Source organism: Scyliorhinus torazame, chromosome 6 (genome assembly GCF_047496885.1).
Source record: "Scyliorhinus torazame isolate Kashiwa2021f chromosome 6, sScyTor2.1, whole genome shotgun sequence".
Taxonomy (NCBI): domain Eukaryota; kingdom Metazoa; phylum Chordata; class Chondrichthyes; order Carcharhiniformes; family Scyliorhinidae; genus Scyliorhinus; species Scyliorhinus torazame.
This window is the reverse complement of record NC_092712.1, coordinates 32,104,600-32,392,957: the sequence shown is the minus strand read 5'-3', so window position 1 is coordinate 32,392,957 and position 288,358 is coordinate 32,104,600. Positions and strand designations below refer to the sequence as shown.

At 52.2% G+C, this 288,358-nt stretch overlaps 1 protein-coding gene across 1 annotated transcript; it reads right to left on the bottom strand.

Annotated features, from left to right (window-relative positions):
* Positions 1–80,859: 80,859 nt before the first annotated feature.
* LOC140424738 (vasoactive intestinal polypeptide receptor-like) lies at positions 80,860–167,640 on the bottom strand. The gene is made up of 13 exons (XM_072508086.1): positions 167,382–167,640; positions 164,820–164,922; positions 140,396–140,503; positions 138,063–138,163; positions 128,278–128,375; positions 126,120–126,252; positions 109,315–109,468; positions 107,911–107,971; positions 105,163–105,229; positions 101,375–101,466; positions 99,156–99,285; positions 96,565–96,606; positions 80,860–83,440 (listed from the first exon to the last, which is right to left on the bottom strand). The coding sequence occupies exons 1-13, from the start codon at positions 167,445–167,447 to the stop codon at positions 83,213–83,215; spliced, it is 1,383 nt and encodes a 460-aa protein (XP_072364187.1). The 5' UTR covers positions 167,448–167,640; the 3' UTR covers positions 80,860–83,212.
* Positions 167,641–288,358: the final 120,718 nt, after the last annotated feature.

Here is a 288,358-nt window from a genome sequence, read left to right as displayed (position 1 = left end):
CCTTGCAGTCTGCCACTCACCATCACGTATCTACCCCCACTGTCCGCCACTATGGCCTTTGCCTCAAACAGTACCCGTTTCCCCACTAAAATAGCCACCCCCCTATTCTTCGCATCCAAACCCGAATGAAACACCTGCCCCACCCATCCTTTACGTAGTCTGATCTGATCTGTCAATTTCAGGTGCGTCTCCTGCAACATAACCACATCTGCCTTTATTTTTTTTTAGGTGTGCGAGTACCCGTGCCCTTTTAATCGGCCCATTCAGCCCTCTCACGTTCCACGTGATCAACCGGGTTGGGGGGCTCTTTACCCCCCCCCCCCTTGTCGACTAGCCACCCCCTTTTTTACCCCAGCTCCTCACCCGGTTCCCACGTACCCGTGTATCCCACCGACGGTGCCCTCCCGCCTCGACCACCCCGCCCCATAACAGCTCCCCCTTCCCCTTAGCAGCAGCAACCCAGTTAATCCCCCCCCCCTCCGCTAGATCCCCCTCTAGCGTAATTACACCCCCCATGTTGCTCCCAGAAGTCAGCGAACTCTGGCTGACCTCGGCTTCCCCGTTTGCCCTCGGCCCCTCACTGTGCGAGGCCCCCTCCTTCCTGCGTCCCTGTTCCCGCCATAATTACCATAGCGCGGGAACAAAGCCCGCGTTTCCCACTCAGCCCCGCTTTCCTACCCACCGGCGCCTACAGTTCCTCATACTCCCCCCCCCGCCCCCCCCAAACGAGGGGAAGAGAGAAAATTTACAGGATTAAAGAGTTAACAATTGAAAAATCATCCCCCCCCCCTTCCTCGTCCCACATAGTCACCCCACCACTTTGTCCCAGAAGCTCTTTCTCTCGCCAGACTATTCCAGCTTCTCGTCCACTATGAATGTCCACGCCTCTTCTGTCGTCTCAAAGTAGTGGTGCTTCCCTTGGTATGTGGCCCACAGTCTCGCCAGTTGCAGCGTTCCAAATTTCACCTTCTTTTTGTGAAGCACCGCCTTAGCCCGATTGAAACTTGCCCTCCTTCTCGCCACCTCCGCACTCCAATCCTGGTATACGCGGATCACCGCGTTCTCCCACCTGCAGCTCCGAGTTTTCTTCGCCCATCTGAGGACCATCTCTCTGTCGTTGTAGCGGAGAAACCTCACCACTATGGCTCGAGGTATTTCTCCTGCCCTTGGTCTTCGTGCCATAACTCGATAAGCTCCCTCCACCTCCAAAGGGCCCGTCGGTGCCTCCGATCCCATTAGCGAGTGAAGCATCGTGCTCACATATGCCCCGACGTCCGCCCCCTCTGCGCCCTCGGGAAGACCCAAGACTCTTAGATTCTTCCTCCTCGAATTATTCTCCAGGGCTTCCAACCTCTCCACACACCTTTTGTGCTGTGCCTCGTGCGTCTCTGTCTTCACCACCAGGTCCTGAATTTCATCTTCATTTTCAGCAGCCTTTGCCTTCACGACCCGAAGCTCCAGCTCCTGGGTCCTCTGCGCCTCCTTTAGCCCTTCAATCGCCTGTAGCATCGGGGCCAACACCTCCTTCTTCAGCTCTTCCACACAGCGCCGCAGGAACTCTTGTTGCTCCGGGCCCCATATCGAACGGCCACCTTCCGACGCCATCTTGCTTCGAGCTTCCCTTCCTTACCGCTGCTCCGAAGGATCCACTGCAATCCTGCCGCTATCCTCTCCTTTTTCCATCAATATCCGGGGGGATTCCCTTCTATTTCACCGCACAGTGATTTTGGCCGTTTAAAATTGCCGTTGGGGCTCTTATCAAGAGCCCAAAAGTCCGTTCCAACGGGAGCTGCCGAAACGTGCGACTTAGCTGGTCATCGCCGCACCCGGAAGTCTCCAGCACCTTTTTAACAGTTACCTCTCATTCAGCTAACTATTTTCTCTGTATAGCTGCATCGTTTACACCACATACCAATCGATCCCTTAACATGTCATTCAACGCTGACTCAAAATCACAATGCTCTGTGATGTGTCTCAGTCTTGCTACAAAGGCTGCAATGGTCTCCCCCGGGCTTCTCCTGTGGAGTTAATTTTGTACCTTTGTAATATTACTGAGCGTTTATGGTGGAAATGCCCCTTTGCTAGTTCAACGGGTTTTGCAAATGTCTTTGTATCGGGAGCATCCTGCGACCTTAAACTTTGGATCAAGTAATGCGCCTGGGTCCCACATGCAGTTAGCAATATAACTTTATTCTTATCCTCGCCCTCTATTTCATTAGCACAGAAAAAGTCTTCTGCCGCAGCAGCAAAAGCTTCTGTTTTTCCAAAGAGATTACCTTTTGACCTTTTGCAGGCTGGGCTCAATTGGACTTGTTCTGCATTCCTTGCAGCCGAACCTTCCTTCAAAATTCTTTCTTCGTTGCAATCTGAGCCATTGTTGTTTTCCTCGTCGCCAGCGTAGTACGTGCAATACTTTGCTAATACAGTTAGCTAACTAATAACAATGGGTTTATCATCAATACCAACTATATACAGAGCACTCGAATTGATGTTTTCATTCTCCGCACTGGGAGCACAAAATTAACTGGCTGCAAAAGTCACCCTTCTACACCGAGATCCCCATGCTCGTTCCCCATTGGACAATCGGGTCACATGATCCGCCTGATGCACAACCCCTAACAGGGCTAGGTACTAGAGTTTCCTGAAAAGATTCCTGGAATGAATTATGCGGAAAGATTGGGCTGTTTGGACCGACGCTGAAGGTTAGAAGAATGAGAGGTGATCTTATTGAAACAGATTCTGAGGAGAATTGACAGTGCGGAAGGATGTTTTCCCTTTTGGGTGAGACAGGAGCTAAGGGGACACAGTTTTGAAAAAGGGGTCTCTGATTTAAGACAGAGATGAGGCGATTTATTTTCTCTCAGGGTCATTAGTGTTTGGAATTCTCCCTCCCAGGGAGCAGTGGAGGCTGGGTCATTGAGTGTACGCAAGGCTTGAGTTAGACAGAATTTTGATGGACAAGTACGTGAGGTTTGTGGGAGGGTCGGACAGGTCAGTGGATTGAAGGCCACGATCAGATCAGCCATGAACTGATTGAATGGGGGAGCAGGCTCGAGGGGCCGAGGGGCCTACCCGAGCTCCTGATTCTTGTGTTCAATACAGCACAGAAGGAGGCCCTTCTGGCCCGTCAGGCCCACACCAAGTCTTTGTACAGCCCATTCCGCCGCTTGGAATTTATTTCACTCAAGTGTCTATCCAATCCCACAGTTGTGGGGCTGGGTGAGGTTACAGACTCGGGAAGGGGCAAGTCCACGGAGGGAACGGAAAACAAGACTAGGAAGAGAGGAAAGGCAATTGGGAAGATAAGCACCACAATCTGCAAGCAAGATAATGCTGATTAAATTGGCATTAACAGAATCAACGAGGAGTTCACTGTAATAAATGGGGTTGTTAAAGAGATCATGGGGATTTGAGTGGAATTACTGAGGATATCACAGGGATTTGGTGGCATTGTGAAGAAGATTGTGAGGATTATTACAGAGATCTTTGCATTATCGAGAAGATTGGTTGGTAATGAGTAAGGTACTTGAATGATTGAAGTAAATGGGATTAGTCCCATTATAGAGGGCTCATGGATCACTCAGAGTCACCACTACAATGCCATGATTGCTGAAACTATGATCCCAAAACACCACCGTAATTTCTGATCCTGACACAGGACTACGGTAATGCTTTAGATAAGACACGTAACGCTCGCAGGACAGCCAAAGAGGTCGTGCTTCAACGGCAAAATCCTTCCCACACGCACCAATGGTAAGTGGTGAGAGCGGGAGAGATTCCTGGTCAGTCGTGTGATGGAGAGAACGTTGGAGCCTCAACCCTCACTGTCCATAGCTCCAGACTGCAAACATGCGGGCCAAAGTGTCCGTTGCCATAACACCTCGGGCTCCCTCAGTGAACTGTGACACCCCCCCCCCCCCCCCAGCAACATCGCAGGCAAGATGTTGAAGGGATGTAACAGTGATAGAAAAGGTGACGACATACCAGCAACCAACCTTTTCTGTCACTTCCCCTGAAAGGTGGTGAAATAGGGCCTGGTTATACACACCGGTGATTACTGAGGCTGGGCTGTTTTATGATGCAAATTACTTTGCATTCAGCAGTCTGATAACAAATTACTTTCTTTTTAAAAAAAAATAATTTTTATTAAAGTTTTCACAAAATATCAACAGCAAAATGTAAAAGGAACCCAATAGAATTAAATACCAAACAAAACAAAACAACCCCGTGCCCCCCTCCCCCCATACATAAATAATAAATTAACACCCCGAAACACATAGCAAACATCGTCAATATACACCCCCCCCCTCAGATCCCCCAGTATAGACAAACAAAAATAAAATAGAACCCCGCCCCCCCGGGCTGCTGCTGCTGCTGACCATTGTCTACCGTTCTGCCAGGAAGTCCAAGAACGGTTGCCACCGCCTGAAAAACCGTTGCACCGATCCCCTTAAGGCAAATTTCACCCTCTCCAATTTAATGAACCCCGCCATATCGTTGATCCAGGATTCCACGCTTGGGGCCTCACATCCTTCCACTGAAGAAGAATCCTTCGCCGGGCTACCAGGCACGGAAAGGCCAGAATACCGGCCTCTTTCGCCTCCTGCACTCCCGGCTCCTCTGCAACCCCAAATATTGCGAGCCCCCAGCCCGGTTTGACCCTGGATCCTACCACCCTCGACACCATCCTCGCGATGCCCTTCCAAAATTCCTCCAGCGCTGGGTGTAGGAACATGCCCAGAACATGTGGGTGTGGTTTGCTGGGCTCCCTGAGCACCTAACACACCTGTCCTCACCCCCAAAGAACCGGCTCATCCTTGTCCCGGTCATGTGTCCCCTGTGCAGCACCTTAAACTGTATGAGGCTGAGCCTCGCGCATGAAGAGGAAGATTTCACCCTCCCAAGGGCATCTGCCCACGTCCCCTCCTCGATCTCCTCCCCCAACTCCTCCTCCCACTTACCTTTCAGCTCCTCCACCGAGGCCTCCTCCTTCTCCTGCATCACCTGGTATGTTGCCGAGATCTTCCCCTCTCCAACCCACACCCCCGAGAGCACCCTGTCCTGTACCGTGCATGGCAGCAGCAGCGGGAATTCCACCACTTGCCACCTGGCAAACGCTGTAGATACCTAAATGTGTTCCCCGGGGGGGGGAGCCCGTACTTCTCCTCATGCTCACCCAGGCTCGCGAACTTTCCATCCACAAATAGGTCCCCCAACCTTCTTATCCCTGCCCTGTGCCACCCCGAAAACCCTCCACCTATTCTCCCTGCGACAAACCGGTGGTTCCCCCGTATCGTGGTCCACACCAAGGCCCCCATTTCCCCCCTGTGTCGCCTCCATTGCCCCCAAATTTTGAGGGTAGCCGCCACCACCGGGCTCGTGGTATACCTCATTGGAGGGAGTGGCAGCGGCTCCCCCTTGACCATACCAGCAGCAACCCGGTCCCCCCCCCCAAGCTAGGACCCCTCCTAGCTGCTTTGCTTCCCCCATTGCACTCCCGCAAGTCAGCTGACTCCTGCTGACCCCGGCCACTCCTGCCTCTCCTTCGACTCCTCCCATTGTGGGACTTCCCCTCCCCCTCCATTACCCACCAGCAGGCTCTCCGCCTCCCCCTTCCATCCCAAGCGCGGGAAAAAACCCGCACTTCCCGGCCCCGGCCCCGCCCCCTCCAGCCTTCAGCGCGAGAAAAAGCCCGTGCTTTCCACCTGCCCGGCCCCGCCTCCTCTGGTGCAGCTCCTTTTACAGGCCCAGTCTCCTCACCCCCGACCCGGGCCTCCCCCTCCCCCGCGGGGCCCCATCCTCCTACTGGCCATCCACCCGTACTCCATTTACTTGCCCCCCCTCCAAGAGCCCACCCAACAGACCCAACCAAAACAGTGCCCAACCCACCCTAACCACCCACGCCGAACCAAAAATAAACAAGAACAAAGAACCCCCCTCAAAATGTAACACAACAACAATAATCCTCGACCATCCCCACGCCCGACCCCCCATCCCGACCCTCAGTTTGTGTCCAGCTTCTCGGCTTGAACAAAAGGCCCACGTCTCCTCCGGGACTCAAAATAATGGTGCCGGTCCTTGTAGGTGACCCAGACTCGCGCTGGCTGCAGCATGCCAAACTTCACCCCCTTCCTGTGCAGCACCGCCTTCGCCCGGTTGTACCCAGACCTCTTCTTCGCAACCTCCGCGCTCCAGTCCTGATATATCCGAACCTCCGCGTTCTCCCACCTGCTGCTCCTCTCTATCTTGGCCCATCTGAGCACGCACTCCCGATCAGCGAACCGATGAAACCGCACCAGCACCGTCCGCGGCGGCTCGTTAGCCTTGGACCTCCTCGCCAGCACTCTATGGGCCCCTTCCAGCTCCAGGGGCCCCTGGAAGGACCCCGCTCCCATCAGCGAGTTTAACATGGTGACCACATAGGCCCCCACGTCCGGCCCCTCCAGCCCCTCCGGGAGGCCCAGAATCCACAGATTCTTCCGCTTCGACCGATTCTCCATCTCCTCGAACCGCTCCTGCCATTTCTTGTGGAGCGCCTCGTGTGCCTCCACCTTTACCGCTGGGCCCAAGGTCTCGTCCTCGTTATCTGAGATCTTTTGTCGGACCTCGCAGATCACCACCCCCTGGGCCGCCTGGGTCTCCAGCAGCTTATCGATAGAAGCCTTCATCGGCTCCAGCAGGTCCGTTTGAGCTCCCTGAAGCAGCGCTGGAAAACCTCCTGCTGCTCTTGCGCCCACTGCATCCATGCTGCCTGGTCCCCGCCCGCCGCCATCTTGCTCTTCTTCCCTTGCACTTTCTTTGGCTTCACCACCACTTTTTTAGTCGCCCCGCTCCTGGTCCAAGCCTGGTCCATCGGGGGAATGTTGCAGTCTTCTTCCCACACCGGGAAATGTCGGAAAAGTGCCGTTGGAGGCCCTGAAAAGAGCCCAAAAGTCCGTTCCAAGCGGGAGCTGCCGAACGTGCGACTTAGCTCTGCATAGCCGCACCCGGAAGTCATCAAATTACTTTCTAACTGCACAAAAGAATGATACCTTGCCAACGTGAGTAACTTGGTGGTTTTATTCACGAGAGGCTGGAGTCCTAGAAAACACACTCTGAGTGATAGTTGTACTTGTTCCTGGTCAGTGTGGGGACAAGTGTTTGTACTGAGAAACGGAGGAGTAAATAATTGAAATAAAGCAGCAACAGTTAAAGAGGGATTTGCATAAAACGAAGATTGAGCAAGCAGGAAACTGTCCCGAATGAGGAAACGGCTCTTGTTAAAGTCACAAACAGCGTCTATGTGACTGCGACAAAGGTAAATTCTCCCTCTTTGTCCTTCCCGGCCGGGCTTTGACCACATTATCCTCCTCTGATGCCTCTACATTGCTGTTCAGCTGGGTGGTCCTGCACTAATGCGGTTCCATTATCTATCTAACAGTAACCCGAGTATCATCTGAAAGGCTTGTCTTCCTGCACCCCACCATGTCCTTTGGTGTCCCACCAAGGATCTATCCGTGGCCTACTGCTCTATCGCATCGCCATCATGCCCCCTCGGTGACATCCTCCAAAAGCAGAACGTTTGTTTGACATTAACCTGACGCCATCCAGCTCGACCTCGCCACCACCTCGCTCAACTCCTCCATTGTCGCGAAGTTATCAGACCGCTTAGGGGGATGGAGCAGAGTAGAAGGTCAATGATTGGTGGCAGCGAGGAGGGATTGCAACGGTGATAGGTGTGGAGCACAGACGGAGGAAGTGTTAATGGCAGCTAATAGTGGTGTAGAGGTAAGATAGCAGAATTTTGGAGAACCAAAGGCTCAGTGAAAGCAGGAGTGAAGAACAAGTGGCAGATAATAATAATAATCTTTATTGTCACAAGTAGGCTTACATGAACACAGCAATGAAGTTACTGTGAAAAGCCCCTAGTTGTAGATGGCACATCAGGGGAGGGATGTGGTGGTTGCATTGGGACAAAACATTTTTTGGGATAACTAAAAGATTTCAAGATGGAGGATGTGATTTTGATTTTGGATGGAATCATAGATCATAGATCATAGAATTTACAGTGCAGAAGGAGGCCATTCGGCCCATCGAGTCTGCACCGGCCTTTGGAATGAGCCCCCTACTCAAGCCCACACCTCCACCCTATCCCCACACATCCACCCTATCCCTGTTACCCGACCTACTCTTTTATGGAGGATAGGGGCAATTTATCATGGCCAATCCACCTAACCTGCACATCTTTGGACTGTGGGAGGAAACCGGAGCACCCGGAGGAAACCCACGCACACACGGGGAGAAGGTGCAGACTCCGCACAGACAGTGACCCAAGCCGGGAATCGAACCTGGGACCCTGGAGCTGTGAAGCGACTGTGCTAACCACTGTGCTGCCGTGCTGCCCACATTTCCTATTTCCCCCCCCCCCCCCATATTCCTGACCCCACGCCATTTTACCCCTTGGCCTTCTTGCAGTCCGGCATTGCCTAATGTACCAAATGCACAGGCGGCTGCTGAGGTCAGGTCCCCCATTATAACTGGGGGCCGGGAGCCTGATTTCCATCCACCTACCATTCTCGCCTGTCTTTGAAAACCCATTAAAAACACGCCAGGCTTGAGGATTTGTCAATGAAATGGAATGGCTGCTGAAGAGCCTGGAACATTCTGATAACTACGTGCAAATTGTTTTCACACCTTCAAAGGTCAGGATTAGGTGCTGCATTGTAATGGGGATGTGTCCTAATGAGGTGATTCACCATGAGGGTTAGTCCGATAAATGTATTGAGCAGCGCTGTGTATTTGTTCACATTCTTTATTTTCCAATACAGTTAAATAATATAAAAAGATGTCCTCTGCTGTCATTTGCTTTTTGTCATCTGACTTAATGGGGCTGCCAGATCAGGCTGGTTTGAAAAAAAAAATGTCAGATTGTTCGGGGGTTTAATGCTTCTCCAAAGATTTCCAAATAATTCCCTTTACTGTGGCCTAGTTTCGGAGGAATGCACATAGGGTTTACTGGACGATTGGGTGTGGAAGGTTCACGGGGACAGAGAGGAGCCATGGGGGGCGGCACGGACAATCTGAGCTGTTATTGGGGGTGGGCGAAGGTGAGGGTGAGGCTGAGGTGGACAGATTTTTAATCAGGAAGGGAATCGAGGATTATGGGTTAAGGCAGGGAAAGTGGAGTTGAGGATTATCATATCAGCTCCGTCTTGATCCCATTGAATGGCGGAGCAGATTTGATGGGCCGAATGGCGTATTTCTGCTCCTACATCTTATGGTTTTATAGGGGCCTTTGAACAATATTGGGAACTGAGGTGTTGTGTTGGTGAATTGAGGCAGGCAGTATAACTGGCCGGCCTCTGACCCCGCACTCCTCGGGTGCTCCATTGCAGCTCTCAAAATGGACTCCGCGCCGACCGCCCACATGGAAAAACGACAATGACGTGTGAAGTCACACGTGAGCATGGCGTGCAGTTTCCGGGCTGTGAAAGTGCACAGGGTGGGTTCCCTCAGAGGAGGCAACGCATTCTCTTGAATGCAGCACCTCGAGGAGAGTGTGAGAGGAGGACACCAGGATAGACAGTCAGCTGCACCGACAGGAGAGCGTGAGAGGAGGACACCAGGATAGACAGTCAGCTGCACCGACAGGAGACTGAGAGAGGGGGACACCGGGACAGATAGTCAGCAGCACCTACAGGAGAGTGTGAGAGGAGGACACCAGGACAGACAGTCAGCACCAAGAGGGTAGTGTGAGAGGAGGACACTGGGACAGACAGCAACACCTAGAGGAGAGTGTGAGAGGAGGCCACCGGGACAGACAGTCAGCACCTAGAGGAGAGTGTGAGAGGAGAACACCGGGACAGACAGGCAGCACCTAGAGGAGAGTGTGAGAGGAGGACACTGGGACAGTCAGTCAGCACTTAGAGGGTAGTGTGAGAGGAGGACACTGGGGCAGACAGTCAGCACCTAGAGGGGAGTGTGAGAGGAGGACACCGAATCAGACAGTCATCACCTAGAGGAGAGTGTGAGAGGAGGACACTGGGACAGACAGTCAGCACCTAGAGGGGAGTGTGAGAGGAGGACACTGGGACAGACAGTCAGCACCTAGAGGAGAGCGTGAGAGGAGGCCACCGGGACAGACAGTCAGCAGCACCGAGAGGAGAGTGTGAGAGGAGGACACTGGGACAAACAGTCAGCAGCACCGAGAGGAGAGTGTGAGAGGAGGACACCAGGACAGACAGTCAGCAGCACCTACAGGAGAGTGGGAGAGGGGCACTAGGACAGACAGTCAGCAGCACCTACAGGAGAGTGTGAGAGGAGGACACCAGGACAGAGAGTCAGCAGCACCTAGAGGGGAGTGTGAGAGGAGGACACCAGGACAGGCAGTCAGCAGCACCTACAGGAGAGTGGGAGAGGGGCACTAGGACAGACAGTCAGCAGCACCTACAGGAGAGTGTGAGAGGAGGACACCAGGACAGAGAGTCAGCAGCACCTAGAGGGGAGTGTGAGAGGAGGACACTAGGACAGGCAGTCAGCAGCACCTACAGGAGAGTGTGGGAGGGGACACTGGGACAGACAGTCAGCAGCACCTAGAGGAGAGTGTGTGAGGAGGACATTGGGAAAGACAGTCAGCACCTAGAGGAGAGTGTGAGAGGAGAACACTGTGACAGACAGTCAGCACCTAGAGGAGAGTGTGAGAGGAGGACACTGGGACAGAAAGTCAGCACCTAGAGGAGAGTGCGAGAGAACCACACCAGAACAATCAGTAGTACCTCGAGGGAAAGAGGAGAAGACCACACTAGGACAGAGAGTCAGCACATCGAGGAGAGTGTGAGCGGAGGACACCAGGACAGACAGTCAGCAGCTAGAGAAGAGTGTGAGAGGAGGACACTGGGACAGACAGTCAGCACCTCGAGGAGAGCGTTGGAGGAGGACACCGGGACAGACAATCAGCAGCACCTAGAGGAGAGTGTGAGAGGAGGACAACGGATGACAGTCAGCAGTACCTAGAGGAGAGTGAGAGAGGAGGACACTGGGACAGACAGTCAGCACCTAGAGGGTAGTGTGAGAGGAGGACACTGGGACAGACAGGCAGCAGCACCAAAAGGAGAATGTGAGAGGATGACACCGGGACAGACAGTCAGCACCTAGAGGGTAGTGTGAGAGGAGGACACTGGGACAGACAATCAGCACCTCGAGGAGAGCGTTAGAGGAGGACACCGGGACAGACAATCAGCAGCACCTAGAGGAGAGTGTGAGAGGAGGACAACGGATGACAGTCAGCAGTACCTAGAGGAGAGTGAGAGAGGAGGACACTGGGACAGACAGGCAGCAGCACCAAAAGGAGAATGTGAGAGGATGACACCGGGACAGACAGTCATCACCTAGAGGAGAGTGTGAGAGGAGGACACCGGGACAGACAGTCAGCACCTAGAGGGTAGTGTGAGAGGAGGACACTGGGACAGACAATCAGCACCTAGAGGAGAGTGTGAGAGGAGGCCACCGGGACAGAGAGTCAGCACCTAGAGGAGAGTGTGAGAGGAGGCCACCGGGACAGACAGTCAGCACCTAGAGGAGAGTATGAGAGGAGGACACTGGGACAGACAGTCAGCACCAAGAGGGGAGTGTGAGAAGAGGACACTGGGACAGACAGTCAGCACCTAGAGGATAGTGAGAGAGGAGGTCACAGGGACAGACAGTCAGCACCTAGAGGACAGTGAGAGAGGAGGTCACAGGGACAGACAGGCAGCACCGAGAGGAGAGTGTGAGAGGAGGCCACTGGGACAGACAGTCAGCACCTAGAGGATAGTGAGAGAGGAGGTCACAGGGACAGACAGTCAGCACCTAGAGGACAGTGAGAGAGGAGGTCACAGGGACAGACAGTCTGCACCTAGAGGAGAGTGTGAGAGGAGGACACTGGGACAGACAGTCAGCACCTAGACGAGAGTGTGAGAGGAGCACACCGGGACAAAGTCAGCACCTAGAGGAGAGTGAGAGAGGAGAACACCGGGACAGACAGTCAGCACCTAGAGGACAGTGAGAGAGGAGGTCACAGGGACAGACAGGCAGCACCTAGAGGAGAGTGTGAGAGGAGGACACTGGGACAGAAAGTCAGCACCTAGAGGAGAGTGCGAGAGAACCACACCAGAACAATCAGTAGTACCTCGAGGGAAAGACGAGAAGACCACACTAGGACAGAGAGTCAGCACCTCGAGGAGAGTGTGAGCGGAGGACACTGGGACAGACAGTCAGCACCTAGAGGGGAGTGTGAGAGGAGGACACTGGGACAGACAGTCAGCACCTAGAGGAGAGCGTGAGAGGAGGCCACCGGGACAGACAGTCAGCAGCACCGAGAGGAGAGTGTGAGAGGAGGACACTGGGACAAACAGTCAGCAGCACCGAGAGGAGAGTGTGAGAGGAGGACACCAGGACAGACAGTCAGCAGCACCTAGAGGGGAGTGTGAGAGGAGGACACCAGGACAGGCAGTCAGCAGCACCTACAGGAGAGTGTGGGAGGGGACACTGGGACAGACAGTCAGCAGCACCTAGAGGAGAGTGTGTGAGGAGGACATTGGGAAAGACAGTCAGCACCTAGAGGAGAGTGTGAGAGGAGAACACTGTGACAGACAGTCAGCACCTAGAGGAGAGTGTGAGAGGAGGACACTGGGACAGAAAGTCAGCACCTAGAGGAGAGTGCGAGAGAACCACACCAGAACAATCAGTAGTACCTCGAGGGAAAGAGGAGAAGACCACACTAGGACAGAGAGTCAGCACCTCGAGGAGAGTGTGAGCGGAGGACACCAGGACAGACAGTCAGCACCTAGAGAAGAGTGTGAGAGGAGGCCACTGGGACAGACAGGCAGCAGCACCAAAAGGAGAATGTGAGAGGATGACACCGGGACAGACAGTCATCACCTAGAGGAGAGTGTGAGAGGAGGACACCGGGACAGACAGTCAGCACCTAGAGGGTAGTGTGAGAGGAGGACACTGGGACAGACAATCAGCACCTAGAGGAGAGTGTGAGAGGAGGCCACCGGGACAGAGAGTCAGCACCTAGAGGAGAGTGTGAGAGGAGGCCACCGGGACAGACAGTCAGCACCTAGAGGAGAGTATGAGAGGAGGACACTGGGACAGACAGTCAGCACCAAGAGGGGAGTGTGAGAAGAGGACACTGGGACAGACAGTCAGCACCTAGAGGATAGTGAGAGAGGAGGTCACAGGGACAGACAGTCAGCACCTAGAGGACAGTGAGAGAGGAGGTCACAGGGACAGACAGGCAGCACCGAGAGGAGAGTGTGAGAGGAGGCCACTGGGACAGACAGTCAGCACCTAGAGGATAGTGAGAGAGGAGGTCACAGGGACAGACAGTCAGCACCTAGAGGACAGTGAGAGAGGAGGTCACAGGGACAGACAGTCTGCACCTAGAGGAGAGTGTGAGAGGAGGACACTGGGACAGACAGTCAGCACCTAGACGAGAGTGTGAGAGGAGCACACCGGGACAAAGTCAGCACCTAGAGGAGAGTGAGAGAGGAGAACACCGGGACAGACAGTCAGCACCTAGAGGACAGTGAGAGAGGAGGTCACAGGGACAGACAGGCAGCACCTAGAGGAGAGTGTGAGAGGAGGACACTGGGACAGAAAGTCAGCACCTAGAGGAGAGTGCGAGAGAACCACACCAGAACAATCAGTAGTACCTCGAGGGAAAGACGAGAAGACCACACTAGGACAGAGAGTCAGCACCTCGAGGAGAGTGTGAGCGGAGGACACTGGGACAGACAGTCAGCACCTAGAGGGGAGTGTGAGAGGAGGACACTGGGACAGACAGTCAGCACCTAGAGGAGAGCGTGAGAGGAGGCCACCGGGACAGACAGTCAGCAGCACCGAGAGGAGAGTGTGAGAGGAGGACACTGGGACAAACAGTCAGCAGCACCGAGAGGAGAGTGTGAGAGGAGGACACCAGGACAGACAGTCAGCAGCACCTACAGGAGAGTGGGAGAGGGGCACTAGGACAGACAGTCAGCAGCACCTACAGGAGAGTGTGAGAGGAGGACACCAGGACAGAGAGTCAGCAGCACCTAGAGGGGAGTGTGAGAGGAGGACACCAGGACAGGCAGTCAGCAGCACCTACAGGAGAGTGTGGGAGGGGACACTGGGACAGACAGTCAGCAGCACCTAGAGGAGAGTGTGTGAGGAGGACATTGGGAAAGACAGTCAGCACCTAGAGGAGAGTGTGAGAAGAGAACACTGTGACAGACAGTCAGCACCTAGAGGAGAGTGTGAGAGGAGGACACTGGGACAGAAAGTCAGCACCTAGAGGAGAGTGCGAGAGAACCACACCAGAACAATCAGTAGTACCTCGAGGGAAAGACGAGAAGACCACACTAGGACAGAGAGTCAGCACCTCGAGGAGAGTGTGAGCGGAGGACACCAGGACAGACAGTCAGCACCTAGAGAAGAGTGTGAGAGGAGGACACTGGGACAGACAGTCAGCACCTCGAGGAGAGCGTTAGAGGAGGACACCGGGACAGACAATCAGCAGCACCTAGAGGAGAGTGTGAGAGGAGGACAACGGATGACAGTCAGCAGTACCTAGAGGAGAGTGAGAGAGGAGGTCACAGGGACAGACAGTCTGCACCTAGAGGAGAGTGTGAGAGGAGGACACTGGGACAGACAGTCAGCACCTAGACGAGAGTGTGAGAGGAGCACACCGGGACAAAGTCAGCACCTAGAGGAGAGTGAGAGAGGAGAACACCGGGACAGACAGTCAGCACCTAGAGGACAGTGAGAGAGGAGGTCACAGGGACAGACAGGCAGCACCTAGAGGAGAGTGTGAGAGGAGGACACTGGGACAGAAAGTCAGCACCTAGAGGAGAGTGCGAGAGAACCACACCAGAACAATCAGTAGTACCTCGAGGGAAAGACGAGAAGACCACACTAGGACAGAGAGTCAGCACCTCGAGGAGAGTGTGAGCGGAGGACACTGGGACAGACAGTCAGCACCTAGAGGGGAGTGTGAGAGGAGGACACTGGGACAGACAGTCAGCACCTAGAGGAGAGCGTGAGAGGAGGCCACCGGGACAGACAGTCAGCAGCACCGAGAGGAGAGTGTGAGAGGAGGACACTGGGACAAACAGTCAGCAGCACCGAGAGGAGAGTGTGAGAGGAGGACACCAGGACAGACAGTCAGCAGCACCTAGAGGGGAGTGTGAGAGGAGGACACCAGGACAGGCAGTCAGCAGCACCTACAGGAGAGTGTGGGAGGGGACACTGGGACAGACAGTCAGCAGCACCTAGAGGAGAGTGTGTGAGGAGGACATTGGGAAAGACAGTCAGCACCTAGAGGAGAGTGTGAGAGGAGAACACTGTGACAGACAGTCAGCACCTAGAGGAGAGTGTGAGAGAAGGACACTGGGACAGAAAGTCAGCACCTAGAGGAGAGTGCGAGAGAACCACACCAGAACAATCAGTAGTACCTCGAGGGAAAGAGGAGAAGACCACACTAGGACAGAGAGTCAGCACCTCGAGGAGAGTGTGAGCGGAGGACACCAGGACAGACAGTCAGCACCTAGAGAAGAGTGTGAGAGGAGGCCACTGGGACAGACAGTCAGCACCTCGAGGAGAGCGTTGGAGGAGGACACCGGGACAGACAATCAGCAGCACCTAGAGGAGAGTGTGAGAGGAGGACAACGGATGACAGTCAGCAGTACCTAGAGGAGAGTGAGAGAGGAGGACACTGGGACAGACAGTCAGCACCTAGAGGGTAGTGTGAGAGGAGGACACTGGGACAGACAGGCAGCAGCACCAAAAGGAGAATGTGAGAGGATGACACCGGGACAGACAGTCAGCACCTAGAGGGTAGTGTGAGAGGAGGACACTGGGACAGACAATCAGCACCTCGAGGAGAGCGTTAGAGGAGGACACCGGGACAGACAATCAGCAGCACCTAGAGGAGAGTGTGAGAGGAGGACAACGGATGACAGTCAGCAGTACCTAGAGGAGAGTGAGAGAGGAGGACACTGGGACAGACAGGCAGCAGCACCAAAAGGAGAATGTGAGAGGATGACACCGGGACAGACAGTCATCACCTAGAGGAGAGTGTGAGAGGAGGACACCGGGACAGACAGTCAGCACCTAGAGGGTAGTGTGAGAGGAGGACACTGGGACAGACAATCAGCACCTAGAGGAGAGTGTGAGAGGAGGCCACCGGGACAGAGAGTCAGCACCTAGAGGAGAGTGTGAGAGGAGGCCACCGGGACAGACAGTCAGCACCTAGAGGAGAGTATGAGAGGAGGACACTGGGACAGACAGTCAGCACCAAGAGGGGAGTGTGAGAAGAGGACACTGGGACAGACAGTCAGCACCTAGAGGATAGTGAGAGAGGAGGTCACAGGGACAGACAGTCAGCACCTAGAGGACAGTGAGAGAGGAGGTCACAGGGACAGACAGGCAGCACCGAGAGGAGAGTGTGAGAGGAGGCCACTGGGACAGACAGTCAGCACCTAGAGGATAGTGAGAGAGGAGGTCACAGGGACAGACAGTCAGCACCTAGAGGACAGTGAGAGAGGAGGTCACAGGGACAGACAGTCTGCACCTAGAGGAGAGTGTGAGAGGAGGACACTGGGACAGACAGTCAGCACCTAGACGAGAGTGTGAGAGGAGCACACCGGGACAAAGTCAGCACCTAGAGGAGAGTGAGAGAGGAGAACACCGGGACAGACAGTCAGCACCTAGAGGACAGTGAGAGAGGAGGTCACAGGGACAGACAGGCAGCACCTAGAGGAGAGTGTGAGAGGAGGACACTGGGACAGAAAGTCAGCACCTAGAGGAGAGTGCGAGAGAACCACACCAGAACAATCAGTAGTACCTCGAGGGAAAGACGAGAAGACCACACTAGGACAGAGAGTCAGCACCTCGAGGAGAGTGTGAGCGGAGGACACTGGGACAGACAGTCAGCACCTAGAGGGGAGTGTGAGAGGAGGACACTGGGACAGACAGTCAGCACCTAGAGGAGAGCGTGAGAGGAGGCCAGCGGGACAGACAGTCAGCAGCACCGAGAGGAGAGTGTGAGAGGAGGACACTGGGACAAACAGTCAGCAGCACCGAGAGGAGAGTGTGAGAGGAGGACACCAGGACAGACAGTCAGCAGCACCTACAGGAGAGTGGGAGAGGGGCACTAGGACAGACAGTCAGCAGCACCTACAGGAGAGTGTGAGAGGAGGACTCCAGGACAGAGAGTCAGCAGCACCTAGAGGGGAGTGTGAGAGGAGGACACCAGGACAGGCAGTCAGCAGCACCTACAGGAGAGTGGGAGAGGGGCACTAGGACAGACAGTCAGCAGCACCTACAGGAGAGTGTGAGAGGAGGACACCAGGACAGAGAGTCAGCAGCACCTAGAGGGGAGTGTGAGAGGAGGACACCAGGACAGGCAGTCAGCAGCACCTACAGGAGAGTGTGGGAGGGGACACTGGGACAGACAGTCAGCAGCACCTAGAGGAGAGTGTGTGAGGAGGACATTGGGAAAGACAGTCAGCACCTAGAGGAGAGTGTGAGAAGAGAACACTGTGACAGACAGTCAGCACCTAGAGGAGAGTGTGAGAGGAGGACACTGGGACAGAAAGTCAGCACCTAGAGGAGAGTGCGAGAGAACCACACCAGAACAATCAGTAGTACCTCGAGGGAAAGACGAGAAGACCACACTAGGACAGAGAGTCAGCACCTCGAGGAGAGTGTGAGCGGAGGACACCAGGACAGACAGTCAGCACCTAGAGAAGAGTGTGAGAGGAGGACACTGGGACAGACAGTCAGCACCTCGAGGAGAGCGTTAGAGGAGGACACCGGGACAGACAATCAGCAGCACCTAGAGGAGAGTGTGAGAGGAGGACAACGGATGACAGTCAGCAGTACCTAGAGGAGAGTGAGAGAGGAGGACACTGGGACAGACAGGCAGCAGCACCAAAAGGAGAATGTGAGAGGATGACACCGGGACAGACAGTCAGCACCTGGAGGGTAGTGTGAGAGGAGGACACTGGGACAGACAATCAGCACCTAGAGGAGAGTGTGAGAGGAGGCCACCGGGACAGAGAGTCAGCACCTAGAGGAGAGTGTGAGAGGAGGCCACCGGGACAGACAGTCAGCACCTAGAGGAGAGTATGAGAGGAGGACACTGGGACAGACAGTCAGCACCAAGAGGGGAGTGTGAGAGGAGGACACTGGGACAGACAGTCAGCACCTAGAGGACAGTGAGAGAGGAGGTCACAGGGACAGACAGTCAGCACCTAGAGGACAGTGAGAGAGGAGGTCACAGGGACAGACAGGCAGCACCGAGAGGAGAGTGTGAGAGGAGGCCACTGGGACAGACAGTCAGCACCTAGAGGAGAGAATGAGAGGAGGACACTGGGACAGACAGTCAGCACCTAGACGAGAGTGTGAGAGGAGCACACCGGGACAAAGTCAGCACCTAGAGGAGAGTGAGAGAGGAGAACACCGGGACAGACAGTCAGCACCTAGAGGACAGTGAGAGAGGAGGTCACAGGGACAGACAGGCAGCACCGAGAGGAGAGTGTGAGAGGAGGCCACTGGGACAGACAGTCAGCACCTAGAGGAGAGTGTGTGAGGAGGACATTGGGAAAGACAGTCAGCACCTAGAGGAGAGTGTGAGAGGAGAACACTGTGACAGACAGTCAGCACCTAGAGGAGAGTGTGAGAGGAGGACACTGGGACAGAAAGTCAGCACCTAGAGGAGAGTGCGAGAGAACCACACCAGAACAATCAGTAGTACCTCGAGGGAAAGGCGAGAAGACCACACTTGGACAGAGAGTCAGCACCTCGAGGAGAGTGTGAGCGGAGGACACCAGGACAGACAGTCAGCACCTAGAGAAGAGTGTGAGAGGAGGACACTGGGACAGACAGTCAGCACCTCGAGGAGAGCGTTAGAGGAGGACACCGGGACAGACAATCAGCAGCACCTAGAGGAGAGTGTGAGAGGAGGACAACTGATGACAGTCAGCAGTACCTAGAGGAGAGTGAGAGAGGAGGACACTGGGACAGACAGGCAGCAGCACCAAAAGGAGAATGTGAGAGGAGGACACTGGGACAGACAATCAGCACCTAGAGGAGAGTGTGAGAGGAGGCCACCGGGACGGAGAGTCAGCACCTAGAGGAGAGTGTGAGAGGAGGCCACCGGGACAGACAGTCAGCACCTAGAGGAAAGTATGAGAGGAGGACACTGGGACAGACAGTCAGCACTAAGAGGGGAGTGTGAGAGGAGGACACCGGGACAGACAGTCAGCACCTAGAGGACAGTGAGAAAGGAGGTCACAGGGACAGACAGTCAGCACCTAGAGGACAGTGAGAGAGGAGGTCACAGGGACAGACAGGCAGCACCGAGAGGAGAGTGTGAGAGGAGGCCACTGGGACAGACAGTCAGCACCTAGAGGAGAGAATGAGAGGAGGTCACTGGGACAGACAGTCAGCACCTAGACGATAGTGTGAGAGGAGCACACCGGGACAAAGTCAGCACCTAGAGGAGAGTGAGAGAGAGAACACCGGGACAGACAGTCAGCACCTAGAGGACAGTGAGAGAGGAGGTCACAGGGACAGACAGGCAGCACCGAGAGGAGAGTGTGAGAGGAGGCCACTGGGACAGACACTCAGCACCTAGAGGAGAGCGTGTGAGGAGGACATTGGGAAAGACAGTCAGCACCTAGAGGAGAGTGTGAGAGGAGGACACTGGGACAGAAAGTCAGCACCTAGAGGAGAGTGCGAGAGAACCACACCAGAACAATCAGTAGTACCTCGAGGGAAAGACGAGAAGACCACACTAGGACAGAGAGTCAGCACCTCGAGGAGAGTGTGAGCGGAGGACACCAGGACAGACAGTCAGCACCTAGAGAAGAGTGTGAGAGAAGGACAACTGATGACAGTCAGCAGTACCAAGAGGAGAGTGAGAGAGGAGGACACTGGGACAGACAGGCAGCAGCACCAAAATGAGAATGTGAGAGGATGACACCGGGACAGACAGTCATCACCTAGAGGGTAGTGTGAGAGGAGGACACTGGGACAGACAATCAGCACCTAGAGGAGAGTGTGAGAGGAGGCCACCGGGACAGAGAGTCAGCACCTAGAGGAGAGTGTGAGAGGAGGCCACCGGGACAGACAGTCAGCACCTAGAGGAGAGTATGAGAGGAGGACACTGGGACAGACAGTCAGCACCTAGAGGACAGTGAGAGAGGAGGTCACAGGGACAGACAGTCAGCACCTAGAGGACAGTGAGAGAGGAGGTCACAGGGAAAGACAGGCAGCACCGAGAGGAGAGTGTGAGAGGAGGCCACTGGGACAGACAGTCAGCACCTAGAGGAGAGAATGAGAGGAGGACACTGGGACAGACAGTCAGCACCGAGACGAGAGTGTGAGAGGAGCACACCGGGACAAAGTCAGCACCAAGAGGAGAGTGAGAGAGCAGAACACCGGGACAGACAGTCAGCACCTAGAAAAGCGTGAGAGAGGAGGTCACAGGGACAGACAGTCAGCACCGAGAGGAGAGTGTGAGAGGAGGACACCGGGACAAAGTCAGCACCGAGAGGAGAGTGAGAGAGGAGAACACTGGGACAGACAGGCAGCACCTAGAGGACGGTGTGAGAGGAGGACACTGGGACAGACAGTCAGCACCTAGAGGGAAATGTGAGAGGAGGACACCGGGACAGACAGTCAGCACCTAGAGGAGAGTGAGAGAGGAGGTCAAAGGGACAGACAGTCAGCACCGAGAGGAGAGTGTGAGAGGAGGACACCGGGACAGAGTCAGCACCGAGAGGAGAGTGTGAGAGGAGGACACTGGGACAGACAGGCAGCACCTAGAGGAGAGTGTGAGAGGAGGAAACTGGGACAGACAGTCAGCACCTCGATGGTAGTGTGAGAGGACACTGGGACAGACAGTCAGCACCTAGAGGGTAGTGGGAGAGAAGGACGCTGGGACAGACAGTCAGCACCTAGAGGGGAGTGTGAGAGGAGGAGACCGAGACAGACAGTCAGCACCTAGAGGAGAGTGTGAGAGGAGGACACTGGGACAGACAGTCAGCACCGAGACGAGAGTGTGAGAGGAGGACACCGGGACAGAGAGGCAGCACCTAGAGGAGAGTGTGAGAGGAGAACACTGGGACTGACAGTCAGCACCTAGAGGAGAGTGTGAGAGGAGGACACTGGGACAGACAGTCAGCACCTAGAGAGTGTGAGAGGAGGACACTGGGACAGACAGTCAGCACCGAGACGAGAGTGTGTGAGGAGGACACCGGGACAGACAGGCAGCACCTAGAGGAGAGTGTGAGAGGAGGACACTGGGACAAACAGTCAGCACCTAGAGGAGAGTGTGAGAGGAGGACGCTGGGACAGACAGGCAGCACCTAGAGGCGACTGTGAGAGGAGGACACTGGGACAGTCAGCACCTAGAGGAGAGTGTGAAAGGAAGCCACCGGGTCAGACAGTCAGCACTTAGAGGAGAGTGTGAGAGGAGGACACTGGGACAGACAGTCAGCACCTAGAGGAGAGTGTGAGAGGAGGACACTGGGACAGACAGTCAGCACCTAGAGGAGAGTGTGAGAGGAGGACACTGGGACAGACAGTCAGCACCGAGACGAGAGTGTGAGAGGAGGACACCGGGACAGACAGGCAGCACCTAGAGGAGAGTGTGAGAGGAGGACACTGGGACAGACAGTCAGCACCTAGAGGAGAGTGTGAGAGGAGGCCACCGGGACAGACAGTCAGCACCTAGAGGAGAGTGTGAGAGGAGGACACTGGGACAGACAGTCAGCACCTAGAGGAGAGTGTGAGAGGAGGACACTGGGACAGACAGTCAGCACCTAGAGGAGAGTGTGAGGGGAGGCCACCGGGACAGACAGTCAGCACCGAGAGGAGAGTGTGAGAGGAGGCCACCGAGACAGACAGTCAGCACCTAGAGGAGAGTGTGAGGGGAGGACACCGGGACAGATAGTCAGCACCTAGAGGAGAGTGTGAGAGGATGACACCGGGACAGACAGGAAGCACCTAGAGGTGAGTGTGAGATGAGGACACTGGGACAGACAGTCAGCAGCTAGAGGAGAGTGTGAGAGGAGGCCACCGGGATAGACAGTCAGCACCTAGAGGAGACTGTGAGAGGAGGACACTGGGACAGACAGTCAGCACCTAGAGGAGAGTGTGAGAGGAGGACACTGGGACAGTCAGTCAGCACCTAGAGGAGAGTGTGATGGGAGGCCACCGTGACAGACAGTCAGCACCTAGAGGAGAGTGTGAGAGGAGGACGCTGGGACAGACAGGCAGCACATAGAGGCGAGTGTGAGAGGAGGACACTGGGACAGTCAGCACCTAGAGGAGAGTGTGAGAGGAAGCCACCGGGTCAGACAGTCAGCACCTAGAGGAGAGTGTGAGAGGAGGACACTGGGACAGACAGTCAGCACCTAGAGGAGAGTGTGAGAGGAGGACACTGGGACAGACAGTCAGCACCTAGAGGAGAGTGTGAGAGGAGGACACTGGGACAGACAGTCAGCACCGAGACGAGAGTGTGAGAGGAGGACACCGGGAAAGACAGGCAGCACCTAGAGGAGAGTGTGAGAGGAGGACACTGGGACAGACAGTCAGCACCTAGAGGAGAGTGTGAGAGGAGGCCACCGGGACAGACAGTCAGTACCTAGAGGAGAGTGTGAGAGGAGGACACTGGGACAGACAGTCAGCACCTAGAGGAGAGTGTGAGAGGAGGCCACCGGGACAGACAGTCAGCACCTAGAGGAGAGTGTGAGAGGAGGCCACCGAGACAGACAGTCAGCACCTAGAGGAGAGTGTGAGGGGAGGACACCGGGACAGACAGTCAGCACCTAGAGGAGAGTGTGAGAGGATGACACCGGGACAGACAGGTAGCACCTAGAGGAGAGTGTGAGATGAGGACACTGGGACAGACAGTCAGCAGCTAGAGGAGAGTGTGAGAGGAGGCCACCGGGACAGACAGTCAGCACCTAGAGGAGAGTGTGAGAGGAGGACACTGGGACAGACAGTCAGCACCTAGAGGAGAGTGTGAGAGGAGGACACTGGGACAGTCAGCAGTACCTAGAGGAGAGTGAGAGAGGAGGACACTGGGACAGACAGGCAGCAGCACCAAAAGGAGAATGCGAGAGGATGACACCGGGACAGACAGTCATCACCTAGTGGGTAGTGTGAGAGGAGGACACTGGGACAGAAAGTCAGCACCTAGAGGAGAGTGCGAGAGAACCACACCAGAACAATCAGTAGTACCTCGAGGGAAAGACGAGAAGACCACACTAGGACAGAGAGTCAGCACCTCGAGGAGAGTGTGAGCGGAGGACACCAGGACAGACAGTCAGCACCTAGAGAAGAGTGTGAGAGGAGGACACTGGGACAGACAGTCAGCACCTCGAGGAGAGCGTTAGAGGAGGACACCGGGACAGACAATCAGCAGCACCTAGAGGAGAGTGTGAGAGGAGGACAACGGATGACAGTCAGCAGTACCTAGAGGAGAGTGAGAGAGGAGGACACTGGGACAGACAGGCAGCAGCACCAAAAGGAGAATGTGAGAGGATGACACCGGGACAGACAGTCAGCACCTGGAGGGTAGTGTGAGAGGAGGACACTGGGACAGACAATCAGCACCTAGAGGAGAGTGTGAGAGGAGGCCACCGGGACAGAGAGTCAGCACCTAGAGGAGAGTGTGAGAGGAGGCCACCGGGACAGACAGTCAGCACCTAGAGGAGAGTATGAGAGGAGGACACTGGGACAGACAGTCAGCACCAAGAGGGGAGTGTGAGAGGAGGACACTGGGACAGACAGTCAGCACCTAGAGGACAGTGAGAGAGGAGGTCACAGGGACAGACAGTCAGCACCTAGAGGACAGTGAGAGAGGAGGTCACAGGGACAGACAGGCAGCACCGAGAGGAGAGTGTGAGAGGAGGCCACTGGGACAGACAGTCAGCACCTAGAGGAGAGAATGAGAGGAGGACACTGGGACAGACAGTCAGCACCTAGACGAGAGTGTGAGAGGAGCACACCGGGACAAAGTCAGCACCTAGAGGAGAGTGAGAGAGGAGAACACCGGGACAGACAGTCAGCACCTAGAGGACAGTGAGAGAGGAGGTCACAGGGACAGACAGGCAGCACCGAGAGGAGAGTGTGAGAGGAGGCCACTGGGACAGACAGTCAGCACCTAGAGGAGAGTGTGTGAGGAGGACATTGGGAAAGACAGTCAGCACCTAGAGGAGAGTGTGAGAGGAGAACACTGTGACAGAAAGTCAGCACCTAGAGGAGAGTGCGAGAGAACCACACCAGAACAATCAGTAGTACCTCGAGGGAAAGGCGAGAAGACCACACTTGGACAGAGAGTCAGCACCTCGAGGAGAGTGTGAGCGGAGGACACCAGGACAGACAGTCAGCACCTAGAGAAGAGTGTGAGAGGAGGACACTGGGACAGACAGTCAGCACCTCGAGGAGAGCGTTAGAGGAGGACACCGGGACAGACAATCAGCAGCACCTAGAGGAGAGTGTGAGAGGAGGACAACTGATGACAGTCAGCAGTACCTAGAGGAGAGTGAGAGAGGAGGACACTGGGACAGACAGGCAGCAGCACCAAAAGGAGAATGTGAGAGGAGGACACTGGGACAGACAATCAGCACCTAGAGGAGAGTGTGAGAGGAGGCCACCGGGACGGAGAGTCAGCACCTAGAGGAGAGTGTGAGAGGAGGCCACCGGGACAGACAGTCAGCACCTAGAGGAAAGTATGAGAGGAGGACACTGGGACAGACAGTCAGCACTAAGAGGGGAGTGTGAGAGGAGGACACCGGGACAGACAGTCAGCACCTAGAGGACAGTGAGAGAGGAGGTCACAGGGACAGACAGTCAGCACCTAGAGGACAGTGAGAGAGGAGGTCACAGGGACAGACAGGCAGCACCGAGAGGAGAGTGTGAGAGGAGGCCACTGGGACAGACAGTCAGCACCTAGAGGAGAGAATGAGAGGAGGTCACTGGGACAGACAGTCAGCACCTAGACGATAGTGTGAGAGGAGCACACCGGGACAAAGTCAGCACCTAGAGGAGAGTGAGAGAGAGAACACCGGGACAGACAGTCAGCACCTAGAGGACAGTGAGAGAGGAGGTCACAGGGACAGACAGGCAGCACCGAGAGGAGAGTGTGAGAGGAGGCCACTGGGACAGACACTCTGCACCTAGAGGAGAGCGTGTGAGGAGGACATTGGGAAAGACAGTCAGCACCTAGAGGAGAGTGTGAGAGGAGGACACTGGGACAGAAAGTCAGCACCTAGAGGAGAGTGCGAGAGAACCACACCAGAACAATCAGTAGTACCTCGAGGGAAAGACGAGAAGACCACACTAGGACAGAGAGTCAGCACCTCGAGGAGAGTGTGAGCGGAGGACACCAGGACAGACAGTCAGCACCTAGAGAAGAGTGTGAGAGAAGGACAACTGATGACAGTCAGCAGTACCAAGAGGAGAGTGAGAGAGGAGGACACTGGGACAGACAGGCAGCAGCACCAAAATGAGAATGTGAGAGGATGACACCGGGACAGACAGTCATCACCTAGAGGGTAGTGTGAGAGGAGGACACTGGGACAGACAATCAGCACCTAGAGGAGAGTGTGAGAGGAGGCCACCGGGACAGAGAGTCAGCACCTAGAGGAGAGTGTGAGAGGAGGCCACCGGGACAGACAGTCAGCACCTAGAGGAGAGTATGAGAGGAGGACACTGGGACAGACAGTCAGCACCTAGAGGACAGTGAGAGAGGAGGTCACAGGGACAGACAGTCAGCACCTAGAGGACAGTGAGAGAGGAGGTCACAGGGAAAGACAGGCAGCACCGAGAGGAGAGTGTGAGAGGAGGCCACTGGGACAGACAGTCAGCACCTAGAGGAGAGAATGAGAGGAGGACACTGGGACAGACAGTCAGCACCGAGACGAGAGTGTGAGAGGAGCACACCGGGACAAAGTCAGCACCAAGAGGAGAGTGAGAGAGCAGAACACCGGGACAGACAGTCAGCACCTAGAAAAGCGTGAGAGAGGAGGTCACAGGGACAGACAGTCAGCACCGAGAGGAGAGTGTGAGAGGAGGACACCGTGACAAAGTCAGCACCGAGAGGAGAGTGAGAGAGGAGAACACTGGGACAGACAGGCAGCACCTAGAGGACGGTGTGAGAGGAGGACACTGGGACAGACAGTCAGCACCTAGAGGGAAATGTGAGAGGAGGACACCGGGACAGACAGTCAGCACCTAGAGGAGAGTGAGAGAGGAGGTCAAAGGGACAGACAGTCAGCACCGAGAGGAGAGTGTGAGAGGAGGACACCGGGACAGAGTCAGCACCGAGAGGAGAGTGTGAGAGGAGAACACCGAGACAGACAGGCAGCACCTAGAGGAGAGTGTGAGAGGAGGAAACTGGGACAGACAGTCAGCACCTCGATGGTAGTGTGAGAGGACACTGGGACAGACAGTCAGCACCTAGAGGGTAGTGGGAGAGAAGATCGCTGGGACAGACAGTCAGCACCTAGAGGGGAGTGTGAGAGGAGGAGACCGAGACAGACAGTCAGCACCTAGAGGAGAGTGTGAGAGGAGGACACTGGGACAGACAGTCAGCACCGAGACGAGAGTGTGAGAGGAGGACACCGGGACAGAGAGGCAGCACCTAGAGGAGAGTGTGAGAGGAGAACACTGGGACTGACAGTCAGCACCTAGAGGAGAGTGTGAGAGGAGGACACTGTGACAGACAGTCAGCACCTAGAGGAGAGTGTGAGAGGAGGACACTGGGACAGACAGTCAGCACCGAGACGAGAGTGTGTGAGGAGGACACCGGGACAGACAGGCAGCACCTAGAGGAGAGTGTGAGAGGAGGACACTGGGACAAACAGTCAGCACCTAGAGGAGAGTGTGAGAGGAGGACGCTGGGACAGACAGGCAGCACATAGAGGCGACTGTGAGAGGAGGACACTGGGACAGTCAGCACCTAGAGGAGAGTGTGAGAGGAAGCCACCGGGTCAGACAGTCAGCACTTAGAGGAGAGTGTGAGAGGAGGACACTGGGACAGACAGTCAGCACCTAGAGGAGAGTGTGAGAGGAGGACACTGGGACAGACAGTCAGCACCTAGAGGAGAGTGTGAGAGGAGGACACTGGGACAGACAGTCAGCACCGAGACGAGAGTGTGAGAGGAGGACACCGGGACAGACAGGCAGCACCTAGAGGAGAGTGTGAGAGGAGGACACTGGGACAGACAGTCAGCACCTAGAGGAGAGTGTGAGAGGAGGCCACCGGGACAGACAGTCAGCACCTAGAGGAGAGTGTGAGAGGAGGACACTGGGACAGACAGTCAGCACCTAGAGGAGAGTGTGAGAGGAGGACACTGGGACAGACAGTCAGCACCTAGAGGAGAATGTGAGGGGAGGCCACCGGGACAGACAGTCAGCACCGAGAGGAGAGTGTGAGAGGAGGCCACCGAGACAGACAGTCAGCACCTAGAGGAGAGTGTGAGGGGAGGACACCGGGACAGATAGTCAGCACCTAGAGGAGAGTGTGAGAGGATGACACCGGGACAGAGTCAGCACCGAGAGGAGAGTGTGAGAGGAGAACACCGAGACAGACAGGCAGCACCTAGAGGAGAGTGTGAGAGGAGGAAACTGGGACAGACAGTCAGCACCTCGATGGTAGTGTGAGAGGACACTGGGACAGACAGTCAGCACCTAGAGGGTAGTGGGAGAGAAGATCGCTGGGACAGACAGTCAGCACCTAGAGGGGAGTGTGAGAGGAGGAGACCGAGACAGACAGTCAGCACCTAGAGGAGAGTGTGAGAGGAGGACACTGGGACAGACAGTCAGCACCGAGACGAGAGTGTGAGAGGAGGACACCGGGACAGAGAGGCAGCACCTAGAGGAGAGTGTGAGAGGAGAACACTGGGACTGACAGTCAGCACCTAGAGGAGAGTGTGAGAGGAGGACACTGTGACAGACAGTCAGCACCTAGAGGAGAGTGTGAGAGGAGGACACTGGGACAGACAGTCAGCACCGAGACGAGAGTGTGTGAGGAGGACACCGGGACAGACAGGCAGCACCTAGAGGAGAGTGTGAGAGGAGGACACTGGGACAAACAGTCAGCACCTAGAGGAGAGTGTGAGAGGAGGACGCTGGGACAGACAGGCAGCACATAGAGGCGACTGTGAGAGGAGGACACTGGGACAGTCAGCACCTAGAGGAGAGTGTGAGAGGAAGCCACCGGGTCAGACAGTCAGCACTTAGAGGAGAGTGTGAGAGGAGGACACTGGGACAGACAGTCAGCACCTAGAGGAGAGTGTGAGAGGAGGACACTGGGACAGACAGTCAGCACCTAGAGGAGAGTGTGAGAGGAGGACACTGGGACAGACAGTCAGCACCGAGACGAGAGTGTGAGAGGAGGACACCGGGACAGACAGGCAGCATCTAGAGGAGAGTGTGAGAGGAGGACACTGGGACAGACAGTCAGCACCTAGAGGAGAGTGTGAGAGGAGGCCACCGGGACAGACAGTCAGCACCTAGAGGAGAGTGTGAGAGGAGGACACTGGGACAGACAGTCAGCACCTAGAGGAGAGTGTGAGAGGAGGACACTGGGACAGACAGTCAGCACCTAGAGGAGAATGTGAGGGGAGGCCACCGGGACAGACAGTCAGCACCGAGAGGAGAGTGTGAGAGGAGGCCACCGAGACAGACAGTCAGCACCTAGAGGAGAGTGTGAGGGCAGGACACCGGGACAGATAGTCAGCACCTAGAGGAGAGTGTGAGAGGATGACACCGGGACAGACAGGAAGCACCTAGAGGTGAGTGTGAGATGAGGACACTGGGACAGACAGTCAGCAGCTAGAGGAGAGTGTGAGAGGAGGCCACCGGGATAGACAGTCAGCACCTAGAGGAGACTGTGAGAGGAGGACACTGGGACAGACAGTCAGCACCTAGAGGAGAGTGTGAGAGGAGGACACTGGGACAGTCAGTCAGCACCTAGAGGAGAGTGTGATGGGAGGCCACCGTGACAGACAGTCAGCACCTAGAGGAGAGTGTGAGAGGAGGACGCTGGGACAGACAGGCAGCACATAGAGGCGAGTGTGAGAGGAGGACACTGGGACAGTCAGCACCTAGAGGAGAGTGTGAGAGGAAGCCACCGGGTCAGACAGTCAGCACCTAGAGGAGAGTGTGAGAGGAGGACACTGGGACAGACAGTCAGCACCTAGAGGAGAGTGTGAGAGGAGGACACTGGGACAGACAGTCAGCACCTAGAGGAGAGTGTGAGAGGAGGACACTGGGACAGACAGTCAGCACCGAGACGAGAGTGTGAGAGGAGGACACCGGGAAAGACAGGCAGCACCTAGAGGAGAGTGTGAGAGGAGGACACTGGGACAGACAGCCAGCACCTAGAGGAGAGTGTGAGAGGAGGCCACCGGGACAGACAGTCAGTACCTAGAGGAGAGTGTGAGAGGAGGACACTGGGACAGACAGTCAGCACCTAGAGGAGAGTGTGAGAGGAGGCCAGCGGGACAGACAGTCAGCACCTAGAGGAGAGTGTGAGAGGAGGCCACCGAGACAGACAGTCAGCACCTAGAGGAGAGTGTGAGGGGAGGACACCGGGACAGACAGTCAGCACCTAGAGGAGAGTGTGAGAGGATGACACCGGGACAGACAGGCAGCACCTAGAGGAGAGTGTGAGATGAGGACACTGGGACAGACAGTCAGCAGCTAGAGGAGAGTGTGAGAGGAGGCCACCGTGACAGACAGTCAGCACCTAGAGGAGAGTGTGAGAGGAGGACACTGGGACAGACAGTCAGCACCTAGAGGAGAGTGTGAGAGGAGGACACTGGGACAGTCAGCAGTACCTAGAGGAGAGTGAGAGAGGAGGACACTGGGACAGACAGGCAGCAGCACCAAAAGTAGAATGCGAGAGGATGACACCGGGACAGACAGTCATCACCTAGTGGGTAGTGTGAGAGGAGGACACTGGGACAGACAATCAGCACCTAAAGGAGAGTGTGAGAGGAGGCCACCGGGACAGAGAGTCAGCAGCTAGAGGAGAGTGTGAGAGGAGGACACTGGGACAGACAGTCAGCACCTAGAGGAGAGTGTGAGAGGAGGACACTGGGACAGACAGTCAGCACCAAGAGGAGAGTGTGAGAGGAGGACACTGGGACAGAAAGTCAGCACCGAGACGAGAGTGTGAGAGGAGGACACCGGGAAAGACAGGCAGCACCTAGAGGACAGTGAGAGAGGAGGTCACAGGGACAGACAGGCAGCACCGAGAGGAGCGTGTGAGAGGAGGCCACTGGGACAGACAGTCAGCACCTAGAGGAGAGAATGAGAGGTGGACACTGGGACAGACATTCAGCACCTAGACGAGAGTGTGAGAGGAGGACACCGGGACAGACAGTCAGCACCAAGAGGGGAGGGTGAGAGGAGGACACCGGGACAGACAGTCAGCACCTAGAGGAGCGTGAGAGAGGAGGTCACAGGGACAGACAGTCAGCACTGAGAGGAGAGTGTGAGAGGAGGACACCGGGACAGACAGGCAGCACCTAGAGGACGGTGTGAGAGGAGGACACTGGGACAGACAGTCAGCACCTAGAGGCAAATGTGAGAGGAGGACACCGGGACAGACAGTCAGCACCTAGAGGAGAGTGAGAGAGGAGGTCAAAGGGACAGACAGTCAGCACCGAGAGGAGAGTGTGACAGGAGGACACCGGGACAGAGTCAGCACCGAGAGGAGCGTGTGAGAGGAGAACACCGAGACAGACAGGCAGCACCTAGAGGAGAGTGTGAGAGGAGGACACTGGGACAGACAGTCAGCACCTCGAGGGTAGTGTGAGAGGACACTGGGACAAACAGTCAGCACCTAGAGGGTAGTGGGAGAGGAGGACGCTGGGACAGACAGTCAGCACCTAGAGGGGAGTGTGAGAGGAGGACACCGAGACAGACAGTCAGCACCTAGAGGAGAGTGTGAGAGGAGGACACTGGGACAGACAGTCAGCACCGAGACGAGAGTGTGAGAGGAGGACACCGGGACAGAGAGGCAGCACCTAGAGGAGAGTGTGAGAGGAGAACACTGGGACTGACAGTCAGCACCTAGAGGAGAGTGTGAGAGGAGGACACTGGGAAAGACAGTCAGCACCTAGAGGAGAGTGTGAGAGGAGGACACTGGGACAGACAGTCAGCACCGAGACGAGAGTGTGTGAGGAGGACACCGGGACAGACAGGCAGCACCTAGAGGAGAGTGTGAGAGGAGGGCACGGGGACAGACAGTCAGCACCTAGAGGAGAGTGTGAGAGGAGGACGCTGGGACAGACAGGCAGCACCTAGAGGCGACTGTGAGAGGAGGACACTGGGACAGTCAGCACCTAGAGGAGAGTGTGAGAGGAAGCCACCGGGTCAGACAGTCAGCACTTAGAGGAGAGTGTGAGAGGAGGACACTGGGACAGACAGTCAGCACCTAGAGGAGAGTGTGAGAGGAGGACACTGGGACAGACAGTCAGCACCTAGAGGAGAGTGTGAGAGGAGGACACTGGGACAGACAGTCAGCACCGAGACGAGAGTGTGAGAGGAGGACACCGGGACAGACAGGCAGCACCTAGAGGAGAGTGTGAGAGGAGGACACTGGGACAGACAGTCAGCACCTAGAGGAGAGTGTGAGAGGAGGACACCGGGACAGAGAGGCAGCACCTAGAGGAGAGTGTGAGAGGAGAACACTGGGACTGACAGTCAGCACCTAGCGGAGAGTGTGAGAGGAGGACACTGGGAAAGACAGTCAGCACCTAGAGGAGAGTGTGAGAGGAGGACACTGGGACAGACAGTCAGCACCGAGACGAGAGTGTGTGAGGAGGACACCGGGACAGACAGGCAGCACCTAGAGGAGAGTGTGAGAGGAGGGCACGGGGACAGACAGTCAGCACCTAGAGGAGAGTGTGAGAGGAGGACGCTGGGACAGACAGGCAGCACCTAGAGGCGACTGTGAGAGGAGGACACTGGGACAGTCAGCACCTAGAGGAGAGTGTGAGAGGAAGCCACCGGGTCAGACAGTCAGCACTTAGAGGAGAGTGTGAGAGGAGGACACTGGGACAGACAGTCAGCACCTAGAGGAGAGTGTGAGAGGAGGACACTGGGACAGACAGTCAGCACCTAGAGGAGAGTGTGAGAGGAGGACACTGGGACAGACAGTCAGCACCGAAACGAGAGTGTGAGAGGAGGACACCGGGACAGACAGGCAGCACCTAGAGGAGAGTGTGAGAGGAGGACACTGGGACAGACAGTCAGCACCTAGAGGAGAGTGTGAGAGGAGGACACCGGGACAGACAGTCAGCACCTAGAGGAGAGTGTGAGAGGAGGACACTGGGACAGACAGTCAGCACCTAGAGGAGAGTGTGAGAGGAGGACACTGGGACAGACAGTCAGCACCTAGAGGAGAGTGTGAGGGGAGGCCACCGGGACAGACAGTCAGCACCTAGAGGAGAGTGTGAGAGGAGGCCACCGAGACATACAGTCAGCACCTAGAGGAGAGTGTGAGGGGAGGACACCGGGACAGACAGTCAGCACCTAGAGGAGAGTGTGAGAGGAGGCCACCGAGACATACAGTCAGCACCTAGAGGAGAGTGTGAGAGGATGACACCGGGACAGACAGGCAGCACCTAGAGGAGAGTGTGAGATGAGGACACTGGGACAGACAGTCAGCAGCTAGAGGAGAGTGTGAGAGGAGGCCACCGGGACAGACAGTCAGCACCTAGAGGAGAGTGTGAGAGGAGGACACTGGGACAGACAGTCAGCACCTAGAGGAGAGTGTGAGAGGAGGACACTGGGACAGTCAGTCAGCACCTAGAGGAGAGTGTGATGGGAGGCCACCGGGACAGACAGTCATCACCTAGAGGGTAGTGTGAGAGGAGAACGCTGGGACAGACAGGCAGCACCTAGAGGGGAGTGTGAGAGGAGGACACTGGGACAGTCAGCACCTAGAGGAGAGTGTGAGAGGAAGCCACCGGGTCAGACAGTCAGCACCTAGAGGAGATTGTGAGAGGAGGACACTGGGCCAGACAGTCAGCACCTAGAGGAGAGTGTGAGAGGAGGACACTGGGACAGACAGTCAGCACCTAGAGGAGAGTGTGAGGGGAGGACACCGGGACAGACAGTCAGCACCTAGAGGAGAGTGTGAGAGGATGACACCGGGACAGACAGGCAGCACCTAGGGGAGAGTGTGAGATGAGGACACTGGGACAGACAGTCAGCAGCTAGAGGAGAGTGTGAGAGGAGGCCACCGGGACAGACAGTCAGCACCTAGAGGAGAGTGTGAGAGGAGGACACTGGGACAGACAGTCAGCACCTAGAGGAGAGTGTGAGAGGAGGACACTGGGACAGTCAGTCAGCACCTAGAGGAGAGTGTGAGGGGAGGCCACCGGGACAGACAGTGAGCACCTAGAGGAGAGTGTGAGAGGAGGCCACCGAGACAGACAGTCAGCACCTAGAGGAGAGTGTGAGGGGAGCACACCGGGACAGACAGTCAGCATCTAGAGGAGAGTGTGAGAGGAGGACACCGGGACAGACAGTCAGCACCTAGAGGAGAGTGTGAGAGGAGGACACCGGGTCAGACAGTCAGCACCTAGAGGAGAGCGTGAGAGGAGGACACCGGGACAGGCAGTCAGCACCTAGAGGAGAGTGAGAGAGGAGGACACCGGGACAGAGTCAGCACCGAGAGGAGAGTGTGAGAGGAGAACACCGGGACAGACAGGTAGCACCGAGAGGAGAGTGTGAGAGGAGGACACTGGGACAGACAGTCAGCACCTCGAGGGTAGTGTGAGAGGAGGACACTGGGACAGACAGTCAGCACCTAGAGGGTAGTGTGAGAGGAGGACACCGGGACAGACAGTCAGCACCTAGAGGGGAGTGTGAGAGGAGGACACCGAGAAAGACAGTCAGCATCTAGAGGAGAGCGTGAGAGGAGGACACCGGGACAGACAGTCAGCACCTAGAGGAGAGTGAGAGAGGAGGACACTGGGACAAAGTAAGCACCGAGAGGAGAGTGTGAGAGGAGGACACCGGGACAGACAGTCAGCACCTAGAGGAGAGCGAGAGAGGAGCTCACAGGGACAGACAATCAGCACCTAGAGGAGAATGTGAGGGGAGGCCACCGGGAGAGACAGTCAGCACCTAGAGGAGAGTGTGAGAGGAGGGCACTGAGACAGACAGTCAGCACCTAGAGGAGAGTGTGAGAGGAGGACACCGGGACAGACAGTCAGCACCTAGAGGAGAGTGTGAGAGGAGGACACCGGGACAGACAGGCAGCACCTAGAAGAGAGTGTGAGAGGAGGACACTGTGACAGACAGTCAGCACCTAGAGGAGAGTGTGAGAGGAGGCCACCGGGACAGAAAGTCAGCACCTAGAGGAGAGTGTGAGAGGAGGACACTGTGACAGACAGTCAGCACCTAGAGGAGAGTGTGAGAGGAGGACACTGGGACAGTCAGTCAGCACCTAGAGGAGAGTGTGAGGGGGGGCCACCGGGACAGACAGTCAGCACCTAGAGGAGAGTGTGAGAGGAGGCCACTGAGACAGACAGTCAGCACCTAGAGGAGAGTGTGAAGGGAGCACACCGGGACAGACAGTCAGCACCTAGAGGAGAGTGTGAGAGGAGGACCCCGGGACAGACAGTCAGCACCTAGAGGAGAGTGAGAGAGGAGGTCACAGGGACAGACAGTCAGCACCTAGAGGAGAGTGTGAGAGGAGGACACCGGGACAGACAGTCAGCACCTAAGGAGAGCGTGAGAGGAGGACACCGGGACAGACAGTCAGCACCTAGAGGAGAGTGAGAGAGGAGGACACCGGGACAAAGTAAGCACCGAGAGGAGAGTGTGAGAGGAGGACACCGGGACAGACAGTCAGCACCTAGAGGAGAGCGAGAGAGGAGCTCACAGGGACAGACAATCAGCACCTAGAGGAGAATGTGAGGGGAGGCCACCGGGAGAGACAGTCAGCACCTAGAGGAGAGTGTGAGAGGAGGACACTGGGACAGACAGTCAGCAGCTAGAGGAGAGTGTGAGAGGAGGACACTGGGACAGACAGTCAGCACCGAGACGAGAGTGTGAGAGGAGGACACCGGGACAGACAGGCAGCACCTAGAGGAGAGTGTGAGAGGAGGACACTGGGACAGACAGTCAGCACCTAGAGGAGAGTGTGAGAGGAGGACACCGGGACAGACAGTCAGCACCTAGAGGAGAGTGTGAGAGGAGGACACTGGGACAGACAGTCAGCACCTAGAGGAGAGTGTGAGAGGAGGACACTGGGAACAGTCAGCACCTAGAGGAGAGTGTGAGGGGAGGCCACCGGGACAGACAGTCAGCACCTAGAGGAGAGTGTGAGAGGAGGACACTGGGACAGTCAGTCAGCACCTAGAGGAGAGTGTGAGGGGGGGCCACCGGGACAGACAGTCAGCACCTAGAGGAGAGTGTGAGAGGAGGCCACTGAGACAGACAGTCAGCACCTAGAGGAGAGTGTGAAGGGAGCACACCGGGACAGACAGTCAGCACCTAGAGGAGAGTGTGAGAGGAGGACCCCGGGACAGACAGTCAGCACCTAGAGGAGAGTGAGAGAGGAGGTCACAGGGACAGACAGTCAGCACCGAGAGGAGAGTGTGAGAGGAGGACACCGGGACAAAGTCAGCACCGAGAGGAGAGTGTGAGAGGAGGACACCGAGACAGACAGTCAGCACCTAGAGGAGAGTGTGAGGGGAGGACACCGGGACATCAGTCAGCACCTAGAGGAGAGTGTGAGAGGAGGACACCGGGACAGACAGTCAGCACCTAAGGAGAGTGAGAGAGGAGGTCACAGGGACAGGCAGTCAGCACCTAGAGGAGAATGTGAGGGGAGGCCAGCGGGACAGACAGTCAGCACCGAGAGGAGAGTGTGAGAGGAGGCCACTGAGACAGACAGTCAGCACCGAGAGGAGAGTGTGAGAGGAGGACACCGGGACAAAGTCAGCACCGAGAGGAGAGTGTGAGAGGAGGCCACTGGGACAGACAGTCAGCACCTAGAGGAGAGAATGAGAGGAGGACACTGGGACAGACAGTCAGCACCTAGACGAGAGTGTGAGAGGACACCGGGACTGACAGTCAGCACCTAGAGGAGAGTGTGAGAGGAGGACACCGGGACAGACAGGCAGCACCTAGAAGAGAGTGTGAGAGGAGGACACTGTGACAGACAGTCAGCACCTAGAGGAGAGTGTGAGAGGAGGCCACCGGGACAGAAAGTCAGCACCTAGAGGAGAGTGTGAGAGGAGGACACTGTGACAGACAGTCAGCACCTAGAGGAGAGTGTGAGAGGAGGACACTGGGACAGTCAGTCAGCACCTAGAGGAGAGTGTGAGGGGGGGCCACCGGGACAGACAGTCAGCACCTAGAGGAGAGTGTGAGAGGAGGCCACTGAGACAGACAGTCAGCACCTAGAGGAGAGTGTGAAGGGAGCACACCGGGACAGACAGTCAGCACCTAGAGGAGAGTGTGAGAGGAGGACCCCGGGACAGACAGTCAGCACCTAGAGGAGAGTGAGAGAGGAGGTCACAGGGACAGACAGTCAGCACCTAGAGGAGAGTGTGAGAGGAGGACACCGGGACAGACAGTCAGCACCTAAGGAGAGCGTGAGAGGAGGACACCGGGACAGACAGTCAGCACCTAGAGGAGAGTGAGAGAGGAGGACACCGGGACAAAGTAAGCACCGAGAGGAGAGTGTGAGAGGAGGACACCGGGACAGACAGTCAGCACCTAGAGGAGAGCGAGAGAGGAGCTCACAGGGACAGACAATCAGCACCTAGAGGAGAATGTGAGGGGAGGCCACCGGGAGAGACAGTCAGCACCTAGAGGAGAGTGTGAGAGGAGGACACTGGGACAGACAGTCAGCAGCTAGAGGAGAGTGTGAGAGGAGGACACTGGGACAGACAGTCAGCACCGAGACGAGAGTGTGAGAGGAGGACACCGGGACAGACAGGCAGCACCTAGAGGAGAGTGTGAGAGGAGGACACGGGGACAGACAGTCAGCACCTAGAGGAGAGTGTGAGAGGAGGACACCGGGACAGACAGTCAGCACCTAGAGGAGAGTGTGAGAGGAGGACACTGGGACAGACAGTCAGCACCTAGAGGAGAGTGTGAGAGGAGGACACTGGGAACAGTCAGCACCTAGAGGAGAGTGTGAGGGGAGGCCACCGGGACAGACAGTCAGCACCTAGAGGAGAGTGTGAGAGGAGGACACTGGGACAGTCAGTCAGCACCTAGAGGAGAGTGTGAGGGGGGGCCACCGGGACAGACAGTCAGCACCTAGAGGAGAGTGTGAGAGGAGGCCACTGAGACAGACAGTCAGCACCTAGAGGAGAGTGTGAAGGGAGCACACCGGGACAGACAGTCAGCACCTAGAGGAGAGTGTGAGAGGAGGACCCCGGGACAGACAGTCAGCACCTAGAGGAGAGTGAGAGAGGAGGTCACAGGGACAGACAGTCAGCACCGAGAGGAGAGTGTGAGAGGAGGACACCGGGACAAAGTCAGCACCGAGAGGAGAGTGTGAGAGGAGGACACCGAGACAGACAGTCAGCACCTAGAGGAGAGTGTGAGGGGAGGACACCGGGACATCAGTCAGCACCTAGAGGAGAGTGTGAGAGGAGGACACCGGGACAGACAGTCAGCACCTAAGGAGAGTGAGAGAGGAGGTCACAGGGACAGGCAGTCAGCACCTAGAGGAGAATGTGAGGGGAGGCCAGCGGGACAGACAGTCAGCACCGAGAGGAGAGTGTGAGAGGAGGCCACTGAGACAGACAGTCAGCACCGAGAGGAGAGTGTGAGAGGAGGACACCGGGACAAAGTCAGCACCGAGAGGAGAGTGTGAGAGGAGGCCACTGGGACAGACAGTCAGCACCTAGAGGAGAGAATGAGAGGAGGACACTGGGACAGACAGTCAGCACCTAGACGAGAGTGTGAGAGGACACCGGGACTGACAGTCAGCACCTAGAGGGGTGGGTGAGAGGAGGACACCGGGACAGACAGTCAGCACCTAGAGGAGAGTGAGAGAGGAGGTCACAGGGACAGACAGTCAGCACCGAGAGGAGAGTGTGAGAGGAGGACACCGGGACAAAGTCAGAACCGAGAGGAGAGTGTGAGAGGAGAACACTGGGACAGACAGGCAGCACCTAGAGGACGGTGTGAGAGGAGGACACTGGGACAGACAGTCAGCACCGAGAGGAGAGTGTGAGAGGAGAACACCGGGACAGACAGGCAGCACATAGAGGACGATGTGAGAGGAGGACACTGGGACAGACAGTCAGCACCTAGAGGGAAATGTGAGAGGAGGACACCGCGACAGACAGTCAGCACCTAGAGGAGAGTGAGAGAGGAGGTCAAAGGGACAGACAGTCAGCACCTAGAGGAGAGTGTGAGAGGAGGACACCGGGACAGAGTCAGCACCGAGAGGAGAGTGTGAGAGGAGAACACCGGGACAGACAGGCAGCACCTAGAGGAGAGTGTGAGAGGAGGACACTGGGACAGACAGTCAGCACCTCGAGGGTAGTGTGAGAGGAGGACACTGGGACAGACAGTCAGCACCTAGAGGGTAGTGTGAGAGGAGGACGCTGGGACAGACAGTCAGCACCTAGAGGGGAGTGTGAAAGGAGGACACCGGGACAGACAGTCAGCACCTAGAGGAGAGTGTGAGAGGAGGACACTGGGACAGACAGTCAGCACCTAGACGAGAGTGTGAGAGGAGGACACCGGGACAGACAGGCAGCACCTTGAGGAGAGGGTGAGAGGAGGACACTGGGACAGACAGTCAGCACCTAGAGGACGATGTGAGAGGAGGACGCTGGGACAGACAGTCAGCACCTAGAGGGGAGTGTGAAAGGAGGACACCGGGACAAAGTCAGCACCGAGAGGAGAGTGTGAGAGGAGGACACCGAGACAGACAGTCAGCACCTAGAGGAGAGTGTGAGGGGAGGACACCGGGACATCAGTCAGCACCTAGAGGAGAGTGTGAGAGGAGGACACCGGGACAGACAGTCAGCACCTAAGGAGAATGAGAGAGGAGGTCACAGGGACAGACAGTCAGCACCTAGAGGAGAATGTGAGGGGAGGCCAGCGGGACAGACAGTCAGCACCTAGAGGAGAGTGTGAGAGGAGGCCACAGAGACAGACAGTCAGCACCGAGAGGAGAGTGTGAGAGGAGGACACCGGGACAAAGTCAGCACCGAGAGGAGAGTGTGAGAGGAGGCCACTGGGACAGACAGTCAGCACCTAGAGGACAGAATGAGAGGAGGACACCGGGACAAAGTCAGCACCGAGAGGAGAGTGAGAGAGGAGGTCACAGGGACAGACAGTCAGCACCTAGAGGAGAATGTGAGGGGAGGCCAGCGGGACAGTCAGTCAGCACCTAGAGGAGAGTGTGAGGGGGGCCACCGGGACAGACAGTCAGCACCTAGAGGAGAGTGTGAGAGGAGGCCACTGAGACAGACAGTCAGCACCTAGAGGAGAGTGAGAGAGGAGGTCACAGGGACAGACAGTCAGCACCGAGAGGAGAGTGTGAGAGGAGGACACCGGGACAAAGTCAGCACCGAGAGGAGAGTGTGAGAGGAGGACACCGAGACAGACAGTCAGCACCTAGAGGAGAGTGTGAGGGGAGGACACCGGGACATCAGTCAGCACCTAGAGGAGAGTGTGAGAGGAGGACACCGGGACAGACAGTCAGCACCTAAGGAGAGTGAGAGAGGAGGTCACAGGGACAGACAGTCAGCACCTAGAGGAGAATGTGAGGGGAGGCCAGCGGGACAGACAGTCAGCACCTAGAGGAGAGTGTGAGAGGAGGCCACAGAGACAGACAGTCAGCACCGAGAGGAGAGTGTGAGAGGAGGACACCGGGACAAAGTCAGCACCGAGAGGAGAGTGTGAGAGGAGGCCACTGGGACAGACAGTCAGCACCTAGAGGAGAGAATGAGAGGAGGACACTGGGACAGACAGTCAGCACCTAGACGAGAGTGTGAGAGGACACCGGGACTGACAGTCAGCACCTAGAGGGGTGGGTGAGAGGAGGACACCGGGACAGACAGTCAGCACCTAGAGGAGAGTGAGAGAGGAGGTCACAGGGACAGACAGTCAGCACCGAGAGGAGAGTGTGAGATGAGGACACCGGGACAAAGTCAGAACCGAGAGGAGAGTGTGAGAGGAGAACACTGGGACAGACAGGCAGCACCTAGAGGACGGTGTGAGAGGAGGACACTGGGACAGACAGTCAGCACCGAGAGGAGAGTGTGAGAGGAGAACACCGGGACAGACAGGCAGCACATAGAGGACGATGTGAGAGGAGGACACTGGGACAGACAGTCAGCACCTAGAGGGAAATGTGAGAGGAGGACACCGGGACAGACAGTCAGCACCTAGAGGAGAGTGAGAGAGGAGGTCAAAGGGACAGACAGTCAGCACCTAGAGGAGAGTGTGAGAGGAGGACACCGGGATAGAGTCAGCACCGAGAGGAGAGTGTGAGAGGAGAACACCGGGACAGACGGGCAGCACCTAGAGGAGAGTGTGAGAGGAGGACACTGGGACAGACAGTCAGCACCTCGAGGGTAGTGTGAGAGGAGGACACTGGGACAGACAGTCAGCACCTAGAGGGTAGTGTGAGAGGAGGACGCTGGGACAGACAGTCAGCACCTAGAGGGGAGTGTGAAAGGAGGACACCGGGACAGACAGTCAGCACCTAGAGGAGAGTGTGAGAGGAGGACACTGGGACAGACAGTCAGCACCTAGACGAGAGTGTGAGAGGAGGACACCGGGACAGACAGGCAGCACCTAGAGGAGAGGGTGAGAGGAGGACACTGGGACAGACAGTCAGCACCTAGAGGACGATGTGAGAGGAGGACGCTGGGACAGACAGTCAGCACCTAGAGGGGAGTGTGAAAGGAGGACACCGGGACAAAGTCTGCACCGAGAGGAGAGTGTGAGAGGAGGACACCGAGACAGACAGTCAGCACCTAGAGGAGAGTGTGAGGGGAGGACACCGGGACATCAGTCAGCACCTAGAGGAGAGTGTGAGAGGAGGACACCGGGACAGACAGTCAGCACCTAAGGAGAGTGAGAGAGGAGGTCACAGGGACAGACAGTCAGCACCTAGAGGAGAATGTGAGGGGAGGCCAGCGGGACAGACAGTCAGCACCTAGAGGAGAGTGTGAGAGGAGGCCACAGAGACAGACAGTCAGCACCGAGAGGAGAGTGTGAGAGGAGGACACCGGGACAAAGTCAGCACCGAGAGGAGAGTGTGAGAGGAGGCCACTGGGACAGACAGTCAGCACCTAGAGGAGAGAATGAGAGGAGGACACTGGGACAGACAGTCAGCACCTAGACGAGAGTGTGAGAGGACACCGGGACTGACAGTCAGCACCTAGAGGGGTGGGTGAGAGGAGGACACCGGGACAGACAGTCAGCACCTAGAGGAGAGTGAGAGAGGAGGTCACAGGGACAGACAGTCAGCACCGAGAGGAGAGTGTGAGAGGAGGACACCGGGACAAAGTCAGAACCGAGAGGAGAGTGTGAGAGGAGAACACTGGGACAGACAGGCAGCACCTAGAGGACGGTGTGAGAGGAGGACACTGGGACAGACAGTCAGCACCGAGAGGAGAGTGTGAGAGGAGAACACCGGGACAGACAGGCAGCACATAGAGGACGATGTGAGAGGAGGACACTGGGACAGACAGTCAGCACCTAGAGGGAAATGTGAGAGGAGGACACCGGGACAGACAGTCAGCACCTAGAGGAGAGTGAGAGAGGAGGTCAAAGGGACAGACAGTCAGCACCTAGAGGAGAGTGTGAGAGGAGGACACCGGGACAGAGTCAGCACCGAGAGGAGAGTGTGAGAGGAGAACACCGGGACAGACAGGCAGCACCTAGAGGAGAGTGTGAGAGGAGGACACTGGTACAGACAGTCAGCACCTCGAGGGTAGTGTGAGAGGAGGACACTGGGACAGACAGTCAGCACCTAGAGGGTAGTGTGAGAGGAGGACGCTGGGACAGACAGTCAGCACCTAGAGGGGAGTGTGAAAGGAGGACACCGGGACAGACAGTCAGCACCTAGAGGAGAGTGTGAGAGGAGGACACTGGGACAGACAGTCAGCACCTAGACAAGAGTGTGAGAGGAGGACACCGGGACAGACAGGCAGCACCTAGAGGAGAGGGCGAGAGGAGGACACTGGGACAGACAGGCAGCACCTAGAGGGTAGTGTGAGAGGAGGACGCTGGGACAGACAGTCAGCACCTAGAGGGGAGTGTGAAAGGAGGACACCGGGACAGACAGTCAGCACCTAGAGGAGAGTGTGAGAGGAGGACACTGTGACAGACAGTCAGCACCTAGAGGAGAGTGTGAGAGGAGGACACTGGGACAGTCAGTCAGCACCTAGAGGAGAGTGTGAGGGGGGGCCACCGGGACAGACAGTCAGCACCTAGAGGAGAGTGTGAGAGGAGGCCACTGAGACAGACAGTCAGCACCTAGAGGAGAGTGTGAGAGGAGGACACTGGGACAGTCAGTCAGCACCTAGAGGAGAGTGTGAGGGGGGGCCACCGGGACAGACAGTCAGCACCTAGAGGAGAGTGTGAGAGGAGGCCACTGAGACAGACAGTCAGCACCTAGAGGAGAGTGTGAAGGGAGCACACCGGGACAGACAGTCAGCACCTAGAGGAGAGTGTGAGAGGAGGACCCCGGGACAGACAGTCAGCACCTAGAGGAGAGTGAGAGAGGAGGTCACAGGGACAGACAGTCAGCACCGAGAGGAGAGTGTGAGAGGAGGACACCGGGACAAAGTCAGCACCGAGAGGAGAGTGTGAGAGGAGGACACCGAGACAGACAGTCAGCACCTAGAGGAGAGTGTGAGGGGAGGACACCGGGACATCAGTCAGCACCTAGAGGAGAGTGTGAGAGGAGGACACCGGGACAGACAGTCAGCACCTAAGGAGAGTGAGAGAGGAGGTCACAGGGACAGACAGTCAGCACCTAGAGGAGAATGTGAGGGGAGGCCAGCGGGACAGACAGTCAGCACCTAGAGGAGAGTGTGAGAGGAGGCCACAGAGACAGACAGTCAGCACCGAGAGGAGAGTGTGAGAGGAGGACACCGGGACAAAGTCAGCACCGAGAGGAGAGTGTGAGAGGAGGCCACTGGGACAGACAGTCAGCACCTAGAGGAGAGAATGAGAGGAGGACACTGGGACAGACAGTCAGCACCTAGACGAGAGTGTGAGAGGACACCGGGACTGACAGTCAGCACCTAGAGGGGTGGGTGAGAGGAGGACACCGGGACAGACAGTCAGCACCTAGAGGAGAGTGAGAGAGGAGGTCACAGGGACAGACAGTCAGCACCGAGAGGAGAGTGTGAGAGGAGGACACCGGGACAAAGTCAGAACCGAGAGGAGAGTGTGAGAGGAGAACACTGGGACAGACAGGCAGCACCTAGAGGACGGTGTGAGAGGAGGACACTGGGACAGACAGTCAGCACCGAGAGGAGAGTGTGAGAGGAGAACACCGGGACAGACAGGCAGCACATAGAGGACGATGTGAGAGGAGGACACTGGGACAGACAGTCAGCACCTAGAGGGAAATGTGAGAGGAGGACACCGGGACAGACAGTCAGCACCTAGAGGAGAGTGAGAGAGGAGGTCAAAGGGACAGACAGTCAGCACCTAGAGGAGAGTGTGAGAGGAGGACACCGGGACAGAGTCAGCACCGAGAGGAGAGTGTGAGAGGAGAACACCGGGACAGACAGGCAGCACCTAGAGGAGAGTGTGAGAGGAGGACACTGGGACAGACAGTCAGCACCTCGAGGGTAGTGTGAGAGGAGGACACTGGGACAGACAGTCAGCACCTAGAGGGTAGTGTGAGAGGAGGACGCTGGGACAGACAGTCAGCACCTAGAGGGGAGTGTGAAAGGAGGACACCGGGACAGACAGTCAGCACCTAGAGGAGAGTGTGAGAGGAGGACACTGGGACAGACAGTCAGCACCTAGACGAGAGTGTGAGAGGAGGACACCGGGACAGACAGGCAGCACCTAGAGGAGAGGGTGAGAGGAGGACACTGGGACAGACAGTCAGCACCTAGAGGACGATGTGAGAGGAGGACGCTGGGACAGACAGTCAGCACCTAGAGGGGAGTGTGAAAGGAGGACACCGGGACAAAGTCAGCACCGAGAGGAGAGTGTGAGAGGAGGACACCGAGACAGACAGTCAGCACCTAGAGGAGAGTGTGAGGGGAGGACACCGGGACATCAGTCAGCACCTAGAGGAGAGTGTGAGAGGAGGACACCGGGACAGACAGTCAGCACCTAAGGAGAGTGAGAGAGGAGATCACAGGGACAGACAGTCAGCACCTAGAGGAGAATGTGAGGGGAGGCGAGCGGGACAGACAGTCAGCACCTAGAGGAGAGTGTGAGAGGAGGCCACAGAGACAGACAGTCAGCACCGAGAGGAGAGTGTGAGAGGAGGACACCGGGACAAAGTCAGCACCGAGAGGAGAGTGTGAGAGGAGGCCACTGGGACAGACAGTCAGCACCTAGAGGAGAGAATGAGAGGAGGACACTGGGACAGACAGTCAGCACCTAGACGAGAGTGTGAGAGGACACCGGGACTGACAGTCAGCACCTAGAGGGGTGGGTGAGAGGAGGACACCGGGACAGACAGTCAGCACCTAGAGGAGAGTGAGAGAGGAGGTCAGAGGGACAGACAGTCAGCACCGAGAGGAGAGTGTGAGAGGAGGACACCGGGACAAAGTCAGAACCGAGAGGAGAGTGTGAGAGGAGAACACTGGGACAGACAGGCAGCACCTAGAGGACGGTGTGAGAGGAGGACACTGGGACAGACAGTCAGCACCGAGAGGAGAGTGTGAGAGGAGAACACCGGGACAGACAGGCAGCACATAGAGGACGATGTGAGAGGAGGACACTGGGACAGACAGTCAGCACCTAGAGGGAAATGTGAGAGGAGGACACCGGGACAGACAGTCAGCACCTAGAGGAGAGTGAGAGAGGAGGTCAAAGGGACAGACAGTTAGCACCTAGAGGAGAGTGTGAGAGGAGGACACCGGGACAGAGTCAGCACCGAGAGGAGAGTGTGAGAGGAGAACACCGGGACAGACAGGCAGCACCGAGAGGAGAGTGTGAGAGGAGGACACTGGGACAGACAGTCAGCACCTCGAGGGTAGTGTGAGAGGAGGACACTGGGACAGACAGTCAGCACCTAGAGGGTAGTGTGAGAGGAGGACGCTGGGACAGACAGTCAGCACCTAGAGGGGAGTGTGAAAGGAGGACACCGGGACAGACAGTCAGCACCTAGAGGAGAGTGTGAGAGGAGGACACTGGGACAGACAGTCAGCACCTAGACGAGAGTGTGAGAGGAGGACACCGGGACAGACAGGCAGCACCTAGAGGAGAGGGTGAGAGGAGGACACTGGGACAGACAGTCAGCACCTAGAGGACGATGTGAGAGGAGGACGCTGGGACAGACAGTCAGCACCTAGAGGGGAGTGTGAAAGGAGGACACCGGGACAAAGTCAGCACCGAGAGGAGAGTGTGAGAGGAGGACACTGGACAGACAGTCAGCACCGAGACGAGAGTGTGAGAGGAGGACCGGACAGACAGGCAGCACCTAGAGGAGAGTGCGAGAGGAGGACACTGGGATAGACAGGCAGCACCTAGAGGGTAGTGTGAGAGGAGGACGCTGGGACAGACAGTCAGCACCTAGAGGGGAGTGTGAAAGGAGGACACCGGGACAGACAGTCAGCACCTAGAGGAGAGTGTGAGAGGAGGACACTGGGACAGACAGTCAGCACCGAGACGAGAGTGTGAGAGGAGGACACCGGGACAGACAGGCAGCACCTAGAGGAGAGTGTGAGAGGAGGACACTGGGACAGACAGTCAGCACCTAGAGGAGAGTGTGAGAGGAGGACACTGGGACAGACAGTCAGCACCGAGACGAGAGTGTGTGAGGAGGACATCGGGACAGACAGGCAGCACCTAGAGGAGAGTGTGAGAGGAGGACACTGGGACAAACAGTCAGCACCTAGAGGAGAGTGTGAGAGGAGGACGCTTGGACAGACAGTCAGCACCTAGAGGGGAGTGTGAGAGGAGGACACCGAGACAGACAGTCAGCACCTAGAGGGTAGTGTGAGAGGAAGACACTGGGACAGACAGTCAGCACCGAGACGAGAGTGTGAGAGGAGGACACCGGGACAGACAGGCAGCACCTAGAGGCGAGTGTGAGAGGAGGACACTGGGACAGTCAGCACCTAGAGGAGAGTGTGAGAGGAAGCCACCGGGCCAGACAGTCAGCACCTAGAGGAGAGTGTGAGAGGAGGACACTGGGACAGACAGTCAGCACCTAGAGGAGAGTGTGAGAGGAGGACACTGGGACAGACAGTCAGCACCGAGACGAGAGTGTGAGAGGAGGACACCGGGACAGACAGGCAGCACCTAGAGGAGAGTGTGAGAGGAGGACACTGGGACAGACAGTCAGCACCTAGAGGAGAGTGTGAGAGGAGGACACTGGGACAGACAGTCAGCACCTAGAGGAGAGTGTGAGGGGAGGCCACCGGGACAGACAGTCAGCACCTAGAGGAGAGTGTGAGAGGAGGCCACCGAGACAGACAGTCAGCACCTAGAGGAGAGTGTGAGAGGAGGACACCTGGACAGACAGTCAGCACCTAGAGGAGAGTGTGAGAGGAGGACACCGGGACAGACAGGCAGCACCTAGAGGAGAGTGTGAGATGTGGACACTGGGACAGACAGTCAGCAGCTAGAGTAGAGTGTGAGAGGAGGCCACCGGGACAGACAGTCAGCACCTAGAGGAGAGTGTGAGAGGAGGACACTGTGACAGACAGTCAGCACCGAGAGGAGAGTGTGAGAGGAGGATACCGGGACAAAGTCAGCACCGAGAGGAGAGTGTGAGAGGAGGCCACTGGGACAGACAGTCAGCACCTAGAGGAGAGTGTGAGAGGCGGACACTGGGACAGACAGTCAGCACCTAGACGAGAGTGTGAGAGGAGGACACCGGGACTGACAGTCAGCACCTAGAGGAGAGTGTGAGAGGAGGACACTGGGACAGACAGTCAGCACCGAGAGGAGAGTGTGAGAGGAGGCCACAGAGACAGACAGTCAGCACCGAGAGGAGAGTGTGAGAGGAGGACACCGGGACAAAGTCAGCACCGAGAGGAGAGTGTGAGAGGAGGCCACTGGGACAGACAGTCAGCACCTAGAGGAGAGAATGAGAGGAGGACACTGGGACAGACAGTCAGCACCTAGACGAGAGTGTGAGAGGACACCGGGACTGACAGTCAGCACCTAGAGGGGTGGGTGAGAGGAGGACACCGGGACAGACAGTCAGCACCTAGAGGAGAGTGAGAGAGGAGGTCACAGGGACAGACAGTCAGCACCGAGAGGAGAGTGTGAGAGGAGGACACCGGGACAAAGTCAGAACCGAGAGGAGAGTGTGAGAGGAGAACACTGGGACAGACAGGCAGCACCTAGAGGACGGTGTGAGAGGAGGACACTGGGACAGACAGTCAGCACCGAGAGGAGAGTGTGAGAGGAGAACACCGGGACAGACAGGCAGCACATAGAGGACGATGTGAGAGGAGGACACTGGGACAGACAGTCAGCACCTAGAGGGAAATGTGAGAGGAGGACACCGGGACAGACAGTCAGCACCTAGAGGAGAGTGAGAGAGGAGGTCAAAGGGACAGACAGTCAGCACCTAGAGGAGAGTGTGAGAGGAGGACACCGGGACAGAGTCAGCACCGAGAGGAGAGTGTGAGAGGAGAACACCGGGACAGACAGGCAGCACCTAGAGGAGAGTGTGAGAGGAGGACACTGGGTCAGACAGTCAGCACCTCGAGGGTAGTGTGAGAGGAGGACACTGGGACAGACAGTCAGCACCTAGAGGGTAGTGTGAGAGGAGGACGCTGGGACAGACAGTCAGCACCTAGAGGGGAGTGTGAAAGGAGGACACCGGGACAGACAGTCAGCACCTAGAGGAGAGTGTGAGAGGAGGACACTGGGACAGACAGTCAGCACCTAGACGAGAGTGTGAGAGGAGGACACCGGGACAGACAGGCAGCACCTAGAGGAGAGGGTGAGAGGAGGACACTGGGACAGACAGTCAGCACCTAGAGGACGATGTGAGAGGAGGACGCTGGGACAGACAGTCAGCACCTAGAGGGGAGTGTGAAAGGAGGACACCGGGACAGACAGTCAGCACCTAGAGGAGAGTGTGAGAGGAGGACACTGGACAGACAGTCAGCACCGAGACGAGAGTGTGAGAGGAGGACCGGACAGACAGGCAGCACCTAGAGGAGAGTGCGAGAGGAGGACACTGGGATAGACAGGCAGCACCTAGAGGGTAGTGTGAGAGGAGGACGCTGGGACAGACAGTCAGCACCTAGAGGGGAGTGTGAAAGGAGGACACCGGGACAGACAGTCAGCACCTAGAGGAGAGTGTGAGAGGAGGACACTGGGACAGACAGTCAGCACCGAGACGAGAGTGTGAGAGGAGGACACCGGGACAGACAGGCAGCACCTAGAGGAGAGTGTGAGAGGAGGACACTGGGACAGACAGTCAGCAGCTAGAGGAGAGTGTGAGAGGAGGACACTGGGACAGACAGTCAGCACCGAGACGAGAGTGTGTGAGGAGGACATCGGGACAGACAGGCAGCACCTAGAGGAGAGTGTGAGAGGAGGACACTGGGACAAACAGTCAGCACCTAGAGGAGAGTGTGAGAGGAGGACGCTTGGACAGACAGTCAGCACCTAGAGGGGAGTGTGAGAGGAGGACACCGAGACAGACAGTCAGCACCTAGAGGGTAGTGTGAGAGGAAGACACTGGGACAGACAGTCAGCACCGAGACGAGAGTGTGAGAGGAGGACACCGGGACAGACAGGCAGCACCTAGAGGCGAGTGTGAGAGGAGGACACTGGGACAGTCAGCACCTAGAGGAGAGTGTGAGAGGAAGCCACCGGGCCAGACAGTCAGCACCTAGAGGAGAGTGTGAGAGGAGGACACTGGGACAGACAGTCAGCACCTAGAGGAGAGTGTGAGAGGAGGACACTGGGACAGACAGTCAGCACCGAGACGAGAGTGTGAGAGGAGGACACCGGGACAGACAGGCAGCACCTAGAGGAGAGTGTGAGAGGAGGACACTGGGACAGACAGTCAGCACCTAGAGGAGAGTGTGAGAGGAGGACACTGGGACAGACAGTCAGCACCTAGAGGAGAGTGTGAGGGGAGGCCACCGGGACAGACAGTCAGCACCTAGAGTAGAGTGTGAGAGGAGGCCACCGAGACAGACAGTCAGCACCTAGAGGAGAGTGTGAGAGGAGGACACCTGGACAGACAGTCAGCACCTAGAGGAGAGTGTGAGAGGAGGACACCGGGACAGACAGGCAGCACCTAGAGGAGAGTGTGAGATGTGGTCACTGGGACAGACAGTCAGCAGCTAGAGTAGAGTGTGAGAGGAGGCCACCGGGACAGACAGTCAGCACCTAGAGGAGAGTGTGAGAGGAGGACACTGTGACAGACAGTCAGCACCGAGAGGAGAGTGTGAGAGGAGGATACCGGGACAAAGTCAGCACCGAGAGGAGAGTGTGAGAGGAGGCCACTGGGACAGACAGTCAGCACCTAGAGGAGAGTGTGAGAGGAGGACACTGGGACAGACAGTCAGCACCTAGACGAGAGTGTGAGAGGAGGACACCGGGACTGACAGTCAGCACCTAGAGGAGAGTGTGAGAGGAGGACACTGGGACAGACAGTCAGCACCGAGAGGAGAGTGTGAGAGGAGAAAACCGGGACAGACAGGCAGCACATAGAGGACGATGTGAGAGGAGGACACTGGGACAGACAGTCAGCACCTAGAGGGAAATGTGAGAGGAGGACACCGGGACAGACAGTCAGCACCTAGAGGAGAGTGAGAGAGGAGGTCAAAGGGACAGACAGTCAGCACCGAGAGGAGAGTGTGAGAGGAGGACACCGGGACAGAGTCAGCACCGAGAGGAGAGTGTGAGAGGAGAACACCGGGACAGACAGGCAGCACCTAGAGGAGAGTGTGAGAGGAGGAAACTGGGACAGACAGTCAGCACCTCGAGGGTAGTGTGAGAGGAGGACACTGGGACAGACAGTCAGCACCTAGAGGGTAGTGTGAGAGCAGGACGCTGGGACAGACAGTCAGCACCTAGAGGGGAGTGTGAAAGGAGGACACCGGGACAGACAGTCAGCACCTAGAGGAGAGTGTGAGAGGAGGACACCGGGACAAAGTCAGCACCTAGAGGAGAGTGTGAGAGGAGGACACCGAGACAGACAGTCAGCACCGAGACGACAGTGTGAGAGGAGGACACCGGGACAGACAGGCAGCACCTAGAGGAGAGGAGGACACTGGGACAGACAGTCAGCACCTAGAGGACGATGTGAGAGGAGGACGCTGGGACAGACAGTCAGCACCTAGAGGGGAGTATGAAAGGAGGACACCGGGACAGACAGTCAGCACCAAGAGGAGAGTGTGAGAGGAGGACACTGGGACAGACAGTCAGCACCGAGACGAGAGTGTGAGAGGAGGACACCGGGACAGACAGGCAGCACCTAGAGGAGAGTGCGAGAGGAGGACACTGGGACAGACAGGCAGCACCTCGAGGGTAGTGTGAGAGGAGGACACTGGGACAGACAGTCAGCACCTAGAGGGTAGTGTGAGAGTAGGACGCTGGGACAGACAGTCAGCACCTAGAGGGGAGTGTGAAAGGAGGACACCGGGACAGGCAGTCAGCACCTAGAGGAGAGTGTGAGAGGAGGACACTGGGACAGACAGTCAGCACCGAGACGAGAGTGTGTGAGGAGGACATCGGGACAGACAGGCAGCACCTAGAGGAGAGTGTGAGAGGAGGACACTGGGACAAACAGTCAGCACCTAGAGGAGAGTGTGAGAGGAGGACGCTGGGACTGACAGTCAGCACCTAGAGGGGAGTGTGAGAGGAGGACACCGAGACAGACAGTCAGCACCTAGAGGGTAGTGTGACAGGAAGACACCGGGACAGACAGGCAGCACCTAGAGGAGAGTGTGAGATGTGGTCACTGGGACAGACAGTCAGCAGCTAGAGTAGAGTGTGAGAGGAGGCCACCGGGACAGACAGTCAGCACCTAGAGGAGAGTGTGAGAGGAGGACACTGTGACAGACAGTCAGCACCGAGAGGAGAGTGTGAGAGGAGGATACCGGGACAAAGTCAGCACCGAGAGGAGAGTGTGAGAGGAGGCCACTGGGACAGACAGTCAGCACCTAGAGGAGAGTGTGAGAGGAGGACACTGGGACAGACAGTCAGCACCTAGACGAGAGTGTGAGAGGAGGACACCGGGACTGACAGTCAGCACCTAGAGGAGAGTGTGAGAGGAGGACACTGGGACAGACAGTCAGCACCGAGAGGAGAGTGTGAGAGGAGAAAACCGGGACAGACAGGCAGCACATAGAGGACGATGTGAGAGGAGGACACTGGGACAGACAGTCAGCACCTAGAGGGAAATGTGAGAGGAGGACACCGGGACAGACAGTCAGCACCTAGAGGAGAGTGAGAGAGGAGGTCAAAGGGACAGACAGTCAGCACCGAGAGGAGAGTGTGAGAGGAGGACACCGGGACAGAGTCAGCACCGAGAGGAGAGTGTGAGAGGAGAACACCGGGACAGACAGGCAGCACCTAGAGGAGAGTGTGAGAGGAGGAAACTGGGACAGACAGTCAGCACCTCGAGGGTAGTGTGAGAGGAGGACACTGGGACAGACAGTCAGCACCTAGAGGGTAGTGTGAGAGCAGGACGCTGGGACAGACAGTCAGCACCTAGAGGGGAGTGTGAAAGGAGGACACCGGGACAGACAGTCAGCACCTAGAGGAGAGTGTGAGAGGAGGACACCGGGACAAAGTCAGCACCTAGAGGAGAGTGTGAGAGGAGGACACCGAGACAGACAGTCAGCACCGAGACGACAGTGTGAGAGGAGGACACCGGGACAGACAGGCAGCACCTAGAGGAGAGGAGGACACTGGGACAGACAGTCAGCACCTAGAGGACGATGTGAGAGGAGGACGCTGGGACAGACAGTCAGCACCTAGAGGGGAGTATGAAAGGAGGACACCGGGACAGACAGTCAGCACCAAGAGGAGAGTGTGAGAGGAGGACACTGGGACAGACAGTCAGCACCGAGACGAGAGTGTGAGAGGAGGACACCGGGACAGACAGGCAGCACCTAGAGGAGAGTGCGAGAGGAGGACACTGGGACAGACAGGCAGCACCTCGAGGGTAGTGTGAGAGGAGGACACTGGGACAGACAGTCAGCACCTAGAGGGTAGTGTGAGAGTAGGACGCTGGGACAGACAGTCAGCACCTAGAGGGGAGTGTGAAAGGAGGACACCGGGACAGGCAGTCAGCACCTAGAGGAGAGTGTGAGAGGAGGACACTGGGACAGACAGTCAGCACCGAGACGAGAGTGTGTGAGGAGGACATCGGGACAGACAGGCAGCACCTAGAGGAGAGTGTGAGAGGAGGACACTGGGACAAACAGTCAGCACCTAGAGGAGAGTGTGAGAGGAGGACGCTGGGACTGACAGTCAGCACCTAGAGGGGAGTGTGAGAGGAGGACACCGAGACAGACAGTCAGCACCTAGAGGGTAGTGTGACAGGAAGACACCGGGACAGACAGGCAGCACCTAGAGGCGAGTGTGAGAGAAGGACTCTGGGACAGTCAGCACCTAGAGGAGAGTGTGAGCGGAAGCCACCGGGTCAGACAGTCAGCACCTAGAGGAGAGTGTGAGAGGAGGACACTGGGACAGACAGTCAGCACATAGAGGAGAGTGTGAGAGGAGGAAACTGGGACAGACAGTCAGCACCTCGAGGGTAGTGTGAGAGGAGGACACTGGGACAGACAATCAGCACCTCGAGGAGAGCGTTAGAGGAGGACACCGGGACAGACAATCAGCAGCACCTAGAGGAGAGTGTGAGAGGAGGACAACGGATGACAGTCAGCAGTACCTAGAGGAGAGTGAGAGAGGAGGACACTGGGACAGACAGGCAGCAGCACCAAAAGGAGAATGTGAGAGGATGACACCGGGACAGACATTCATCACCTAGAGGAGAGTGTGAGAGGAGGACACCGGGACAGACAGTCAGCACCTAGAGGGTAGTGTGAGAGGAGGACACTGGGACAGACAATCAGCACCTAGAGGAGAGTGTGAGAGGAGGCCACCGGGACAGAGAGTCAGCACCTAGAGGAGAGTGTGAGAGGAGGCCACCGGGACAGACAGTCAGCACCTAGAGGAGAGTATGAGAGGAGGACACTGGGACAGACAGTCAGCACCAAGAGGGGAGTGTGAGAAGAGGACACTGGGACAGACAGTCAGCACCTAGAGGATAGTGAGAGAGGAGGTCACAGGGACAGACAGTCAGCACCTAGAGGACAGTGAGAGAGGAGGTCACAGGGACAGACAGTCTGCACCTACAGGAGAGTGTGAGAGGAGGACACTGGTACAGACAGTCAGCACCTAGACGAGAGTGTGAGAGGAGCACACCGGGACAAAGTCAGCACCTAGAGGAGAGTGAGAGAGGAGAACACCCGGACAGACAGTCAGCACCTAGAGGACAGTGAGAGAGGAGGTCACAGGGACAGACAGGCAGCACCTAGAGGAGAGTGTGAGAGGAGGACACTGGGACAGAAAGTCAGCACCTAGAGGAGAGTGCGAGAGAACCACACCAGAACAATCAGTGGTACCTCGAGGGAAAGACGAGAAGACCACACTAGGACAGAGAGTCAGCACCTCGAGGAGAGTGTGAGCGGAGGACACTGGGACAGACAGGCAGCACCTAGAGGGGAGTGTGAGAGGAGGACACTGGGACAGACAGTCAGCACCTAGAGGAGAGCGTGAGAGGAGGCCACCGGGACAGACAGTCAGCAGCACCGAGAGGAGAGTGTGAGAGGAGGACACTGGGACAAACAATCAGCAGCACCGAGAGGAGAGTGTGAGAGGAGGACACCAGGACAGACAGTCAGCAGCACCTACAGGAGAGTGGGAGAGGGGCACTAGGACAGACAGTCAGCAGCACCTACAGGAGAGTGTGAGAGGAGGACACCAGGACAGAGAGTCAGCAGCACCTAGAGGGTAGTGTGAGAGGAGGACACCAGGACAGGCAGTCAGCAGCACCTACAGGAGAGTGGGAGAGGGGCACTAGGACAGACAGTCAGCAGCACCTACAGGAGAGTGTGAGAGGAGGACACCAGGACAGAGAGTCAGCAGCACCTAGAGGGGAGTGTGAGAGGAGGACACCAGGACAGGCAGTCAGCAGCACCTACAGGAGAGTGTGGGAGGGGACACTGGGACAGACAGTCAGCAGCACCTAGAGGAGAGTGTGTGAGGAGGACATTGGGAAAGACAGTCAGCACCTAGAGGAGAGTGTGAGAAGAGAACACTGTGACAGACAGTCAGCACCTAGAGGAGAGTGTGAGAGGAGGACACTGGGACAGAAAGTCAGCACCTAGAGGAGAGTGCGAGAGAACCACACCAGAACAATCAGTAGTACCTCGAGGGAAAGACGAGAAGACCACACTGGGACAGAGAGTCAGCACCTCGAGGAGAGTGTGAGCGGAGGACACCAGGACAGACAGTCAGCACCTCGAGGAGAGTGTGAGCGGATGACACTGGGACAGACAGTCAGCACCTCGAGGAGAGCGTTAGAGGAGGACACCGGGACAGACAATCAGCAGCACCTAGAGGAGAGTGTGAGAGGAGGACAACGGATGACAGTCAGCAGTACCTAGAGGAGAGTGAGAGAGGAGGACACTGGGACAGACAGGCAGCAGCACCAAAAGGAGAATGTGAGAGGATGACTCCGGGACAGACAGTCAGCACCTAGAGGGTAGTGTGAGAGGAGGACACTGGGACAGACAATCAGCACCTAGAGGAGAGTGTGAGAGGAGGCCACCGGGACAGAGAGTCAGCACCTAGAGGAGAGTGTGAGAGGAGGCCACCGGGACAGACAGTCAGCACCTAGAGGAGAGTATGAGAGGAGGACACTGGGACAGACAGTCAGCACCAAGAGGGGAGTGTGAGAGGAGGACACTGGGACAGACAGTCAGCACCTAGAGGACAGTGAGAGAGGAGGTCACAGGGACAGACAGTCAGCACCTAGAGGACAGTGAGAGAGGAGGTAACAGGGACAGACAGGCAGCACCGAGAGGAGAGTGTGAGAGGAGGCCACTGGGACAGACAGTCAGCACCTAGAGGAGAGAATGAGAGGAGGACACTGGGACAGACAGTCAGCACCTAGACGAGAGTGTGAGAGGAGCACACCGGGACAAAGTCAGCACCTAGAGGAGAGTGAGAGAGGAGAACACCGGGACAGACAGTCAGCACTTAGAGGACAGTGAGAGAGGAGGTCACAGGGACAGACAGGCAGCACCGAGAGGAGCGTGTGAGAGGAGGCCACTGGGACAGACAGTCAGCACCTAGAGGAGAGTGTGTGAGGAGGACATTGGGAAAGACAGTCAGCACCTAGAGGAGAGTGTGAGAGGAGAACACTGTGACAGACAGTCAGCACCTAGAGGAGAGTGTGAGAGGAGGACACTGGGACAGAAAGTCAGCACCTAGAGGAGAGTGCGAGAGAACCACACCAGAACAATCAGTAGTACCTCGAGGGAAAGACGAGAAGACCACACTAGGACAGAGAGTCAGCACCTCGAGGAGAGTGTGAGCGGAGGACACCAGGACAGACAGTCAGCACCTAGAGAAGAGTGTGAGAGGAGGACACTGGGACAGACAGTCAGCACCTCGAGGAGAGCGTTAGAGGAGGACACCGGGACAGACAATCAGCAGCACCTAGAGGAGAGTGTGAGAGGAGGACAACTGATGACAGTCAGCAGTACCTAGAGGAGAGTGAGAGAGGAGGACACTGGGACAGACAGGCAGCAGCACCAAAAGGAGAATGTGAGAGGAGGACACTGGGACAGACAATCAGCACCTAGAGGAGAGTGTGAGAGGAGGCCACCGGGACAGACAGTCAGCACCTAGAGGAAAGTATGAGAGGAGGACACTGGGACAGACAGTCAGCACCAAGAGGGGAGTGTGAGAGGAGGACACCGGGACAGACAGTCAGCACCTAGAGGACAGTGAGAGAGGAGGTCACAGGGACAGACAGTCAGCACCTAGAGGACAGTGAGAGAGGAGGTCACAGGGACAGACAGGCAGCACCGAGAGGAGAGTGTGAGAGGAGGCCACTGGGACAGACAGTCAGCACCTAGAGGAGAGAATGAGAGGAGGACACTGGGACAGACAGTCAGCACCTAGACGAGAGTGTGAGAGGAGCACACCGGGACAAAGTCAGCACCTAGAGGAGAGTGAGAGAGGAGAACACCGGGACAGACAGTCAGCACCTAGAGGACAGTGAGAGAGGAGGTCACAGGGACAGACAGGCAGCACCGAGAGGAGAGTGTGAGAGGAGGCCACTGGGACAGACAGTCAGCACCTAGAGGAGAGCGTGTGATGAGGACATTGGGAAAGACAGTCAGCACCTAGAGGAGAGTGTGAGAGGAGGACACTGGGACAGAAAGTCAGCACCTAGAGGAGAGTGCGAGAGAACCACACCAGAACAATCAGTAGTACCTCGAGGGAAAGACGAGAAGACCACACTAGGACAGAGAGTCAGCACCTCGAGGAGAGTGTGAGCGGAGGACACCAGGACAGACAGTCAGCACCTAGAGAAGAGTGTGAGAGAAGGACAACTGATGACAGTCAGCAGTACCAAGAGGAGAGTGGGAGAGGAGGACACTGGGACAGACAGGCAGCACCACCAAAAGGAGAATGTGAGAGGATGACACCGGGACAGACAGTCATCACCTAGAGGGTAGTGTGAGAGGAGGACACTGGGACAGACAATCAGCACCTAGAGGAGAGTGTGAGAGGAGGCCACCGGGACAGAGAGTCAGCACCTAGAGGAGAGTGTGAGAGGAGGCCACCGGGACAGACAGTCAGCACCTAGAGGAGAGTATGAGAGGAGGACACTGGGACAGACAGTCAGCACCTAGAGGACAGTGAGAGAGGAGGTCACAGGGACAGACAGTCAGCACCTAGAGGACAGTGAGAGAGGAGGTCACAGGGAAAGACAGGCAGCACCGAGAGGAGAGTGTGAGAGGAGGCCACTGGGACAGACAGTCAGCACCTAGAGGAGAGAATGAGAGGAGGACACTGGGACAGACAGTCAGCACCGAGACGAGAGTGTGAGAGGAGCACACCGGGACAAAGTCAGCACCAAGAGGAGAGTGAGAGAGCAGAACACCGGGACAGACAGTCAGCACCTAGAGGAGCGTGAGAGAGGAGGTCACAGGGACAGACAGTCAGCACCGAGAGGAGAGTGTGAGAGGAGGACACCGGGACAAAGTCAGCACCGAGAGGAGAGTGAGAGAGGAGAACACTGGGACAGACAGGCAGCACCTAGAGGACGGTGTGAGAGGAGGACACTGGGACAGACAGTCAGCACCTAGAGGGAAATGTGAGAGGAGGACACCGGGACAGACAGTCAGCACCTAGAGGAGAGTGAGAGAGGAGGTCAAAGGGACAGACAGTCAGCACCGAGAGGAGAGTGTGAGAGGAGGACACCGGGACAGAGTCAGCACCGAGAGGAGAGTGTGAGAGGAGAACACCGAGACAGACAGGCAGCACCTAGAGGAGAGTGTGAGAGGAGGAAACTGGGACAGACAGTCAGCACCTCGAGGGTAGTGTGAGAGGACACTGGGACAGACAGTCAGCACCTAGAGGGTAGTGGGAGAGAAGGACGCTGGGACAGACAGTCAGCACCTAGAGGGGAGTGTGAGAGGAGGAGACCGAGACAGACAGTCAGCACCTAGAGGAGAGTGTGAGAGGAGGACACTGGGACAGACAGTCAGCACCGAGACGAGAGTGTGAGAGGAGGACACCGGGACAGAGAGGCAGCACCTAGAGGAGAGTGTGAGAGGAGAACACTGGGACTGACAGTCAGCACCTAGAGGAGAGTGTGAGAGGAGGACACTGGGACAGACAGTCAGCACCTAGAGGAGAGTGTGAGAGGAGGACACTGGGACAGACAGTCAGCACCGAGACGAGAGTGTGTGAGGAGGACACCGGGACAGACAGGCAGCACCTAGAGGAGAGTGTGAGAGGAGGACACTGGGACAAACAGTCAGCACCTAGAGGAGAGTGTGAGAGGAGGACGCTGGGACAGACAGGCAGCACCTATAGGCGACTGTGAGAGGAGGACACTGGGACAGTCAGCACCTAGAGGAGAGTGTGAGAGGAAGCCACCGGACAGACAGTCAGCACTTAGAGGAGAGTGTGAGAGGAGGACACTGGGACAGACAGTCAGCACCTAGAGGAGAGTGTGAGAGGAGGACACTGGGACAGACAGTCAGCACCTAGAGGAGAGTGTGAGAGGAGGACACTGGGACAGACAGTCAGCACCGAGACGAGAGTGTGAGAGGAGGACACCGGGACAGACAGGCAGCACCTAGAGGAGAGTGTGAGAGGAGGACACTGGGACAGACAGTCAGCACCTAGAGGAGAGTGTGAGAGGAGGCCACCGGGACGGACAGTCAGCACCTAGAGGAGAGTGTGAGAGGAGGACACTGGGACAGACAGTCAGCACCTAGAGGAGAGTGTGAGAGGAGGACACTGGGACAGACAGTCAGCACCTAGAGGAGAGTGTGAGGGGAGGCCACCGGGACAGACAGTCAGCACCGAGAGGAGAGTGTGAGAGGAGGCCACCGAGACAGACAGTCAGCACCTAGAGGAGAGTGTGAGGGGAGGACACCGGGACAGATAGTCAGCACCTAGAGGAGAGTGTGAGAGGATGACACCGGGACAGACAGGCAGCACCTAGAGGAGAGTGTGAGATGAGGACACTGGGACAGACAGTCAGCAGCTAGAGGAGAGTGTGAGAGGAGGCCACCGGGACAGACAGTCAGCACCTAGAGGAGACTGTGAGAGGAGGACACTGGGACAGACAGTCAGCACCTAGAGGAGAGTGTGAGAGGAGGACACTGGGACAGTCAGTCAGCACCTAGAGGAGAGTGTGATGGGAGGCCACCGGGACAGACAGTCAGCACCTAGAGGAGAGTGTGAGAGGAGGACGCTGGGACAGACAGGCAGCACATAGAGGCGAGTGTGAGAGGAGGACACTGGGACAGTCAGCACCTAGAGGAGAGTGTGAGAGGAAGCCACCGGGTCAGACATTCAGCACCTAGAGGAGAGTGTGAGAGGAGGACACTGGGACAGACAGTCAGCACCTAGAGGAGAGTGTGAGAGGAGGACACTGGGACAGACAGTCAGCACCTAGAGGAGAGTGTGAGAGTAGGACGCTGGGACAGACAGTCAGCACCTAGAGGGGAGTGTGAAAGGAGGACACCGGGACAGACAGTCAGCACCTAGAGGAGAGTGTGAGAGGAGGACACTGGGACAGACAGTCAGCACCGAGACGAGAGTGTGAGAGGAGGACACCGGGACAGATAGGCAGCACCTAGAGGAGAGTGTGAGAGGAGGACACTGGGACAGACAGTCAGCACCTCGAGGAGAGTGTGAGAGGAGGACACCGGGACAGACAGTCAGCACCTAGAGGAGAGTGTGAGAGGAGGACACTGGGACAGACAGTCAGCACCGAGACGAGAGTGTGAGAGGAGGACACTGGGACAGACAGTCTGCACCTAGAGGAGAGTGTGAGAGGAGGACACTGGGACAGACAGTCAGCACCGAGACGAGAGTGTGTGAGGAGGACATCGGGACAGACAGGCAGCACCTAGAGGAGAGTGTGAGAGGAGGACACTGGGACAAACAGTCAGCAACTAGAGGAGAGTGTGAGAGGAGGACGCTGGGACTGACATTCAGCACCTAGAGGGGAGTGTGAGAGGAGGACACCGAGACAGACAGTCAGCACCTAGAGGGTAGTGTGAGAGGAAGACACCGGGACAGACAGGCAGCACCTAGAGGCGAGTGTGAGAGAAGGACTCTGGGACAGTCAGCACCTAGAGGAGAGTGTGAGCGGAAGCCACCGGGTCAGACAGTCAGCACCTAGAGGAGAGTGTGAGAGGAGGACACTGGGACAGACAGTCAGCACATAGAGGAGAGTGTGAGAGGAGGACACTGGGACAGACAGTCAGCACCTAGAGGAGAGTGTGAGAGGAGGACACTGGGACAGACAGTCAGCACCTAGAGGAGAGTGTGAGGGGAGGCCACCGGGACAGACAGTCAGCACCTAGAGGAGAGTGTGAGTGGAGGCCACCGAGACAGACAGTCAGCACCTAGAGTAGAGTGTGAGGGGAGGACACCTGGACAGACAGTCAGCACCTAGAGGAGAGTGTGAGAGGAGGACACCGGGACAGACAGGCAGCACCTAGAGGAGAGTGTGAGATGTGGACACTGGGACAGACAGTCAGCAGCTAGAGGAGAGTGTGAGAGGAGGACACTGTGACAGACAGTCAGCACCTAGAGGAGTGTGAGGAGGCCACCGGGACAGACAGTCAGCACCTAGAGGAGAGTGTGAGAGGAGGACACTGTGACAGACAGTCAGCACCTAGAGGAGAGTGTGAGAGGAGGACACTGGGACAGTCAGTCAGCACCTAGAGGAGAGTGTGAGGGCGGGCCAACGGGACAGACAGTCAGCACCTAGAGGAGAGTGTGAGAGGAGGCCACTGAGACAGACAGTCAGCACCTAGAGGAGAGTGTGAGGGGAGCACACCGGGACAGACAGTCAGCACCTAGAGGAGAGTGTGAGAGGAGGACCCCGGGACAGACAGTCAGCACCTAGAGGAGAGTGAGAGAGGACGTCACAGGGACAGACAGTCAGCACCGAGAGGAGAGTGTGAGAGGAGGACACCGGGACAAAGTCAGCACCGAGAGGAGAGTGTGAGAGGAGGCCACCGAGACAGACAGTCAGCACCTAGAGGAGAGTGTGAGGGGAGGACACCGGGACATCAGTCAGCACCTAGAGGAGAGTGTGAGAGGACGACACCGGGACAGAAAGTCAGCACCTAGAGGAGAGTGAGAGAGGAGGTCACAGAGACAGACAGTCAGCACCTAGAGGAGAATGTGAGGGGAGGCCACCGGGACAGACAGTCAGCACCTAGAGGAGAGTGTGAGAGGAGGCCACCGAGACAGACAGTCAGCACCGAGAGGAGAGTGTGAGAGGAGGACACCGGGACAAAGTCAGCACCGAGAGGAGAGTGTGAGAGGAGGCCACTGGGACAGACAGTCAGCACCTCAAGGAGAGTATGAGAGGAGGACACTGGGACAGACAGTCAGCACCTAGACGAGAGTGTGAGAGGAGGACACCGGGACTGACAGTCAGCACCAAGAGGGGAGGGTGAGAGGAGGACACCGGGACAGACAGTCAGCACCTAGAGGAGAGTGAGAGAGGAGGTCACAGGGACAGACAGTCAGCACCGGGAGGAGAGTGTGAGAGGAGGACACCGGGACAAAGTCAGCACCGAGAGGAGAGTGTGAGAGGAGAACACTGGGACAGACAGGCGGCACCTAGAGGACGGTGTGAGTGGAGGACACTGGGACAGACAGTCAGCACCTAGAGGGAAATGTGAGAGGAGGACACCGGGACAGACAGTCAGCACCTAGAGGAGAGTGAGAGCGGAGGTCAACGGGACAGACAGTCAGCACCGAGAGGAGAGTGTGAGAGGAGGACACCGGGACAGAGTCAGCACCGAGAGGAGAGTGTGAGAGGAGAACACCGGGACAGACAGGCAGCACCTAGAGGAGAGTGTGAGAGGAGGACACTGGGACAGACAGTCAGCACCTCGAGGGTAGTGTGAGAGGAGGACACTGGGACAGACAGTCAGCACCTAGAGGGTAGTGTGAGAGGAGGACGCTGGAACAGACAGTCAGCACCTAGAGGGGAGTGTAAAAGGAGGACACCGAGACAGACAGTCAGCACCTAGAGGAGAGTGTGAGGGGAGGCCACCGGGACAGACAGTCAGCACCTAGAGGAGAGTGTGAGAGGAGGCCACCGAGACAGACAGTCAGCACCTAGAGGAGAGTGTGAGGGGAGGACACCGGGACAGACAGTCAGCACCTAGAGGAGAGTGTGAGAGGAGGACACCGGGACAGACAGGCAGCACCTAGAGGAGAGTGTGAGATGTGGACACTGGGACAGACAGTCAGCACCTAGAGGAGAGTGTGAGAGGAGGCCACTGAGATAGACAGTCAGCACCTAGAGGAGAGTGTGAGGGGAGCACACCGGGACAGACAGTCAGCACCTAGAGGAGAGTGTGAGAGGAGGACCTTAGTTAGGCCACACTTGGAGTATAGTGTTCAATTCTGGTCGCCACACTACCAGAAGGATGTGGAGGCTTTAGAGAGGGTACAGAAGAGATTTACCAGAATGTTGCCTGGTATGGAGGGCATAAGCTATGAGGAGCGATTGAATAAACTCGGTTTGTTCTCACTGGAACGAAGGAGGTTGAGGGGCGACCTGATAGAGGTATACAAAATTATGAGGGGCATAGACAGAGTGGATAGTCAGAGGCTTTTCGCCAGGGTAGAGGGGTCAATTACTAGGGGGCATAGGTTTAAGGTGAGAGGGGCAAGGTTTAGAGTAGATGTACGAGGCAAGTTTTTTACGCAGAGGGTAGTGGGTGCCTGGAACTCACTACCGGAGGAGGTAGTGGAAGCAGGGACGATAGGGACATTTAAGGGGCATCTTGACAAATATATGAATAGGATGGGAATAGAAGGATACGGACCCAGGAAGTGTAGAAGATTGTAGTTTAGTCGGGCAGTATGGTCGGCACGGGCTTGGAGGGCCGAAGGGCCTGTTCCTGTGCTGTACATTTCTTTGTTCTTTGTTGTTCTTTGTTCTTTGTTTGAGAGTGTGAGAGGAGGCCACCGGGACAGACAGTCAGCACGTAGAGGAGAGTGTGAGAGGAGGACACTGTGACAGACAGTCAGCACCTAGAGGAGAGTGTGAGAGGAGGACACTGGGACAGTCAGTCAGCACCTAGAGGAGAGTGTGAGGGGGGGCCACCGGGACAGACAGTCAGCACCTAGAGGAGAGTGTGAGAGGAGGCCACTGAGACAGACAGTCAGCACCTAGAGGAGAGTGTGAGGGGTGCACACCGGGACAGACAGTCAGCACCTAGAGGAGAGTGTGAGAGGAGGACCCCGGGACAGACAGTCAGCACCTAGAGGAGAGTGAGAGAGGAGGTCACAGGGACAGACAGTCAGCACCTGGAGGAGAGTCTGAGAGGAGGACACTGGGACAGACAGTCAGCACCTAGAGGAGAGTGTGAGAGGAGGCCACCGAGACAGACAGTCAGCACCTAGAGGAGAGTGTGAGGGGAGGACACCGGGACAGACAGTCAGCACCTAGAGGAGAGTGTGAGAGGAGGACACCGGGACAGACAGTCAGCACCTAGAGGAGAGTGAGAGAGGAGGCCACCGGGACAGACAGTCAGCACCTAGAGGAGAGTGTGAGGGTAGGCCACCGGGACAGACAGTCAGCACCTAGAGGAGAGTGTGAGGGGAGGACACCGGGACAGACAGTCAGCACCTAGAGGAGAGTGAGAGAGGTAATGATGACCATGAAATTGACCATCAGTTGTCAGAAAACCCCATTTGGTTCACAATCGCATAGGGAAGGCAATCTGCCGTCTTTACCCAGTCTGGCCTACCTGTGACTCCAGACCCACAGCAATGTGGTTGGCGTTTAACTGCCCTCTGAAATGGTCTTGCAAACCACTGAGTTCAAGGGCAATTATGGATGGGGAACAAATGTTGATCTTGCGAATGACACCCATAATAAATATATAAATGAAACTGCTTGGTGATAACCCTTCAGAAAATCATCTAATGCCCGATTGATTTGCTCCTGCTCACAGCAGCGGCCTTGGGCAGGGTTTGGTCATTCTGGGGTCAAACGGGGGGCATTTCGCAGTGAGGAATCACCCAGTCATCATTTAACCTGAATCGGTCAATTCGCGGCCAGAGGGGGGCCGGCTCCCAAAACTGGAGGGCCAGTAGATGGGAGAGCTTGTCTGTTGTATCGATAAGAAAGAGGGAGTCTCCATTCTGACACCTTGGGCTGGATTCTCTGACCCCCCGCCGGGTCGGAGAATCGCCGGGGGGGGGCGTGAATCCCGCCCCCGCCGGCTGCCGAATTCTCCGGCACCGGAGATGGTCGGCGGGCCCCCCCCCCCCCCGGCGATTCTCCGGCCCGCGGTGGGCCGAAGTCCCGTTTGTTCTATGCAGGTCCCGCCAGCGCAAATTGAACTAGGTCCCTTACTGGCGGGACCTGGTGGCGCGGGCGGGCTCCGGGGTCCTGGGAGGGGGCGCTGGGTGATCTGGCCCCAGGGGGTGCCCCCACGGTGGCCTGGCCCGCGGTCGGGGCCCGCCAATCCGCGGGCGGGCCTGTGCCGTGGGGGTACTCTTTTCCTACGCGACGGCCGTGTAAGCTTCCGCCATGGCCGACGTGTAGGTGAACCCCCCCCTACACATGCGCGGAGATGATGTCAGCAGCCGCTGACGCTCCCGCGCATGCGCGGACCCGCGCCGGCTGGCGGCGTCCCTTCGGCCCCGGCTGGCGCGGCGCCAACCACTCCGGGGCGGGCCCCTAAAGGAGTGGAGGATTCCGTACCTTTGGGGTGGCCCGGCGCCGGAGTGGTTCACGCCACTCCGTCCCGCCGGGACCCCCCGCCCCGCCGGGTACGGGAGAATCCCGCCCATTCTGTCTCCCAAACTTTGTAGACTTTTCAGTTGTGAGATGGTGTCAGATGCCGGGCCACCATCAAGGTGCGCAAGTCCCTCCGCAAGGTGGCCTGTGGCTGGGTGGGAGGGAACAGTCTCGAAACCTGCCTGGCGTGCTGGACCCCACCCCTGTCCTGCCATCGGGAGGCTGCCAGTGGTCGAGGCCCCTCAGCCTCGGGGTTCCCACAGGCCGATTGGAAAATTTAATGTCCTTAATTGGTTACTGGGCGCTATAGGTGGCGTGTCCTGTCGACCCCATCCTGCCTCCAGGAATAATAGCCCAGGATGCCAGCCAACCGTGTGACTTTCCATGCCTGTCCAGCTCTGTGCTAAATATTCCGCCTGGAGATGGTTTTTCAATTCCTGGAGACGACTGGACAATCCCAAGGTTCAGCTCCGCAGAAAGCAAGCGTAGAACACAGGGACGAAAGGACGGGGAGAACAGGAGAAAGTTGGAGTGAGAGAGGGGGTGAAAGTGTAGAGAGAAAGAGGCAGACAGCGGGAGGTATATATGGACATGGGGAGAAAGAAGGTGGAAGCTGAGGGCATGATCATAATGAATGGGCGAGCAGGCTAGAAGGGCCAAAAGGCCTCCTCCTGCTCCTATTTTCTATGTTTTTAGAACTGCTGAGAATGAACTCGATGTGGATGAGATAGATGCGGGGGCCAAGGAGAAACGTGTGGCGGGACCCCGAAGTTACGAGTCTGAGTCAGAGTGAGATCTCGGACAAGAGACAAGAGATCTTGGGCGGGATTCTCTGATCCTGAGGCTAAGCGTTGACGCCATCGCGTTTCACGACGGCGTCAATTTGGCCCCAGGAGCAGCGATTCTGACCCCGACGGGGGGCCAGCACGGCACTGGAGCGCCCCACGCCGCTCCAGCTGCCGATACCGGTGTCAGATGGGCGCCATGGGTCTGCACATGCGCAGTGCGACCGGCGCGATTGCATTGTGTCGCGAACCTCGCTATTCAAGGCACCGAATACGCCCGTTTTAAACTTTATATCCTCCCTCGCCTCTGCGCCCCCCTGCTGCTCGGTCTGGACTTTCAGTGCAGCCACCGAAGCCTGACCCTGAAGTTCGGCGGACCCCTGCCCCCACTCACGGTATGTAGCCTGGCAACACTTAAAGTTGCACCACCCCCCCTCTTTGCGAACCTCACTCCCGACTGTAAGCCCGTCGCCACCAGGGGTCGGCGGTACAGTGCCCAAGACATGACTTTCATCAAGTCAGAGGTTCAGCGACTACTAAAAGGGGTCATAGAGGCTAGCAACAGCCCTTGGAGAGCACAAGTACTGGTAGTCCAGTCTGGGGAAAAGCAACGAATGGTGGTGGACTATAGTCAGACCATAAACAGTTTTACGCAACTCGATGCGTACCCACTTCCCCCCATAGCAGAAATGGTGAACCATATCGCCAATATCAGGTATTCTCCACGGTCGATCTAAAATCTGCCTATCATCAGCTCCCTATATGCCCGGAGGACTGCCTCTGTACGGCCTTCGAAGCAGCCGGGCGACTTTTTCACTTCCTCAGGGTCCCTTTTGGCGTCACAAACGGATTCTCCATTTTTCAAAGGGTGATGGATCAAATGGTGGACCAGTACCGCTTACGGGCTACATACCCGTATTTGGACAACGTCACCATCTGCGGCCATGACCAGCAGGACCACGACGCAAACCTGAGGAAGTTCCTCCAGACCGCCCGGGCCCTCAATCTGACATACAACAAAGAGAAATGCGTATTCCACAAAACCCGACTAGCCAACCTCGGCTACGTCGTGGAAAACGGGGTCCTAGGCCCAGACCCGAACCGCATGCGCCCCCCTAAGGAACTTCCCCTCCCCTGTAGCCTCAAGGCACTCAAAGGGTGCTTGGGGCTTGATGCACAATCAATTACTCTCGAGACAAGGTGAGTCATAACTAAGAGGCTTTAATCAGCTAGAACTGTACCCAGCAGCTTCGATACAGAAAGTGAAGGCTGCTGGGATGGCATTGGTTCTTATACCCCGCCTCTCAGGGCGGGGCTATGTACATTAGCCAATGGTAGACTCCTAGGTCTAGCCAATGGTCATCCACCTCTCAGGTACTGCAATACCTGGTATTACCACATTCACCCCCTGTTAAAAAAGAACCCAGCGGGGTGATGGCCAGCGTTACTGTCGCCGTCTTGCATGGTAGGACCAGGTATTGAGGTACCGTGATGTCGAGGGTAACAGAAAAAGTTTTTTTTGTTTTATGGTGCAGCAATCAGACGATCGGGTGGCCTGGTCGCCCTCACATGTTTCCGCAGCAGGATGGGTCCGGGTGTCGCTAGCCAGGTTGGGAGCGAGGTCCCGGAGGAGGACTTCCTTGGGAAAACAAGGAGACGTTCGTGAGGTGTCTGGTTTGTGGTAGTACAGAGCAGCGACCGGATGGAGTGAAGGGCCACTGGGAGGACCTCTTGCCAGCGGGAGACTGGGAGATTCCCGGACCGAAGGGCCAGCAGGACGGTCTTCCAGACCGTTCCGTTCTCCCTTTCTACTTGCCCGTTTCCCCGGTGGTTGTAACTGGTCGCCCTGCTGGAGGCGATGCCTTTGCTGAGCAGGAATTGACGCAGTTTGTCGCTCATAAAGGAGGACCCCCTATCACTGTGTATGTACGCGGGGAACCCGAACTGTGTAAAGATACCCTGGAGGGCCTTGATGACGGTATTTGCGGTCATGTCGGCGCAGGGGATAGCGAATGGGAACCGGGAGTATTCGTCAATCACGTTCAGGAAGTACGTGTTGCGGTCGGTGGAGGGGAGGGGGCCCTTGAAATCCATGCTGAGGCGTTCAAAGGGATGGGAAGCCTTTATCAGATGCGCTCTCTCTGGCCGGTAGAAGTGCGGTTTGCACTCCGCGCAGATTCGGCAGTCCCTGGTAACTGTTCTGACCTCCTCGATGGAGTAGGGCAGGTTGCGGGTCTTAATGAAATTAAAGAAATGAGTGACCCCCGGGTGGCAGAGGTCCTCGTGGAGGGCTCGGAGGCGGTCCAGTTGAGCGGTGGCACAAGTGCCGCGGGACAGGGCATCAGGAGGCTCGTTCAGCTTCCCGGGACGATACAAGATCTCGTAATTGTAGGTGGAGAGTTCTATCCTCCACCGTAAGATCTTGTCGTTTTTTATCTTGCCCCGCTGCGCATTATCGAACATGAAGGCCACCGACCGTTGGTCCGTGAGGAGAGTGAATCTCCTGCCGGCCAGGTAATGCCTCCAGTGTCGCACAGTTTCTACTATGGCCTGGGCTTCCTTTTCGACCGAGGACTGGCGAATTTCGGAAGCATGGAGAGTGCGGGAGAAGAAGGCCACGGGTCTGCTCGCTTGGTTGAGGGTGGCCGCCAGAGCTACGGCAGCCGCGTCGCTCTCGACCTGGAAGGGGAGGGACTCGTCGATGGCGCGCATCGTGGCTTTTGCGATGTCCGCTTTGATGCGGCAGAAGGCCTGGTGGGCCTCTATCGACAGGGGGAAGGTTGTGGACTGGATCAGGGGTCGAGCCTTGTCGGCGTAATTAGGGACCCACTGTGCATAATAGCTAAAGAAGCCGAGGCAGCGCTTTAGGGCCTTGGGGCAGTGAGGGAGGGGGAACTCCATGAGGGGGCGCATGCGTTCAGGGTCGGGGCCTATGACTCCATTTTGCACTACGTAGCCTAGGATGGCTAGACGGTCGGTGCTAAACACGCATTTATCCTTATTGTAGGTCAGATTAAGGATATTCGCGGTCTGGAGAAATTTTCGGAGGTTGGTGTTGTGGTCCTGCTGGTCATGGCCGCAGATGGTGACGTTATCAAGATACGGGAACGTTGCGCGTAAGCCGTACCGGTCAACCATTCGGTCCATCTCACGTTGGAAGACCGAGACCCCGTTCGTGACACCGAAGGGAACCCTTAAAAAGTGGTAGAGCCGCCCATCTGCTTCGAAGGCAGTGTACTGGCGGTCACAACGGAGGGGCAGCTGGTGGTAGGCAGATTTGAGATCCACCGTGGAGAAGACCTTGTATTGCGCAATCTGTTTACCAGGTCGGCTATACGGGGGAGAGGGTACGCGTCCAGTTGCGTAAACCTGTTGATGGTCTGGCTATGGCCGATGACCATCCTATGGTCAGGCTGGTTTAGCACAGGGCTAAAGAGCTGGCTTTTAAAGCAGACCAATGCAGGCCAGCAGCACGGTTCAATTCCCGTACCAGCCTCCCCGAACAGGCACTGGAATGTGGCGACTAGGGGCTTTTCACAGTAACTTCATTTGAAGCCTACTTGTGACAATAAGCGATTTTTATTTCAGGGGCTGTTTAGCACAGGGCTAAATCGCTGGCTTTGAAAGCAGACCAAGGCAGGCCAGCAGCACGGTTCAATTCCCGTACCAGCCTCCCCGAACAGGCGCCGGAATGTGGCGACTAGGGGCTTTTCACAGTAACTTCATTTGAAGCCTACTAGTGACAACAAGCGATTTTCATTTCATTTCATTTCATTCATGTTTCTCCCCGGTCTTTACCACCACTACTTGAGCCCTCCACGGGCTGTTGCTTGCTTCGATGACCCCTTCCTTCAGCAGCCTTTGGACCTCGGACCTGATGAAGGTCCGGTCCTGGGCACTGTACCGTCTGCTCCTGGTGGCGACGGGTTTGCAATCTGAGGTGAGGTTCGCAAACAGGGAAGGCGGGTCGACCTTAAGGGTCGCGAGGCCGCAGACAGTAAGGGGGGGGTATAAGGCCGCCAAATTTAAAGGTCAGGCTTTGTAGGTGGCACTGGAAATCCAGCCCTAGAAGGGTGGCTGCGCTGAGGTGCGGCAGAACGTACAGGCGGAAATTGCGGAATACCCTGCCTTGGACAGTGAGGTTCGCGAGGCAGAACCCCTTTATCTCCACTGCGTGTGACCCGGAGGCCAGGGAGATCCGTGAGTTTACGGGATGGGTGACAAGAGAACAGCGCCTTACTGTGTCGGGGTGGACAAAGCTTTCCGTGCTCCCGGAGTCGATCAGGCACGACGTCACGTAGCCGTTGATGGCGATCGTTGTGGTGGCTTTCGCTAGCGTCCGGGGCCGACTCTGGTCCAGGGTAACGGAGGCCAGCTGCAGCAAGGGGAAGTTCTGGTCAGGCAGTGTGGAGTTGGCTGTGCTGGGGGCTTGAGGCCGGTCCCGGGTAACGGAGGCCAGCTGCAGCAAGGGGAAGTTCTGGTCAGGCAGCGTGGAGTCGGCTGTGCTGGCAGGTTGAGGCCCCATCCAAGATGGCGTCAGCCATGGGTCACACATGGAGTCCCGGGATGCCGAAGATGGCGGTGGCGAGGGACAAAATGGCGGCGCCCACCCATCCAGCGTGGTGGCCGGGGGTAAAATGGCCGCGCCCATGGGTCGCACGCGGCCAGGGGATAGGAGGGCGGCGATGGGCTTTGGACGGCCGGGACCTGAACTAAAGGCTGCCGATAGTCGCTGGAGACTGCGGCCATGACGCGGGCCTGGCAGACCCCAACATAGTGGCCCTTCTTGCCGCACCCTTTGCAGGTGGCGGTGCGGGCCGGGCAGCGCAGGGGAGGATGATTCGCCTGCCCGCAGAAAAAGCAGTGTTGGCCGGTAGCGATAGTGGGCCGTCTCATCGCGCAGGTTTGCGGGGTTAGGGGATAGGTCTGGGGGGTTGCCGTTACGGGGTGCCACGCAGCCCAGGGGGGCGCCGCGCGTCCGGGGGCAAAAGCCAGCGCGTTTTTATACGCAACGTCCATGGACCCCGCCAGGGCCCGGCGGATATCGGGAGAAGTCATACCTGCCACAAAAGCAGCCCTAATCAAAAGTTCCGTGTGCTCGTTCCCCAAAACTGGTGGGCGTCCACAGTTCCGGCCCAGCACTAGCAGTGCCAAATAGAAGTCCTCCAGTGTTTCTTCAGAGCTTTGCCTTCTAGTTGCCAGCAGGTGACGGGCGTAGACCTGGTTCACAGGTCGGGTATAGTGTCCTTCTAGCAGCTCGATAGCTGCAGCATAATTCTCCGCCTCCTCGATCAGAGGGTAGATTGCAGGGCTGACTCGGGAGCGTAGAAGGTGCATTTTCTGCCTCTCCGTGGGGGTGTCGGCGGCCGTGTCGATGAAGCTCTTAAAACACGCCAGCCAGTGCTTGAAGATAGCAGCTGAGTTGTCTGCGTGGGGGCTGAGCTGAAGGCACTCCGGCTTGATGCGGAGATCCGTCCTTTCAGAAGTAATAGCTGATTAAATTGATGCACAATCAATTATTCTCGAGACAAGGAGAGTCATAACTAATCGGCTTTAATCAGCTAGAACTGTACCCAGCAGCTTTGATACAGAAAGTGAAGGCTGCTGGGACGGCATTGGTTCTTATACCCCGCCTCTCAGGGCAGGGCTATGTACGTTAGCCAATGGTAGACTCCTAGGTCTAGCCAATGGTCATCCACCTCGCCGGTAATGCAATACCTGGTATTACCATAGGGCTCTTTTCCTATTACGCCCAGTGGGTCTCCAGATATGCGGACAAAGCCCGACCACTCATTAAAACCACGGTTTTTCCCCTGACGGTTGAGGCTCAGTCAGCCTTCAGTCTTATCAAGGCCCATATCACCAAGGCCGCCATGCACACGGTGGACGAAACCATCCCCTTCCAAGTAGAAAGCGATGCAACAGACGTCGCCCTGGCTGCTACCCTCAACCAGGTGGACAGACCAGTAGCGTTTTTCTCCCAAACCCTCACCCCCTCGGAAATCCGGCACTCTGCAGTCGAGAAGGAGGCACAAGCCTTAGTGGAGGCTGTGCGGCACTGGAGGCACTACCTAGCTGGTAGGAGGTTCGCCCTCGTAACCGACCAACGGTCGGTCGCCTTTATGTTCGATAACGCACAACGGGACAAAATAAAGAATGATAAAATTCTGAGGTGGAGGATAAAACTCTCCACCTATACGTACGATATTACATATCATCCGGGGAAGCTCAACGAGCCCCCAGATGCCCTGTCCCCTGGCTCGTGCGCCAACGCGCAGAAAGACCGCCTGTGGGCCATCCACGATGACCTCTGTCACCCGGGGGTCACCTGGCGTGCTCACTTCATCAAGTCCTGAAACCTACCTTACTCCACCGAGGAGGTCAAGGCCATGACCAAGGCTTGCCAGATCTGTGCAGAGTGCAAACCGCACTTCTACCGACCAGACAAGGCTCGCCTGGTAAAGGCCTCTGGGCCCTTTGAGCGACTAAGCGTGGACTTCAAAGGGCCCCTCCCGTCCACCAACCGCAACGTTTATTTCCTCACTGTCATCGATGAATTCTCCCACTTCCCATTCGCTGTCCCCTGCCCCGATATGACCTTGGCCTCCGTAATCAAGGCACTGCACAGCATCTTCACCCTGTTTGGTTTCCCCGCTTATATCCACAGTGACCGGGGTACATCGTTCATGAGCGATGAGCTGCGTCGATATCTGCTCAACAAGGGCGTCGCCTTGAGCAGAACGACTAGCTGTAACCCGCGGGGAAATGGGCAGGTGGAGAGGGAGAATGCGACAGTTTGGAAGGCACTCCTTCCAGCCCTACGGTCAAAAAGTCTCCCAACCGCCCGCTGGCAGGAGGTCCTACCCGATGCCCTACACTCCATTAGGTCGTTCCTCTGTCCGGCCATGAACGAGACCCCTCACAACCGTTTGTTTGTCTTCCCCAGGAAGCCCAACTCTGGGGTCTCGCTTCCACGTTGGCTGACGACTCCGGGACCAGTTCTACTCCGGAGGAGCGTGAGGAGCCATAAGACAGACCCACTAGTCGAGAGGGTCCAACTGCTACACGCAAACCCTCAATATGCCTACGTCAAGCACCTCGACGGCAGGCAAGACACTGTTTCCCTGTGAGACCTGGCACCCGCTGGCTCTCCCACCGACTCCCCCCTTCTACCGACGCTCCCCTCCCCGCACTTGCTGTCGACTCCGACAGCCACCCCCCCCCCATAGCGCCCCCTTCCCCCTAGCCGGCGCTGGCACCAATCACCCTAGTCACCCCGGATACCTCCCCAGCTCCAACACGGGCAAAGGCTCAGACAACCGTGCTCCCGGATATACCCCCACCGAGGACGACCATATCTGCCGCACCACCGCCGGAGCTGAGAAGGTCGACACGGGCAATCAAACCACCCAAAAGACCGAACATGTAATTCCACTTCACCCCCAACGGACTATGTGGTTTTTTAAAAACAGGGGGTGAATGTGATGAATGATAACTGTATAACTGTACCTTTAATGTGACGATCCCTTTAAGACCGGGTTTGGAACCCTGGGGGAACTCCGCCTCTGGCTCCACCCCCCCAGGGAACTGTATATAAGGTAATGTTCAGTGGGCAGCGTGCAGTCAGCACACTTCTCGGTAGCTGTCTGGTTCACTGCTAATTAAAGCCTTTGAATTATCAATCTTCTCTCTCGAGTCGTAATTGAGGGTATCTCATCAGCCATGATCGTAGTGAATGACGGAGCGGGTACGAGTGACAGAATTGTCTACTCCTGCTCCTAGTTGCTGTGATCTTATGTGAGAAACCAAGCCAGGGAAATATTGAAAGAGGATTATGCAGGGGGACCTGCTTAAATTCAGGAGGCAATGGGGAAAGGCCATGTTTGGAATGGGTAACCAAACTACCATTGGGTGAGAGGGTAAGGATAAATTACAGCACCAAAGCGTTTGGGGGGAAATGGGTCATTGTGAAATGCACTTGAGCAACTTTTAGAACGTTTAAAGCTGGCTCACTAACTATAGCCATAAGTTGGCCTTTGCCCCACAAAGAAACAAATTGCACAGAAATGAAGTCACATCGGACACTTGGAAAAAGCACGTTTACTTCGCAAGTTGTTTAGCAAATCGAAACAAATGTGACACACAGCTTCACATTCCACTGGCTGTAAGACAAAATGGTTCAGGCATAACAAAAGCCGACTGCAGAGAGTGCCTCTGACGAGGCAGGACCCGTTCTAACGGATCCCAGAACAACAGCTGCTTTTGCTCGTAGGCTAAGACGCCATCTTAAAATGTGAAGCCATTCAGGGCTGAAAGCCGGACGAACGTCTTCGCTCAAAGGGTAGCAGAAATCTGGAACTTTCTTCCCTGTCAAGTCTGTGGGAATCAATTGGCAAATTCAAGATTGCGATGGATAGAGTTGTTTCATTAGGTAAGCGTAACAAGGGATATGAAGTGAAGGTGGGTAAATGGAGTTTTCTTTTTCTTTCTCTCTTATTTTATAAATTTAGAGTACCCAATTATTTGTTTTTTCAAGGCCAATCCATCTAACCTGCACATCTTTGGGTTGTGGGGGTGAGACCCACGCAGACACGGGAAAAATGTGTAAACTCCACATGGACAGTGACCCAGGGCTAGGATTCGGAATGCGGCTTTTCACAGTAACTTAATTGAAGCCTACTGGTGACAATAAGCGATTATTATTATCCGCTACCAGAATGTACCATCGTACACTTACCTATATCGAAGCCCATTTGCCAATTTAGTGGCTGCTCTCCAAGTTCTTTCAACTCCGTATGTACTTGAGAAGCAAATACTTGCAAGGCTATGGGGAGGAAACAATGGGACTAACTGGATGGTTCTTGCAAAAAGCCAGCAAGCCGAATAGCTTCTGTCTGTACCGTCCGATTCTAGTTCTTAAATCAAAGCTGTGTGGCAGCTTCCTTCACGTCGGCCTTTGCAATGGGCAGATTCTGGCAACAAGGGAAGGTTTTCATCACCAATGCCTGGGCATCCCATATTACCTCAACACAGGGGCAAGAGAGAAGTGGGCGTAAGAGAGAGAGGGTACAGGGGAGATTTAGGTGGCTGCTGCTGGGATGAGAGGATTTTCATTTTGAGAAAGGATTGGATAGACTTCAGCCTGTGCTGGGCGGCACGGTAGCACAGTGGTTAGCACTGTTGCTTCACAGCGCCAGGGTCCCAGGTTCGATTCCCGGCTTGGGTCACTGTCTGCGTGGAGTCTGCCCGTTCTCCCCGTGTCTGCGTGGGTTTCCTCCGGGTGCTCCGGTTCCCTCCCACAAGTCCCGAGAGACATGGGGCGGGATTCTCTGACCCCGGGGCCGGGTCAGAGAATTGCCGGGGGCCTCTTTTACACCGCGCCGGCCCCTGTAGCCCTACGCCATGTTGCATCGGGGCCGGCGCGGAGAAGGAAGCCAGTGCGCATGCGCGGGTTCGCGCCGGCCGCAGCGATCATGCGCAGACCCGCGGCGCCCGTTTGACGCCGGTCTCGGCAGCAGGAGCTGCGTGAGTCGCTGCAGTGCCGTGCTGGCCCCCTGTAGGGCTCAGGGTCGCTGCTCCTGGGGGCCTGTTGATGCTGCCGCGTTTTACGACGGCGTCAACACTTAGCCTCAGGATCAGAGAATCCTGCCCCTGCTGTTAGGTGAATTGAACATTCTGAATTCTCTGTGTACCCGAACAGGCGCCGGAATGTGGCGACTAGGGGCTTTTCACAGTAACTTCATTGCAGTGTTAATGTAAGCCTACTTGTGACATTAATAAAGATTATTATTATTAAGATGTCTTATCGGACTCATCCCTTCCTGTCGGTGGGATCTCCCCCTGGGGCATGTAGCCTGGTGGTGGAGGGTTTGTAAAACGTTTGCTCTTCGGATGTGGGCATTGCTGGCTGGGCCAGCATTTGTTGCCAACCCTAATTGCCCTTGAACTGAGTGTCTTGCTCAGCGAGGGGCAGTTAAGAGTCAACCAAAATGATGCAAGAGTCTGGAGTCACATGTGGGCCAGACCGGGTAAGGACGGCAGATTTCCCTCCTGAAGGACATTAGCGAACCCAGATGGGTTTTTACGACAACCGGCAATGGTTTCATGGTCACCGTTAAGACTTTTAATTCCAGATTTTTCTTCTATTGAATTCAAAATTCTCCATCTGCCTTGGTGGGATTCGAACGCAGGACCCCAGAGCATTACCCTGGCTCTCTGAATTACTAGCCGAGTGACAGTACCACTGTGCCGCCGCCTCCCCAGCGTGCGGGGCACTCAAAAGCCCAGAGGCATCGGCGGAGCCTGAAGATCCTATCACTGGCCAATGCTGCCTCCGCTGTTGGAAAAGACGCTGCGGGCAAGGTGGAGGGTTAGTGGATGGAAAATCCCACCCTCTGTCTCTCTCTCTCTCTCTCTCCACAGATACTGCCAGAGCTGTTGAATTTCTCCAGTACTTTCTGTCTTTATTTTGTTTCGGTTGGGGTTATTTTCTTTGGAATAGAGGATGAGGGAGATTTAACTGAAGCGTATAAAATTACGAGAGGCCTAGATGGCATGGATTAAGGTTAAGAATATGATTGATATGCTAGCTGTGTCACCGATGAGATCGATCAGAATTCAAATTGAGTTCATATCCTTGCTCATTTCGGCTCGGAGCCATCATGTGTGCATGGGTAATCCCCGAGAGACATGAAGGTTATTAAGGTACAGCATCAGAGTGTTTGAAGGACAATGCCAGCATGGCCAACAGCACCTTCCCTTCTAATCCCTCTCCTCTTTGTATTGTTCCTGCAATTCGAAAACATAAAATTGACATTCACCAATTCACTTTGCGAAGCAACAAGACCTAAAAGCTCATGAAACAGTTTCCAAAATACTCGAGGAACTGGGAGCTTGCTGCGTTGTTGCGTTGCTCAGCAATATTTCTGCCATGCCCTTTTGAAAGGTCAGCCACCAAAGCCAGGTTGTGAATCTTCCTGCGGACAATCAGCGAAGCAATGAGAAGACTGATAATTCAGCAGGAGTTTGCTGTAGCGACGATTGTGTTCGATAATTACATCGCATGGGGACCAAAAGGAGAGGGAACCTCTAGTCCCGTTTGCCATCGTGCTCGACGGAGCAAGCCACACTGGGCTGTGGCGTCTATATTCAGCGTCAGTCGTGAGAGGAGGCAATGGTTTTGCTGTGGGTTACTGTGTAGAGTTGATAAAACATGCCCATCTGTAGTTCTGAGCTTTGAAACCCGGTTGATTTGAAGGCGTTATCATTCCGACAAGTATGCTACTTTAAGTTGAGGCTACGCTGTCGGCCGAATTCTGAAGAAGCAGTAAACCTGTTGTCGGTATGTGACTTAGAAAGTCCTGTCCTCCAACAATCTTCAATCTCAATCTGCAGTCAAGGGCAGGCTTTATACAAAGATCGCTACTTTTGGTATTTACAATTAGCAGTTAGGACATCAAGAACATTCATCGCAGATTTACATGACAATTAGATGTGCTCACAGACAGTCAAAATGACAGTAATATGTGTCCATATACAATGATGCTTATTACAACATCGTAATTCAACGAACCTACAGGCATAATGCTTTCACATTTACACACATTGATCAAAGGCAGCATGAATTTAGCGTACCAAAACATCAGCAGATTTCGCTAATTGAGATTGACTCTCAGTCCCTTTTTTTACATTCACTTTTACATTCAACTTGTTATTAAATCGAAAGCTGGTCTCATTCATGGTGACTGTCAAAGTATCCTCAATTGTTGTAAAACCCCATCTGGTTCACTCATGGTTGAGGGGAAGGAAATCTGCCGCCCTTACCCGGTCTGGCTTACATGTGACTCCAGACCCACAGCCAATGTGTTGACTCTCAACGGTAAGGCCATTAAACCGCATGACGCATGAGCAGAAGGAAGCCAATCGGTCCATTGAGTCTGCTCCGCCATTCAATCAGATCATGACTGCTCTGATGTGATAATCCTCAAATCCACTTTCCCGCCTTACTGATTAGAAATCTGTCTCTCTTAGCCTTGAACATACTTTTTTTTTTAAGGGGCAACTTAGCCAATCCACCTAACCTGGGTTGTGGGGGTGAAATCCACGCAGACAAGGGGAGAATGTGCCAACTCTACCCAGGGCCAAGATTCGAACACAGGGCCTCAGCGCCGCAGTCCCAGTGCTAACCACTGCGCCACATGCCGCCCTAGCCTTCAACATACTTAATGACCCAGCCTCTACAGCTCTCGGCGGTAAAGAATTCCACAGATTCACTCCCATCTGAGAGAAGAAATTCCTCATCTCTGTCTTAAATGGGTGACGTCCTACTCTGAGATTGTGCCCTCCGGTCCTAGACTCTCCTACAAGAGGAACCATCCTCTCAGCATCTACCCTGTCAAACCCCCTGAGAATCCTAGATGTCTCAATAAGGGCGCCTCTCTTTCTTCTAAACTCCAATGAGCACAGGCTCAACCTGTAGTCATTTCTTCAAAAGGTAAGCCTCACATCCCAGGAATGAGTCGAATGAATCTTCTCTGAACTGTTTCTGATGCAATTAAATCCGTTTTTCAAATCAGGAGACCAAAACTGTTCACAGTATTCCACCCATACAGTGCATAATGAGACCATTTGGCCCATCGAGTCTGCATCGGCCCTCCGAAAGAGCACTCCACCTCGGCCACCCCCCTGCCCTTACCCCGTAATCCTACGCGCATGCAAACGCCACACAGTAACCCAAGGCCGGAATTGAACCCAGGTCTCTGACACTGTGGGGCCGCAGTGCTAACCGCTGTGTCACCATGCTGCCCTCTAGATGGGATCTCACCTCGGCCCTGTACAACTGTCGCAAAACGTCCCCAATTTTATATTTCATTTCTCTTCCAATAAATGACAAGATTCCATTTGTCTTCTTAATAACTTTCTGTACCTGCTTACTAACATTTTTGTGATCCATGTACAAGGACACTCAGACCCCTCTGCCCCGAGCTTTGAGATCTCTCTGCACTAAATAGTAAATATTCTTCCTGCTAAAATGGACAAGTTCACATTTTCCCACATTAGATTCCATCTGGCAAATTTTTGTCCATTCACTTAGACTCTCTGTATCCCTTTTCACTCTCTCTCCATCCTCTTGACAACGCACTTTCCTATCTTGGTGTCATCAGCAAATTTAGCTGCCATATATTCGGTCCCTTCATCCAATTCATTGATTTAGGTTGTAACTAGCTGAGGACCCAACATTGACCGCCGTCACACTCTACTAGTTACAGCTTGCCAATCTGAAAAGGACCCATTTATCCTTACTTTTTGTTTCCTGTTAGCGAACCAATGCTTTATCCCGGTTACCCCTCCATGAGCTCTCACCTTGTGCAGTAATCTTTGATTCGGCACCTTATGAAATGCCCTTCGGAAATCCCAGAACATCACATGTACAGGCTCCCCTCGATCCACCTTGAATGTTACTTCATTAAATAATCTTAATAGATAAGTGAGTTTCCCTTTCACAAAACCATGTTGGCTTTGCCTAATCAAATTATGATGCTCTAATCTGCTATAACCTCCTCAATAATGGATTCTAGCATTTTTCCTATGACAGGTGTTAGGCTAACTGGTCTATAGGTTTCCCTTTCTGTCTGTCTCCTTTCTTGAATAAAGGTGTGACATTACTTATTTTCCAATCCATTGGGACTCTTCCAGGATCTAAGACATTTTGGAAGATTATAATCAAGGTAACTAAATCTGTGCCACATGGTAGCACAGTGGTTAGCACTGTTGCTTCACAGCACCAGGGTCCCAGGTTCGATTCCTGGCTGGGTCACTGTCTGTGCGGAGTCTGCACGTTCGCCCCGTGTCTGCGTGGGTTTCCTCTGGTTGCCTCCCACAGCCCAAAGACGTGCAGGTTAGGTGGATTGGCCAAGCTAAATTGCCCTTAGTGTCCAAAAAGGTTAGGAGGGGTTATTGGGTTACGGGGATAGGGTGGAAGTGAGGGCTTAAGTGGGTTAGTGCAGACTTGATGGGCCGAATGGCCTCCTTCTGCACTGCATGTTCTATGTTTTATATGCAAGCCATCCAGTCCTGGGGGCTTGTCAGCCTTTAAGTTCCATCCACCTCTTTATTTTCAAGTATCATTGCGAAGTGTTCCATCTCTTGTGTTCCTGTGCTGTACATTTCTTTGTTCTTTTAGTCAGAGGCTTTTCCCCAGGGTAGAGGGGTCAATTACTAGGGGGCATAGGTTTAAGGTGAGAGGGGCAAGGTTTAGAGTAGATGTACGAGGCAAGTTTTTTACGCAGAGGGTAGTGGGTGCCTGGAACTCGCTACCGGAGGAGGTAGTGGAAGCAGGGACGATAGGGACATTTAAAGGGCATCTTGACAAATATATGAATAGGATGGGAATAGAAGGATACGGACCCAGGAAGTGTAGAAGATTGTAGTTTAGTCGGGCAGCATGGTCGGCACGGGCTTGGAGGGCCGAAGGGCCTGTTCCTGTGCTGTACATTTCTTTGTTCTTTGTTGTTCTTCGACAGTGAAGATGGACAAAAAGTGGGATTTTCCCGTCCTGCCCAAAGTCAGTGGACGTTTTGCTGGTCTTTCAAATTTTCCGTCTGCCCGCGATGATCCCTGCCCAAAATAAACCCTTTATTGCCTTCGCTATTTTTCCAGGATCAGTTCCCCTGACTCCCTCTCTAGAGGGCCAACACTCACTTTATTTACTCGCTATCCTATTTAAATACTTGTAGAAACTCTACCCTCGGTTTTTACATCACTAGCTAACTTTCTCTCGGATTTTGTTATCATCTTCGTCATTCTTTGCCGGTTCTGAAAATCTGTCCAATCTCACCATCACTAATCTTTCAAGATTTGTACAGTGCTTCTTTCGATTCGATCCTGTCCTTCACTCCCTCATTTAGTCACGGATGATGAACCCTTCTCAAAGAGTCTTTATTTCTCACTGGGATAGATCTTTGCTGAGCGTTACAAACTATCTCCTTGAAGGTTTGCCACTGTGTCTCTACTCTCCTACTTTTTAACCAGTTCACTATAGCCAGCTCTGCTTTCACACCCAAAATAACAAAGAACAAAGAAATGTACAGCACAGGAACAGGCCCTTCGGCCTCCAAGCCCGTGCCTACCATGCTGCCCGTCTAAACTAAAATCTTCTACACTTCCTGGGTCCGTATCCCTCTATTCCCATCCTATTCATGTATTTGTCAAGATGCCCCTTAAATGTCACTATCGTCCCTGCTTCCACCACCTCTTCCGGCAGCGAGTTCCAGGCACCCACTACCCTCTGTGTAAAAAACTTGTTTCGTACATCTCCTCTAAACCTTGCCCCTCGCACCTTAAACCTATGCCCCCTAGTAATTGACCCCTCTACCCTGGGATAATAGCTACCTTAATTTCAGTTATGAGGATAGATCGGAGAGGTTGGGACTGTTCTTGGAGAGGAGGAGGCTGATAAAAAAGATTTGATAGAGACGTTCAAATCATGAGGGGGCTGGACAGAGTAGATAGGGAGGAACTGTTCCCGCTCGTGACGGTGATTTGCAAAAGAAGCAAATGTGATGTGAGAAAAAACTTTTTCACCCAGCGAGTGGTCGGGGTCTGGAATGCACGGCCTGGATGTTTGGTGGAGGCAGCTTCAATCGAGGCGTTCCAGAGGGCATTAGATGATTATTTGAGGAGAAACAATGTGCCAGGGTACAGGGACAAGGCAGGGGAATGGGCACAATGTCATGATGCTCGTTTGAAGAGCTGGTGCCGGCACGAGGGGCCGAATGGCCTTCTGCACGAAGGGCCGAATGGCGTTCTGCACCGTAACTATGCTGTTTTTTAACCTCCCATTCCCAAAGTCCCACTGATCTAACCTCTACCCGCTGTTTTCACTTTGTTTCTCAATACATGAAAGGGTGAAAATTCTCAAATGAAGATTGAAAACGAAGGAAATACTCAATTTGGAGGTATTAGCAGAATGAACACTTCAGGTCGATGGCCTTTCATCAGAACTGGACTGAAACAACCTGAAACACAAACTCTGTTCCTACGCCCCCACGCCCCCCACCCACCTCGATTGACCTTTCAACGGCCCATCAAATTGTCCCATCCTCCACTCACACTTGGAGTATAGTGTTCAATTCTGGTCGCCACACTACCAGAAGGTTGTGGAGGCTTTAGAGAGGGTGCAGAAGAGATTTGCCAGAGGGCATTAGCTATGAGGAGCCGTTGAATAAACTCGGTTTGTTTTCACTGGTATGACGGAGGTTGAGGGGCCACCTGACAGAGGTCTACAAAATTATGAGGGACATTGACAGAGTGGATAGTCAGAGGCTTTTTCCCAGGGTAGAAGGGTCAATTAGTAGGGGGCATAGGTTTAAGGTGCGAGGGGCAAGTTTAGAGGAGATGTACGAGACAAGTTTTTACACAGAGGGTAGTGGGTGCCTGGAACTCGCTGCCGGAGGAGGTGGTGGAAGCAGAGATGATAGTGACATTTAAGGGGCATCTTGACAAATACATGAATAGGATGGGAATAGAGGGATACGGACCCAGGAAGTGTAGAAGATTGTAGTTTAGTCGGGCAGCATGGTCGGCGCAGGCTTGGAGGGCCGAAAGGCCTGTTCCTGAGCTGTACTTTTCTTTGTTCTTTGTCCACGATGATTCCCATGGCGAGCGGATCCGGGTAACTTACCATGTAGACATTCGCCCCATCAATCGGATTTGTACCTAAACCAAACCCCATAGTGCTAACATAACCAGGGCAATTAGGGATGGGCATCACATATCGACCTTGCCAGCGATGCATGGATCCTCTAAAAGCATTACAAAAAAGCGATTGAAAGTTACCAACATTACAACCTTAAATTGGGTCGAAGTGTAAAAAACCCTTCCCTGTTTTTTCTACAATTGTTCGATTTGACTGAAGTCCATAACATTTTCCAGAGCCACCACACCAGGCAGTGGAAGGATTATCAAGATTACGAATGAGCCGCCCTTCAGTCTGTATCTCCCAGTGTCACACATCCTGATATCAGCGTTAACACGTGGAAAAACACATCGACTAGCATGGAAAGAAATTTCACAGGACAAAAGCAACTTGCTTCAATGACTGGCATCTTAAACCCACTCCATACATAACTTATATTTACAGGGTGCCTTTAGTGCAACGAAACGTGTCAAAACACTTCACATGGGGCATTATCAAATAAAGTACATCACCGAGCCACATGAGGAGATATTGGGCGTTCTTGGCGGCGGGAATTCCCAGACCCACTGCCGTGAATGGGAGATTTGGTTGAGCGCCAAATTCTCCGTCCTCGCGAGCAGCAGGGCCCTCTCGCATCGGAGAATCCCGGCCGTTAGGTCGGATGGTCGAAGGTTTGGCCAGAGTCCAAAATGCGGAAAGTGCAGCTCAGAGGCCGAGCAGTGAAATTCCAGCGATTAGGTCCCAGGTAACTGTGCAATTGTACAATAACCTCTCAGTTAGTCAATCATCGCTAGCTGTTTGGGATTGGTTTGCAGTAAACGCTAATCTTGACCCATCTGAAGACAAGTGCCCTACCTTTTTAAACTTGGGAATTCTTAGACAGGGGACATTAATCAATTTGCTCTCCTTGGGAACGTCTGCTTCATTTTCCCATTGGCGCACAAATCAATCTGGTATTCTGAATTGTGTTTCTTTTTTAAAAAGAAATTCTTTCTCGGGATGCGGTAGCACTTAATGTTCAACTGATCCCTCAAGGCGAGGCTCCTCATGTTCCGCAATGGAAGTCTCCGCCTGGAAGCTTGACAGTCTGGTCTTGGGGCTGCACTTGGTGAGCATCGAGATCTGGGTGGTGCAATTGGTCCCATTGCTGCCCAGGGAAGGTTGGTGGTACTTCAAGTCCCCTCCCACATACCTCTCAACATGCCACCGCCTCCATTTCCTCTTCAATTCGGACTGAACCTATACATGGGTAACAGTGACACAAATGAGCAAATTGAACAACTCAGATTGCAGTCATTTCGCTAGACAGGAATGACGATTCCCCCCCCCCCCCAACAGTTTCAAGTTGGCCATTCAAAACTCTAGATCATTCAAACCTGTTCCGTCGCTCAATCAGATCACAGCATTTGTGGAGCTCAGTTCCATTCAACCTCCTGTATCACTTGATGACCTTGCTGAACAAAACTCTATTGCTAGCGTTCCACTCAAGTCAGATCTGGCTAAGTTGATAGCACCCTTTAGAATCACAGAATCCCTACAATGCAGAAGGAGGCCATTCGGCCCATCTGGTTTGCACTGACCCTCCAACAGAGCCTAGGTTCACTCCCCTGCCCTATCCCTGTAACCCCACCTAATGTTTGGACACTAAGGTGCTTCATCTGCACATCTGTGGGAGCACCCGGAGGAAACCCATGCAAGACACGGGGAGAACGTGCAAACTCCACACAGTTGCCCAAGGTTGGAATCGAACCTGGGTCCCTGGTGCTGTGAGGCAGCAGTGCTAACCACTGTGCCGCGTGCCGCCACCCTTGACATTACATTAGGTGGCTGTGGGTTTTAAGACCTACTTCAACACAAGTCAATGTAATTCTGAGGGAATGCTGCACTGTCAGAGGTACCGTCTTTCCAATGTGACATTAAGCTTAAGGCCCCGGTTACCCTCTCAGGTGTCCGTGAAAGATCCCATGGCACTTTTTGAAGAAGTGCAGAGGAGCTCTCCCCGGTGTCCAAACCCACATTTATCCTGTGATCCACATTTTTGTTCATGCTCACACCGCTATCAGTGCGCCGCTATTGCTACCGCAGCACGGTAGCACAAGTGGCTAACAGTGTGGCTTCACAGCGGCAGGATCCCAGGTTCGATTCCCCGCTGGGTCACTGTGCGGAGTCTGCACGTTCTCCCCGTGTCAGCGTGGGTTTCCTCCGGGTGCTCTGGTTTTCTCCCACAGTCCAAAGACGTGCCGGTTAGGTGGATTGGCCATGATAAATTGCCCTTAGTGGCCAAAAACATTAGAAGGGGTTATTGGGTTACGGGGATAGGGTGGAAGTGTGGGCTTAAGTGGTTAAGTGGGTCGGTGCAGACTCGATGGGCCGAATGGCCTCCTTCTGTACTGTATGTTCTATCTGTGTGAGCTTGCTGTGCGCAAATTGGCTGCATTAAAAAATGGTGTCACAGTCCCAGACAACCAAAGGGTGCTCTTCCCCTTTGAGAGTGGTGATTTAACCTGAGGGTCACCGCACCTCAGGCGAGGGGCAAGGTTGCGAAGGCTTCATGAATGACCTCAGACGGTACGGGAATTGAACCCATGCTTTTGGCATCGCTCTGCATCATGAACCAGCTGTCAGCTGTCTGAGCTAAACTGGTGGGATTTGAACTCGGGACTCCAGAGCATTTACACTGGGTTACTCGTCCAATGACAATCCCACTAAGCCACATCTTGGCTTGGCTTGTATCCTCTGGACTTTAGAAGGATAAGAGGCGATCTAATTGAAACATATACAATTCTTAATAATAATAATAATAATAATAATAATAATAATCTGTATTGTCACAAGGCGGCTTACATTAACACTGCAATGAAGTAACTGTGAAAAGCCCCTAGTCACCACATCCCGGCGCCTGTTCGGGTACACTGAGGGAGAATTCAGAATGTCCAAATTACCTAACAGCACGCCTTTTGGGACTTGTGGGAGGAAACTGGAGCACCCGGAGGAAACCCACTCAGACACGGGGAGAACGTGCAGACTCCGCACAGACAGTGATCCAAGCCGGGAATCAAATGCGGGACCCTGGCGCTGTGAAGCAACAGTGCTAAGCACTGTTAATGGGATTGAGAGGGTAGATGTTGATATGGAGATGCTGATATGTGTTCCCTGGCTGGGGAATCTAGATGAGTCTCAGAATAAGAGGGTGAGCTATTTAGGCCTGAAATGAGGCCTAAATGTCTTCAACCAAAGGGTTGGGAATCTTTGCAATTCTCTAACCCCGTGACCTTTGGGTGCTCAATTATTGAGTATATCCAAGGTGAAGGATGACAGATTTCGATACTAAAGGAATTAAGGGAAATGGGACAGTGCCAGAAAGTGATGTTGATTTAGGGGATTATCCATGATCTTGTTGAACAGCGAAGTTTGCTCAAAACATCGAATGGCCTACTCATGCTCCAATATCCTTTGTTGCCAGTCTTTTGGAGGAGCAGGTTCCAGGTTTTTAAAAATGTTTCTTGCATGAAGAACAATCTTGCTCCAATTTAAGGTTACATCCCTCATTCTTGAACCCCTACTGCATGTCGATTCAAGGGGTACAGGTTGTTTGCAATAAATCCCCAATTGTGAATTAAATCAGGATCAGAAAGAATGAACATTTTAAATAATAAATTCAAAGGATTTAATAAGCGTTAAAAGGCATAAAGGTAACCGGTCGGAAATATAAAAAGCAAAGTTTCAATTACCAGTAATTGACACAGTAAGAAGTCTTACAACACCAGGTTAAAGTCTAACAGGTTTGTTTCGAGTCACCAGCTTTCGGAGCGCAGCTCCTTCCTCAGGTGAATGAAGAGGTGGGTTCCAGAAACATATATATAGACCAAGTCCATGATGCAATACGATACTTTGAATGCAAGTCTTTGCAGGTAATTAAGACTACAGGTCCAGACAGAGCAACTGGAGGGAGGGATAATCACAGTTTAAAGCTGGAGTCTGAGCTTCAAACACTGAGGCACATCCGGGAGGGGGAGACTTACCTGGACACTGTGTTTCAGGAGGCAGTCACACCTGTCAGAGTAAGTAGTTTAAACCCTGCCAGTGGCCAGGAACAGCAGGGTGTGACTGCAAGTCAGGCAGGTAAAGGGAACCAGCAGTCAGGAACTCAGGATCCTCAGCCCTTGACCCTGCCCAACAGGTATGAGGCACTGGCTCCCTGTGTGGATGGCGAACAGGGCTGCAGGAAGGATGAGTCAGCTGACCAAGGCACCATAGTTCAGCAGGCCATTCAAGGGGAGGGAGTAAATAGGCAAGTTGTAGTTGTAGGGGATTCTATTATCAGGGGGATAGATAGTATCCTTTGTGAGCAGGATAAAGAGTCCCGCATGGTATGTTGCCTGCCCGGTGCTAGGGTGCGGGACATCTCTGACCGGCTTGAAAGGATACTGGAGAGGGAGGGGGAGGATCCAGTTGTTGTGGTCCATGTCGGTACCAACAACATAGGCAAGTCTAGGAAAGAGGACCTGTTTAGAGATTATAAAGAGCTAGGATTCAAATTAAAAAACAGGTCCTCAAGGGTCATAATCTCCGGATTACTGCCCGAGCCACGTGCAAATTGGCATAGGGAGGCAAGAATAAGGGAAGTTAACACGTGGCTGAAAGAGTGGTGTGGGAAAGAGGGGTTCCTTTTCATGGGACACTGGCATTAGTTTTGGGACAGGGGGGACCTATACCGTTGGGATGGTCTCCACCTGAACCGAGCTGGGACCAGTGTTCTGGCGAAAAGAGTAAATAGGGTGGTCAATAGGACTTTAAACTAAAGATTGGGGGGGGGGGGAAGGGAAAGTCAGGGAACCAAGAGGTGAAGTAATCAGTGGGAAGCGTAGCTGCTTAGGAATACAAAAAAGCACGAAAAGACAGAACTCAGGAGAGGTTACGATAGTCCCCATCCCACAAAATATGACACAGTGTATGGAAAGGCTCAGTAAACCAAGGTCCACCACACAGAAAACAAAAAGAGACGGTCAATAGAGAATTAAAGGTGCTATATTTAAATGCGCGCAGTGTACGGAACAAGGTAGATGAGCTTGTGGCCCAGATTGTGACTGGCAGGTATGATGTGGTAGGCATCACTGAGACGTGGTTGCAGGGGGTTCAGGACTGGCATTTAAACATCCAGGGATTCACAACCTATCGAAAAGACAGAGAGGTGGGCAGAGGGGGCGGGGTTGCCTTGTTAATTAGGAATGAAATTAAATCAATAGCACTAAACGACATAGGGTCAGATGATGTGGAGTCTGTGTGGGTAGAGTTGAGGAACCACAAAGGCAAAAAAAACATAATGGGAGTTATGTACAGGCCTCCTAACAGTGGTCAGGACCGGGGGCACAAAATGCACCACGAAATAGAAAGTGCATGTCAGAAAGGCAAGGTCACAGTGATCATGGGGGACTTCAATATGCAGGTGGACTGGGTAAATAATGCTGCCAGTGGACCCAAGGAAAGGGAATTAATTGAATGTTTACAGGAGGGCTTTTTGGAACAGCTTGTGATGGAGCCCACGAGGGAACAGGCCATTCTAGACTTAGTGTTATGTAATGAGCCAGACTTGATTAAAGATCTTAAAGTAAGGGAACACTTAGGAGGCAGTGATCATAATATGGTAGAATTCAATCTCCAATTTGAAAGAAAGAAGGTAGAATCAGATGTAAAGGTGTTACAGTTAAATAAAGGTAATGACAGGGGCATGAGGGAGGAACTGACGAAAATCGCCTGGGAGCAGAGCCTAGTGGGAAAGACAGTAGAACAGCAATGGCAGGAGTTTCTGGGAGTAATTGAGGACACAGTACAGAGGTTCATTCCAAGAAAAGAAAGGATATCAGAGGGGGGATTAGGCAGCCATGGCTGACAAAGGAAGTTAGGGAATGCATCAAAGCAAAAGAGAAAGCCTATAATGTGGCAAAGAGTAGTGGGAAGTCAGAAGATTGGGAAGGCTACAAAAACAAACAGAGGCTAACAAAGAGAGAAATAAGGAAAGAGAGGATCAATTATGAAGGTAGGCTAGCCAGTAACATTAGGAATGATAGTAAAAGTTTCTTTAAATACATTAAAAACAAACGGGAGGCAAAAGTTGACATTGGGCCGCTCCAAAATGACGTTGGTAATCTAGTGATGGGAGACAAGGAAATAGCTGAGGAACTAAATAAGTACTTTGCGTCAGTCTTCACAGTAGAAGACATGAGTAATATCCCAACAATTCAGGAGAGTCAGGGGGCAGAGTTGAATATGGTAGCCATCACAAAGGAGAAAGTGCTAGAGAAACTAAAAGGTCTAAAAATTTATAAATCTCCGGGCCCAGATGGGCTACATCCTAGAGTTCTAAAGGAGATAGCTAAGAAATAGTGGAGGCGTTAGTTATGATCTTTCAAAAGTCACTGGAATCAGGGAAAGTCCCAGAGGATTGGAAAATCGCTGTTGTAACCCCCCTGTTCAAGAAGGGAACAAGGAAAAAGATGGAAAATTATAGGCCAATTAGCCTAACCTCGGTTGTTGGCAAGATTCTAGAATCCATTGTTAAGGATGAGATTTCTAAATTCTTGGAAGTGCAGGGTCGGATTAGGACAAGTCAGCATGGATTTAGTAAGGGGAGGTCGTGCCTGACAAACCTGTTAGAGTTCTTTGAAGAGATAACAAATAGGTTAGACCAAGGAGAGCCAATGGATGTTATCTATCTTGACTTCCAAAAGGCCTTTGATAAGGTGCCTCACGGGAGACTGCTGAGTAAAATAAGGGCCCATGGTATTCGAGGCAAGGTACTAACATGGATTGACGATTGGCTGTCAGGCAGAAGGCAGAGAGTTGGGATAAAAGATTCTTTTTCGGAATGGCAGCCGGTGACGAGTGGTGTCCCGCAGGGTTCAGTGTTGGGGCCACAGCTGTTCTCTTTATATATTAACGATCTAGATGACGGGACTGGGGGCATTCTGGCTAAGTTTGCCGATGATACAAAGATAGGTGGAGGGGCAGGTAGTATGGAGGAGGTGGGGAGGCTGCAGAAAGATTTAGACAGTTTAGGAGAGTGGTCCAAGAAATGGCTGATGAAATTCAACGTGAGCAAGTGCGAGGTCTTGCACTTTGGAAAAAAGAATAGAGGCATGAACTATTTTCTAAACGGTGACAAAATTCATAATGCTGAAGTGCAAAGGGACTTGGGAGTCCTAGTCCAGGATTCTCTAAAGGTAAACTTGCAGGTTGAGTCCGTAATTAAGAAAGCAAATGCAATGTTGTCATTCATCTCAAGAGGCTTGGAATATAAAAGCAGGGATGTACTTCTGAAGCTTTATAAAGCATTAGTTAGGCCCCATTTAGAATACTGTGAGCAATTTTGGGCCCCACACCTCAGGAAGGACATACTGGCACTGGAGCGTGTCCAGCGGAGATTCACACGGATGATCCCGGGAATGGTAGGCCTAACATACGATGAACGTCTGAGTATCCTGGGATTATATTCATTGGAGTTTAGGAGGTTGAGGGAAGATCTAATAGAAACTTACAAGATAATGAATGGCTTAGATAGGGTGGACGTAGGGAAGTTGTTTCCATTAGCAGGGGAGACTAGGACCCGGGGGCACAGCCTTAGAATAAAAGGGAGTCACTTTAGAACAGAGATAAGGAGAAATGTCTTCAGCCAGAGAGTGGTGGGTCTGTGGAATTCATTGCCACAGAGGGCGGTGGAGGCCGGGACGTTGAGTGTCTTTAAGACAGAAGTTGATAAATTCTTGATTTCTCGAGGAATTAAGGGCTATGGAGAGAGAGCGGGTAAATGGAGTTGAAATCAGCCATGATTGAATGGTGGAGTGGACTCGATGGGCCTTACTTCCGCTCCTATGTCTTATGGTCTTATAGGTGTGAATTGTCTCAAGCCAGGACAGTTGGTAGGATTTCGCAAACCCAGGCCAGATGGTGGGGGGGTGAATGTAACGCGACATGAATCCCAGGTCCCAGTTGAGGCCGCACTCATGTATGCGGAACTTGGCTATACGTTTCTGCTCGGCGATTCTGCGTTGTCACGCGTCCTGAAGGCCGCCTTGGAGAACGCTTATCCGAAGATCAGAGGCTGAATGCCTTTGACTGCTGAAGTGTTCCCCGACTGGAAGGGAACATTCCTGCCTGGTGATTGTTGCGCGATGTCCGTTCATCCGTTGTCGCAGCATCTGCATGGTCTCGCCAATGTACCACGCTTCGGGACATCCTTTCGAAACAAACCTGTTGGACTTTAACCTGGTGGTGTAAGACTTCTTACTGTGCTCACCCCAGTCCACATCACAGTAATTGACAGGAGAGAGCTTAACTTTAACAATTGAAAGGGCAGCACCGTGGCGCAGTGGTTAGCACTACTGCCTCACGGCGCCGAGGACCCGGGTTCGATCCCGGCCCTGGGTCACTGCCCGTGTGGAGTTTGCACATTCTCCTCGTGTCTGCGTGGACCTCACCCCCACAAACCCAAAAAGATGTGCGGGGCAGGTGGATTGGCCGTGCTAAATTGACCCTTAATTGGAAAAACAGAATTGGGTAGTCTAAATGTATTTTTAAAAACTTTAACAATTGAACCGAATTCTCACAACTTTCCTCAATTGATCAGGCCGCACACCTGAAGTGATAATCCCAAAACCTGGTTAATTTATTGACAGAAATAGCTTCTGAGAACCTTTATTTATACGTAAAAGATGTTGTAAGGCCACCGTACCAAGTTTTTGGCAAGAAATATTTGGTGTATAATTTCTCAATAATGATATAAAAGTTAACCCCACTGGTTCTAGCCAATTTACGCACAATGTCTGTACCTTACAACAATGCTTTCCTTTAAGTTACACCTCTTATCTTGAGTTAGCCTAAGTGCCAAACAATAATTGGCTAACTTAACGGTCTGCCAATTTATAATTGGTTCCTATCACCTTCTAGCATCTCTTGATGTCTTAGTACAGAGGTCTACTGATGAATGAGACAGCTTGAATAAGGTTTTATTCATTGCCCAGCTGAATGTGGCCTGTCGAGGTCATAAGGGTTTTGAGGGCCCCGCATCTTTCTTATCATCCCAGACTGGCTGGAAAGACACCATTTCACAATTCTCAGGATTTACGATGAGCATACTTAAAACCAAGTGTTAATTATATGTAAGTAAATCATTCCAGATTTTGTGTTACAGGTTATATTACCAGCCTTTCTGTTACATCATAGAATGCATTCGGCCCATCGAGTCTGCACGGCCCCTCGGAAAGAGCACCCTACTTAAGCCCACACTTCTACTCTATCCCCGTAACCGAGTAACCCTGAGTAACCGTTTTGGACACTAAGGGCAACTTTAGCATGGCCAATCCACCTAACCTGCGCATCTTTGGACTGTGGGAGGAAACCGGAGCACCCGGAGGAAACCCACGCAGTCACGGGGAGAACGTGCAGACTCCGCACAGACAGTGACCCAAGCCGGGAATCGAACCTGGGACCCTGGAGCTGTGAAGCAACAGTGCTAACCACTGTGCTAAAGATTATATAATATAAAGAGGACATAAGGGGGTTGCAAAGGGACATAGATAGGCAGAGTGAGTGGGCAAAGACCTGGCAAATGGAGTACAATGGGGGGAAAAGTGAAATCCGCCATTTTGACGTGTGCCATGCAGTGCTGAGGAACAAGCACGAAGATCGGATGTGGGGAGCCAGTGACTTGTGGAGTGGGAGGCAGAACTGATGCCAGGAGAGAGGTGGTCGCTTACCCTCGCAGCTCAGTGGAGGTCGTTGGTCTTCCTACATTGGACGGCGGTCCACCTGGTCACGCTGCCCGAACTGACAGCCGCTGCCACTGCCTCCCAGGTGGCATGGCTGACCCAGCTGCTGGGCCTCCGACCCGCTCGGGGAAAAGAATGTCCCAACTCCCATCCACAGCTTTGAGCAATCTGGCCAGGTTGCTATCCCCAAAGCAAGGAGCAGGTCCGCCGCGCTGCCATGCTTGTGTGCTGACTGGGAGTGAGTGGTGAGGGAGTGTTGCACAAGCAGCTCCCTCTTGTTAGCGGTGAGATGCTGAGGCCCGGGTCAGGCAAATCGGACGGCGAGGCAGTGAGTAATGGCGAGAATCTCATGGGGGCTCATTTTTGGAACTAAGTGCCCTTGAATTCGGGCCGCGATCTGCCAACCCGGCCGTCGAGAAACAACCCGCCAATCACGCCCAAAATGACACTTTGAAATATTTGCCTCACAGTGTAGGGATTCTATCAGGAAAGCTTGGGCAGGATAGCTTTATATCCGCTGGAGATCGGAAGAGTAAGAGGTGACTTGATTGAAGCACAAGACCCCGAGGGGTATAGACACGGTGGATGTGGAGAGGATATTTCTCCTTGTCAGAATATCTAGAACCAAATAATAATCGCTTATTGTCACAAGTAGGCTTCAATGAAGTTACTGTGAAAAGCCCCTAGTTGCCACATTCGTGCGCCTGTTCGGGGAGGCCGGTACGGGAATTGAACCCGCGCTGCTGGCCTTGTTCTGCATTACAAGCCAGCTATTTAGCCCACTGTGCTAAACCAGCCCCTATAACTAGGGGTCACTGTATAAAAATAAGGAGTCGCCCATTTAAGACAGAGATTAGGAGAAATGTTTTCTCACAGAGGATCATGTGTCTATAGCTCTTGGGTCTAAAGGGATCAAGGGATATGGGAGGAAGGCGGGATCAGGGTATTGATCATGATGACCAGCCATGATCATAATGAATGGCGGAGCAGGCTCGAAGGGCCGAATGGCCTCCTCCTGCTTCTATTTTCTATGTTTCTATGCGTCTTTGGAACTCTCTTCCTCAAAAGGCAGCGGAAACAGAATCTTCGAATATTTTTAAGGCAGAAGTGGATAGATTCCTGACAAGCAAGAGAGGTTATCGGGGGCTGAGGCAGGAATGTGGGGTTGAGGTTGCAATCAGATCAGCCGTGATCTTATTGAATGGAGGAGCAGGATCGAGGGGCTGAGTGGCCTCCTCCTGCTCCTAATTCATGTGTTTGTGTAAATTAACCCTTTAAGTCCTGGCATTCTTGAAAGGACAAGAGCTAAGGATTAATGTCAATGTACAAGTATTAACTGTTCTTGGAAAGAGAAGTCATGTCAAAGAATACCTAATAATCATAGTAAGATGACCACAGTGAGCCAGAAATGAGGCTCTTAAATCTATAAAGATATATTGCCAACTATCTCTTTGAAAATGCTCCAGAAAAGGGCTTAGATTAATCACCATCAGTGGAGGATCGTCCAGTGGGCATGCCAATTGGACACCCGACCAAGTGCTACTCTTGACTACTCCATTTATTACGATCCCACCAGACCCCAGTTGCTAGAATACCGGACAGAAACCGTAATACTTTATTTAATTTGTAAGTCAATACTTTGCTCCAGGAGTGTGTTCATGCACAAATACGGATATTAAAACAAACTTTATCAACATAGTATTAAACTAAATCCAACATCATAAAAGACACAGTTTACAATTATTAGTGAAACAATGCTGAACAATGAAATAAAACACGTAACTCCTGACTGGTATCTTTGTTTAAATCTCCAATCAAGCAAAACCATCTCAGGCCACACCCCACTTTTAAATACAGTCAGCAAACATGGGAATACTTGCTGCACTCTTGAACAGAGTTCCTTTTAAAAGACTGATTGGAGAGCGAGAGGGAGGCCCGGTCAGGAGATAGCCTGCAGATTCTTGTCTTGTGTCAGACTACTGTTTAACCTGGCAACCTTTTGGGAAGCTGCTGTTCAGCTCACAGTACAAATCTAAACTGAAACTCAACACCTGACTCCTTCAGCCCCTGGTTCCTCCCATTAATTACATTATCTCTATCCCACTAACTGCGTTATGACCATCTCACTAAGGCTATACACAATGTCTCTAATTACCAATTCCCCAGGGAACATTCTTTATATGAACAAAATTCCATTAGCCATATTTAGGTAAACAATATACATGATTGGAATGAGTGATGAGCTCATTTTTATGATGCTTTAATTACCCTTTCCGTAATCCCAATGTTTGCTAGTCTTTTAAACCAGGATATTTAAAACCCTTATTGCAGAAGAGACAAAAAGAGACACCAATCCCAACTTTTAACTGTTACTGCACCAGATATATGTAATACAATATATAAATCACTACATTCATCACACTCATTAGGTGTAAAGCACAATTCCAATTTTCAATGGCACTCTGGGGTAGAGGGTGGTGGAGGAGGTGGGAGGAGCAGTGGGGCTGGATAGGGGGCCAGCGATAGGTGGAGAATGACAAAGATGTCGTGGACAGAAAGACAAAGGGAATGTAAATGGCGCTGATCAAGGCTAAGTAGGGTGTGTGGTATTATCAGGTATTGCAGTACCCGAGAGGCTGAAGTTCCATTGGTTAAACCTGGGGGTTTACCATTGGCTGTATAGTATGTAGCTCCGCCCTGATAGGCGGGGTATAAGAACCCGTGCCGTCCCAGCAGCTCTCATTCTGTACCTGAGCTGCTGGGGAACAGTTCTAGTCCATTAAAGCCTTCAGTTGTACTACAACCTCGTTTTAGAAGTTATTGATCGTGCATCAGGGTGCATATTGCATAATGGACAGATTGCATATTAAATTCCAATGGTAAATGATGGCAGAAGAAGTGTGATCTAATACTGGAACAACAGAGAAATGGAAATTTGCAGATAGGAAACATGAACTGATAGCAGATTTGTAATTGAACAGCAGTCAGTCTTCAGTGACACTGAGTCCAGATCAAGTGGTACCTCAAGGATGAGATGGGCTGAGAGAGATGGGAACAATTAAACAAGATGTGCTGGGGACACTCCATCCTGAGTTTAAAACCACAGAATGATGACACTATGCAGCACACATGGGAGCCATATGTCCCCTCGTGCCTGCTCCAACTCTTTGGAAGTTTTATCTCTTGTGGGCAGCATAGTGGTTAGCACAGTTGCTTCACAGCGCCAGGGTCCCAGGTTCGATTCCTGGCTTGGGTCACTGTCTGTGCGGAGTCTGCACGTTCTCCCCGTGTCTGCGTGGGTTTCCTCCGGGTGCTCCGGTTTCCTCCCACAGTCCAAAGATGTGCGGGTTAGGTGGATTGGCCACGCTAAATTGCCCTTAATGTCCAAAAAGGTTAAGTGGGGGTTATGGGGATAGGCTGGAGACGTGGGCTTGAGTAGGGTGTTCTTTGTAAGGGCCGGTTTAGACTCGATGGGCCGAATGGCCTCCGTCTGCACTGTAAATAAATTCTATGAAATCATGGGATGCAAGCGTCGCTAGTAAGGCCTGTATTTGTTGCCGAAGAGAAAATGCTGGAAAATCTCAGCAGATCTGTAGGGAGAGAAAAGAGCTAACGTTTCAAGTCCAGATGACCCAAGGGTTCTCTTTGGTTTCAGATTCCAGCATCCGCAGTAATTTGCTTTCACCCAGTATTTGTTGCTCATTCCTACTTGCCCTTGAAAGGGAGGCCGGAATGTCCAAAGTAGTCCCACTCCCATCTTTGCCCATCGCCCTGCTAGATTTCTTCCATCAAATATTAATCCGCGTCTCCGTCAAACGTGACGAGTGAATCGGCTTCCGCCAGCCTTTCAGGCAGAATGTCCCAGATCACAAGTTGCTGTGTTAAGAAAAATTCTGCAACCTCCCATTGTTTTTTTCCCCGAGTTATCTTGGCCAAATTCACCGGCTGTTTGCTGGCGGCTCGATACTCTGGCCCTGCTGGCTGCAGCCCCCCCCCCCCCCACTCCCTCCCGTAGGTTTCCTGGCGGGGTGGGGTGGTTTCAATGGGAATTCCCATTGACAGCGACGGGAACATAGAATCCCACCGCCAGCGAACGCCGTGCCACCTCCCGCAGCCGAGAAACAGGCAGCTGGGAGGACGGAGAACCAAGCTCCTAAAGTCTGTGTCCCCTGGTTACAGACATTCCCGTCGCTATTAACAGCTCCCCCTCATTTACTACTTCCAAAAACTTCCTTGATTTTGAACAGCTCTGTCAAATCTCCCCTTTGGGGAACAACTCCAAGTCCCTCACTTTGCCCTCACCTTTGTTATTATTGTATTATTATTATATTGTTATTATATTTTGTTATTATTTTTATTCAAAGCAAAATGTATGCCTAATTCACAGGGAGGCAGACAAGTGGAGTTGGTTGTGGTATCGACCAAGGAACCGGGAGTTTCAAAACCCCACAATCTGCAGTGCCACCACTGTTGGGAGGGTGTAACTACAGTGTGACAGGTTTGCAATTATAAATGTTGACATAGAAAGTTAGAATGGAAAGTTGACACCATGTTAAAATATGACATACGTATACGTGCCTGTGTCATTGTTTCTCTTACCTCCCCATTCAGGAAACAGTATAGCACAGCTACAAGGAAACCCTGTGAAAAGAACATGTGGAAACCATTGTTATTGCAAGGGCCATGTTTCATTGTCTGAGCAAGGTACAATCCCCTATTCAACACAGTGAATCTATCACAACACAAACCGATAATGGAGGGGCATGATTTATCAACAACCGCATTCAATATTTTAGTCGACAGATTCAATTTTAACTGTATGACTGACATAACCATAAACTCCGTCATAAGACAAAAGCTCAGAGGGGCAAATATGAAAAAGTTAACTTTCTCTACATACGTATCCATAACAATAACTGTAGCTTGATCTATCCGGGCTACTTGGATTGGTCACTTTAAGAAGTGGCACCCGCTGGTGGGTTTGTTTGGTTGGTGGTCCCTGGCTATACCCAGTACCCTAAATATTACAAGAAAGTTTTAAACGATCTAACTGACCATCCCGGAGGTGGAGACAAGAGAGTTTTGTGTAACAACCACACCAAAGGGTGGTGGTTGATGGGAAATGTTCAGACTAGAGTCCAGTTACTAGTGGTGTACCACAAGGATCTGTTTTGGGGCCACTGCTGTTTGTCATTTTTATAAATGACCTGGAGGAGGGAGTAGAAGGATGGGTGAGTAAATTTGCAGATGACACTAAAGTCGGTGGAGTTGTGGACAGTGCGGAAGGATGTTACAAGTTACAGAGGGACATAGATAAGCTGCAGCGCTGGGCTGAAAGGTGGCAAATGGAGTTTAATGCAGAAAAGTGTGAGGTGATTCATTTTGGAAGGAATAACAGGAAGACAGAGTTCTGGGCTAATGGTAAGATTCTTGGCAGTGTGGATGAGCAGAGAGATCTCGGTGTCCATGTACATAGATCCCTGAAAGTTGCTACCCAGGTTGAGAGGGTTGTTAAGAAGGCGTTCGGTTTGTTAGCTTTTATTGGTAGAGGGATTGAGTTTCGGAGCCATGAGGTCATGTTGCAGCTGTACAAAACTCTGGTGCGGCCGCATTTGCGTATTGCGTGCAATTCTGGTCGCCGCATTATAGGAAGGATGTGGAAGCATTGGAAAGGGTGCAGAGGAGATTTACCAGAATGTTGCCTGGTATGGAGGGAAGATCTTATGAGGAAAGGCTGAGGGACTTGAGGCTGTTTTCGTTGGTGAGAAGAAGGTTAAGAGGTGACTTAATTGAGGCATACAAGATGATCAAAGGATTGGATAGGGTGGACAATGAGAGCCTTTTTCCTTGGATGGTGATGTCTAGCACGAGGGGACATAGCTTTAAATTGAAGGGAGATAGATATAAGACAGATGTCTGAGGTAGGTTCTTTACTCAGAGAGTAGTAAGGGCGTGGAATGCCCTGCCTGCAACAGTAGTGGACTCGCCAACACTAAGGGCATTCAAATGGTCATTGGATAGACATATGGACGATAAGGGAATAGTGTAGATGGGCCTTAGAGTGGTTTCACAGGTCGGCGCAACATCGAGGGCCGAAGGGCCTGTACTGCGCTGTAATGTTCTATGTTCTCTGTTCAAACATAAGGCACTCGACAAGAGAGGGATGAGGGAGTGGGAAAAAGGGGCGACATGGGAGAGGGACTGGAGCAGGGGGGGGATAATGGCATTAGAGCGTGGGAGTTGTTACAGAGGAGAAGCTATGAGGTGGGAGATACAGAATGAGGAATGGGATGGCATTGGAAAGGGGGGGACGATGAGAGGTAAAAAAGGACTTGAGAGGGATGGTACGGGAAGGACGGAATGGTGTGGGGGTAGAATTACTGTCACAGTAAAGATTCTAATTTGATTGCAAATGTTTTGTTGGCCAAAGCGTATAGAATATATATACTATTCTTTCCTGGGTATGGGTGTAGCTTGCAGTGCTGGCATTTAATGTTCCTCCCTTGTTGGCTTTGGGAATGAATTTTCATACAAGCGACCAACGGAATCTACTGTGGGAGCCTGATTGTGGTAGACAACGACAACAACAACAACTTGCATTTACAAAGTGCCTTCAATGTAGTAAAGCATCTCGAGTTGCAGTGTGCAGGGCAGGCGATCGAATACTTGCCCAAAAAAGAAAGGCTTTAAATAGTGTCTTAAAGGGAGGAGAAGAGGTTTTCTTTTGGCAGGGGGGGGGTATATTCCAGAGCCTGGGGCCTAGTCAGGTGAAGCCACGGCAACCAGTGATGTTGCTAAGGAACAGGGTCAAGAGGTCGGAGCTGGAGGACTGCACAGTTCCCCCCCCCCCACCCCCAAAATATGGTCTCGCAAGCCACTCAGTTCAAGGGAGATTAGGAATGGGCAAGGAATGCTGGCCTTTCCAGCGATGCTCACATCCCACAAAAGAATTTTTAAAAATTCTTGGTTGGTTGTAGGGCTGGAGGATGTTACAAAGATAGGGAGGGATGGGGTGATGGAGGGATATGAAGGAAGATAATTTTAATGTGGAGGTGCTGGGGGACCAGGATCATAGGCCAATGATCATGGAGATGATGTGTGAATGTGGGCATTAAGAAACAAACAACCGAGTTTTGCCTGAGTTAAGTTTATGAAACCATGGGTCACGAGGAATAGTAGGGAATTCTTACCTGAAAAGACCCAAGGATGAGATCAAAAACCAACTTTATTTTCACTTCAAAGTTATCAGGAAAAAATGCAAAGACGATATAATTGGCTCCAAACAGAGGAATCAGCAGAAGAGTCGACTTTGCGAGCCTCCTGTTAAAAGGGAAAAGAAAATGGCGTGAAGTTGTTGTATATTTGCACAATTGATACAAACTAAATTTGCCACGGAAAGTTAGAGCTGATCTGAAGTGACTCAAGGAGCCTGTCTTGAAATCATTGATGACCCGTGTACATTTAGTCAGTCCTGAATTAGGTGTCAGGGATTATTTCAACCATATGCCATGTGTTAGTGACTGCCGGCACTGAACGGCAACCATTTACAAGTGTGGAGGCTCATTCCTTCATCTGTTAATTGTTGGATATTTTATAATGGGAAGTTTAAAAGTATGTACATTTTAAAATTTTCCTTTTTAAAATAATCTCTTTTTCTCTCACAAATAATCCATCTTCATGTTTCTCTCTTTATTTCTCTTCCATTCTTAATTTCTCCTCCCGCACTGATTTGGCATTGAAACCCCCCACTCAAATTTATAATTCCTTCTCAGTCTTTCTTAGTAAGTTTGCAGACGGCAGAAATGTTGGGGGAATTGTGGATAGCGATGAGGACCGTCAGAGGATACAGCAGGAATCCAGATTGGTGAGAGACTTGGGCGGAGAGATGACAGATGAAGTTTAATCCGGACAAATGTGAGGTAATACATTTTGGAAGGTCTAATACAGGTGGGGAATATGCAGTGAATGACAGAATCCTTCAGAGTATTGACAGGCAGAAGGATCTGGGTGTACAGGTCCACAGGTCACTGAAAGTGGCAACGCAGGTGGAGAAGGTAGTCAAGAAGGCATACGGCATGCTTGCCTTCATTGAATGGGGCACTGAGTTAAAAAAAATGGCAAGTCATGTTGCAGCTGTATAGAACCTCAGTTCGGACTCACTTGGAATATAGTGTTCAATTCTGGTTGCAACACTACCAGAAGGATGTGGAGGCTTTGGAGAGGGTACAGAAGAGGTTTACCAGGATGTTGCCTGGTATGGAGGGCATTAGCTATGAGGAGAATGTGGATAAACTCAGGTTTGTTCCCACTGAAACGATGGAGGCTGGGGGGGCGACCTGAAAGAAGTCTACAAAATTATGATGGGTATGGACAGAGTGGATGGTCAGAGACTTTTTCCCAGGGTGGAAGAGTCAATTACTAGGGGACATAGGTTTAAGGTGTGAGGGGCAATGTTTAGAGGAGATACAAAGAACAATATAGCACAGGAACAAGCCCTTCGGCCCACCAAGCCCGCGCCAATCCAGATTCCTCATTTAGACCTACTGCTTATTGCCCAAATCATCTGTATCCCTCCATTCCCCGCCCGTTCATGTGTCTATCAAGATGCATCTTAAATGTTGCTATGGTGCCCGCCTCCATCACCTCCACTCGCAACGCGTTCCAGGCATCCACCACCCTCTGCGTGAAAAACTTTCCCCGCACATCTCCCTTAAATTTTCCCCCTCTCACCTTGAACCCATGCCCCTTGTAATTGAGTCTTCCACCCGGGGAAAAAGCTTCAGACTATCCACCCTGTCCATACCTCTCGTAATTTTGTAGACCTCAATCAGGTCTACCCTCAGCCTCTGTCTTACCAATGAAAACTATCCGAGTTCATTCAACCTCTCCTCATAGCCAAAGTCCTCCAGACTAGGCAACATCCTGGTAAACCTTATTTGTGGAAGTGTTTTACACAGAGGGTAGTGGGTGCCTGGAACTCGCTGCCGGAGGAGGTGGTGGAAGCAGGGACGATAGTGACGTTTAAGGGGCATCTTGACAAATACATGAATCGGATGGGAATAGAGGGATACAGACCCCGGAAGTGTAAAAGGTTTCAGGTTAGACGGGCAGCATGGTTGGCGCAGGCTTGGAGGGCCGAAGGGCCTGTTCCTGTGCTGTACCTTTCTTTGTTCTTTGTTCTTCTGATTTTGCAAACATTCAACCTGATTAGACATGAGGCAGATATAGTTTCTTGCTCTGTTTACTGGGTCCCAGATAGCCAGTTGCCCTCGCAGCAGCACCAGCTCCCACTTCCAACATATTGCAGCGTAAAATATAGTCAAGATTAAATGGATTGGAGCTAATGACGGGTGGATCATCTTTGTTACCCAGCTACTGAACACGATGGACCATTCAGAGGAACACCTACGTGTACTGACTGGAATTGTTCAGCCCGACATCTGGTGAATGGAGTTTCTGAACCAGAATTCGAATGATGCAGATAAAGAGAATAAAGTTTACCTAAAGAGGGAAAATGAGGTTAGAACACGAGAACATAAGAAACAGGACCACAAGTACGCCATAACCCCTCGAGCCTGCTCCATCATTCAATAGGCTCATTGCTGATCTTGTCACTGGACGAGTAATCCAGAGACCCAGGGCAGGATTTGGGGACCCAGGTTCAAATCCCACCATGGCAGATGGTGACATTTGAATTTGAATTCAATAAACAATTAAAGTCTAATGATGGCCATGAAACATTGCTGATTGTCGTTAAAAACCCCATTTGGTTCACTAATGCCCTTCAGCGAAGGAAATCTGCCGTCCTTACCCTGCCTGCCCTACATGTGGCTCCAGACCCACAGCGATGGGGTTGACTCTCATGTCTTCTGAAATGGAGGGGAGCTAGGTATGGGCAATAATTGCTGGCCCAGCCAGCGACACCCTCATCCCGTAAATGAATAATCATTGACTCCATTTTCCCGCCCGCTCCCCATATTCCTCAATTTCCTGAGCGGCCAAAAATCTGTCCACCCCAACGACAGAGATAATCCCACAATCCTCTGGGGTAGAGATTTCCAAAGATTCACAAACCTTGGAGTGAAGAAATTTCTCCTCATCTCAGTCCGGAATGATCGGCCCCCTTATCCTGAGACTGTGCCTCATGGTCACAATTCCATGTTCAGGGGTAACAACCCCTCCGTATCTACACCAGCCACTTACCTTTGTGATCTTGTAGGTTTCTGCGTGCTCATTCGTCTAAACTCCAGAGAATGGAAGCCCAGTTTACTCGGCCCCTCATCAAAGGACCAATCTGGTGGGTATCATAGAATCCCTACAATGCTGAAGGAGGCCATTCGGCCCTTCGGGTCTGCACCGATCCTCTGAAAGAGTACCCTACTTAGACCCACTCCTCCGCCCAATCCCCGTAACCCCACCTAACCTGTACATCCCTGGACTCTGAGGGTCAATTTTATCGCGGCCAATCCACCTAACCTGCACATCTTTGGACTGTGGGAGGAAGCCGGAGCACCCGGAGAAACCCACGCAGCCATGAGGGAAGAATGTGCAAACTCCACACAGACAGTCACCCGAGGTCGGAATTGAACACGGGTCCCTGGCGCTGTGAGGCAGCAGTGCTAACCACAGTGCCACCGTGATGCCCCACCTTTGCTGTACTGACTCCCTCCTTAAACATGGAGGCCAAAATGCGGTCTCATCAGAACCCTGGAGAATAGGAGTAAGATTTCCTTATTCTTCCCCTTGCAATGAAGGACAAAATGGCACATGCCTTTCAAATTATTTGTTGGAGCTGAGAAGCAATGAATACCAATGATAGCCTGACTGTTCCGTTAACCGCCGCCACCTTCCTCCCTGACTACGAAGGGACACTCTCAACCACCAGGGATGTGGGCCTTGTGGTGCTGGCTCAGAGGGCAGTTAGGCGTCAACCATATTACTGTGGGTCTGGAGTCACGTGTAGGTCTTACAACAATCAATGATACTTTCCTGATCGTCATCACCGAGACAAGCTTTCGATTGAAGATTAGATTTTATTAAATTAATTTTACCAGCTGCCACGACGGGATTTGAACCCATGGCCGTCATTCTCCGACCCCCCGCCGGGTCGGAGAATGGCCGTTGGCCGCCATGTATCCCGCCCCCGCACCCGCCAAAGTCTCCGCTCCCGGAGATTGGGCGGGGGCGGGAATCCGGCCGCGCCGGTTGGCGGGACCCCCCGCTGGATTCTCCAGCCCGGATGGGCCGAAGTCCCGCCCAGGAATTGCCTGTCCCGCCGACGTAAATCAAACCTGGTATTTACCGGCGGGACCAGGCGGCGTGGGCGGGCTCCGGGGTCCTGGGGGGGGGGGGGGCGCGGGGCGATCTGACCCCGGGGGGTGCCCCCACAGTGGCCTGGCCCGCGATCGGGGCCCACCGATCCGCAGGCGAGCCTGTGCCGTGGGGGCACTCTTTCCCTTCCACCTCTGCTACGGCCTCCACCATGGCGGAGGCGGAAGAGACTCTCCCCACTGCGCATGCGCGGGAAACTGATAGCGGCCGCTGATGCTCCCGCGCATGCGCTGGGAAACTGACAGCGGCCGCTGACGCTCCCGCGCATGCGCCGCATTTCCGCGCCAGCTGGCGGGGAAACAAATGCCATTTCCGCCAGCTGGCGGGGCGGAAATCCCTCCGGCGTCGGCCTAGCCCCTCAATGTTGGGGCTAGGCCGCCAAAGATGCGGAGCCTTCCGCACCTTTGGGCCGGCGCGATGCCCGTCTGATTGGCGCCGGCTTTGGCGCCAGTCGGCGGACATCCCGCCGTTGGGGGAGAATTTTGCCCCATGTCTTCAATTCATCAACCGGGGCCTCTGGATTACTAGTCCAGTGACATTACCACCACCTCCCTTTTGCATACGTACGGCCTCTCGAGCCTGCTCCGCCTTTAAATAAGATGGTGGCCGATCTGATTGTAACCTCAACCCCACATTCCTGCCTCACCCCCAATAACCTTTCACCCCTCCCCCTTTGTTAATCAAGGATCTATCCGTCGAGTTCGCTGCCACCCCCTGGGTCAGTCAATTCTGAGGGGGGGGGGGGGGACCCATGTAAGACGGCAGTCTGCACTTTTCTCTTTTTTCAAACGTGGACTGATCATTTTTCTGGTATTGTTGCTGAGATTCACCAATTCCACCGTTAACTGAGAGCCAGGAGAAAGTGCTTCACCTTGGGCGGGATTCTCCGACCCCCCACCCCCCGCCGGGCCGGAGAATTGCCGGGGGGCGGCGTGAATCCTGCCCCCGCCGGCTGCCGAATTCTCCGGCACCGGGGATTTGGCGGGGGCGGGAATCGCGCCGCACCGGCTGGCGGCCGCTGGCGCAGGGGGATCTGGCCCCGGGAGGTGCCCCCACGGTGGCACGGCCCGCAATCGGGGCAGTCTATTCTTCCGCACCGGCGGCTGTAGCAGTCCGCCATTGCCGGTGCGGAGACGAAGCCCTCTGCGCATGCGCTGGGATGACGCCAGCACACGCTGACGTTCCTGCGCATGCGCCAACTCGCGCCGGTCGGCGGAGGCCCTTCGGCGCCGGTTGGTGTGGCGCCAAGCCCCTTCCCCGCCGGATTCCGCACCTTTGGGGCGGCCCGACGCCAGAGTGGTTCACGCCGGAGTTGCCCGCCCCGCCAATTACGGCAGAATCCCGCCCAAGGTGGGCATGGAAAATGGCAGGAAGATTGAGGTGGCTTGTTACAGGAGCTAAATCCTGTTGCTCAAACCAGAGCCTCGTTCCCGTCGGCAAATTGGGATCCACCACATTGTTAGGGCTCCAATGTTATTCTTAATCTCCTTCGGGGCAGACTGTAGCCTCAGAAATCCTGCTGGAAGCTCAGTACAGCTTCCGTTGTGTGCCCATAAAACGTACCTTTCTGAGGCTTTGGGGAACAGGAGGGACTCTTCTTCTTGGTCCCACCAAAGGAAAGGTTTGGACCACTGCCACGTCACGCCTCCCCTCCTTACCTCCCTCCACTCCTCACCCCATGCGCCTCGCCCGCCTACACCACTCCATCCTTGTCGGCCCCAGCGATGCCTATCTCAGGAGAGCAGCTGGCCATTGGGAAGTTGAGGGGCCCAGGCCTTCCGCCAAGCCCTTTGCCATGGTATCCCGCCTTCTCAAGGCCTTGGGCACAAGAGTTGCAATTCCCGTTTGAGAACGGTGCTCCCTTACCAAAATGGATATGAGAATGGGGGCTCGAATGATCCACCAGTATGGAGAGTCAATAATCTGCCAGCACCTGGAAGGCAAAGAATGATTCAGAGGTTAGACTAAATGAGTCCAAGTGTACCGCAGAAACCGTAGGCCGCAATCCACACTTGATGTTATTGAGCCAAGTTGAATACATAGACTCTCCACCTGTGCCACACACAAAGATCTTTGACACCGGCCTCACTCTGTACATCCATGGCCCACACCCATGATTGCAGCAAGACTTCTTTACTCCTTGTATAACGAAGGCCAGCGAGCCATTGACCTTCCTAAACTGCTTGAGGTGAACTAACTCAACAATGGGCCAGTTTATTCACCTCAATGTCAAATTGACTGTATTGACAATTGTATTGACAATTGTCAATTGACAATGTCAAATCACCTTCTTCCCTCAGGTTGTATCGAATGCGCAGCACCGAAACGGGCCATTCGGTTTATACTCGGTACTTAAGCTCCACGTTAGCCTTCTCTCACCTTATCTCATCGCACTCGATAACATATTCACTTTGCTCCTCACATGTTTACTGAGCTTTCCCTGAATGAGTCTATGGTATTCACCACAATACTCCCTGTGGCAGCCATTTCCACATTCTGAGTAAAGGTATTTCTCCTGAATGCCCCAGTGGGTTTATTTGTGACTAACACAGCATTAGTGTCTGATTTTATATTCCTTCACAACTTGAAACAACTTTGCTACATCCCTTGCAACACTTCAGAATTTCTAGTCATCCCTCTGCCTTCCCTTTTCTACAGGAGGGAGCTCCAACGCCTGAAAGGTCAAGGATGATTCAGAGGTTAAACCCGATTAGACTATTTGGGCCCAATGTTTTACTGTACCGATCACACCACATAGGCGCCAGGCAATGACCATCTCCAACAAGAGAGAAACTATCCATCTCTCTTTAACATTCAATGACATTACCATCACTGAATCCCCCACTTTCAACATCCTGGGGGTACCGTTGACCAGAAACTGAACTGGACTAGTCACATAAATACTGTGACTATAAGAGCAGGTCAGAGGCGAGGGATCCTGTGACAGTAACTCACCCCCTGACCCCCGCAAAGCGCTTACATTAACACTGCAGTGAAGTTACTGTGAAAATCCCCTAGTCGCCACATTCTGGCGCCTGTTCGGGTACACGGAGGGAGAATTCAGAATGTCCAATTCACCTAACAGCACGTCTTTCGGGACTTGTGGGAGGAAACCGGAGCACCCGGAGGAAACCCACGCAGACACGGCGAGGACGTGCCGACTCCGCACGGACAGTGACCCAAGTCGGAAATCGAACCTGGGACCCTGGCCCTGGCTAACCGCTGGAACACTCAAGAAGCTCGACACCATCCGGCAGCCCACTTGATTGGCACCCCCTCCACAACCATTCACTCCGTCCAACACCGATGCACAGGGGCTGCCGTGTGTGCCATCTACAAGATGCACTGCAGGAACTCACCAAAACTCCTTCAACAGCACCCTCCAAACCCAAGGACTCTACCACCTAGAAGGACAGGGACAGCAGATGCATTGGAACACCAGCACCTGCATGTTCCCCTTCTGACTGGGAAATATATTGGCGTTCCTTCACTGTCGCTGGGTCAACATCCTGGAACTCCCTCCCTAACGGCACAGTGGGTGTACCTACCCCACATGGTCAGCAGCGGTTCAAGAAGGCAGCTCACCACCACCTTCTGAAGGGCAACTAGGGATGGGCAACTAATAATAATAATAATCTTTATTAGCGTCACAAATAGGCTTACATGAACATGGCAATGAAGTTACTGTGAAAATGCTGGCCTAGCCAATGTTGCCCACACCCATGAATGAATAAAAAAGCCTGTTCCATCTGTGCCCTCGGTGCCATTCTCCTGAATCTTTTTCCACCTTTTCCAGCACCTCTTATATCCCTCCTGTAACGTGAAGAGCAGCAGCGATCACCGCATCCGGGAGTGCCTCTGAAAAAAAATTATTCTTTCACGGGATGTGGGCCTCGCCGGCTGTGCCTGTACTTGTTGCCCGTCCCTAATTGCCCTCGAACTGAGCGGTTTGCTCGGCCATTTCAGAGGGCAATTATCAGTCAACCACACTGCCGTGGGCCTGGAGTCACATGTAGGCCAGACCGGGTAAGGACGGCAGATTTCCTTCCCTGAAGGACATTAGTGAACCCAGATGGGTTTTTAACAACAGTCGACAATAGCTCCATGGTCACTATTACTGAGACTAGAGCTTTCATTTCCAGATTTTTGTTACTTGAATTTAAATTTAACCAGGTGCCGTGGTGGGATCTGAACCCACATGCCCAGGGGATTAGCCTGCGTTACTGGTCCAGAGACAGCGTCACTACGGCACCATCTCCCCGGCTTGTATTTGTGGGGCTGGAATGGGCAGGGGTCCTCCATGGGAATCCGGCGACCTGATCCCTGTTTGCCTTGCTGCTCCCCCTTCCCCGGATCTCCTCCGCTAATTCTCCAACCTGCCCGCTGCCAGCGCGAATGAAGGAACGAATGTTCCAAGATCTTGCCACCAGCGAGTGGTAGTGGAGTGCCCGGGGAGCCCAGTTTGGTGCCCCCTGTAGCTCATTACTCACACCCTATGCTTTTCGAGAAATGGTTTTGACTGCTTTACACACGTTTCGGAAGGAAATAGAAAATCACACCAAGCTTAAAATTTTAGAAGCTGCCGTGTATCTTAGTGTAACAGACTGAACTTACCCAACGTCATCATAATGGATTCTAGTGATGGTCCAAGTGATTATAAACAGCATTGGAGTCCCTGTCAAAAAAATTAAAGATGATTTTACTTCAGACGCTATCCAGGACAAAGCCGTCTATTTAATCTTCATTTTATTCACATTCTTAAACACCCGCTGTCTCCAGCACCGACACACAGTGGGAGCCGTGTGTACCATCGACTAGATGCACTGCAGCAACTCGCCAAGGCTCCTTCAACAGCACCTTCCAAACCTGCGACCTCTACCCATCTAGAAGGACAAGAGCAGCAGATACCTGGGAACCCCAACAGCTGGAGGTTCCCCTGGAAATCGCTCACCATCCTGACTTGGAAATATATCACCGTTCCTTCGCTGTCGCTGGGGCAATATACTGGAATTCTTTCCCTAACAGCACGGTGGGTGTACCTACAGCTCAGGGACTGCAGCGGTTCAAGAAGGCAGCTCACCGCCATCTTCTTGAGAAAAATTAGGGATGGCCTAGCCAGTGGCACCCACATCCGATAAGAATATTTATTTAAAAAAAACATCACTGAATTGAATTTAAATTCCACCAGCTGCCATGGAGGGATTTGAACCCATGTCCCCAGACCACAAGCCCGGGCCTCGGGGTTGTTAGCTCAGCGATGTTATCACTGCGTCACCATCTCCCCAGGTGGATTCCGACAATCATTTGAATTCTCCAGATCCTATCGCTGGCAAGACCGCCATTTATTGCCCAACCTCATATTTACCCCAAAGATAGTGATGGACCTTCTCAGCAGTTTGATAGAACTGGGTGGCAGGGTGGCACAGTGGTTAGCACTGCTGCCTCACAGCGACAGGGACCCGGGTTCAATTCCGGCCTCGTGTGACTGTCTTTTGTGTGGAGTTTGCACTTTCTCCCCGTGTCTGCGTGGGTTTCCTCCGGGTGCTCCGGTTTCCTCCCACAAGTCCTGAAACGTGCAGGTTAGGTGGATTGGCCGTGCTAAAATTGCCCCTTAGTATCCAAAGTTGTGTACTTTAGGTGGGGCTACAGGGGCAGGGCGGGGGAATGGGCCTCAGTAAGGTGCTCTTTCAGAGGGTTTGGGGCAGACTCAATGGGCCAAATATCCTCCTTCTACACTGTACGGACCCTATGAGTGGGTTGCTGCGATACTTCAGAATCAACCACATTGACGTAGGGAATAGAGTAACGTAGAGGCCTGGGCGCTGTGACTATTATGATATATCGCCGCCTTTGCTGAAGATTTGTTAAACTGAATTCCTGTTCTTTGGGTAATTTAAGGCTTCAAGCACTCCGTGAGGATCTCTCCAAACCCGCAAACATCAAACACACGAGACAGGACTGAGCCCAGGTGACCAATGGGAGCCGGGAGAATTTGTCAGCCTGATTTATTGGTCTTACCCCAGCCGATGAATATGTACCACCAGAAGTACTTTTTCTCCGAGAAGAACGATATAACCAGCAATGTGTGCAAGTAGAGGCCTTCCACCAGGAGCCAGAAGAAGTTTGCCATGATGCTGTACTGAAAGAACACCAGTGCTGCCTTACAACCAACCTGAGGTGAATAAGAGAAATATGGAAGGATGTAACATTCGTGCCATACGAGCGCCAGGCAATGACCATCTAACTACCGCCTTTCGTCATTCAGTAACATCACCTTCACTGAATCCCCCACTATCAGTATCCTGTGGGTCGTCATTGACCTGAAATGGAACTGAACTAGCCATAAAAATACTATTTAATTCTGCGGGGAGTAATGCGCGTCCTGACTTCCCAAAGCCTGTCCACTATCGACAAGTCAGGAGTGTAATGGAATTCTCCTGGATTGCCTGGATGAGCGCAGCTCCAACAACACTCCAGAAACTCAACGCCACCCAGGACAAAGCAGCCCCGCCTGGTTGGCACCCCTATCCGACAATTTAAATATTCACTTCCTTCACCGTTGACGCATAGGTGGCAGCAGTGTTTACCACCTACAAGATGCACTGCAGCAACTCACCAAGGCTCTTTCGACAGCACCTTCCAAACCTGCGACCACCTCGAGGGACAAGGGCAGCGGACACATGGGAACGCCACCACCTCAAAGTCACCTCCAAACCACCCCGACTTGGAAATACATCACCGTTCCTTCACTGTCACTGGGGCAACATCCTGGAACTCCCTCTCTCACAGCACAGTGGGTGCACCTACTCCTCAGGGACTGCAGCGGTTAAAAAAGCATCTCGACACCATCTTCTCAAGGGGCAATTAGGGATGGGCAATAAATGCTGGCCTCGGCAATGAAGCGCACATCCCGTGAATGAATTTTTAAAAAATGCCTCTTAGTTCAGTTTGGGAAAGAAGAAGAAACTGTGATCCACTTGTACTTTTTTGTACTTGTACTTTTTGCCCGAAAGTGAACTGTCCTCCACTCTTTCCAATTCCCCCCCTCTATAACCTGTCCTCGCCGAGTTACTTCATTGAATCTTGTCTCACAGGGTACAATCCACCCCTGTCTATCTCACTCATAGAACAGCGACCATACAGTGCAGAAGACGACCATTCGGCCCATCATGTCTGCACCGACTCACTTAAGCCCTCACTTCAACCCTATCCCCTTAACCCAATAACCCCTCCTAACCTTTTTGGACACTAAGAGCAATTTAGCATGGCCAATCCACCTAACCCGCGCAGCTTTGGACTGTGGGAGGAAACCGGAGCACCCGGAGGAAACCCACGCAGGAAACCCACGGGAGGAACGTGCAGACTCCGCACAGACAGTGACCCAGCAGGGAATCGAACCTGGGACCCTGACGCTGTGAAGCCACAGTGCTAACCACTATGCTACCGTGCTGCCCTACCGTTTCCTCCCACTAGTCCCAAAAGACGCTGTCAGGTGAATTGGACATTCTGAATTCTCCCTCTCCCGAACAGGCGCCGGAATGTGGCGACTAGGGGCTTTTCACAGTAACTTCATTGCAGTCTTAATGTAAGCCTACTTGTGACAATACCGATTATTATTATTAAAAAAAGGGTGACTGTCTGTGCGGAGTCTGCACGTTCTCCCAGTGTCTGCCCATGTTTCCTCCGGGTGCTCCGGTTTCCTCCCACAGTCCAAAAATGAGCAGGTGAGGTGGATTGGCCACGTTAAATTGCTTCTTAATGTCCAATGGGTTAGGTGGGGTTACTGGGAAACGGGGTAGGGTGGAAGTGTGACTTAAGTAGGGTGCTCTTTCCAAGTGCCGGTGCAGCCTCGATGGGCCAAATGGCCTCCTTTTGCCCTGTAAATTCTATGATAAGAGGCGGAAGGTGAAGTCTGGAACTTGCTGACTCGGCGGAGCTGCTTCTGAAAAGGCCTCCCCACCTGTCTCTGCTCCAAGGAGATGGGAGTGGAATAGAGTCCGGCTCACCGCATCTGGACTCAGGTTCATGGGGGTAGCAGAGGCGGACCGATGGCGAGGCTGGAACCAATGCCTCTGTACACGGAGACAATTGCCCATTTGTTATGATGAATGTCAGGCCTTCAACCCCTCAGTCTCCCCCATTCCCCCCCACATACTCCTATGTCACCTCCACGCCACCCATATATCCTCCATAGCCACTCACCCAGTTTCACCCATGGGGCTAAAGGTAGACAAGTCTCCTGGCCCTGATGGAATGCATCGCAGAGTACTAAAAGAGGTGGCGGGGGAAATAGTAAATACGCTTGTGGTAATTTATCAGAATTCGCTGGACTCTGGGGCGGTTCCGGCAGATTGGAAAACACCAAATATGACACCACTGTTTAAAAAAGGAGGTAGACCAAAGGCAGGTAACTATAGGCCGGTTAGCTTAACTTCTATAGTCTGGAAAATGCTTGAATCTATCGTTAAGGATAGAAATTGTCCCATTGGGCAGAGGCAGCATGGGTTCATGAAAGGCAGGTCATGTTTGACTAATTTAGTGGAATTCTATGAGGACATTACGAGCGCGGTGGACAACGGGGAACCGGTGGATGTGGTGTATCTGGATTTTCAGAAGGCATTTGATAAGGTGCCGCACAAAAGGCTGCTACATAAAGGTGCATGGCGTTACCGGTAATATATTAGCATAGATAGAGGATTGGTTAACTGACAGAAAGCAGAGTTGGAATAAATGGGTGTTTTTCTGGTTGGTGATCAGTAGCTAGTGGTGTGCCTCAGGGATCAGCGTTGGGTCCGCAATTGTTCATAATTTACATATAATGATCTGGAGTTGGGAAATAAGTGTAATGTGTCAAAGTTTGCAGATGACACTAAGATGAGTGATAGAGCCATGTGTGCAGAGGACTCTGAAAGTCTGCAGAGGGATATAGATAGTTTAAGTGAGTGGGCAAGGGTCTGGCAAATGCAGTTCAATGTTGATAAGTGTGAGGTCATCCATTTTGGTAGGAATAACAGCAAATGAACTATTATTTAAATGGAAAAAAATTGCAGCATGCTGCTGTGCAGAGGGACCTGGCTGTCCTTGTGCATGAATCACAAAATGTTGGTCTGCAGGTGCAGCAAGTAATTAAGAAAGCAAATGGAATTATGTCCTTCATTGCTAGAGGGAAGGAGTTTAAAAACAGGGAGGTTATGTTGCAGCTGTATAGGGTGCTGGTGAGGCCACACCTGGAGTATTTTGTACAGTTTTAGTCTCCTTACATGAGAAAGGGTGTACTGGCACTGGAGGGGGTGCAGAGGAGATTCACTAGGTTGATTCCGGAGTTGAGTGGATTAGCTTATGAGGAGAGACTAAGTAGATTGGGACTGTACTCATTGGAATTTAGAAGGATGAGGGGGAATCTTAAAGAAACATATAAAATTATGAAGGGGATAGGCGAGAAGCAGGGAGGTTGTTTCCAATGGCGGGTGAAAGCAGAACTAGGGGGCATAGCACAGTAGCACAGTGATTAGCACAGTTGCTTCACAGCTCCAGGGCCCCAGGTTCGATTGCTGGCTTGGGTCACTGTCTGTGTGGAGTCTGCACGTTCTTCCCATGTTTGCGTGGGTGTCCTCCGGGTGCTCCGGTTTCCTCCCGCAGTCCGAAGATGTGCAGGTTAGGCGGATTGGCTATGCTAAATTGCCCTCAGTGTCCAAAAATGGTTAGGTGGGCTTACGGGGATAGGGTGGAGGTGTGGGGATAGGGTGGAGGTGTGGGCTTAGGTTGGATGCACTTTCCAAGGGCCGGTGCAGACTTGATGGGCCAAATGGCCTCCTTCTGCATTGTAAATTCTATGATTCTGTAAATTCTATGGTAGCTTCAAAATAACGGGGAAGAGATTTAGGACTGAGTTGAGGAGGAACTTCTTCACCCAAAGGGTTGTGAATCTATGGAATTCCTTGCCCAGTGAATCAGTTGAGGCTCCTTCATTAAATGTTTTTAAGGCAAAGGTAGATTTTTGAACAGCAAAGGAATTAAGGGTTATGGTGAGCGGGCGGGAAAGTGGAGCTGAGTCCACACAAAGATCAGCCATGACCTTATTGAATGGTGGAGCAGTCTCGAGGGGCCTGAGGGCCTACTCCTGCTCCTAGCTCTGATGAATCCTTTGAAATGGACTTTAAAAAGTACACCTTTAACATTCTAATACACCTACTACTGAAAAACACAACCATTCACATTGAAAGAAATCCTGACCCAATAAAAAAAATTTGAAATCTAATAAATGATCATTCAGTTGTCAAAACAACAGGATTTTTTTAAACGGAGTGAGATGTGATCCGGAATGTGCCAGCTGAAAGAACAGTCAACACAGCCCCTTCAAAGAGAGGCTTGTTTGTGGAAAGAATTTCATTGAAATTTTAACAATTTTTATACAAAGTTTACAAAATCCAAACAATTAACATAAAATAATAGTAACACCTCCCCCCCCCACCCATAACAATGTAAACTAACCCCTCCCCCCACCCACCCCCAACAGCTAACAGCGACCACTCTTTGAAGTACATTATAAAAGGCCGCCATCTACGGTAAACCCTTCCATCGACCCTCTCATGGTCAACTTGACCTTCTCGGGGTGCAAAAACTCCATCAGGTCATCCAGCCACACTGAGGTGCTTGGAGGTGTCGTTGACCTCCAGTCTAAGAGGACCCGCCTGCTTGCCACAAGTGAGGCACAGGCCAGGACGTCTGCCCCTGCTCCCATCCAGATCTCCGGCACCTCCGAAACCCCAAATGCCACGACCAGCGGGTAAGGCTCCAATCCAATGCTCAGGATTGCCGACATGGTATCAAAAAAGGACCTCCGGACGCCCACCAGCTTTGAACATGACCAGAACGTGCGCGCGCAGTGCACCGGCTCCTTCAAGCAATGATTGCATCCGTCCTCCACCCCATCGGAAATCCGACTCCATTCTAACTTTTGTGAGGTGTGCTCGAAGCACTACTTTGAGCTGAATGCGACTACGCCTTGCACAGGATGAGGCCGTGTTCACCCTCCTCAGTGCCTCGCTCCAAACCTCCTCCTCCAGAATTCACCCCAGCTCGTCTGCCCGCTTGGCCTTCACTCCCTCGATCTCCCCCGTCTCCTCCCCCACTCTCCGCTGGCATGTACCAGACGTACTGGCCATCTCTGACCCCAAGCAGGATAAAATCTGCTCGAGCAAGATAGATGGCTGCTTCACCGGGCAGGCTGGAAGGTACTTTTTGACCCAGTTACGCACCTGGGAGTACGTCGCTTTGGAGGGGACGGAGCATCGTGAAGGCGGCGCTGCCCGCGGTTTGGTGGCAAGTAAGTTTGGCAAGGCCAAGCCCCTACTTGTCTCTCCCTCTGAAGCACCGTCTTCCTGACGCTCCGGCTCTTACCCACCCAAATAAACCCAGTCACAAGCTGGTCCCTGAAAAACACCCTGGGCAGGAATACCATGAATCACTGGAATAAAAATAAAAATCTCAGCAAGATATTCATCTTCATGGATTATACTGGGCTCGCCAGGGATAGTGGGAGACCGTCCTCCAATCTTGGCAGGTCTGCCTCGACCTTCCCCACCAGATTTGCATATTCAACCTCCAGCGTTTCCCCCAGAATTGAACACTTGGAGTATAGTGTTCAATTCTGGTCGCCACACTACTAGAAGGATGTGGAGGCTTTAGAGAGGGTGCAGAAGAGACTTACCAGGATGTTGCCTGGTATGGAGGGCATGAGCTATGAGGAGCGGTTGAATAAACTCGGTTTGTTCTCACTGGAACGATGGAGATTGAGGGGCGACCTGGTAGAGGTCTACAAAACTATGAGGGGCATAGACAGAGTGGATAGTCAGAGGCTTTTCCCCAGGGTAGAGGGGTCAATTACTAGGGGGCATAGGTTTAAGGTGCGAGGGGCAAGGTTTAGAGGAGATGTACGAGGCAAGTTTTTTTACACAGAGGGTAGTGGGTGCCTGGAACTCGCTGCCGGAGGAGGTGGTGGAAGCAGGGACGATAGTGACATTTAAGGGGCATCTTAACAAATACATGAATAGGATGGGAATAGAGGGATACGGACCCAGGAAGTGTAGAAGATTGTAGTTTAGACGGGCAGCATGGTCGGCACGGGCTTGGAGGGCCGAAGGGCCTGTTCCTGTGCTGTATTTTTCTTTGTTCTTTGTTCAGTCCCTTGCTATCGGGACCCCCAGATACCAGAAATTACTTCCTGCATCCAAAACGGTAGCCCCCCTCTCTGACCCATCTCCCCAACAAGCAGGTATTCGCTCTTTCATATATTTAGCTGACAGACAGAAATGGCCCCCAAACGCTGCAAGATCTCCATAATGTTCCCCACTGATGCCTCCGGATCCCTAACGTACAGCAAATCGTCGTCAGATAGCGAGGTCCTATACTCCACCCCTCCGCTAACTATTCCTTCCCATGTTTTCGAAGTCCTCAGCGCCATGGCGAGTGGCTTCATTGCCAACGCAAATAACAAAGGGGAGAACGGCCATCCCTGCCTGGCGCCCGGCGTCGACAAAAGGCCCTTCAGGGGGCTAGCAAAGGTTCGAGGGGCTAAATGGCCTCCTTTGAAATTCTGGTTATCTACTTCCTATTGATAAGGATATTTGGCAATTGCTTTTGGGATGTTAAATGACACAGAGATAAAGAAAGCAAGAGTAAAGGCTTGGGCAGCATGGGGTAGGCAATTCTGTGTTGCTGCTGTCAATTACTCCAGGGGCAGCGTGTTGTGATGACAGGAACCGAGCCTACTTTTATCTCCGCTTTTCACCTGGGATATCAAACTCAGAAATTGGGACTGATTGAACAGGTCTCTGGAAGAATAAAGGGAATAATTTTCACGTGGTTCAAAGTGGTTAAGCTAATGCTTAACCAATTTGTGCATCCGCTCTGCCAACGAGCAGGCCCTGTGATCCGGGTCCCCAGCCAATTGTTAAATTCTCCACTTCTGGAAAATGGCCCCTTGGTCGCTTGCAGGTCAAAGTTCACGGCTGATTGGCCGGAAAGACCGAAACGAGGTTTGGGATTTTCAGCAGACAAGTGGTGAGCTGATTCTGAAAGTGGATTGGTCAAAGGCGGCCTCGGAACGAACGGACAACAAAGAAAAATGGAAAGTAAAATCGAAAAAAGGCACAGCGAGGCCTCCATGACAGCGAAGGCCGTGGCTCCGTTGGTAGTGGCCTGGCTTCAGAAGGTACTGGGTTCAAGTCCCACTCCAACCTGAGCACAAACATCAAGGCTGAGGAAGTGTTTTTAAAAAAATGATTTGAGATGTGGGTGCCGCTAACTGGTCTGGCATTTATTGACCGTCAGGGGGCCGTTAAGAGTCACATAATAATAATCTTCATTGTCATGAGTAGGCTTACATTAACACTGCAATGAAGCTACTGTGAAAAGCCCCTAGTTGCCACACTCAGGCGCCTGGTCAGGTACATGGAGGGAGAATTCAGAATGTCCAATTCAGCTAACAACACGTCTTTCGGGACTTGTGGAAACCGGAGCACCCGGAGGGAACCCACGCAGACACGGGGGGAATGTGCAGACGTCCGTGACCCAGCGGGGAATCGAGCCTGGGACCCTGGAGCTGTGAAGCAACAGTGCTAGACACAGTGCTACCGTGCTGCATGTAGGCCAGACCAGGTAAGGATGGCAGCTTTCCTTCCCTCAAGGACATTATTAAACCAGATAGTTTTTTTTTTGTTGGGCGTGATGATCGACAATGGTCATCATCAGACTTTGTAATTCCAGATTCTTTTTTTCAATTTGAATGTCACATTCTCCGTGATGGGATTCGAGCCTGGGTCCCCAGGCCATTACCCTGGATCTCATGGATTACTAGTCCAGTGACGATGCCACTACATCACTGCCTCCCCTAGTGCTGTACCCCTTTCAGATGTGATGTTAAACTCTTTTTCAAAAACGGAGCAGGGCTTTATCCCAGTGTCAAAATTCATCCTTCAAACAAAAATAACTTACACAAACAGATTATCCGGTTATTACCATCTTGCTGTTTGTGGGAGCTTGCTGTGCACAAATCTGTCCCATTGCGTTTCCTACATTACAACAGTGAATCCTTATTAAAGTATATAGAATCCCTACAGAGCACCCTAGCTAGGCCCAATCCCCCACCCTATCCCCATAACTCCACCTAGGGGTGATTTTATCATGGCCAATCCACCTAACCTGCACATTTTGGGACTTGTGGGAGGAAACCGGGGCACCCGGAGGAAACCCACGCAGACACGGGGAGAACGTACAAACTCCACACAGTCATAGAATTTGCAGTGCGGTGGGAGGCCATTCAGCCGGTCGACTCTGCTCCGTCTCTTGGAAAGAGCACCCTACTTAAGCCCACACCTCCACCCAATTCCCGTAACCCAGTAACCCCACCTAACCTGAGAGCAATTTAGCATGGCCAATCCACCTAACTGGCACATCTTTGGACTGTGGGAGGAAACCGGAGCACCCGGAGGAAACCCACGCACACATGGGGAGAACGTGCAGACTCCGCACAGACAGTGACCCAAGCCGGAATCGAAATGGGACCCTGGAGCTGTGAAGTCATAGTGCTAACCACTCTGCTACCGTGCCACTCCCAATCATTGGTATAAAGTACTTGGAGACATTCCGTGGTCATTAAAAGTTGTATGAATACGAATCAGTCTTTCTTTCTCCAAGCACGCACCTGTGAGACTCCAGGATCGTAATTGAACTAATCTAATCTTTTTTTTTAAAAAAGTGTCACAAGTAGGCTTACATTAACACTGCAATCAAGTTACTGTGAAAATCCTCTAGTCGCCACATCCCGGCACCTGTTCGGGTACACTGAGGGAGAATTCAGAATGTCCAATTCACTTAACAGCAAGTCTTTTGTGACTTGTGGGAGGAAACTGGAGCACCCGGAGGAAACCCACGCAGACGCGGGGAGAACGTGCAGACTCCGCACAGACAGTGACCCAAGCCGGGAATCGAACCTGGGACCCTGGAGCTGTGAAGCAACCGTGCTAACCACTGTGCTACCGCGCCGCCCCAAGAGGGTTCTGAACTTCAGCTGAAGATTCTACAGAAGCCTTGTCTGGAATTTTCCACCTCCAACCCAGGAGCAGATCTGAGATGGGGGGAGTGAGAGGGGGTGGTGCACCTGGCGGACCTGACTGGGGAGGAGATGTCCCTCCTGTTTGGGCAGCTTGTGCCTCATGGAGGGCCACCCAGCAGAAACGGGCACCCTCCGCTTGAACCCTGTATGTGGACTCCTGTTTAGGCCTGTTTCTTCCTTGGTGGGGGTGGGGTGGGGAAGTTAGGGGGGGGGCGGCTACATCAGAGATTCACCAACATGATACGAGAGTTAGAAATAGGTTGTGGGGACAGGTGCCAGGCCTAAGCCTGGATATTGTCCAGGTCTTGCTGCATTTGGACATGGACTGCTTCATTAACTGAGGAGTCGCGAATGGTGCTGAACATTGTGCAGTCATCTGCGAACATCCCCACTTCTGACCTTATTGTGGAAGGAAGGTCATTGATGAAGCAGCTGAAGATGTTTGGGCCTGGGACACTACCCTGAGGAACTCCTGCAGTGATGTCTTGGAGCTGAGATGATTGACCTCCAACCACCACAAACCATCTTCCTTTGTGCCTGGTATGCCTCCAACCAGCGGAGAGCTTTCCCTCTGATTCCCATTGACTCCAGTTTAGCTCGGGCTCCTTGATGCCATACACGGTCAAATGCTGCCTTGGTGTCAAGGGCAGTCACTCTCACCTCACCTCTGGCATTCAGCTCTTTTGTCCATGTTTGAACCAAGGCTGTAAAGAGGTCAGGAGCTGAGTGACCCTGGCGGAACCCAAACTGAGCATCAGTGAGCAGGCTGGGTTGGATTTGTCCTGTTTCTTGTGTACAGGACACACCTGGGTAATTTTCCACATTGCCGGGTAGATGCCAGTGTTGTAGCTGTACTGGAACAGCTTGGCTCGGGGCTTCAGATAAGTGGACGGTGATAGCGAGGGAGGGGTGGAGCACAGGGTGTACCTGTACGCTGATGATTTCTTACTTTATCTGATGGACCCAATCCCCACCATGGGTGCTACAATGAAGCTATTGAGTTGCAATGGCTCTTCGTCAGGGTACAAGCTAAACTTGGAAAAAAGTGAGTGCTTTCCAGGTAACCCCTCGGGGAGGGGAGTTAATCTGGGGGTGATACCTCCTTTTTGTACGGCTGGTTCCAGCGTTAGGTACCTGGGGCTTCAAGTAGCCTGGAATTGGGCCCGTCCCTGTGAACTGAACTAGATAGGCAGGGCCAGGACCGACCTGCAGAGGTGTGATAATCTTCCCCTAACGTTGGCGGGCAGGGTAGTCAGTCAACATTGACCATTTGGACAAGATTCTTGGTTTTCTCCCTGAATCGTTTTTTTGGGGGGGTCAAAAAAGGCGATCACGTCCTTTGTATGGGCGGGCAAGACCACCAGGATTCGAAGTGCAGTCCTCCAAAGGGATAGACAGTCAGGGGGCTTGCCGTTGCCGAGCCTGATATTACTGGGCGTTGAATGCGGAGAAGGTGTTGGGTTGGTGCAATGATCCGGGAGCTACCTGGATGCAGATGGAATGGACGTTGTGTAGAGGGGCTGGTCTGAGGGCACTAGTGACGGCCTCGCTCCCGTTCTCCCCGACAAATTATTTGGCAAATCCAGTGGTCGTCTCCATTTTGAAGATCAAAGAGACAATTTCGACAGCATTTTAAATTGGGGTCAGCGTAGAACTGGCTCCGACCTGTGCGAATCATCTGTTCGAGCCTGTGAGTTTGGATGTCATTTTCGAGGGGCTGAGGGGAAGGGAAGAGGTTGGAGAGAATGGGGTCATCTGTTTCTGGAGGGGCGGTTTGCCAGTCTGGAGGAACTGTCGGAGAGGTTTCTCGCAACCTGACTTATTCCGATATTTGCAATTTTGCGAAGCAGATTTTCCCGACATTTCGGGTGCTCCTAATGGAGAGGGCTCTCGCAGGGTCGGAGGAAAGGAGCACCTCCAGTATGTATGGACGGATTATATTGGACGATTCAGTGTCAGTGGAGGGCGTGAAAGCCAGGTGGGAGGAGGAATTAGGGCCCATTTTAGATGTCGATGTGTGGAGAGAGGACCTGCGGAGGGTCAACTCCACATCCTCGTGTGCGAGGCCTGCATTAATCCAACTCAAAAGTAGTTTACTGGTCGCACCTGACTAGGCCCAGAATAAGTCATTTCTTTGCAGGGTTGGAAGATAAGTGGGAGGGCTGTTCAGGGGGGCCGGCAAACCATGGGGCGGCATGTTGGCACAGTGGTTAGCAGTGCTGTCTCACAGTTCCAGGAACCTTGGTTCAATTCCGGCCTCAGGGTAACTGTGTGGAGTTTGCGTTTTCTCCCCGTGTCTGCGTGGGTTTCCTCCCACAGTCCAAAGATGTGCAGGTTAGGTGGATTGGCCATGCTAAATTGCCCCTTAGTGTCCAAAAAAGGTTAGGTCGGGTTACTGGGTTTACAGGGGTAGAGTGGAGGCATGGGCTTAAGTAGGGTGCTCTCTCCAAGGGCAAGTGGACACTTGATGGGCCGAATGACCCCCTTCTGCACTGTAAATTCCATGATTCAATGTGCACACGTTCTGGCTGTGTCCCAAGCTTGTGGGTTTCTGGGTCTCATTCTTTAGAACCATGTCGGCAATTCTGAAAATGGAACTGGCGCTCTGTCCTTCAGTGGCCATATTTGAGGTATCAGGCCCCACGGGGGAGGTGGCGGCATGGTGGTATTGTCACTGGACTAATAATGCAGAAACCCAGGGTATTGCTCTGGGGACCCGGGTTCGAATCCCACCCCGGCAGATGGTGAAATTTGAATTCAATAAGAATCTGGAATTAAAAGTTGAATGGTGACCCTGGGCGAAATTCTCCGGAAACGGCGCGATGTCCGCCGGCTGGCGCCCAAAACGGCGCAAATCAGACGGGCATCGCGCCGCCCCAAAGGTGCGGAATGCTCCACATCTTTGGGGGCCGAGCCCCAACATTGAGGGGCTAGGTCGGCGCCGGACGAATTTCCGCCCCGCCAGCTGGCGGAAAAGGCCTTTGGTTCTCCGCCAGCTGGTGCGGAAATGACATCTCTGGGCGGCGCATGCGCGGGAGCGTCAGCGGCCGCTGACGGCATTCCCGCGCATGCGCATTGGAGGGAGTCTCTTTTGCCTCCGCCATGGTGGAGGCCGTGGCGGAGGCGGAAGGGAAAGAATGCCCCCACGGCACAGGCCCGCCCGCGGATCTGTGGGCCCCGATCGCGGGCCAGGCCACCATGGGGCACCCCCCGGGGCCAGATCGGCCCTCGCCCCCCCCCCAGGACCCCGGAGCCCGCCCGCGCCGCCTTGTTCCGCCGGTAAGGTAGGTGGTTTAATTTACGCCGGCGGGACAGGCATTTTAGCGGCGGGACTTTGGCCCATCCGGGCCGGAGAATCGAGCGGGGGGGCCCGCCAACCGGCGCGGCGCGATACCCGTCCCCGCCGAATATCCGGTGGTGGAGACTTCGGCAACCTGCGGGGACGGGATTCACGCCAGCCCCTGGCGATTCTCCGACCCGGCGGGGGGGTCAGAGAATCTCGCCCCTGAAACGATTGTTGCAAAAACCCGTCTGGTTCACGAATGGCCTTCGGGAAGGAAGGAAACCTGCCTTCCTTTCCCTGGCCTGGCCTGTATGTGACTTCAGATCCACAGTAATGTGGCCTCTAACATTCAGTTCAAGGGCAATAATAGATGGCGAATAAATGCTGGCCCAGCCAGTGGAGACCAGATCCCATGAACCAATGAAAAATAAGACTCACTGGGGCTGCAGACTGGTGCGGGGCCGAGAAAGAGGGTAGGGGTTAAGTTTTGAGAGGTGTTATTTTGGAAGTTATGTTCTGGAGAACGTGTGTGTATTGGTGTTTCGTTGTTTTGCACTATTTTGTATTATGTAAATATTCTTTAAAAATTCTGTCTCTCTCAGTCCGGAAAGACCCGTTCTGTCAAGTACAGTCAAGAGGAAACTGAGCCAGTTTCAGACTGGGAAGAGATGGCACTGTGTATAAAAAGTAAGTGACTTTCATGTTCATAATGTTTTGGTCTGGTTTTGGCTGTGGCTGGTTTAGCACACTGGGTTAAATCGCTGGCTTTTAAAGCAGGCCAAGGCAGGCCAGCAGCACGGTTCAATTCCCGTACCAGCCTCCCCAAACAGGCGCCGGAATGTGGCGACTAGGGGCTTTTCACAGTAACTTCATTTGAAGCCTACTTGTGACAATAAGCGATTTTCATTTCATTTCATTTCCTGTCCAAAGCTGGAGGATTATTGGAAGGAGGTTTTTAGGGTAATCTCTAAGGTGGTGCACGTGAAACTGGACCCGGGCCCTCGGGAGGCCGTATTCGGGGTGTCGGACCAGCCGGGGTTGGAAACGGGTGCGGACGCCTCGTTGATCGCCCGAAGGCGGATCCTGATGGGTTGGAGAGCAGCCTCTCCACCCTGTGCCCTGGCGTGGCGGGGGGACCTGTTGGAATTCTTGACTCTTGAGAAGGTTAAGTTTTAGACTTTTTAGACTTTATAGCTAGCACTTGGTTCATGTGATCACGTGGACTGGTTACAATAACTTAAAGGGTGGGTGGGGGGGGGAGGAATTTTCCAGAGTAATCCATTGGCCTGCCTCGTTTTCTTTGCCTCTGGTAGGAGTGCGGTGATGAGGGGGGGGCGGGGAAGAATTCTTCAGTCAAGGTGCTCTGGCCTTGGTGGATTCTCTCTCCAGCTGAGCCACGGCCTTATTGGAGACGGAGCGGGCTCGAGGGTCCGAGTGGCCTATTCCTGCTCTTAATTTGTGGATGGAATTTTCCGGCCGTCGGGATTGTCTGTTCCTGTCAGCATGTATGTTCCTGCACCTTTAGCTTTCCATATTTTGTGTAAGGATTATCGAAGCAGTTCCCCAGTGTGTGGAAGGGGTTGTGTTGAGAAGCCCAGTTTTCGTGAAGCAATCCAACTCCATTCTATGAGATCATGGTTTATCACCAATACCTCGGGGATGGCCTGTTTAAGGTGGCACGGTGGTTAGCACTGCTGTCTCACAGCTCCAGGGGACCGCAGGTTCGATTCCAGCCCAGGGTGACTGTCTGTGCGGAGTTTGCACCCTCTCCCCGTGTCTGCGTGGGTTTCCTCCGAGTCCCCGCAGTCTCTGGGCTGAATCCGGTGGCGGGCCTGGACAGGGTTAAGAAAATCACAGGGACAAGATTTTCCTTCCGACACAGAAAAATAAGCATAACGTTTCAGACTTGGAATTTCTCCCCGAGCCAAGGTGTCACCTCACATCGTGTTAACACCGGATTGAGTTACCTTCATCTGAAAGGGATAACACGTTCCCTGCACGGAGCTGCCGAGGTATTCCAATCATTGCAATGAAATAGTTTAGATTTCCCTCTCCTCGCCTCCCGGCGATCACCATCCCCCCCAGCAGCCCCACACAAACGCCAAGAAAACTCACCCTAATTTTAAAACAGTGCCCCCCCGAGTTCTGGACTCACCAACAAGAGGAAACATCATTTCCAGGCCCACCTTGTCAAGACTTTAATGAGGACACGAGGCGCCTACGCTGAGTAAAATCAGCTGCAACGGTTATTTACAAGAACTGCAAGGACGCAACCCGATGGATCCCTACCGGACTCTCCTCTGGTTGGAGTCTTACTGGCCGACCTTTGATACAGTGATTGACGAGATTCCCCCCCCCCCCCCCCCAGCGGGCCCTTCAGGAGCCAATTGAACTCAATTTTACGTGGCCCGTCTACTTTTACGGTTGGCGGACGGGCTGATTGACCAGGGGGCCTTCAGATTTTCGCTGCAACCTCGATCCAGGGCGGGGTTGAGTGTGACAGACTGAGTGAGTGTGTGGGGGTGAGTGTGAGAGTATGAGTGAGTGTGAGGGAGTGAGTGTGAGAGACTGAGTGAGTGTGTGGGGGTGAGTGTGACAGACTGAGTGAGTGTGTGGGGGTGAGTGTGAGAGTATGAGTGAGTGTGAGGGAGTGAGTGTGAGAGACTGAATGAGTGTGTGGGGGTGAGTGTGAGAGACTGAGTGAGTGTGTGGGGGTGAGTGTGAGAGTCAGAGTGAGTGTGAGTGACTGAGTGAGTGTGTGGGGGTGAGTGTGAGAGTCAGAGTGAGTGTGTGGGGCTGAGTGTGAGAGTGTGAGAGTGTGATTGTGTGTGTGGGGGTGAGTGTGAGTGACTGAGTGAGTGTGTGGGGGTGAGTGTGAGAGTCTGATTGAGTGTGTGGGGGTGAGTGAGAGACTGAGTGAGTGTGTGGGGGTGAGTGTGAGAGTCTGAGTGAATGTGTGGGGCTGAGTGTGAGAGTGTGATTGTGTGTGTGGGGGTGAGTGTGAGTGACTGAGTGAGTGTGTGGGGGTGAGTGTGAGAGTCTGATTGAGTGTGTGGGGGTGAGTGTGAGAGACTGAGTGAATGTGTGGGGGTGAGTGTGAGAGTCTGAGTAAGTGTGCAGTGTGAGTGTGAGAGTCTGAGTGAGTGTGAGAATCTGAGTGAGTGTGTGGGGGTGAATGTGAGAGACTGAGTGAGTGTGTGGGGGTGAATGTGAGAGTCTGAGTGAGTGTGGTGAGTGTGAGAGTCTGAGTGAGTGTGTGGGGGTGAGTGTGAGAGTCTGAGTGAGTGTGTGGGGCTGAGTGTGAGGGACTGAGTGAGTGTGGGGGTGAGTGTGAGGGTTTGATTGAGTGTGTGGGGCTGAGTGTGAGAGTCTGAGTGTGTGGGGATGACTGTGAGAGTCTGAGTGTGTGGGGGTGAGTGTGAGAGTCTGAGTGAGTGTGGTGAGTGTGAGAGTCTGAGTGAGTGTGTGGGGGTGAGTGTGAGAGTCTGAGTGAGTGTGTGGGGCTGAGTGTGAGAGTCTGAGTGAGTGTGTGGGGCTGAGTGTGAGGGACTGAGTGAGTGTGGGGGTGAGTGTGAGGGTTTGATTGAGTGTGGGGCTGAGTGTGAGAGTCTGAGTGTGTGGGGATGACTGTGAGAGTCTGAGTGTGTGGGGGTGAGTGTGAGAGTCTGAGTGAGTGTGGTGAGTGTGAGAGTCTGAGTGAGTGTGTGGGGGTGAGTGTGAGAGTCTGAGTGAGTGTGTGGGGCTGAGTGTGAGGGACTGAGTGAGTGTGGGGGTTTGATTGAGTGTGTGGGGCCGAGTGTGAGAGTCTGAGTGTGTGGGGATGACTGTGAGAGTCTGAGTGTGTGGGGGTGAGTGTGAGAGTCTGAGTGAGTGTGGTGAGTGTGAGAGTCTGAGTGAGTGTGTGGGGGTGAGTGTGAGAGACTGAGTGAGTGTGTGGGGGTGTGAGAGACTGAGTGGGTGTGTGGGGGTGAGTGTGAGAGTCTGATTGAGTTTGTGGGGCCAAGTGTGAGAGTCTGTGTGAGTGTGGTGAGTGTGAGTCACTCAGACTCTCACACTCACCCACACACCCACCCGCACACTCACCCACTGACACGCTCACTCACACTCACCCACCTACACCTCCACGCACACACACACACTGAACCTCTCACACGTTTGTCATTTTTAATTAATTACTCTTTTTTTCTGTGACAGTTTATTCCCACAACGTTTCCGTATTTTTGATCATCAGATTCTTTCTCTCCTTAAGACCTCAGTTTTTGTTTTGAAATTCTGTGTCTCTCCGTGCCAAACATTCATCTTTCTCAAATTTGCTCATCGACAGCTCAAGTGAGAAAAATATGTAAATGTGTTCCGGTAACGAGAGGTTTGTCCGAGCCTGACCGAGAGCGTGTACCACCTCCTTCAACTCCCGCCTGTACTTACCAAGACCGGGGGACAGGATTGTGATTCACCAGCTTCAAACAAGACAAGGTCCTTGACGAAGACAGCGATGGCCCTCAGGATGAAGGACATGAATAAATGCATGTGGATGTAATTTCGAGTACAGTGCAACTTCCTGCAGGGAAAATGATCGCATTAGTGGCCCACATTGGGGGGATAATCGCAAAGTAGCTAAAGCTGCCTGTCACAACAGGGCAAGGGAAGGAGGGCGGGAAAACTGGAACTACGAAATGAAACGAAAATCGCGTATTGTCACAAGTCGGCTTCAAATGAAGTTCCGGTGAAAAGCCCCTAGTCGCCACATTCCGGCGCCTGTTCGGGGAGGCTGGCACGGGAATTGAACCCGCGCTGCTGGCCTCGTTCTGCTTTACAAGCCAGCTGTTTAGCCCACTGTGCTAAACCAGCCCCGAAGGGTGGTGGAAGACGGGATGATCGGTGCTTTTGAAATTAAATTGGATGGGCACTTCCGAGAAATAAACATTCCGGTTCCTGGGACCGAGTAGGGGAAAGCAACTGACTGAGCCCATCCACAGAAAGCCAGCATAGACTCGATGGGTCAAATGGCCACCTTCTGTGCCGAAAAATGTCTTGATGGCATTGGATGTAATTCTGTTCGGGGTAAAGTTGACTTTTTAAAAAATTGTTTTTATTGGTCTGCATTTTGTAGATGCATTGCAGGGAACATAAAACATAGAGATCTTTACAAAATGAATATATATCTATGTACAGGAAGAAACAGCGATACCCATATAAGCCCAGGAGGGGGAAGGCAGTACATGTGTAGGTATTATTGTTGGGGGTCTGGTTATGGGGTCCCCTGACTTTGGCCACTCCCTCTGTGCTGTTCCTGTGCTGAGTGTGTTGCCTCCTGGTGTTAGAACAGATCAGGGGCATTTTCGGTGTCACCTGAGCGTACAGCTGGTGAGGTCGTACCTGCGTACTTCGCTGCCATGTGTCCCCCCCCCCCCCCCACCCTGCTTCCCTGCCTTGCGTCCCTCCTTCCCCTCCCCTTCTCCTGACCCCTCCGCCACTTGACCCCCCCTCCTAAAATTGACCTTAAGCGAGAGAGCAACACTGGAACAAATGCCCCCACCATCTCTCGCTTATAGGTCAATTGGCTCCAAATTTCCCAAAGTCAAAAGTTGTGCCTTGAACAGATTGGTGAAAGCTTCACCCATCTTTCCCAAGAGCATTGATTGGCCATTGCAGTTATCGATCCAGTGTGGTTTGAGGTGTCTGGGCTGTAGGCTGCAATTCTCTGGCCGCTTGCTGACGGTGGGATTATCTGATCCCATGGCAGCGCTCCCCTGCCCGTGGGTTTCCCGGCGGCATGGGGTAGCTTCAATGGGAATTCCCATTGTGAGCAGCGGGAACAGTGACTCCCGCCGCCAGCGATCATCGCGCTGCCTCCCGCTGCTGAGTAACAAGCGGCTGGGAGGCCAGAGAACCCCGCCCGTGATGTCTGGCGGAGGCTGCAAGGCCAGCATTCCCTTTCCTTCAGCTTCTACCCCATCTCTCATCGAATCATAAAATTTACAGTGCAGAAGGATGCCATTCAGCCCATCGAGTCTATTTAACCGTGTTGAGCATCACAGTCTAGCCTGCATGTGTGACCACCTGATTACCCACAAACAAAATATGGGCAGGACCCCAACATGTGCCCTTCTCAGTGGGAACCCCTGCCAGAGATTGGAAATCAAATTCGACAGCACCTTCCAAACCCACCCAGAAGGACAAGGGCAGCAGATATCTGGGAATCCCACCACCTGGAGGCTCCCATCTAAATCACCCACCACCCTGACTTGGAAATATATCGCTGTTCCTTCACTGTCGCCGGGTCAAAATGCTGGAACTCCCTCCCTAACAGCACTGTGGGTGTACTTACACCACATGGAGTGCAGTGGTTCAAGGAGGCAGCTCACCACCACCTTCTTGAGGGCGATAAGGGACGGGCAATAAAAATCCCAGGGCCTGGCCAGCGGCGCGCATGTCCCATGAAGGAATCTTTTTAAAAGTGTGCATTTGTGTAGCAACGTTCACAACCTCCGGCTGTCCCCCAAGCGATTCAGAGTCCACGGAGGGTTGGTTACTGCCGTAGCATCGGAAAGGGAGCACCCCCACACTGAAAACGTCGACCTACCTGAAGATACAAAGGATGATCATAGCGGCCGTCAGGGCAAAGAGGGACAAACTGTGCCCGATGGTGTAAATGGTCTTCACTGCTGCGAAGAACTCTCTCTGAGGGGGGCGGGGGGGAGAAAGAAGCATTCAGATCAATCACAGTGTCCTCCATTGTGCTGACACTAACAGAGGAACGGCAAGGCGCCTGCTTCCCATTCCCCCAGTCTGAGGGTTGCTCCAAGATCAGGAACGGAGTTAGGTTTGGACACAGAAAAAGTACGTACAGAAGGAGGCCATTCGGGCCACCTGGTCTGTGCTGTTCGCAATACAATAGAGCCATTCGGCCTCGTCCCACTTTTCAACTCTTGGCCTCGTCGGGTACCTTCAATTCCAAGTACTCCTCTCGAGAGTGTTGAGGGTTTCTGCCCCCTCTCTTATTTCAGACTCCCACTCGCCCTGGCTGGAAAGTTACTCCTCAACTCTCTTCGAATCCCCCCCCCCGGATACTTTAAATCTGTAACCACCCTCTGTGGCCCCCCCCTGATTATTGACCTATCTGCTGAGGGAAATAGATTCTCCCTATCCACTCTATCTCGGCCCCCTCATCATTTTACACGCCTCAATTTAATCTCCCCTCAGCCTTCTGTGTTCCAAAGGAAACTACCCCAGCCTATCCGATCTTTCCTCCCAGGTAAACGTTCCCAGCCCTGGCCGCATCCCGTTCCACAGGGCGTCGATAGAGTTCTGTGTACCATTCTGGCCTCCTTATTTAGGGAAACATGCAAATGTGTTAGATACAGTTCAGGGGAGGTTCATTCGACTAACACCTGGGATGAGTGGGTTATCCTATGTGAGAAGGCGATAGAGATTGTAATAAATAATAATAATAACCTTTTATAGTCACAAGTATGAAGTTACTGTGAAAAGCCCCTAGTCGCCACATTCCAGCGCCTGTTCGAGTAAGCTGGTACGGGAATTGAACCCGGGCTGCTGGCCTTGTTCATAGAATTTACAGTGCTGAAGGAGGCCATTTGGCCCGTCGAGTCTGCACTGGCCCTTGGAAAGACTACCCTACACCGCCACCCTATCCCCGTAACCCAGTAACCCCACTTAACCTTTTTTGGACACTTAGGGCAATTTAGCACGGCCAATCCACCTAACCCGCACATCTTTGGACTGTGGGAGGAAACCAGAGCACCCGGAGGAAACCCACGCAGACACGGGGAGAACGTGCAGACTCCGCACAGACAGTGATCCAAGCCAGGAATCGAACCTGGGACCCTGGAGCTGTGAAGCAACTGTGCTAACCACCTTGCTGCACACAAACCAGCTGACTAGCCCACTGAGCTAAACCAGCCCTCCAGCCTATTCTTGGGGATCAAGGGAATAAGATATAATCTTATTGAAACGTACAGAATCCTGAAAAGACTCGGCAGGCTGGATGCTGAGAGGATCTATCCCTTGTGGAAGAAACTGGAACTAGGAGACATGGCTTAAAAATAAGGGGTCTCCCATTTAAGATGGAGATGAGAAGGAATCTCTTCGCTCAGAGGTGTGCTGATGTCCCTGTGAGCAATATTGTAGATGGCTGGTGGTGCGACCTCCAACCAGCAGGTGGCGGCGATACAGACCCACCGTGCGGTCTCGAGAGAGGGGTCATGTGACAAGGCACTCAGATATAAGTGCGGGCACATTGGGTGATTGGCAGATGGTTATAAGTTGTACGTGGGGGTAGTTTCAGGGCAGTACAAAGAGACTCCATGATAACCTGCTCTGTAACAGGTCATTATTTTACCATGTGTGATTCAATAAAGATCCTGGTTTGGACAAGTCACAAGTCATTTGGTAGATTCCTTGCTAGACATCAAACACCGAATTCAACAAGAGGGTTGTGGATCTTTGGAACTCTCTTCCCAGAGAGCGGTGGAGACAGGGCCAATGACTAATTTGAAGGCAGAGGGATATAGATTCCTGACCAACAAGGGAGTCAAAGGTTATTGCTGGGGGTAGACGGGAATGTGTAGTTGAGACCACAATCAGATCAGCCACAATCTTATTCGATGGCGTAGCAGGCTTGAAGGGCCGAGTGGCCTTCTCCAGCTCCTAATTTGTATGTTTGTAAATCTCCTCGATTCCCTTCCACGTGCAATCAGACTTCCTGTATTGTGGTGACCAGAGCTGTATGAAGTACTCTCGCTGTGGTCTCTCTAGTGTGGTATGTTGTGTTATGCTTCTTCATGTAGCATAAGCTGCTTCCTTGATGTATACTCTGACAAAGGAAGGTTCAGACTTGGAGATAGGTTTAACACATTTATTGACAGTTAACAATTCTCCTACTTGAGTTCGACTCTCCTGCTAATCTTGCTATAGTAACTCAGTCTAACTAACCAGTCTGCTCTAAGCCATGCGGTGGGTGTGATGCTTCCAGATCTGCCCCTGTCTGTCTGAGTGTCGCCTATGGAAAGAGGAAGAGCATGTGTGCCCTGTCCTTTAATATGGGTAGCCCCCTTGTGGTAGTGTCACCTCTGGGTGTGTCTTGCCTGCCCATTGGTCGTGTCCTATCTTACTGACATATTGGTTGAATGTCTGCATGTCATGATGTCTCTGGTGCTCCCTCTAGTGTTTATTTCGTCCGAGTCTATCTACATTAACCCCTACAGTGACGCATATCACCACATGGTACACAGTGCTCGCATAACCTCCCTCTATATCCTGTGTCTCAGCCAGTTAAGTATCCCATATGCCTTACACCTGATCTACCAATGCTGCTTCCTTCAGGGATCTGGGGACATGTCCTCTGTTCCTCTACAATTCTCATTCTCCTATCTCTCATCCTTCCCAGATGCATTGCCTCATTCATGCTTTTCCAGATTGAATTTCGCATTCTATTTTTCTATCCACCTTACCAGCCCACCGATACCTTCCAATAATTTGTCCATTGCTGAGGTTGGACTGACTGCTCAGCCTTTAATTCCTTGTTCAACAACTGCATAATATTAGCCGGGGCGGGCTGGCGTAGTGGTATTGCCCCTGGACTGGTAATCCACTGACACAGGTTAGCACTGTTGCCTCACAGCGCCCGGGTTCAAATCCGGCCTCTGGTGACTGTCTGTGTGGAGTCTGCACGCTCTCCCTGTGCCTGCATGGGTTTCCTCCGGGTGCTCCGGTTTCCTCCCACAATACAATGATGCGCAGGTTGGGTGGAGTTACGGAGATAGGGCAGGGGAAGTGGGCCTATTAGAGTGCTCTTTCAGAGGTTCGGAGCAGGGTCGATGGGCCGAATGGCCTCCTCCTGCACTGTAGGGATTCTATGGTAATACTCCGCGGTTCACTAATGTCCTTCAGGGAAGGAAATCTGCCGTCCTTACCCGGTCTGGCCTACATGTGACTCCAGACCCACAGCAATACGATTAACTCAGAACTGCCCTCTGAAATGGCCGAGAAAACCACCCAGTTCAAGGATAATTAGGGATGGGCAACAAATGATGGCCTTGTAGGTGACACCAATATTCCAGCAGTGAATTTTAAAAAGAAGCAGCCACCTTTTACCAGCTGGAAAAGATATTTGCCGCACGCTCTTTGAACATTTTCATATATTAGTCATAAAAATATTGGTGAATTCTTTACGACCAAACAGGAGGCTGGAGGCGGCAGGTCACGTGATGAAACCTCCAGGAAAATGGCAACCACAAGTTGGCAACCCAAATGCACATGCATAAGGAAGTTTCCCTAGCTCTTGAACTGGAGGTGCTATTATGTATAATATCAATTCAGCAATCACTGTTAAAATGGTTGAGAACCTTTGCACAGCAGACAGCCTGTTGGGCGGCACGGTAGCACAGTGGTTAGCACTGTTGCTTCACAGCACCAGGGACCCGGGTTCGATTCCCGGCTTGGGCCACTGTCTGTGCGGAGTCTGTACGTTCCCCCCCTGTCTGCCTGGATTTCCTCCGGGTGCTCCGGTTTCCTCCCACAAGTCCCGAAAGACATGCTTCTTAGGTGGATTGGACATTCTGAATTCCCCCTCCGTGTACCTGAACAGGCACCGGAATGTGGCGACTAGGGGATTTTCACAGTAACTTCATTGCAGTGTTAATGTAAGCCTGTTTGTGACAATGATAAAGATTATTATTATTGGAGTTGCCAGTTGAGCACAGTGGAAGAATTATTTATGTCCTCTCTGAACACTTTTTGCCACGGGAACATTCTGGATCCAAACTACTTCTTTGTTAAAGGGATCAGCAAAATTGTGTGTGCAGTTGTTCGAAGGTGTGTCTGGCTTGCTAATTCATAAACACATAAAACTTGACATATATTCAACACTGAGCGCAAATGATCTCCAGTGAGCTGGCTGGAGAAACGTCCGTCACTGCAGTAAATCGTTTAACAAGCGCAATTAAAAAAACTCAGCCGGCAGTTTCATTTCATTTTATTGTCTTGCCTGTGAAAAATCTCTTGCCTCTGGAGGTGAGGCTTTCGCTGATCGGAGTAGGCCCGGATTTTACCCGCCTCCTCTCTCTCCTTGCTGGCCCCCGGAGAATCTTATTGTTCTTTATCTTGAAGCATTGAAAATGGAATTAGATTGTTATCAGAAAAAAAGGAGGAAAGCGCAGGGCTATCGGCGGTGGTGTGTGTGTGTGAGTATGTGTGTGTGTGTGGAGGCGGGGCAGGGGGCGGGGGGGAGGCTGAATGGCCTCATTCTGCGATGTAACAATTTTGTGATTTTGCTGAAGTGACTAACAGGTTAACGGTGTCGACGTGAGAAATATCAGCGCAGACAGAGACCTTTCCGCCCACTGCACCCATTCTGGCTCTGAAGGAGATGATGACTTGGTTCCATTTCCCTTTGACGCTGTTTTGGATTTTGCTTCAGCCACTATTTATAATCAGGAATTTCATATCGTGTCAATCTTTTACACCGGTCTAATTTACTCCGAGCCTCTCCCTTCGTCCGTATACCCCTGCATGCTTCACCCGATGCCGGTGTTTATGTCGTTACACTGTGTACCTTGTGTTGCCCTATTATGTATTTTCTTTGCTTTTCTTTTCTTGTCATGTACTTAATGATCTGTTGAGCTGAAAAATACTTTTCACTGTACCTCGGTACACATGACAATAAATCCAATCCAATCATAGAGGGTAGACGTACATAAAAAGCAGGAGGGTAGCCAGGGAAAGGGTTGGCCCACTGAAGGATAGGCAAGGGAATCTATGTGTGGAGCCAGAGGAAATGGGCGAGGTACTAAATGGATACTTTGCATCAGTATTCACCAAAGAGAAGGAATTGGTAGATGTTGAGTCTGGAGAAGGGTGTGTAGATAGCCTGGGTCACATTGAGATCCAAAAAGACGAGGTGTTGGGCGTCTTGAAAAATATTAAGGTAGATAAGTCCCCAGGGCCTGATGGGATCTACCCCAGAATACTGAAGGAGGCTAGAGAGGAAATTGCCGAGGCCTTGACAGAAATCTTTGGATCATTACTGTCTTCAGGTGATGTCCTGGAGGACTGGAGAATAGCCAATGTTGTTCCTCTGTTTAAGAAGGGTAGCAAGGATAATCCAGGGAACTACAGGCCGGTGAGCCTTACGTCAGTGGTAGGGAAATTACTGGAGAGAATTCTTCGAGGCAAGATCTACTCCCATTTGGAAGCAAATGGACGTATTAGTGAGAGGCAGCATGGTTTTGTGAAGGGGAGGTCGTGTCTCACTAACTTGATAGAGTTTTTCGAAGAGGTCACAAAGATGATTGATGCAGGTAGGGCAGCGGATGTTCTCTATATGGACTTCAGTAAGGCCTTTGACAAGGTCCCTCATGGCAGACTGGTACAAAAGGGGAGGTCACATGGGATCAGGGGTGAGCTGGCAAGGTGGATACAGAACTGGCTAGGTCATAGAAGGCAGAGAGTAGCAATGGAAGGATGCTTTTCTAATTGGAGGACTGAGACTAGTGGTGTTCCGCAGGGATCAGTGCTAGGACCTTTGCTGTTTGTAGTATATATAAATGATTTGGAGGAAAATGTAACTGGTCTGATTAGTAAGTTTGCAGACGACACAAAGGTTGGTGGAATTGCGGATAACCATGAGGGCTGTCAGAGGATACAGCAGGATTTTGTTTGGAGACTTGGGCGGAGAGATGGCAGATGGAGTTTAATCCGGACAAATGTGAGGTAATGCATTTTGGAAGGTCTAATGCAGGTAGGGAATATACAGTGAATGGTAGAACCCTCAAGAGTATTGAAAGTCAGAGAGATCTAGTTGTACAGGTCCACACGGCACTGAAAGTGGCAACACAGGTGGAGAAGGTAGTCAAGAAGGCATACGGCATGCTTGCCTTCAATGCTTGGCCGGGGCATTGAGTATAAGAATTGGCAAGTCATGTTGCAGCTGTATAGAACCTTAGTTAGGCCACCCTTGGAGTATAGTGTTCAATTCTGGTCGCCACACTACCAGAAGGATGTGGAGGCTTTAGAGAGGGTGCAGAAGAGATTTACCAGAATGTTGCCTGATATGGAGGGCATTAGCTATGAGGAGCGGTTGAATAAACTCGGTGTGTTCTCACTGGAACGACGGAGGTTGAGGGGCGACCTGATAGAGGTCTACAAAATTATGAGGGGCATAGACAGAGTGGATAGTCAGAGGCTTTTCCCCAGGGTAGAGGGTTCAATTACTAGGGGGCATAGGTTTAAGGTGTGAGAGGCAAGGTTTAGAGTAGATGTACGAGGCCAGTTTTTTTTACACAGAGGGTAGTGGGTGCCTGGAACTCGCTGCCGGAGGAGGTGGTGGAAGCAGGGACAATAGTGACATTTAAGGGGCATCTTGACAAATACATGAATGCTATGGGAATAGAGGGATACGGACCAGGAATTGTAGAAGATTGTAGTTTAGTCGGGCAGGATGGTCGGCACGGGCTTGGAGGGCCGAAGGGCCTGTTCCTGTGCTGTACATTTCTTTGTTCTTTGTTCAATCCAATCTTGAATCCTAATTCTCTAGTTACTCACTGGCTGACCGACGATGGAGGAATTAAATATCTCCTTTAAGGAGCAGACGCTTTTTTTTAGGGAGGCGGCCACCTTGCCCTCCGAGCCTGCCCCACCACTCAATAAGATTTGATTGTGGTCTCAGCTCCATTTTCCTGTCTGGCCGCCATAACCCGCGACTCCTTTGCCTCACAAAAATCTGACTAACTCTGCCTGGGGTAAACTCAAAGACCCAGCCTCCGCTGCTCTCTGGCGGAGAGAATTCCACACACCAGCGACCTTTTGGGAGAGAGGATTTCTCCTCATCTCTGTCATAAAAGGGAGGCCTCGTACATTTAAAATGTTCCTCTTGTTTTCGCTTCCCCCACAAGTGGAACCATCCTGTGGCTATTCACCCTGTCAAGTCCCCTCAGGATATTGTCTGTTTCAATAATATCACCTCTCATTCTTCTGAACTCCAGTGGATATTGGCCTCCTTCACCTTCTCGGCCTACTTGTGCTGTGCCGCCTCACGAGAGGAGCCATTTCTTGTGCGCGAGGTTAGACCCTCCGGAGTAATAATTGGTCATCCTGCAGTCTGTTTAATGGAGGGACGTTCTGCTCTTGAATGATGTTCAGGCCACAACAGGCAGCCACCTGAACCTGCCGTAAAGTCCCCAGGAGGCGCGACCCGCGAGCCTATATCCCTTGTTTTAGAACCCTTCCGAAAAATCTGACCAAGCTTTGTGGAGCGGGATTCCTTTTGTAGAAACCTTCCTGGTGGGGGGTAGGGCCTAGTAAGCGGCCTTCAGCAGGGAAGTGAAATAATTAAACCTTGGAGCCAGGAGCTGTTGCTGGCTTTGCAGAATGCCAAACGCGTGGCCCGTGAGGAACAATCGCACCTCTTTAACCTGCGATTATCGCTCTCTCCATCTGGACCTGTAAAGACTTAATTACCTCGCATTCAAAGTATCGTCTTGCATCATTGGCTTTGTCTGTATATGCTGTGTTTGTGTAACCCACCTCTTCACTCACCTGAGGAAGGAGCTGCGCTCCGAAAGCTAGTGATTCCAAGTTACTGTGAGAAGCCCCTAGTCGCCACATTCCAGCGCCTGTTCGGGGAGGCTGATACGGGAATTGAACCCCCGCTGCTGGCCTTGTTCTGCACTACAAGCCAGCTGTTTAGCCCGCTGTGCTAAACCAGCCCCTATCCACCCTAATCCACCCAATCTGTGCCCCTCCTAATCTTATACACCTCTATCAGGTCCCTTCTCAACCTTCGCTGCTCCAAGGAAAACAGACCCAGTCTACCCAGTCTCTCTTCATAGCTAAAACTCTCCAGCCCAGGCAGCATCCTGGTACATCTCCTCTGCACCCTCTCCAGTGCTATCACATCCTGCCCATAATGTGGTGACCAGAACTGCAGACAGTGCTCCAGCTGTGTCCTCTCTGAGGCCTTAAGCAAGGAGCCAGCGGCAAGATCTGGCAGCTCATGATTGAGATGAGGCCCGAAAGGCACCACATTTGGGCTCTCAATTCTTCCCCCCCCATGGGAGCAGTTTCTCTCCACGTTTCTCCGTCTGCACTCCCCATGATTTTGAGCACCTGCACCAGATCCTCCTTCGTCTCCCGAGCACAACAGTCCCCCGTTCTCCAGTCTGCCAACATCACTAAAATCCCCGCCCTCTGGAACCATTCTCGTCACTCTGCTCTGCCCCCTGCCTGATGCCTTCACACACTCTTCCTGCGGTGTGGTGCCCAGAGGTGGTCGCGATAATCCAGCTGAGGCTGTTAGCACAATGGGAGGCTGTTCGGCCCATCGCGTCTGCACCAGCTCTCCGAATGAGCGTCCTGACTGTACGCCATTCCCCTGCCTTTCCCCTGTACCCCCGCACATTGTTTCCAATCATCTGATGCCCTCTCCGATTGAACCTGCCTCCACCACACTTCCAGGCCGTGCATTCCAGACCCCGACCACTTGCTTTGCGAAAAACATTTGCCTCGGTTTATAAAGCCCAGGATCCCAAATGCGTTGTTAGTCACTTTCCCAACCTGTCCTGCCACCTTCAATTATTTGTTCGTAGACCACAAGTGCCTTTGCTATTTTTACATAATAATAATCTTTATTGTCACAAGTAGGCTTACATTAACACTGCAATGAAGTTGGTGAAAATCCCCTCGTCGCCACATTCCGGCGCCTGTTCGGGTACACAGAGGGAGAATTCAGAATGTCCAAATTACCTAACAGCACGTCTTTCGGGACTTGTGGGAGGAAACCGGAGCACCCGGAGGAAACCCACGCAGACACGGGGAGAACGTGCCGACTCCGCACGGACAGTGACCCAAGCCGGGAATCGAATCCGGGACCCTGGCGCTGAGAAGCAACAGTGCTAAATGTGGCCAAAACTTCTGTTCTAGAAATGAGCCCCAGTGCTTGGCTTGCATTTTTGATGGTTAAACTCACCCGATTCATTGAATGGAGGGCCCCAACACTTTTCCTGATGACTGTTGCCAGGTGGGTCTGCACTCACTGTCAGCCATTTTAAATTACGCATGTGTCGCTCGCTGAGCTTACGGGAGCACGTATTCATAGAAGTTACGGTGCAGAAGGAGGCCATTTGGCCCATCAAGTCTGCACCAGCCCTTGGAAAGAGCACCCCACTTAAGCCAACGCCTCCACCCTATCCCCGTCACCCCACCTAACCTTTTTTCGACACTAAGGGCAATTTATCATGACCAATCCACCTAACCCGCACATCTTTGGACCCTGGAGCTGTGAATCAACTGTGCTACCCACTGTGCTCCCGTGCTGCCCCGTGTTTGAAGGATAGCAACAAGAAACTGACAAACCTCCTCGTTGGATGCCATGCTGTTATTGTATGCGCAGGCCACGAAATAGGGGAGGGTGAGATCGGCCCAGCCTTGGCTTGTACACCTCCGGCTGACGTTGGCTGCAAGGCAAACATTTTGTGTTTATTCATAATTTTGGACTGGATTGTATCTCAATGATTTGCATTCAACATAGCAAAACCTCTTAAGATGCTTCACAGGACAGTAATAAGACAAATGGTTTGACAAGGTCAAGTCCCAGATGACCATAGGCTGCTTTCCCCTTTGAGGGGGCGAGCTGACTGGTGGCGATTTAACCTGGGGGTCACCACACCTCAGGCGAGGGGCAGGGTTGAGTAGGCAGGGCCTTCATGAATAACCTCAGTCCGTACGGGAATTGAACCCGCGCTGCTGGCCTCGCTCTGCATCACGAACCAGCCGTCTAGCCCACTGAGCGAAACCTGGGTTTAACCCCCGATCTGAAAGATGGTACATCTGACAGCACCCCTCAGTACGGCGCAGGGAGCATCAGCTTTAATTCTGTGCTTAAACCTCAGGAGCGAGACTTGAACTATAGCCTTCTGGTTCTGGAGCTGATCCATGGTTGACATGGCAGCAACTCCCGTTAGGAAAACACAAACAACTCGTACAAAGGTTCAACATCAAACCAGTGATGTTGGTTAATGCTTGATTGGTAGTGAAAAGCCATTATAGCTACAACGTACATAATTAAAAACCTTCTCCCGGGTGTATGTGTTGGTAACCTTTAAATGTAAACTCTCCAAAAATTCTGATCTCATTCTGCCTCACTTGATACGGACACACTCTGCAAAGCTTGGTGTTCCCTCCGAACGAATATTTAAATAGGTGTACAATTGTTGGCAATCATGTTGCAAGTACCATTATGTGGTACCCTTGGAGTCCTGAGGGTGGATACTATCATCTACAAGGCATAAGTCAGGAGTGTGATGGAATACTCTCCACTTGCCTGGATGAGTGCAGCTCCAACAACACTCAAGAAGCTCAACACCATCCAGGGCAAAGCAGCCCCGCTTGATTGTTCCCCCTTCCACAAACAATTCAAACCCTCCACCACCGACGAACAGCGGCAGCCGTGAGTACCATCCACAAGGTGCACTGCAGCAACTCACCAAAGTTCCTTAGGCAGCACCTTCCAAATCCACGACCACTGCCATCTAGAAGGACAAGAGCAGCAGATACCTGGGAACCCCACCACCTGGAGGTTCCCCTCCAAGTCAATCACCACCCCGACTTGGAAACATATCAGCTGTTCCTTCACTGTCGCTGGGGCAACATCCTGGAATTCCCTCCCCAACAGCACAGTGGGTGTTCCTGCACCTCACTGTAGGCGGCTCAAGAAGGCAGCTCTCCACCACCTTCTCGAGGGCAACTAGGGACGGGTAATAAATACTGGACTAGCCAGAGACTCTCACAGCCTAGGAATGAAAAAGTAAGTCAACATGGTGCCTTAGTGTGGAACTGGCCTTGTGGATCAGCTGACTGTTATAGAGAATGGTTTCCATGACGCAAGGCCCAGTCCCAAAATCAGTTTAATGCCAGGGCAGCCATGTTGAAAAGTCACATGCACAGAATCCATTTTTCTCCTTGGACAGCTGCGAAAATCAAACAAAAACGGTAACAGGAGGATCCAAATTTAAGATATTCCCATCCCCCCAAAATTAAATGTTCTGCTCGGTTCTGATCAGGAATTCTCTGGTTCAAAACACTGTTGAAGCAGGGCAAAAAATCAAAACGTGTCGAGGCGCCACTGAGACACCGGGTTGTGCTTGGGGTGTCCTCCAGGGCGAGGGGCAGGAGAGGACGGGGAGGGTCCCTCTGAGAGGTCAAAGTGCACTTAGTCACCCTTTAGTTGGATAGGAGTACAGGAAATAGGGGCAGAGAGTAGACCACTCGGCCCACCGGTCCTGCCCCACCATTCAATACTATCATGAATGATCGTGGTCTTCAGCTCCATTTTCCCGCCCGCTCCCCGTATCCCTTAATTCCCCAAGAGACCAAAAATCTGTCTATTCCAATATATTCAACGATGGAGCGATCCTCGGGGAAGGAGAATTCCAGAGATTCACAACCCTTTGAGTGAAGGGATTTCTCCTCATCTCAGTCCTAAATGATCGACCCCCGATCCCGAGACTGTGCCCCAGTGTTTTAGATTCCCCGGCCAATGGAAACAATCTCCCGCCGTCCGCCCTACCCCCATCCTAATCATGTAGATTGGCGATGAGACCCTATCCCAGTCTTCGGAATCCAGCTCCAACCACCAGCTATGTGAGATTACGCGAGGGATGCAAAAGACCGCGAGAGTCACAGCTTACCTTCAGCGCTCAGGAAAATGGGTGGCAACAGCGGACAGGGCCTCACCACGGTCTCCCCAGCCCGCGTGGCAGGCCAGCAGGTGATGTTGTCCCACATTACTTGGCATCCTGCAAACGGAAACAAACATTTAAAAAATAAATCAGACACCAAAACGGTAAGCTTTGAAATAATCGATCCTGAAACATTGGGCGTCAAACCATTGAGATATTAAACTCCATTCTGCAGGGAGGCCTTAATCCTCGCGTACCCAGTTGAAAAGTTGATCGGCAGTTTGCCGACTTGAAACCTGGCGGCCCTGCAGCAATTTAATGCTGGGGGTGGCCTACTCGACCAGAGAGGGACGCCCCGTAGAGATAGGAGTTTCCACCTACACCTCGAGCTGCCAACCAATCAGCCGGCAGTCCCAGCAGCGCAGGAAGCAAGTAGTGGCCACTGCTGGGACTACAGGCAGTTGTAAAAGGAAAATATGTCTCCTGGGCTTAAAGATAAATCTGGGGATTTTGGTTCGGGAGGGATCAGGAACACGAGGGCGGGATTCTCCCAACCCTGGGCCGGGCCGGAGAATCCCCGCGACCGGGCCACGCCGCCCCGACACCGGTACGCGATTCTCCGCAGAGCGGATAATCGGCACCATAGGCGCTGGAATGGTTGGAGTGCCGCCAATCGCGGGCTGCTCTATGCGGCCCCCCTCTGTGATTCTCTGGCCCAGATGGGCCGAGCGGCCGTAAGAAAAAAAACGAGTCCCGCCGGCTGGACCTCGGCGTTGAAGGGTTGGGTGGCAGCCTGTGGGCTGGGGGGAGGAGGGGGGGGGGGGCTCCGATGTGGCCTGGCCCGCGGTTGGGGCCCACCGATCGGCGGGCCGGCCTCTGTGGCTGGGGACCTCCTTTCCTACGCGCCGGCCCCTGTAGCCCTGCGCCATGTCGCGCGGGGCTGGCGCGCTGAAGGCCACTGCGCATGCGCGCGTTGGCGTCGGTGCCACTGCGCATGCGCGGATCCCTCGGCGCACAGCTTGCGCCGGGATCGGCAGCTGGAGCGGCGCGAACCGTGTAGGGGCCAGAATTAGTCCTGGCAGCGGCCCGTTCACGCCGTCATAAAACGCGACGGCATTTATGACGGCGTGGGCATGGGAGGGGAAGGAGAGGGATGAGGGACCGGGGTAGGCGAGGAGGCGGGGAATGCTGCGCCCAACAGTCATGGGGAGAAGAAGTGCATCCCACCCTTCCTTCCTGCCTTTAGCTGGTGTTGTCAAAGCTGGTGGACTAATCCCTTCCATTCCGCCTTACTGACCACCACCAGCATGTATTACTGAATCAGAGGCAGAATGGGGTTTTAAGTGTCCATTATTTGGTTAGTTAAGGAACTGAATAGGCCTTAGGGTGGGCAGGCATCTTAATGCCTTACCTCCCATAATATGGGGGGCAAGTCAAGTTGGGGAGGGGGGGCTGCCCCCTAAAGGGGGTGGCGTGGGGTAAAATTCACCCCTACTGAAACAATTGGCCCTACATTTAAATGGGTAGCTAATCTCAGGCTCTAGGTCACAGATCAGATTGCTGTGAGTGTGATTCATTCTGGATTGTGGAATCATCCCGCAAATCTTAAAATCCCAGGGTGCCAGCGTACTGATAACGTCAGTGACCGGTTTATGTGTATCTGTTATAAGAGGGTTCCTGTGGATATTAGCTCTTGGCTCTGTCTAGGCGCTCTTGGCTGTAAGGCAGGAGGTTGTAGATTCAGGCGCTCACTCCCGAGAATCTCGACACTCCAGTGCTGTACGGGTCAGCCAAACATCAAAACCGGGACCCATTGAATCGCCATGGGATGGCAGGTGCTCCATGATGATTGACACACTGTGCGACCAATGGCAGATCTCTGGGGGAGGAGCTAGATCTGTTCCGTAGATCATTTAAAAGGCGGCATCCGCAATGGAGCCATCGGTGCCAAAAAGGTTGTGACCCCCTCCCACGTGGATGTCAAGGGAGCAGTGAGGGGGGGAGGGGGGGGGGTTACAGGTCTACTGCCGGCATTGTGATGGGTGTTGACAGGAAGGACATTTCACATCGATTTTCTTCCCATAGGTCCAGTTTAAATTTGACAGAAAGAGGAGGGGCCATAAGACCGAAGAACAGAAGTAGGCCGTTCGGCCCATCAAGTCAGGAAATGTGAAAAGCGGGACGTTTGAACAATTTTTAGGAAATTGTTGGAACGCCGGGAAATTTAGTGAATAACTGGGACCAACCCGGCAAAAGATTTGGCCAGCCTGAGTACTGAGGGAAGACTGTACTGTTGGAGGTCCTGCCTTTTGGGTGAGATGTTCAATTGAGGATCCATCTACTCTGAAGTACCATTATTCTAAAAGGCCAGAACTGTTGCTGACAATTTCCTGTCAGCAACCATCGCTAAAAGATGTTACCTGGTCATAGGTCTGTCTTTTTATTCTTTCACGGGATGTGGGCCTCGCTGGCTGGGCCCGCCTTTTTTGCCCATCCCTAATTGCCCGCGAACTGATTGGTTTGCTCGGCCATTTCAGAGGAGGCAGTTAAGAGTCAGTCACATTGCTGCGGGTCTGGAGTCACGTGTAGGCCAGACCGGGGTAAGGACGGCAGATTTCCTTCCCTGAAGGAACATTAATGCACCAGATGGGATTTTACAATAACCAATAATCGTCTCATAGTCACCATTACTGAGACTAGCTTTCGATTCCAGATCTTCTTAATCAAATTTAAATTCCACCAGTTGCCGGGGTGGGATCTGAACCTGCGACCCCAGTGCGCGAGGAGAGCAGTGTCCTCGGTTCTTACTTCAGATTCCAGCACCCGCAATATTTTGCGTATCTTACCCCAGAGCGTTACCCTGGGCCTCTGGATTACTAATCCAGTGACATTACCAAAACACCACCGTCTCTCCCGCTTTATTGCTGTATATGGGATCTTACTATGCAGAAATTGACTGCTTATGGGGGGTTGGTTTAGCACAGGGCTAAATAGCTGGCTTTTAAAGCAGACCAAGGCAGGGCAGCAGCATGGTTCAATTCCTGTACCAGCCTCCCCAAACAGGCGCCGGAATGTGGCGACTAGGGGCGCTTCACAGTAACTTCATTTGAAGCCTACTTGTGACAATAAGTGATTTTCATTTCATTCATTTTCATTATGGTTGTGAAGTGCTTGGGATGTCATTAGGACATGATAGCTGTTATTCTCAATTTCTGTACATTCTTTATATATTTCTAATATATATTCTTATACATATTATTCTATGTAATATTATATATATTCTTATTATATATATGACATATCTTGTATTCTTATATATAGAATTCTTACTTTCTAATTAGAGGATCTCTCTAATTATATCTCCAGAGAAAACAATCCTAATTGATTCAATCTCTCCTCAAACGTCCGTCCCGCCATCCCAGGGATCAGTCTGGTAAACCTTCGCTGCACTCCCTCTAGAGCAAGAACATCCTTCCTCAGACAAGGAGACCAAAACTGCACACAATACCCCAGGTGTGGCCTCACCAAGGCCCTGTATAATTGCAGCAAGACATTCCTGCTCCTGTACTCTAATCCTCTCGCAATGAAGGCCAACATAGCATTTGCCTTCTTTAACGCCTGCTGCACCTGCATGCTTACCTTCAGTGACTGATGTACGAGGACACCCAGGTCTCGTTGCACATTCCCCTCTCCTAATGTATGGCCATTCAGATAATAGTCTGCCTTCTTGTTTTTGCTACCAAAGTGGATAACTTCGCATTTCTCCAAATTACACTGCATCTGTCATTCATTTGCCCACTCACTCAACTTGTCCAAATCACACTGAAGGATCTCTGCATCCTCCTCACAGCTCACCCTCCCACCCAACTTGGTGTCATCTGCAAATCTGGAGATATTGTATTTTGCTCGCTGATCTAAATCATGAATATACATTGTAAATAGCTAGGGTCTGAGCACCGATCCCTGCAGTACTTGACTAGCCACTGCCTGCCACTTTGATAAATACCTGTTTATTCCTACTCTGTTTCTTGTCTGTGAATCAGTTATCTGTCCATCTCAATAAAGTCCATCTCAATACACTACCCCTAATTTTACACACTAATCTCTTCATTGAAACACTTCTGAAAGTGCAAATATATCACATCCATTGGCTCCCCCTCATCAACCTGACTAGTTACACCCTCAAAGAATTCCAGTAGATTTGTCAAGCATTGTTCCCCCTTCATAAATCCACGCTGATGGGTACGCACGGCTGCCACTGTTCGTCAGTGATGGAGGGGGTGAATGTTTGTGGATGGGGTCTAATCAGGTGATTGCTTTGTCCTGGATGGTGTTGAGATTCTCGAGTATTGTTGGAGCTGCACTCATCCAGGCAAGTGGAGAGTATTCCATCACACTCCTGACTTGTGCCTTGGAGATGGTGGACAGGCTTTGGGGGTCAGGAGGTGGGTTACTCACTGTAGGATTCCTAGCCTCTGACCTGCCCTGGTAGCCGCAGTATTAATATAGCTAGTCCAGTTCAGTTTCTGATCGAAAGAGAAAATCTCAGCAGGTCTGGCAGCATCTGTAGGGAGAGAAAAGAGCTAACGTTTCGAGTCCGATGACTCTTTGTCAAAGCAGAAAATGGCAACCCCCAGGATGTTGATTGTGGGGGATTCAGCAATGGCAATGCTAAACTTACCTCTGCACCCCCAGAGGAAACTGCTTTGCAATTCAGTGAGGGGGAATAATGTGGCGGGGGGCTGGATAACCGTATTAAAATGCATTGAAATAAGGCATCTCTCTGACGGCGAATGCAAGCACAAAATTACCCTCCTGGTCTTGCTGCATTTGGACATGGACTGCGTCGCTATCTGAGGAGTTGCGAATGGTGCTGAACATTGTGCAGTCATCCGCAAACATCCCCACTTCTGACCTTATGCTGGGAGGTCATTGATGAAGCAGCTGAAGATGTTTGGGCCGAGGAAACTACCCTGAGGAACTCCTGCAGTGAAGTCCTGGAGTTGAGATGATTGACCTCCAACCACCACAACCATCTTCCTGTGTGCCAGGTCTGGCTCCAACCAGTGGAGATTTTTCCCTCTGATTCTCATTGACTTCAATTTTGCCAGGGCTCCTTGATGCCCTATTTGGTCAAAGCTGCCTTGATGTCAAGGGCAGTCACTCTTGCCTCACCTCTTGGCATTCAGCTCTATTGTCCATGTTTGAACCAAGGCTGTAATGAGGTCAGGAGCTGAGTGACCCTGGCAGAACCCGAACTTAGCATCCGTGAGCAGGTGATTGCTGAGTAAGTGCCACTTAATAACACTGTAGATGACCCCTTCCAGCATTCTACTGATGATGGATAGTAGACTGATAGGGCGGTAATTGACTGGGTTGGATTTGTCCTGTTTCTTGTGTACAGGACACACCTGGGCAATTACCCACATTGCCGGGTAGATGCCAGTGTTGTGCACAGTTTTGGTCCCCTTATTTGAGGAAAGATGTCGTGGCATTGGAGGCAGTTCAGAGGAGGTTCGCTAGATTGATTCTAGAGATGAGGGGTTTGTTGTATGAGGGGAGATTGAACAGTTTGGGCCTATACTCTCTCGAGTTTAGAAGAATGAGAGGAGATCAAATCGAGGTATACAAATGCTGAAAGGTATGGATAAATAGACGTGGAGCTGATGCTCCTGCTTGTGGGGCATCCTAAAACGAGAGGTCATAATCTTAGAATAAGAGGCGGCAAATTTAAAACAGATTTGAGGAGAAACTACTTCTCCCAAAGAGTTGTGAATCTGTGGAATTCGCTGCCCCAGAGTGCAGCGGATGCAGGAGCAGTAAATCTAAGGAAGAGTTGGACAGGTTTTTAATTGGTAATGGATTGGAGGGTTATGGAGAACGGGGAGGACGGTGGAGTTGAGGCCGAGATGGGATCAGCCACGATCACATTGAGGGTGTTTAGGCTGCGGAAGCTAAATTGCCAACTCCCCCTCCTGGATCATGTGTTCTAGGGAGGAGATGCTCTGGCTGATTTCACAATCCAGCTCTTGGTCTGTAGCACTGTAGGTAGCAGATGAGGAACATATCAGCCACGATAGAATGGCGGAGCAGACCCGATGGGCCGAATGGCCTAATTGTGCTCCTATATCTTATGAACTTATCGCTGTACAGGGACAGCTTGGCTAGGGGCACAGCAGATTCTGGAGCACAGGTCTTCAGGATTATTGTCAGGAGCCATAGCGATACCCAGTACCCAGTGCCTTCAGATGCTTCTTGACGTCACGTTGACAAGGTCAGCATTTGTTTCCCATCCTTAATTGCCCTTGAACTGAGTGGCTTGCTGGGCCATTTCAGGGAGCAGTTATGAGTCAACCACATTTCTGTGGGCCTGGAGTCACATGTAGACCAGACCGGGATAAGGACGGCAGATTTCCTTCCCTATTAGATATTAGTGAACCAGATGGGTTTTTACAACAATTGGTGATGGTTTCCTGGGTTACTGAATTTAAATTCCACCAGTTGCAGGGGCAGGATTTGAACCCATGCCCCCAGTGGATTAACCTAGTCCTCTGGATTGCTAGTTCAGTGACGCTACCATGACACCACCACCTACCCCGCTTTCCGTCTCCGTTCTGGAGAGGATAAGCAGGTTGGGAACTCAGCTTAAGATTCAGTCCGGTGGTAAGGTTCCCAACGGTCTGGTTTGCCCTGAGACAATGGCTGGGGCCCGGGACGGAGTCCGTGGGCAGACCTTCGGAGTTTAGTTTTCGGGGGGGTGGTCAGGCGTTGGGGAGTTTAGGTGGGGGCAGCTGACGACAATGACATCAACCTTACCAATGTTGAGCTGGAGGAGGTTTTTTGAGTCTAGCTGCATGCCGGACAAGCATCCTGACGATACAGAGGCCTGGGTGGAGTTGGGAGAGGTAATGGTGTGGAGCATGGAAGAGGAAACATTATTGGAGATAGTCTGACCACAGCACAATGGATAGGAAAGGAACCAGGCAAGGGTTTACCGCACCGCCCTCCTCCTGCGCCAGCGCCATCCATAATGTTTCAGGAAAGATAGCCATGAATGTTTTTGGCGAAACAACATGTTCACAGGACAGAGAGGTTGGAGATGGAGTAAGGGTTTGCAAAAAGGGAAGGGTCAACAGGAGGATTTTTATTTTTTTATGAGGAGGGAAGTGATTTTCAAACGGAAGACTGGAAATTTGGAGAGAGGGAAGCACTGACCCTGCCAGGTAGCATGGCAGCCAGGAAGCTGAATTGCGTAACGCAACCATGAAGCGATCCTACAGCGTGAACAAGGCCAACCACCTCCATGAGTTTGTTTAGCAGATAAGAAGGAAAATAATAGTTTTGTGTTACACGCGTGTTTATCCCAACAAGCTCATAGCGTGATCATAATTCTGCTCGATGGTATCAACAGAGCAAACAGGCTGGTAACACAGGGCACCTCCCAATGTAAACAGCACAGAGGGTAGAAGGGTGCCAACCTGGCCAACCATGTATTTTTGTCCCTTGCCATTTTCTCCGTTGCTGCGCCTTTAGTTGTTCCGTTGGAGTTCAGTTCCATGACTCTTGGTCAGTTCCCAGCAACTTGCTCAAGAGGCCGTTGCTTAGTGATGGCCCTCAACCTCGAGGCTATCTCACAGCTTAACCCTTTCCTGCCCTCACTCGCCACCCTCCCTCATGCACAGTCGCACAAACACGCACACGCACACAATGGGCTGTGTTCTCCTTTCTGACACTATGGACGGGATTCTCCGACTGCCGACTGCAAAATCGCATTTGGCGACCGGGCGGGGAATCCCCTTTTGATTCCGAAATCAGGGGCGGCGCCTGTTTTCAGATGCTCCGCCCCTTTTAAAACAGCATCGTCGCTGAGTGCGCCGCACGCCATTGGGACGGCCTCAGGACGTCACCTGAAGGCCCTCCCCCAATGGGCCGACTTCCCGAAGGCGTGGATCACTTGTGGTCTGAGGTTTCGTCAACCACGCGTGGCGGCTGCGGACTGTGTCCAGCGCCGCCACAATTGGGGGTGGGGGGGGGGGGGGGGGGGGGTGGGGGGCGGATTCCACTGGCCAGGGGGGCTTTGGTAGGGGCTGGGGGTACTGGTGGGGGGGTGGTCCTGGGGGGTTACATGTAGACCAGACTGGGATAAGGACGGCAGATTTCCTTCCCTATTAGATATTAGTGAACCAGATGGGTTTTTACAACAATTGGTGATGGTTTCCTGGGTTATTGAATTTAAATTCCACCAGTTGCAGGGGCAGGATTTGAACCCATGCCCCCAGTGGATTAACCTAGTCCTCTGGATTGCTAGTTCAGTGACGCTACCATGACACCGCCACCTACCCCGCCTTCCGTCTCCGTTCTGGAGAGGATATGCAGGTTGGGAACTCAGCTTAAGATTCAGTCCGGTGGTAAGGTTCCCAACGGTCTGGTTTGCCCTGAGACAATGGCTGGGGCCCGGGACGGAGTCCGTGGGCAGACCTTCGGAGTTTAGTTTTCGGGGGGTGGTCAGGCGTTGGGGAGTTACATGGGGTCACTATGGACGGGATTCTGCCGCGAGAGGGGTTACATGGGGTCACTATCTGGAAGGTCGGGTCCGCGCGTGGCCGGTGCCATGTTGCACCCCCAGCCTGCACCGTATGCCGGTACCCATACCGGCCACCATGGCCGGGTGCCCTGGCCACTGAGGCCGCCAGCCACCCACCCCCTGGGCTGCATACATTGGGCACTTTAGTGAAGGGGCTCCTGGGACACACAGCTGCTCTGGTACAGCAGGTGGAGGTTGGAGCACCGGAGGGGGCGGGCGGTCGGAGGGCGGGCCGATCCCAGGGACTCGCTGCCGTCCAGACGGGTTTCGGGCTTCTGGATCGGACTGTCCCATCGGCTGTGGAGACACAGTCACAGAGCCGGGGACTACATGAGGGGTTGTTGGCGAGTATCCAGCACCTGCAGGTGCAGGTGGAGGAGTCCAACCGCGTGCAGGAGCAGGAGGTGGTGCCGGTCATGCGTGCCACCCATGCCAACACCACACGGGTGTCGTCCGTGGTGGAGGTATTGGGGGCGATGGTTTGGTTACGGATCAGTGTGTCCAAGGCCTGGGGCACTCTGTGTAGGCGCTGGCCGAGGCCCAGGACAGGGTTTCACCTCACAGGCGACCATATCCCAAAGCCACCTGGAAATCGCAACGGTGCCCCTCAGCATGGTCCAATCACAGCAGGCCGTAGCTGGGAACGTCGGCGGCATTGCCGGGGCGCTGGCCAATGTGGCAAAGACACAGAGGGAGATGGCGCAGTCACGGGCTGATGTGACACAAACCCAGAAGGTTGTGGCACAGACGCTCTGACGGTTAAAGACTTTTAAGCGGGAAAGAGTCCTCAATCTATCCAGTCTGAGTTTGGCATCATTTTCAGAGAGGTGGGTTTATGTCCTGCCGTGGGAAGCCGGGTTCCTTCATTAACATAAATCAGACTCAGAGCAATTGGGAACGTGATTTAAATGTAACTTTTGCTGTCTGGGTTTCTCCGGGACGTTGGTAGTGAAAGGGGTGAGGGGCATTGTTCCTGCAAGTGAATGGCATTTTCCAGCACTCATTGTGGGCCAAGAGGAGCAGCAGCGTTCATTCCCTGGTCCTTCATGGGATCCTTACAGCTTTCCTCCTGCTGATAACGGCCCCTCTCTCTCTCTCTCTCTCTCTCTCTCCCTCCTCTCCCTATCCTCAGCCTTACCTTCCAGAATGGGGGAGGAATAAGGGGGGATATCATAGCCCGATCCAGAGGGCAGCAAAATGTACGTACAGTTAGTCAAATGAAGGACAAAACAAACCTTTCTGTAAAATAAAACAAATTCGAGCGAGCAGGAAAAATGTAATGTATATAAGTAACAACTGTTTATATAAATATGAGAAAAGCCAATAAAAAGATTTTTTAAAATCCCCTAGTCGCCACACTCCGACGCCTGTTCGGGTACACAGAGGGAGAATTCAGAATGTCCAATTTACCTAACAGCACGTCTTTCGGGACTTGTGGGAGGAAACCGGAGCACCCGGAGGAAACCCACGCAGACACGGGGCAAATGTGCACACTCCACACAGACGGTGACCCAAGCCGGGAATCGAACCTGGGACCCTGCCGCTGTGAAGCAGCAGTGCTAACCACTGTGTTACCGTGCCTCCCTCTACCCTTCCTCCCAAATTGTGGCCTTTTCCCCCTCACCTCTTCTGATTCTGCCTCCGAGAGCCTTGGCGAGACCACACCTGGAGTCCTGTGTACAGTTTTGCTCTCCTTACTTAAAGAAGGATGTACTTGCCACAGACAGTATGCGACAAATATTAACCAAATGGATTCCTGGGATGGTGGCAATGTCCAATGAGGAGACTGGACTTGTATTCTCTCAATGATCTCATAATCCTTACAGGACTTGACGAGGCAGATGCAGGAGGGATGTTTCCCCTGGCTGGGTAGGGTGGGGGATGGTCTAGAAACAGGGGCACAGCCTCAGAATAAAGGGAGATGAGGAGGAATATCTTTATTCAGAGGGTGGGGAGTCTTTGGAATTCTCTACCCCAGCATCTTGGGCAAGCTCCGTAGATTTATGGATATTAAAGACATTCGGGGATATGGGGATGGTGTGTGAAGATGGCATCGAGGTAGACAATCAGTCATGATCTAGTTGAATGCTGAATACAGGGTTAAAGGCAGGATTCTTGGAAGTGTGGAGAAACAGAGGGATCTTGGGCTCCACGTACATAGATCCCTCAAAGTTGCCACCCAGGTTGATAGGGTTGTTAAGAAGGCGTATGGTGTGTTGGCTTTCATTAACAGGGGGATTGAGTTTAAGAGCCGCGAGGTTTTGCTGCAGCTTTATAAAACCCTAGATAGATCACACTTGGAATATTGTGTCCAGTTCAGGTCGCCGCATTATAGGAAGGATGTGGATGCTTTGGAGAGGGTGCAGAGGAGATTTACCAGGATGCTGCCTGGACTGGAGGGCGTGTTTTATGGAGAAAGGTTGAGGGAGCTAGGGCTTTTCTCACTGGAGTGAAGAAGGCAGAGAGGTGATTTGATAGAGGTGTACAAGGTGATGAGAGGCATGGATAGAGTGGATAGCCAGAGACTTTTCCCCAGGGTGGAAATGGCTGTCACGAGGGGACATAATTTTAAGGTGATTGGAGGAAGGTATAGGGGAGATGTCAGAGGTCGGTTCTTTACACAGAGAGTGGTGGGTGTGTGGAATGCACTGCCAGCGGAGGTGGTGGAGTCAGAGTCATTAGGGACAGAAACTGAAAGAGTGGTGTGGGAAAGAGGGGTTCCTTTTCATGGGACACTGGCATCAGTTTTGGGACAGGGGGGACCTATACCGTTGGGATGGTCTCCACCTGAACCGAGCTGGGACCAGTGTTCTGGCGAAAAGAGTAAATAGGGTGGTCAATAGGACTTTAAACTAGAGATTGGGGGGGAAGGGAAAGTCAGGGAACCAAGAGGTGAAGTAATCAGTGGGAAGCGTAGCTGCTTAGGAATACAAAAAAGCACAAAAAGACAGGAGAGGTTACGATAGTCCCCATCCCACAAAATATAACACAGTGTATGGAAAGGCTCAGTAAACCAAGGTCCACCACACTAAGAAAACAAAAAGGGACGGTCAATAGAGAATTAAAGGTGCTATATTTAAACGCGCGCAGTGTACGGAACAAGGTAGATGAGCTTGTGGCCCAGATTGTGACTGGCAGGTATGATGTGGTAGGCATCACAGAGACGTGGTTGCAGGGGGTTCAGGACTGGCATTTAAACATCCAGGGATTCACAACCTATCGAAAAGACAGAGAGGTGGGCAGAGGGGGCGGGGTTGCCTTGTTAATTAGGAATGAAATTAAATCAATAGCACTAAACGACATAGGGTCAGATGATGTGGATAGAGATGAGGAACCACAAAGGCAAAAAAACCATAATGGGAGTTATGTACAGGCCTCCTAACAGTGGTCAGGACCAGGGGCACAAAATGCACCATGAAATAGAAAGTGCATGTCAGAAAGGCAAGGTCACAGTGATCATGGGGGACTTCAATATGCAGGTGGACTGGGTAAATAATGTTGCCAGTGGACCCAAAGAAAGGGAATTCATTGAATGTTTGCTGGAGGGCTTCTTGGAACAGCTTGTGATGGAGCCCACGAGGGAACAGGCCATTCTGGACTTAGTGTTATGTAATGGGCCAGACTTGATAAAAGATCTTAAAGTAAGGGAACACTTAGGAGGCAATGATCATAATATGGTAGAATTCAATCTACAATTTGAAAGAAAGAAGGTAGAATCAGATGTAAAGGTGTTATAGTTAAATAAAGGTAACTACAGGGGCATGAGGGAGGAACTGACGAAAATTGACTGGGTGCAGAGCCTAGTGGGAAAGACAGTAGAACAGCAATGGCAGGAGTTTCTGGGAGTAATTGAGGACACAGTACAGAGGTTCATTCCAAAGAAAAGAAAGGTTATCAGAGGGGGGATTAGGCAGCCATGGCTGACAAAGGAAGTCAGGGAATGCATCAAAGCAAAAGAGAAAGCCTATAATGTGGCAAAGAATAGTGGGTAGTCAGAAGATTGGAAAGGCTACAAAAACAAACTGAGGATATCAAAGAGAGAAATAAGGAAAGAGAGGATCAAATATGAAGGTAGGCTAGCCAGTAACATTAGGAATGATAGTAAAAGTTTCTTTAAATACATTAAAAACAAACGGGAGGCAAAAGTTGACATTGGGCCGCTCCAAAATGATGCTGGTAATCTAGTGATGGGAGACAAGGAAATAGCTGAGGAACTAAATAAGTACTTTGCGTCAGTCTTCACAGTAGAAGACATGAGTAATATCCCAACAATTCAGGAGAGTTGAATATGGTAGCCATCACAAAGGAGAAAGTGCTAGAGAAACTAATAGGTCTAAAAATCGATAAATCTCTGGGCCCAGATGGGCTACATTCTAGAGTTCTAAAGGAGATAGCTGAAGAAATAGTGGAGGCGTTAGTTATGATCTTTCAAAAGTCACTGGAGTCAGGGAAAGTCCCAGAGGATTGGAAAATCGCTGTTGTAACCCCCCTGTTCAAGAAGGGAACAAGAAAAAAGATGGAAAATTATAGGCCAATTAGCCTAACCTCGGTTGTTGGCAAGATTCTAGAATCCATCGTTAAGGATGAGATTTCTAAATTCTAGGAAGTGCAGGGTCGGATTAGGACAAGTCAGCATGGATTTAGTAAGGGGAGGTCGTGCCTGACAAACCTGTTAGAGTTCTTTGAAGAGATAACAAATAGGTTAGACCAAGGAGACCCAATGGATGTTATCTATCTTGACTTCCAAAAGGCCTTTGATAAGGCGCCTCACGGGAGACTGCTGAGTAAAATAAGGGCCCATGATATTCGAGGCAAGGTACTAACATGGATTGACGATTGGCTGTCAGGCAGAAGGTAGAGAGTTGGGATAAAAGGTTCTTTTTCGGAATGGCAACCGGTGACGAGTGGTGTCCCACAGGGTTCAGTGTTGGGGCCACAGCTGTTCTCTTTATATATTAACGATCTAGATGACGGGACTGGGGGCATTCTGGCTAAGTTTGCTGATGATACAAAGATAGGTGGAGGGGCAGGTAGTATTGAGGAGGTGGGGAGGCTGCAGAAAGATTTAGACAGTTTAGGAGAGTGGTCCAAGAAATGGCTGATGAAATTCAACGTGGGCAAGTGCGAGGTCTTGCACTTTGGAAAAAAGAATAGAGGCATGGACTATTTTCTAAACGGTGACAAAATTCATAATGCTGAAGTGCAAAGGGACTTGGGAGTCCTAGTCCAGGATTCTCTAAAGGTAAACTTGCAGGTTGAGTCCGTAATTAAGAAAGCAAATGCAATGTTGTCATTTATCTCAAGAGGCTTGGAATAGAAAAGCAGGGATGTACTTCTGAAGCTTTATAAAGCACTAGTTAGGCCCCATTTAGAATACTGTGAGCAATTTTGGGCCCCACACCTCAGGAAGGACATACTGGCACTGGAGCGTGTCCAGCGGAGATTCACACGGATGATCCCAGGAATGGTAGGCCTAACATACGATGAACGTCTGAGGATCCTGGGATTATATTCATTGGAGTTTAGGAGGTTGAGGGGAGATCTAATAGAAACTTACAAGATAATGAATGGCTTAGATAGGGTGGACGTAGGGAAGTTGTTTCCATTAGCAGGGGAGACTAGGACCCGGGGCACAGCCTGAGAATAAAAGGGAGTCACTTTAGAACAGAGATAAGGAGAAATGTCTTCAGCCAGAGAGTGGTGGGTCTGTCACAGAGGGCGGTGGAGGCCGGGACGTTGAGTGTCTTTAAGACAGAAGTTGATAAATTCTTGATTTCTCGAGGAATTAACGGCTATGGAGAGAGAGCGGGTAAATGGAGTTGAAATCAGCCATGATTGAATGGTGGAGTGGACTCGATGGGCCGAATGGCCTTACTTCCGCTCCTATGTCTTATGGTCTTATGGACATTTAAGTGACTCTTGGACAGGCACATGGACAGCAGTAAATTGAAGGGGTGTAGGTTAGGTTGATCTTAGATTAGGATAAATGGTCGGCACAACATTGTGGGCCGAAGGGCCTGTACTGTACTGTTCTATGTTCTAATGATGGAACAGACTGTGGAGGGTTGAATGGCCTACTCCTCTTCCTCACTCCCTTTCCCTCAACCACCCTGATCTCAGGCCTTCTCCCATCCCAATCTCCCTCCCCCCACTCCTTGAAGCCATGATTTCTGCCCTAGCCAATTCCAAATTGCCTTTCTCTCCCTCATGTCCCAGCCTCTGGCCTTCCGCTCAAGTCCTGATCCCTAACGTTTCCATCCGGACTATTCCCTGTCACTTTTCCTGGTTGCCGGTCGTGAGGCAGAAGCAAACCATTAGACTGAGGCCCAGCTGTAAAATTCAGATGGATCGCTACATCTCCAGTCTCCACACGATCCCCAGCCATTTTCGACCACTCCCCGCCTACCCACTGCATTGCTCTTTGTTAACGATCAGAGACATCGATTTTAGATTTGAGCAGAACAGGGGACATGCTTAAACAGAGGGTCCAAGGTCCGAGTTCTAACTCGAGCTCAGAGATGATTCCTCTTAAATTTGAAAAAGAGAAGGAATGTGGCGATCCATCTCGGAGCGATCAGCAGTACGGTGCTCGAGCCACATTCTGTTTACCGCCCCTGGGATGTGGAGATCTGGAGTGTGTCATCTGGATCAATACTGCTCACTAATAAAAAACAGATGCGTGTCACTTTCCAATCTGTGGGAGGCAGCGAGCTCCCACGCAGTCTGACAACAGTTACTGGGGATCTTTCGATGGTCAGTGTAACTCATTTGCTAATAAGGAAATATCTACAGGGCTATTGCGAAAGAGCGGGGGAGTGCGACTACGAGGAGAGCTCATTCAGAGTCCTTCATGCGGTTTGATTTGACGATACAGTTGTTTGGTTAGACAGACGAGTGTGTGTGTGAGTGTATAAGAATGTGAATATTTACATATCAAGTCTATTAAAGTCTGGAGCAGTGAATCATGCGTCACCCGCTTGTTTTTGAAGGTGGGGCGTGTCATAAAGCACCCGTTTGCACGCATATTGTAGTCCAGATATATGGGTAACGATGGTAGAGGCTCCAACGTTGTCTCCATCACGTGGCTGACCAGGAGTCGCTCCCGTTCTCAGCGGCTGCCATTGGTGTGTGTGTGTGGGGAAGATTTGCAGGTCGATACCCAACCTCTTTGGCTACATTATGAATGCGCCCTCCTCGGTCATCAAGTCCTGGATGAAACTGGGACCTGGACCTTCCGACGCAGAGGCAAGGAGGCTACCCACTGCGCCCCAAGACCTCCTATTGCTTGTCGTTACTTAACACTCGATTCATTCATTGACGGGATGTGGCCGCCGCCCGCCGGGCCAACATTTGTTGCCCATCCCTAATTGCCCGACGAACTTACACTTGAACCTCCCAATGGGGAGGAGGAGGCCACTCGGCCCCTCGGGTCTGCTCCGCCACACGATACGACTGTGGCTGATCTGATTGTAACCTCAACCCCACATCCCAGCCTCATCACCCCCCACCCCCCCCCTTGCTGATCTATCCACCTCTGCCTTAAACATATTCAAAGATTCTGCTTCCACTGCCCTTTGAGGAAGAGAGTTCCAGAGAGTCTCAACCCTCTGAGAGAAAAGATTTCTCCGCAGCTCCATTTTAAATGGATGACCCCTTATTTTTAAACAGTGACCCCTAGTTCTAAATTCTCCGACAAGAGGAAACATCCTCTCTACACCCACCCTGCCAACACCCCTCAGGATCTTAAAGGTTTCGATCAAGTCGCCTCTCACTCTTCTGAACTCCAGTGGACACAAACCTAACCTCGCCAATCTTTCCTCACAAGACAACCCTCCCATTCCTGGTATTAGTCCAGTCAGCCTTCTTTGAACTGTTTCTAATGCATTTACATCTTTCCTTAAATAAGGAGACCGATACTGTACACACTGCTCCAGATGTGGTCGCTCTCACCAATGCCGTGTACAACTGAAGCAAAACCTTCCTACTTTGTAATCCATTCCCCTCACAATAAACAATGGCATTCTGTTAGCTTTCCTAATGACTTGCTGTACCTGTGTACCATTCATGTACTAGGACACCCGGAGCCCTCTACATCTCAGAGCTCTGCAATCTCTCACCATTTAGACAATAATAGGCAATTTCACTCATTATAGTCCATTTGCCAGACTTTTGCCCACTCACTTAAACTATCTGTGTCCTTTGAACTGAATGGCTTGCTCGGCCGTTTCAGAGGGCAGTTAAGAATCAACCACATTGCTGTGGGTCTGGAGTCACCTGTAGGCCAGACCGGGTAAGGACGGCAGATTACCTTTCCCAAGGGCATCAGGGAACAAGGTCGGCTTTTGTGACAATCTGGTAGTTGCATGATCATTACTGAGAGTAACTTTTCATTCCAGACGCTATTTAATTGATTCAAATTACATTCTCCTACTGTCATAGTGGAGATTTGAACCGAACGGCCACGCTGCACCCGCAATGCAGCGCGCCATGGTGCAACGTGGCCGATAGAAGCCAGGAGATCCCGCTCACGGGATCTACCCGGCTCGCAACGCCTCGCAAGACCTATCGCAATCTCACAAAATGTTGCGATGTGAATCCCGCCTATTGTGGGCGGGATCACTGTTTGGCAAATCTGCATATTAGAGCGAGACAGCTAGTCTCACTTTAATATGCAGTTTCCCGGGGCACCCGAGGCATTGGGATCTATCCCCTTCACCTCGGAGACCATGGGTGAGCGCTGTGCAGTGCAGTTTCTCCACAATCGCTTCTCGGCCTTTTGGCTAAGATCAAGTGTAGTCTCATTTGATCGAGGGAAGCTGAGGATTTCGATTTCGATGTCGATCGTGGATTGGAGAACTCGGAGGGATTGAAGTCGTCAAAGACGAAACGTTTGGAGCTTGGCTGCTATTGGTGGATCTACATGCTGGCCTAAGCCTCTGGTTTAGGCCTAACGCCGATACAGTTCAGACCCAACGTACGAGCTATGGATGCAGCTGCATCCCGACCACCAGGCTGGGGAGTGCGAAACACTGTCCGAGTCACAGTGAAGAAAGCGGAACAGGAGTAACCTGTGGACCGGAAATTCTCCGTGAAGCGGGTGCTGCTCGAGTGTTGTGGGTTTAAGGCAACAGATATCTTCTGCTTGCAAAAATTCCCCAACAATGGATATTTTGATGTCACCTTCAAGAGCGTCGCAGCATGCATCAAATTCTTGAACGTCTTCAAGGAAAAAGGTAATCAGAGTCCCCTGTCGATCCTGACTGCGGAGCCTCTGTTTACGCTACCGGCACAGCGAAATCGGGTTGTTACACTGCACACGTACAACCCCCACGTCCCCGTGATGTGCTCACGTTCCTCGCCAGGTACGCTGAGCTGAAAAGTGACAGCGTGCAACTGAAAGACACCATTGGCATCTGGACAAGCGAGCACCAGATCAAGGTGACTCTGAGAACAGACAGCGATGAAACCATCCTGCATCCCCCCTCCAGTTTCGCCATTGGAGGAAATCGTGGCTACCTCTACTACGTGGGACAGCCACGAGTATGCCACACCTGTGGCAAAACGGGGCACGTTGCCGCAAACTGCAGTGTGACCTTCTGTAAAAACTGCAGGCAGGAGGGACACATGACTAAGGACTGCAAGGAAGACAAGTGCTGCAACCTGTGTGGGGAGGCCGGCCATCTTTACAGGGCCTGCCCGAAACGCGGGGCGACATATGCACAGATCATCAGCAGCGGAGTTAAAAAGGCGACCAGAGAGGAGGTGCATACACCCTCCACCGAAAAAGACACCACGGCTCAGAATGAGGAAAAGCAACAGAAGAGCCCCCAACAAAAAGAGGAGGCCCCAGCACCTCCTGACAACCCAACCCCAGTCCCATCTGATGAGGAACACTCAATGGAAGAGGAAGAGGATGGGACAAAGAATAAAGAGCCCTGGGAAACAGTGAACAGGGACAAACGAAAGCGGAAACAAAAAAACAAACTGAAGAACCCCCCGAGGGGTAGTGGCAAAAGGCGACACCTCTCAGCCGGCGCACTTAGTGCCGACACCTCCTCCGATGAGGGAAAACAAGACAAGAATCGGCCTCAAATAAAGAGGCAAAGCACCAACGTGGAACGGAAGGCACAGACCCCCCCAGACCACAGACCGGGAAGAAAATAAAACCCGCCGAGACAATCAACCTCTGGCTCATGGGAACAGCAATATGACCAACGGCCACCAAACGCCGGACATCGAAAACGAGGTCACAGACCAACCCCCGAAAGTAACGAGCAGCAACAATCCAGGCGAAGACCGGCCTGCAACCCCAACACCTACTGACTGCCACGACGAACGCCAGGGCTACACCACCCCCCCCAATGCATCTGCATCAAGTTCACGGGGCCAGTGCGGACCAGAACATTTTTCTCTGCCCTGCAACTGTGCTAAAGTTTGCGAGCACCACCGGCGTGCTGGGGAACATCCAACAGCTGGAACAGCCAACTGTATAGACTCTGGACTCTTGAGACTGGTAAATCTACCTTTTTACAATGGGTTTAAAAATTGCATCCATAAATGTGCGAAGCATCAAAGATACTTCGCGGTGTGTAGCCACACTCAACTATTTAGCAAATGTGAAAGCTGACCTACTGTTCCTGCAGGAGTGCGGAATTCCGCACCTCAGCAACTACAGGCGCTGGTCGAGCTGGTGGTCCCACGGGCCATCCAACTGGTCAGGAGGAAACGACTGCCGCTCCTCCGGCCTGGGTATTCTGCTGCGGGGAGGCAACTTCACCATCTCCGACGTTAAGGAGGTGGTGGGCGGGCGCCTCCTCGTAGCAGACGTCAAATACAAAAACACCCCTCTCAGACTTATTAATGTGTACGCCCCGGCCGTAAAAAGTGAGCGGCTGGCAGTCCTTCAGCAACTCCCACTGCTGTTGGCCACCTCCAAGCCAGTCATCCTGGGTGGTGACTTCAACTGCATCATCGATGCGGCTGGACGATCCGGCAAAGCCGACAGCAAACTAGACGCTACGTCCAGACTCCTGATGGAAACGGTAAAAGACGCCAAGCTGCTCGACGCCAAGCTGCAGGGTTGCTGCAGACGGAGCGCAGCGTAGATACACATGGTCACGGCCAGACGGGTCCGTCCGCTCCAGGATAGACTTCTTCTTTGTGTCCCGAGCTTTCACGGTCAGGTCCACCGACGTAAGGCCGGTGTTCTTCTCTGACCACTGCCTCCTACTGGCCGACTGCCACCTGCAGGAAGACCAGGGTGTAGGCAGGGGGACATGGAAGCTAAATGCAAAACTGCTGACCCCTGAGAACCTCGAGGAACTCAGGAGGGATTACAAGGGTTGGAGAATATCAAGAGGCTTTTCATCCTCAAGGGCATTCAAAAGGTGAGAGCGAGACGAGGGGTCATGTCCAGGCTCCAGAAAAGTATGCAGAATTTGCTCCAGCTCCAGTCGATGGGGGTGGATGTCAAGGAGGATCTCCAAGAGGTGAAGAGCCAGCAAGCCTCGCTCTACACCTCGGAGGCCTCCAAGGTTATCTTCCGTTCCAGAGTCCGCTCCGTGGAGCAGGACGAAAAGTGCTCACGCTTCTTCTTCCAAAAGGTGCACAGAGAGACCTCTGTGATCAGCAGCCTGAAGGAAGAAGATGGCTCTGTAAAGTCATCGCAGTCTGACATCCTGAGGATCAGCCAATCCTTTTATACCGGACTGTATGACCTGAAGCCAACAGATAGCACTGTTTCCCAGACCTTCCTGTCGACTATCACGGAGGTCATAGGCGACAGCGAGCTGGAAAACCTGGACAAACCACTAACTCTGGACGAGCTGACAAAGGCCGCCATGTCCTTCGAGACGAGTAAAACTCCCGGAAGCGACGGCTTACCGGTTGAGTTGTATTCAGCTCTGTGGGACTGGATGGGCCCAGACCTGCTGGAAGTGTACGAGAGTATGCTTCTGGAAGGCAGCATGTCAGATTCCATGAGGAAAGGCATCATCACCCTCATCTACAAGCAGAAGGGGGAAAGGGAAGAAATTCGAAATTGGCGACCCATTTCACTGTTGAATGTGGACTACAAAATTCTAGCCAAGGTCATCGCCAATCGGGTCAGGTCTGCTCTGGAGTCGGTGATCCACCCTGACCAGACCTGTGCTGTACCCGGCAGGAAGATCTCTGATAGCCTCGCGCTACTCAGGGATACGATCGCCTACGTGCAGGACAGGAGGGGCTACTCAGGGATACGATCGCCTACGTGCAGGACTTGCCTCATCAGCCTTGACCTGGAGAAGGCTTTTGACAGAATATCGCACACCTACATGATGGATGTGCTCTCCAAAATGGGGTTTGGGGAGGGAATTCGCAATTGGATCAAACTGCTCTACACAAACATCTATAGCACCGTCTCAATCAATGGGTGGGAATCAGAAAAGTTCCAGATCAAATCTGGAGTCAGGCAGGGCTGCCCTCTCTCCTCTGCCTTTTTTGTGTGCTGCATAGAACCTTTTGCCGAGTCCATCAGGAGGGATCCGGGTATAAGAGGAGTGACGATCCCAGGCAGTGGAGGCATGCAAGTCAAGGCCTCCCTGTACATGGACGACGTTGCCGTCTTCTGCTCGGATCCTCCGTCTGTACGCAGGCTCTTGACCACCTGCGACCAGTTTGAACTGGCCTCGGGAGACAAGGTAAACCGTGGCAAGAGCGAGGCCATGTTCTTTGGGAACTGGGCCGACCGGTCCTTTGTCCCCTTCACTGTCAGGTCAGATTACCTGAAGGTGCTGGGGATATGGTTCGGAGCTGCTGGGGCGTGCACCAAAACCTGGGAGGAGCGCATAGGAAAGGCAAGGCAGAAACTGGGCTGGTGGGAGCAACGCTCCCTCTCCATTGCGGGCAAAACCCTGGTCATCAGGTGTGAGGTACTCTCGGTGCTACTGCACGTGGCGAAGGTCTGGCCCCTAACCCGACCCTACGCCACAGCAGTCACCCGAGCCATCTTCAAATTCATCTGGAGATCCAAGATGGACCGTGTCCGAAGGGACACCATGTACAAACCTCTGGAGAAGGGAGGGCGGAAGGTACCCAACGCCTCCCTCATCCTGTTGGCCACCTTTGTGTCCAGCTGCATCAAGCTGTGCGTGGACCCCCAGTATGCAAACACCAAGTGTCACTACATACTGAGGTTCTACCTGTCCCCGGTGTTGCGAAGGATGGGCCTGGCCTCATTGCCGCGGAACGCTCCAAGTAGATGGACCGTACCGTACCACCTGTCCTTCGTGGAAAAGTTTTTGAAGAAAAACACCTTTGACCACAAGGCAATGAAGCAGTGGTCAGCACGTAATGTCCTCGAGGCCCTCGGGGAAAAGGAGACCGTGGAGGACGTTAGATGGTTCCCTGAGCAGACTGCCAGAGTCATCTGGCAGAACGCCTCATCACCAGAACTTTCAAACAAGCACCAAGACCTAGCTTGGCTGGTGGTGAGAAGGGCCCTCCCTGTCAGATTCTTCATGCACACCCGAAGGCTCTGCGCCAATGCACGCTGCCCTCGGAGTGGCTGTGGGGGAAATGAGACGGTCACCCACCTCCTTATGGAATGTGCCTTTGCAAAGAAGGTCCGGAGAGAGATGCAGTGGTATTTGTCAAGGTTCATCCCGAGCAGCTCTGTGACACAGGACTCTGTGCTCTACGGACTGTTTCCAGGGACACACACCGAGACAAATATCAACTGCTGCTGGAAGGTCATCAACTCGGTGAAAGACGCTCTTTGGTCTGCCCGAAACTTGCTGATCTTCCAGTGCAAAGAATTGTCCTCGACAGTGTTGCAGACTGGCACATTCCAAGGTCCAGGACTACGTGCTGAGGGACGCACTCAAGCTTGGGGCAGCTGCCGCCAAGGCGCAATGGGGAAAGACCACTGTGTAAGGTCTTTCCAGCCAATGTACACCGAGGGGCGGGTAACAGTGTAAACCCCCCTCGGTCTGGGTCATTAACACTCCAATGTATAAAAGAAACATGACAATGTAAATGTTGAAGAAGGAATTGTAACGTAAAGAGCGATATGTGTATAATATTATCAAAATTGAATGAAGAAAGTCAAGGGAATGTGTAACTCTGATGGAAATGTACAGTCAAGACAATTCAAAATGTTCTGTAATGTTTAGTATAGATTTTATGAATAAAGTATATTTTTTTGAAAAAAAAAGTTCTCCAAAATGGGGGACCAGGCAGAATGGCACTCATGGGGGTCTCCCAGGGGATTGGAGGCCCCCAGGTGCTTGCCCTCTGTGCAGGGTGGACCCTAGCACTGCTGGTGTCAGCCTGGCAGTGACACCTGGGTACCAGCCTGGCACTTCCAAGGAGCCCAGGTGGCATTGCCAGCAGGCAGGGGCACTGTAAGAGTAGCAGGTTGGCACTGCTAGGGTGCCAGGCTGGCATTTTTCACGTGATTGGGTGGGGGGTGCCCTGCACAGGTGTTGGGGTGCGGCTGCACAGGTGTTGGGGTGCTGGGGGGGGGTGGGCATCAGGGGCTCCAGAGATCAGGATGCCATTTAGAAATGGAGCTCCTCAGTGTACAAACAGGGCTATGCGCGGCTCCGGCCACGTGATCTTTGCTGAGGCCCCGTATCTAACCCGAGTGACGTTTGACAGCATTGTGATCCTCGCCGTTGTGAGCGCCGGGAAACATGCGGCTAACCGCGCTCGCTATGGGACTTTGTTCCCATTTAGTTAAATCGCGCCCCATGTCTCCGGATCATTGATCCCGGTCTCTGTATTAATAGTCCACCAACATACTGTAAAGACCACATTAATAGCTAATACAATATTAAATATAATTGAAGATGCAGTACCTGCCTATCCACCAATCTGCCAAATAACCAATTGTTGTCTTTGCCAGTAACCCATTTGGTTTTATAATCATTGGACAGCTGAAATGAAATGTGTCCCAATAAGCTGGAACTTTGGAGTTTTAGTAGAAAGTGAAAATGTTCTAAGCTTTCAGGAATGTCTATGACAGACAATCGTTCTCTACTTCTCACAGACTGCTTTACTGGCACCGTTTGGAAGAAAGGTTTAACCCAACTCCAGGCAAAGGTTTAACCCAACTCCAGGCAAAGGCAAAAGAGCCGACAGCATTATTTTGAAGTAGAGTTCTACCCTGTGTCCTTCAACCAACATCATAGAATTTGTACAGTGCAGGAGGAGGCGATTTGGCTCATCGAGTCTGCACCGACCCTCCGAAAGAGCACCCCACCCAGGCCCACTCCCCCCCGCTCCATCCCTGTGACCCCACCCAAGCTTTGGACACTAAGGGCCGTTTAGCATGGCCAATCCACCTAACCTGCACATCCGCGGACTGTGGGAGGAAACCCGAGCACCCAGGGGAAACCCACGCAGACACGGGGAGAATGTGCAAACTCCACACAGTCAACCCAACGTCAGAATTGAACACACACAGTGGCTAGCACTGCTTCCTCGCAGCTCCAGGGTCCCGGGTTCAATTCCGGCCTCGGGTGACTGTGAAATTAAATTCCACCAGCTTCCATGGTAGGATTTGAACCAATGCCTCTGGAACATTACCCTGAGTTTCCAGGTCAGTTGTCCAATGATACTACTACTAAACCACTACCCTCTGCAGAAAATGGCTGCCATTTCCCCAACATCACAATTGACTACATTTCATATTGGCTGCGAGGCAATCTGGGGCTTTTTGTGTCATGACATGCACTGGATAAGTGATTCTTTATTCCTTTCCTCTCACTCCCTCCCTCATGGGACCCTTTTCCCTGACTGTATCGATGGGAGTGTTTTTGGGACAGTGCTGCGGGGTACAATCCCCCCCCAGTGCAGGTCGCTCACCTGTCTCGGAGCTCTGATTTTGCGTGGCAACCTTCAGGAGACACTCCTCGTGTAGCTGTATAATCTTCAGCGCAATGTTGCAGGATGCTTGCATGCACCAGATCTGGAGACGACACAGACCCATCAGAAGCTGCATCTTTCCAAAGGCGACATGTCACAATCAGGTGCAAACTCTTAACTTGTCCTTCCTCCCTGCGTGCCCGCAATGGACACATTGACACATCCGGGTACAGGTACAGGTGGTGCGCACGGGAGTGCCGAGCTACCAATCTACACAGCCCAGCACCTTCACTTCATTTTAAAGATAATTGCTGCTGAGGCTGTTTAGCATAGGGCTAAATTGCTGGCTTTTAAAGCAGACCAAGGCAGGCCAGCAGCGCAGGTTCAATTCCCGTATCAGCCTCCCCGAACAGGTGCCGGAATGTGGCGACTAGGGGCTTTTCACAGAACTTCATTTGAAGCCTGCTTGTGACAATAAGTGATTTTCATTTTCATTTCATAATTGGCAAAATAAAGACCAAAGTTGGAGACGAGGAGAGCTTTTAAAAACGCAACCAGCTTCTAGAATCAGGAATTCCCTGCGTCATAGGTCGTGCGAACATAAGTACATATGAACAAGCGAATTAGAAATGAGAGAAGGCCATTCAGCCCATCAAGCCTGCTCCGCCATTCTATAGGATCATGACTGATCTGATTGTAACTTAAACCCCACATTCTATCCAGTCCCAGATATGCTTCGACCCACCTTCTTAGTGAAGAATCTGTCTGCCTTCAAAATATTCACTGACGCTGCTTCTAATGCTCCCTGGTGAAGAGAGTTCCACATACTCACCACTCTCGGAGAGCAAAACAATTCTTCCTCATCTCAGTCTTAAATGCTCCCTTATTTTTAAACTGTGTCCCCCTAGTTCTAGTCTCTCCCACACGGGGAAATCATCGCTCGGCCTCCACCCTGTCAAGTCCCCTCAGGATCTTGTATCTTTCAATAAGATCACCTCTCATTCTTCTAAACTTCAATGGATACAGGCCCGGGCCTGTCCAGCCTTTACTTGTAAGATAGCCCCCTGCCATTCTTCACCCCCCTCCCCCCCCCCCCACTCCCACCGCTCTAAAAAGGTCAGCGTCGGTCACTTCGTTTAACCCTCAAATTAAACCAACTGCCAGCATTTCTAAACATAGGTGTTTGTCTCGAGCCTGCTTTTTGCAAGCAGCCCTGAGACAGAAGGTTTTTCAAAAAAAAAGTGCTCTGCATCAACGGAGTCCAATCTTCATCTTTTTATTAGGACTTTTATCCTCATCTTTCTCGAAGGATTGTTGCCCGGGTAGCTTTTTAAAAATGTATTTGTTCATGGGATGTGGGCGTTGCTGGTTCGACCGGCAATTATTGCCCACTCCTAATTGCCCTTGGACTGGGCAAGCAAGCATAGCTCTCCCAAATGTCCATTCTTCATAGTGCGCTATTCGACTGTGGGAGCCTCACTCCCACATTCACACATCACCTTGTAAAGGGTGTGAGGGTGGTGTGGACTTTGGATGGGAATCAGGAGGGTAGGGGGTTGGGGGGGAGTGACCTGGTCTCCTTCTGATCACCTGCTCCCCATCTCTGTAATCTCCTCCAGCCCCACACACTCCCCAAGGGCTCTGCGTTCCCTCAATTCTGGCCTCTCGTGTGGGGTTGCGCTCGGGATGTTTTCTTCCACCGAGGCGCTAGATCAATGCAAGTTTCATAGATTTCATGGAATTTACAGTGCTGGAGGAGGCCTTTCGGCCCATCGAGTCTGCACCGGCCCTTGGAAAGACTACCCTACTCAAGCCCACACCTCCACCCTATCCCCGTAACCCCACCTAACCTTTTTTGGACATTTAGGGCCATTTAGCATGGCCCTAAATCCACCTAACCCGCACATCTTTGGACTGTGGGAGGAAACCGGAGCACCCGGAGGAAACCCACGCAGACACGGGAAAATGTGCAGACTCCGCACAGACAGTGACCCAAGCCGGGAATCGAACCTGGGACTCTGGAGCTGTGAAGCAACTGTGCTAACCACTGTGCTGCCCAAAGTTGTTGCTGTCTGCCTCCTCCGGTGCCCTTGGCCAGGTGGCATCTAAACCGACTGCACCCACTCCCAACTGGAACACTCCTACTGGCGATAGCTCCAATCTAGATCTGAGCAGGACAATCCAGAGGCAAGCTTGGGGAAATACTGTGATGGTTATCGGTGGAACCCACCAAGTCTAACAGGACAATAAAAAGTGATCAACAGTGAAACAAAAATGATGGGAATTAAATCCAGTCGCTGTATAAATAAAACACACACCTTCTGTGCAATAATCAGCGAATAATTTAAAATGATGTTTAATAAAACGACATACACAAACTTAAGCCTGTTACAATCCAATTCAATTTCACCATATTTATGCTCTGATATTAGTTCAGTTTCAGATTACACCAGGTATCATTTAAGTGTCCTTAGTTTTTCTGATCTCCCTGCATTTTGGACAGCAGAATAACAGGGGCTGAATTTTAAACCGGTGGAGTTTACAAGGTGATTGGTGACTTACCCCCGGGATTCCGCACTGCATGAGCAGCGCCGCGACCAGCAGGACGGAAACTTGACCCAACTTCATTGCGCCGCTCGCCCGGAGTTGCGCTGCCCCTTCAGCGGGACCGGCAGCGATGGTCCGGCACTCCCGGCTGACCAGCACCAGCCTGCCTCGGCAAAGCTGCCGCTGCTGGCGAATGGGGAGGGGACATCTTCGCCCAACAAATCTCTGAAATCAACTTCACAACACACAAGGACCTTTCTCAGCCCCCCTCCCTCCTCACCCCTCCCTGTGATCTGAGCCCCAGGTTGGACTCTCTTCACTCCTGCAATACATGCAGCTCCCTTCCTGCTGATTGACAGCAGCAATGTGCAGCCAGGGAACCAGGCTTGTCTCGCCTGCTGCCAATGGCAGCTTGAAGAGGGGGCGGAACCCTCAAGGTGGTGGGTACCCCCCCCCCCCCCCCCCCCAAAGTTGTGATTGTGCATTGGGAGATGTTGGTTGGATCAGGGTTGTTTTTTTTGCACCCAGTTACAGAGAAATCACAGCCCAAAAACAGCCCCGTTCACCTCGGAATGCTGCAGGTGCAGAAGGGTCACATTGAGCTCCAAACGTTAACCCAGCCCTGGCTGCTTTCTCTCTCCACAGGCGCTGCTCAGACCTACTGAGTTTACAGGTGGCACGGTAGCATAGTGGTTAGCACTGTTGCTTCACAGCGCCAGGATCCCAGGTTTGATTCCCGGTTTGGGTCACTGTACGGAGTCTGCACGTTCTCCCCGTGTCTGCGTGGGTTTCCTCCGGGTGCTCTGGTTTCCTCCCACAGGTCCCAGAAGGCGTGCTGTTGGGCAAATTGGACATTCTGAATCTCACTCTGTACCCGAATAGGCGCAGGAATGTGGCGACTAGGGGCTTTTCACAGTAACTTCATTGCAGTGTTAATGTAAGCCTACTTGTGACACTAATAAAGATTATTTATTATTATCCAGCGTGTTCAGCTCGAGGCTTTTCCCCCAAAGCTGGGCACCAGGTGCCGGAAAATGGGATGGTGCTTGATGGTCGGCGCGCACACAGCAGGCCGAAGGGCCTCTTTCGTGTGCTGTGAAATCTCTATGGGGGCGATTCTGTGCCCTCTGTCTCCATCCGTGAGAGCCCTCTCTATCGGGGGGCGCAGAGGTTAGTTTAGCCCCTCCCCCCCCTCCCGGGAGGGGCAGTGTGAACCGGTGTATGGGGGCAGTGCCAGGGCAGGAACGTAGTGGGAGTCCCATGGTGGGTGGGTGAGTTTACATGTTGTGGGCAGGGGTGCAGATATTTGGGGAGGGGATCTGCCGACAATGTCCAATTCACCAAACAAGCACGTCTTTCGGGACTTGTGGGAGGCAACCGGAGCACCCGGAGGAAACCCACGCAGACACCGGGAGGAAGTGCAGACTCCAGAATGGGCAGCATGGTAGCACGGTAGGTAGCACTGTTGCCTCACAGCTCCAGGGTCCCAGGTTCGATTCCCGGCTCGGGTCACTGTCTGTGCGGAGTCTGCACGTTCTCTCCGTGTCTGCGTGGGTTTCCTCTGGGGTGCTCCCACAAAGTCCCGAAATACATGCTTGTTAGGTGAAGTGGACATTCTGAATTCTCCCTCTGTGTACCCGAACGGGCACCGGAGTGTGGCGATGAGGGGACTTTCACAGCAACTTCATTGGAGGGTTAATGTGCAAAAAGCACAGGTAGTCGTTCAATAATAAAAGTATAACAATTCCTTTTTTAATCGGGAACAAGATAAATAAAAATGGATTTCAAAATCTAAGGTACCGGGAAAAAATGTTGCCATTTTAAGTGTTGCAATAAGATGCGAAAATCTGCAGGAAGCCCGTTTTCTGAAGTTTCCATATGAAACATAATGCATTTGTGGTACAATACTACCGAAAATGTAGGGGAGGGAAAACTCTCAATTTCATTGACGGAGATGTTTCAATTCCCCTCCACCTCCAAATTCCTATTGTTGTCTTAAAGAGGCCTCAGCCCCTGCCTATCTCTGAGTCCTCCTCCAGCCCCAAAATCTCTGGGACTTCTGCACTCCTCCAATCCTATCCCCCTGGCCAACCTCGATTTTTATGGCCACACCATTCGTGACTGCGTTGTCGGTTGTCTCGGCCTGAAGTTCCGGAATTGTCTCCCTAAACCTCTCCGTCTCTTTGCCTTGGCTTTTCTCCTTTAAAATGCTCCTTAAGGCGTAATTCTTTGACCAAGCTATTGCAGACCTGTCCTAATATCTCCTTAGGTGGCGCGGTGCCAAGGTTTGTCTGAAGACGCTCACGTGAAGACCCTTGGGTTTGTTGTGTTATTCACCCTGGGGTAACACGGACTGCAACACGATGCAGATAGACTACAAAGCATACCCCAAACGTAGGCGTTGATTCAATACGGTTTATTGAACTTCTGTAACAATGCACACAGCTGGCTGTGAGTTGACTCTCTACCACTCTAAGTAAACTAACTCTAGCCAACTAGACCAGGCTAGCTCTGATCCACGTGTTGAAGGTGCTGTCTGCTATGTACACCCTGACTGTCACTACAGTTGTCACCAGTGGAAAGAGGCGGAGTGCTGATGCCTCGTGTGTTTTATAGTTGGAAGCCCCCCTCTGGTGTTCTGTCTGGTGATTGGTTGTGTTCTGTCCTGTATGTTGATTGGCTCACCTGGGTGTCTGTCACTGCCTGCTTTTACCTCATGATGTGCATGGGTGCATATTATGACAGGGTTCACCCCGTTCAAGACAAGTTGTTGAGGTTCATAGGTGGGCTTCGGTAGTCAGGGTCTAATTAGAGGTGTAGCCGAATGAACAATGGGGTTATGGGGCATAGAGTCATAGAGTTTTACAGCACAGAAAGAGGTCCTTCGGCCCATCGTGTCGGTTTTGGCCATCAAGCATCTATCTATTCTAATCCCCCTTTCCAGCACTTGGTCCGAAGCCTTGCATGCTAGGGCGTTTCAAATGCTCATCTAAATGCTTCTTAAATGTTGTGAGGGTTCCCGCCTCCACCACCCTTTCAGGCAGCGGGTTCCAGACTCCCACCACCCTCTGAGTAGAAATAATTTTTCTTAAAATCCCCTCTAAACCCTAGTCCCTCATCTTAAATCTATGCCCCCCTGGTTATTGACCCCTCTACCAAGGGGAAAAGTTCCATCCTACGTACTCTATCTATGAACCTTATAATTCTGTACACTTCAGTGAGGTTCCCCCCTCAGAACATAGACCACACAGTGCAGGAGGAGGCCATTCAGCCCATCGAGTCTGCACAGTCCCACTTAAACCCTCACTTCCACCCTATCCCCATAACCCAGTAACCCCTCCTAACCTTTTTGGATACTAAGGGCAATTTATCATGGCCAATCCACCTGACCTGCACATCTTTGGACTGTGGGAGGAAACCGGAGCACCCGGAAGAAACCCACGCACACACGGGGAGAACATGCAGACTCTGCACAGACAGTGACCCAAGCCGGGAATCGAACCTGGGACCCTGGCGCTGTGAAGCCACAGTGCTATCCACTTGTGCTACCGTGCTGGCCTTGCTCTGTTCCAGGGAAAACAATTCCAGTCTCTCTTGATAGCTGAAACGCTCCAGCCCAGGCAACATCCTGGTGAATCTCCTCTGCACCCTCTCCAGTGCAATCACATCCTTCCCATAGGGTGGCGACCAGAACAGTACACAGTGCTCCAGTTGGGGCCTAACTAGTGTTTTATACAGCTCCATCATAACCTCCCTGCTCTATATTCTGTGCCTCGGCTAATAAAGGCAACTATCCCATATGCCTTCTTTTTCAATAAATATTTATATTTAAGGCATTTTACATAAATACATGAAAATATCAGAAGAGCAAATAGCCACATGAACAGAAACCAGCAGCCCTCAACCTCCTCTGATACCATCACAGCACCACTACACACCTTTCTAATTTCCCCCCTCTACCCCGCTGACCCCTCAATCCACCTTGAAGAAATCAATACACGGTTACCACCTCCGGGAGAACACCTCCTCCGACCCCCCGCAAAGTGAGCTGATCTACTCCAAGCGCAGGAATTCTGCCGGGTGACTCGCCCACATGCCCGCCACAGGCGGCTCCGAGTCCCGCCAACCCAACAAGACCCGTCTCCGGGGGCTATCAGGGAGGCAAAGGCCACGAAGCCGGCCTCTCTCCCCACCTGGTCTGCGGCATCTTCCGACACTCTGAATATCGGCACCTCCGGAGCCGGGGCCACCCCCATACCCAGAATCTCAGTCCGAGGGCCCCCGCCGGGACCCTCACAACCTCGGATATGCCCAGAACATGTTGACGTCCGGGCCCGCATCCTCCCCCACCCGCCTCCCCCCCCCCCCCCCCACCCGCCTCCCCCCCCCCCCCCCCCCCCACCCAACTCCTCCTCCCATTTACGCTTAATTGGCTCCACAGGAGCGCCCTCCACTTCCATCAATTCTCTGTAGATATCCGACACCCTCCCCTCCCCCAATATCATCCCCCGACAACAGCTTATCCAGCAGCACTGGAGACGGCAGCCCCGGGAAGAACGGCACCCCTCTCCTCACAAAGTCCCTCTCCTGCGGGTATCTGAAACCATTCCCTTTAGGCAGCTCCTACATTTCCTCCAAATCCTCCAGATGTGCAAACGTGCCCCCTGTAAACAAGTCCCTGAAGCACTCTATCCCCATCTGCCCCCACTCCCGGAACCTCACATCCAGCCCTGCCGGCGCAAACCTGTGACGATGACATATTGGCGCCCACATTGCCATGCCCTCCAACCCGAATTGCTGCCTACACTGGCTCCACACCCGTAACGCTGAAACCACCACATGGAGTACCTGACTGGCAAGAACGGAAGGGGCGCCAACAACGGGGCCCTCAAATTCGTCCCCCGACACGACGCCACCTCCATCTGCCCCGACACCGACCCCTTCCTCCACCACCCATTTCCTCACCATTGCTGTATTCGCCGCCCAATAATAATTTATCAAACTTGGCAGTGCCAGTAATCCCCCCCCCCCACCTCCACCTTTGCCCCCTCTCCAAAAATACCCTCCTCACCCGGGGGGTCTTTCCCGCCCAAACAAACCCCCAAATTATCCCATTCACCTTCCTAAAAAAGAACTTGGGAACAAAGCCGGGGAGGTTCTGGAACACGGTCGAGAACCTGGGCAGGACCGTCATTTTACTCGTCTGCACGCGCCCAGCCAGTGACAGCGGCAACTCACGCACCTCTTAAAATCCGGCTTCATTCCCTCCAACGGCCGCGCCAAATTCAATTTATGTAACTGCGCCCAATGCCAACTGGATTCCTAGATACCGAATACGCGGTCCCATCACTCAGTGTGGCAACTCCCCTTGAACAAACAAATGTGATATAAAATAGTTAGTTCAAATATTAGTTACAATAATGTAGATGTGAGCCAGTTTGATAGTAGTGAGTTCACAAACAAAGGACAAAGGGATTCAGAAAGCATGGCAAGGATGGGGAAAAGGATGCTGGGTAACAAGAGGCCCAGGAAAGGATGCTGGGTAACAAGAGGCCCAGGGTTCAGGAATGCAAAGTGAGCCAATCAGGATGTATGGCCAGGTCAGGAGGGGTATAGGATGACCTATGAGAATCTTGTATGTGAAACCTGATGCCATTTGAATGAGATTTGTAAAGATTTCTTTGTCTCCGATCTCACTCAGTTCTGGAGCTCCAGGAGACCGCTTGTGTGTTCTGAATCTCTGTGGAGCGAGTCAGCCTTGCAAGTTGGTTAAAAATAAATAATACTATACCTACAAATCCATCTTGAGTTTTATTGAGGCCAGACTGACGGGTAAGGAATTCAATATTGTCACCCTCGCCTCCCCTCCTGCCCTCTGGCATTAATTGGGAACACCTCGCTTTTCCCCATGTTCAATTTATACCCTGAGAACCGGCCAAACTCCCTCAAGATATCCGTGATCCTCTCAAAGTTGCACACCGGGTCCGAAATATATAACAGCAGATCATCCGCACACAGTAAGACTCTGTGCTCCACAGCCCTCCCTCCCCCCGCTTGGCTCAATCCCTTTCCAACCACATCCGATTATATCCGGGCCTCTGCTTGGCCAGCTCTGCAACCAGGTCCTGGTAAATCCGCAGCTCACTCCCCTCCCAGGTATATTTCTCGGTCTGTGTCGCCCACCTCAGGATCTTCTCCTCATCCAAGAACCAAGGCAGCCTCACCACCATCGCTCTCGGTGGGTCGCCCACCTGCGGCCTCCTCCTCAGCTCTCTGAATGCTCGAGGGGCCGGCCAAAGGCCCCCTCCCCCAGCAGCTTCACTAACGTGATTGCCACATTCTTGGCAGCCTCCGCACCGTTGATTCCTTCGGGCACCTCCACAATCCGCAGATTCTGCCTCCTGGACCGGTTCTGGAGATCCTCCAGCTTCTCCCTCAGCCTTTTCTGGCTGCTCCCCACCATCCCCATCTCCGCCTCCAGCAAGGTCAACCGATCCTCATGCTCCCGGACTGACCCCTCCACCTTTTGGTTCGCCAGGCCCTGAGCCTCCTGACTCTGCTCGGCCTGCTCAATCGCCGTCCTAAGAGGCCCCATTATCTTGGCCAAATCCTCTGAGGCCTCCTTCCTCTGCTGCTGAAATTTGCCATTGAGGAATTCCGCCAGCTGCTCCGCTGACCACTGGACGGGCAGCGCCGCCTCCTTGCCCTCCGCAATCTTCTCCTGTGACGTACTACAAAAACGTTCTTGCTCCAGCTGCGCCCTCTCCCTCATGGCATTCCTCATCTGATGAGCCACACACCAGCCCACCAGAGGAGTTTTACATTCCCTGGGCACTCATGCACCTTTTGCCCTCAAACGGCACACGTTTCGGGTGGGGAAGGAGGGGGAAAAAAACACCTCAAAGCGGGAGCCGCCAAATGTGCGGCCACTCACTCCATGGCCGCCACCGGAAGTCCCCATGTGTCTTCTTAAACCGCCTTGTCTACCTGTCCTCCTGCCTTCAGAGATCTATGAAGATGCACCTTAAGTCCCTCTGGTCCTCAGTGCTTCCTGGCATCCTATCGTTCATTGTGTATTCCCTTGCCTGGTTAGACTCCCAAAATGCATCACCTCACACTGTTCAGTGTGAATGGGATCCGGTACGAATTGGGGTACGGGCAACAGAGTTTTGGATGTAGAATGGAGCGGTGAGGGAGAGAGGGCGATCTTGCCTGCGGAACCTCTGTGGTGAAGAGGGGGGGGGGGGGCGGGTGGGGGGATAAGAACTGACAGAAAATGTATTTCTATTTCTTTGCTTTTGGCATTGTGCAGGTGTTCTGACGTAAGATGTGCTTGAGTGATGGCGATTGCTCTGACATTGTACAGCGAACCTTGTCTTGCTCGCTCTGCTCTTCACAGGAAATGGCTATTGATACTCCGTATTTACAACAGATACCCAGAACCGGAGGGTCTTCTTTATCTCTTCGCTAACTCACTGTCAGTACCTCTCCGGGGGCTGGACGGCACACTCAGGCAGTGACAGATATCGTCATTTTCCTCGCTTGACAAGTCAAGTGAGTTATCTTCCCAGTGCGACTGAAAAAGTGACAAAACATTAGTCGCTCCACTTGTCAGGATGAGCTGCAGTTCCAGCAACGCTGGGGGAGGCGGTGGCGTAGTGGTATTGTCACTGACGTTGTAATCCAGAGACCCAGATTTGTGCCCTGGGGTCCTGGGTTCAAATCCCGCCATGGCAGATGGTGAAATTTGAATTAAATCTGGAATTATAAACCTAAATGTGGCCATTGTCAAAAAAAAAACATTTGGCTCACTAATGTCCTTTAGGGAAGGAAATCTGTGGTCCTTATCTGTCCAGACCCACCCACAGCAATGAGGTTGACTAGTTTAGCACAGGGCTAAAGAGCTGGCTTTCAACGCAGGCCAGCAGCACGGGTCGATTCCCGTACCAGCCTCCCTGAACAGGCGCCGGAATGTGGCGACTAGGGGCTTTTCACAGTAACTTCATTTGACGCCTACTTGTGACAATAAGCGATTATCAAATGCCCTCAGGGATGGGCAATAAATGCTGGCCCAGCCAGCGACGGCCACAACCCAGGAACAAATAAAAATAAACCATCCAGGACAAAGCAGCCCACTTTATTGGCACTCCACTGATCACCTTCAACATTCACTGTTCATATTGAACAGTTGGAGGCTTTTTCCCAGGGCGGAATTGACAACTACAAGGGGGCACAGGTTCAAGGTGAGGGGGGATAGGTTCAGTGGAGATGTACGGGGGAAGTTTTTTACACAGAGGGTGGGGGTGGCCTGGAATGCACTGTCAAGTGAGGTGGTTGAGGCAGATACGTTAGCGACCGTTAAGACTTATCTGGATATGCACACGAACAGACGGGGTATAGAAGGATATAGGCGGTTGGTCTAGATAGTACACGTGATCGGCGTAGGTTTGGAGGGTGGAAGGGCCTGTTCCAGTGCTGTATTGTTCTTTGTTCACTCCCTCCACCACCAACGCACGCTTCTATAGTGTGTGTACCATCTACAAGATGGACTACATCAACTCCTTCATCGGTTCCTTCGACAGCAACTTCCACGGCCTTCACCATCTAGAAGGACATGAGCAGCCGATATATGGATTCACCACCACCTGCAAGTTCCCCTCCAAGCCACAAATTATCCTGACTTGGAAATATATCGCCGTTCCTTCAATCTCGCTGGGTCAAATACCCTCCTGAACAGCACTGTGGGTGTAAAAAATGTAAATGTCGTCACAGCCCCAGATGACCATAGGCTGCTCTCCCGTTTGTGAGCTGAGTGGTGGTGATTTAACCTGAGGGTCACCACACCTCTGGCGAGGGGTGAGGTTGAGAAGGCGGGGACTTCATGAATAACCTCAGTCGGTATGGGAATCGAACCCACGCTGTTGGTTTCGCTCCGCATAACGAATCAGCTGAGCTAACTGACCCCTACGTAGGTGTATCGACATCACACGGACTACTGCACCACCACCTTCTCAAGGGCAATTAGGGACGGGCAACAAATGCTGGCCTGGCCAGCGATGCCCACATCTCATGAATGATTTCAAATACAGTAAAAAGAAAGGGGGCGAAATTCTCCCTCAACGGCGCGATGTCCGCCGACTGGCGCCAAAAACGGCGCCAATCAGACGGGCATCGCGCCGGCCCAAAGGTGCAGAATGCTCCGCATCTTTGGGGACCGAGCCCCAACATTGAGGGGCTAGGCCGGCGCCGGAGGGATTTCCGCCCCGCCAGCTGGCGGAAATGGCGTTTGTTGCCCCGCCAGCTGGCGCAGAAATGCGGCGCATGCGCGGGAGCGTCAGCGGCCGCTGTCAGTTTCCCGCGCATGCGCAGTGGGGAGAGTCTCTTCCGCCTCCGCCATGGTGGAGGCCGTGGCGGAGGCGGAAGGGAAAGAGTGCCCCCACGGCACAGGCCCGCCCACGGATCGGTGGGCCCCGATCGCGGGCCAGGCCACCGTGGGGGCACCCCCCGGGGTCAGATCGCCCCGCGCCCCCCCCCAGGACCCCGGAGCCCGCCCACGCCGCCTGGTCCCGCCGGTAAATACCAGCTTTGATTTACGCCGGCGGGACAGGCAATTTCTGGGCGGGGCTTCGGCCCATCCGGGCCGGAGAATTGAGCAGGGGGTCCCGCCAACCGGCGTGGCCCGATTCCCGCCCCCGCCCAATCTCTGGTACCGGAGACTTCGGCGGTGGCGGGGGCGGGATTCACGGCGGCCAACGGCCATTCTCCGACCCGGCGAGGGTTCGGAGAATGACACCCAGGGATTGTCACTTCTATAGTGAGAGGCTGTTTAGCACAGGGCTAAATCGCATGCTTTGAAAGCAGACCAAGGCAGGCCAGCAGCACAGTTCGATTCCCGTAACAGCCTCCCCGAACAGGCGCCGGAATGTGGCGACTAGGGGCTTTTCACAGTAACTTCATTTGAAGCCTACTTGTGACAATAAGCGATTTTCATTTCATTTAACAACTCATTGCTGCCCTCAATGTATTTCCAGCCAGTTAAGTACCCCGGTGGTGTAGTCATTGCTGAAACGCAGCAACTAATTTGAGGACAGCGATATTGCACAGACAGCAGCAGACAATGAGCAGACAATCTCTTTCAATGATGTTGGGTTGGGAGATTAATATTGGCCATGACATCGGGGAGAAAACTCTCCTGCTTTTCCATATCAAAAACCCTCATGGAATTGACGGGATCTGGGTTTTGACGTAACTGGCTCAGTACCGCACTGAAATGCCAGCCTAGATGCCAGCTCCAGTCTCTGTGGTGGAATTCGGAGTTCCAAACAAAAGCATCGATGCATCACACCACAGCCAGCAGCTTAAGACGCCAGGGAATAAGCCAGAGTGTTGAATGTTGATGATAGTCTCGCAGCTTGATGATACTCGTTTAGCATCACACGGATAAATGGTTTCTACCAGTGGCTGTGACTTTGATGTGACTTCTGGCCCAATAGTCGCATCATTTGGAAATCATTTGATTGCAAAAAACAAAGAACAAAGAAACGTACAGCCCAGGAACAGGCCCTTCGGCCCTCCAAGCCCGTGCCGACCATGCTGCCCGACTAAACTACAATCTTCTACACTTCCGGGGTCCGTATCCCTCTATTCCCATCCTGTTCACGTATTTGTCAAGATGCCCCTTAAACGTCACTATCGTCCCTGCTTCCACCCCCTCCTCCGGCAGCGAGTTCCAGGCACCCACTACCCTCTGTGTAAAAAACTTGCCTCGTACATCTCCTCTAAACCTTGCCCCTCGCACCTTAAACATATGCCCCCTAGTAATTGACCCCTCTACCCTGGGGAAAAGCCTCTGACTATCCACTCTGTCTATGCCCCTCATCATTTTGTAGACCTCTATCAGGTCGCCCCCCCCAACCTCCGTCGTTCCAGTGAGAACAAACCGAGTTTATTCAACCGTTCCTCATAGCTAATGCCCTCCATACCAGGCAACATCCTGGTAAATCTCTTCTGCGCCCTTGAACAGAGTGTACAGAAAGTGACCATTCGACCCATCATGCCAATGCTATTCAATTAGCTCCTGTTATGGGCCAGGGTTTAGAGAAGCCCAAAGTGTATCATGGAGTTCACCTGACCCACAACTTTTACTAGATTGTGGTATGGGGAGCACACGGCCCAATCTACAGGTGTGTTACAGCAGAAATGGAAAAGTATTTTTTAAAAGCAAAACAATGTTTATTCTATGAACTCAAGTTAACCTTTTTGAAACATACCGTGAACATCTTAGCAACCATTAATTCAAATACAACCCCCAAAGAATACAACACTAAGTAATGTTTACGCTTTCCTTTTAACATCCAGAAGACAAAAGAAACACCTTTTAACAGAAGCACATCAGGTTAAAGTCACTACTGTTATTAGTTTTAAATCACCAGGATCGATTTACAGTCTTTAGATTACAGAGAGAGATTCATACACCTTCTGGCTGTGACTGCAGCTATCCAGCTCTGAAACCGAAACTAAAACGCATCCTGCGGCAAACAGTCTAAAGCGAAAGTAAAAAGCTGACAGACAGCCCAGCTCCACCCACTCTCTGACATCACTGCAGTAATAAACACCCATTTCTTAAAGGTACCCTCACTACAGATATTTACGTACACACCCATTTCTTAAAGGTACTCTCACTACAGATATTTACGTACACACCCATTTATAAACACCCATTTCTTAAAGGTACTCTCACTACAGATATTTATATACACACCCATTTATAAACACCCATTTCTTAAAGGGACACTCACATGACACTAAACTCCCCTCCTCTTTCCCTGTGGCTCTGCAGATGTTTCTATTTCGAGTATTTATCCAATTCTCTTTTGGAAAACGAACTGTTGATGCGGATTCGCCATCCTTAATTCCAGGGAAAGCCTTCCGGATCACAACAGTCTCCTGCAAGGCAGAGAGATACATTTTCTTCCTTCTTTCACGGGATGTGCGGGCCACTCACAAGGCCAGCATTTGTTGCCCATCCCTAATTGCCCATGAACTGAGTGGTTTGCTCGGCACTTCCGAGGGGGGCAGCAAAGAGTGAACCCCATTGCTGTGGGTCTGGAGTCACGTGTAGGCCAGACCAGGGTAAGGACGGCAGATTTCCTTCCCCAAAGGACATTAGTGAACCAGATGTGTTTTTATGACAATCGCCCTTTACAATTCTAGGTTTATTAATTGAATTTAAATTCTACCAGCTGGTGTGACTGGATCTGAACCTTTGGCCCCTCCCAGAAGAATGGTCTGGGCCTTTGGATTGTTGGTCCTCCATCCCCCCCCCCACTCCCCCCGCCCCCCCCCCCCCCCCCAACCCCGGTGACTTCTCAGAGGAGAGGCGGTGGCGTAGTGGTTCTGTCCCTGGACTAGTAATCCAGAGACCCAGGGTAATGCTTTGGGGACCTGGGTTCAAATCTCGCCAGGGCAGTTGATGGAATTTGAATTCAATAATAAAACCTGGAATTAAAATTCTAACGACGACCTTGAAAACCATTGCCGATCGTCGTAGAACCCATCTGGGAAGGAGATTTTTGCCGTCCTTAAGAAGGGTAGCAGGGATAATCCAGGGAATTATAGACCTGTGAGCTTGACGTCAGTGGTAGGCAAACTGTTGGAGAAGATACTGAGGGATAGGATCTATTCACATTTGGAAGAAAATAGACTTATCGGTGTTAGGCAGCATGGTTTTGTGCAGGGAAGGTCATGTCTTACAAACCTGATAGAATTCTTTGAGGAAGTGACAAAGTTAATTGATGAGGGAAGGGCTGTAGATGTCATATACATGGACTTCAGTAAGGTGTTTGATAAAGTTTCCCATGGCAGGTTGATGGAAAAAGTGAAGTCGTATGGGGTTCAGGGTGTACTAGCTAGATGGATAAAGAACTGGCTGGGTAACAGGAGACAGAGAGTAGTGGTGGACGGGAGCGTCTCAAAATGGAGAAAGGTGACTAGTGGTGTTCCACAGGGATCCGTGCTCGGACCACTGTTGTTTGTGATATACATAAATGATCTGGACGCAGGTATAGGTGGTCTGAGTAGCAAGTTTGCAGATGATACTAAGGTTGGTGGAGTTGCAGATAGCGAGGAGGACTGTCAGAGAATACAGCAAAATATAGATAGGTTGGAGAGTTGGGCAGTGAAATGGCAGATGGAGTTCAATCCAGGCAAATGCGAGGTGATGCATTTTGGAAGATCTAATTCAAGAGCGGACTATACAGTCAATGGAAGAGTCCTGGGGAAAATTGATGTACAGAGAGATCTGGGAGTTCAGCTCCATTGTACCCTGAAGGTGGCAACGCAGGTCGATAGAGTGGTCAAGAAGGCATACAGCATGCTTACCTTCATCGGACGGGGTATTGAGTACAAGAGTCGACAGGTCATGTTAGAGTTGTATAGGACTTTGGTTAGGCCACATTTGGAATACTGCGTGCAGTTCTGGTCGCCACATTACCAGAAGGATGTGGATGCTTTAGAGAGGGTGCAGAGGAGGTTCACCAGGATGTTGTCTGGTATGGAGGGTGTTAGCTATGAAGAAAGGTTGAGTAGATTAGGATTGTTTTCGTTGGAAAGACGGAGGTTCAGGGGGGACCTGATTGAGGTCTACAAAATTATGAGAGGTATGGACAGGGTGGATAGCAACAAGCTTTTTCCAAGAGTAGGAGTGTCAATTACAAGGGGTCATGATTTCAAGGTGAGAGGGGGAAAGTTTAAGGGCGATGTGCGTGGAAAGTCTTTTACGTAGAGGGTGGTGGGTGCCTGGAACATCTTGCCAGTGGAGGTGGTAGAGGCGGGCACAAGAGCATAATTTAAGATGCATCTAGACAGATATATGAACGGGTGGGGAACAGAGGGAAGTAGATCCTTGGAAAATAGAAGACAGGTTTAGATAAAGGATCTGGATCGGCACAGGCTGGGAGGGCCGAAGGGCCTGTTCCTGTGCTGTAATTTTTTTTGTTCTTCTTGTTTTGTTCTTTGTCCTTGCCTGATCTGGCCTACATGTGACTCCAGACCCGCAGTATTGTGGTTGACTCTTAAATGCCCTCAGGGATGGCCAATAAATGCTGGCCCAGCCAATGGCACCCACATCCCATGAACGGGCAAATAATAATCACCTCCCCCCTGGGCCGGGAGTCTCCCCTACCCGGCGGGGTGGGGGGTCCCGGCGGGATTGAGTCGCATAAACCACTCCGGCGTCGGGCCGCCCCAAAGGTGCGGATTTCTCCGCACCTTTAGGGGCCAAGCCCTTACCTTTAGGGGTTAGGCCCGCGCCGGAGTGGTTGCCGTCCTGCCGGCTGGCGTGGAAGGCCTTTGGCGCCACGCCAGCTGGGGCCGAAGGGACTCCGCTGGCCGTCAGAGGTCCGCGCATGCGCGGGAGCGTCAGCGGCTGCTGACGTCACCCCCGCCCATGCGCAGGGGGGGGGGGGGGGGGTTACCTACGCGTCGGCCATCGCGGAGACCTACACGGCCGATGCGTAGTAAAAGAGTGCCCCCACGGCCCAGGCCCGCCTGCGGATCGGTGGGCTCCGATCGCGGGCCAGGCCACCGTGGGGGCACTCCCCGGGGCCAGATCGCCCCCCGCCCCCCCCAGGACCCCGGAGCCCGCTCACGCCCCCTGGTCCCGCCGGTAAGGGAGGTGGTTCTATTCACGCCGGTGGGAACGGCATTACAGCAGTGGGACTTCGGCCCATCGCGGGCCGGAGAATTGCCGTGGGGGCGCACCGGAGATTCGGCGGGGGCAGGATTCACGCCGCCCCCGGCAATTCTCCGACCCGGCGGGGGGTCGGAGAACCCCGTCCCTGGTTCTTTTGCTAATTATCTGTGTCCTCTGGTTCCTGACCCATCAGCTAGTTGAATTGTTTTCTCCTTATTTACTTGATCAAAACCCCCGGTGAAATTCAACGCCTCTATTGAAACTTCCTTCTCAGCTGTAAGGAGAACAATTCCAGCTTCCCCGGTCTCTCTGCTTAACTGAAGTCCCCCAGCCCTGGGGTTATTCCAGCAGGTCGCCTCAGCTTCCCCTCCAAGACCCTGACACCCTTCCTGAAGTGTGGGGCCCAGAATTGAGCCCAGTGCTCCAGCTGAGGCCTAACCATCATTTACCTCCAAAGAATGCTGGCTTTGGTTTCCAGCAACCCAGAAATCATGAGTTGATGACCTCCCCAAGGCAAGTTGTAAGACAGTGTGATAGCTTCATTATTCAAAGCTGCCTGTCACTGGAACATTGCCTAAAGCTGTGAGCATCTGTGCTTCCTCCGATGGAGATTAATCAAAGAGTTATAACTGAGGTGAGAGTATGATGTTCTAATTAGATGAGTTTTGGATGTTGATACAGCGCCTGTGGGGGAACTGTAAACCAGAATAACCACATTTACTAAATGGTCTCCAAACGAGGAAATTACCAATAAGATCCCACTTTTTGTAACCTTCACAAAGAACAAAGAAAAGTACGGCACAGGAACAAGCACTTCGGCCCTCCAAGCCTGCGCCGACCATGCTGCCCGTCCAAACTAAAATCTTCCACACATCCGGGATCCCTATCCCTCTATTCCCATCCTATTCATGTATTTGTCTAGATGCCCCTTAAATGTCACTATCGTCCTGCTTCCACCACCTCCTCCGGCAGCGAGTTCCAGGCACCCACTACCCTCTGTGTAAAATAACTTGCCTCGTACATCTCCTCTAAACCTTGCCCCTCGCACCTTAAACCTATGCCCCCTAGTAATTGACCCCTCTACCCTGGGAAAAAGCCTGACTATCCACTCAGTCTATACTCCTCATAGTTTTGTAGACCTCTATCAGGTCGCCCCTCAACCTCCGTTGTTCCAGTGAGAACAAACCGAGTTTATTCAACCGCTCCTCATAGCTAATGCCCTCCATACCAGGCAACATTCTGGTAAATCTCTTCTGCACCCTCTCTAAAGCCTCCACATCCTTCTGGTAGTGTGGCGACCAGAATTGAACACTATACTCCAAGTGTGGCCTAACTAAGGTTCTATACAGCTGCAACATGACTTGCCAATTCTTATACTCAATGCCCCGGCCAATGAAGGCAAGCATGCCGTATGCCTTCTTGACTACCTTCTCCACCTGTGTTGCCCCTTTCAATGACCTGTGGACCTGTCCACCTAGATCTCTCTGACTGTCAATATTCTTGAGGGTTCTACCATTCACTGTATATTCCTGACCTGTATTAAACCTTCCAAAATGCATTACCTCATATTTGTCTGGATTAAACTCCATCTGCCATTTCTCCGCCCACCTGACTTTCCCTCAAATACAAACCAATGTAAACACACATGTATTAGCTGGAAAATGACAGTCGGTATGAACTATAAATTACTCCATGGAATACAGATACAACAAAGGCTATCTCTCGAGATTACAAGCACTCCCCACACAAACGTGACACCACGTGCAATCTCACAGTCTTCCCAATCCAGCCTCTGGCACGTCAGGCCTCTTGCTTTTCTCACTCAGTGAATTTGGTCCTCTGGTCGCCTGCAACAGTGCCTCCAATCATTTTTTGAGCTTTGTGCAGGCAGTTGTCACCCAAACAGCAGAATCCTGCAGAACCTCCTTAGCAAGGCTCACAACAGCCTTGCTGGCACAGGTTCCCCCAGAGGCTCCTTTACCTTAACTCCTTTCATTAACCTCCCCAAACTGTCTGGCCAGCTCTGGGAAAACTGAAGCATAGCAGTGGAATTGTCCAGTTCACAAACCCTGCTCTCTTCAGGTTTGTGTCCTTTTTAACTGCGTTGCCCACACAGATCCTGGAGAATGTGCCTTCGCTGTTCTTCCCCTGCTGCAGCTTCTTTGTTCTTTATATCAGTAAATCTTTCAGTCTTCTCTTTGATTGCATCTGCGTGCTGATCACCTTCTCTTTCAACTCTCTTTTGTGTCTCGCAACATGGCACCCCTATCATAACGTCCTTCCTGTTGGTATTGCTTCTCGGGCAAGTGTCGCCAGGTCACATGCATCAGATATTCTTGATATCCAGGTAAATTATTATTGGATCGCTTCAAAATTGATGCAAACTTTTAAAAGTCCCCCTTTGAACATTCTTGAAAACAATGACAGATTCCAAAGTCACTTGAACAAAATTACAATTTTCCTCACTGTATTGCTTCCCGGTCAAAGGTCTTCATAATAAAGAAAGTACCTCAGGCCCACACAATGTTAGAAGATAGTACATAGACCATCGAATTCCTACAGTGTAGAAGGAGACCATTCGACCCATCGACCCTCTGAAAGAGTATCCTACCTAGGGGAGAGCAACATCACAAACCTAGCTCTGAAGCTGATGAAATACATCTGGCAGTCTCCCACTCCATAACTAAGCTTGGCGTCATCTAATGACTCATACCTGGGGCGGGATTCTCCGACTTCCCACGGGTCGGAGAATCGCCGGGGGATGGCGTGAATCCCGCCCCTGCCGGTTGCCGAGTTCTCCGGCACCGGATATTCGGGGGAGGGGGTGAATTGCGTTCAGGGCCCACCGATCCGCGGGCGGGCCTGTGCCGAGGGGGCACTCTTTTCCCTCCACCTCGGCCACAGCTTTCACCATGGCCGACGTGGAAGAGACACCGCCCCATGCCCATGCGTGGGGATGACGTCAGCAGCCACTGACGCTCCTGCGCATGCGCGGACTTCCGCCGGCCGGCGAAGTCCTTTCGGCCCCTGCTGGCGTGGCGCCAAAGGCCTTTCCCGCCGGCCGGCGGCACGCCAACCACTCCGGCGCGGGCCTAGCCCCTCAAGGTGAGGGCTTGGCCCCGAAAGGTGCGGAGAGATCCGCACCTTTGGGGCGGCCCGACGCCGGAGTGGTTCGCCACTCCATCCCGCCGGGACCCCCCGCCCCGCCGAGTAATGGAGAATCCCGGCCCTGATTTACCCCATCTTCCCTCCTATCCTTTTATCCCTTAGTGACGCTCTCTCATTGATCGATATCTTCCAGCAAGGTTTCTAACTGTGAAACACCTTTGATCCATTGTCAAGAGTGAACTCTGAACCTCTGATTCCACGGAACAGATACACAAGGGCAGACACAATAGGAGCAGAAGTGAGCCATTTGGAGCCTCCAGCCCGCTCTGCCATTCAATAAGATCATGGTTAATCTGATTTTGGCCTTTAACCCCATTTTCCTGCCTGCCAACCCACCCATAATGACCCTTGACTCTCTTGTCGATCAAGCATCTGTCGAACTCAGTCTTGGTTATAATCAATGACCCAACCTCCATTCTCTCTGCGGATGAGAGTTCCAAAGATTAACGACCCTCTGGGAGAAGAAATCCTACTTCACCCTGTCTCAAATGGCAGATCCCTTATTTTGAAACAGGATCATCCTTCTCCTCTCTACCACACTTGCCCCCGCCCCATTCTAGGTTCTCCCATCAGGACGGACGTCCTCTCAGCATCTAGCTTTCCAAGCCCCTTCAGAATCTTATACGTTTCAATAAGATTACCTCTCATTCCTCTAAATAGCGATGGTTTTTGGTCCAGTCTGTGCAACCTTTCCCCATGAGACATAAGAACATAAGAACTAGGAGTAGGAGTAGGCCATCTGGTCCTTCAAGCTTGTTCCACCATTCAATGAGATCATGGCTGCTCCGTTTTGGACTCAGCTCCATTTTCCCGCCTGAACACCATAACCCTTAATCCCTTTATTCTTCAAAAAACTATCTATCTTTATCTTAAAAACATTGAATGAAGGAGCCTCAACTGCTTCACTGGGCAAGGAATTCCATAGATTCACAACCCTTTGGGTGAAGAAGTTCCTCCTAAGCTCAGTCCTAAATCTACTTCCCCTTATTTTGAACTTAGTTCTGCTTTTACCCGCCAGTGGAAACAGCCTCCCCGCATCTATCCTATCTATTCCCTTCATAATTTTATATGTTGCTATAAGATTCCTCCGCATCATTCTAAATTCCAACGAGTATAGTCCCAGTCTACTCAACCTCTCCTTGTAATCCAACCCATTCAGCTCTGGGATTGACCTAGTGAATCACCTCTGCACACCCTCCAGCACAGTATGTCCTTTCTCAGGTAAGGAGACCAAAACTGAACACAATACTCCAGGTGTGGCCTCACTAACACCGTATACAGTTGCAGCATAACCTCCCTAGTCTTAAACTCCACCCCTCTAGCAATGAAGGACAAAATTCCATTTGCCTTCTTAATCACCTGTTGCATCTGTAAACTAACTTTTTGTGACTCATGCACTAGCACACCCAGGTCTCTCTGCACAGCAGCATGTTTTAATATTTTATCATTTAAATAATAATCCCTTTTGCTGTTATTCCTACCAAAATGGATAACCTCACATTTGTCAACATTGTATTCCATCTGCCAGACTCTAGCCCATTCACTCAAACTATCCAAATTCTTCTGCAGATTTCCAGTATCCTCTACACTTTTTGCTTTACCACTCATCTCAGTGTCGTCTGTAAACTTGGACACATTGCCCTTGGTCCCCAACTCCAAGTCATCTATGTAAATTGTGATCAATTGTGGGCCCAACACTGATCCGTGAGGGACTCACTTAACCATCCCAGCGGCAACAAACCCCACCACTTTGGACAGCACGGTAGCACAAGTGGCTAGCACTGTGGCTTCACAGCGCCAGGGTCCCAGGTTCGATTCCCCGCTGGGTCACTGTCTGTGCTGAGTCTGCACGTTCTCCCCGTGTGTGCGTGGGTTTCCTCCGGGTGCTCCGGTTTCCTCCCACAGTCCAAAGACGTGCAGGTTAGGTGGATTGGCCGTGATAAATTGCCCAATTAGTGACCAAAAAGGTTAGGAGGGGTTATTGGGTTACGGGGATAGGGTGGAAGTGAGCGCTTAAATGGGTCGGTACAGATTCGATGGGCCGAATTGCCTCCTTCTGCACTGTATGTTCTATGTTCCTATGTTCCACTTCCCACGAACTTGCGATAGTCCTTTGTCCTGTATTGTTGACTCAAGCAGAAACAGACCTCATTTGTCCATGGCTCCCGCCCCTCAGCACACTGAGTGCTGTTGTCACACATTGCACTTCCTCGCAGGCGGAATCTCGCTGAGATAAAATCTAATTAATTTAATCGCAGGCCCACTAATAACACACATCAAGGAAGAAATGCTTCAAATTCTTCATTTTTTAATATACCATCTCTACGAATGGTCACCCTGACACAACAGCCCAGTTCAGGCTACTAAGTAGAAGTAACATTATAATTATGATACAACCCGTCTTTCATTTTGACTTATTCTTTCCTAGTTTCCTAAAATTCTGGAACAGAAGACGGAGGGATTTTAACCAGTCCTACCTTGTTGGAACAGGAGCAGCTGCACAATAACAATAATCTGGAAGTATTTACAGATCTGGGTCCTATGCACGGCTCATGGGGATTCATAGAATTTACAGTGCAGAAGGAAGCCATTCGGCCCATCGAGTCTGCACCGGCTCTTTGAAAGAGCACCCCACCCAAGGTCCACACCTCCACCCTATCCCCATGACCCAGTAACCCCACCCAACACTAAGGGCAATTTTGGACACTAAGGGCAATTTAGCATGGCCAATCCACCTGACCTGCAGATCATTGGACAGTGGTTAGCGCTGTTGCTTCACAGTGCCAGGGTCACAGGTTCGATTCCCCCTTGGGTCACTGTCTGTGCTGAGTCTGCACATTCTCCCCGTGTGTGCGTGGGTTTCCTCCGGGTGCCCCGGTTTCTTCCCACAAGCCCCAAAAGACGTGCTTGTTAGGTGAATTGGACATTCTGAATTCTCCCTCTGTGTACCGAACAGGCGCCGGAATGTAGCGGCTAGGGGATTTTCACAGTAACTTCATTGCAGTGTTAATGACACTAATAAAGATTATATTATATTATCCTTTGCCATATTACCTTGTCTTTTGTTTTGAGAGTACTGAGATCAGTGCCCCATGAGGCTACTTGGTCAGTGTCTGGTGGGGGTCATATAGGTGCAATCTCAATATTAACATTGGTCGGAATTTTCAGAACCCTCTTGCCAGCAGGAGCTGCCGAGGGTGGTCCTCCCCCCCTTCCCCGGTGGCAGAGCAAGTGGGCACGCAAAGCCCTGCAGACATCAGCAGGGCTGGAAGATCCCGCTGCCAGCCAATGGGCAGGCCACCTCCGCCACTGGAATATTATGGGGGGTTCTCTGTTGAGGGGTTCTGTCATGGGGGTCTCTGATATGGGAGTCTCTGGTGGGGTCTCTAATGGGGGTCTATGGTGGGGGTGTCCCATGGGGGTCTCTGGTGGGGAGATCTGATGGGGGGTGTCTGCTGGGGGGGGGGGGGCGCTGCTGTGTGTGTGGGCTGCATTTGTCTTGTAGGAGGGGAGGGGGGCCCACTGTTGGACTTTGGGGGCACCCACCTTAAAGACTTACCCCCTTGGCCCGCCGCGAGGTCCACTGCACCAGGGCCACGCTGACCAATCCACACCCACATGAATCCCGGCCCAGAGGACCGGAGAATCGCAGGGGTGCGGAGAATCTGGTGTCCAGCCCGTTGACCTATTTGCAACTTCCCGGTGGTGCGGGGTGTGAACCTCGATCCTGCCGCCAGCAGGGTGCTGGAGCGTCGGAGATGGACAACGAGGGATTCTCTGCCCTATTACGGATCTCCCTGTCAACGATGGGCAGCTCGAATCCGGTTCAATGTTTCCTCATGGGGAAAACCAATCCAGGAGCTGTAAATACAAGATTTACACTAATAAATCCACCAGGGAAGTGAGGAGAAACTTCTTTACTCAGGGAGTGGTTGGAACTTGTTACCACGTGGAACGATTGAGGTAATTAGCCTTAAACAACCTGGTTGAGGGATTAGGGAAGAGAAGGATACATTCTGTACCTTCTAATAACAGTCATTAAAGGTGACGTTTGTTTACAGATTCATATTTTTAATCCCACTGTCTCGTAACCTAAAGCGAATTCTCAGGGAAATGAAATCAAACTCTTGCAACTTGTTTATTAATTCATTTTTTTTCTCTGTGCAATTGACAGAAATTAGGAAGTAATTCACTGGGTGCTTGAACAGATTGGAACAGCATCAAAGAGGAAAGATACTGTGGATAACATAACAAAAAAAAAAATGCTAACTTTGGAGAAGTTCAGCTATCAGTTCCTGAGGAGAGAAGGCATGAATGTGTTGATCAGGTAAAAAGAACGCCTTTCCAGGATTGAAGGATGTGACAGATTATTGGAATATTGCCTGCATCCGCACCATTCCTCAGCTCACCCGCTAATGAAACCTAACTCACGCCAAATCTCGTTCACACATCGCCCTGTGCCAGCTGATTTATATTGGCTCGTGGACCGGCAACTCCTTGATTTTCAAATTCCCGTCCTTTGTTTCCGAATCCCTCCACCCCCCTGCGTTTCCCTAGCTCTGCAATCTTTTCCAGCCCTAACCCTCTCCAATTCTGCCGTCCTGCTCCATTAGCGGCTATCCTTTTTACAAAGGTTCTCTCGTGCATGTGGGCGTTGCTGGCAAGACCGGCATTTCGCTGCCCATCCCTAACTGTCCTTAAATCGAACAGGCTTGCCCGGCCTGTTACAGATGGCAGTCAACTACATTGTTGTGGGTCTCCGGAGCCACATGTAGGCCAGACTGGATAAAGATGGCAGATTTCCTTCCCTAAAGGGTCATAATGACCCAGCTTCCAGGGGTGGGATTCACCGACACCTCGCCGGGGGCTGGCGTGAATCCCGCCCCCGCCAGCCGCCAAATTCTTCGGTGGGGGCAGGAATCGCGCCGCGCCGTCGTCGCCCCCCCCCCCCGGCGATTCTCCGGCCCACGATGGGCCGAAGTCCCGCTGCTGTCATGCCTGTCCCGCCGGCGTGAATCAAACCAGATTGGGGCCCACCGATCCGCGGGCGGGCCTGTGCCGTGGGGGCACTCTTTTCCCTCCGCCTCGGCCACAGCCTCCGCGATGGCCGACACGTAAGAGACACCCCCCGCTGCGCATGCGCGGGGATCTCGTCAGCGGCCGCTGACGTTCCCGCGCATGCGCGGACTTCCGCCGCCCGGCGAAGTCCTTTTGGCCCCGGCTGGCGTGGCGCCAAAGGCCTTTCCTGCCGACCGGCGGCACGCCAACCACTCTGGCGCGGGCCTAGTCCCTCACGGTGAGTGCTTGGCCCCTAAAGGTGCGGAGAAATCCGCACTTTTGGGGCGGCCCGACGCCGGAGTGGTTCACGCCACTCCATCCCGCCGAGACCCCCCGCCCCGTCGGGTAGGGGAGAATCCCGGCCCAGTTCCGGATTTTACGAATTGAACTTGAATTCCAGCAGTTGTCCCCGGGGCGATTTGGCCCACATGTCCAGAGCATTCGCCTGAACCTCTTGATGATCAGCCCAGTGACATTACCACTGTGCCAACAGCACCCTCCCAATGTTGCTCAGGACCAAAACTCTGCAAGTCCCACCCTGACCCTCTCCCCCTCTTAGATACTCCTCAATACCCACCTCCTTGACCAGATTTGTGGTGTTTGATAACTTTCCTGTGGAGATGGTTTTCGATGCCAAAAGTTTCTGAATAAACACGAATGTATTGCTGTTGTTTTTTTAGAATTAATTTCTGGGATGTGGGTGTCGTCAGCTGGGCCGCCGTTTGTTGTCCATTCCTAATTGCCCTTGAACTGAGTATTTTGCTCGGGAATTTCAGAGGGCATTTCGGGGTCAACCAAATTCCTGGGGGTCTGGAATCACATGTAGGCCAGACCGGGTAAGGGCGGCAAATTCCCCTCCCTGGTGGACATTAGTGAACCAGGTGGGGTTTTTCCAACAATCATCATCAGACATTTTAATTCCAGATTTTCATAGAATTTAAATTTCCCAATCTTCCGAGGTAGGACTCGAACCAGGGACCCCAGAGCATTATCCCAGGTCTCAGGATTGCTAGTCCCATGACATTACCATTACGCCACAGCGCCACCATTTTCTCTGCACTTTCTGTTCCTTTCGGAGCGCCGTTTTTCCGTGACATCGTTCAGTTCTGGAAAAGGCCTGAAGATGGGAATGTCAACTCTCTTCCGTTCCCCTTGCCCCCCTGAGCATTGAAAATGCCTCCTGTTCTACTTTTTCTTCTTTCTCTGCAAAGTTGCTGGAGAAAATGAAGTTGGGGCGTCCCAATGTAATCTGCAATGGGCAAGTGCCCAATGTATGAAGTATCAGTCAGGGAGGCTGTGAAGGCTGCTGTGGGGAAGAGAAGATTCCCAATGGTTTATTGAATGAGGCCGCTGAAAGGTTAACGCATTGGCGCTGGAAGAACTTTCAAAGCAAAGGCTTTCATTGTACAGCCTGCAATTAACCTTTGCTAACTTTTCACTCTGCTATATTTTTGACACTCCAAACTTGATGGAGATAAAGGCAATAGATGTTGCCGAGCAACATGGTGGTTGACAGCAGGCCCTTCGGCCAACCTAGTCCATATTTGCGTCCGTCCTCTTCATGAGCCCATTCTGTTGCCCTCAATCCTCTTTTCCCATTTCCTTCAACCACCTATCCAACTCTGAATCCTGACACAGCCTCTGCTTCATGCACTGAAATGGATTAACGCGTTCTACAGCCTCACTGTCGCAACGTCCCACGAGGACCACGGGGAATCCAGTGCCGATCTCCCCATGGGACTCGTGGAGTACGAACTTCCCAGGTAAGTGGGGGGGGGGGGGGGGGTGGAGGCCACCCAGCTGCAGCTCGTTAAAGACTACACACAAAAGCCGTCCCAAGCAGGGCCCGGAGTTGTTCGTTGTCCCAACAAGGACTGGATTGGGAGAGTGTTACTGCCGGGGGGGTATTGTACTTAGTTCAATAAATCCTTGTTCCACTACCGCTGGCTTCCTCAAGTTACTAATCTCCCGATCTATGGCTCAGTGGGTAGCTCTCTTACCTCACAGACAAGAAGGTTCTGACTTCAATTTCCACCCCAGGGTTTGAGCACAACAAAGTCCAGCCTGAGTTTAAGTTGGCACCTTTCGTATGATGGCAAACTGCGGCCTTGTCTACCCGCTTAGATAAATGTTAAAGATCCCACAAAGCTATTTTGAAGAAGAGCAGAGATGTTATCCCGCATCTCACGTGTCCTGGTCAATATTTATCCCTCAATTAACACCATAAAAACAGGTTATCTGGCTATCACTTTGCTGTTTGTGGGAACTCAAGTGTGTTTTTTTTATTTGTTCACTGGCTACGGACGGCACTGGCCTGGTCAGCAATTATTGCCCATCCCTAATTGCCCCTTGGGAAGGTGGTGGTGAGCTGCCTTCTTGAATCGTTGCAGTCCTGTGGTGTAGGTACACCCACAGTGCTGTTAGGGAGTTCCAGGATTTTGCCCCGGCGACAGTGAAGGAACGGCCAAGTCAGGATGGTGAGTGGGTTGGAGGGGAACCTCCAGGTGGTGGTATCTGCTGCCCTTGTCCTTCTAGATGGTAGAGAGCGTGGGTTTGAAAAGTGCTGTCGAAGGTGAAATCTGTACAAAGTGGCTGCTGCATTTCCTATGTTTTTAAAAATTTTGCCGCAGTCCCAGAGGCTGCTCTCCGCTTTGAGGGCTGACCGGTGGCGATTTAACTTGAAGGACACCACACCTCGGGCGAGGGGCAAGGACTAAGAGTAACCTCAGTCGGTACGGGAATTGAACCTGCGCTGCTGGCATTGTTCTGCATTACAAGCCAGTTGTTTAGCCCACTGGGCTAAACCAGCCCCAGAGATTTCCCAATCTCTGTCCTAAATACTCTGTATCCTGAGACTGCAACGCCAGTGTTCCAGACCCCACCAGTCAGAGGCACACCATCCCTGCGTCCAGCCCTTTCAGAATTTTATACGTTCCAATTAGGTCCCCTCTCATTCTTATAAATTCCAGTGATTACAGGCCTAGTCGACCTGTCCCTCCTCATATCACAAGAAGCTTCCTTCCATCATAAAGTCAAAAGTGGGGATGTGCGCAGATGACTTCACAATGTTCGCCATTCGCTACTCCTCAAAAAATGAAACAATCCGTGTCCAAATGCAGCAAGACCTGGAAAATACCCCGGGCACGGGAGCACAGTGGTTAGCACTGTTGCTTCACAGCTCCAGGGTCCCAGGTTTGATTCCAGGCTTGGGTCACAGTCTGTGTGGAGTTTGCACTTTCTCCCTGTGTCTGCGTGGGTTTCCTCCGGGCGCTCCGGTTTCCTCCCACAAGTCCCGAAAGATTTGCAGGTTAGGTGGATTGGCCATGATAAATTGCCCTTTGTGTGCAAAAAGGTTAGATGGGGTTACTGGGTTATGGGGATAGGGGGAGATGTGGGCTTAGGGTGCTCTTTCCAAGGGCCGGTGCATACTCGATGGGCCAAATGGCCTCCTTCTGCACTGTAAATTCTATAATTCTATGATATCCAGGCTTGAACTGACAACTGGCAAGTTACATTCGTGCCACACAAGTGTCAGGCAATGACCATCTCCTATATGAGAGGATCTAACCACTGCTCCTTGACATTCAATGGCATTACCATCGCTGAATCCCCCACAATCAACATCCTGGGTGTTACCATTCATCAGAAACTGGACTAGCCATATTAATACTGTGGCTACCAGGGCAGGTCAAAGTCTGGGAATCCCGCAGTGAGTAACTCATCTCCTGACCTCCCAAAGCCTGTCCTCCATCTACGAGGCACAAGTCAGGAGTGTGATGGAATACTCTCCAATTGCCTGGATGAGTGCAGCTTCAACAGCACTCAAGAAGCTCAACACCATCCAGGACAAAGCGGCCCGTTTGACACCATCCACAAACATTTACTTTCTCCACCACCGACCAACAGTGGCAGCTGTGTCTACTAACGGTAAGATGCACTGCAGTAACTCACCAAGGTTCCTTAGACAGCACCTTCCAAACCCACAACCACTACCATCTAGAAGGACACGAGCAGCAGATACTTGGGAACCCCACCACCTGGAGGTTCCCCTCCAAGTCACTCACCACCCCGACTTGGAAATATATCGCCGTTCCTTCACTGTCGCTGGGGTAACATCCTGGAACTCCCTCCCCAACAGCACAGTGGCTGTTCCTACACCACATGGACGGCAGCGGTTCAAAGAAGCAGCTCACCACCACCTTCTCAAGGGCAACTAGGGATGGGCAATAAATGCTGGCCAAGCCGCCGATGCCCACAACCCTCGAATGAAAAGAGAAAAATCTTCTGACTGGAAAAGATATCGATCTCTAATGTTAACTCTGTTATCATCCCCACAGATGCTGCCTGGGCAAGGGACAATTTCCAGTATTTTCTGTTGTTATTTCATATTTCCAATGTACACGTTATTTTGTAAGATATAATCCAGAGCTTGGCTTTGGTGGGAAGCTGTACAATTGGTATCTTCCTCAGAAGTCGACAATAGAAGTCGACGTGCTCTCATTTTTGTTCAAGAACAGAAGGCGGGATTCTCCGATCCTGGGGCGAAGTGTTGATGCCGTCATAAACGCCGGAGCGTTTTACGACGGCGTCATCTGGCCCCTAGGATCAGCGATCCTGTGCCGCACAGGGGGCCAGCACGGCACTGGAGTGCCTCACGCGAGTTCGCGCATGCGTGCCACGGGCGGGTTCGCGCATGCGCGTGGCTTGCCTTCGCCGCGCCGGCCCCCAGGCAACATAGGCCTCCCCCTGCCCGCCAGCTGATCGGTAGGCCCCGATCGTGGACCAGGCCACCGTGGAGGCCCCCCCCCCCCGGAGTCAGATCCCCCCTCCCCCACACCAGGACGGCCCCCGCAGCATGAACGCCGAGGTCCCGCCGGGTAGGACCGCATGCGAACGGCGCCAGCGGGACTCGGCCGAACTCGGCGGGCACTCGGCCCCGGCGCGGGGTCGGAGAATCTCGCCCAGAGTTTCTGTGATGTGTAGGCAGCAAAGTCAGCATTTTCCAAACCATCACACAAAGTGCTGGGATAGGAGGTTCATCCTCTGGGGAGAGAGTGAGTAAAATGGGCCTATACCCTCGGGAGTTTAGAAGAGCGCAATGTTCTCATTAGAACCTATACAATTCTTATAGAGTGTGAAAAACAGAAAGGAGGACTTTATCTACATAGGGATATTTTGGGAAGTGTGGGTGTACAAAGTGATCTGGCTGTCCTTGTACACCTGCCAATGAAAGTGGGTAAAGAACTTGAAGAGCAGGGGAGTTCTCGCCCGTGTCCAGGCCAACATTTGTCCCTCAGCCAATATCACAAAGCAAATAATCTGGTTATTACCACGTTGCTGTTTGTGGTATCTTACTGTGCACAAATTGGCTGCCACGTTTGCGACATTACAACAACGACTACACTTCAAATGAACCAATTAGCTGCAAAGTGCTTTTGGGACATCTGGTCACGAAAGGGAGTACATAAATGTAACCTTTTTTCTTTTCATCACATTCCTTTCTAAGTGTGAGTGTAAGCCACAAGGTTATGAGTTTGGCCCCCATCCCGCACAGGAGCGGGTAATCGAGTCTGCACCGTGTGCGCTGATCAGCGGTTATGACGCATTGTCGACCAGGGAACACAGTCTCCGAATAAGGTGCAGGGTATTTAGGATTGAGATAAGGAAGAATTTATTCATTCAGAGGAAAGTAAGTCTTTGGGATTCTCGACCCCAGAGGGGATGTGGGGCGGGATTCTCCGCCCGCCCCGCCGGGTGGGGGAGAATCCCGCCCGTCAAGTCTCAATCATTGAGCATGTTGAAGACAGAGAACAAAAGATTTCTAGATAATAAGGACATCAAGGGATAAGGGGCAGTATTGGCATGGATGGAGAATTTGTTGACAGACAGTGAACTGAGAGTAGGAATAAATGGGACATTTTCCGAGTGGCAGGCAGTGACTAGTTGTGGTGAATGTATTACTGCTACCATTCACCATTGTATTACACTAAATTACATTGTATTATGTTGGTGCCCTTGTGGGCTCCGCCTATGGCTCCGCCCCCTCGTGGGAGGTATACAGATCTGCAGCCTGTAGGCGGCTCTCAGTACAGAGCAGTCGCAGGCAGGCACAGTTCCAGCTGATTAAAACCACTGTTCACTTCAACTCTCCGTCTCGTGTGAATTGATGGTCGCATCACTAGCGGGGTACCGCAGGGATCAGTGCTTGGGCCCCAGCTGTTCACCATATGTCTAAATGACCTGAATAAGGGCACCAAATGCAACATTTTCAAGTTTGCTGACGGCATAAATATGGGTGGAATTGTGAGTTGTGAGGAGGATGCAAGGAGGCTTCAAGGTGGTTCAGACATGCAGAGTGAGTGGGCAAACACATGGCAGATGCAGTCCAACACGGCTAAATGTGAAGTTATACACTGCGGTGTGAAAAACAGAAAGGAACAGTATTATTTAAATTGTGACGTACTGGGCAGTCATACAAAGGGATGTGGCCGTCCTTGTCCACCAATCAATGAAAGTGGAGAGGCAGGTGCTGCAAGGAATCAGGATGGTAAATGGTATCTTCTTTGCAAGAGGATTTGAGTTCAGGAGCAGGGACGCCTTGCTGCAGTTTACAGGGCCTTGGTGAGACCACACCTGGAGTATTGCGTGCAGTTCTAGTCTCCCTATCTAAGAAAGGATATAGTTGCCACAGAGGGCGTGTGGTAATACCAGGTATTGTGGTACCGAAGAGGCTGATGACCATTGGTTAGACCCAGGAATCTACCATTGGCTGTTGTACGTAGCTCCGCCCTGATAGGCGGAGTATAAGAACCGATGCCGTCCCAGCAGCCTTCACTTTCTGTATCGAAGCTGCTGGGGAAGAGTTCTAGTAGATTAAAGCCTTCAGTTATGAGTCACTTCGTCTTGAGTGTAATTAATTGCGCATCAGGGAGTACAGCAGAGGTTCACTAGGCTGATATCAGGGTTGGCGGGACTGTCCTTTGAGGAGTGATTGGTTCAACTGGGCCTGTAGTCACTAGAGTTTCAGGCTCGAAGGGCCAAATAGCCTGCTCCTGCTCCTATTTTCAGCATTCCTATGAGCCTATCTGTCAGATGAGATGTTAAACTGAAAGCTTCTGGTCTGCCTATGTAGTTGCAATGTAGTTGTAGTAAAAAATAAAATTCCACAGTGCTATTCAAAGGAAAGCTGAATTGGGCTCCTTCAGTGTTGCAACGGCTCTCTGACTCTCTCAATGCCCTTTCCAATTCTTCCTGAATCAACATTACCCCCAAAAAAAGCTGACCGAGCCATTCATCTCCTTTCTCCCTGAGGGCCCATGATGTGCACAGATTGCTGACATAACAAACAGTTCGAAAGTGATTCTCTGGCTGTGAAATGCCTTGGGGATCCCCAGCGGACATGGAAGGTTTTCTAAGTGTGAACCTTTTTTCGAGCACTTTGCAATGATTCCCTTCTGGACTTGGCTTTCTGACATTTCCCTTGTGTGTGCAGTGCTTCCATTGAAGGATGAGGACTGGAATTAGGAACATGAAATCTGTCATCGTCAAGTAAGACAGTTAGATAAAATGTACAGCAATGAAACAGGCCATTTGACCCAACTGGTCCTTGCTGGTATTTATGGTCCCGATGATCCACCCCCCACTCTAGTTCATCTGATGCAATCAACATTCTGGGGATTACCATGAACTGGAATCTGAACCAGACCAGCCATGCACTGTGGCTACAAGACAGGTCAGAGGGTGGGAATCCTGTGGCAAGTTACTCACTTCCCTGACTCCCCAGAGCCTGTTCCCCCATCTACAAGGAGCAAGGCGGGAGTGTGATGGAAAGCTCCCCACTTGCCTGGACGAGTGCCGCTCCAACAACACTCAAGAAGCTTGACACCATCCGGGACAAAGCAGCCCCGCGTGATTGGCCCCCCATCGGCCACCTTCAACCTCCACTCTCTCCACCGTTATCTCCACCGTTATCTGGGCGGCGCAGCAGCACAGTGGTTAGCACCGTTGCTTCTCAGCGTCAGGGTCCCGGGTTCGATTCCTGTCTTGGGTCGCTGTCTGTGCGGAGTCTGCACGTTCTCCTCGTGTCTGCGTGGGTTTCCTCCGGGTGCTCCGGTTTCCTCCCACAGGTCCCGAAACACGTGTTGTTAGGTGAATTGGACATTCTGAATTCTTTCTCCGTGTACCCGAACAGGCACCGGAATGAGGTGACTAGGGGCTTTTCACAGTAACTTCATTGCAGTGTTAATGTAAGCCTACTTCTGACAATAAAGATTATTATTATTGATTAACATCACAAAATCAGACTATCCATTCATTATCACATTGCTTTTGGAGGGATCTTGTTGTGGCACCTATCTCACATTACATAAGTGACTATACTTCATAAAAAGGTAAAGCACTTTGCGCTTCCCGAGGTGATAGAAGGTGCTATATAAATGCAAGTCTTTCCTTCTGTCTATGTATTTGTGGGGTCATTAGAGAAATGGTAGCACAGTGGTTAGCACTGTTGCTTCACAGCTCCAGGTTCCCAGGTTCGATCCCCAGCTTTGGTCGCTCACTGTCTGTGCGGAGTCTGCACGTTCTCTCCGTGTCTGCGTGGGTTTCCTCCGGGTGCTCCGGTTTCCTCCCACAGTCCAAAGATGATACAGGTTAGGTGGATTGGCCCTGCTGAAGCGTCCCCCCAAAAAAATGTTAGCTGGGGTTACTGGGTTCTGGGGAGGGTGGGGGTGTGGGCTTAAATAGGGTGCTCTTTCCAAGAGCCGGTGCAGACTCGATGGGCCAAATGGCCTCCTTCTGCACTGTAAATTCTATGTTTCTAAGGTCTTCAGGACGTTGTTCGACGATTCAAAGCGCGGTCCCTGCGCCTCAAAGCGTGATGACAGATGATCAAAAAGAGGAGGACCAGTGCTCTTTGCAAGTGTTTGAAACTACTGCGAGATTCAGTACTATCCCCAAAGTTATTCTGAAATCCAGGAACATCTAATTGCAGGGTTTAGCATAATTATACATTTCGCAGAACAGCACGTCATTGTCAGTGAGGCAGTAGGGGGATGGAAATAAAGCGAAGCGGCTGACAATGGACTAAAATGTCAAGATGATGAGAGACTGCCATCTCGTTGCACTCCTACCTTCCTGAGGTCTTGTGTTCTGCTGATATTTTGTTGATTTGTCACAGACCTGTTGGAGCAAGATCTCACGGGGGTGGTGTGATGGGTGTGTGGGTTGTGTGTGTGTGTGTTTTGGGGGGGGGGGGGGGGGGATGAATGAGCTGGAGATTATTCTTCTGTCTGATTAGCTCCGCCACCTGGGGCGGGGTTCTCCGACCCCCCCGCTGGGTCGGAGAATCACCGGGGGCTGGCGTGAATACCGCCCCCGCCGGTTGCCGAATTCTCCGGCACTGGATATTCGGCAGGGGCGGGAATCACGCTGCGCCGGTCAGCGCCCCCCCCCCCCCCCCCACCCCCCGGCGATTCTCCGACCCGCGATGGGCCGAAGTCCTGCTGCTGGAATGCCTGTCCCGCATGTCCCGGGGCCCACCGATCCGCGGGCGGGCCTGTGCCGTGGGGGCACTCTTTTCCCTCCGCCTCGGCCACAGCCTTCACCATGGCCGACGCGTAAGAGACCCCCCCCCACCTGCGCATGCGCGGGGATGACGTCAGCAGCCCTTGATGCTCCTGCGCATTCGTGGACTTCCGCCGGTTGGCTTCCGGCCCCGGCTGGGGTGCCGCCAAAGGCCTTTCCCGCCGGCCGGCGGCGCACCAACCGCTCCGGCGCGGGACTAGCCCCTCAAGGTGAGGGCTTGGCCCCTAAAGTTGCGGAGAAATCCGCACCTTTTGGGGCGGCCTGACGCCGGAGTGGTTCCTGCCACTCCATCCCGCCGGGAACCCCCGCCCCGTCGGGTAGGAGAGAATCCCGGCCCTGGTCCTGAACGTTCTCTCTCTCTCTCACTTTGCGTTGAGTCTACAGGGCCCAGCTGAGTTTAGTCAAGGAAATTCCCAACGGATGTTCACAAAAAAGAACAAATACAAATATCCTCGTCATTCAACCAGAGCTGATTGCATTTTGCAATGTCAGCACTGTCTAGTGAAGACAAGTGTGAATACCACACTGATACAGGTGGTTCTTCACAGGCTGCGAACAAGAGAGGGGATGGGACCCCAGGGATACCACCAGATAGGTCAGATCCAGATCAGGAAAATTGAGGTTGAACATTAGCTGGTGATGTTGACGATGTAGTGATAGGCTTGGAATTACAGGAGAAGCAAAGTTTTAAAAGTGCCCAGCAAGGGAAAATGCTGGGGTTGAACTGTGTGTACTTCAATGCAAGGAGCATTACAAACAAGGGAGATGAGTTAAGGGCACAAGTAGGCCCATGGCAGCAAGATGCTATTGCTGTAACGGAAACCTGACTGAAGAAGGGGCAGAATTGGCAGCTCAATATCCCTGGAGACAGAGTTTTCAGGCAGGACAGGGGGTTGGGGGGGGGGAAGATAAAAAAAGAGGGGAGGTAGCACTAATGGTTAAAGGAATCAATTCCAGTTGTGAGAAGGGATGATGTACTAAACGGCTCAACAAACAAGGCTTTATGGATTGAGCTTAGAAACAAAAGGGTCAATCACACTACTGGGAATATACTACAGAGCCCCAAATAGTGAAAGGGAGATAGAAGAGCAAATATGTAGACAAATCTCTGCCTCTAAGAACAAGAGGTCAATAATAATAGGAGACTTTAACTATTCCAAAATCAACTGGGAATCAAACAATATAAGGGACACGGAGGAAGAAAAATTTGTTGGGTCCAGGAAATAATTTTCAAACAATTAGTAACAAACCCAACGAGGGGAGATGCAATCCTAGACATGGGGCGGGATTCTCCGGCCGATCCCGCCTGGCCATCGGAAATTCCCGCCTGAGGTCAGTGGACCTTTAAGAACATAAGAACTAGGAGCAGGAGTAGGCCATCTGGCCCCTCGAGCCTGCTCCACCATTCAATGAGATCATGGCTGATCTTTTGTGGACTCAGCTCCACTTTCCGGCCCGAAAACCATAACCCTTAATCCCTTTATTCTTCAAAAAACTATCTATCTTTATCTTAAAAACATTTAATGAAGGAGCCTCAACTGCTTCACTGGGCAAGGAATTCCATAGATTCACAACCCTTTGGGTGAAGAAGTTCCTCCTAAACTCAGTCCTAAATCTACTTCCCCTTATTTTGAGGCTATGCTTTCACCCGCCGGTGGAAACAACCTGCCCGCATCTATCCTATCTATTCCCTTCATAATCTTATATGTTTCTATAAGATCCCCGCTCATCCTTCTAAACACCCATTAATCCCCACTCTTTGCTTTCTATTAATTAACCAATCCTCTATCCATGCTACTACTTTCCCTTTAATGCCATGCATCTTTATCTTATGCAACAACCTTTTGTGTGGCACCTTGTCAAAGGCTTTCTGGAAATCCAGATATACCACATCCATTGGCTCCCCGTTATCTACCGCACTGTTAATGTCCTCAAAAGATTTCACTAAATTAGTTAGGCACGACCTGCCCTTTATGAACCCATGCTGCGTCTGCCCAATGGGACAATTTCCCTCCAGGTGCCTCGCTATTTCTTCCTTGATGATAGATTCCAGCATCTTCCCTACTACCGAAGTTAAGCTCACTGGCCTATAATTACCAGCTTTCTGCCTACCTCCTTTTTTAAACAGTGGTGTCACGTTTACATGGTCTGCGTCCCCCCAAGTGACGATCTGGAAGAATCCAGCCCTAAGTCTTCGGGAACGAAGCAAGGCAGGTGGGTGAAGTTACAGTTGCCGATCGTATCGGGGATAGTGATCACAATTCAGTTAGATTCAATGGCACCATGGGAAAGGTCAGAGGTAAAGCTGGACGAAAGGTTTTGAAGTGGGTGGAGGCAAATTTTGGAGAAATGAGAATGGCTGAGGTGGGCTGGCTTTGCTGGAGGATAGATCTGTGGAAAACCAGTGGGGAGCACTAAAAAGTGAGATCCTAAATGTGCAAAGTATACATGTTTTGCCAATATATTAATGGTAAAAGGTTGGTTAAGGAAAAAGTGGGACCTATCAGAGATGAAGAAGGGAACTTGTGTGTCGATATAGAGATACAGAGCTGGGGTTGTGGAGCCTTCACATTCAACATCCTCTTCTTCCTCCAACTGGGAAGATTCCAGTTCTTGAGTTTCGGCAATGCAAGGTGAAGGTGGGTTGAGTTTTGGTGAGCGGTAAGGAGAAAGACATAAGTGCCTGCTTGCAAACTCTGCAGCTTGTGCGTCAGGAGGAATGACGGGAGAGGCAGGACGAGAATAAGAGGATTAGCTACGCCTCACCATCAATCCCGCCAGCCCCAGGAGTAGCTGGGGCCGAGGGGGAAACCCATTGTCCATGACGACCAGCACTATCTCCAGCATGGGCGGGGGGGGAGCTTAAAGCATGCAGGCGAACTTATTCCGCAGCCCTGCTTCCTCCTCATGTGCACCACCTTCTCCTGGAAGAAAGAGGGACATGTGCCAGTGAGTGTTCTGCAATATGTTGGCTGATGTGATAGTATTGGTTGAAAAGCTTTCAGGATGTGCAAACTGTGAGTGGTGGTTGCAAAGCTTACAAAGTGTTAAGTATGTGAGGATGGGATAAAACATAAAGAAACAGAAACATAGAAAATAGGAGCAGGAGGCCATAGAGAGCATCCTATCCGGCTGCTTCACAGCTTGGTACGGCAGCTGCTTGGCCCAAGATCACAAGAAACTGCAGAGTGTGGTGAACTCAGCCCAGCGTATCACACAAGCTTGCCACCCCCACATTGATTCTGTCTACACCTCCCGCTGCCTCAGGAAGGCAGACAGCATTATCAGAGACCCCTCCCACCCAGGCATTGCCTTCTTCCAGACCCTTCCATCAGGCAGAAGGTACAGAAGTCTGAAGACCCGCACATCCAGACATAGGAACAGCTTCTTCCCCACAGCTACAAGACTCCTCAACGACTCCCCCTCGGACTGATCTGTTCCCTGAAACAACACAACACGCCCTATACTGCTCTTGCTCATGTATTTGCTTTGTTTGGCCTCTTGTCCCGCACTGTAACCAATCACTGTTTGTCAATGTTCTCTGTCGATTATTCTTTTTTGTCTACTATGTACGTACTGTGTACGTTCCCTTGGCTGCAGAAAAATACTTTTGGTACATGTGACAATAAATCAAATCAATCAATCAATCAATTTGGTCTTTGAGCCTCCTCACCCATTTATTATGAGAGATCTAATTGAGGTGTACAAGACGATGAAAGGTATTGATAAAGTAGGCGGAGGGTGGATGCTTCGTCTTGTGGGGAAATCTAGACCGAAAGATCATGGGTGGGTTCTCCATTCGGCTGACGCCGAAAATCGGGAAACGCGATTGGGCGGAGAATAGGTTCCAACGCCAAAATCGCGGTGGGTGCCGATTTGATTCCAAATCGCAATTCTCCATCACATTGACAGTACCATCAAAATGTGTTCCGGAATGCACGTAGAGTAAACGCCGTTTGCATATCATTAGGGCGGCACGATAGCACAGTGGGTAGCACTGTTGCTTCACAGCTCCAGGGTCCCAGGTTCGATTCCTGGTTTGGGTCACTGTCTGCGCGGAGTCTGCACGTTCTCCCCGTGTGTGCGTGGGTTTCCTCCGGGTGCTCCGGCTTCCTCCCGCAGTCCAAAAACGTGCAGATTAGGTGGATTGGCCGTGGTAAATTGCCCCTTCGTGTCCAAAGGGGTTGGGTGGGGTTGCTGGGTTACAGGTATGGGGCGGAGGTGTGGGCTTAGATGGGGTGCTCTATCCAAGGGCTGATGCAGACCCGATGGGCCGAATGGCCTCCTTCTGCACTGTAAATTCTATGTCATTAGCGGGCCCGACCCGGTATTCTCCGGGGTCTCCGCGATTCTTCGTCTCCGATGGGCCGAGTTCCTGACGGTGTGGTTCCCTTGTGCTTTTAAAAGTTGTGAAACCGGCATCGTGGCTGCTGAGGGAGAGGGCGGACGGAAGGTGTCCAACATGGCCATAGTTTGCTGACTGTTGTGCCGCTGGCCGGGGGGGCTTCTGCCAGGGCGAGTAGCGGGAGGTGGCCAGGAGGTGGGCTTTGGGGTTGGGGTGGACGGGCACAGAACACCATTGCCTCAGCCGGAAACGCAGCCACGCGGCTGCGCACACCGCTAACAGCCCACTGTGAACTTAGGGACACGGGTCGTATAGGTGTCCCCCCAGGGCAACCCCCTCTGGCCCCAGCCCACCCATCAGCTGTAGGCTCACCTCATGCAATACCCGGGGATATAGATTATCATGGGGCTGTGGGGCTATGGGACTGGTTTAGCACAGGGCTAAAAGGCTGCCTTTTAAAGCAGACCAAGGCAGGCCAGCAGCACGGCTCAATTCCCGTACCAGCCTCCCTGAACAGGCGCCGGAATGTGGCGACTAGGGGACTTTCACAGTAACTTCATTTGAAGCCTACTTGTGACAATAAGCGATTTTCATTTCATTTCATTCCATTATCAGGCGGGGGATTTATCGGCCTTCAATCCCATCAATTTCCTCAACACCATTTCTCTACTGATATTTATGTTGATCAAGGATATACGAACACGAGTAATTATATACCACCTGTTACTATGCTGCTTTATTGTCATTTTGTTTCTCCTGGCGTCTGGCATCACATTAATTTCTGAGTATAAAAATGGGATGACATTGGAAAAGAGTTTGGGAAGCATTGCATTGATCTGCCATGTGCTTAATGTTGATGTGAAAGTCTCATATTGAGTGGCTGGGCCCACTGAAGTCTTTTGCCATAATGCAAAACAATGCAAATCCAAACTTTGCTGCAGGAATTACCATTGGTTTTTGGCAGGGTTCATGCCAGGGGTGGCTATCAGCAAATTAGCTTGGCGTTTCTTTCTTTATCTATCAGCTGCTGTTGGTGTGTAATCCTGTGAACCAGGAATCACGGAGAGCCCCTCGTGAAGGCTGGATGTGATGGACCTTCTGTAGCAGAAAGGGGGCACATGTGTTTTACTGTGAGCCCAATCCGACAGTAGCAGGCTTCAGCCAGAGAAGTGAAACCACACAACATTGCTTAACCCAGCACCAGGAAACACGCCACACTGAGCCCCACCTGTGCGATAAGGCAGGGAAACTGAAATCGTTGTTGCATCTCTTATCAATATGAAGGAACACAGTGGGCCTTGTACACTGCTGATTGTTATTTAAACTATTAGACCTGTGCGATTAAAGATTGACGGTGTTAATGAATCACTCATTTGTTGCAATTAAGCTTGTTGGTTCTTTCCCTCTTCGGGAACCTGCCCCCGGGCCTGGCCATACTTGCCATCAACTGCTCCAGGCGATCGAGGAGGCCCTCCAACCAGATAGTCTACCCCTCTACCGCAGCTATATTCGCGGCTGGGTGTCCTTGGAGAGGGAGCATGCGGTGCCCACTGGCACCCTCCAGACCTTCCATGCCCGTTGGGCACCACAGGGGCTGTGTCTTATTGACCCCATTAATCACATTTCGGTTTGATGTTTGAAGTCTCATTTGTGAATCGCCTTTTGTTTAAGGCAGTTTCCCTTTAAGGGGCTGTTCCTTTAATTTGTCCCTAAGCTTATTTGATACAGTTTACCTGGTTATTTGTGCTCATCAAAATAGGTGGAATTTTTGAAGACACTTTTGCCCATTTTTGCTTCACTTATGCCCCTCCAGGGAAGGAAGCAGTGTTGCCCACGTGTGACTCCAGTCCCACAACAATGTGGCGGACACTTAGCTGCCCTTGATGTGGCACAGTGAGCCACTCAATTGTATCGAATCTGCTACCAGCTGGCTCTTGCCACCTTTCTATAGAGCAACCAGGCGTGGGCAATATATGCTAGTGCACTCGGCAATGTCCACACTCTCACTCCGTATGCCAGAGTTCATTAGAACACAGTCAATATTCTCTTGTGACAAGTTCGCGCGTGCGCTCCAATCTGTCACTGTCTCCCCTACACCCTGTCACCATTTTCCTTCCTCTCGGAGGCAGGGCAAAGAAATGGGGCATTGAAACTAATTCAATTGTCTTTGCCTCATTTAGTGAAGTGGGCCAACAGGGGGCAGATACAGTTCAATGTTGATAATTGAATAATATTTAGCACAGGACCAAGGAAGCAAATGATTGATTTTATGCTCCATAGAAATCAGGAATGGGGTCACACTATTCAGCCCTCAAGCTACTTTTTCTGTTCAATTGGATAGTCGATATTCCGCGCCTTTACTCCATTTATAGCTGCCTTAATTCCAAAACCCGTTATAATCTTACCTCGCAAAAATCTATCAATCTCTGTTTTGAGGTTTTCAGCTGACACCGAGCGTCCACAACATTTTGAAAGGTGTGAGTTCCATATTTCCACAACGTTCTGTGGGAGGAAATGTTTCTTAAAGTCATCTCTCAACAGCATAGCTCGAATTAAGGTTATGGCCCCTTGTTCGCTGACCGATGGCACAGAGAGTTGATCAGGAAATAGAACGGGCCAGTGTGGGGTCACAGAGTCATAGCGGTCTACAGCACAAAGGCCCATAGCCTTGAATATTATGATGTGCCAAGTACACATCCAGGTACTTTTTAAAGGATGTGAGGCATCCCGCCTCTACCGCCCCCCCAGGCAGCGCGTTCCAGACCGTCACCACCCTCTGGGTAAAAACGGTTTTCCTCAAATTCCCCAAAGCCTCCCACCCCTCATTTTGAACTAGTGTTCCCTCGTAACTGACCGTTCAACTAAGGGGAGCAGCTACTCCCTATCCAACACTGTCCGTGCCCCTCACGTTCTTGTTCACCTCGATCAGGTCACCCCTCAGTCTTCTCTGCTCCAGCGAAAACAACCCAAGCCTATCCAACCTCTCTGCATAACTTAACATCTCAATCATGACCCCCCTCTGTCTCCTCTGCTCCAAGGAAAACAAAACAAAAAAATTAAAATCGCTTATTGTCACGAGTAGGCTTCAAATGAAGTTACTGTGAAAAGCCCCTAGTCGCCACATTCCGGCGCCTGTTCGGGGAGGCTGGTACGGGAATTGAACCCGTGCTGCTGGCCTGCCTTGGTCTGCTTTCAAAGCCAGCAATTTAGCCCTGTGCTAAACCAGCCCTGATCCACAATCCAAGTCCATGCAATCTCTCTTCATAACTAAAACTCTCCAACCCAGGCGACATCCTGGTAAATCTCCTCTGCACCCTTTCCAGTGCTACCACATCCCTCCTATAATGTGAATTGTAGGACTGCACACAATCCTCTAGCTGTGGTCTAACCAATGTTTTGTACAGTTCCAGCATAGCCTCCCTGCTCTTAAACTCTATGCCTCGGCTAATAAAGGCAAGTATAGCATATACCTTCTTAACCACTTTATCACAGTGGACGAAACAGCTGGCATGTAATGCAGAACAATACCAGCAGCGCGGGTTCAATTCCCGTACCAGCCTCCCCGAACAGGCGCCGGAATGTGGCGATTAGGGTTTTTTCACAGTAACTTCATTGAAGCCTACTTGTGACAATAAGTGATTATTATCATCCACCAGCTCTGCTACCTGAAGGGACCGATGTACATGCACACCAAGGTCCCTCTGATCCTTGGTGCTTCCCAGGGTCCTGCCGTTTATCATGCATTCCCTCGCCTTGTTTGTTCTGCCCAAGTGCATCACCTCTCACTGATCCGGTTTGAATTCCATTTGCCACTGATCAGCCCATCTACATCCTCCTGTAATTAAAGGCCACCCTCCTCAATATTTACCACCCCACCAGTTTTTGTATCATCCGAAACTTACTGATCAACTCTCCCACATTCATAGCTGAATCATTTATGTAAACCATGTGGTGTTCTTTGTGATTCTGTTCTCAGGATGGATGTTGTAGTGTTCACAAAGACCACAGAAGCTAAGTTACTAATTAATTGACGCAATGTCAGTTAGAGGGGTGCAGTGCTCTGACTGTGAGATGTGGCAGGTCCGGGAGGCTTCCAGCGTCCCGGATGGCTTCATCTGCAGAAAGTGCACCCAACTGGAGCTCCTCACAGACCGCATGGTTCGGTTGGAGCAGCAGTTGGATGCACTTAGGAGCATGCAGGTGGCGGAAAGCGTCATAGATCGCAGTTATATAAATGTGGTCACAACCAAGGTGCAGGCAGAGAAATGGGTGACCACCAGAAAGGGCAGGCAGTCAGTGCAGGAATCCCCTGTGGTTGTCCCCCTCTCGAACAGGTATACCCCTTTGGATACTGTTGGGGGGGATAGCCTGTCAGCGGAAAACAGCAGCAGCCAGAGCATTGGCATCACGGCTGGCTCTGATGTTCAGAAGGGAGGGTCAAAGCGCAGAAGAGCAATAGTCATGGGGGACTCTATAGTCAGGGGCACAGATAGGCGCTTCTGTGGACGTGAAAGAGACTCCAGGATGGTATGCTGCCTCCGTGGTGCCAGGGTCCAGGATGTCTCCGAACGGGTAGAGGGCATCCTGAAGGGGGAGGGCAAACAGGCAGAGGTCGTTGTACATATTGGTACTGACGACATAGGCAGGAAGGGGCATGAGGTCCTGCAGCAGGAGTTCAGGGAGCTAGGCAGCAAGTTAAAAGACAGGACCTCTAGGGTTGTAATCTCGGGATTACTCCCTGTGCCACGTGCCAGTGAGGCTAGAAATAGGAAGATACAGCAGCTAAACACGTGGCAAAACAGCTGGTGTAGGAGGGAGCGTTTCCATTATCTGGACCACTGGGAGCTCTTCCGGGGCAGGTGTGACATATATAAGAAGGACGGGTTGCATCTAAACTGGAGAGGCATAAATATCCTGGCCGCGAGGTTTGCTAGTGTCACAAGGGAGGGTTTAAACTAGTATGGCAGGGGGGTGGGCATGGGAGCAATAGGTCAGAAGGTGAGAGCATTGAGGGAGAACTAGGGAATAGGGCCAGTATGGCTCTGAGGCAGAGCAGACGGGGAGAAGTTGCTGAACACAGCGGGTCTGGTGGCCTGAAGTGCATATGTTTTAATGCAAGAAGTATTACGGGTAAGGCAGATTAACTTAAGAGCTTGGGTTAGTACTTGGAACTATGATGTTGTTGCCATTATAGAGACCTGGTTGAGGGAAGGGCAGGATTGGCAGCAAACGTTCCAGGATTTAGATGTTTCAGGCGGGATAGAGGGGGATGTAAAAGGGGTGGCGGAGTTGCGCTACTGGTTAGGGAGAATATCACAGCTGTGCTATGGGAGGGTACCTCAGAGGGCAGTGAGGCTATATGGGTAGAGATCAGGAATAAGAAGGGTGCAGTCACAATGTTGGGGGTTTACTACAGGCCTCCCAACAGCCAGCGGGAGATAGAGGAGCAGATAGGTAGACAGATTTTGGAAAAGAGTAAAAACAACAGGGTTGTGGTGATGGGAGACTTCAACTTCCCCAATATTGACTGGGACTCACTAAGTGCCAGGGGCTTAGACGGGGCAGAGTTTGTAAGGAGCATCCAGGAGGGCTTCTTAAAACAATATGTAGACAGTCCAACTAGGGAAGGGGCTGTACTGGACCTGCTATTGGGGAATGAGCTCGTCCAGGTGGTAGAAGTTTCAGTAGGGGAGCATTTCGGGAACAGTGACCACAATTCAGTAAGTTTTAAAGTGCTGGTAGTCCTATGGTGAATGTGCTAAATTGGAGGAAGGCAAATTATAACAATATTAGGCGAGAACTGAAGAACCTAGATTGGGGGCGGATGTTTGAGGGCAAATCAACATCTGACATGTGCGAGGCTTTCAAGTGTTAGTTGAAAGGAATTCAGGACCAGCATGTTCCTGTGAGGAAGAAGGATAAATACGGCAATTTTCGGGAACCTTGGATAACGAGAGATATTGTAGGCCTCGTCAAAAAGAAAAAGGAGGCATTTGTCAGGGCTAAAAGGCTGGGAACAGACGAAGCCTGTGTGGAATATAAGGAAAGTAGGAAGAAACTTAAGCAAGGAGTCAGGAGGGCTAGTAGGGGGTCACGAAAAGTCATTGGCAAATAGGGTTAAGGAAAATCCCAAGGCTTTTTACACGTACATAAAAAGCAAGAGGGTAGCCAGGGAAAGGGTTGGCCCACTGAAGGATAGGCAAGGGAATCTATGTGTGGAGCCAGAGTAAATGGGCGAGGTACTGAATGAATACTTTGCATCAGTATTCACCAAAGAGAAGGAATTGGTAGATGTTGAGTCTAGAGAAGGGTGTGTAGATAGCCTGGGTCACATTGAGATCCAAAAAGACGAGGTGTTGGGCGTCTTGAAAAATATTAAGGTAGATAAGTCCCCAGGGCCTGATGGGATCTACCCCAGAATACTGAAGGAGGCTAGAGAGGAAATTGCTGAGGCCTTGACAGAAATCTTTGGATCCTCACTGTCTTCAGGTGATGTCCCGGAGGACTGGAGAATAGCCAATGTTGTTCCTCTGTTTAAGAAGGGTAGCAAGGATAATCCAGGGAACTACAGGCCGGTGAGCCTTACGTCAGTGGTAGGGAAATTACTGGAGAGAATTCTTCGAGACAGGATCTACTCCCATTTGGAAGCAAATGGATGAATGAGTGAGATGCAGCATGGTTTTGTGAAGGGGAGGTCGTGTATCACTAACTTGATAGAGTTTTTCGACGAGGTCACAAAGACGATTGATGCAGGTAGGGCAGTGGATGTTGTCTATATGGACTTCAGTAAGGCCTTTGACAAGGTCCCTCATGGTAGACTAGTACAAAAGGTGAAGTCACACGGGATCAGGGGTGAGCTGGCAAGGTGGATACAGAACTGGCTAGGTCATAGAAGGCAGAGAGTAGCAATGGAAGGATGCTTTTCTAATTGGAGGGCTGTGACTAGTGGTGTTCCGCAGGGATCAGTGCTGGGACCTTTGCTGTTTGTAGTATATATAAATGATTTGGAGGAAAATGTAATTGGTCTGATTAGTAAGTTTGCAGACGACACAAAAGTTGGTGGAATTGCGGATAGCGATGAGGACTGTCCGAGGATACAGCAGGATTTAGATTGTTTGGAGACTTGGGCGGAGAGATGGCAGATGGAGTTTAATCCGGACAAATGTGAGGTAATGCATTTTGGAAGGTCTAATGCAGGTAGGGAATGTACAGTGAATGGTAGAACCCTCAAGAGTATTGAAAGTTAGAGAGATCTAGGTGTATAGGTCCACTGGTCACTGAAAGGGGCAACACAGGTGGAGAAGGTAGTCAAGAAGGCTTACGGCAAGCTTGCCTTCATTGGCCGGGGCATTGAGTGTAAGAATTGGCAAGTCATGTTGCAGCTGTATAGAACCTTAGTTAGGCCACACTTGGAGTATAGTGTTCAATTCTGGTCGCCACACTACCAGAAGGATTTGGAGGCTTTAGAGAGGGTGCAGAAGAGATTTACCAGAATGTTGCCTGGTATGGAGGGCATTAGCTATGAGGAGCGGTTGAATAAACTAGGTTTGTCCTCACTGGAACGACGGAGGTTGAGGGGCGACCTGATAGAGGTCTACAAAATTATGAGGGGCATAGACAGAGTGGATAGTCAGAGGCTTTTCCCCAGGGTAGAGGGGTCAATTACTAGGGAGCATAGGTTTAAGGTGCGAGGGGCAAGGTTTAGAGTAGATGTACGAGGCAAGTTTTTTTACACAGAGGGTAGTGGGTGCCAGGAACTCGCTACCGGAGGAGGTGGTGGAAGCAGGGATGATAGTGACATTTAAGGGGCATCTTGACAAATACATGAATAGGATGGGAATAGAGGGATACGGACCCAGGAAGTGTAGAAGATTGTAGTTTAGTCGGGCAGCATGGTCGGCACGGGCTTGGAGGGCCGAAGGGCCTGGTCCTGTGCTGTACTTTTCTTTGTTCATTAACAAAGCTAACTTTCATTTACACTACTTATTAAAGCTCGACAACATACTCCTACAGTCAATATTAATTTACACCCTACTAACACTAGTCTCTACACTCTAACTCTAACTGTACTCTATCCTCTCTCGATCTCATCTATGTACTCTACTCCAGCCGTCCCTCTCTCTCAGAAGCCTAAGAACAGTAAGAAGTCTTATAACGCCAGGTTAAAGTTCAACAGGGTTTGTTTCGAATCACTAGCTTTCGGAGCACTGCTCCTTCCTCAGGTGAATGGAGAGGAGGGTTCCAGAAACACATATATAGACAAAGTCAAAGATGCAAGATGATACTTTGAATGCGAGTCTTTGCAGGTAACTAAGTCTTTACAGGTCCAGATGGAGCAACTGGAGATAGGGGTAACCCCAGGTTAAAGAGGTGTGAATTGTCTCAAACCAGGACAGTTGGTAGGATTTTGCAAGCCCAGGCCAGATGGTGGGGAGTGAATGCAATGCGACATGAATCCAAGGTCCCGGTTGAGGCCGTACTCATGCGTGCGGAACTTAGCTATAAGTTTCTGCTCGGCGATTCTGCGTTGTCGCGCGTCCTGGAGGCCGCCTTGGAGAACGCTTACCCGTAGATCAGAGGCTGAATGCCCTTGACTGCTGAAGTGTTCCCCGACTGGAAGGGAACATTCTTGCCTGGCGATTGTCGCGCGATGTCCGCTGTCGCAGCGTCTGCATGGTCTCGCCAATGTACCACGCTTCGGGACATCCTTTCCTGCATTTTATGAGGTAGACAATGTTGGCCAAGTCGCATGAGTATGTACCATGTGCCTGGTGGGTGGTGTTCTCACATGTAATGGTGATACCCATGTCGATGATCTGGCATGTCTTGCAGAGATTGCCATGGCAGGGTTGTGTGGTGTCGTGGCCGCTGTTCTGAAGGCTGGGTAGTTTGCTGCAAACAATGGTTTGTTTGAGGCTGCGCGGTTGTTTGAAGGCAAGTAGTGGGGGTGTGGGGATGACCGTCATTGATGACGTGTTGAAGGCTGCAAAGAATATGTCGTCGTTTCTCCGCTCCGGGGAAGTACTGGACCAACTCTGTCGGTTGTGTCCCATGTTTGTCTTCTGACGAGGTCGGTGCGGTTTTTTGCTGTGGCCCGTTGGAACTGTCGATCAATGAGTCGAGCGCTGTATCCCGTTCATACGAAGACAACTTTCAGCGTCTGTTTACGCCCGTCGCAGCACTCCCGATCGCGCCAATCTGCCCACAACAGCCGCAGCAGCCAGCTGTTAAAAACACCGGCTGCAAGGAGTCTTCAAAATGGCCACGAACATGTAAACAAATTGCGACCGCACTGCGCATGCGTGCTAGATCATCGGCGCGCATGCGCAGTGGGGCCGCTTTTTAAAAAAAACTGTCGCAGCTTTTTGTTTTACAAGTTCGGGGGGGTTTTATTCATTTATTTTATTCATTTTTTTTTTACAAGTTCGGGGGGGTTTATTTGACCAGAAAAAAATGCAGAACTTTGGACAGGTGGAGACTCCATACTTTCTGACACCGGAAGGCTCCACCTTCATCCAACAGGCTCCATTGCATGAGCGTGTACGAGGGCCAAAGGGACCCAAAACCAAATTCCTCCATTTTTGTCAGCTGCAAACAAGGTAAGAGAAAATGGCAGGTCGGCCGGCGTGGGTCGCGAAGGTCGGCTGGCGCTGGTCGCGAAGGTCGGCCGGGTTGGGCCCCGAAGGTTGGCCGGTTGGTAAAAATGGGTCCCCGGAAAAAAAGTTTGAAAAACACTGCTCTAATGTGTTTAGGGTGGAAGCTGGAGAAGTGGAGCATCGTGAGGTAATCCGTGGGTTTGCGGTGAAGCAAAGTGCTGAGGTGACCGTCCTTGATGGAGATGAGTGTGTCCAAGAATGCAACTGATTTTGGAGAGTAGTCCATGGTGAGTCTGATGGTGGGATGGAACTTACTGATGTCAACGTGTAGACGTTTCAGTGATTCTTTGACATGGGTCCAAAGGAAAAAAATGTAATCGATGTATCTGGTGTATAACGTCGGTTGAAGGTCCTGTGCAGTGAGGAGGTCCTGTTCAAACTTGTGCATGAAGACGTTGGCATGTTGAGGTGCGAATTTGGTCCCCATGGCTGTTCCGTGCGTCTGAATGAAGAACTTGTTGTCGAAGGTGAAGACGTTGTGATCCAGAATGAAGCGGCTGAGTTGCAGAATTGCGTCTGGAGATTGGCAGTTGTCGGTGTTGAGTACTGAGGCTGTTGCAGCAATGCCGTCGTCATGGGGGATGCTGGTGTAGAGTGCCGAGACGTCCATTGTGACGAGGAATGTTCCTGGTTCACCGGTCCATGGGTGCTGAGTTTCTGTAAGAAGTCCATCGTGTCGCGACAGAAGCTGGGCGTACCTTGTATGATGGGTTTCAAAATGCCCTCAATGTAGCCAGAGAGGTTCTCACACAGGATCCCATTGCCTGACACGATCGGACGGTCTGGTGTGTTGGCCTTGTGTATTTTCGGGAGGCAGTAGACATCTTCAACGCGGGGAATACATGGGATGAGAGCACGTAGGGTGCTCTGAAGGTCTGGATCCAAGGTCTTGATCAGTCTGTTGGCGGGTTTGTTTCTTGGTCGGATCTGCGGGTAACTGTCTGTAGTGTTCCTGGTTGTTGAGTTGTCGGTATACGTCTTCAAAAGGTTTGGGTTTACTGGGGAGAGGCATTTCATTTTCTTACAGGATAAGCCACTTAATAATAATAATCTTTATTGTCACAAGTATCTTACGTTAACACTGCAATGAAGTTACTGTGAAAAGCCCCTAGTCACCACACTCTGGCGCCTGTTCGGGTACACGGAGGGAGAATGCTGAATGTCCAATTTACCTAACCAGCATGTCTTTCGGGACTCATGGAAGGAAACTGGAGCACCCGGAGGAAACCCACACAGACACGGGGAGAATGTGCAGACTCCGCACAGACAGTGACCCAAGCCGGGAACTGAACCTGGGACCCTGGTGCTGTTAAGCAACAGTGCTAACCACTGTGCTACCGTGCCGCCCAAATCCCCATAACCCTCGATTCCCGTACTGATTAAAAATCTGCCTATCTCAGCCTTGAACATACTTAACGGCCCAGCCTCTACAGCTCCCTGCGGTAAAGAATTCCACAGATTCACTCCCCTCTGAGAGAAGAAATTCCTCCTCATCTCTGTCTGAAATGGGCGACCCCTTACTCTGAGATTGCTTACTTTAAGACTGGGGTCTTACTGCATACTGGACACAGTGACACATTAACCACCATTAGCTGGGGCTATCCACTCTGATCCACTCCCTGCAATGCAAGATGAATGGACCTGCCTGGAGTCCATGTTCACTGAATGAGGTCCGGCCCTGAGGAACAAGCAGGCACCTCCTTGGTTGCCGTGCAAAGACTAGTTCTAAACATGAGCTTTCAACACTGCAGTCAAGAATATCTCCCAGCCAACAAGCCGCACTGTCACCTGTAAGATTTATATGGGAGTGAAAACAACATCGCTGTTCTTACCTTGGCTGATGCGCTTGGCAAAGCTGCGGATTTTATCGCCTTAAATGAGGTGATCCATCTCACAGAACTGAGAATTTACAGCGTTCAATTCTTCACCAAGTTAAATGGAATACATCCCCCCCCTCCGCCGCCCCCAACCATTCCCTCTCCTGATGCTGGCTGGAAATCAGCTTTATTTACCAGGTGCAGGACTTGCTGAGGTACATCAATCATGTGTTAGCCCAATTACAAGTTACTGCTTCCATTCAGAAGAAGACCAGCTGCTCTTAGACAAGGAAACACTGTTCCCATTGGCTGATAGCACAAGGACGAGACGGCACAGATTTAAGGCTTTGGGCAGTGGTGTGTGTGTGTGGGGTGTGTGGTAAGGGAGGGGGTCACGGGGACCGTGAGGAAGAACTTTCTACACTGCTGTTGGCAATAAGCTGCAAGTCGTTGCCCACTAGGTGGAAGTGGCGATGATCAATGATTTTGAAAGGACGGGGCTTAGGTAGAAATAAACTTTTAAGCTCGGGGATTGGGTAAGGGAAGGGGACTGACTAATTTGCCTGATGGGCCAAAGAATAACTATAATAATAATCTTTATTGTCACAAGTAGGCTGACATTGCAATGAAGTTACTGTGAAAAGCCCCCAGCTGCCACACTCTGGCGCCTGTTCGGGTACACAGAGGGAGAATTCAGAATGTTCGAATGACCTAACAGCATCATAGAATTTACAGAGCAGAAGGAGGCCATTCAGCCCATCGAGTCTGCACCGGCTCTTGGAAAGAGCACCCTACCCAAGGTCAACACCTCCACCCTATCCCCATAACCCAGAAACCCCACCCAATGCTAAGGACAATTTTTGGACACTAAGGGCAATTTATCATGGCCAATCCACCTAACCTGCGCATCTTTGGACTGTGGGAGGAAACCGGAGCACCCGGAGGAAACCCACGCAGACACGGGGAGAACGTGCAGACTCCGCACAGACAGTGACCCAAGCCGGGAATCGAACCTGGGACCCTAGCGCTGTGAAGCCACAGTACTACCCACGGTGCTACCGTGCTGCCCTCCTCCTGAACCTTATGCGACTCGATGAGTCAATGAGTGAACGCTGGTCCTTTTTATATTGTTGGGTCGTCCCACGAACAACTGTACTGCACCGAATCGAGGTCAGACATCGCGAAGTGAGGAGATTATTCATATAGGACTAGCAGTTGGGACACTGGCATTTATTGGCACACAGTCCGAGGTGGGGGGCTTTGTTTGCAACTCCCCAACACCCCCACAGTTGTGCCTAAATAATGTGGCCCAAGGCCCCCACACATTAAGCTCTGGACGTCATTTCAGTGTTCCTCTGGGTCAAGAGGACTTCAGGTTTGCATCCTTGTTAATGTGGTAGCAGCCCCCAGGTAAGCGTTGCCGTGGATCAGAGCTGGATTGGGGGTGCACGGTGACTGTCCTCATTCAGAATTTTTGTCCAGGATCTGGGATTGAGTGTTGGCAGGGGAAATGAGGGGTTATCATATATATCATAGAATTTACAGTGCAGAAGGAGGCCATTCGGCCCATCGAGTCTGCACCGGCTCTTGGAAAGAGTACCCTACCCAAACCCACACCTCCACCCTATCCCCATAACCCAGTAACCCCACCAACACGAAGGGCAATTTTGGACACTAAGGGCAATTTAGCATGGCCAATCCACCTAACCTGCACATCTTTGGACTGTGGGAGGAAACCGGAGGAAACCCACGCACACACGGGGAGGACGTGCAGACTCCGCACAGACAGTGACCCAAGCCGGGAATCGAACCTGGGACCCTGGAGCTGTGAAGCAATTGTGCTAACCACCATGCTGCCATCAATTGGGGACAGGCGAGGAAGTGAGGTTAGGAGTCAATTGGAGGTCATGAGTAGGTCAGTGGGATGTAGGTCACCATCAGGGATCATAGAATCATAGAATTTACAATGCACAAGGAGGCCATTTGGCCCATCGAGTCTGCACCGGTCCTTGGAAAGAGCATCCCACTTAAACCCACACTTCCAACCTATCCCCGTAACCCAGTAGCCCCACCTAACCTTTTTGGACTCTAAGGGCAATTTAGCACGGCCAATCCACCCAACCTGCACATCTTTGGACTGTGGGAGGAAACCGGAGCACCCGGAGGAAACCCACACAGGCACGGGGATGGGAACAGTAAGAGAATGGCAGGGGCTGTTTGAGGGGTGGGGGGTGGGGGTGGTTGGAGAATCGATGAGGGTGGGATTTCATTGATTGGGGGATTAGGAGCAAGTGAACCTGGCGGGGGAAGGGGGTTTGATCGAGCGTTTTGATTAGGCCCAGGGTTCGATCAGGAGGAGGCCAGGGATTGGATTGAGCGAGGTGGCTGGGATGCTGCTGCATTGTTTGGACAGGGGTCTGGACGATCTGAGGCGGGGTGCGGAGGATGAAGCTGGGAGGGAGGGTACTGGCGGTTGGGAGTGAGAATGGCCAGGGGCTGAGGGGCTTGTAGTGATCTGCATATCTGTATGTATATAAAGGGTTAATATACAGAAGTAACAGCTAGGTGACCACTAGATGGCAGCACTAGAGATCGGTATAAAAGACAAGCTCAAGCCGAGTTCCCGCCTCTTCGTGGGTGGAGTGACAGGTGACCAGAGGTAGAGGGAGATAGCTCAGAGCGCAGGCGTTGTTAATCATAGTTAATATATATTTAATCTTGTTAATTTAATCTTGAGTTTAGTTGGTGAAGAGAGAACAAACTCACAGTTTATTTATTAACGGTACTCAAAGAACAATTTTCTTTAATTGGAGACTTTGAGTGTTATTGAAAATTGAGTACAGGACCGTCTTGGAAAGAAGCAAGTGAGTAATAAGATATTACACAAGGTAATATAACAGAGTTCGATGTGTGTCTGGGAGGAATTGGAATGCTCACTTTCCCTCTTCAGGGGCTGGTTTAGCACAGTGGGCTAAACAGCTGAGTTGAAATGCAGAACAAGGCCAGCAGCGCGGGTTCAATTCCTGTACGAGCCTCCCCGAACAGGTGCCGGAATGTGGCGACTAGGAGGCTTTTCACAGCAGCTTCATTGACGCCTACTTGTGACAATAAGCGATTATTATTATTATTGCAGGAGCTGCCCTGGGCTGATTATGCTTGCGGCAAAGTGTGGCTGCCTCAGGCCGCACCAGCCTTGAAGAGGGGTCCTTGTACAATCCTCAGGCTCGGTGCTACCAGAAACAAAGTGTCCAAAAAAGTAATAAGGCATCGATACAGGACGCCTACATGTGAGGCCTTCCTCAATGTGCTGGTGGCACGTTCCGGAAAGCCCCTTTCTCTGGTTTGTTCTTCGAGGTGGGGGTGGCCTTGTTTGGTAAGGTCCCAGTGGGGAGGGGGGGTGGGGGGAATGGGTGGGGATTGTGGTGATTGGGCGATTGACAGTGGGGGGTGGGGGGGTGGGGGGGTGGTTGCTTGATCTGGTTGCTGAGGCTATTCAGCACCGGGGATGATCCTGCACACGGGACTCCGCAGACAATTGAGTTTTGGATGAGCTGCTCGCTCTGTATTTCCTCCCCTTGCGTTTTCTCCCTGTCTCTGATGTGTGTTGGCGTTCCAGGAAGCTGGACTGTTTTGTATCTGGTTGTGCCGAGTACAGTGATCCTGGGTGAGGACATCAAAACTCCTAACTGAGCCTTCAGAGTGTCCATGTAGCATTTCCTTTGGGACCGCATTGGGAGCACACCCCGGACACAACTTGGGCGGGATTCTCCGACCCCCCCCCCCCCGCCCCGCCGGGTCGGAGAATCGCCGGGGATGGCGTGAATCCCGTCCCCGCCGGCTGCCGAATTCTCCGGCGCCGGGGTTTTGGCCCTTCGCGGGCCGGAGAATCGCGGGGGGGGGGGGGGCGGGCGCTGTCACAACTCCCCTGCGCATACGCTGGGATGACGGCAGCACGCGCTGCCGCTCCCACGCATGCGCCAACTCGCGCCGACCGGCGGAGGCCCTTCGGCGCCGGTTGGCATGGTGCCAAGCCCTTCCGCTCCGGCTGGGACCGCACCAAACACTCCGGGGGCCGGCCTGGACCCTGAACGTGCGGAGGATCCCGCACCTTCGGGGCGGCCCGACGCCGGAGTGGCCCGTCCCGCCGGGTCGCGGAGAATCCCGCCCAAGCTCTCTGTAGAAGGTTCGCTTCGGCTCTGGGTGTCAGACACTCTGGCTACGTGACCAGCCCCTCCCAGTTGTGACTGTCTCCAGATGGTGTGGGTGCTTGGCAATGCCAGCTCAGGTAAGCACCTTGGCGTTTGGTATTTTGCTCTGCCCCCTCATCTCCAGAAGTTTCCAAAGGCAGCTTGAGTCAAAGTTTTTGAGCTTCTTGGTGTGACACTGATAGCCTGCGGCCCACATGTGTTGAGCAGGGGGCAGGACTATTGCTTTCAGTTTGGTAGGCAGACTTACTCCTCTTTGTTCTCAGACTGATGTTCAAAATCAAAATAGAAGGGGTGTAGATATAGGTCAGAGCTGGCATAGAGATAATGCTCTCAGCTCAGCTTCAGTCAGTTTCTAGTAACAGCAGAGTGCCCTGTTACAAATAACTCCACCAATGGCCTTGTGATTTTAAATGCTGATGTGAAGTCAGTGGGAAATCCACACTCCCAGCAACAACATAAGAACTAGGAGCAGGAGTGGGCAATTTAGCCCCTCGAGCTCGCTCCACCATTCATCGAATCATAGAATTTACAGTGCAGTTGGAGGCCACTTAGTCCATTGAGTCCGCACCGGCCCCTGGAAAGAACCCCCCACTCAAGCCCCACGCCTCCACCCCATCCCCCTTTATACCCGTAACCCAGAAACCCCACCCAATCCTTCTCGACAATAAGGGGCAATTTATCATGGCCAATCCACCTAACCTGCACATCTTTGGGCTGCGGGAGGAAACCGGAGCACCCGGAGGAAACCCACGCACACACGGGGAGAACGTGCAGACTCCACACACACAGTGACCCAGCGGGGAATCGAACCCGGATCCCTGGCGCTGTGAAGCAGCGGTGCTGACCACTGTGCTTACCGTGCTGCCCAGCCATTCTATACGATCATGCCTGGTCTCCTCTCAGCCTCAACTCTACTTTCCCGCCCGATCTCCATCACCCTTCAACTTCTCACTAATTAAAAGTCTGTCCATCTCTTCCTTGAATTTACTTCCCAGGTAGGCATCACCCAGATGGACGGTGGAAAGTGCGACCGCGGGCAGGAGTCAGACGTTGGCATACGATGTGGAGCATCAGGGCTCATCGCAGAGCGGGTTGTCATCATCCTCCATCCCATGGAGCAGACCCGCTGATACTGCCAACCCAGGGCCCACACCCCGTAGTGAGGCAGGTACGTACAACAGAGGGGTTGCAGGCGAGTGGGTAGCCGGGGCAGGGGAGGAGGTGGCGGGGTGGGGGTGGGGGGTGGCATACAGTGTCCATACCCCTGGCCAGTTACCCCCAAACCTGCCCCCCCCCCCCCCAGTCAATGAACCTGGAGTCGATCAGAGCATCCCGGGAGCGTTGGCCCTGCTGTTCGTCCTCTTCCTCCAGCTCATTGCCCCTCTTCTGTGCGACATTTCCTACAATCTAACAGTGACGACATATGGAAACATAGGCCGGGATTTTCTGGTGCCCCCCCCACCCCCCCCGCCACGGCTAACACCCAGTCTGCGTCGGGCCTTCCCAGTCTCGTGAAGCCTGTATTGTGAGCAGCCATTACAGCATGCTGCATTGAAAACTGTTGCTTCACCTAGAAGTGGCGCTTGGGACGTTGGACAGTAAGGTGCGAGGAGGTGTTAAACCTCCTTTGATTGTATGGGAAGGTGCCGTGAGAATGGGATGAGGGGTTGGGGGTTGGTGGGGGGAATGGATCAGAGTGCCATGAAGGGACCGGTCCCTTTAGAATGCCGACGGGGAGGGAAGGGGAGGAATGGCTGTATTTGGTGGTGGCATCATGCTAGGTTGATGGAAATGGCAATGGAGTGGAATGTGAGTGCAAGGGGAACACTATCGTGGTTCATGGAGGGAGGGGAAGGGGCAGAATGTTGTAATGTCCAGTTGCTAAGTAACTGGGTTAAGTGGACTGTATCTTGAAAACCTTTACCTCCCTCATTAGACTGCTCCTGGATCATAGAATCATAGCATTTACAGTGCAGAAGGAGGCCATTCGGCCCATCGAGCACGCACCAGCCCTTGGAAAGACCACCCTACCTAAGTCCATACCTCCACCCTATACCGTGGACGATTAAGAATTCAAAGTCAGTTTTTGAAGACTTTCAGGAAGTGTGAAGCCTGCATCAACAAAAGAGACCTCAAAATGGTTGGATTGTCATCTGGGGCGGGATTCTGCGGGAATCGGCGGGGCGGGCAACTCCGGCGGCGAGGAGTGGCGTGAGCCACTCCGGCGTCGGGCCGCCCCGAGGGGGCGGAATCCTCCACACCTTCAGGGGCTAGGCCGGCCCCGGAGTGGTTTGCGCCGCGCCGGCCTGCGCGGAAGGGGCTTGGCGCCGCGCCAAATGCCGGCGAAGGGAATCCGCCGGCCGGCGCGAGTTGGCGCATGCGCGGGTGCGCCAGAGTGTGCTGGCGTCATCCCAGCACATGCGCAGGGGGGGTTCATCTCCGCGCCGGCCATGGCGGACTGTTACAGCGGCTGGCGCGGAGGAATAGAGTGCCCGCACGGCACAGGCCCGCCCGCGGATCAGTGGGCCCTGATCACAGGCCATGCCACCATGGGGGCACCCCCCGGCCAGATCCCCCCGCGCCCCCCCCCCCGAGGACCCCGGAGGTCGCCCTCAGAGCCAGGTCCCGTCGGTAAGTACCTGTTGTAATTTACGCCGGCGGGACCGGCCGCAAACGGGCGGCCACTCGGCCCATCGCGGGCCGGAGAATCACCGGGGAGGCCGCTGCCAACGGCCCCCGACCGGCGCGGCGTGATTCCCGCTCCCACCAAATCCCCGGCGCCGGAGAATTCGGCAGCTGGCGGGGGAGGGATTCACGGCGCCCCCACGACGAATCTCCGACCCAGCGAGGGGTCGCAGAATCCCGCCCCTTAACTCAATCAGTTAATTAGTGTCCGGCAGGGGAGGGAATTTGCCTTCCTTACCTGATCTAGCCTAACATACCTCACCAACCCTCCCCCACAACTAGTGTGGTTGACTCTTAACTGTCCTTGGAAGTGACCTAGCAACCCACTCAGCCATGTCAACATGAGGACAATCATTCTGAGGCCAGCGATGCTAACAGAATTAATAATAAAAATAAATTGTGCCTCCTTCCCCATGATCCTGGCTCTCCCCCCCGTGGGATTGGAGTACTGAAGATATTTAGCATCCGGTCTTCACATCCTCAGCGCAATCAGACAATCCACCCTTAGCCAACATTCAATCAGTTCATGGCACCAAGGAGCAATGCGCACAACTGCTAATTGCACAGATTAATCAGGAGCCACAACAGCTACAAGCAGATCTCAAAACCCACAAGCCTCCCAAGGCATTAGCTTGGAGGAACGTGCACAGTCTACGACTAACAAATCTGCTCCAGATAGCGATCTGGAGATTGACTGTGTCCATCAAATGTGGATGAAAAACATCTTTCCCTTGTTCGAAATTTATCGCAATCTCTTAAAGTTTGAAAGGGATCGCAGACAAAATGTGTCCCTCGACACTAACCGGATGCAATGCTGCGGAGAAACTACTGACGGGCTCTTTCATCCTTATCATTGACTGAAAATAAATGCATTTATTTCTCCGCTAGGCATCACTCATATTGGGCAACTGCAAATTGTCTTTCCCGAGTTCACCCTGTGCAGCTGTTCCCTGAAAGGAAGCCAGTTGTGCCGCAAATCTAATAGTCTCCCCATTTCGATTCGGAGAACAACTCCCACTGCCTTCCTTCACTCCTGCCGAACCTCCCAGTCTTTCCTCTCTCCTCTCTCGGTGGGGCTGCCAGTTTTGCCTGATTGATAGACAGTAACCGGCCATTTGACTCTAGGCGGCATCGCAACCAAGGCCAGGTCATCACACCACCCCAAAAAATAGAAAAGAAGAGAATAGGAAAGAGAAAGAACAAATGAAAGAAGGAAAGGGCGGACTTCTGAAACTTTTCATGGCTGAAGTCTTTTACAGCCAATTACGCACTCGTCCACATTTTCCCAGTTGTGACTCAGTTGTCAGGACCCTCACCGTGATACATTGGATAGGTTGATGTAGGCGGCGCCATCACTCACCACTGACCCTGTAGAAAGCTTCCCACTGAGATATGGTCATCCAATTCCAAGTCAAGTCGATCGCCTGGGATCCAGCATCAGTAATACCACATGTCAAGCTGTAATGATGCACTTTCACAGACTTCATTCGAAACACAAAAGGTATTTACCAATCTGAAAAAACTGCGCAGCGGCCACATGGCCACCCTAGTCCCCTACATGTCTTCTGCCTAAGAGAAGGCTCCACCTCCTGGGGTGATCACCCACTCTCACTCCCAATTGGTCCCCCAAATCAGATGACCCTTATTGGATTTGGATTTTGTTTATTGTCACGTGTACCGAGGTACAGTGAAAAGTAATTTTCTGCGAGCAGCTCAACTCTGCTGTGTTGCCCTTAAAGGGACAATCACCACACTGTTAACCCATGCAGTTAACCCACGGCTTGATGGAAAAATTGACACTGAGGGCGGGGTTTATCGACCGACCCACCGCCTGTTTTTCAGCGGTGGATGTGGCCCGCCAGTGGGATTTAGCGACCCTGCTGTTACCAACGGGATTTGCCGGTGACGGCACCCCTCATCGCTCAGAAACCCATGCGCCGGCGTGGGACTGGAAGATTCCGTCGGAGTGAACAGCCGGTAGATCTCGTCCTCAACCTTTAAAGGTAGAATGGAAAATGGACTTTGCAACAAAATGGAGTGGGAGGTCGGGTGAGCTCCATAAGAGGGTCGTTTGGGAGTCTGATAACAAGCATCTATCTGCATCAAAGATCCTTATCCTTTTGTTTTATTCTATCTTCATAATCCGTCAACCACCCTTTTCTCTCTGTGTTGTTTGTTTGTGTGTGTGTGGAGAGAGAGTGGGGGAGTTAGAAAGGGGTGTGGGGGGGGGGGGTCGGTAATCAGACAGTGGATAGCCAGTTGTTTTCCTTTGCCTATTTAATTACAATTACTGTCAATAATAAAGATTACTTGCGTTTAAATCTCACAAACCTGGTGACTGGTCAATTTAACTCAACCAAAGCCACAGATATTAATATAAAATCTAATTTCACTTGTGTTGCGACTCTGGGTCACATGGGGCTGAAATTGACCGCGCATCAGCCCAGAGTGTTGTAACAAGTGTGATAATGAGTTCTGGGACTTATTTGTAACCTAACTGCATGCTACCTCTTCCTTTCTTCAGTGTGTATATGTGTCGTGTGCTTGTGTGAGTGGGCGCTGTTGTGAATACATTTTGGGGGTTGACAAATATCCATTTGTAAAATTAATTTATTGAACCTATCAGGAAACCTGTCCTGTTCTTCAGCGACACAGCACTCATGGGGTTTAAACACTTTTTATTTAAAACCGCATCTTGTTGCAGTTACTCAAGAGATGGAAAAAGGGGGAACCATCCTACCATCTCACCCCTGTCCATAACATGTAACACAAGATGAGCAGCCAATCACATTGAGGAATTCACACAGACAGCAAACCAGCAAGTAAAATGCACCAATTAACCTTCACTTTTGATACATTTTTCAGGGAATGGAAACAGACACATTAGAAGTTGAAACACCATATGGGGCTGGATTCCCTGCAGCCCTGTACCGAAATTGCGGTTGGGGGGGGGGGTTGGAGAATCGGCTTTCATGACCAAATCGCGCCCGCCGCCGCTCCAGCGATTCTCCGTGCCCCGGAGAATTGCTCGTCCGTGAATCCCGCCACGCGGCTGGGGGGGCCATTGCCAGAGGCCCTCCCAGCGATACTCCACTCCCGACCGGCTGATTTCCCGACGGCGTGGTTCTAACCATGTATGGCCGGTCAGGACCTTCGCGTGGCGGCTGCGGATTCAGTCCACGGCCGCCCTGGTTTGGGGGGGGGGCGGGAGGATCCAGCATCGGGGGGAGGGGGGGCCTTATTGGCGGCCAGGGCAACGATCGGACCAGTCTGATGCAGGGACGCGGGGCTGATGGGGGGGGGGACCTTGTTTCTTCATGATGGTCCACGGTCCGAGTCCGCCATGGCGCTTGACGTGGCCGCTGGAGGCTGCCGCCGTGCACAAGCACGGACTCGGAACCGGAGGTGCGGGGCCAGTATCCGCAGCCAAAGCTGCGAGCTTCAGATCAGGTCCCTGCTAGTTCCCTGCTCTTTATTTTTTGCAGGAAAGTGGGGAGTGAAACGGCAGCGTTTTTACGCCAGCGTGGGGACATAGCCCCATTTGTGGAGAATCCAGCCCCATATATTTTAAAGATAAATGCTGTTTATCATATTAATAATAATAATCCTTATTAGTATCACAAGTAGGCTTACATTAACACTGCAATGAAGTTACTGTGAAAAGCCCCTAGTCACCACATTCCGGCGCCTGTTCGGGTACACGGAGGAGAATTCAGAATGTCCAATTCACCTAACCGCACGTCTTTCAGGATTTGCGGGAGGAAACCGGAGCACCCGGAGGAAACCCACGCAGACACGGGGAGAACGTGCAGACTCCACACAGACAGTGATCCAAGCAGGGAATCAAACCCGGGTCCTTGGAGCTGTTCGGCAACAGTGCTACCCAATGTGCTACCTTGTCGCCCTCATTTAAGATTTATGGAATAATGGAAGAATGATATTGCGCAAATATAAAACTAGTTTTTCATGGATGGAGAAGTTGTTCAAAGTAATTATAATTTAAAACCCAATGGCACTTGGTGAACAAAGTGTTACATTTTGGGGGGATTTTAACAGTGATATGACAGAATAAAAGGGTACATTCTAGTCAGTTCAGTGATTTCCAAAAATTGCCACCTTTGCGAGAATTCATCTGGATTTGGATTTGTTTACTATCACATGTACCGGGGTACAGTGAAAAGTATTTTTCTGTGAGCAGCTCAAACAGGTCATTTAGTACATGAAAATAAAATAAAATAAAAAGAAACTGCATAATGGGACAACACAAGGTACACAACGTAAACACAAAGACACCGGCATCGGGTGATTCTTTCAGCACGCTCCGTGGGGAAGCAGGGGGCCTTTGACAACATTGCCACCTTTTTGTGGCAATGTGTGCCTTCAAGTGTTGGGCACACTGGATAACTGGAGCTTGTTCAAGGATCAGCTACTGCATGTTCTTGATAAGTATGTACCGGTCAGGCAGGGAGGAAGGCGTAGAGCGAGGGAACCGTGGTTTACCAAAGAAGTGGAATCTCTTGTTAAGAGGAAGAAGGAGGCCTATGTGAAGATGAGGTGTGAAGTTTCAGTTGGGGCGATGGATAGTTACAAGGTAGCGAGGAAGGATCTAAAGAGAGAGCTAAGACGAGCAAGGAGGGGACATGAGAAGTATTTGGCAGGTAGGATCAAGGAAAACCCAAGAGCTTTCTATAGGTATGTCAGGAATGAGTGAATGACTAGGGAAAGAGTAGGACCAGTCAAGGACAGGGATGGGAAGTTGTGTGTGGAGTCTGAAGAGATAGGCGAGATACTAAATGAATATTTTTCATCAGTATTCACTCAGGAAAAAGATAATGTTGTGGAGGAGAATGCTGAGACCCAGGCTATTAGAATAGATGGCATTGAGGTACGTAGGGAAGAGGTGTTGGCAATTCTGGACAGGCTGAAAATAGATAAGTCCCGGGGGCCTGATGGGATTTATCCAAGGATTCTCTGGGTGGCCAGGGAAGAGATTGCTGGACCTTTGGCTTTGATTTTTATGTCATCATTGGCTACAGGAATAGTGCCAGAGGACTGGAGGATAGCAAATGTGGTCCCTTTGTTCAAAAAGGGGAGCAGAGACAACCCCGGCAACTATAGACCGGTGAGCCTCACGTCTGTAGTGGGTAAAGTCTTGGAGGGGATTATAAGAGACAAGATTTATAATCATCTAGATAGGAATAATATGATCAGGGATAGTCAGCATGGCTTTGTGAAGGGTAGGTCATGCCTCACAAACCTTATTGAGTTCTTTGAGAAGGTGACTGAACAGATAGACGAGGGTAGAGCAGTTGATGTGGTGTATATGGATTTCAGCAAAGCGTTTGATAAGGTTCCCCACGGTAGCTATTGCAGAAAATACGGAGGCTGGGGATGGAGGGTGATTTAGAGATGTGGATCAGAAATTGGCTAGCTGAAAGAAGGTGGTTGATGGGAAATGTTCAGAATGGAGTTCAGTTACAAGTGGAGTACCACAAGGATCTGTTCTGGGGCCGTTGCTGTTTGTCATTTTTATCAATGACCTAGAGGAAGGCGCAGAAGGGTGGGTGAGTAAATTTGCAGACGATACTAAAGTCGGTGGTGTTGTCGACAGTGTGGAAGGATGTAGCAGGTTACAGAGGGATATAGATAAGCTGCAGAGCTGGGCTGAGAGGTGGCAAATGGAGTTTAATGTAGAGAAGTGTGAGGTGATTCACTTTGGAAGGAATAACAGGAATGCGGAATATTTGGCTAATGGTAAAGTTCTTGGAAGTGTGGATGAGCAGAGGGATCTAGGTGTCCATGTACATAGATCCCTGAAAGTTGCCACCCAGGTTGATAGGGTTGTGAAGAAGGCCTATGGATTGTTGGCCTTTATTGGTAGAGGGATTGAGTTCCGGAGTCAGGAGGTCATGTTGCAGCTGTACAGAACTCTGGTACGGCCGCATTTGGAGTATTGCGTACAGTTCTGGTCACCGCATTATCGGAAGGACGTGGAGGCTTTGGAGCGGGTGCAGAGGAGATTTACCAGGATGTTGCCTGGTATGGAGGGAAAATCTTATGAGGAAAGGCTGATGGACTTCAGGTTATTTTCGTTAGAGAGAAGAAGGTTAAGAGGAGACTTAATAGAGGCATACAAAATGATCAGGGGGTTAGATAGGGTGGACAGTGAGAGCCTTCTCCCGCGGATGGAAATGGCTGGCACGAGGGGACATAGCTTTAAACTGAGGGGTAATAGATTTAGGACAGAGGTCAGAGGTAGGTTCTTTACGCAAAGAGTAGTGAGGCCGTGGAATGCCCTACCTGCAACAGTAGTGAACTCGCCAACATTGAGGGCATTTAAAAGTTTATTGGATAAACATATGGATGATAATGGCATAGTGTAGGTTAGATGGCTTTTGTTTCGGTGCAACATCGTGGGCCGAAGGGCCTGTACTGCGCTGTATCGTTCTATGTTCTATGTTCTAACATCTTCTGGATTTCCACTTTTGACTGTGCTTGAGAGGACGCTGTCCGTTTCACAAGGTAATGACGACAACCGCTGACATTCAATCCTGCGTTACGACTGTAAAATCTGAGCCGTTATATAAATAGGTTGGAAAATCAGTGTGCGCGCGGCCAAACAATTTCACAACCAGAGCGTCGGTCGCTTCCTCGCCAGGAACCTTTTACTGGAGAAATGTCCCAAAACTGTCCGCTGAGAGAGAGAAGATGACGATAGATTGCAACAGTAAATGAAGGAAGAAACTTGAGAAAGTGGCTGAGTAGGTCACAAGAGGCAGAGCAGCAAAGTATCTGACAATTGCAGATCAGCCTGGATTAACTTCCAGTTCCTGCATTAAGACAGTTATTGTCTCCTTGGCTCAGTAACACCATATGAAATCCAAATTGTAATAGAACAAAAAGACTGAACTGAAGTTAACATGCCACATCAACTATTATATTATTATGAGTTACAGCTAAGAAAAATGATAATGTGTGAATACATAATAGGCACAAGGCAGCGTGGGGTGATGTTAGTTATTTGCAATCTAGTTTATGTTTGCATTTTAATTGCAGCCCCTTTAAAAAATAGCCCAACGATTTCAGCTCGCTGCTTTTCATTTCGATAATTACGTGATTTTATCTCATTGTAGAAAGCTGGTCATTGCACTGTCTCAATTGCTTTAATAAATGTTGCCATGGATATTTCCTCAGGTGACATGTGGATGAACCAGCTGAGACTTTCTGCTGGAGGATATATCAGTGCGGCCATCGAACATACTCAATCATCGCTTACCGCAGTTGAAAAGGCAAAATGTGGAACTTGTTGTACTTTGCAGAGGTGTTCCTGAAGTGCCGGAGAACTATCACGAGAGGGGAAAGATGACACAAGAACGTGAGAGATAGGAGAAGGACCATCGAGCCCCCTCCGCCATTCGATGGGTCAGGGACAATTCCGGGTTTTAACTCCTCTTTCCCACTCGCTCCACTGCTGACACCCCTTGATTCCCAGGGAGACTAAACACCCATCCAACCCAGCCTTAAATACATCAAACAATGGAGCATCCAGGTTCGCTAGACTGATACCAGGATTGGGAGGGTTACCTTATGAGGAAAGGGTGGGCAGGCGAGGCTTGTATCCGCTGGAGTTTAGAAGAATAAGAGGTAACTTGAATGAAACAAAAAAGACCCTGAGGGGTTTGACAGGATGCATGTGGAGATGGCGTTTCCTCTTGTGGGAGAATCTAGAACTAGGAGTCACTGTTTAAAAATAAGGGGTTCATTACTTCAGACAGAGATGAGGAGAATTATTCTCTCTCAGAGGATAGTGAGTCTCTGGAACTCTCTTCCTCAAAAGGCAGTGGAAGCAGAATCTTTGAATATGTTTAAGGCAGAGCTTGTTTTTTTAAACGTTTTTTTTCAATAAAGGGGTGTGGTGATATGCATCACTGTAAATACACTAGGGGTTAATATAAATGCACTACAACTAAGTAAACACTAGAGGGAGCACCAGAGACATTATGACATGCAGACATACAGCTAATGAACACATAGAATAGGATACGACCAATGGGCAGTCAAGGCACGCAGAGGTGACACTACCACAAGGGGGCATTGCACACCCCATATATAAGGACAGGGCACGCATGCTCTTTCGCTTTCCACAGGCAACATTTAGAGAGTAGGACAGGGGCAGATCAGAAGCATCACACCCACCACGTGGCTTAGCGCAGACTGGTTAGTTAGACTGAGTTACTACAGCAAGATTAGCAGGAGAGTCAAACTCATAGAGAACTGTGCTAATGGTTCAATAAATCACATTGAACTTACTTCAAAGTCTGGAGTATCTTTTGGTCAAAGCTGCATCGAGTTGCAGCCTGTGTTATCCCAGAGTACATAACACAACAAGGGGAAATTTAGCATGGCCAATCCACCTACCCTGCACACTTCTGGGTTGTGAGGGCGAGACCCGCGCAGACACGGGGAGAGTGTGTGAAATCCACACAGACAGTGATCCGAGGCCGGGATTGAACAATTCTTGATTAACAAGGGAGGGGGAAGGGGGTGAAAGGTTATTGGGGAGGGGAGGCAGGAATGCGGGGTTGAGGCTACAATCCGATCAGCCACGATCTTATTGAATGGCGGAGCAGGCTCGAGGGGCCGAATGGCCTCCTCCTGCTCCTGATTCGTATGTCCGAGTCTTGTTTTGTATCAGTTGCAGGCTGTTGGGGCATCATTCGTAACTGGACTTAGCTCCCGCTGTACCTCAATCTTAACTCATTTGGAGAAGTGAAGACTTTAATGCCAGCAGTCCAGATTTAAACAGTTGCTTCAGAGATGCAATTGGGAGCAAACGGAAATGAAAATAAGTGATGTTCACAGAGGTTGTTTACAGATTGTTCTTTATTCCTTCGAGGCTTTTGAGCTCAGAGTCTAGACACAATTATGTGTCAGACCGGACACGTGAAAAGCCGAACCAATCTCCAGGGATCACATTCGAAGCAAGGTAAAAGAGTACAATCCAACTTTCTTGCTGAAACTCTTGTGACTGCCACCTTACAAAGCTGTTTAAAAAAATCCCCATGCATTGAAAGAGTGTACTTCACAACCTCAGAATGCGCACAAAAGCTTGACAGCCAATATAGTTCCTTTTGAATTGTAGTCACATATGAAATATGATACTTTAAATGTTGTGAACACAGGTTTTGAAATGTATTCATTCACATAATGCGGCATTCGCTACCTGGGCAAACATTTATCACCCATCCCTAATTGCCCCTTGAGAAGGTGGTGGTGAGCTGCCTTCTTGAACCGCTGCAGCCCATGTGGTGTAGGTACACCCGCTGTGCTGTTAGGGAGGGCGTTCCAGGATTCTGACCCAGCGACAGTGAAGGTACGGCCGATATATTTCCAGATCTGGGTGGTGAGTGGCTTTGGAGTGAGCTTGCCGGTGGTGGTGTTCCCATTGTTACGGACTGGAGGGGGCTTAATTGAAACAGCCCTGGTTTCTCCTCTTGCCACTTATCCGTGAGCAGAGAGGCTTTTTTTGATTTTGATTTCACCCTTCATAGGAGGTGGTGTATTTCCTAACCCCTCAATTCTGGTGTGATGGAATTTCTACTTATAACCCCATAGCAATCCCATGAACAGTTGAACTCAGAGGGTTAGTTTATTAACACACACAGAAACACAGAGGGGGTTCGCAATGTGGCCTCCTTATCATTCATACAATCAAAGCGGGACAGAGAAAGAAAGCGTGTAAAGTGCAACAATCGCATAGAAAATAAGTTGTTTGAAGTGAGTCGAGAGTCCAGAATCAAAGTCCAATGGTGTATTCTTTCAGAAATCAGCAGGTTGAAGACTGATGCTGGACAATTCACTCTTCTCATTGCGAGAACTTCCACAATGGGATGGGCACATAGAAAGGAATTAATCTTGTCGGTGATAGTCTCGAAGGTCAGAAGTCCTGGTAGAAACAGTATAGATGGGGGTCAGGCATTCAAATCTGGACTGAGCCCTTGTTCTGAACTACTGCTTGCTAGATGGAAAATGGCAGACTGATCGGCAGTGCAGCAAGACAGTGGAACTGGTTCTCCCAGCTAGGGGAGCCTTGTGACGTCACTTCCACCTCTCCACTTTTGTTTTGACAAAGGATGTCTATCCCTTTGTCTTTGTAGTGTTACTGTTTCAATGATTAAGAATTTGAAAGCAAAGGTCTGGCTTAGGACATGTAAATAGCCTTTGTATACTTCCCTCCAAACAGTATCTCTTCAGAGAGAATGAAGTGACAGCTTCTCCAATATTATCGCAAATTATTTTCCTTCTGTTCCGGGTTACAGACCTTTTTGAAGTCTTGTTCCAGTTTTTTTCTAATTTTAGGAAATATCCAGGTTGACCTTTTATATTCCATAAAAATATAGTGTGAGGTCTTAGCTCCGGGACACCATGCATTTACTGCCCTTGTTCTTCCAGGTTGTAGAGGTCACGGGTTCAAAAAGAGTTGTTGAAAGATGCTTGGTGAGTTGCTACAGTGCATCTTATAGATGGTACACACTGCTGCTACTGTGCATTGGTGGTGGAGGGAGTGAATGTTGAAGGTTCTGGATGGGATGCCATCCTAGTAGATGGGTATACCTCGTCATGGGGTCATGAGTTGGCATAATGGTTGGGGGGGGGGGGGGGAGATGCATACCTTGGAATGGGGGGGGGGAGGGGGTTGTGAAGAAGACCTTTTTCAATTTGCCGTACAAAAGGTGAACTAAATGCAGACTATGGATCACAACAGCTCTGAAGCATCGCTGTTTGAAACGTTGGCCTGCCACCAGGAAAATTGCGTAAGACTAGGACACGCCGATCCTCGCAATATCGTGGGCCAAACCGAGAGCACCTGGTGTGGGTTCCTGGCTTAAAATAACCCGTCGAAAACAGGCACGCCTGAAAAATCTGTAACTTGTGCTGAATGAGGACCATGGATCCCAGAATTGGGAGCTACCTGCCATTTTCCCATGTCTCCCAAGTCATCCGGATTCAGTGAAAATCCAATCCTGTACTTCAAAAAGTCCTGAATTGTGTATAAAGGACTTTGGGGGCATCTTGAGGTTGGGGAGGCGCTATATGAATACAAATTCTCATATCAGCTCACATGACCAGGTCAGGAGTTGAGTGACTCTGGCGGAACCCAAACTAGGCAACCGTGATCAGGTTATTGCTGAGTAAGTGCCGCTTGATAGCACTGTTGATGACTCCTTCCTTCCATCACTTTGCTGATGGAGAGTAGACTGATAGGATGGTAATTGGCTGGGTTGGATTTGTCCTGTTCTTGCGTACAGGACACACCTGGGCAATTTTCCACATTGCCGGGTAGATGCCAGTGTTGTGGCTGTACTGGAACAGCTTGGCTAGGGGTACGGCAAGTTCTGGAGCACAAACCTTCAGTACTATTACCAGAATATTGCCAGGGTCCATAGTCATTGCAGTATCCAGTGTCTTCAGCCGTTTCTGGATACCACGTGGAGTGTCTGAAGACTGACATCTGTGATGCTGGGGACCTCCGGAGGAGACCCAGATGGATCATCCACTCAGCACTTCTGGCTGAAGATTGTTGCGAATGCCTCAGCCTTGTCTTTTGCACAGATGTGCGGGACTCCTCCATCATTGAGGATGGGGATATTTGTGGAGCCTCCTCCTCCAGTGAGTTGTCCACCACCAATCAGGGCTGGATGTGGCAGGACTGCAGAGCTTAGATCTGATGTGTTTGTTGTGGTATCGTTTAGCTCTGTCTATTACTTGCTGCTTGTGCTGTTTGGCACACAAGTAGTCCTGTGTTGTAACTTCACCAGATTGACAACCTCATTTCGGTATGCCTGATATTACTCCTGGCATGCCCTCCTGCACTCTTCATTGAACCAGGGTTGATCCCCTGGCTTGGTGGCAATGGTAGAGTGGGGGATATGCCGGGCCAGGAGGTTGCAAGAGGTCTGCTAGAAGGTGAGGCGTATTCCAGCCTTCCAGTTGTGGCGGAAAGTGGCGCCTAGGGAGATTTTAAGGGGACGGGCAGAGAATGGAGAGAAGGTACTTGCACCAGCAAAGATAAATGAGGTGTTCAGGGAGTATTGCGAGACGTTGTATAAGGCCAAGCCGGGTAAAGAAGGGGGATATGGGATGATTCCTGGATGGGTTGGAATTCTCAGAGTTGGAGGGAGGGAAGAAGCAGGCTTTGGAGGAGCCGCTGGGGCTGAGGGAGGTGATAGTACCAGGGGAATGCAGTCGGGGAGACCCTGGGGCCTGACAGCTTTCCGGCAGAGTTTTATAAGCGGTTTGCGACAGAGTTGGCCCCCTACCTGTAGGGGATGTTCATGGAGGTGGTGGTGGTGGTGGTGGTTGGGGGGGGGGGGGGGGGTAGTGTATCCAGTGACGCTGTCTCGGGCATCAATTTCATTGATCCCGAAGAAGGACCCACTGGAGTGTGGGTCATACGGGTCCATCTTTGTGTTAAATATGGATGTGAAAGTACTGGCGAAGGTGTTGGCGGGTAGGATGGAGGGGTGTGTACCAGGGGTGGCCTCTGAGGACCAGACAGGTGTTGTGAAGGGTAGGCAGCTCTCCTGCAACATCAGCAGGCTGTTGAACATAGTTGCGCCTCCGTCAGGGGGGCGGGCACCGGAGGTTATTGATTCTTTTGATGCAGAGATGGCCTTTGACCGGGTAGAGTGGAGGTACTTCGAAATTCTGGGTAGGTTTGAATTTGGGCAGGAGTTTGTGGTGTGGGTGTGTCTTTTGTATGTATCCCTGGTGGCAAGCGTGCGCACAAACATAACGAGTTCAGCATGTTTTGGGTTGCACAGGGGAACGAGGCAGGGGTGCCCAATGTCGCCATTGTGTCACAACGTAATTTGAGGAGTTGTTCATTGCGGGGAGGAGGGGGAGGGAGGAGAGGGAATAAAAGGGGAAAAAATTGTGATTGTGATCTGATGGACTGTGTATTTTGTTGATGTTATATGTGTTTGCAATAAAATACCTTTTAAAAAAAGAATTCTGCTGCTGCTGATGGCCCACAGCGCCTCATGGACGTCCAGTCTGAGTTGCTAGATCTGTTTGAAGTCTATCCCATTTAGCACGGTGATAGTGTCACACAACACGGTGGAGGGCATCCTCAATGTGAAGATGGGACTTTGTCTCCCCAAGGACTGCGCGGTGGTCACTTCTAGCAGACGGATTGGTGAGGTTGAAGTCAAGTATGTTTTTCCCTCTTGTTGGTTCCCTCGCCACCTGCTGCAGTCCCCGTCTAGCAGCTATGTCCTTTGGGACCCGGTCAGCTCAGTCTGTGGTGGTACTACCGAACCACTTTTTGGTGATGGACGTGAACCCATGGGTGAAATTCTCCCCCAACGGCGCGATGTCCGCCGACTGGCGCCCCAATCGGCGCCAATCAGACGGGCATCGCGCCGCCCCAAAGGTGCGGAATGCTCCGCATCTTTGGGGGCCGAGCCCCAACATTGAGGGGCTAGGCCGATGCCGGTGGGATTTCCGCCCCGCCAGCTGGCGGAAATGGCGTTGGTTGCCCCGCCAGCTGGCGCGGAAATGCGGCACATGCGCGGGAGCGTCAGCGGCCGCTGACAGTTTCCCGGCGCATGCGCAGTGGGGAGAGTCACTTCCGCCTCCGTCATGGTGGAGGCCGTGGCGGAGGCAGAAGGGAAGGAGTGCCCCCACGGCACAGGCCCGCCCGCGGATCGGTGGGCCCCGATCGCGGGCCAGGCCATCGTGGGGGGCACCCCCGGGGTCAGATCGCCCCGTGCCCCCCCCCCACAAGACCTCGGAGCCCGCCCACGCCGCCTGGTCCCGCTGGTAAATACCAGGTTTAATTTACGCCGGCGGGACAGGCAATTTCTGGGCGGGACTTCGGCCCATCTGGGCCGGACAATTGAGTGGGGGGTCCCGCCAACGGGCGCGGCCCGATTCCCGCCCCCGCCCAATCTCCGGTACCGGAGACTTCGGCGGGGGCGGGGGCGGGATTCACGGCGGCCAACGGCCATTCTCCGACCCGGCGGGGGGTCGGAGAATGATGCCCCATATTCTGTGCCCTTACCATCTTCAGTGCTTCCTCCAAGTGGTGTTAACATGGAGTAGTCCTGATTCATCAGCTGATGGTGGACGGTACATGGTAATCAGTTGGAGGTTTCCTTGCCCATGTTTAACCTGAAGCCATAGGGTCCAGAGTCAATGTTGAGGACTCCCAGGGTAACTCCCTCCCGACTGTACACCACTGTGCCGTCACCTCTGCTGGGTCTGTCCTGCCGGTGAGACAGGACATACCCAGGAATGGTGATAGTGTTGTCTGGGACATTGGCCGGGATTCTCCCCTACCCGGCGGGGCGGGGGAATCCCGCGTAATGGAGTGGCGGGAACCACTCCAGCGTCGGGCTGCCCCAAAGGTGCGGAGTTCTCCGCACATTTAGGGGCCAAGCCCTCACCTTGAGGGGCTAGGCCCGCGCTGGAGAGATTTCCGCCCCGCCGGCTGGCGGGAAAGGCCTTTGGCGCCACGCCAGCCGGCGCCGAAAGGTCTTCGCCGGGCGACGCATGCGCGGGAGTGTCAGCGGACGCTCACGGCATCCCCGCGCATGCACAATGGAGGGGGTCTCTTCCGCCTCCGCCATAGTGAAGACCATGGCGAAGGCAGAAGAAAAAGAGTGCCCCCACGGCACAGGCCCGCCGGCCGATCGGTGGGCCCCGATCGCGGGCCAGGCCACCGTGGGGGCACCCCCCGGGGCCAGATCGGCCCGCGCCCCCCCCCCAGGACCCTGCCCGCGCCGTCTGCCCCCGCCGGTAAGGTAGGTGGTTCAATCCACGCCGGCTGGTGAAGGTTGACAGCGGCGGGACTTCGGCCCTTCGCGGGCCGGAGAATCGTCGGGGGGAGCCCGCCGACCGGCGCGATTCCCGCCCCCGCCGATTCTCTGGTGGCGGAGAATTCGGGACACGGCGGGGGCGAGATTCACGCCAGCCCCCGGCGATTCTCCGACCCGGCGGGGGGGGCGGAGAATCGCGCCCAACATTGTTTGTAAGGTATGATTCTGTGAGTATGACTGTGTCAGGCTGATGCTTAACGAGTGTGTGAGACCAACTTTGGCACAAGCCCCCAGATGTTTGTAAGGAGGGCTTTGCAGCATCGACAGGTCTGGGCTTGCCGTTGTCGTTTCCAGTGCCTGGTTCGATGCCGGATGGTCCGGCCGGTTTCATTCCTTTTTTGTGTTTTTGTAGCGGTTGAATCCAACTGAGCTTGCCAGGCCATTTCAGAGGGCATTTAAGAGCCAACCACAATGCTAAGGGTCTGGAGTCACAAGTAGGCCAGACTGGGAAAGGATGGCAGATTTCCTTCCCTACAGGGCACGTGCGAACGTCCAGATGGATTTTTATTGAGGGCTAGCTTTCAATTCCAGATTTGTCATTGGCCGAATTGAAATTCCACCAGCTGCTGTGGTGGGATTTGAACCAGTGTCCCAAGAGCAATTTCTGAATCGTTAGATCGCTAGTCCAGTGATGGCACCGTTACACGCCCCCCCCCCCTTAAACCCCAACCCATTCCACCGTAGCCCCCCCTCCCCCCACTCTCTGTGTCAGAGCACTAAAGCCTCTTCAAACAAGAACTCAGAGAATATACTCAAGCACGATTCACTCCATGATGCAGCCCTGAGTCATCCTGTCCTGTGTATCGCATGCAGTGAGCTAGTGCAACCACATTGTGTTCCGTCCGTCTACCCTCAGCCACGTTTCACTGTTGACTGGAGTGCGATGCAACTTTGGTCAATAATATTTAGAGAGCAGAAACCGCTTAAGGAAAGCAGTACAGTTAATCCCAATATTAAATCATTTCACTCCCATTTCCTGCTCAAATTCCCGAAAAGCCAGATGTCTGTCTGTGACGTGATATCCCATTGCTCAAGATTAAAGGAAAACTCGGGAATCCAGCATTAAGTGGAAGTAATTATGGCAGAGCTGTACTGCATATAGCTCAACACCCTCTGAAAAATGTTAGCGGGCAGTAATACATCTGGTTTTTGAGTTTCGAGGGATAAACGTTCGCAGTTTGCTGTTTTATTCTTCAGTGCCACCTGAACCTCTCGAGGAATTGTTGTCCGCGATCACATTTCCCAGGGTTAAGGGACGCGTGTTCCAAAACTTGCCTCCGTCACTTTGGTTTCCGGGGACTGATCGTCATACCTCACGCCTCACGTTATTTCTTGGGTGCACCTCTTCAAATCAATATGCCACAGGGACTTGTGGCACGGTGGGTGGGGGGGGGGGTGTGGGGTGCCCGCCTTTGGTTCATAGATCTCGGGCTCGCCCCAGGACGCGACGACCACGGAAAGTGGTTCACAATGACGTCAAACTGGTTGAGCGCCAACCTGAAAATCCTTGGTCGGCCATGTGATGGAAAGGCCGTCGGAGTCTCTGCCCGTAGCTCCTGGTGGCAACACGTGCGCAAAAGGGCATGTGGCCACAGCAACCCTGATTGCCCAAGGGCAACTGCAACGTACTACCACTATCTACGTGCCTCTGGATGGTGTAAGCCGTGGCTCTCAGTGGGTACCACACATTACTTCCGGGTCGCAAGGTCGTGGGTTCAATGCCCAGCTCAAGGGCCTTGAATGAATGAATGAAAATCACTTATTGTCACAAGTAGGCTTCAATGAAGTTACTGTGAAAAGCCCCTAGTCGCCACATTCCGGCACCTGTTCAGGGAGGCTGGTGCAGGAATTGAACCGTGCTGCTGTCCTGCCTTGGTCTGCTTTCAAAGCCAGCGATTTAGCCCTGTGCTAAACAGCCCTAGCAGATAGCAGAGTAGGAAACCTTGAGAGATGCTTCATAGCTGAAGGTGTGCCACTTGTTGAAGAACACTGCCCTCGTTTGGGGAGATCCTACAATTGATATTAAAGCGAAGATGTAGTTTTGAGGGGATTTTCCATTGTTGGGATGCGCTCCCTCTTGGATGACCTGCCTGCCCCTCCACCCGGAAGAATGTAAAGGGGGGGGGGCAGTCTTTCCAGTATCGCAGGCCGATATTTATCCTTAAACTTAAAGCACAGAAGGAGGCCATTCAGCCCATGTTGCCTGTGCTAGCTCTTTGAAAGAGCTAACCAATTAGTCGCACAATCACAATTATTAATCCAATTCCCTTTTAATGGTTACATTGATTCTGTTTGACCCTCCCTTTCAGGCAACGCATTCCAGATCTCTGCTTAAAATCAAGATCTCCAACATTGTCCCTCTGCTCCTTTCACCCACTATCTTAAATCGGGATCCTCTGGTTACGACCTTTCTGCGATTGAAATATGAACATACGAAATAGGAGCAGAAGTCGGCCATTCTGCCCCTCGGGCCTGTTCTACCACTCAATAAGAAAATGGCTGATATGTCTGCATTTCGAATTCCACACTTCCATCCACCCCCGATAACCTTTGATTCCCTCGCCCAACAAGAATCCATCTCCCTCGGGCTTATAAATATTCAGTGACCCCGCCTCCACCTCCTCCTGAGGCCGAGAGTTCCAAAGTCGCACACCCCTCTGAGAGAAAATAAATATCTCTCTCATCTCTGCCCTCAAAGGGTGACCCCTCTTTTTAAAATAGTTCCCCCGAGTTCCCGGCGGGGGTGCTTGGCCTTCCCCGCAAAGGTAGCAGCGGGGCCCCTCGGAGTTGCCAGGCCGCCTTGCAGCGCAGGCCTGTGGGGGAATGGGGGAAGTCTCGGGGTTGGCCATGGAGGGGTTCCACGCTGCCCAGGGGGCTGCCGCGTGGTCGGGGACGAAAGAGCGAGCGTTCCTGGAGGCCACATCCAGGGAGCCTGCAAGGTCCCGTGCCTCCCTGAGACCCAGGGTGTCCTTTTCTAACAGGCGCTGGTGGATTTGTGACAATAGCATACCTGCCACGAAAGCATCCCGGACTAAGAGTTCCGTGTGTTCGCTCGCCGAAACTTGCGGGCAGCCGCAGCTTCTGCCCAACACCAGGAGTGCACGGTAGAATTCCTCCAGCTATTCCCCAGGGGCTTGTCGCCTTGTTGCAAGCAGGTGCCGAGCGTAGACCTGGTTTACCGGGCGAATATAGTGTCCTTTTAGTAGCTCTATTGCTGCATCGAAGTCTTCCGCTTCCTCGATGAGGGTGTAAATCTCCGGGCTCACCCTTGAGAATAGGACGTGCAGTTTCTGCTCTCCCGTGGGTGCATTTTCGGCCGTCTCGAGATACCCTTTAAAACACGCCAGCCAGTGCTTAAAGATTGCCGCTGAGTTCACCGCGTGGGGGCTGAGTTGCAGACACTCCGACTTGATTCGGAGCTCCATCCTTTCTTCTTAAAAACTAGCTTATTAAATTGATGCACGATCAATGACCACTGAAGTGAGGTTGTAGTCCAACTGAAGGCTTTAATAAGCTAGATGTTTCCCCCAGCAGCTCAGGTACAGGGCTGTTGGGGCGGCACGGGTTCTTATACCCCACCTATCAGGGCGGAGCTATCATACACTCTAACCAATAGCAAGCATACAGTTTCCACCAATGGTGCTTTAGCCTATCAGGTACCGTAATATCTACAATACCACACACGTCCACCTTGTTGAGACCGTTCAAGATATCTTGCGCACGATTTAATGGTCTTGACACGCCCAACATGGTGACGTGACGAGGTCGATGAATCTCGCGAGACTCGCGACGCCTGAAAAGCCTTGCGATGTTGTATCTGTAAAACCTCAGATACTTTTGACCAATTCACTTACTCAGAGGTTTTCCGAAGTGTCTTATAAAGAGGAGAACGAATCACAAACGCAAATTCAAGTTCAATAATATTTAATTAACACACAATTAACACATAAATTACTCACAGAATATTCTCTAGAGGTACCCAAAATCTGTTTATGCTACCCGCAAAGAAGGCTTAGTAGGGCCATGAATTTGATCACTGCGTTCCTCTGGTTCATCGTCACAAAGGTGGGTCTCGCTGGCTGTCTCTTTCTTCTTTCTGGTCTGCTCTGGACTTCTCTGCTTTAGTCAAAGTCAACTCCCAAGTCGCGTCTCCATTGCTGATGTGCCTTCTCTCTTCCAACTTCTTCCATCGGGCAGAATATACAAACGTCTGAGAACACGCACAAACAGATTCAAAACCAGCTCCTTCCCCGCTGTTACCAGACTCCTGAATGATCCTCTTATGGACTGACCTGGGACGAGATTCTCCGACCCCCCGCCTGGTCGGAGAATCGCCGGGGGCTGGCGTGAATCCCGCCCCCGCCGGTTGCCGAATACTCCGGCACCGGAGATTTGGCGGGGGTGGGAATCGCGCCGCGCCGGTTGGCGGGCCCCCCCCCGGCTATTCTCCGGCCCGGATGGGCTGAAGTCCCGCTGCTAGAATGCCTGTCCTGCCGGCGTGGATTAAACCACCTCTCTTACCGGCGGGACAAGGCGGCGCGGGCGGGCTCCGGGGTCCTTGGGGGGGGGCGCGGGGCGATCTGGCCCTGGGGGGTGCCCCCACAGTGGCCTGGCCCATGATCGGGACCCACCGATCCGCGGGCGGGCCTGTGCCGTGGGGGCACTCTTTTCCTTCCGCCTTCGCCATGGTTGAGACCCCCTCCACTGTGCATGCGCGGGGATGCCGTGAGCGGCCGCTGACGCTCCCGCGCATGCGCCGCCCGGCAATGTCATTTCCGCGCCAGCTGGCGGGGCACCAAAGGCCTTTCCCGCCAGCTGGCGGGGCGGAAATCAGTCCGGCGCGGGCCGAGCCCCTCAAGGTTAGGGCTCGGCCGCTCAAGATGCGGAGGATTCCGCACCTTTGGGGCGGCGCGATGCCGGACTGATTTGCGCCGTTTTGGGCGCCGGTCGGCGGACATCGCGCCAATTACGGAGAATTTCGCCCCTGATCTCGCCACACTGAGTAGTACTACACTGCGTGTGCTTCACCCAATGTCTGTGTCTATGTATTTACATTGTGTATTTATATATGTCCTGTGTTTTTTTTCCTCATGTATGGAATGATCTGTCTGGACTGTAGAACAATACCTTTCACTCCACCTCGGTACAGGTGACAATAAAACAAATCCAAATACTTTGGCCAAGCCTGAATTCCAACAGCCTGCCTGAGGGTTGACTGCAGTATGATTTTAAAATGCTAAGTTCTTTAATTTAGGATACCCAAGTTAATCGGCCTTATAGCTAGGCCCTGGTAGGTCACTGCAGTGAGATTTTGCAAAATCTCGCAAGACGTCATAAACTGGGTCTCACCCTTGCTGGGCGAGATCCAGATTAACACATTTAAGTGGGCCATTAAGCTCAGTAAAACACATCTATGCTGTATTCTCCAGGGGCCCGGGAACTAACGGCCTTGCCTGGGAGACCGTGCCAGGGAGCCATTCAGCGCTGGTTCCCACAAATCTCCCAGGTCATTAGAGGCCCCTGGGTGGTTGGACTCTGGGCAGGGTAGTGTGGTAGTATGCATTAGGGGTCATGTGGGACTGTGAAGCCGTGATGTCATTGGCTGACAGATCCCGGGTCCTGGTTGGCTGTTGATCTCTAGGGCGGAGTATAAGAACCAGGAATTCTCCCCGCGGCTCCAGTCTGTTGCTGAACTGCGGGGAACGAGTCACGCTTAATAAAGCCTCATCGACTTCACCTCTATTCGTCTCTCGGGAGTCTTTGTGTGCTACAATTTATTAAGCGTGCTTAAAGGACTATGGAGCTCAGGATCGTCCCGGAATGCCTGAGGATCAGCCCCCACGCAGTGAACTCAGCAGCAGTTTTTAAACACTGGCAGACTTGTTTTGAAGCCTACCGCCGAACGGCCCCCGGCCGGGTCACAGAAGACCAGAAACTACAGGTCCTGCACTCGAGGGTAAGCCCGGAAATTTACCCTCTCATAGAAGACGCAGAGGATTTCCAGACGGCGTTCGCAGCACTAAAGAGCATCTATGTTCGCCCAGTGAACCAGATCTACGCACGCTACCAACTCGCAACGAGACGGCAAAGTCCCGGAGAATCGCTAGACGAATTCTACGCCGCGCTGCTAATTTTGGGACGGGCCTGCAGCTGCCCACCGGTAAACGCGATTGAACACACGGACATGTTAATTCACGATGCGTTTGTGGCAGGTATGAACTCTCCCCAAATCCACCAAAGACTTTTAGAAAAAGAGTCGCTAGGACTCTCAGAGGCACGGGCCCTTGCAGCCTCACTAGATGTGGCCGCGCGAAACGCCCGCGCCTACGGCCCCGACCGCGCGGCAGCCCCTTGGGCTCCGTGGACCCCCGTCGCGACAAACCCCCCCCCCCCCCACAGGCTTGTGCGGTTCAGACGCCAAGTCGTCCCGGGGGAGCCCGCTGCTATTTCTGCGGCCAGGCGAAACACCCCCGGCAGCGCTGCCCGGCCCGCGCAGCGATTTGCAAGAGCTGCGGGAAAAAGGGCCATTTCGCGGCTGTGTGCCGGTCCCGGGGGGTCGCCGCTGTCCCCGGAGAAGAAGGAATCCTGCGCGTTCCAAACGCTCCCCAACCCCCCCAGAGCCCCATGTGCGACCCGCGGGCGCCGCCATTTTGGGTCCCAGCCACCACGAGGGGAGGAGGGGCGCCGCCATCTTGGGACCCCCCAGCCCTGCGCGACGCATGGGGGCGGCAATTTTGTTCACCCCCGCCGCCATCTTGGACAGCAACAATGGACCCCAGCATCGACGGCTCCCCGGGGTTCGAGGAAGACGCTGAAGCACTACGACCACGTCTGGCCTCAATGACGCTGGACCAAGCACGGCCCCGGACGCTCCAGATGACGACAACAACGGTGCTGATCAACGGACACGAGACACCATGCCTGGTCGACTCCGGGAGCACAGAAAGCTTCATCCACCCCGACACGGTAAGACGCTGTTTCTTGACCATCCGTCCCAGTGCGCAAAAGATTTCCCTAGCTGCAGGATCCCACTCCGTACAGATCAAAGGCTTCTGCATAGTGACCCTAACGGTGCAAGAGAGGGAGTTTAAAAACTACAGGCTCTACGTCCTTCCCCAACTCTGCGCGCCCACATTACTGGGATTAGACTTCCAGTGCAATCTGCAGAGCCTAACTTTCCAATTCGGCGGCCCAATACCCCCACTCACTATCTGCGGCCTCGCAACCCTCAAGGTTGAGCCCCCATCCTTGTTTGCAAACCTCACCCCGGATTCCAAACCCGTCGCCACTAGGAGCAGACGGTACAGCGCCCAGGACCGGACATTTATTCGGTCCAAAGTCCAGCGGCTACTGAAGGAAGGCATAATCCAGGCCAGCAATAGTCCCTGGAGAGCACAGGTGGTAGTAGTAAAGACAGGGGAGAAGCAAAGGATGGTCATAGAGTATAGCCAGACCATCAACAGGTACACACAGCTAGATGAGTACCCTCTCCCCCGCATATCCGACATGGTCAATCGGATTGCCCAATATAAGGTCTTCTCCACCGTGGACCTCAAGTCCGCCTACCATCAGCTCCCCATCCGCCCAAGTTACCGCAAGTACACAGCCTTCGAGGCAGACGGGCGACTATACCACTTCCTAAGGGTCCCATTTGGCGTCACAAACGGGGTCTCGGTCTTCCAACGGGAGATGGACCGAATGGTTGATCAACACGGGTTGCAGGCCACGTTCCCGTATCGACAACGTAACCATCTGCGGCCACGATCAGCAGGACCACGACGCCAATCTCCAAAAATCCCTCCAGACCGCTAAAGCCTTGAACCTCACATACAACGAGGACAAGTGCGTTTTTAGCACAAACCGGCTAGCCATCTTGGGATATGTAGTGCGCAATGGGATAATAGGCTCCGACCCCGAACGTATGCGCCCCCTCATTGAATTTCCCCTCCCTCACTGCTCAAAAGCCCTAAAGCGCGGCCTGGGGTTCTTTTCATATTACGCCCAGTGGGTCCCCCAGTACGCAGACAAGGCCCGCCCCCTAATACAGACCACGACCTTCCCTCTGTCGACAGAGGCCCGCCAGGCCTTCAGCCGCATCAAAGCGGATATCGCAAAGGCCACGATGCGCGCCATCGACGAGTCCCTCCCCTTCCAGGTCGAGAGCAATGCCTCCGATGTAGCTCTAGCGGCCACCCTTAACCAAGCGGGCAGACCCGTGGCCTTTTTCTCCCGAACCCTCCACGCCTCAGAAATCCGCCACTCCTCAGTGGAAAAGGAAGCCCAAGCCATAGTGGAAGCTGTGCGACATTGGAGGCATTACCTGGCCGGCAGGAAATTCACTCTTCTCACTGACCAACAGTCGGTAGCTTTCATGTTCGATAATGCACAGCGGGGCAAAATTAAAAATGACAAGATCTTAAGGTGGAGGATCGAGCTCTCCACCTTCAACTATGAGATCTTGTACCGTCCCGGAAAGCTGAACGAGCCGTCCGATGCCCTATCCCGCGGCACATGTGCCAACGCACAAATTAACCGTCTCCAAACCCTCCACGAGGACCTCTGCCACCCGGGGGTCACTTGGTTCTACCATTTTATAAAGTCCCGCAACCTCCCCTACTCCGTGGAGGAGGTCCGTACAGTCACAAGGAACTGCCACATCTGCTCAGAGTGCAAACCGCATTTTTACAGGCCGGATAGTGCGCACCTGATCAAGGCTTCCCGTCCCTTTGAACGCCTCAGTCTGGATTTCAAAGGGCCCCTCCCCTCCACCGACCGCAACACATACTTCCTGAACATGGTGGACGAGTACTCCCGTTTCCCCTTCGCCATCCCCTGCCCTGACATGACAGCGGCCACAGTCATTAAAGCCCTTAGCACCATATTCACACTGTTCGGTTGCCCCGCATACGTCCATAGCGACAGGGGGCCCTCCTTCATGAGTGACGAGCTGCGCCAGTTCCTGCTCAGCAAGGGTATAGCCTCGAGCAGGATGACCAGCTACAACCCCCGGGGGAACGGGCAAGTAGAGAGGGAGAACGGCACGGTCTGGAAGACCGTCCTACTGGCCCTACGGTCCAGGGATCTCCCAGTTTCACGGTGGCAGGAGGTCCTCCCGGACGCCCTCCACTCCATCCGGTCGCTACTGTGTACCACCACTAACCAAACGCCCCATGAGCGCCTCCTTGTCTTCCCCAGGAAGTCCTCCTCTGGAACGTCGCTGCCGACCTGGCTGGCGGCCCCAGGACCCACCTTGCTCCGGAAACATGTGCGGGCGCACAAGTCGGACCCGTTGGTCGAGAGGATTCACCTCCTCCACGCGAACCCGCAGTACGCCTACGTGGAGTACCCCGACGGCCGACAGGACACGGTCTCCCTGCGAGATCTGGCGCCCGCCGGCAACACACACACCCCCTCGACACCAATCACCCCCTCCCTGCCACCGGCGCACCCCGCGACAGCCCCCTTCCCGGGAGGATCGGTCCTCCTCCCAGGTCCGACCAGAAGTGAAGCTGAAGCAGAAACCGTAAAGCTCCCGGAGGCGACAACACTGGAACAAGCACCACCACCACCGGGGCTGAGGCGATCGACAAGGACGACCAGACCGCCCACCCGACTCGTGGCATCGGTGTAACACTAGAATGTTGTGGACTTTAACGAGAATGTTTTTTTTTCCTTTTCCCTCTTACGAATACTGTAAATAGTTCAAAACAAAAAAAAAACCCTGTACATAGCCCAGTGTAGGGCACTGTAATGACATGCAAAAGTTTTTTTCCTCCCAGGACCAGCCTTGTAAACCCCTACCACCATGCGAAGCACCACCCCGCCGGGTTCATTTTTAACAAGGGGTGAATGTGGTAGTATGCATTAGGGGTCATGTGGGACTGTGAAGCCGTGATGTCATTGGCTGACAGATCCCGGGTCCTGGTTGGCTGTTGATCTCTAGCTCCGCCCTGAAGGCGGAGTATAAGAACCAGGAATTCTCCCCGCGGCTCCAGTCTGTTGCTGAACTGCGGGGAACGAGTCACGCTTAATAAAGCCTCATCGACTTCACCTCTATTCGTCTCTCGGGAGTCTTTGTGCACTACAGGTAGCACCCTCGCACTCCTGCTGTCACCCAGGCACCCTGGCATCACCGTCCTGGCACTGCCAGGATGCCTGGGTGGTGTGAATATATAGTGCTAATAATTAACCAGTGCATTTGCATCATGTTCTGCTGTTGTGTTATGTTGTTAACCCTGTGGGCTCCACCTATGGGCCATTGTGTGGCTTCACCCACAGGGGGATATGTTGAGACATGTACGGGCTCCGCCCATGGCTCCTCCCCTTAAGAGGAAGTATAAAGAGCAGCTGACCTGCAGGCAGTTCCCAGTATTGCACCAGTCGCAGGCAGGCACTGTTCTAAGCTGATTAAAACCACGGTTTACTTCTCCTCATGTCTTTGAGTGAATTGATGGTCGCATCAGGTGGCACCTCCTGGAAGGCAGGGGCGCTGTGAGGATGCCAGGCTAGCAGTGCCAAGGTGCCCAAGTTCCAGGTTAACCATGCCAGGGATCGAGGACGCCCTAAGAGGTAGGTTGGGTGCAGTGGGTGGCTATGGGGGGGGGGGGGGGTCAAAAGATTGGGGCGGCATTTAAAAATGATGTAAGTGGGGCCTGGACGGGATTCTGTTTTTGTCCCATTAACTCGTGTCCCACGTAAACTCAAATTGCATCACCCCTCACTCTCCGAAACTCCAGTGGGGACAAGCCCAGTCTGTCCAAACGTTCCTCATCAGACAACCAGCTGATTCCTGGTATCAATCCAATAAACCTCTGAACCACCTCCATCGCATTTACACCCTTCCTTAAATAAGGAGCCCAAAACCGCACACAGGATTCGAGATGTGGTCTCACCAATGCCCAGCGTAACTGAAGCGGAACATCCTTGGTGGGATTCTCCGTCAGCCGACACCGGAATTGGGAAAAGCGATTGGGCGGAGAATCGCGTCTGAGGCAAAAACCACGGCCACGCCGGGCGTCCGCCAGAACCCCACGCTCCGGAGCCTCGACAGTGGCGGCAATGCATTCTACTCCGCATGTACAGTAAACGACGTCCGCGTATCGTTTGTGGGCCTGGCCCGGTATTCCCCTGGGGTCTCCGCCATGCTCCGTTTCCGGCTGGGGGAATTGCCGACGGCGGGTTTCACTTGCGGTTTTGATAATCGGGGAACTGGCGCCTTGGCTGCTGAAGAGGGACAGGAGGCAGGAGAGGCAGAGGCACGACCGTGGGCTGCCGTTTCTGACAATGACATGGCTGGCCAACCGGGCACCACCCGCTGGCGGGGATCACGCGGCCCACCCAAAGGCAACGCCCACAGTAGCCCCTACGGGGGTTTTCCGGAGGGAGCCACAGAGTGTAACGCTGGCATGGGTAGGGCCAATCGCTGGTCCCATTTTCAGCAGGGGCAGGTGCCCCTGGCAAGGTCCCCTAGACGGTGAACCTGGAGGCAATTATGGCGCCTCATGTACGCCGGCCCTGGCACACATGTTTTGCGGCCTCCCATGCCTGCCCAGGCCCCATGTCCTGCCCATCCTCACCCTACCCCGTGTCCTCCTCATCAGACGAGGTCTGGCGTCCATTCTGCTCCAATACATTGCACCTCTACTGTGCAATGTTGTCAAGGGCGCAACAGGCCACCATGATGTGAGAGACTCTCCTCGCGCTATGCTGCAGAGCCCCTTCAGAGCGGTCCAGGCACCTGAACAGCATGGGGAGGCAGTGGCATAGTGGTATTGCCGCTGGTCTAGTAATCCAGTGACCCAAGATAATGATCTGGGGACCCAAGTTCGAATCCCAACATGGCAGATGGTAAAATTTGAATTCAATAAAATAAATTAAAAGTCTAATAATGACCATGAAATGATTGTCGATTGTTGTAAAAACTCATCTGGGGATTCAGTCATGTCCTTTAGGGAAGGAAATCTGCCGTCCTTACCCGGTCTGGCCGACATGTGACTCCAGACCCACAGCAATGTGGTTGACTCGTAAATGCCCTCTGAAATGGTGAGAAAACTACTCGGTTGTATTCAACCGCTAAAAAAACACGAAAAAGAATGAAACCGGATGGAATACCCGGCATCGAACCAGACAACGGAGACGCAGCCTTGCCGACCCTGCAAAGTCCTTCTTACTAACATCAGGGGTGAGATTCTCCGACCCCCCGCTGGGTCAGAGAATCGCCGGGGGCTGGCGTGAATCCCGCCCCAGCCGGTTGCCGAATTCTCCGGAGATTTGGCGGGGGCGGGAATCGCGCCGCGCCAGTTGGCGGGCCCCCCGCCCCCCGCGATTCTCCGGCCCGGATGGGCCGAAGTCCTGCCGCTAAAATGCCTGTCCCGCCGGCGTAGATTAAACCACCTACGTTACCGGCGGGACAATGCGGTGCGGGCGGGCTCCGGGGTCCTGGGGGGGGCGCGGGGCGATCTGACCCCGGGGGGTGCCCCCACGGTGGCCTGCCCGCGATCGGGGCCCACCGATCCGCGGGCGGTCCTGTGCCGTGGGGGCACTCTTTCCCTTCCGCCTTCGCCACGGTCTCCACCATGGCGGAGGCGGAAGAGACTCCCTCCACTGCGCATGCGCGGGAATGCCGTCAGCGGCCGCTAACGCTCCCGCGCATGCGCCGCCCGGAGATGTCATTTCCGCGCCAGCTGGCGGGGCACCAAAGGCCTTTTCCCCCAGCGGGCGGGGCGGAAATTCATCCGGCGCGGGCCTAGCCCCTTAAGGTTAGGACTCGGCCCCCAAAGATGTGGAGCATTCCGCACCTTTGGGGCGGCGCAATGCCCGACTGATTTGCGCCGTTTTGGGCGCCGATCGGCAAACATCGCGCCGTTTCCGGAGAATTTCGCCCCTGTGCCTTGTGCCTGTTTCTATTTCCAATTCCTGGCAACCGCAATATTTTGTGAGACATCGGCAGAAAATTCGAACATGTAATCTTGAGGGTCAATTTTTTATTTTTACAAGGAATTTCTTTTATGTCATATGAAATTTTAATTAGTGCCTGGAAACTCTGTAAGTAGCAAAATCCATCTGGTTTAAATATTGCATTGAAATGTGAGCTAAAATTCGAGCTAGCCTATTCAAGGGCGATGTCACAAATATTTCTTCAGCCAAACGGTTTTGGCAACCCTAAACATTCTATCTTCTCAGGGTCATCCCTTGGGCACGATCTACCGGCCACATCCCGCCCGACTGGCAGCGCGACATGGCCGCTAGATGCCGGGTGAGGCCTCCCAGCAGTCACTATGCCTCGCTTACCTAAGTCCCATGAGGCGGTGCGACCAGAATCCCGAGGGATCTTCAGGAGGAGGGATCAATACCCTGGAGGTGGATCCTCGGCGAATTTTAAAATTAAATTACGGGATGTTGGTGTGGCTGGCTGGACCAGCATTTATTGCCCATCCCTAATTGCCTTTGAGTAGGTGTCAGTGAGCTGCCTTCTCGAACTGCTGCAGTACATGTGGTGTAGGTGCTGTTAGGGAGGGAGTTCCAGGATTTTGACCCAGTGATAGCGAAGGAACGGCGATATATTCCCAAGTCGAGGTGTTGAGTGGCTTGGAGGGGAACCTCCAGGTGGTGGGGTTCCCAGGTATCTGCTGTACTTGTCCTTCTAGATGGCAGTGGTCATGGGCAGCACGGTAGCATAGTGGTTAGCACAATTGCTTCACAGCTCCAGGGTCCCAGGTTTGATTCCCGGCTTGGGTTACTGTCTGTGCGGAGTCTGCACGTTCTCCCCGTGTGTGTGTGGGTTTCCTCCGTGTGCTCCGGTTTCCTCCCACAGTCCAAAGATGTGCAGGTTAGGTGGATTGGCCATGCTAAATTGTCCTTAGTGTCCAAAATTGCCTTGTGTTGGGTAGGGTTACTGGGTAATGGGAATAGGGTGGAGGTGTGGGCTTGGGTAGGGTGCTCTTTCCAAGGGCCGGTGCAGACTCGATGGGCTGAATGGCCTCCTTCTGCATTGTAAATTCTATGAATGGGTTTAGAAGGTGCTGTTGAAGTAACATTCGTCAGTTCCTGTGGTGCATCTTGTAGATGGTACACACTGTGGTTACTGTGCGTCAGTACTGGATGAGTGATTGTTTGTGGAAGGGGTAGAAATAAAGCGGGCTGCTTTGTCCTAGATGGTGTTGAGCTTCTTGCGTTGTTGGAGCTGCACTCATCCAGGCAAATGGAGAGTATTCCACTACGTTCCTGACGTGTGCCTTGTAGATGGTGGACAAGCTTTGGGGAGTCAGGAGGTAAGTTACTTGCCATAGGATTCTGAGCATTTGACCTACCCTGGTGGCCACAGTATTAATATGGCTAGTCCAGCTCAGTTTCTGATTAATGCTGACCCCCAGGATGTTGATTCAGCGATGGTAATGCCATTAAATGTCAAGGGGCAATGGTTAGATCCTCCCTTGGTGGTGATGGTCATTGCCTGGCACTTGTGTGGCCTGAATGGAACTTGTCAGCCCAAGCCTGGACATTGTCCAGGTCTTGCTGCATTTGGACATGGACTGCTTCAGTATCTGAGGAGGAGCGAATGGTGCTGAACATTGTGCAGTCATCAGCAAACATCCCCACTCCTGACCTTATTGTGGAAGGAAGGTCATTGATGAAGCAGCTGAAGATGTTTGGGCCTCGGACACTACCCTGAGGAATTCCTGCAGTGATGTCCTGGAGCTAAGATGATTGACCTCCAACCACCACAACCATCTTCCTGTGTGCCGGGTATGACTCCTTGATGCCATACTCAGTCAAATGCTGATGTTCAGGGTACGCATTCTCACTTCACATCTGGAGTTCAGCTCTTTTGTCCATGTCCGGGAGCTGGGTGATCCCAAACTGAACATCCATGAGCAGGTTATTGCTGAGAGAATGCCGGTTAGTAATATTGTTGATGACCCCTTCCATCACTTTGCTGATGATGGAGATTAGACTGATAGGTCGGTAATTGGCTGGGTTGGATGTATCCCGTTTCTTGTGTACAGGACACACTTAGGCAATTTTCCACATTGCCGGGTAGATGCCAGTGTTGGAGCTGTACCGGAACAGCTTGGCTAGGCTTCCAGCAAGTCCTGGAGCACAAGTCTTCAGTACTATTACCGGGATATTGTCAGGGCCCATAGCCATTGCAGTATCCAGTGCCTTCAGCTGTTTCTTGATATCACGTGGAGTGAACCGTATTGGCTGAGGACTGACATCTGTGATGCTGGGGATTCCCGGAGGAGGCACAGGTGGCTGAAGATTGTTGCGAATGCCTCAGCCTTGTCTTTTGCACATGTGTGCTGGGCTCCTCCATCATTGAGGATGGGGATATTTGTGGAGCCTCCTCCTCCAGCGAGTTGTTTAATTGTCCCCCACCATTCACGGCTGGACGTGGCAGGACTGCAGAACTTAGAGCTGATGCGTGCATTGTGGAATCACTGAGCTCTGTCTATTACTTGCTGCTTATGATGTTTGGCACACAAGTAGTCCTGTGTTGTAGCTTCACCCGTTGAGACCTCATTTTTAGGTATGCCTGATGTTATTCCTGGCATGCTCTCCTGCACTCTTCATTGACCCAGGGTTGACCCCCTGGTTTGGTGGTAACGGTGGAGTGGGGGATATGCCGGGCCAGGAGGTTGCAGGTTGTGGTTGAATACAATTCTGCTGGACAGCAGGGTGGCGCAGTGCTTAGCACTGCTGCCTCACGGCGCTGAGGACCCGGGTTCAATCTGGCCCTGGGTCACTGACCATGTGGAGTTTGCTCATTCTCCCGTGTCTGCCTGGGTCTCACCCCCACAAAGATGTGCGGGGTAGGTGGATTGGCCACGCTAAATTGCTCCTTAATTGAAAAAAAAAATTGAGCACTCTAAATTTATTTTAAAAATAAAGAATATAATTCTGCTGCTGCTGATGGCCCACAGAGCCTCATGGATGGCCAATCTTGAGTTGCTAGATCTGTTTGAAGTGTACCCCATTTAGCACGGTGGTAGTGCCACGCAACACGGTACCCCCAATATGAAGATGAGAGTTTCTCTCCACAAGGACTGTGCGGTGGTCACTTCTACTGACACTGCCATGACAGATGTATGTGCAGCAGGTTGGTGAGATGAGGTCAAGTGTGTTTTTCCCTCTTGTTGGTTCCCTCACCACCTGCTGCAGTCCCCGTCTAGCAGCTATGTCCTTTGGGACCCGGTCAGCTCAGTCTGTGGTGGTACTACTGAGCCACTCTTGATGGACATTGAAGTCCCCCATCCAGAGTATATTTTGTGCCCTTGCCACCCTCAGTGCTTCTCCCAAGTGGTGTTCAACATGGCGGAGTACTGATACATCAGCTGATGGTACGTGGTAATCAGCTGGAGGTTTCCTTGCCCATGTTTAACCTGAAGCCATAAGACTTCATGGGGTCCAGTGTTAATGTTGAGGACTCCCAGGGTAACTCCCTCCCGACTGTACACCACTGTGCCGCTACCTCTGCTGAGTCTGTCCTGCCGGTTGGACAGAACAAACCAAGGAATTGTGACGATCATGTCTGGGACGTTGTCTGTAAGGTAAGGGCCAGAATTCTCCGGCCATTCACTCACAGCGGGAATCTCTGGTCCTGCCGGCATCGCACTCCCACCTGTGGGATTGACAGTGAATGGAATTCCCATTGACAGCGGCGGGGGCAGAGAATCCGCGGCTGGGAGGCCGGAATATCGCTCCATAATTCCGTGAGTATGACAATGTCAGGTTGTTGCTTAACTAGTCTGTGAGACATTCTCCCAGTTGAGTGCTCTGCCTTTTTATGGACTTTGTAGCAGTTGAATACAAATGAATGGTTTGCTGGGCCATTTCAGAGGGTATTTAAGAGTCAGCAACATTGCTGTGGGTCTGGAGTCACATGTAGTAGGTCAGACCAGGTAAGGCAGGCTTCCTTCCCGAAACAAGATTTGACAATGGCTTCATGGTTATCAATAGACTTTTTTAGATGTTTCTTTTTTATTGAGTTGAAATTCCACCATCTGCCATGGTGGGATTCGAACCCAGGTCCCCAGTGCATTACCCTCGGTCTCTGGGTTACTCGTCAAGTGACAATACGACTGTGCCACTGCCTCCCCAGTCATTTGGGGAAGATTGCAAGGTGAGTACTTTGAGTGTTGAGCTTTGAAATCCTCAGGAGAAAGATGGAGTTCAGTGAGGCCACTGGGCTCACAGTGAGACAAGCATCTGGGAGGAGTTGATGAGAGAGAAATAGTTTGTTGCGCGGTGGCGCAACAAGTGTACTAACGTCACGACGTGCGGCAACTGTGGCTCCGCCCATTTAAAGCAGCAATGTCCTGAAAAAGCGGGACAATGCCTACGATGTGGCAGACTTGGCCACTATGCTGCCTGCTGTCGAGCAGCTCAGCCTGCCAATTCACATCGCTTCAGCCAGCCTCGCAGGAACGTGCGGGCAATTCCACCCACGTTCACCGAGTCCGATTCCGACTTCCCGCAGATCAGTGACACCGAGGACCCGAGGGAGCCTTTTCGAGTCGCTGCTATAACAAAGAACAGGCTGTCCCCGAATCAAAACCACCAGCCGCTGTCGGTGCACAGCATTGATCCAGACGACGAGTGGTGTGCCACCCTGACGGTCAACCGATCCCAGATACGATTCCGTCTGGGGCTGGTTTAGCACACTGGGCTAAATCGTTGGCTTTTAAAGCAGACCAAGGCAGGCCAGCAGCACGGTTCAATTCCCGTACCAGCCTCCCCGAATAGGCGCCGGAATGTGGCGACTAGGGGCTTTTCACAGTAACTTCATTTGAAGCCTACTTGTGACAATAAGCGATTTTCATTTAATTTTATCTGTTTGGGGTGGGCACAGTAAGAAGTCTTACAACACCAGGTTAAAGTCCAACAGGTTTGTTTGGAGTCACTAGCTTTCGGAGCGCAGCTCCTTCATCAGGTATTAACCTGGTGTAAGACTTCTTACTGTGCCCACTCCAGTCCAACGCCGACATCTCCACATCTGTTTGGGGTAGCATATGTCATTTGCTTTCAAAGTGTGCTGTGTCTGATCACAGGTCGCCTATTGGTTGGCATGAACTGTGTACGTACTGTGAAAGTAAGATGGGCTGGTTTAGCACAAGCTGGGCTGGTTTAGCACAGTGGGCTTAATAGCTGGCTTGCAATGCAGAATGATGCCAGCAGCGCGGGTTCAATTCCAGTGCGAGCCTCCCCGAACAGGCGCCGGAATGTGGTGACTGGGGGCTTTTCACAGTAACTTCATTGAAGCCTACTTGTGACAATAAGCAATTATTCTTGTTATTTATTAGATGGATTTTGTAACTTGGAGAAGTAGTCACCATAGTCCCAGATGACCATAGGCTGCATTCCCCTGTGAAGGGGAGAGCTGACTGATGGTGATTTAACCTGAGGATCATCACATCTCAGGCGAGGGGCCAGGTTGAGAAGGTGTGTTATCCTCATGAATCTGTATATCTCTGTAAAGGCATAATTAGGGTGAAGGAGTGGGGTCATATAGTTTATCTTTTCTTTTTTTAATATTTTGGGGTTAAAACTGCAACCGCAGACTCCTGTGACTCTGTTCAGTAGCTGCCCTCCACGTTTCGAAACAAAAAATAAAAGTCAGGATCTATCAGATCAGCTTAACGTTCTTGGAGCTGATTCGTCCAGTAATAACGTCAGCTGGGATCTTAACGAAACAGATCAGCCAAGATCTAATCGAACGCTTCGAGCAACTGAAGGTCCTGTTTATGAGTTTTAATTCCCGCAGCTTTGCTTGTTGCTATTTTCTGGACATTTTCCGACCAAGCCAAGTTGCCTATATGTCTGCACAGTTGTCTTGCACCAATCAATTGTCATTGTCAAGTAGCCAGAACAATGAAAAGCAAACTGCCAGAGCAAAACTTTATGATGGATGTTGTAGAGGTAATGGATACATGGGAATGAATTCAAGGCACTAATCCCAGTATCTCAGGATTCACATTGCACTATAAATTCCTTGCGATTAACTCCTATGTGCTTGGAATTTCCATCGCGGTTCCTCTCGTCTCCAACTCTAATTTAGAAGGAATGTCAAACCCAGGCACAGCAGAAGGCCAGTTTGGAGGGCTCCGGCCAATCTTAAACCAAAGTTTCAGAATGTCCCCCTGTGAGTCATCAGAACCTCAGAATGTGGCTTCCGTTCACTTCTCTCCCCTAAAATCCAAGCTTCCCTTTTCCAAATGAGCTGCCAGTTATGCGGATTCGAATCAGCAAAATCTACTTTTTAATGTTTTCCACAAAAGTATTTTTTAACTTGACGCAGTGGGGCTGCTTTCCGCTCACTTCCTGCCTGCCCGAAAAAGGGATGGAAGGCATCGGAAAATAGGCTTGAGGCCCACCTGATGCGAATTCCGGGCGAGCCTCTAAATAGGCAGATGACAGACATCCTGAATAATAATAATAATTTTTATTACTGTCACAAGTAGGCTTACATTAATACTGCAATGAAGTTACTGTGAAAATCCCCTAGACGCCACATTCCGCCGCCTGTTCGGGTACATGGAGGGAGAATTTAGAATGTCCAATTCACCTACGCCTTTCGGGACTTGTGGGAGGAAACCGGGGCACCCGGAGGAAACCCACGCAGACACGGGGAGAACGTATAGACTCCGCACAGGCGGTGACCCAAGCCGGGAATCGAACCTGGGACCCAGCGCTCCCATCCCATCCCCAGGGAAGTACAGTGCTAACCACTGTGCTACCATGAATATAGGAACATAGGAAAAGGAGGAGGCCATTCAGCCCCTTTGTGCCTGTCCCGTGACTCAATTAGATCAGGCCTTAATGTTTATCTGGGGAGGTTGTGTGGGGAGTGTCGCTGCCTCTGAGACAGAAATCTGGGGTTTGAGCTCCACCTCAGGACTTGAAGGCTGAGGAACACAGTCAGCAGGGAGGCACAGTGGTTAGCACTGCTGCCTCATAGCTCCAGGGACCCGGGTTCGATTCCAGCCTCGGGTGACTGTGGAGTTTGCAATTCCTCCCTGTGTCTGCGTGGGTTTCCTCTGGATGCCCCGCTTTCCCCCCATAGTCCAAAGATGTGCAGGTTAGGTGGCTTGGCCGTGCTAAATTGCCCCTTAGTGTCCAAAGGTTAATTGGAGTTACTGGGTTACGGGGATAGGGCGGGGGACTGGACCTAGGTAGGGTGCTCTTCCCAATATTTGGAGCAGACTCGATGGGCCGACTGGCCTCCTTCTGCACTGTAGGGATTCTATGATTCTAGACAGATAGAGTGTCAACCTGCAAATCCTTCCAAACACAGAAATGGTGGGAGAGACTCCTGGCCAGTCACACTTGATGTGGAGCGGCACCCGTCCAGCTATAAGTCCCTGGCGACAGATTAGCGACCTGTTCCGGGAATTACTAGCTGTGGAAACAGACGGTGCAGGAAGAGAGGCTAGAGGACTGTGTGCCAGAGGTGGTCACAGAAGACCAGGCGGGCTTTGTCAAAGGTAGACAGCTTACCTCCAACATCAGGCGCCTGCTGAACGTGATAATGACCCCCTCCGGGGAGAGAACACCAGAGGTGATCGTCTCCCTCGACGCAGAAAAGGCCTTCGACAGGGTCGAATGGAAATGCCTCATAGAGGTGCTGGAGCGGTTCGGGCTTGGAACAGGGTTCACCTCCTGGGTAAAGCTCCTATACAACGCTCCCATGGCGAGCGTACGGACAAACGACACCAACTCCCGATACTTCCAGCTGCACAGGGGCACCAGACAAGGATGCCCACTGTCCCCACTGCTGTTCGCCCTAGCGATCGAGCCATTATCAATTGCTCACAGAGCAGCAAAAAGCTGGAGGGGGATCTGAAGGGGCGGCAGAGAGCACAGAGTCTCACTCTACGCAGATGACCTGCTCCTCTACATTTCGGATCCACAGAGCAGCTTGAACGGAATCATCGTGCTCCTGAAAGAGTTTGGTGCCTTCTCGGGCTACAAACTCAACATGAGCAAAAGCGAGATATTCCTGGTACACCCACAAGTAGGTGGGGCAGCACTAACGGGACTGACGCTTAAACAAGCCCGACTCAAATTCCGCTACCTGGGGATCCAAATAGCCCACGACTGGAAAGGGATCCACAAATGGAACCTCACCAGTCTGACAGAGGAAGTAAAAAAGGACCTGCAAAGATGGAACACACTCCCACTCTCCCTCGCGGGGAGAGTCCAGACGATCAAAATGAACGTGCTGCCCAGATACCTCTTCCTACTTAGATCCATCCCGATCTACATCCCCAAGGCCTTTTTCCAAGGAGTAGACAAACTAACCATGGCGCTCGTCCCTCCCAAACCTACAATTCCACCACTGGGCGGCGACGGCCGAGCGAATAAGGGGATGGATCAAGGAGCCAGAAGCCGAGTGGGTGCACTCGGAAGAGGCCTCCTGCATGGGGACCTCCCTCTGGGCCCGCGCCACGGTGGCGCTCCCATCCCATCCCCACCCAAAAAACACTCCAGAAGCCCGGTGGTGAAAGTCACCCTCCAGTCGAGGAACCAACTACGGCAGCAATGTGGCCTGACCAAAATGTCGGACAAAGCTCCAATCTGCAACAACCACAGGTTCACACCAGCGCTGACTGAAGCCACCTTCAAAAGGTGGGGACAGGACGGAGGGACACTGAGAGTCAGGGACCTATACACCGACGGCAGGATCGCAACACTGGACAAACTGACAGAGAAATTCCAGCTAGCCAGGGGGAACGAGCTAAGGTACCTGCAACTAAAAAACTTCCTACGAAAGGAGACAAGGACATACCCACAACCACCACGACAGACATTACTGAAAAGAGTTACTGGCGCAAGCATCCTAGATAAAGGAAACTGTAGCGACATGTACGACCGACTGGTAGAAAGGGCCGACACCGTACTGGACGCAACAAGAAAGAAATGGGAGGAGGACCTGGGGATTGAGATAGGGTGGGGACTCTGGAGCGAAGCACTGCATAGGGTCAACTCCACCTCCACCTGCGCAAGGTTCAGCCTGACGCAACTAAAAGTGGTACATAGAGCCCACTTAACAAGAACCCGTCTGAGTAGGTTCTGCCCGGAGGTGGAGGATAGATGTGAACGGTGCCAAGGAGGCCCCGCCAACCACGCCCACATGTTCTGGTCTTGCCCCAGGCTTGCGGGGTACTGGACAGCCTTCTTCGACGCAATGTCCAAAGTGGTGGAGCTGAGGGTGGAGCCATGCCCGAAAGTGGCGGTCTTCGGGGTATCAGACCAGCCAGATCTATTCCTGGGGAGGAGGGCGGACTCCCTTGCCTTTGCCTCCCTGAAGAATCCTGTTCGGCTGGCGGTCAGCAGCACCACCCAAAGCTGCAGACTGGCTGTCCGCCCTCTCGGAATCTCTCCAAATGGAGAAAATCAAATTCGCCATCCGAGGGTCAGACGACTTCCACAGAAGGTGGGAGCCATTCACCCAATTGTTCCGGGACCTGTTTGTGGCCAACAAACAAGCAGAAGAATAGCCAGGTAGCCAAGAACCAGGGGAAAGCAGCCAAAGCATGAGAGGGAGAGATAGACCGGGAGGGGGGGAGGGGAGAACAGCTAAATCTATGAGGAAGTTAAGGCGAACCACAGGGGGGGGGGAGGCGGAGGGGGGGGGAGGGAAGTGACAGGGAACAATAGAGGAGAGCCAGGGAGGTATGTGGGGGGGAGGCAGGGAAACGTTAACTAACTTGGCATCCACAGGAACAGAGAAAAAGGAGAATCCAGGCAGAAGACGGGTTAACCGGCTGAAGTGGTAGTGAGCACGAGACGACAACGGCAGCGACATCCGTCCGGGAGAAGCGAGGGGCAACACCAGCACCAGACCCACTCGAGGATTGCCCTCCGAAATTGTCTCTCCGGCACCCAAATGTATGTCTACCCACCCCCCTCCCCCCACAAACAGATGCCTACTTATGTGTGTCAATAATTCTGCCAAGTGTACAGAGTTGCTGCGGCTGGGTGGGTGCATTATACCCGTCCAGTTACATTATTGGATTTTGTACTTCGCTCGTGCTGTTAGTGTTCTTTTTCTTTTCTCCTCTCCCTTTGTGATTTGTGTGAGTGTGCCCTTCTCTTCTATATATATATATATATATCATATCCTGTGTACATAACGGCAAATATACTCTGTTCAAAAATCCAATAAAAAAAATTTATGAAAAAAAAAGTGCAGGAAGAGAATTGGAATTAGTGTTTACCTTGGGCAAGATTCCCCGACCCCCCGCTGGGTCGGAGAATCGCCGGGGGCTGGCGTGAATCCCACCCCCGACGGTTGCCGAATTCTCCACCACCGGATATTCGGAGGGGGCGGGAATCACGCCGCGCCAGTTGGCGGGCCCCCGCCCGCGATTCTCCGGCCCAGATGGGCCGACGTCCCGCCGCTAAAATGCCTGTCCCGCCGGCGTAGATTAAACCACCTACCTTACCGGCGGGACAAGGCCGCGGGCGGGCTCCGGGGTCCTGGGGGGGGGGGGGCGCGGGCGATCTGGCCCCGGGGGGTGCCCCCACGGTGGCCTGGCCCGCGATCGGGGCCCACCGATCCGCGGGAGGGCCTGTGCCATGGGGGCACTCTTTCCCTTCCGCCTCCGCCACGGTCTCCACCATGGCAGAGGCGGAAGAGACTCCCTCCACTGCGCATGTGCGGGAATGCCGTCAGCGGCCCGCGCATGCGCCGCCCGGAGATGTCATTTCCGTGCCAGCTGGTGGGGCACCAAAGGCCCTTTCCGCCAGCTGGCGGGGCGGAAATTCGTCCGGCGCGGGCCTAGCCCCTTAAGGTTGGGGCTCGGCCCCCAAAGATGCGGAGCATTCCGCACCTTCGGGGCGGCGCGATGCCCGACTGATTTGCGCTGTTTTGGGCGCCAGTCGGCGGACATCGCCCCGTATCCGGAGAATTTCGCCCCTTATCTCCAACTATTTGCCTTGGTTCTACAAACCCTATCCATGGTAGATTTGGAATTTTTAGTTGAATGCCCAGCCTCAAAACCTTTTGGGTAAGAGAGCCCCAGGCACGCATTGGATGGATTAACAGGTTGACAATCAACCTGCTGGTCTGTATAATGAACGCGCCTTCAGTGGCCATCGAGTCCTGGGGTGTGATTTGAACCCGGAGAATTCTGACTCAGTGAAAATAAATCTGGAATTAAAAGTGCAATGATGACCATGAAAGCATTGTCGCTTGCAGTAAAAACTCAGCTGGTTCAGTAATGTCCTTTCGGGAAGAAAATCTGCCGTCCTTACGCAGTCTGGCCTACATGTGACTCCAGATCCACAGCAATGTCTGGCTGACTCTTAACTGCCCTCAGGGAGGGGCAGTAAATGATGGCCCAGCCAGCGACGGCCACATCCCATGAACGAATGAAACAAAACATTTGATCTAGAAGTTGAGGGATAATTGTCGGCCAGAACAGATCACTTATGTCTACTTTTCGTGTAATTCGTCCCTTTAAGGGCAACACAGCAGAGTAAGGGTCGCCTGACCTGTGTGATCAACAAGAACTCAGAGTGGGGATTCACCCCAGAGGGAGGAGTTCTTCTAAGGCAGAGATATTTTAGAATTAACTGTAAACATGCTACTGCTCTTGGAGATCACTGTAAATAAATTATTTTTTTCTTTACTCAGGAAGTCTCTGAATAAATACTGTGGCTACAAGAGCAGGTCAGAGGCTAGGAATCTTATGGGGAGCCGCTCACCTCGTGACTCCCCAAAGCCTGCCTACCATCTACAAGGCACAAGTCAGGAGTGCAATGGAATATTCTCCACTTGTCTGGATAAGTGCAGCTCCAACAACACTCAAGAAGTTTGGCACCATTAGGGGTACAGGTTCATAGCTCCTTGAAGGTGGAGTCGCAGGTGAACAGAGTGGTGAAGGGGGCATTGAGCATGTTAGGTTTTATTGGTCAGAATATTGAATACAGGAGTTGGGACGTCTTGTTGAAGTTACATAGATGCACAGACACACAGAAGATAGAAGCAGGAGGAGGCCTTTTGGCCCTTCGAGCCTGCTCCGCCATTCATCACGATCATGGCTGATCATCCAACTCAATAGCCTAATCCTGCTTTCTCCCCATAGCCTTTGATCCCATTCTCCCCAAATGCCAGTCGCCTCTTGAATATATTCAATGTTTTAGCATCAACTATTTCCTGTGGTAATGAATTCCACAGGCTCACCACTCTTTGGGTGAAGAAATGTCTCCTCATCTCTGTCCAAAATGGTTTACCCTGAATCCTCAGACTGTGACCCCTGGTTCTGGACACCCCCATCATTGGTAACATCTTCCTGCATCTACCCTGTCTCGTCCCGTTAAAATATTATAAGTCTCTATGAGATCCCCCTCATTCTTCTGAACTTCAGAGAGAGCAATCCCAACCTAGTGGGCAGCACGGTAGCACAGTGGTTAGCACTGTGACTTCACAGCGCCAGGGTCCCAGGTTTGATTCCCCGCTGGGTCACTATCTGTGCGGAGAACATAGAGAACATAGAACATACAGTGCAGAAGGAGGCCATTCGGCCCATCAAGTCTGCACCGACCCACTTAAGCCCTCGCTTCCACCCTATCCCTGTAACCCAATAACCCTCCCAACTTTTTTTTTGGTCACTAAGGGCAATTTATCATGGCCAATCCACCTAACCTGCACGACTTTGGACTAGGCAGTGGTAGAGGTGGGTGTAATTTTTTCCTTTAAAAAACAGTTAGACAGTTACATGGGCAGGGTGGGTATAGAGGGATATGGGCCAAATACGGGCAAGTGGGACTAGCTTAGTGATAGAAACTGGGCGGCATGGACAAGCTGGGCCGAAGGGCCTGGTTCCATGCTGCAAACATCTATGATTCAATGCCTCTATGACCATTCAGAAAAAAGCAGACCACTTGACTGGCACCCCATCCATAAACCTTCACTCCCTACACCACCGATGCACAGTAGCAGCCGTGTGTACCATCTACAAGATTCACTGCAGGAACCACCCAAGGCTCCTTAGACAGAACCTTCCAAACCCACGACCACTACCATCTAGAAGGACAAGAGCAGCAGATACCTGGAAACCCCACCACCTGGACGTTCCCCTCCCAGTCACTTACCACCCTGACTTGGAAATATATCGCCGTTCCTTCACTGTCGCTGGGGCAACATCCTGGACCCCCCTCCCTAACAGCACTGTGGGTGTACCTACACCGCAGCAACTGCAGAGGTTCCACATTCTGAAGGGTAGGCAGGGATGGGCAACAGATGCTGGACTAACCAGAAATGGCCACATCCCGTAATAATGAATAAAAAATTAAAAAGTGCATCATTTGAGACCAGGCCTTCGAAAAGATGGCACTCCTGGCAGCACAGCTCACTATTTTCTATTCTTATGTGGGTTGTGGGCATCATTGGCAAGGCAAGCACTCATTGCCACTTGGTTGATCACTTGGTTGCATGGTGCACCGAAAACAACCTCTCTCTAATTGCTGGAAAGACCAAGGAACTGATCATCGACTCCAGGACAAGGAACTGATCATCGACTCCAGGACAAGGAACTGATCATCGACTCCAGGACAAGGAACTGATCATCGACTCCAGGACAAGGAACTGATCATCGACTCCAGGAAACGTAGCACGGCACATATTCTCATCTACATCACTCCGAAGTGGAGATGGTCGATAGCTTTAAGTTCCTGGGGGTCACCATCACCAACAGTCTGTCCTGGTCCACTCACGTTGATGCAACAGTCAAGAAAGCCCAACAACGTCTCTACTTCCTACGGAAGCTAAAGAAATTTGGCATGTCTGCATTGACTCTCACAAACTTCTACAGATGTGCGATAGAGAGCATCCTATCCGGTTGCATCTCAGCCTGGTATGGTAACTGCTCGGCCCAAGATCGCAAGAAACTGTGGTGAACCCAGCCCAACACATCACACAAACTTGCCATCCCCACATTGATTCTGTCTACACCTCCCGCTGCCTCAGGAAGGCAGACAGCATTGTCAGAGACCCCTCCCACCCAGGCTTTGCCTTCTTCCAGACCCTTCCATCAGGCAGAAGGTACAGAAGTCTGGAGACCCACACATCCAGACATAGGAAGAGCTTTTTCCCCACAGCTCCTAGACTCCTCAACGACTCCCCCTCGGACTGATCTGTTCCCTGTAAGAACACTATTCACGACGCCCTATGCTGCTCTTGTTTGGCCCTTGTTCCGCACTGTAACAAATCACTATTGGTGCACCACCGTCAATGTTCTCTGTCGTTTATTCTTTTGTCTACTATGTACGTACTGTGTACATTCCCTTGGCCGCAGAAAAATGTTTTCCACTGTACTTTAGTACATGTGACAATAAATATCTATCATCTACCATCTAATTGCTCATAGGGGCTGGTTTAGCACAGGGCTAAATAGCTGGCTTTTAAAGCAGACCAAGGCAATTCCCGTACCAGCCTCCCCGAACAGGTGCTGGAATGTGGCGACTAGGGGCTTTTCACAGTAACTTCATTGAAGCTACTTGTGACAATAAGTGATTATTATTATGATAAACAGAGTGGTTTTCTAAGCCATTTCAGAGGGCAGTTCAGAATCAACCACTATTACGACCCCAGAGGGGCTCACACTGCATTTATTAGAGCCCCCTCCCATGCCTTGGAATACAAACTTCCCAGGTGATTAGGGGGCGCGGTTTCCTCCTAATCGGAGGATCCCCCATGGCCTGGGAGCAGGTGGGGGCAGTGGACCCTGAGAGGGAGTGGAGAGTGTTGGCCTAAGGAGCAAGAATAGCGGAGAAACCGGAAGAGTCACAAAGTGTAGAAGTTTTAAAACGACAGCCTAGGAATAATAAAGTGCTATCGGAGCGGGGGACGTCACTCCCCAGGAACGGGTAGATTAGAGAAGCAGAGAGCTTCACATGTGGGAGAAAAGGACATTTTCAGCACAAGTGTAAAAACAGTTAGTGCCTGCCCAGTGCCAGTAGGGTAAATATCCAGCCACAGAGCATGGTATGGAAGATTGCCCAGAGGGTGAATGAAACGCTTTGTTGTGAATAATGTGCGAGTGGGCAAGGTAGCCCCCATCACAATGGTCATAGAGGTCTACAGCACAGAAACGGCCATTCAGCCCATTGAGTCTGCACCGGTCAAAAACAACCACCTACCTATTCTAATCCCATTTTCCAGCACTTGGCCCACAGCCTTGTCTGCCTGGCATCGCAAGAGCACATCTCAACACTTCTTAAATGTTATGAGGGTCTCTGCCTCCACCGCCCTTTCAGGCAGCGAGTTCCAAACTCCCATCACCCGCTGGGTAAAAGATTTTTCCTCACATCCCCTCCTCTAAACCCCTTACCTTAAATCTGGTCATTGATCCCTCGACCAAGGGGAAATGTTTCTTCCTGTCTACTATATATCTTTGCCCATCATAATTTTATATATCCTAATCATGCCCTCCCTCAGTCTCCTCTGCTCCACGGAAAACCACCTCAGTCTGTGCCAATGCTATTCAAAGCGAAAACTCTTCAGCCCAGGCAACATCCTGTTAAATCTCTGCAACCTTTCAAATGCTATCACATTTCTCCTCTAATGTAGATTCCAGAACTGTACACAATACTCTAGCTGTCGCCTAACCAGTGTTTTATACAGCTCCAGCATAACCTCCATGAGACCATAAGACATAGGAGCAGAATTGGCCACTCGGCCCATCGAGTCTGCTCCACCATTCAATCATGGCTGATATTTTTCTCATCTCCATTCTCCTGCCTTTTCCCCATAACCCCTGATCCCCTTATTAATCAAGAACCTATCTATCTCTGTCTTAAAGACACTCAGTGATTTGGCATCCAAAGCCTTCTGCGGCAAAGAGTTCCACAGATTCATCACCCTCTGGCTGAAGAAATTCCTCCTCATCTCTGTTTTAAAGGATGGTCCCTTCAGTCTGAGGCTACATCCTCGAGTTCTAGTATTTTCCTGCTCGTGGAAACATCCTCTCCACGTCCACTCTATCCAAGCTTCGCAGTATCCTGGAAGTTTCGATACTATCCCCCCTCATCCTTCTAAACTCCAATGAGTGCAGACCCAGAGTCCCCAGCCGTTACTCAGACGACAAGCTCTTCATTCCAGGGATCATTCTTGTGAACCTCCTCTGGACCCTTTCCAAGGCCAGCACATCTTTCCTTAGATATGGGCCCAAAACTGTTCACAATACTCCAAATAGGGCCTGACCTGTTTTTGCTCTTGTATTCTAGTTCTTAAACTCTATGCCTTGGCTAATAAAGGCAAGTATACCTTAAGGGACCGGTGTACATGCACACCAAGGTCCCTTTGATCCTTGGTGCTTCCCAGGGTCTTGCCGTTTATAATCTATTCCCTTGTCTTGTTAGTCCTGCCCAAATGCATCACCTCACACTTATACGGATAGAATTCCATTTGCTACTGATCAACCCACCTGACCAGCCCGTCCACATCGTCCTAGAATCTAAGGCTATCCTGCTCACTATTTACCAATTTCCATATTGTGGTAAACCACTGAACATTACATGTATTACGGTACACTGCCATTGTACTCCAGTTATTATGTTAAATCCCAGCCTGCTGGCTCCGCCCAGCAGGCTCTGTATAAAAGTGTACGCTCTCCTGCACTGCCCCCATTCTTGAGTCCAGCTGCAGGAGGCTTTACATCTAGCACAATAAAGCCACAATAGTTCACTATTCGTCACGTGGTCATTGATGGTGCATCAATTTATTGTGCTAGAATTTTGAAGACGAACGTCTTACTCAAGCCGGATCGCGTGGAGCTGAACCCTCACGCAGCCGACGCCACAGCCACTTTCGAGCACTGGCTAGCCTGCTTTGAAGGATATCTCGGAGCATCCACAGAAGTCTTCTCAGACGCACAGAAGCTCCAACTACTCTGCGCATAGGTGAGCCCACAAGTCTTCTTCCTCATTCGGGACGCTCCTACCTACATGGAGGCGATAGAACTACTGAAAGGACAGTATATCAGGACTGTAAACCAGGTGTTCGCCAGGCACCTCCTGGCCACGAGATGGCAACTCCCGGGGGAGTCTCAGGACGATTTCCTGCATGCCTTGCAGCTACTTGGCAGAAACTGTAGTTGCCAGGCGGTGTCGGCAGCCCAACACATGGAGCTGCTGATCCGGGACACCTATGTCACCGACATTAAGTCCAACTAACTCCGGAGCCCCAAATGCTACTTTTGTGGCCAGAACAAGCACCCCAGACAATGCTGCCCAGCACAGAGCGTGACCTGCAATGGTTGTGGCATGAAGGGCCACTTCGTCACCGTTTGCCAGGCCCGATCGGTCGCTGACGTTTCTAGGCCCAGCATCGCTACCGCGACATCCCCCATGTGCGATCCAGGGACGCCACCATCTTTGCCGCTGCCCGCCACGTGCAGGCGCCGCCATTTTGGATGTCGCCCGCCATGTGCGCCCCGTGGGCGCCGCCATCTTCGGCGCCATCTTGGAACGCACCCCAGGACCCCTGGTCGCCTGGTCGTACGCTGGCCATTGATATCTCCGCCACCGCCAATCGGCCCTCCCACCACCTTCCGCAGCTCGCCTCCATCACTCTCGACCAGTCTCGGCCTCACAACCTCGCGACCGCTACAACGACTGTGCGGATCATTGGGTACGAGACGACCTGCCTCTTCGATTCCGGGAGTACGGAGAGTTTCATACACCCAGCTACGGTAAGGCACTGCTCCCTCCCGGTTCTCCCCGTGACCCAGAAAATCTCCCTGGCCTCCGGATCCCATTCCGTACAGATCCGGAGGTACTGCTTCGCGACCTTCTCGGTCCGACAGGCGTAGAGTACAGTAACTTCAGACTCGACTACCTCCCCCATCTCTGCGCTGCCTTGTTACTGGGTTTCGACTTCCAGTGCCACCTCCAGAGCCTCACCCTAAAGTTCGGCGGACCCCTGCCCCCCCTTACCGTCTGTGGCCTCACGACCCTTAAGGTCAATCCACCCTCGTTCTTAGCGAATCTCACCCCGGACTGTAAGCCCGTTGCCATGAGGAGCAGGTAGTACAGTACCCAGGACAGGACCTTTATCAGGTCGGAGGTCCAGCGACTCCTGCGGGAGTGGGTCATTGAGGCCAGTAACAGCCCCTGCAGAGCTCACGTGGTGGTCGTTAAAACTGGGGAGAAGCACCGGATGGTCATCAACTACAGTCAGACGATCAACCAGTACACGCAGCTCGATGCGTACCCCCTTCCCCGCATATCTGACATGGTCAACCAGATTGCGCAGTATCGAGTCTTCTCCACAGTTGACTTGAAATCCGCCTACCACCAGCTCCCCATCCGCCTGGAGGACCGCCAATACACTGCCTTCGAGGCAGATGGCCGCCTCTATCACTTCCTTAGAGTTCCCTTCGGCGTCACCAATGGGGTCTTGGTCTTCTAGCGAGAGATGGACCGAATGGTTGACCAGTACGGGCTGCGGGCCACCTTCCCGTATCTGGATAACGTCACCACCTGCGGCCATGACCAGCAGGACCACGACGCGAATCTCCAGAAATTCCTCCACACCGCTAAACTCCTTAACCTTACCAATAATAAGGAGAAATGCTTTTTCCGCACAACCCGCCTAGCCATTTTTGGCTACGTTGTGGAAAATGGAGTCCTCGGGCCCGACCCCGACCGCATGCGCCCCCTCCTGGAACTCCCCCTCCCTCACTGTCCTAAGGCTCTGAAGCAATGCCTGGGACTCTTCTCATATTTTGCCCAGTGGGTCCCTAATTATACGGACAAGGTCCACCCACTCATCAAGTCCACCATTTCCCCCCTGGCGGCTGAGGCCCGCCGGGCCTTCAACCACATCAAGGCGGACATCGCCAAGGCCACGATGCACGCGGTCGACGAGGACCCTCCCCTTTTAGGTGGAGAGCGATGCATCGGACGTGGCTCTGGCCGCCACCCTCTCCCGTGCCCTCCATGCCACCGAAATTCGGCACTCCTCTGTCGAAAAAGAGCCCCAAGCCATTGTGGAAGCTGTGCGACATTGGAGGCATTACCCGGCCGGCAGGCGATTCACTCTCCTCACTGACCAACGGTCGGTTGCCTTCATGTTTAGTAACATTCAGCGGGGCACGATTAAGGATGACAAGATCTTGAGGTGGAGGATTGAACTCTCCACCTATAACGATGAGATCTTGTATCACCCTGGGAAGCTCAATGAGCCCCCTGATGCCCTGTCCTGTGGTACATGTGCCAGCGCACAAGTAGACCGACTTCGGGCCCTCCACAACGACCTCTGTCACCGGGGGGTCACTCAGTTCTTCCACACATCAAGGCCCGCAACCTGCCTTACTCCATCGAGGAGGTCAGGACCGTGATCAGGGACTGCCAGGTCTGCACGGAGTGCAAATCGCACTTCGACCGGCCGGACAGAGCGCATCTGGTTAAGGGCTCCCGCCCCTTTGAGCGCCTCAGCATCGATTTCAAAGGGCCCCTCCCCTCCACTGACCGCAACGTGTACTTCCTCAACTTCTGCCACGGTCATCAAGGCCCTACACAGCCTCTTCACTTTGTTTGGTTTCCCACCTACATCCATAGTGATCGGGGCTCCTCGTTCATGAGTGATGCGTCAGTTCCTGCTCAGCAAGGGCATCGCCTCCAGCAGGATGACCAGCTACAACCCCCGGGGAAACGGACAGGTGGAGAGGGAGAACGCGACGGCCTGGAAGGCCGTCCTCCATGCGAACCCACAGTATGCCGACGTGACACACCGTGACGTGCGGCAGGACACAGTCTCCCTCCGGCACCTGGCACCCGCTGGTTCCCCAGCGACCATCACCACCACCCCCAACCTGGTACCGTCTCCACCCCCTCCGGTGGCGACCACCACCACCCCCGCCCCTGCGCCTCCCCACCCCCCCCCCCCACCAGCGACTATCACCGCCACTCCCGCCCTGGCGGCGCCCAACCCCCCCACTGGCTCAACTACTGGGTGAAGAAGGAGAGGACAACACGCTCCCGGAGTCGCAGGTACTCACATCGGTGCCCACACCACAGCCGGGGCTGAGGCAATCGCGGCGGAGGGTCAAAGCCCCCGACAGACTCGACCTGTAACTTCGCTTCACCCCCGTTGGACTCTTTTTTTAAACAGGGGGTGAATGTGGTAAACCACTGATCATACATTACATGTATTATGGTACACTGCCATTGTACTCCAGTTATTACGGTAAATCCCAGCAGGCTCTGTATAAAAGCGTACGCTCTCCTGCACTACCCCATTCTTGGGTCCAGCTGCAGGAGGCTTTACATCTAGCACAATGAAGTCACAATAGTTCACCATTCGTCACGTGGTCATTGATGGTACATCACATATTATCGGTGAACTTACTGATTGACCCTCCTACATTCATATCTAATTCTTTTATATAATATGCAAACAGCCAGGGCCCCAGCACTGATCCCTGTGGGACCCCACTGGACACAGGTTTCCAGTCAGAAAAACACCAATCGACCATCACCCTCTGCTTCCTGCCACTCAGCCAATTTTGGATCTAATTTGTCAAATTTCCTCGGATCCCATGGGCTCTTACCTACGCCATCAGCCTCCTCTGTGGGACTTTAACAAAAACCTTGCTGAAGTCCAAGTGGACTACATCAAATGTACTTTCCTCATCTATGAAGCTGGTCACCTCTTTGAAAAATTCAATCAAGTTGGTCAGACATGACCTCCTCTTACCAAACCATGCTGACTGTTCTCGATTAATCGCTGCCTCTCCAAATGCAGATTAATTCTGTCACTCAGAATTGCTTCCAATAGTTTCCCAATCACTGAGGTTAGACTGACTGGCCTGTAGTTTCCTGCTTTATCCCTTCCTCCCTTCTTGAATAATGGTACCACATTGGCTATCCTCCAGTCCGCCAGCACCTCTCCTGTGGCCAGAGAGGAATTGAAAATTATTGCCAGCGTCCCTGCTATTTCCTCCCTTGCCTCACTCAACAGCCTGGGATGCATTTCATCTGACCCTGGATATTTGTCTACTTTTAAGTTTGCCGGACCATTCAGAACATCCTCTCTTTCGATGTTATTATCTTTAATTTTAGCACAGTCCTTCTCCACGATTTCTATACCCACACTGTCCCTCTCATGAGTGTGAACACTGACACAAAGTGGTGTTGTTAGTGAACAGCCAGCCACTGAAGATGGAAGTAGACACGTGGTTGTCAGCTACCATCGTGAGTGAACAGACTGACCGGTTGCTCCAAGAAGGGGTCCAGCCCCAAGGTTGAAGAGTGCTGCAGCTATACTGGCTACATACACCAGAGAGCCATAAACATAATAGGGGTGACTATGATTCCCAGTGAGTTATAGGCAGCAGTCCGCACAGCTACCATTGATAGTGGTGTCGGGCCAAGGACCTGGTTTAATGGGGTTTGACTGGTTCCAAGGTATCACGTTGGACTGGATGGAAATGTTTTGATTGAAAGAGGATGGCCTGCACAAAGTCATGAAAAAAAACCAAGATATACTCCAGGAGGAATTGGGAAAGGTCAAAGGATTGCAAGCAAAAGCCCATGTGCACCCGGAAGACATCCTGACATTTTTTTATAGTAGGATCTGTGTCCTATGCATCAGTAGAGAAGGTAGAGGCAGAATTAAAATGACTGGAAGACTTGGGCATTAGTCGGGCTGTACAATTTGCAGAGTGGGCAGCACCCATTGTGTCGGTAGTCAAACCAGAAACAAAAATCCGTATTCGTGGAGATTACAATCGGGATGTAAATCTGGCTGCGAAACTAGATAGGTACCCCATCCCCAGAATAGAATGCCAGGTTGACTGGCGTTTGACACATACCAAATTGGATATGCGCCTCGCTTACCAACAATTATTACTGGACAGCGCATCAAGAGGATATGTCACCATGAATATTCAAAAGGGGTTATACCAATATACACATCTACTGTTTGGAGTTTCATTGGCTTGCTCCATCTTCAAACAAACTATGGAGACTTTGCTGCAGGATCTGTCCAGGGTTGGCGTTCATTTGGACGATGTTTTAATAATGGGATCCACTGAAGAGGAACATCTGGCAAATTTGGACAAAGTTTTGAAGAGGTTTCAAGAGATGGGAATGCAATGCGCTTAAAAAGAGTGAAGTGCACATTCCAAACAAACCAGATGGTTCATCTTGGTTATGGGTGGATGCTGAGGGGTTACACCCCATCGTGGACAAAGTGAGAGCAATTAAGGAGGCAACAGCCCCCAGGAACATCTCAGAACTCAGGGGCGAAATTCTCCGGTATCGGCGCGATGTCCGCCGACTGGTGCCCAAAACGGCGCCAATCAGTCGGGCATCGCGCCGCCCCAAAGGTGCAGAATGCTCCGCATCTTGGGGGGCCGAGCCCCAACCTTAAGGGGCTAGGCCCGCGCCGGACTGATTTCCGCCCCGCCAGCTGGTGGAAAAGGCCTTTGGTGCCTCGCCAGCTGGCGCGGAAATTACATCTCCGGGCGGCGCATGCACGGGAGCGTTAGCGGCCGCTGACGGCATTCCCGCGCATGCGCAGTGGAGGGAGTCTCTTCCGCCTCCGCCATGGTGGAGACCGTGGTGAAGGCGGAAGGAAAAGAGTGCCCCCACGGCACAGGCCCGCCCGCGGATCGGTGGGCCCCGATCGCGGGCCAGGCCACCGTGGGGGCACCCCCCGGGGCCAGATCGCCCCGTGCCCCCCCCCCCAGGATCCCGGAGCCCGCCCGCGCCACCTTGTCCCGCCAGTAAGGTAGGTGGTTTAATCTACGCCGGCGGGACAGGCATTTTAGCAGCGGGACTTCGGCCCATCCGGGCCGGAGAATTCGGCAACCGGCGTGGGTGGGATTCACGCCAGCCCCCGGCGATTCTCCGACCCGGCGGGGGTTCGGAGAATCTCGTCCCAGATCTTTCCTGGGGATGGTCAACTATTAGCGGTGGTTCCTCCCGACTCTATCGACATTCCGAGCAACGTTGCATGTGCTGTTGAAGAAATGCCAGACGTGGAGTTGGAAAGTGCATCAGAAAGAGGCTTTTAACCAAGTTAAGCAGGCACTTCAGTATTCATGCTTGTTGATGCATTTCCACCCCTCTAAGTACTTACATGTGATGCATCACCATATGTTGTAGGGGCTGTGTTAGCCAATACAATGGAGGGAGTGTCCGAGGGACCCTTTGGTGCAGATCAAGAACCCAACAAATGCGGAAAGAGGATGCTCCGAAATTGAAAAGAAGCCCTGGCTATTATCTGCAGCATCCAGAAGTTTCATCAATACATATACGGGAGGCGTTTTACTATCCTCACAAACCACAAGCCACTTTTAGGGCTCTTGAAGGAAGGCAAAGCGATTTCACCAGTTACTTCTGTAAGGTTACAGCTTTGGGCACTGTTCATATCGGCCTACATTGAACAAGGCCACACATAGCCAAGACCATGTCTCCTGAAGTTGCCTTCTGTTACGAGAAAGCACGCCACCCCCTCTAGTACCGCAAGAGATTGCAATGGCCTTAAACATTCTGGACTCTTTCACAAACTGCTACCCTACCAGTGCTTCTCTGAATCGTCACTGCCTGGGCCCTGCTAACACCACCCAGGGCATCTCTGTGGGCTGAAAACCACAAGTGGTCCAAACTGCAACCAACTCCTTCTCGCAGAATACACGCAGATAAATTGAAACGGGAGAACCCGCTGACGTTTGGTCCATCTCCATGACCACGTAGCCTTTCAGGACTTACTGATGCTGTTGAACTAATTTAGCTTCAACTCCCAAAATAAAACTCTCTGTGGACTGCACTTTTTGACAAACAGTGTTGACGGTTCTCCAGCTGGGCAAACCCACCTGCTGTTTTATGGTTCCATCTCTTCTATTCTGACTCTATTAAACAAACATGAGTTAACTTCTGAACTTTCATTTTGTTTTAGGAGTTCTCTCTATCACTAAATTCGTTTCAGATACCTTACCGTCACAACAACAAGCTTCCCAAACTAAACATTACTTTTATAATATTGCCACGGACCTTGTACTCGATACTCATCGCAAGACATTGTTTGGGAATATAATGTAGTTTGCTGCCTCAGATAATTGACTCACAAATACACGACAGAGGAAATGACAGACCTGTCCCCTGCTGGAGTGTTCCAATAGGAATAGACTGTCAAAGTCTTGACATGCATCGGGGGGTGGGGGAGTGGTGGTGGCGGCAGGGGTGGGGGTGGGAGGAGGGCCAGAAGGGTAGGTCAAAGCATTGAGGCAGCAGAATTCAAATGTCAAGTAGCAAAGGCTAATTTTGCCAGATAATTGTTCTAAAAGAGATGATCAGAATGACATTAGTCAGCATGTTTCAGAAGCAATAAATCAACTCTATCGTTTACTCACCAAGCTACACCACTCGTCCAGCAGTAATCTAATTGTTGTCCCTGTGGCTGACTCCTTTTCGAGAAACAGTTGATCTTAATTCATGAAAGGTTGGCTTATTTATATATTGTTTCATGGGGGGGGGGGGGTCGCTGGCTGGGCCAGGAGTCTTGGCCCATCTCTAATTGCCCATGAGCTGAGGGTTTTGCTCGGCCTTTTCCGAGGGCAGTTAAGAGTCAGCCACATTGCTGTGAGTTCTGGAGTCACATGTAGGCCAGACGAGGTGAGGGTGGCAGATCTCCTTCCCAAAAGCGCATTAGTGAACCATGAATAGGAGCAGGAGGAGGCCATTCGGCCCTTCGAGCCTGCTCCGCCATTCATTATGATCATGGCCGATCATCCAACTCAATAGCCTAATCCCATTTTCACCCCCAATGGAATTTAAGTTCCACCAGCTGCCATGGTGGGATTTGAACCCATGTCCCCAGAACTGGGGTCCCTGGACTACCAGCCCTGTGACATTACCACTACACCACTCTCTCCCCAAATGGTTGACATTAAGCTGAGTGTCATGAATTCATTGCTAATGGTGTTGCTGGTTTAGAAGTGTGCTCGCTCATTCAGATTAAAATATATTAAAGGATGCACTTTGGGCCTCAGTGGATGACTGCTCAGTATGGATCAGAACCAGAGAGAGAAAGGAGGGAGAGAGAATGCCAAAGATACTCAGCGTGCTCAGGGAAGAAATTCCTCCTCATCCCCTTAACCAGAAGTAGCAGACCTACTAAATGAGCTATTTGATGAAGCATACTCCCCTTACACCCAAGTCCTCATGACAGCCCTTTTTAAATGTGTTTTTATTACTCATTTACAGGGTGTGGTCATAGAATTTACAGTGCAGAAGGAGGCCATTCGGCCCATCGAGTCTGCACCAGCTCTTGGAAAGAGCACCCTACCCAAAGTCAACACCTCCATCCTCTCCCCATAACCCAGTAACCCCACCCAACACTAAGGGCAATTTAGCATGACCAATCCACCTAACCTGCACATCTTTGGACTGTGGGAGGAAACCGGAGCACCCGGAGGAAACCCACGCACACACGGGGAGGATGTGCAGACTCCGCACAGACAGAGACCCAGCGGGGAATCGAACCTGGGACCCTGGAGCTGAGAAGCAATTGTGCTATCCACAATGCTACCGTGCTGCCCGTACAATGCTACCGTGCTGCCCGTTGCTGGTTACATTTACAGTCCTGACTTGTGCCTTGTCGATGGTGGATAGGCTTTGGGGAGTGAGGGGATGAGTTACTCGTTGTAGGATTCCTAGCCTTTGACCTGCCCTGGTTGCCACAGTATTAATATCGTTAGGCCGGCATTTATTGCCCACCCCTTGTGCCTTGTAGATGGTGGATAGGCTTTGGGGAGTCAGGAGGTGAGTTACTCACTGTAGGATTCCTAGCCTCTGACCTGCCCTGGTAGCCGCAGAATTAATGTGGCTGGTCCAGTTCAGTTTCTGATCAATGGTAATCCCCAGGATGTTGATTGTGGGGGATTCAGCGATGGTAATGCCATTGAATGTCAAGGGGCGATGGTTAGATCCTCTCTTGTAGGAGATGGTCATTGCTTGGCACTTGTGTGGCGCGAATGTAACTTGACACTTGTCGGCCCCAACCTGGATATTGTCCAGGTCTTGCTGCATTTGGACATGGACTGCTTCAGTATCTGAGGAGTCGCGAATGGTGCTGAACATTGTGCAGTCATCCGCAAACACCCCCACTTCTGACCTTGCGATGGAAGGCAGGTCATTGATGAAGCAGCTGAAGCTGGTTGGGCCGAGGAAACTACCCTGAGGAACTCCTGCAGTGATGTCCTGGAGCTGAGATGATTGACCTCCAACCACTACAACCATCTTCCTTTGTGCCAGGTATGCCTCCAACCAGCGGAGAGTTTTCCCCCGATTCCCATTGACTCCAGTTTAGCTCGGGCTCCTTGATGCCATTCGCGGTCAAATGCTGCCTTGACGTCAAGGGCAGTCATTCTCACCTCATCTCTGGCATTCAGCTCTTTTGTCCATGTTCGAACCAAAGCTGTAATGAGGTCAGGAGCTGAGTGATCCTGACAGACCCAAACAGAGTGTCAGTGAGCAGGTTATTGCTGAGTAAGTGCTGCTTGATAGCACTGTTGATGACTCCCTTCCATCACTTTGCTGATGATGGAGAGGTAATTGGCTGGGTTGGATTTGTCTGGTTTCCTGTGCACAGGACACACCTGGGCAGTTTTCCACATTGTCGGGTAGATGTCAGTGTTGTAGCTGTACTGGAAGATCTTGGCTAGGGGTTCCGGCAAGATCTGGAGCACAAGTCTTCAGTACTATTTCCGGGACATTGTCAGGGCCCATAGCCTTTGCAGTATCCAGTACCTTCAGCCGTTTCTTCCAGAGGAGACCGAGATGGATCATCCACTCGGCACTTCTGGCTGAAGATTGTTACAAGTGCCTCAGCCTTGTCTTTTGCACAGATGTGCTGCGCTCCTCCATCATTGAGGATGGGGATATTTGTGGAGCCTCCTCCTCCAGTGAGTTGTTTAATTGCCCCTCACCATTCACGGCTGTTGCGTTGGTCGATGGTGGAGGGTTTGAATGCCTGTGGAAGGGGGAAGCAATCAAGCGGGCTGCTTTGTTCTGGATGGTGTTGAGCTTCTTGAGTGCTGTTGGAATCCAAGCCATTGTCACTGTTACTGAGACAGGCTTAATGATTCCAAATTAATGAATTAAATTTAAATTCCATCAATAGCTGTGATGAGATTTGAACCCATGTCCCCATAGCAATGGCGTTGACCTTAGGATACCAGTGCAGTGGTATTACCATTGTGCCACTGTCACCCCTCACAGTATAGGTACACCCACAGCGCATTTTTCCACAGTAGTTTCGTGAAGGACATTTGTTAATGAGAGACAGTTTTGTGATCATTATTAATTAGTCACTGTAGAATCATAGAATCTCTACAGTGCAGAAGGAGGCCATTCAGCCCATCGAATTTTCACCAAACCTCCAAAAAGACACCATACCTAGGCCCACTATGCCACCCCATCCCTGTAAGCCCACCCAACCTGCACATCTTTGGACACAAAGGGGCAATTTAGCATGGCCAATCCACCTAACCTGCACATCTGTGGACCGTGGGAAGAAACCGGAGCAGGGTAGCACAGTGGTTCGCACAGTTGCTTCACAGCTCCAGGGTCCCGGGTTCGATTCCCGGTTTGGGTCACTGTCTGTGCGGAGTCTGCACGTCCTCCCCGTGTGTGCGTGGATTTCCTCCGGGTGCTCCGGTTTCCTCCCGCAGTGCCGTTTAGTACTGGTCCACCCAAACATGGACCAGATATAACAGCACCTCGGGGGGGGGGTCTCTCAGGCCATTGGAAACGTCCGGGTGGTCAGTGACAGAGCAGGGTGGCACCCTGGCACTCCCTCTGACACCTTGCCACCATGCATCGGCAGTGTGCCTGGGGTAATGTCAGGGTGCCCAGAGTGGGGGGACCTTTCCACTTGGGGAGGGAGGGGGTATTCCCATTGATAGAGCACCCTACCCAAGGTCCACACCTCCACCCTATCCCCATAACCCAGTAACCCCACGCAACACTAAGGGTAATTTTGGACACTAAGGGCAATTTACCACGCCAATCCACCTAACCTGCACATCTTTGGACTGTGGGAGGAAACCGGAGCACCCGGAGGAAACCCACGCACACACGGGGAGGACGTGCAGACTCCGCACAGGCAGTGACCCAAGCCGGAATCGAACCTCGGACCCTGCAGCTGTGAAGCAATTGTGCTAGCCACAGTGCTACCGTGCTGCCCTTCGGGGAATCGTGCTGTGTGCAAATTAGCTGCCACATTCCCTCCGCCGGTTGTAATTTCAAAAAGAACTTCCTTGGCTGCCAGTGATTCGAGACGCACTGGAGCCAGTGTCACAGGAGCTCTCGTTGCGTTTTCCAGCCTCAGGGTTTTCCAACCAAGACCAGCCAGCTTCAATTCCCACCCTTGACTTATTTACCCAATGCCTCCAAACGGAATGAGGTCAGGAACGTTTTGCCAAACCAGGGGAACGCTGCCGCAGAATTACTTTTAAGATGCGCACAGTGCTGTCAGTTAGAGTGATGCTTGGAAAGGAAATAATTAGCCAGGTAAACAACTTGCAGGACTTCGTCAGAAGGAAGGCACATTCACACGAGACAAAGGGTTATTGTCATTCCTGAAGAATTGAACATTTCTTCGAGCTAAACCTAATAATTCCAATAATTCTAGTGTAATAAGTGCTGTCAATCTCCTCTTTGTATCAAAAAAACCGAGTAGGATTACCACATATGAAAATGAATATCACTTATTGTCACAAGTAGGCTTCAATGAAGTTACTGAGAAAAGTCACCTCATTCCGGCGCCTGTTCGAGGAAGCTGGTACGGGAATTGAACCGTGCTGCTGGCCTGGTTTAAAAGCCAGCGATTTAGCCCTGTGTGCTAAACCAGCCCCTCATGTAGTCAATAAACCAGTTTATGTTGGTACAGACATTCCCCCTCGAATCCCCCTCCAACTCAAAGGTTGCATTTCCTTTTGAAACTTTCTCCTTTTGCAGATACTCCTCAACTAACCTTACCTTCATATGAACATACGGATTAGGGATAGCAGTCGGCCATTCGGCCCTTCCAACCCTATCCACCATTTAAAAAGAACTTGGTTGATCTGATTGTAGCCTCAATTTTTACTTTCTCATCGGGGCAGGACGGTAGCACAGTGATTAGCACTGTGGCTGCACAGCGCCAGGGTCCCAGGTTCGATTCCGGCTTGGGTCACTGTCTGTGCAGAGTCTGCACGTTCTTGCCGTGTTTGCGTCGGTTTCCTCTGGGTGCTCCGGTTTCCTCCCACAGTCCAAAGACGTACAGGTTAGGTGGATTGGCATCATCAATTCGCCGGGTTACAGGGATAGGACAGGGGGTCTCAGTAGAGGGTCGGTGCAGCCTCGATGGGCTGAATGGCCTCGTTCTGCACTGTAGAGATTCTATGATTCGCTGTCAGACCTGCTGAGATTGTCCAATATTTTCTGGTTTTGTTTCAGAATCCAGCCTCCGCAGTCGTTTGCTTATATCTGAGGATTCTAATCTTTGATACACTGATCAACGCACCAACAAATTCAAAACAGATCACGTGCTAACAGTTTCAAAAACAGCTTCTTCGCCACTGTTACCGGACTCCTGAATGACCCTCTTTGGGCGGCACAGTAGCACAGTGGTTAGCACTGCGGCTTCACAGCGCCAGGGTCCCGGGTTCGATTCCCACCTTGGGTCACTGTCTGTGGAGTCTGCACGTTCTCCCCCTGTCTGCGTGGGTTTCCTCCGGGTGCTCCGGTTTCCTCCCACAAGGCCCGAAAGACGTGCTGTTCGGTGAATAGGATATTCTGAATTCTCCGTCTGTGTATCACAGATGCTCCTGCAGCTCCCGTTAGGCAGCATGACGGCTCTGGAGCTGCGGATGGACTCACTTGGGAGCATCTGAGCATGCTGAGGAGGTCGTGGATAGCATGTTCAGTGAGTTGGTCACACCGCAGATGAGGATTGGTGAGGGAGACAGGGAATGGGTGACCAAAAGGCAGAGAAAGAGCAGGAAGGCAGTGCAGGTGTCCCCTGCGGTCATCTCCCTCCAAAACAGGTACACCGTTTTGGATACTGTTGGGGGAGATGACTCACCAGGGGAAGGCAGTAGCAGCCAGGCTCATGGCACCGTGGCTGGCTCTGCTGCACAGAAGGGCGGGAAAAAGACTGGCAGGGCTATAGTCATTGGGGAGTCAATCGTAAGTGGAGTAGACAGGCGTTTCTGTGGTCGAAAACGAGATTCCCGAATGGTAAGTTGCCTCCCGGGTGCACGGGTCAGTGATGTCTCAGATCGGCTGCAGGACATACTGAAGGGGGAGGGTGAACAGCCAGTTGTCCTGGTGCATATAGGCACCAACGATATAGGTAAAAAACGGGATGAGGTCCTATAATCAGAATTTAGGGAGTTAGGAGATAAGTTAAAAAGTAGGAGCTCAAAGGTAGTAATCTCAGGATTGCTACCAGTGCCACGAGACAGTCAGAGTAGAAATTCAAGAATAGTCAGAATGAATATGTGGCTTGAGAGATGGTGCAGGAGGGAGGGGTTCAGATCTTTGGGACATTGGAACCGGTTCTGGGATCGGTGGGACCATTACAAATCGGATGGCCTACACCTGGGCAGGACTGGAACCAATGTCCTCGGGGGTGCTTTTGCTAACACTGTTGGGGAGGTTTTAAACTAATGTGGCAGGGGGATGGGAACCAGATTAGAAAGTTAGAGGTCAGTAAAGAGGCAGCAACTAAAGTCAGTAAGGTACTAGATAATAAACTCAGTGTGACTAAGGGGAAGAGTAGACAGGGAAGAGATGATGAACGCAAAGGGACAGGTGGTCTGAGGTGCATTTGTTTCAATGCGAGAAGTGTAGCAGGTAAGGCAGATGAATTTAGGGCTTGGATTAGTACCTGGGAATATGATGTTATTGGTATTACGGAGACTTGGTTGAGGGAAGGGCAAGACGGGCAACTAAATATCCCAGGGTATAGATGCTTCAGGAGGGATAGAGAGGGAGGTAAAAGGGGTGGAGGAGTTGCATTACTGGTCAGAGATGATACACAGCTGTGATTAAGGAGGGCACGATGGAGGATTCGAGCACTGAGGCAATATGGGGAGAGCTAAGAAATAGGAAGGGTGCAGTAACATTGTTGGGACTTTACTACAGGCCTCCCACAAGCGAACGTGAAATAGAGGTACAAATATGGAGACAGGTTATAGAAAAATGTAGGAGCAATAGGGTGGTCGTGATGGGAGATTTTAACTTCCCCAACATTGAATGGGACTCATGTAGTGTTGGAGGCGTATATGGAGCAGAATTTGTAAGGAGCATCCAGGAGAGTTTTTTAGAGCAGTATGTAAATAGTCCAACTCGGAAAGGGGCCATACTGGACCTGGTATTGGGGAATGATCCCGGCCAGGTGGTTGAAGTTTCAGTCGGTGATTACTTTGGGAATAGCGATCACAATTACGTAAGTTTTAGAATACTCATGGTAGGCTTCTGCAGAAAGTAAGGAGGCGTGGGATAGTGGGAAATTTGGCCAGTTGGATAACAAACTGGCTAACCGATAGAAGTCAGGGAGTGGTGGTGGATGGCAAATATTCAGCCTGGATCCCAGTTACCAGTGGCGTACCGCAGGGATCAGTTCTGGGTCCTCTGCTGTTTGTGATTTTCATTAATGACTTGGATGAGGGAGTTGAAGGGTGGGTCAGTAAATTTGCAGACGATACGAAGATTGGTGGAGTTGTGGATAGTGAGGAGGGCTGTGTCGGCTGCAAAGAGACATAGATAGGATGCAGAGCTGGGCTGAGAAGTGGCAGATGGAGTTTAACCCTGAAAAGTGTGAGGTTGTCCATTTTGGAAGGACAAATATGAATGCGGAATACAGGGTTAACGGTAGAGTTCTTGGCAATGTGGAGGAGCAGAGAGATCTTGGGGTCTATGTTCATACATCTTTGAAAGTTGCCACTCAAGTGGATAGAGCTGTGAAGAAGGCCTATGGTGTGCTAGCGTTCATTAACAGAGGGATTGAATTTAAGAGCCGTGAGGTGATGATGCAGCTGTACAAAACTTTGGTAAGGCCACATTTGGAGTACTGTGTACAGTTCTGGTCGCCTCATTTTAGGAAGGATGTGGAAGCTTTGGAAAAGGTGCAAAGGAGATTTACCAGGATGTTGCCTGGAATGGAGAGTAGGTCTTACGAGGAAAGGTTGAGGGTGCTAGAAATGGCAGGATTATGGAACCATGGATGACGGGTGGAATTGTGAGCTAGCCAAGATGAAAAAGGAAGCATACATAAGATCTAGGCGACTTAAATCTGATGAAGCTTTGGAGGAATATTGGGAAAATAGGACAAATCTCAAACGTGCAATAAAGAGGGCTAAAAGGGGTCATGAAATATCTTTGGCTAACAGGGTTAAGGAAAATCCCAAAGCCTTTTATTCGTATATAAGAAGCAAGAGGGTAACTAGAGAAAGGAAAGGATTGGTCACTCAAAGACAAAAGAGGGAATATATGCGTGGAGTCAGAGGATATGGGTGAGATTCTTAATGAGTACTTTGCATCGGTTTTCACCAAGGAGAGGGACATGACGGATGTTGAGGCTAGGGTGGATGTTTAAATACTCTAGGTCAAGTCGGCATAAGGAAGGGGGAAGTTTTGGGTATTCTAAAAGGCATTAAGGTGGACAAGTCCCCAGGTCCGGATGGGATCTATCCCAGGTTACTGAGGGAAGCGAGGGAAGAAATAGCTGGGGCCTTAACAGATATCTTTGCAGCATCCTTGAGCATGGGTGAGGTCTCGGAGGACTGGAGAATTGCTAATGTTGTCCCTTTGTTTAAGAAGGGTAGCAGGGATAATCCAGGGAATTATAGACCTGTGAGCTTGACGTCAGTGGTAGACAAACTGTTGGAGAAGATACTGAGGGATAGGATCTATTCACATTTGGAAGAAAATAGACTTATCAGTGATAGGCAGCATGGTTTTGTGCAGGGAAGGTCATGTCTTACAAACCTAATAGAATTCTTTGAGGAAGTGACAAAGTTAATTGATGAGAGAAGGGCTGTAGATGTCATATACATGGACTTCAGTAAGGCGTTTGATAAAGTTTCCCATGGCAGGTTGATGGAAAAAGTGAAGTCGTATGGGGTTCAGGGTGTACTAGTTAGCTGGATAAAGAACTGGCTGGGCAACAGGAGACAGAGAGTAGTGGTGGAAGGGAGTGTCTCAAAATGGAGAAAGGTGACTAGTGGTGTTCCACAGGGATCCGTGCTCGGACCACTGTTGTTTGTGATATACATAAATGTTCTGGACGAAGGTATAGGTGGTTTGATTAGCAAGTTTGCAGATGATACTAAGATTGGTGGAGTTGCAGATAGCGAGGTGAACTGTCAGAGAATACAGCAAAATATAGATAGATTGGAGAGTTGGGCAGAGAAATGGCAGATGGAGTTCAATCCAGGCAAATGCGAGGTGGTGCATTTTGGAAGATCTAATTCAAGAGTGGACTATACGGTCAATCGAAGAGTCCTGGGAAAAATTGATGTACAGAGAGATTTGGGAGTTCAGGTCCATTGTATCCTGAAGGTGGCAACGCAGGTCGATAGAGTGGTCAAGAAGGCATACAGCATGCTTGCCTTTATCGGACCGGGTATTGAGTACAAGAGTCGACAGGTCATGTTAGAGTTGTATAGGACTTTGGTTAGGCCACATTTGGAATACTGCGTGCAGTGCTGGTCGCCACATTACCAGAAGGATGTGGATGCTTTAGAGAGGGTGCAGAGGAGGTTCACCAGGATGTTGCCTGGTATGGAGGGTGCTAGCTATGAAGAGAGGTTGAGTAGATTAGGATTGTTTTCGTTGGAAAGACGGAGGTTGAGGGGGGACCTGATTGAGGTCTACAAAATTATGAGAGGTATGGACAGGGTGGATAGCAACAAGCTTTTATCAAGAGTGGGGGTGTCAATTACAAGGGGTCACGATTTCAAGGTGAGAGGGGGAAAGTTTAAGGGAGAAGCGCGAGGAAAGTTTTTTACGCAGAGGGTGGGGGGTGCCTGGAACGCTTTGCCAGCGGAGGTGGTAGAGGCGGGCACGATAGCATCATTCAAGATGCATCTAGACAGATATATGAACGGGCGGGGAACAAAGGGAAGTAGATCCTTGGAAAATAGGCGACAGGTTTAGATAAAGGATCTGGATCGGCGCAGGCTGGGAGGGCCGAAGGGCCTGGTCCTGTGCTGTAATTTTCTTTGTCCTTGTTGTTCTTTGTGTACTCAAACACACCGGAGTGTGGCGACTAGGGGCTTTTCACAGTAACTTCATTGCAGTGTTAATGCAAGCCTATGTGTGACACTAAAGGTGATCATTATTATGGACTGATCAGATCGCGTCACACATCTTCTCTACTGAGTAGTACAACACTCTGTATGCTTCACCTGATGTCCATGTATCTACATTGTGTGTTTATGTATGTCCTATGTATATATTTCATGTATGGAATGATCTGTCTGGAGTCTATGCAGAACAAAACTGTACCTCGATACACGTGACAATAAACAAATCCAAATCCAATCAAGAATATATCTAACAGCCTCAAAAACATTCAGTGACTCAGCCTCCCTATTCTCAGGACAAGTGAATTCCACAGACAAACAGTCCTCCGTCAGGACAATAATTCACATCACTGCTGTCCGAAGTAGGAGACCCTTTAGTGTCCCCTAGTTCTAGTCTCTGATAATGGAGATAGCGGGCGGGATTCTCCGATCCCCCGCCGGGTCGGAGAATCCCTGGGGGGGGGGGCGTCGCGAGCCCGGCCCCGACGCCGGCGGCCGTATTCTCCGGCGCCGGTTTTCGGGCGGGGCCGGGGTTCACGCCACGCCATGCCGGGGGCCGTCGGCAGCAGCCCCCCCCAGGCAATTCTCCAGGCCCCGATGGGCAGAGCGGCCGTCGGTTTTTGGCCAATCCCGCCGGCGTGGGTTAGACATGGCCCCACACGGCGGGACCTGGCAGGTAAGTCGGCTGGGGCGGTTCTCGGGTGGGCGCGGGGGGATCCGACCCCGGGGTGGGCCCCCACGGTGGCCTGGCCTGCGATCGGGGCCCACCGATCTGCGGGCGGGCCTGTGCCGTGGGGGCCCTTCTTCCTTCCGCGCTGGCCCCTGTAGAGCTCCGCCATGGCCGGCGCGGAGAAGACACTCCCCTGCGCATTCGCCAGAATACGCCGACGGTTCCGCGCATGCGCGGGATCATGCCGGCCCTTTGGCACATGTGCGGACTCACGCAGTCCCTTCGGCGCCGGCTGGCGCGGTGGCAACCCCTCCAGCGTCCACCTAGCCCCGGAGGTGCGGAGGATTCCGCTACTTAGGTTGGCCTGACGCCGGAGTGGTTCACGCCGTCTTTGACGCTGGCGTCAGGCCTTCGTGCCGATTCTGCAGAATCCCGCTGTGCATCTCAGCAACCACCCTGGAATACCACATCTCCTCAGGTATGTTTCAGATACAAGAGAAGAGAAGCTGGACTTATCTCCTTCCCCGCATTACAACACTTCACATTTATCTATCCACACATCATAGAATCCCTATAGTACACATGAAGACTATTCGGCCCATCGAGTCTGCACCAACCCACTGAAAGAGTTCCCTACCCAGGGCAACTCGCCCACCCTATCCTGGTAACCCCACCGAACCTGCACATCTTTGGACACTAAGGGGAAATTTATAATGGCCAATCCACCTAACCTGCACATCTTTGGACTGTGGGAGCACCCGGGGGAAACCCACGCAAGACACGGCCTGGAGGTTCCCCTCCAAGTCACTCACCACCCTGAATTGGAAATATACCTCCATTCCTTCGCTGTCTCTGGGGAAACTTCCTAGAACTCCCTCCCTAACAGCACTGTGGTGTTCCTACACCTCAGGGACTGCAGCGGTTCAAGAAGGCAGCTCACCACCACCTTCTGAAGGGCAACTAGGGATGGGCAATAAATGCTGGGCCTAACCAGCGACGCCCCCATCCCGTAAAAAATGAATTACACCCGAGGCTAGGACAGAACCCGGATCCCTGGCGCTGTGAGGGAGCTTTGACTGTGGCTTGGTGAGTTGGGGATCTTGTAGCATGCTTCCATCTGCAACGCAACAATATTGAGTGTTCAAGAATAATTTCCTTCCCCTTCGAAGTTTATCTGCTGCCCTCGTTCCTTTGTAGAAAATGGGATAATCTTTGATGGGTCTCTCGTGTTTAAAACCCATTGTATAGTATGGTCTCTGTATAAGTTTCTGACGCAGTTGCTTCAGTCTCCATGGCAACTCATACCAAGCGGCGAAAGCAAAATTCAAACCCCTGCCAAGCCTAATGGAGTACGTAAGAAATAGGAGCAGGAGAAGGCCAGTTGGCCCACCAAGGCTGCTCCACCATGAAGTAAGAGCATTGCTGATCTCATTCTGGCCTTAACTCCACTTTCCCTTTTGTCCCATATCACCCAAAAATCGGCCTAACACAGCCTTAAATAAGTTGTGACCCAGCCTCCACTTTTCCCTGGAAAAGTGATTTCACGACCCTCTGGAAGAAGAAATTCCTCCTCATAGAATTATAGAATTTACAGTGGAGAAGGAGGCCACTCGGCCCATCGAGTCTACACCGGCCCCTGAAAGAGCACCCTACCTAAGCCCACACCTCCACCCCATCCCTGTAACCCAGCAACCACACCTAACCTTTGGACACTACATGACAATTTTAGCATGGCCAATCCACCTAACCCGCACATCTTTTAGCCTGTGGGAGGAAACCGGAGCACCCGGAGGAAACCCACGGCGTCACTGGGAGAACGTGCAGACTCCGCACAGACAGTGACCCAAGCTGGGAATCCAACCCAGGTCCCTGGCGCTGTCAAGCAACAGTGCTAACCGCTGAGCTACATGCCGCCTGCTGTCTTAAATGGGGGACCACTTTTAAACCTGTATGTCCCACAGAACCTTGGGGGGGGGGGGGTGGGGTGGGGTGGGGGGTGGGGGGGTGGGGTGGGGGGGGAATACTTGAAAATGAAAAATGAAAATCGCTTATTGTCACGAGTAGGCTTCAATGAAGTTACTGTGAAAAGCCCCTAGTCGCCACATTCCGGCGCCTGTTCAGGGAGGCCGATACAGGAATTTAACCCGCGCTGCTGGCCTTGTTCTGCATTACAAACCAGCTGTTTAGCCCACTGTGCTAAACCAGCCCATACAAAAACTAGAAACTAGAGAAACTAGTTGAGAAAACTAGAGAACTCTTGTTGCAATTGTATAGGGCGTTGGTGAGACCACATCTGGAGTATTGTGTCCAGTTTGGGTCTCTTTATTTGAGGAAGGATGTGGTGGTATTGGAAGCAGTTCAGAGGAGGGTCACCAGAATGATTCCGGGGATGAAAGGCTTGGCGTATGAGGAGAGATTAAACAGTCTGGGCTTATACTCGCTGGAGTTTAGAAGGATGAGAGGGAAACTGATCGTGGTGTAGAAAATACTACAAAGGATTGGTAAAGTAAACGTACACCAAATGTTCCTGCTGTGGGGCAATCTAGAAGGAGAGGTCACAGATGTAGGTTTTGAGACGGTCGACTTAGAACTGAGCTGAGGAGGAACTACTTCTCGCAGAGGGTGGTGAATGTGTGGAACTCGATGCCCCATAGCGTGGTGGTGTCCGAATCATGAAGTAGTTTCCAGAGGGAGATAGCTGTATTTCTGATAAAAACGGGTTAAAGGGATATGGGGAACAGGTAGGGAGGTGGATTTGAGACCCGGAAGAGATCAGCCATGATCTGATTGAATAATGGAGCAGTCTCGAAGGGCTGAATTGCCTACTCCTGCTCCTAATTCCTATGTTCCTATGTTCCTTGTGGAGTACGAGGTGCCCTGCTAGGAGCAGGGTATCTCACTTATTCTGTGTATAAAA

Bases quoted from the DNA above. Each gene is read 5' to 3' on its own strand.
- LOC140424738 (XM_072508086.1), bottom strand. From the start codon at position 167,447: ATGAAGTTGGGTCAAGTTTCCGTCCTGCTGGTCGCGGCGCTGCTCATG. The intron at 140,504-164,819 runs GTGAGCGACCTG...TTCCGTTTGCAG, and splicing joins AAATCAGAGCTCCGAGACAG to GATGCCAAGTAATGTGGGAC. The intron at 126,253-128,277 runs GTAGGTCGACGT...TTTTCCCTGCAG, and splicing joins ATCATCCTTTGTATCTTCAG to GAAGTTGCACTGTACTCGAA.